Here is a 288,358-nt window from a genome sequence, read left to right as displayed (position 1 = left end):
AAGGTCTTGCAAGCAATCATAGCTTGAGCATGGAGATTTTTAGCTAATCGTAGTTGAATGTGTGTTTCGGCCGGTGGAATCAAACAAGCTTACCAGTATCCGATTCCCATAATCAAACATCTGATTCTGTGGGATTGGACACTCGGACCAAAGACCTTGTCCGATTTTGAAAATTGGACTACTAAAATTGGACCCTGTCACATGATCAATTGGACCACCTTGTCATGTTTGATTTCGAGAATCAAATAGGAGAAAATCGGGCTCACTGCCTAGCTGATTGGCCATCCGATCCCCAAAATCAGACACACCCAAATTGGATCAGCCACCCCATCCGATCGGACACATCCTATCCAATTTTGACAATTGGACCACTAGTAAATCGGACCTTGCACAATCAAACACACATAGACTGACAAAATTGGGGAATTTGACACATCTCAGATGATATGGAGCATGATCCGCACCAAGAGAATTCACCAAACACCTTACACAGTTCTAGACCTAGAAATCGTAGCCAAACAGTCGGGAATAATGTTGATGTAGTGAGTGGAAATTCGACATGCTTAGAGCTATAGGTTGATCAACGGACACTAAATTGACCCTGAATGAACTGAACGACATAGTAGAGACCCTAGCAAGCCAGAAGAGAGGCTAGGAACCAACCCTAGAGCTCCATCAAGCCCACAAACACAAGCGGGAGTGTGGAAGCTGAATGGTCATCTTGCCTTCACACTTGTACTATTTTCTAGCACTTGAAGTACACTTAAGAAAAGCTAAAAGCCTAATTGTGCACAGTGCATGGAAAAGAGTACACACACACACAGTGACTGTTGAAAATTGCTTGTAATTAACAAAGAACTCACTCAGACGTAATAACCTAAAGGAACCCACCAGTAGGAGAAGACCCAGAGACATAATTGGGTGACTGAAACCCCAAGCGTAAGACGACCCAGTTGAAAACACAATAGAGAAGCCATACACAACAAAATGACAAACTCCATCAGAGAAGTGGATCTACTCAACCTAATCAATCCCATTGACAACTTGGTGGAGCATGAGACCTCAGAGATAGTAGAAACTAGCTTAGATGGTGGATACAACGAGCTTGATCTGGCAAGTTTTTGAAGAAGATCTATCAAATGGTTAATGAATATGATGCTCAAGCTCGACTGGCAGGTGGAGACTATCATAGCATATCTCGAAGAGGAAAGAAAGCTAGCACACAAGGCTTTGTAGGGCATAGTGGCTTATAACCAAGATCATCATACTAGGAGCTTAAGCCAGAACATGGAAATTTGAGACATCCAGTGAGTGCTAGTCCTAGCAAGTAGAAACTAGACGAGCAAGATGTATAGAGAGAGAGATATATATATATATATATATATCACTAGAAAAATACCTCGAGCTTTTAATGAAGTGATTTCTAAATAACATGGAAGTAGAATAGAGTGCCACAGCACTAGCAACATCGCTACTTGCAAAACTAGGAGTTAACCAGGGCTCCAAAAGCCAATCAAAAATCCCCATTGTCGCAAAATAGCTTGATAAATACTAGCTGAATGATGACCCGTACAACTTTGTGGAGCAGTTTGAGTAGGTTTGCCAGGCCAACGACCTCATCGATCCCACTCAATGCTCACAAGTATTTAATCTATGCTTAGGCAATAAGGGAAGGACTTGATACACGAGTCTAGATACTGCTGAGCAAGCCAACTTCAACGGTCTTAAAAATCTGTTCATTAAGAGATTCTCTGAGCTAGGCTACTTCGATAACCTACTAGTGTGGCTGATGAATGTCAAGCAGAGAGATAAGGAAGATATTTAGGATTATGTGATCCACGTGAGAAGTCTCTTCAAGAGAATCCCAAACGGGTGAGTGACCAACCAAGATTGCAGTGTCCACAATATTCTAATGGAATACAAAGCAAAGAACTCTACAAGGCGTTGGTAGGCAACTCAAGCCTACAACGAGACGCGTTGGCTAGGGTCTTTGAAGAGGCCATTAGAGTGGAAAAACCACTCAAGGAGAGGAACTCCAAGAGCTTGAATTGAGAGAAGACTACCTCTAGGAATTTTGAGAGAGCTTTGATGACGAGTGAAATATCATGCCCAAGTACTCAGGATAAGGGCAAAGGCACTGATTCAATCCAGGAGCTAGCAGAGATGAAGATGGAGCTAGCTAAATTATAAGAGATGATGAGATGACCAACATACCCTCACGTCCAATGTGTGTATTGTGGTTGAAACCACTTGCCAGCTGAGTGTCAAGACCCTCGGTCCTGATCTTGTGCCAATTGTGGTAGGTTAGGCCATGATGCCATGCATTTCATACTGTCGAGGAGACTCCCGTACAACCCACAACCATACAATCAACTTACCTAGTGAATAGGCTGCAAAACTTCTTCGAAAGAGGAGTCCCATTGGCTCTCCTGGCACCCAATGATGCCAAGCCAGTCATTCCTAGGATGGAGATAAATCCTACGAGCATACCTAGACCCTATGTGACCCATCCACCAAGTGAACCTCCATTGCACTATGTGGAGGAGCCGAACGATGCACCCTTACATCTTGTATGAGGAAGAGGGAAATGCAATCCTTATGGTCTATCAACAAGTACCTATGATGGCATTAGGTAGAGAAAGAGGTAGAGGCCTAGGAGGGCAGACCCAAGAGCTGGACTTGTGGTCACCTAGGACATATGTCTTCACACTGCCCTGAAAGGGAGAAAGCAAATCAAGACAAGGCTGATCAGAGATGTGCTAAATGCAGAATCACACATCTCTTTGTTGATTGCCCTAGACAAAAGACATTGTCTAACTTGGCAAATGATCCATCAGCCCCATTGGGGTTGATGGAAATTTGATGGGGAGGCTACATCCTGTTAAGATATCGAGCTCCACTCGTGATATGCCACGGTGACCGTTGTGCACTTATGTCACCGACTTGTTAGCTGCAGATGTGGTTGGTATACCGCCCATGAATAATAGCTAGACGGCATCTATCCTTATCTACTCTAGTTCGTGGCTCAATTAGTATGCCACCTTAGTTAGTTGAGTTTGGTTTGAGACCCATATATAGGGTTCTTCTATTTCTCTGTACTAGAGTTCTTTTGGCTTACACAACTAAGAAGAGGAAAATTGTTTTCAACCTCCATCTTTGTGTGTATTCCCCCATTGTGTAAGTGAGAAATCTACAAGTGAGACTCCTTCCTTCTCTCCCACAATCTTGACATGGTATCAGACCTTGGTTCGTGGTAAGGAGATCAAGAAAGCAAACCAAGTTTGCGGTGTTCTGGTAAGGGGACCAGTATTGCTTTCATTTTTCGAGTTTGGGAGCAAGTCTCTGCAAGTAGCACAACCAGAAAGTGCAAGAGTGCATCGTCTCAGATTAAGACGCCTTTCGCGGTGTAGCAAGAGGGCAATATATGGTGCGGGTAAGGGCTTTAGCCCTTGGTTGCCTTGTTTTTTTTATTCGAGGCCATTTCGGGGCTTTGGAGGCAGAACTTTTCTGCACACACTCAAAAAAAGACCTTTTTTTTTGCTGTGTGATCACTGTTCTAAAGGTCGGTGAAAAGTTACCATAGAAATTGCATCGTATACTTGTGCACAGAAACATTGGGAGTTACAAAATCATCCTTGTTGCCTGTTGATGCAAAAACGTCACTAGGAAGTGATTGTATGGTCAAACAACACTTTCGTCAGTTTTGCATATTTTCCCTTGTGAGGCTGAAGCTGTGTTTTTTGCAGTGGCACAATTTTTTGCAGTGTTCTGCAATGGCGTCTGATTCTCTTTCACAGATTGTCACTGAAAATCTTAACAAGAACAACTTCCAAGCATGGAAGTTTAGAATGACAAATTTCCTTATGGGAAAAGGATATTGGGAATTCTTTGCAAGAAATGAAGAAGAACCAGTTCTTCCTGATGTTCCCAATCAACAACAAATGCATGCATTTAAAGGATGGCATGAGAGAGCCAGAAAAGTTATGTACTGGTTGTATATCAATATTTCAGACTCTATGATTGTGCATATTCAGGATGCAAGAACGCCAAAGGAGGCATGGGATACTTTGTCAAAAATTTATAGCACAAATACGCAAGCCAGGAAAATATAGCTCAAGCAAGAGTTGCACAATGTGCAAAGAGAAAGTATGAGCATCAATGACTACCACATGAAGGTGAAGAAGATTGCAGATGCACTTGCTTCCATTGGGTCGCCAGTGGAAGATGATGATTTAGTTTCTGTAACCTTGAATGGTCTAGGAAAGGATTATGCACAGTTTCGAATATCCATTTTCATCCGTGAAAGATTTCCTGATTTTGAGGAGTTGATTGCTCTTCTAATTTCTGAGGAGCAGAGAAATGGTGGTGTATCTTCTTTAGGAGGAACTTCAAAAGAAGTTGTCTTCTACTCAAATGCTGGAAGAGATAGAGGCAGAGGTAGAGGAGGCCGATCTGGAGCCCGTGGTAGAAATCAGAATATGCAGCAAACTCAAGAAAGCCAGTCCTATGGAGGAGGACGTGGTAACTCTAGAGGCAGGGGGAGCCAAAGAGGTCGTGGTGGATGGCAAAGAGGCCAAAATGCAAACAGCAATGTTGAATGCTACTATTGTAGTAAAATGGGTCATATGGCTAAAGACTGCTATAGAAAGCAGAATGACATCATGAATGAAAAACTGCAACAAGGGAATTATGCATCTTCTAGTAGACAGGGTGATACAGAAATGAGCATTTGTTTATGATACAGCACATGACCAATTCTGTGACAAGTGTAGAAGAAAGCAACGATGTGTGGTATGTTGACTCAGGTGCATCAAACCATATGACAGGTCATGCAGAATGGATGCAGGATGCAAGGAAAATGGAAAAACCAAGATTTGTGGAGATTGGTGATGATATTGCACATTCTATTGTGCAGATTTGAAAATTTCCTTTGTATATGCAGGATGGGAAAAAGAAATACCTATCGGATGTATTTCATGTCTCGAATATCACCAAGAACCTAGTTTCTATTGATCAAATGGTTGAACAGGGCTTGCAGGTCAGATTTAATACTCATGGATGCTTTGTTGAGGATATGAAAAATAAAGGTCGCTTGATAGCAAAAGGAAAGAAGAAGGGTAGAATATTTACGTTGGATGCAGACATGCCTGAATTGAGTGCAGCAGTGTTTGCACATGGGACCAGTGTAGTTGCAGATATTGATATCTGGCATAAACGCATTGGTCATGTTAATACACAACGACTTAAATCAATGCAGGCCCAAAATATTATTGCAGGATTGCCTAAATTCAAGGTTGCAGAAATGCATAAGGTATGTGAAGCTTGTCAATTTGGAAAACAGGCAAGGAAACCATTTCCTAGACATGTTCAAGAGAGTAAGAAGCCATTGGAATTAATCCACTTTGATGTGTGGACTACTAAAGCTGCATCTATTGGAGGCTGTCATTATTTTGTCACTTTTATTGATGACTATAGCATAAAAGTTTGGGTGTATTTTATGAAAAAAAAAAGCGAAGTGTTTGGGCATTTCAAAACTCTTAAAGCTATGGTTGAAAAAGAAACAGGCCTACAAATAAAATGCCTAAGGTCAGATGGAGGGGGAGAGTACCTCTCGAATGAGTTTGCAAGGTTCCTGTAGGAGCATGGCATAAAGCAGCAATATTCATGCAGTCATATCCCACAACAAAATGGAATTGCAGAAAGGAAAAATAGGCATATTGGAGAGGTATCTCGTCCCATGCTCAACAAAAAAGACTTGTCAGATTTTTAATGGGCTAAAGCACTTGTTACAACAGTCTACATAATGAACAGAACTTCCACTGCAGCAATACATGGGATGACTCTAGAGGAGAGGTATACAAGTAGAAAACCAGATATTTCTCATTTGTAAATTTTTGGTTGCATTGCCTATGTTCATGTGCCAGATGAGTTAAGATCCAAGTTGAATCCAAAAGCTGAGAAGTGCATCTTTATTGGTTACTCTGTGCAAACAACAGAAAGGGTATGATGCTATAACCCTTCTACTTGTAAGTTTACAGTGAGCAAAGATGTTGTTTTTTATGAGATGAGTAGCTAGTATAAACCAGTAAATGTGATTGATGATGTAGATGCACAAAATGGTAATGATGTACAGAATTCACAGCAACAGTCACAAAATATTAGTGGACCTGGAGTGTCCTCTAGCAGTGGTTCACATTCTTTGCTATGGACAGGCAGATTGAGATCAGGAGAATCTCCTCAAAACAATGCAGATAGTGGTATGCACGGTTCACGAAAAGGAAAAGAGAAGGTAGATCAGCCCATGTTTGATGTGAATGCAGGTCACTCTTATGTGGATGGTAAATCCTGTGGCTCTAAACAGAGCATTGATAATGAGTTGGGTATTCCTTCTATTGTTACACCTGGAGTAAGGAAAACCAGGGATGTTTTGAGAGCACCTAGGAGTGAACCTACTTTGGGCAGGTCTACCAGAGCTAGGTATCCTGTGGATAGGCTGAAATATGATGGATTTACAGCCATTCACTATGCCTATATGGTCAAAGTGATACAAGAACTAGAACCCCCTTCTTTTGAGCAAGCCACGGGAAAAGAAAAATGGGAGAAAGCCACGGATGAAGAAATGGATGCCTTGGAAGCAAATGCTACATGGAAATTGGTGCCTTTGCCTAAAGATAAGAATGCAATTGGTTGTAAGTGGGTTTATAAGGTGAAGCACAATGCAGATAGTTCTGTGAACAAATACAAGGCAAGATTAGTAGTCAAGGGGTATGCCCAAACATATGGCATTGATTATGAATAAACATTCAATCCGGTTGCAAGGATGGCAACCGTAAGAGCAGTCATTGCTATGGCTACATCAAAGGGGTGGTCTTTACATCAGATGGATGTAAAGAATGCATTTTTGCATGGTGATTTGCAAGAAGAGTTTTATATGGAGCAGCCAGCAGATTATGTGTATGCTATTCATCCTGAGTTTGTTTGTAGGTTGAAGTTGCAGGTTGAAGAAAGCCTTGTATGGCTTGAAGCAAGCATCTAGAGCATGGCCTGACAAGATAGGATAGTATCTTGTCACTATTGGTTTTCAGATTTCCAAGGCAGATTTCTCACTTTATGTGAGAAAAATAAAGAAATGTATTATGCTACTTATCATTTATGTTGATGGTTTGATTATGACAGGTGATAGTGATGAAGATATCCTTCATGTGAAAATGCTATTGAAGCAGAAGTTTGAGATGAAGGATTTGGGAGAGCTGCGTTATTTCTTGGGCATTGAGGTGATTAGATCACCAAGTGGGATACGGCTCTTGCAGAGGCAGTATGGATTGGACATGCTATCCAAATATGGGATGACAGGCAATAAGCCTGTTTCAGTGCCTTTGGAGCATAATGTGAAGCTAAGCGCAGATGCAGGTGAGCTTCTAGAAGACCCTACTATGTACAAACGCATAGTAGGAAGTTTGATTTATATGACTATTACCAGGCCAAATTTGAGCTATGCTGTTGGATTGGTAAGTCAGTTTTGCAGGCTCCAAGGAAACCGCATTTGGATGCAGCTAGACGCATACTCAGGTATGTGAAGTCCACATTGCAGTATGGACTATTTTATGAGACTGGGGTTCATATACAGTTGCATGGATACACTGATGCTGATTGGGCTGGTAATATTTCTGATAGAAGATCTACCAGTGGATATGTGTTCTCTTTTGGGAGTGCTACAGTCACTTGGAGCAGCAAGAAATAGCCTACAGTTGCCTTGTCGAGCATAGAGGTTGAGTATAGGGGTGCAGCAATGGCTGCATGTGAGGTAGTTTGGTTGCATAAGCTACTTTATGATATGCATCAACCTACAAATGGGTCAGTTGTCATTTATTGTGACAACATGATTAGTATACACTTGGCAAATAACCCAGTCTATCATGCTAGAACAAAGCACATTGAGGTGCATTATCATTATGTGGGGAAGAGGGTTTTACTAGGTCTTATTGATCAGTTTATGTCAGCATAGAGGATCAGGTAGCTAACTTATTCACGAAGGCATTTAGGTGCAGAGAAGCTGCGCAAGTTTAGAGACATGCTTGGTGTGCAGGAATTGGGATTGAGCTCAAGGGGGAGTGTTGAGATATCGAGCTCCACTCGTGATATGCCAGGGTGACCATTATGCATTTATGTCACCGACTTGTTAGCTGTAGATGTGGTTTGTACACCGCCCATGAATAATAGCTAGATGACAGCTATCCTTATCTACTTTAGTTCATGGCTCAGTTAGTATGCCACCTTAGTTAGTTGAGTTTGGTTTGAGACCCATATATAGGGTTCTTCTATTTCTCTGTACTAGAGTTCTTTTGTCTTACACAACTAAGAAGAGAAAAACTGTTTTCAGCCTCCACCTTTGTGTGTATTCCCCCATTGTGTAAGTGAGAAAGCTACAAGTGAGACTCCTTCCTTCTCTCCCACAATCTTGACACGTCCATCCCATTGCATGTCATGACCCACGCACAGAAAAATCACGCCAACATATCATTACTAGGGCCTAGCAACTTAGACGTAGCCTCAATCGGGAAGAAGAGATATAGGAGAAGAAAGAAGAAACGTGACACAAAGGTCATGCTAAAAACAAAGAGTGCTACAAAAATGCTTGCAGGAAAGAAAGTGACAGACACAGAAGAAGAAACATCACCAACCCCAACAATGACTGAAAAGGGAAGTGTGAAGGTTAGGGGAGTGTACACTAGCTAACGGGATGAAAGTGAAGCCGTTGGGCATATTAAAGAATTGGCTAGTCAAGATCACAAGATTCCAATTCTCAGTTGATTTTATAGTCATGAAGGGAGTGGACTATGACATCCTGCTAGACTGACCTTGGATGCCTAATGAAAGAGTCATAGAAGACTAGGGAAATAGTCTGATCTTCCTAGGCAATCGAACGAAAGCAGTAAGAGTAGAGATGGACACCTTGACCATACCAGATGCCATCTCCACTATGCTGAAGGGTGACAACCAGAATAAGAGATCTTACGGGCCACTGACTAAGTATATCCCTTGTTTGAAGGACAAGCATGACTAGATGCATGTCCTTTCTACAATCGACCTACTATTCTCGGACAATGAAGAATGCAAGCAAGCTACTAAGGCAGTTGGCAAGACCCGAGAAGAGCCCTTAGTGGCAATTTGCATGATGGCTAGGAGCGCACAGAGAGGACCCAATCTGGTCTTATTCCAAGTGTTGAACAACAAGCGAGCGCTCCATGAGATCTTAGAGCACCTGATCGACAAGTTAGCTGATAACCCACTAGCAAACCTTAAACCACTCAAAGATCTCTTGAACGAACCTAAGTGCGGCAATGGACCAAAGTGCATGACTTAAGCTTGATGTACAATTGGGCCCTAGTCAAAACTGACAAGAGGGACGAGACATGTCAAGACCTAGGAGATAATGAGGAGTCGGATGAAGATAGCTCTAACAATGAATATGAGTATTGATGTTCCTTCAGTGATGAGAGTGAAGGGAAAATTGACACGATAGAATATGACACTGAGGGATGGGTGATAGAGAAAATATGAGCATACTCCAAACCATGCAAGGAAAATGCCTTTAGAATTGAAAGAGGAGTCATGCACATGGATTGTGATCGCACCTGGTTGGAGCACATAGGTACAATAGACTTTGAGTGAGTAGGCCTAGCCCATCCAAATGGCGCGCCATTACTTAGGACGGATTCACCATCGAAGCTATGACCACCTAGCAGAGAGACTCCCTCTTCTAATGAAGATGGAGAGTTCAATTCCAAATTAGAAGTAAGCTCAGATAGTGATCCCAATTTACCTCCACCTCCTAAGACTAGATGCACCAAAGGGGACTTACTCGTCCACCACAAACACCAAAGGTTAAAGGAGGAAAGAAGGGAATAGCCAAAGGATGTGCAGGCAAAGGAGCAAAGAACACCGCAAGACCTACCAAGGAGATTCACTAAGTTCAAGAAAGGTGAGAGGGTAGTGATCTTGCTAGGAGCCAAACGCTAGGGGGAAGCAAGTGAGCCAATAGAAGGACCCGCCAAGGTTAAGGAGGTCAATTTTCCCAATGAAGGGGAGACACCTTGACATGTTTTTACGGCCAATGACTTGGCTAAGGAAGAGAAATAAATTCTTATTTCTCTCTTGCAAGAGTATGTAGACGTGTTTGCTTAGTCCCTCGATGAGCTAAAAGGGATAGATCTGAGTGTAGTGACTCATAACATACCTATGACACCCAATGCAACACCAGTCAAACAGCAACCATATCCAATGAATCCCAAGCACCCTCATGCAATAAAAGAAGAGATTGGTAAACTATTGAGAGCAATATTCATTTACGAGATTGAGCACACGGACTGGGTCTCATCCATAATGATTGTGCTAAAGAAGTACGAGAAGATCAGAGTGTACGTCAACTACAAAAAGGTAAACGCTACTACAAGGAGAGATAATTATCCATTGTTGTATATCGAGCACATGCTTGAGAGAGTGGCTAGTGAAGAGGCCTACAGTCTCCTGGGCGGCTTCTCGAGGTACAACCAGGTGCAAGTGCACCCTGACAATAGGCACAAGATTGCCTTTGCCACTAAGTGGGGAGTCTTTGCCTACATAGTCATGCCCTTTGGATTGACTAACCAACTACCTTCCAGAGGCTCATGTGTGCTATATTCAAGAATATGCTTAGCAAGGAGTTAGAGGTTTTCATCAACGGTCTATGTGTTCACTCCACTTGGAAGGAGCACGTAGACAAACTCCAAGTTGTCTTTGAGTGGTGTCGATTATATCATCTCTCATTGAATCGCCTAAAGTATCAGTTTTGGATAAAGCATGGATGCATCTTAGGGCATGTGGTGTGAAAGAATGGCATTGCCACTAACTTCTCGAAAGTTAGGATTATCATCAATCTTCCACCACCAACTAATTACAAAGGAGTTCAATGCTTCCTAGGCCATATAAGGTATTATCGGTGGTTTGTGTTGAACTATGCATTGATTGCCAGACTGCTATACAAGTTTTTGATTATATTCGAATGGGTAGAGGAATGCCAACACGCGTAGTATGAGGAGTTGAAAAAGGCTCTAACCACCACTGCGCCAATTCTATGAGACCCATGCTGGACAATCACTTTTCATGTTCACATCGACGCTTCTAGGTTTACGACGTAGGAGCGGTGTTGTGCCAACCCCCCTAATGAATACATCTTAGACTATCTTGTGAGCTTTGCTAGCATGACAACTGAATTTTGGGACCCGTTTTTGAAGCATTGGAGCCCATTTTCGGAGCGAAAAAGTGGTCGAGAGGTATCAAAGACCAAATTTTCATGCAAAATTGAATGATTGAGGATTTTTTGAGCTATAGTTTTCCTAGATGGAGTTCGATGCCAGGAACCCAATGCAAGTCTCAGTTCGTCAGAGTCCATTTGACCCCCCATTGAATCCCCACAAGGTTTTATATTATGAAGTAGCTATGTGATTCAAGAGCTGAAAAGTGCACAACAGGGCCCAAGTTTATGAATTTTGATGTCACGAAGTTAGTTGTCAAGTCGGATTGCAATTCCAAGTCCGTTTGCCCCTCCAAATGGGCCAAAACCACTTGGTTTACAGTGTGAACATGGAGGTTTTGAGCTAGATAATTTATAAATGAAATGAAACTCAAATGAAACTTTGAAAAAATACGTAAATTTCATGTCAAGTAGGTGGGGGGTGGTTTTTTATTTGTGCCCCAAAATTTGGGGATTTTTGTGCTTTTTCATGCCTCAAAAATCATGAGAGATAATGATGGATCTCTATGTCTACTCTCTCTCCTTGCTATTCATTCATATGCATCAATTCAAGAGAGAAGGGGGAGGGGTGTGATGAAGAATCTGGAGAAAATGATGATGTTGGAGCAATGGAGGACATAGATTAGGCTGAGAGAGTGCAATAGTGGCAAAGAAGAAGCGACAGTGGCCTCCCATCTATGAGATACGAGCCTCAAAATCATGGTTTCTATGCGTAAGTGGGCGATTCTTTTGTTTTATGAAAAATGATTGAAGAAAGTGCTTGATTTTTTTTGTTTTTTATTTCCCATGTTGCACTCTCTCTGAAATATGAAAGAAAACCAAAAAATATGACGATATAATAATTTCTCGCAAAACCCACAAGTTGCGATTTTGTAAAGAAATAAGGAATTTAGGATTTTCGTTGAGTGTTTTGGGGTCATATGAGATAGAAATGGATATGGAAAGGATGCTGAGTGTCCTTGATCAATGAGTGCTGAGTGTCCTTGATCAATGAGAACCCATAATTTTGAAATATCTCATTTTTTATGAGGAAATAAATGGAAAAAATAGAGAAAATAAGAGAAATCTTATTTTTTTCACCTTAAAAATTAGGAAAAAATACATTTTATGTTCATGAGCATATAAGAAGGCTAGAGCATGAGGATTGAGCCTCAATCAAGTCTTGTTTCTATGTTGTAGTGATCAATCCTAGGCCCATCACAACGATGCATCCCCGAGTGGTGCAAATTGCTAGATATATCATTATGGCCTTTGGTCTCATTCACTTGGGAATTAACCATAGTATATCCACCTAGGACTCTTTGTTTTTCATTGAGCACATCAGCCAAAATTTTAGAGATTTTGGGACTCCAAACCCATCTCTTTCTAATCTTTGCATGGCTTGATTGGCTACCATCACTCCTTCTATTTGTATGATCTTTCATAATGACCAATCAATCTTGGCTTGCTTGCTGCCTATCACTTCCCTTAAAGGAGATCCTTCTACTAGATTCAACTCTAGGTGGATCTTTACCATTGTAAATCCTAGGTTCCCTTTCACCCTGGTTCTCAATGGTTGAGACAGCCTCCACATGGTAGCATATATCAAATATGTTTTGGGGCATCATCTCATTGTCATGATTTTGTAAACTTAAACTAGTGATGGGTTGCTTAACCACTCCGCTTCCCCTATTAGGTCTACACTCATTTCCATCTAGCTCATGGCTTTGGAACATGGGATTGGCTACACTAGGATCTTCTTCCATAGAATCATGTGTGTGAATAGCCATCAAAAGGAGAGAGGAGGGAGGAGAGAGAAGTACTAGTTTTCAAGCTTCTTCATCGGGCAGCCATTGTTCGATTTGAGACTGGTGATGAGGAGTGAGAAATTAGAGAAAATGATTGCATTGATCTATTTGATAGCCTTCTTTCACGCTCCAACCCCCCTCTCAAGAAAATCATCGCCAAGGAGGGGGAGGTTGCTCTACGACGTCGTTTTGAGCCCCCCCCCCCCCCCATGACGAATTTTTGTTAAAAGAGGGCCAATTGGCCCCCTCTAAAGGCCATGCCTATAACTTTTGTCTCTTTTGTCCATTTCAACCTTGGCAATGACTAGCCTCCCGTATCTCTTCCATCGAGTGCCCACCGCTTTTGAATCCGTAAAATCTTGCCTGACTAACATGACATCCTAGACAATCAGGAAGCTCTCTCTCTTTAATCTTGCTGTCAAAAAACTTACTAAAAATCGACAACCACCGCAGCCGAAGTTTTACATTTCCATCTTCCTTGCTCTCGAATCTTCATGTTCCGCTTCTATCGGCTTTAAATCCCCACCTAAATTTCACATTAATCTGCTCTATTTCAGCACTTCATGGGTCTTTAAATATTGCTCTCACCTATTAAGTCAAACAATGCATAATTGACTATAATGATCGATTGATGCTATAACTACGCAAGTTGTAGATAGGTGTAACAAACTAAATATAATAAGTGATAAGTCAATGGCCATGTGAGGATCATAACGACCATCGATGTCCTAAGTGTAGATACATAGACCCATCTAGCCAAGTGGTCTATCATCAATGTCCACATGTGTAGAGCTTGCTATCTCAACACTCTTCCTCAAGCTTAACTATATCTTTGCCACCCCAAGTAAGCTTCAAAATTTTCAAAGCTTCTCTGTACCTAATGCCTTTGTGAAAATGTTAGCTATTTCATCATATGTGTTTGTAATGAACGGGGATCATGATCACATGGCATGGGAACATACTAGTCACACTGACGGTATTTAAGGTGTAAGAGGGTATTTTGAGGCATCACAAAAATTATCAAGAAACTCTCTTTTCACCTTCTCAAGCTTCCATGGCTTCTTCTTCTTCTTCCTCCTCTTCTTCTTCCTTTCTCCCTCTTTCTCTCTCTTCTTCTTGCCTTTCTCTCTCCTCTCCCTCTTCTTCTGCAATCCTTCTCTCTCTCCTTCCCCTTGTTGGTAAATCAAACTCAAGAAGACTAAATGTAAAGGGGGATAGCGTCAGTTCACATGGTGAACATAGGACTAGATGTGTGCTTAAGAGTGTGAGTGACCTAATCTATGATGTAAGGCAGTATGCTCATGTGTGTGTAGGTTAGAATCTAGGAGAGAATCATGGAGAAATTAGAGGAGAGAATCATGGAGTCATCGATGATGTTTCTCTCTTATCTATATATATTATGACTCTTTCTTCGAATAATTTAATTCACTTTTTCATGCCTTCCATTTCTTCCGTTGTCTCATTTTTCAAGATGGTATCAGAGCCACTCTTTCTGTCATCACGCCCTTCCGGCCTGATGTACACACCCTCTACCCATCGTCTCAACTTGCGGTAGTAGAAGGCCGAGGTCTAATGATTTATTGGATCTGATTGGATATTCGGCCTCTTACGATGATACGAAGTTTGGCATTAACCTCTGCATAGCCATGCCATTGATAGGGCTTCTGTGTCTCTTCTATACTTCTTCCTCTCCTTCTTCCTACTGCGGCTCTTCTTGGTCAGCCATGAAGGTCCACTAGAAGGATCTTTTGATCGATGTGGTTGATCATCATCATGATAATCATCGTCATCATCAGGAATGGCATGTAATTGAGCTTCTGTTACAACATGAATCAAGCGCTCTTGTAGGTAGAATGCACACATGCCCACCAAAGCGTCCTGGGGATGGCACCTACATCGGGGGATGACCTGATCAGAAGAGAGAGCATTCATCTCTCTCTCTCTCTCTCTCTCTCTCTCTCTCTCTCTCTCTCTCTCTCTCTCTCTCTCTCTCTCTCTCTCTCTCTCTCTCTCTCTCTCTCTCTCTCTCTCTCTCTCTCTCTCTCTCTCTGTGGTTTGATCTCACCAGACCCTGCTGCCTAAGCCCAAAGAGATCAACCACCACAAGCTTTACACGATCTGTGACAGGCTCCTAGCATGCACTCAACTTCCTCAAAGCTACCGCCTCAACTTCAACTAAACTCCCTCACTGCTATGCTTCAGTAGTACTGATCATGAGTGCCTCCTCTTCTTTGAGTTTGCATGAGAGAAGGTTGCTGTAGATTACAAGTGTAACCCAACCCACAACTGCTTCAGCAACCCAACCCACAAGTGCTTTAGTAAATGAAACCCCTTGAAGACCACAACTGTAGGTTCCAGAGTTGCACATATGACCGACTCCCTCCACACTCTCTACTAGTGTGGTTTAGCAAAAGACCCTCTCTTTAGTCATCATTGTATTTGAAAATTATTTAATTACTATTTTTTTTGTCAAGATGCCTTTGAAAGATAATGACTTAAGCTTCAAGTTCTCTGGAACTTCATTTCATACATGGCAAACTAGGATCAAGTTGGTCCTCATGAAGAAAAGTTTATGGAATATTGCAAATGGAAAGGAGAAGAAGCCTCGAGATCCTGCTCAAGCCACTACATGGGAAGTTCGCGACGACAAAGCACAAGCCATAATAAAGCTAGAGTTGGATGATACCTACATCCATCATGTGGATGAATGCAACAATGCCAAGGACACCTGGGATGTTTTAAATACTCTCTTTGGATCCAAGTCAAAGAGTTCCAATATTGGACTTCTAGTTGAATTTTTCCATCTTGAAATGAAGCCTCAAACCTCACTTGCTTCTCATTTGAATTACATGAAAAGTCTCCTTACTCAACTTGCCGGTATTGATTTACGCATTGATGAAGATATCTCAATTGGTGTATTACTTAAATCCCTTTCCAGTCCTGAATATGACAATGTTGTAACAACCCTCACCAATATGCCAAATCCACGGCTAGTGGAAATAGAAGCTTCTTTGCTTGAGGAGGAGAAGAAAAATAAATTCAAGCAAGAATCTCCACCTACTACTACAAGATCATCTACAAGAGAGGAAGTACTTTACCACATGGGATTTTCTGGCAAAGGGAAATACAAGTACAGTGACGCCATCATTTGTGATTTTTGCCACAAGCCGCCGGCCACAAAGAGAGGGACTGTTTTTCAAGGAAGAAAGCACAAAGAGCCTATCTCATGAGCATCACCGACAAAGAAGAGCATGATGAAGAAGAAGACCAAGAGCATCAAGAGGAAGAATACAAGAATCTCAGCATGGAAGTGAAGAAGAAGGGGGCCTCTAAAACTCCTTCAACTTTGTTTGATGACCGTTTATTTTGAATAAAGATGTAACCCTAGCACATTAACCTCATCTTGATATTGTATACCAATTCCAAAGGTAAACTCATTATAAGTCATGGCTAAACCTCTGACCCAAGTCTCCTACACCTTCCACACCACTAAGAAACCACGTCCCTGCGTTGGTCATGGATGACCAAGTCATGTCATGCCTAAACTATTGTACATCTTGAGTTTGAGACGGGGTGTTGGTAAATCAAACTCAAGAAGACTAAATGTAAAGGGGGATAGCAGCAGTTCACATGGTGAACATAGGACTAGATGTGTGCTTAAGAGTGTGAGTGACCTAATCTATGATGTAAGGCAGTATGCCCATGTGTGTGTAGGTTAGAATCTAGGAGAGAATCATGGAGAAATTAGAGGAGAGAATCATGGAGTCATCGATGATGTTTCTCTCTTATCTATATATATTATGACTCTCTCTTCGAATAATTTAATTCACTTTTTCATGCCTTCCATTTCTTCCATTGTCTCATTTTTCAAGACCCCTTAGTTAGGACAGTTAGGTCTCTTTCATTACAAGTGGTATCAGAGCTTTGTCCTTGATCCTTCTCTTTCCCATAGATTTAGGGCTCTCACAGTTTCCCACAGTTAGAAAACTCCAGCTACATCTCTTTCACGGGTACACAGGAGTACTCAGGCAGGCTGTCAGCCCTCTTGAAGACTATGGCAGCCTTTCTTGGAACTTTCCCAAGAACCATGGACACATCCGGAGGCATGCAGACAAATTTGACAAGTCATCACTAATTTTCATGCAAGTTTTTTTAGGGTTTTGGGCAAAACGGAGGGTAGCACAGTTAGAGAAGGCCAAAAGCTTAGTTACTTTTTAAGAAGACATTCTCTCTCCTCCTTCCTCCAAGCCGCCATGGAACCTCTAACCCAAGAACCTCAGGAATCTTGCTTCCCCCTCTTCCTCAGCAAGAATGGCTGGTCCCAGTGCTTTTCTTTTAGCTGGAGCAACATCTAGAGTAGCATCAAGCTTGGCCTACCCTGTCTGGAGCCTCGAGGAGCAGCCCCAAAATTTGCAGCACAAAAAATCGACTGCTTCCTGGCCTGCTGGATAGCCCCCCCAGCCCTCCTCTCCTCCCTGATCTCACTCCTGGCTCTTGGCAAGCCTCTTGGGCAGCATTGAAGGCTTCCTCCTTAGTTCTTGGACTCCCCTTTTCACTTCAAGAAACCCTGATCTGGTGCAGTCCATGGGAGCCATGGAACCTTGGCATCAAGCTCAGAAATCTTGAAGATTTTGTTCTTTTCTTGGTCCCCGAGAGTCCCTCTTCAAGCCTAGCTCAAGATTTCAGCCATCAAGAAGCACGAGAAGAAGATTAGAGGCAAGATTTGAAGTGGAGCATGCGGGATCAAAGTGGAGCTCTCATGAAGGATTGAAGTGGCATTAGTGGCTGCCTTCTTCTCCAAAAGACTCAAGGTAACCGATTCTTGGCTCTCATTCTCTCCGTTTAAGCCTCTTGTTGAATCCTATCCACTTGTTTGAGAGAATGTATGAGTCCAAGTAGATAATAGGAGTCCCAAACATTGAATGCATGTTGAATATTAATCCCAGTCATTTTCCTTTGATCCTATGGCACTGGAATGGATTTTACTCATGCTCAAGCTTCATTGAGGTTATATTTTTGCTTACCCATAACCCGTTTGGCTTCTTGTGAATTGGCTAAGCCAAGAATTGATTAAAAAATCCATTGTATAAGGGTGAGTAGGCAGTGAGACACTGCCTGTAAGCTCTCTATCATTATTCCCCATTCCAATTCCATGCACTTCATGAAAATCCCAAAATTTTGATTCTTGAAATGCATCTCATACTGGATGTTTAATTAATAAATGTCTGCCATGTATATTTTGGGTGAGGAAAAGCCCAATGCCAAGCAAGGTGGCAAGACAAAAGAGGGGTGACCCCCCTTTGCCATCAAAGACCCTAAAGGGGTGCACAACCCAGGCCGGGGGAAACTTTGCCCACCTCCCGGTGATCCAGAGCCCAAAGATTTATTGCAGGTATAAGTACATTTGATGGAATAGACCAAGCCCTGACCATTTGAGTCTACAGCCCTCTACATATATTGGTAATGTCATGTACCACTTGGAAATGTATGGTGAATGCAATGCAAGAAGGGCAGGGTATGCAGTTATGGAAATGGTCTCAGGAATGAGCTACAGATGCAAAGGATGCATGGATTTATGTGGCATTGAGAGCCACCATTGAGGCCCTGGATGTCTGGGATAAGACCCTCACCATTGGGATAAGGTATGCTCCTTGAGGGAGTCTTTGCAAGGTATTGTAGACAGTCAGTCCTATACAGTCAGCCCAAAAAAGTTAATTACAGCAAAGCCTTCTTGTGTGACAAAGTGCAAGCTCTGTAGCTTTATTTGAAGAGGGCATCCTCCCCTTCGATCCGAACTAAAAATCTCTCCATTCTGCCTTACAATTTGGGAGATACACTCAGTTTTGTGCTTAGAGGTACTGTGGGACAGGTAGCAGTCCTACACAGTCAGCCCACAAAAGTTGATTAGAGCAAAGCCTTCTTGTGTGATTGAGCATAGACTCTATAGCTTGATTTGATGAGGGCATCCTCCCCTTCGATTTGAACTAAAAACCTCCCCATTCTGCCCTATGGTTTGGGCGATACACTCAGTTTTGTGCCCAGAGGTACTATGGGACAGCAGGCAGCAGTCCTACACAGTCAGCCCACAAAAAGTGATTACAGAAAAGCCCTGATAATTTACTATCATTTTACATAGTCTCGTAGAGGGGATCGGGGGCTTTCATTTGAATAAAAAAATTTGGCGATCGGAGCTCCCTAGCTCAAGATATCATCATTTCTGTAACAAGGGGTTTGGTGGACTGCAGTTGGGATGGCAGGCCACAAGGGTAAAGCAAAGGCCCAGGAGGAATTTCAGCATGAAATAAGGGACTCCCGTGCCTCAATGAATGACCCTAGCTCAGCCCAAGAGGATCGTGAAGACATGTTTGAAGAGGGTGCCCCCGAGATAGACCACTTATCTCTGCTCAACCAAACCTTATGCCAACATAAGACCCATCATGCTGAACGACATCGAGAGATGGAGCAACGCCATAGGGAGATGGAAACCCGCCAAGATCACTGTCATTCCGAGATGATGGCCAAGATGTACTTACTCATAGAGTGCATGGGCATCCTCATCCCTGCCATTGCTCCCCTTGGATCGACCCAAGGAGTATGTCCCTCCCCATGAGGCTGACCGCCCTCCCCCCTTGGAGATCGGGCGTAGCCCACAAGGTCTCGATGGTACCCATGGCATTCCCCATAGCACTTATGAGACGGGTGAGCCCTACACTCAATATGATGAGCCCCTCCTTCCCTCCCCCATTACGAATCCTTTAAGCCCATCCTTGGCACCCCAACTCCCCCATAACGGAAGCTACTTGCACACTCAAGGGAATGGCTCCAATGCAAATCTTGGGCAGCATGGAATGAACGGAGTGCATGGGCAGCATGTACATGGCAATGGGTAGCATACATATAGCAATGGACAGCATGCATATGCAATGGGCAGTATGCATATGGTAATGGGCAGCATGTACATTTTGGATAGCAAGTTCCTAATGGGCAATTTGGTCCTCATGTAATGCAAGGGCAGCATGGCCCCCATGGAAATTTTGGACAGCCGAGGATTGGACAGCAAGGCATGTATGGGCATCATGTAGCACATGGCATTCACGGGCAGCAAGGCCCAAATGAGCTGTGTGACAAGATTGTGTTTACTAAATTCAATGGGTAGTCCTCATCCCCAGCTGAACTAGAGGAATGGACCTCTAAATTGGAAGCCTATTTTCTCATCTACTCCCATACCAATGAGGCAAATATTATTTTTTCCTCCCTTCATTTAGAAGGTTTTACCCACACATGGTGGAGATTCGTTCAAAGAGAAAATCAACAGTTTCGTGATTGGGAAGAGTTCAAGATGCATATGATCCAAGTTTTTGTCTCCCCGATGGAAAAAGAACACTTGGCTAGGCAATGGTATCAGTTTGTTCAGCAAAATCTCATCGTGAGGGAGTACACCAACCAATTTATGAACCTATCCATGTATGTTGAGGCAGTTTCAGTGATGAGGCCAAATTGCATAAATACATTTATAGGCTAGATGCGCATCTCTCAGCTGATGTAATGGCTCAAAATCCATCCACCCTATTTGCAGCCATAGAATTGGCTAAACGCTATGGTCGAAAATACCGTCGCAATGAGGGTATGCAGCCCATTGCAGGATAGCAAAGATACCCTATCAGGCAATCCCCATATGCTAATAATTATCGCAGCAACCATATATGGAATAGCAGTCCCAAAATCCCTACTTACCCCACTTTTAATACTGAAAGGAAATATGGTAGTTTTGGGACAGCACCACCCTCCAAAAGTAACCCAAAGTATGCTGAAAATAAGACAAGGAATGGCTTCAGCCCTAACGATCAAAAATTCATTCCTTTTGAAGTTGTCAAGGATAGAAAAGCCAAAGGTTTATGCTTTAAATGCGGGGATAAGTACACGATTGATCATGCATGCAAATGCCCCTTTAAGAACATCATCGTCAAGTTTAATAGCATGTATGTGCTAGAAGATAGTTACAAGTTAGAAGAGGACTTGCATGACAATCCCATGATGACACTTGCTAAAAATGCTGAATATGAAGAGGATCTTGATACCGATCAGTTTTATGACTCACCGGACGCTTTTGACCCCGGTGGCTGCCCCATTGATGACATGCTTGGGAATGACCCTTGGCACCCCTCATTCACCACTATATCAGCTCGCTCAATCTCCATGGATGCATGGACCAGCTCTAGGAGCCCGAACACCCTACGAGTGCATGGTAACATTAATGGCAAGAGTGTATACATCCTCATAGATAGTGGCAGCATGCATAGTTTTGTGAATAAATTGACTCTTGGCCGTTCGACATGTGTTCCCACTGAATTATAGCAACCTCTTTGGGTTCAAGTGGCCAATGGAAATGAGGAAGTGAGCTCCCATGTATGCACACAAGTGTCTCTTATTCTGGCTGAAAATTACACAGCAAAGGTGGACTTAATTACCCTTGATATGGGCCCCGTGGATGTTGTTTTGGGATGTGATTGGCTTCAGCAGTTGGAAAAATCTCTATGGACTTCTCTCAGCTATATATGGAATTTGTAATGCATGGGCAACTTGTACACTTGGAGGAAATCAAAGAAAATGTAGATTTTCAGCTTATAACAGCAAGACAACTCAAAAAAGAATTCAAGAAACACTCCCAAATCTTTATCTTGCATTTGCATAAGGATAATGATGACCAACACACCTTGGGGAAGCAAAATGTAGCACTAAAAGTGCTTTTGGCTGAATATGAGGACCTATTTCAGCCCCCCACTACCCTTTCCCCTCAAAGATCGGTGGATCACCTGATTGACTTGGAGCCCCATTCCAAGCCCATCAATAAACCCCCATATCAACTCTCTAAATGTGAGAGAGAGGAAGTAGCAAAGAAAGTCAAGGAGCTCACTAAGATGGGATTTATAGAGCCTAGCTCTTCCCCTTATGTCTCCCCAGTTCTATTGGTTAAGAAAAAGGACGGATCTTTCCGGTTATGCATTGACTACCGAGATCTCAATAAGATCACCGTCAAAAATAGATATCCCATCCCTCGAATTGATGACTTGCTTGATGAACTCAAGGCAGTACACTACTTCACCAAGATTGCTTTGCGATCCGATTACCACCAAATCAGAATGAGGGTGGGTGATGAAGTCAAAACAGCCTTTCGGACTGACCATGGCTTGTACCATTTCCTTGTCATGCCATTTGGGCTCACTAATGCACCCGCCACATTTCAAAGCTTAATGAATAAAATATTGTAGCCATGGCTTTTCCAGTTTGTGTTGGTATTCTTTGATGATATACTCATTTACAGCAAGTCACTGCATGAGCATCTGAAACATGTCAGGCAAATTTTTTATGTACTAAGAGAGCGTCCGCTATTTGCCAAAGAAAGCAAGTGTGTCTTCATGCAAATAGAGGTTGAGTACTTGGGACACATTGTTAGTGAAAAAGGCATCCAAGCTTATCCTAAGAAAGTGCAATGCGTCCGGGAGTGGCCCACCCCCACTACTACTACCTCCTTGCGTGGTTTTCTTGGCCTCTCCTCTTTTTATCGGAGATTTATTTGCCATTATGCCACAATTGCAGCCCCATTAATAGACAGGCTGAAAAAAGAGGCTTTCCTATGGGATGAATTGGCTAACTACAGTTTTCACCAACTGAAAGACTTGCTCACTTCAGCTCCCATCCTTATATGCCCCGACTTTTCAAAGGATTTTACCATCCAGTGTGATGCTAGTGGACAGGATATTGGTGCAGTCTTGCTGCAAGAACATGGGGTAATAGCATTTGAGAGCCGAAAATTGGATAATAAAGAGAGAGAGTTGCATGTCTATGATCAGGAGATGATGTTGGCAGTCATTCATGCTATCAAAAAGTGCCATGACTACTTATATGGCAGCAAATTTAAGGTGAAAAGTGACCACTGTGTGCTCAAATACTTCTTGACTCAGCCCAACCTCACTCCCAAACAACGTAGATGGGTGGCTACCCTACAAAACTATGACTTTGAGATTACCCACACCCGTGGCAAGGACAATGTAGTGGATGATGCACTCTCTCACATGTGGGCATGCAAGGTTTCATCCATCACTAAACTCCACCATGATTGGATTGAAGAGCTCCAAGAGGCATACTTGCTTGATGCTAAATTCAGCCCTCTTTTCCAGAAATTACAGCAAGGTGTCATAGATGACAATTCCCAATATCGGCTCCATAATGGCCTCATTTGGATCCATGGCTATATTGTGATTTCCCATGCCTCTTCTTTCACCCAAAGGATCCTTGAAGAGATGCATTCTTCACCAATTGATGGCCACTTAAGGGTCTTCAAAACATATGATCGAGTTTCAAAAATCTTCCATTGGAAAGGCCTATGGCAGGATGTTAAAGACTTTGTGTCTAGATGTGTGCCTTGTCAACAAAATAAAGATAGCACTCTTAAACCGGGTGGATTGTTGCAGCCCTTACCTATCCCCGAAGAAAAATGGACCCACATTACCATGGATTTCATCAGTGGTCTACCTACAACCAAGAAGGGTTGGGATAGTATATATGTGGCAGTTGACCGACTCACTAAACCATCCCATTTCATCCCTACAAAATCCCAATTTACAGCATCTCAAGTTGCCACTCGGTTTATGGAGTATGTTTTTAAGTTGCATGGCTTACCCCATATCATAGTACATGACCGGGACACCAAATTTATGAGTCAATTTTGGCATACAATTTTCAGCTCCGTCTATAGCCTATCATCCCCAAATGGATGGGCAGACTGAGAGAGTCAATAAGTGGCTTGAAACTTATTTGCGACATTTTTGTCATGATGTGCAGAATTCTTGGGACGTATGGCTGCACTTGGCTGAATTTTCTTACAACAACTCCACTCATTCGAGCATTGGAGTCTCTCCCTTCGAAGCATTGTATGGTTATCGGGTGCCCCTTCCTACCATGATCTTCAATGAAATGCTCAATCCCCTTGGAAAAGAAGAGTTGGACTGCATGCAAGCTTTACTTCAACAATGCAAGGTAAACCTCAAAAGGGCTCAAGAGCGCATGAAGCTCCATGCTGATGCAAAAAGAAGACCCCTTGACTTTCAAGAGGGTGAATTGGTACTCCTCAAGGTCCCCAAGTCTCATTATGCCACACTAAAGGACGGTTCTTGCAACAAGTTGGCACACCGTTACTATGGGCCCTACAAAATCATTAAGAAGGTCAGGGACTTGGCTTATCGTCTCCAACTCCCTCCCACTACTAAGATCCATGATGTCTTTCATGTGAGCCAATTGAAACCTTTCATTGGCACTCCCAAAGATCATGTAGAGGAGCTATCACCCATAGATAAGGAGGGCCTTATCCAGTACATTCCTGAAGCGGTCATTGGGCAACATGAACAGCAACTTTGCACCCGTTCCATACATGAATACCTGATCAAATGGCAAGGCCTACCAATAGAGGAAGCCTCTTGGTGCCTAGCATCTATTTTGGATGAATTTTCACACCTCAAGGAGGCCGTATTGGCTGGAACTTAACCATGACACTTGTTTTGGGCTGTAATCTGCATCTGGACAACCACCTGTTTTGTACCAGTTTTGGTCCTAGTCCATTTTCAGCCCCATCCTCCATACATGGGCTGAAAGTACACCTCAAGGGCTCCGTGCCAACACCTTACTTGCCCCGATCAAAGTTCCCTAGTGGAAGGTATGATTGTTTTTCTCCAGCCATACCATCTGGGACAACACACTAGTAATTCCTGGACAGCCCTCTATTTTGTAATAGTTTTGGTCCTAACCTGATTGTACCCCCTCCCCACCCACATGGGCTGAAAGTACATCTCATGGGCTCCGTAACGACACCTCAATTGTCCCATTCGGAGTTTCTCACACAAAGTTATGGCTGATTTCCTATAGCACACCCTTACAGTCCATGACTACATCCCTTGCTTTTTAGGACAAAAACTTTATGAGGCGGGATGGTTTGTAATGATAGGGATCATGGGAACATACCAGTCACACTGACGGTATGTAAGGTGTGAGAGGGTATTTTGAGGCATCACAAAAATTATCAAGAAACACTCTTTTCACCTTCTCAAGCTTCCATGGCTTCTTATTCTTCTTCCTCTTCTTCTTCCTTTCTCCCTCTTTCTCTCTCTTCTTCTTTCCTTTCTCTCTCCTCTCCCTCTTCTTCTGTAGTCCTTCTCTCTCTCTTTCCCCTTAGTTAGGACAGTTAGGTCTCTTTCATGACAGTGTTGACATATACCAAGTCAATCTCTTCTGCAAGTACTTTCTCTCACACAAAATGGTAATGCATCTCAATATGTTTTGTCCTAGCATGGAACACTAGGTTCCTAGCTAGTAGCTATATGATGCTTGTGTCGTCTATTACGGTCAAAAATGCTTTTAAAAAGGCACTTGTAAGAAAATGATTAAGTTTCTAATTAGTTGAGATTTTGGAAGAATGAAATCACCAAATTTAGTTTCTCATATGTAATTAATGAGATAATATTTGGTTCATTGAAGGGGTCATCCATTGATTGCCCTCATCTTTTAATTTATGATAGGGTTATCTTTTTGGTTATTTTTTCTTGAAACTTGGGAGATTTTGTATTTTCAAGATATGTTCACCAAAATTTCATTTGTCTACTCCTATGTTTTCTTTTCACACACTACTCTTTCACCATTCTCTTTCACAATTCTCTTATTTTCCCTCACTTTCTTATCACTATGAGATTTATTTGTAGTTGATTTGCTAAAATGTTTAGAAATACCTCTTCAAGTAATACAAATGCAAGCACATGCAAGTACAAACTTACCATTCAACTAGATCTATTTTATACATCTTAGAGAAGTATACAACATTGAGTCTACTAACATATAAGATAGAGGCCAATAGATTGCGAATACATGGAAAGACACATATAGATTTGTGGGTGGATGGAAATATTTATCCCAAGTACCCTTCTATAGGTAAACCTCCTAATTTTTTTAATATTCATGACTACGTAAGATATGTTCGAGAATGTTATAACAGGATACTTGGCTATTGTACAAGGTTATGCTCTACATCATGCAACTACATGGCTCAAATGCACGAAATGAGAAAAGCATTATTAATCGCACAAACAAGCATTTCGAGCTAATAAATAAGATTGACATTCTAGAAAATGATAATAATCCATTACAAGACACGCTAGCACGTTTGCAAGAAACTCCAATAGGATTCAGAGAGAGGAAGAGACCATTGAAAAATATAACTAGATTGTGTGTGAGAGTAAAGAAAATAAGACTAAATCTTACAAAGAAATATGTCTCTAACATATCAACAATTAATATTCGAGAGAGTGAGGAGAGAATCAGTCCTTTAAAAGAGACCATGAATAAGAAATATATTTTGAAGATTCTTAAGTCACCTTAGAATATAGTTTTGAGAGGCCCAACTCTCAAAGAATTGGTAAAGAACTCAAATGACACATTAAAACCAAATGAAATTATAGAGACATGTGATAGTGTGGATATTAGTTGAAAATATTATTGTGTTATCTCTAGATTATGGTTTTAAAATCTTAAATGTAATAGAATAAGTACATTTGAGTTGCCTCATGCCCTTGCAGTATTAGTTGCAAGGACTGTTATATGAATCGAAAGTTTCGACATGTTTTCGGGGAATACATTCATATTGAAGGGTATATGCCATACAAAAAGCCAAAAAAGAAAATCTATTTTTTAATACAATATGTTTATCAATATACCCGTTGATCTAAGAAGAGTGCATAGTCCAATGGTTCACATATATAGACTCATAGTAGAGGAATATCACAATGTTTTGAAGTTTTTCTTGAAGTTAAATGAATCACAAATTCAAAAAGGACAAAAGATTGAAAGAGTTAGCATTTGCATCATGAACAATGTATTGGACTACAACAATGGTGGGGGTCAAGCATTAGTACATAAGTTCTAGTCGGAGAGATGGAGATTTGGTGGGTTGGTGCAGCTCATGCACCAATTGTGAATCATCAAACATTGAAATGGTTATTTACTTATACAAGTATTCCAAAAATTATTAAGTCTCAAAGTGAAGGAGAAATTTTGGTGGTTGATGGGGTTTGTAATTTTAATATGAAACAGTATATGAGCAATGACTTAAAAACTATCAAATGTATGCTTAGAATATATCATGGGGCAAATGCAAAATATCCTTATATTTATTGCATGGAAAGTGTTGGCTCTAAAGATTGGAGAAACTTGCACCATGCAAGAAGAGCCCCAACTAGAGACTCTATAGATTAAGTAAATTTAAAAATATAGAAGACATACAAGATCCCATTCTTTTAGTTCCTCTTAGAAATATTCATATGTTTACTTTTCCTTATGTTTATCAAATAAGTGTATTGACAAATGTGTGGCATTACTCTTGAAAATGGGTTTTCATGGAGATCAAATTCACTTGAGAAAAGATCCAATGCTTTTTAAAGGGAAAAAAAGAGATATATTGGTGGCTGATGTCTCAATGGGAGGTTCAAAAGCTAGATGATTTTTAAGAAACCATACAGGAAAATAGGTGAGCATTACTTGGAAGTATTAGAGAGAGTTGTGTGGGATAATAACAAACATTACAAGTACACTACAACTTGCAACAAACATTGCAAGCACACCTCGACTTGTATTTCTAAAGATGGAGGTTTGGAGACACCTCAATGTCTTTCTAAAGCTCCTCAAGCAACAAAATACCACATACATATATCCATAAGAGTTCAAATATTCAATTACAAATCTTGTTCAAGCAATAAAGGAGGCATGGGAAGAAAAGGATATCATGTTTTCTTTGGTAAGCGAAAATATTTGATCCAAGTTTTCTTTGACAAATTTTCCAATGGTGTAAAATGATTATTACTCTCTTGTATTTTTAACATATCCTTCATATCCATGGGCCTTACTTTATGGATGAGCAAGGCTCCCTAGCAACTTATAGTGGGCAAGGCATAGAAAAATCTCATTGTCAAGCATATACAAGTTTTTTTTGAAGCACAAGGCATGGAGGAGGAGTTACAAAAATCAATGCTCTTGAGGAGCTATTTAGTTGGTTTTTTCAATGAAAAATTCAAAGAATGAATACTAAAGATGACAATGAAACTTGAGAATTCATAGTATTTTTCAAGATAGATAAGTACAAAGCTAGCTCTCAAGAGCTTTTACATCTTCCTCCTCCTTAGGGATCTTTCCTCTATAATGTAGAAGTTGTTTTCTCTATAAAGAACTGAATTAGAAGCATATAAAAGGGCAAAGGAGACATGTATAGGTAATCAATTTTTTACACAATAATATATATTTATCCTTCATTTCTCTCTAGCTTCTCCTGTCTTTTCATAGCTTCTAGCCATTTCTCTTCTTATTTCTAGTCTTTCTCTCTCCATTTTTAGTATTTTTCTCTCCTCGTCACTCTCTTTCTCTCACTTCTACAATCTTCTCTCTCCTCTTTCGCTCTCTCTAGTTCACCTCTTGACATTCTCTTATGGTTGACTATGGATTTTATATCAATTTGATTTACTGGCAAAGTATAAGATGAAAGGGCCAAAAAGTATCCTACTCTAGAAGTAGAGAAACTAGGACTATAACAAAAACTCCTAATTGATGATGCCTTCTCTAAAAATATCACATTGTGTGCATTATACTATAACCCAAAGAAACCAAGTAGCCTTGTAAGTGCCTTAATACATACTATAGGCCATGTTACTTCTATGATATTTCGAATTTCTCAACTTCTCGTAATTAAGATTTGAGAGTTTAGACTATTAAAAAGAAGAGTCTCAAATAAAATAATCTATATCCTGTAACCCGACACCTTTCAGGACTGATAAAAATGTAAACATCCTTACACGAAAACCGTCATACACACGGTGGTCATGGCTCATAAGTCTAGAATTGACTTAACACATTTAAAAGTTTAGTCAAAACTTGACTAGGGGGACTAAGAAAGAAAGAAATAAAATTAAAAAAAAGCTTTAAGCTTTAATAAGAAAGCTTAAGAAGGAGAAGAGTTCAAACTGGTCCCCCCCCTCTTCCCTCTCTTTTCCTGAAAACGGCACCATTTCTCTCTTCCTTCCCACATTGGGAAAACTAGAAACAAGGAAAAAAAGCATGAATTCTCCTCCTTAAACTCAGCCTGAGACTCCAATAATCTCCCCCTTTTCTCAGTTCAACAAAAGACCCATATTGGAGCATGATCACTCGGAGCTAGGCAAATCAGTCATGGCATCTCTGGTAGCCTCTCTGGACCTCAAAGATCAAATCACCAGCATCAAATTGCATCTTGAAGCTTCCAAATAGCTGGATTAGCAATATGCCCTTCATAATGAACTCCTCTTCTTGGCCACAACCCATAAAATCCCCCCCCCCCTTTAATTTAACTATAAATATGGGGCATGAGGAGCCATCAAGGATCAACCCAAACTAAGGAAAGAGACTCTTCTTAAACAAAGAGAGAAGAGCAAGAGGGGGAGAGGTAAGAGGAGCATGAGAAAGGAAATTCTTGTTGCGAAGACAAGGAGGATACTCTACCGACTCTCGGAATCGAATCCCATCTCTTCTACCTTCACTCCACTATAGAATCGAGACTCTATTTGATTTTCTCTCAATTTCTAATAACTACCATCTCCTTCAATACAATCGTGATGACCCAAAGCTCTATTTTCAAAATCATCTCTGCAATCTTGTGATTAAAGACCATGGCCCCAAAGAAGAAAATCATGAAGGTTGCATAAGTGAAAGCTACTAATAATGCTATGGGTGCGAGCACTACAAACGGAAAGGTGAGTACTGGGATTACAAACAAAGCTGCGAATACCATCAACCAAGCACTCATCATCCCCAAGTACCATATATGATTATTAATTTAAATACTAAAGGCAACAAATAGATCATTATCTTACGAGCTTGTAATGAAAAGCTGCATTCATAAGAATATGAATTTTTTTTAAATCCTTAGCATAAAAAAATCCTAGAGAAATTCTTAAACCACAAATTCCAAGAAATAATTTGGGTTTGTATGAGATGCACCAAGAATAGGGTGCAAGGAAGATATTGCACTTCCCGAAAGAGTTAGAATTTTGATTTGTGTTGAACTAATGGAACCTCTAATTGATAAACACCGATGCGAACTCTCTGAAAAAAAAGTCTTGAGATAAAATTGTTAAAAATACATTTCATAATAAAAATAACAAAGAATTTTGAATTATCACTAGATAAGGATCCACGGAACTCCGTTAAGAAAAAGAAAACAATCATCACAAGACCAAGGGGAGAATAATTTGAGAATATTATTGGAAGATATTGCCACGTACGCTAAGTTTAGCCCTGATATTGTTATTCTAAAAAAGGGGTTTATCTTGGAGATAAATTTGTTAAGAGTTTGTGTATAATACATTTGAAGTAAGATGTTTGTGATTGTAAATTAGGTATTGATCTTTCTTAAATTATCAGTCTAAAAGATGGATAGTCTGGTATGGATCACCAATATTGAGGCTGTATTCCAATAGGCACAGAATACCCATTGAGGTAATATTCTTCGATAGCACTAGACCTCCCCAAGGTCAGCGCAAATAAAACCTACTCCAAGGGGTTATTTTTGTTTTTGTGTTAGTGAGTATAGACCAATCACACTGTGAAAGGTCCTATGATAGGGAACTCTAGTTGATAGGAGGAGGTAAGGATACTAGGGGGCTCTAGTCACAAACTCCTTAGACTCTTACAAACTACCAATTACCCTTCGAACACATATAGTATTCTGGAAGTTCCAATACTAGTCTAAGAATTGAACTTGGTGAGAATAATACCTTCAAGTTAACATTACGTCCAGCTAAGATAGAAAACATTATAAAAAGATATTTTTATTAAAGGAACTATTGAGAAGGAATTGCTTTTACATTGTTTTGTGTCGTGAAATTAAGGCGTGTAATGAATTTGTGTCAAGAGATAATCAAAGACGTTTTTACAGTCGAACCTAAAGTGGTAGGTAATTAGGTAATTAAAAATACTTATCGACGGAAGCGGGAGGATGGATCCCCGATGGATCTAGACTTACGGTTGGGTGGACTTGGTAAGCCTAGATTTTTTCTCAAAGGGAAAAATTTTCGTTCATAAATAGGTAAACGAATGACCACTAGACATTAGGAAACCCAATTTCCATCATTTTAGGGGGCTCGAATGGGATTTTTCCCTATGGGAAGAAGGGTTGACGTACCACACTCCCCTTCGTCTCCTATTCTCTTTGAACCAAGTGCAATGCAAGTCTGCTTCAATTCTAATAACCCTATAAGAAGTGGGAACTTGAATTACTGACACTTAAAGATCATTAGAAGGTGAGTTGACCAATAATAGAAACGTAAAACTTGGGTTGATCCTCATGGGAACAGCTTGAACTTCCACTGCAAGGTAGGCTCAAGTGAGCCTAAATAGCAAACTCCGAGGTATTCTATGGAATCCCGAAGGACGTTGTCTAGAATATCTCTTGATGGGCTACTAAAAACGTGAGGCAAAGCAGGCGGCTCGAGTGGGCATGTCACAACTTCATATGAGAAGATGTTATGGAATACTAAGAAAACATGAGAATCAATCCTTGCCAAGTAATACTCAAGTGCAATATCTTTCAAGAACTACCACTAGCTCTCGATCATTTTCCCCATCCCAAGAAGTTATTGAAATCTTCAATCTCCAACTGTAGAAAAGGTGAACATCAAATGAAAGCTGAAATCAAACATATTAATGTATCTTACAAAATTGGAGATAATAGTACCAAATATCTAATCATGCTTTGGCTTAGTTGGACTCCATATATTATTTTTATGATGATGTCTCATAAGTATCTTGCAATTGTTTAAAATACTCTGAGTACTCCCTTCCAAAATTGGAAATTTCAAGTCAGCTTGAAGATGGTTGAACTCCTCATCAGTAATCTCTAAATCTTTCTCAGCATCCTTTTTCTTGTTGAAACAAAGAGAAAGGATATCCCCTACATCAATAAACTTGTCATCTACAATTTCACTATCCAATCTAAGTAAATCTTCTTTCAATTCATTTTCAACAGCAACTATGCCATTTGCAGTATCATAAGTCTTTGTAGTGATTGCTAAAAAATAATCCTCCCTAAGATTAAAGAGCCTTTGGATGTCTAACAGTAGTATCTATTCCTTGTCCTTAATGGGAAAATTTGAAAGAGAAGGAACAATATAGAAAGAATGGAAGTCAAACACAATATCAACATTTACATGGCTTTCTTCAATAATGGTCTCAGCTTTAAATTGGACAATATCTAGATTGTCAGCAACATATACTTCTTGCTAAGGGGCCAAACATTTAATAGGATATTTAATACAATTATATACAATGAATATAGTTTCTTTTGCAATAAGCTTGCATTTCCTAGAATGAGAAGAACAAAACATATTTGGTGATATAACTTATTGAGAGAATGAGCTCCACACTTCCTTGTGAATAATGACTTCTCTAAAAGCAAGGTCCTGTAGGTATATGAACATATGTCTTCGTATCCTTTTCAACCATAGGCAATGTTAGACTTTCTAACTCAACAAACTTCTCCAAAAAAAAAAGATTTCACCACATGGTCCATAGCCAGGTCAATAGCCCAATCAAGGTTGAAAATATCATTTGCAATTGCATAGTAAGATAACTCCATGCCATTCTAAAGAAGAAAGTCTATAAGTCTTTCTGACGGAGAAACCTCTATGATTTGAAAACATCCAAGAAGCCTCAATGGTGTCATACCTTTTCTTGGAGATTTCTTAGGCATTCCCACACTTGCCTACTGAGTAACGAGAAGAAGCAGAGGGAATTTCAGAAGCAAAGGTAGCACAAACTAAATCCCTTGACCTTGAAGACAACCTTCTTCTTTTCCTCTTTGGTGTGCCCACATTTGGGGAATATCTTTTGTATCAGACATCGCAAGGTCCACAATATGATGCAAGGAGAAGAACCCGACCACATGGAAAATGCATCATTACTTTGTATTGTGCAATGTCAATATACTTTTAAAAAAAACTCGTGTGCCTAATGAACCGCAGTCATTACTTCATATCATCCATCAAATAACAAGCGAAAGAAAAAAACACATAAAATAGTAAAGAAGACTCAAAAATAGCTCAAAAAGCCTAGGACAATTAAGGTGCAAGATTTGTTAAAAAAGCAAACAAAAGCCTTGCCACTTGTATTTATGCAAAACCGGGGGGACCTTGCCATGTGGATGGCCATGGCAAAACCCTAGCCAATTATACAATGCCATGTGTCACGAGTCATAGCAAGTATATAATATGGGTCCTTGCTTATAAGGGTCATTTTAGTCATCCAGCAATGGCATGCTCATCAGTGAGTCATCCACAGAGCGATGCAAAGTCTCCTCTTTCAAAATTTCCAAACCTTCCCTCTTATGTCGTATTGGCCAACCCTAGTAGTGAGTTTGCAAAATGGCACTAAGAGGAGTCATATGCTATGAAACTTGCCTTTCATGCCACATTGGCCAATGTGAACTTGGTGATTATCCATAATATGGCACAAGGATGATCCCTTCAAAGCTTCCCATTCACTGTCTCTCATGTTGTATTGATATCTCTGTCAAGATTGTGGGAGAGAAGGAAGGAGTCTCACTTGTAGCTTTCTCACTTGCACAATGGGGGAATACACACAAAGATGGAGATAAAAACAATTTTCCTCTTCTTAGTTGTGTAAGCCAAAAAGAACACTAGTACAGAGAAATAGAAGAACCCTATATATGGGTCTCAAACCAAACTCAACTAACTAAGGTGGCATACTAACTGAGCCACAAATTAGAGAAGATAAGGATAACTATCATCTAGCTATTATTCATGGGCGGTGTACCAACCGCATCTGCAGCTAACAAGTCGGTGACATAAATGCACAACGGTCACCCTGGCATATCACGAGTGGAGCTCGATATCTCAACACTCCCCCTCGAGCTCAATCCCAATTCATGCACACTAAGTAGGTCTCTGAACTTCGCAGATTCTCTGCGCCCAATGCCTTCGTGAATATGTCAGCTACCTGATCCTCTGTGCTGACATAAACTAGATCAATAAGACCTAGTAAAACCCTCTCCCGCACATAGTGATAATGCACCTCAATGTGCTTTGTTCTAGCATGATAGACTGGGTTATTTGCCAAGTGTATACTGCTCATGTTGTCACAATAAATGATAACTGGCCCATCTGTAGGTTGATGCATATCATAAAGTAGCTTATGCAACCAAGCTACCTCACATGCAGCCATTGCTGCACCCCTATACTCAACCTCTGTGCTCAATAAGGCAACTGTAGGCTGTTTCTTGCTGCTCCAAGTGACTGCAGCACTCCCAAAAGAGAACACATATCCACTGGTAGATCTTCTATCAGAAATACTACCAGCCCAATCAGCATCAGTGTATCCATGCAGCTATATCTAAACCCCAGTCTCATAAAATAGTCCATACTGCAATGTGGACTTCATATACCTGAGTATGCGTCTAGCCGCATCCAAATGCAACTTCCTTGGAGCATGCATAAACTGACTTACCAATCCAATAGCATAGCTCAAATCTGGCCTGGTAATAGTCATATAAATCAAACTTCCTACTATGAGTCTGTACATAGTAGGGTCTTCTAGAAGCTCACATGCATCTGCGCTCAGCTTCACATTCTGCTCCAAAGGAACTGAAATAGGCTTACAGCCTGTCATCCCATATTTGGACAGCATGTCCAATCCATACTGCCTCTGCAAGAGCCGTATCCCACTTGTTGATCTAATCACCTCAATGCCCAAAAAATAACGCAGCTCTCCCAAATCCTTCATCTCAAACTTCTGCTTCAATAGCATTTTCACATGAAGAATATCTTCATCACTATCACCTATCATAATCAAATCATCAACATAAATGACAAGTAGCATAATAACACCATATTGGGGAATATGGGAATTTCCCATAAGTTTGGAACACATGGTAGAATCTTTGGATTTGTCATAACTTGAACACTATTACTCCAAATTGAGCGCTCTATAGCTCAATAGATTCCATTTTTCAAGTGCTTTCTAATGATAGGTCACATCATATGGTTTTGAGAAACTTATGGGCATGTTATCCGAGTGCCACCTTTTTAGTATTCAAAAAATGAGAATTGGGAGATTCCCAAACTCACTAATATTATGTTTAATACCTTTCTCTGTTTTTCTCACATAAAGTGAGAAATCTGCCTTGGAAATCTGAAAGCCAATAGTGACAAGATACTGTCCTATCTTGTCAGACCATGCTCTAGGTGCTTGCTTCAAGCCATACAAGGCTTTCTTCAACCTGCAAACAAACTCAGGATGAACAGCATGCACATAACCTGGTGGCTGCTCCATATAGACCTCTTCTTGCAAATCACCATGCAAGAAGGCATTCTTTACATCCATCTGATGTAAAGACCATCCCTTTGATGCAGCCATAGCAATGACTGCTCTTACAGTTGCCATCCTTGCAACTGGACTGAATGTTTCTTCATAGTCAATGCCATATGTTTGTGCATACCCCTTGACTACTAATCTTGCCTTGTATCTGTTCACAGAACCATCTGCATCGTGCTTCACCTTATAAACCCACTTACAGCCAATTGCATTCTTACCTTTAGGCAAAGGTACTAACTCCCATGTAGCATTTGCTTCCAAGGCATCCATTTCTTCATCCATGGCTTTCTCCCATTTTTTTTTTCCCATGGCTTGCTCAAAAGATGTGGGTTCTGGTTCCTGTATCACTTTGACCATATATGCATAGTGAATGGCTGTAAATCCATCATATTTCAGCCTATCCACAGGATACCTAGCTCTGGTAGACCTGCGCAAAGTAGGTTCACTCCCAGGTGCTCTCAAAACATCCCTGGTCTTCCTTACTCCAGGTGTAACAATAGAAGGAATACCCAACTCATCATCAATGCTCTGTTCTGAGCCACTGGATTCACCATCCACATAAGAGTGACCTGCATTCACATCAAACATGGGCTGATCAACCTTCTCTTTTCCTTTTCGTGATACCTGCATACCACTATCTGCATTGCTTTGAGAAGATTCTCTTGATCTCAATCTGCCTGTCCACGGCGAAGAATGTGAACCACTGCTAGAGGATGCTCCAGGTCCACTAATATTTTGTGACTGTTGCTGTGAATTCTGTGCAACATTACCATTTTGTGCATCTACATCATCAATCACATTTACTGGTTTATACCAGCTACTCATCTCATCAAAACAACATCTCTGCTCACTGTAAACTTACAAGTAGAAGGGTTATAGCATCTATACAATTTCTACTATAGAGAGTAACCAATAAAGATGCACTTCTCAGCTTTTGAATCCAACTTGGATCTCAACTCATCTGGCATATAAACATAGGCAATGAAACCAAAAATTTTCAAATGAAAAATATCTAGTTTCCTACCAATATACCTCTCCTCTGGAGTCATCCCATGTATTGCTACAATGGGAGTCATGTTCATTATGTAGACTCTGTAGCAACTGCTTCAGCCTAGTAAAAATCTGGCAAGTCTTTTTCGTTGAGCATGGCACGAGATACCTCTCCAATATGCATGTTTTTCCTTTGTGCAATTCCATTTTGTTGTGGGGTATGACTGCATGAATATTGATGCTTTATGCCATGCTCCTGTAGGAACCTTGCAAATTCATTTGAGAGGTACTCTCCCCCTCCATCTGATCTTAGGCATTTTATTTGCATGCCTGTTTCTTTTTCAACCATAGCTTTAAGAGTTTTGAAATGCCCAAATAATTCACTTGTCTTTTTCATAAAATACACCCAAATTTTTCTACTATAGTCATCAATAAAAGTGATAAAATAATGACAGCCTCCAATAGATGCAGCTTTAGTAGTCCACATATCAGAGTGGATTAATTCCAATGGCTTTTTACTCTCTTGAACATGTCTAGGAAATGGTTTCCTTGCCTGTTTTTCAAATTGACAGGCTTCACATACCTTATGCATTTCTGCAACCTTGAATTTAGGCAATCCTGCAACAATATTTAGGGCCTGCATTGATTTAAGTTCTTGTACATTAACATGACCAATGTGTTTATGCCAGATATCAATATCTGCAACTACACCAGTCCCATGTGCAAACATTGCTGCACTCAATTCAGATATATCTGCATCTAACATAAACATTATCCCCTTCTTCTTTCCTTTTGCTATCAAGTGACCTTTATTTTTCATATCCTCAACAAAGCATCCATGAGGATTAAATCTGACCTGCAAGCCCTGCTCAACCATTTGACCAACAGAAACCACATTCTTGGTGATATTCGGGACGTGAAATACATCGGACAGGTATTTCTTTTTCCCATCCTACATAGACAAAGGAATTTTTCCAATCTGCACAATAGGATGTGCAGTATCATCACCAGTCTCCACAAATCCTAGTTTTTCCATTTTCCTTGCATCCTGCATCCATTCTGCATGACCTATCATGTGGTTTGATGACCCTGAGTCAACATACCATACATCGTTGCTTTCTTATGCACTTGTCACAGAATTATTCATGTGCTGCACCATAAACAAATGCTCATTTTTGTCATCACCCTGTCGACTAGAAGATGCATAATTCCCTTGTTCCAGTTTTCCATTCATGATGTCATTCTACTTTTTAAAGCAGTGTTTAGTCATATGACCCATTTTACCACAGTAGTAGCATTCAGCATTACTGTTTGCATTTTGGCCTCTTTGCCATCCACCACAACCTCTTTGGCTCCCTCTGCCTCTAGAGTTACCACGTCCTCCTCCATAGGACTGGTTTTCTTAAGTTTGCTGCATATTCTGATTTCTACCATGGCCTCCAGATCGGCCTCCTCTACCTCTGCCTCTACCTCTTCCAGCATTTGAGTAGAAGACAATTTCTTTTGAAGTTCCTCCTGAAGAATATGCACATGTTGAGATATCGAGCTCCACTCGTGATATGCCAGGGTGACCATTGTGCATTTATGTCACCGACTTGTTAGTTGCAGATGCAGTTGGTACATCGCCCATGAATAATAGCTACATGACAGCTATCCTTATCTACTCTAGTTCGTGGCTCAATTAGTATGCCACCTTAGTTAGTTGAGTTTGGTTTGAGACCCATATATAGGGTTCTTCTATTTCTTTGTATTTGAGTTCTTTGGCTTACACAACTAAGAAGAGAAAATTTATTTTCAGCCTCCACCTCTGTGTGTATTCCCCCATTGTGCAATCAAGAAAGCTACAAGTGAGACTCCTTCCTTCTCTCCCACAATCTTGACATGGTATCAGAGCCTTGTTCATGGTAAGGAGCTCAAGAAAGCAAGCCAAGCTCACGGTGTTCTGGTAAGAGGAGCACTGTTGCTTTCATTTTCTATTTTGGGAGCAGATCTCTGCAGGTAGCACAGTTGAAAATTGCAAGAGGGTAGTATATGCTGCGGGAAAGGGCTTTAGCCCTGGGTGACCCTGTTTTTTGATTTGAGGCCATTTCAGGGCCTGTTTTGGAGGCGGAAGTTTTCTGCACGTACTCAAGAAAAGGCCCAGTTTTATGCTGTGCAGCCACTGTTCTACAGGTCGGTGAAAAGTTACTGTAGAAATTGCATCGTATGCCTGTGCGTAGAGACATTGGGAGTTACAGAATCATCCTCGTTGCATGTTGATGTAAAATCGTCACTAGAAAGTGACTATGTGGTCAAGTACCACTTTCGTCAGTTTTGCAGATTTGCCCTTGTGAGGCTGAAGCTATGTTTTTTTGCAGTGACAGAATTTTTTGCAGTGTTCTGTAATGGCGTCTGATTCTCTTTCACATATTGTTACTGAAAAGCTTGACAAGAACAACTTCCAAGCATGGAAGTTTAGAATGACGAATTTTCTTATGGGAAAAGGATATTGAAAATTTGTTGCATGAAATGAACAAGAACCAGTTTTTCCTGATGTTCCCAATCAACAGCAAATGCAGGCATTTAAGGCACGACATGAGAGAGCCAAAAAAGTTATGTACTGGCTGTCTATCAGCATTTCAGACTCTATGATTGTGCATATTCAAGATGCAAGTACACCAAAGGAGGCATGGGATACTTTGTCAAAAATGTATAGCACAAATACGCAAGCCAGGAAAATGCAGCTCAAGCAAGAGTTGGATAATGTGCAAAGAGAAAATATGAGCATCAATGACTACCACATGAAGGTGAAGAAGATTGCAGATGCACTTGCTTCCATTGGATCGCCATTGGAAGATGATGATTTAGTTTATGTGACCTTGAATGGTTTAGGAAAGGATTATGCACAGTTTCGAACATCCATTCTGTCCGTGAAAGATTTCCTGATTTTGAGGAGTTGATTGCTCTTCTAATTTCTGAGGAGCAGAGAAATGGTGGTGCATCTTCTTCAGGAGGAACTTCAAAAGAAGCTGTCTTCTACTCAAATGCTGGAAGAGGTAGAGGTAGAGGTAGAGGAGGCCGATGTGGAGGCCGTGATAGAAATCAGAATATGCAGTAAACTCAAGAAAATCGGTCTTATGGAGGAGGACGTGGTAACTCTAGAGGCAGGGGGAGCCAAAGAGGTCGTGGTGGATGGCAAAGAGGCCAAAATGCAAACAGTAATGTTGAATGCTGCTACTGTGGTAAAATGGGTCATATGGCTAAAGACTACTATAAAAAGTAGAATGACATCATGAATGGAAAACTGGAACAAGGAAATTATGCATCTTCTAGTCGACAGGGTGATGATAGAAATGAGCATTTGTTTATGGTGTAGCACATGAATAATTCTGTGACAAGTGCAGAAGAAAGCAACGATGTATAGTATGTTGACTCAGGTGCATCAAACCACATGACAGGTCATGTAGAATGGATGCAGGATGCAAGGAAAATGGAAAAACCAGGATTTATGGAGACTGGTGATGATACTGCACTACCTTCCTCCCCACCTCGTCAGGCGTTCCCTTGGTAGAGCCCTGCTATTGGACGTACACGATGCTGGGACTCCCCATGGTGAACTACTTGGTCGAATATACCCTTGTTTTAGTAGTTGTTTGAGTTGCTCTTTTAGTTCGATGGCTTCAAGAATAGACATTCTGTAAGGTCTCTTTGCCCCACTAGAGTACCTCATGGAACAAGTTCGACTTCTCTTTTCGGAGGTAACTCAGGTAGCTCTTCAAGAAATATGTCAGCGTACTCTTTTAACCAGGATGGTTCTTCTTCTGTCTGGCCATCTTGATTTACCTTGTTAAGTCTGATAAGGTAAATTGATAATCCCTTCTTCAAGCCTTTCACAATTCAAGAAGCTTTTGGTAATTGAACTTTAGGTTTCCATGTTTCATCTTGTGTAGTTGCTATTTCATTGTTCAAATCCTGAAATGTGACTTGACCTTTTCCACAATGGATGTGAGCATCATTGGGAATCAACCAATCCATTCCTAGTAAACATTCATAAGTTCCTAAGTTCATTACTCTAAACCTCATAGTTGAAAGATTTTCTCCTAAGTTAAACTCCACCTTGGCAATTTGCTGTGTAGAAAGTACTTCCTTTCCATTTGCTAATTCCACAAGCAGTTTTGATGCATTTACTATATCTATTCCTAACTTCTTAGCACACTTGGGTGAAATAAATGAGTGTGTACTTCCACAGTCAATCAACACTTTAAATGATTTACCTTGGTGACTAGCTGGCGTCTGCATTACTGAATATTGATGATTTGGACCCTTCCTGTGGAATGCAACATGAAGATTTGCTCTTTCAATATCTCCTTCCATAGTAGGGTCTTCCTCTCTATTAGTATCTTTTAGGGTAATATTTAACATTCTTCCTCTTGCCATAGCTACTTGACCATGCCTTGGGTAGCTCTGCCTTGACCTGAGAATTGGCCTTGGCGATGGTTTTCACCAAGTTTTGGACAATCTCTCTTGAAATGTCCTAGCTCATTATAGTGAAAGCACCTAAGACCATCCTTGTTTCCCTGGGTAGGAATAAAATTTCCAAAAACATTGGATTTTACTTTTTTCTTCTAATCTTGGTGAAATTGGCCTTGGGTTCTTTTTGCTTGACCTTTGAATTCCCCTTTGTTCCAATTATTGTAGCTCCAAAACTCATTATTTTTAGGCTTTGATTGTATTTCTCGCACAATAGGAGCAGCTCGAATCAAAGCATCTTGGAGGTCTATTGGGCGCATTGATTCCAAATGAGTGTTCAGCGGAGAATTTAGCCCATTGTAGAACTGGGACACTTGATGAGCAGTATCCATGGAGGATGCATATTTAAGAATTGAAACAAACTTGGAGTAATATGCCTCCAAGGTCAGTCCCATTTGCTTCAAATTAAAGAACTCGTTCATCTTCTGGGTGCCATAAGCGAGAGCTAACTATCCTCTTATAGCTTCTTTCAGCAAATCCCAAGTAATGATATTATCAGGGACACCTTGATCTCGGCAGCACTCCTTCCACAAGAGTCGAGCTTCACTAATTAATTTTAGCTTAGGTATCATGGCTTAGTTGGCTGGGATAGTTCCAACAACAGTAAAATAATATTCCATGGATTTAATCCAAACTTCTGCATCGGCTTCCACATTCTCGTTTTTTCCATCAAAATTCAGAGGTTTGACTTGCTTCAAAAGATTCCTTTTCTCTTGGGCTTCACTGGGAATTATTGTGGGTGTGAAATTCTGGGAAATTTTCATCAATTCCCAAGTTAAATTTTATGAAAATTATATAGCATTAATATTAGAGTTCGATACTAAAATTATTTCTCACTTAAGTTATTGAAACAATTTCAATTAAAACTCTTTTACCATTGCTAAAGTTAAAGTGCAATGTCAGAGGTTTCAAGGGAAAATAAGGTTCCATTATTTCTCTAATTGATAAAGAATCAATCAATCTTTATTACAACAGATGTAGATGGTAATCAATGGGAAGAAATACATTATTCAGATAGCTCACAAGCTCATCTTAATTTTTTCTAGAAAAGGATTCCCTACTACAATCCAAGCATGACACTCCGATACATCCTTTATGAAGTAACTTGGATTCGGAGAGTAGATATCTAAGAATCTATATTTTTGAGGGAGTTCAGGAAATTCGTCCTTTTTGTAGTTGTAGCGGCTAGAGTGACCTACGAATTTTACACTGTCAGTTGAAAAGATCTTCATAACTTTCTCATAGATATACTAATTTAGTTTGATCTTCTTGCCTCTAATATACAGGGTTGAGTTTACACTGGCTTCATAAAATAGATAGATCTTGACAACTTTAAGATCTTCCATCCATTTTACCCTTTTCAGATTATTATGAAGATAAGCTAGACGACTTGCATTGATATAGCAGTATCCTTTGCTAATCATGCACCATCTTTCACGATATAGAGGTGAGGGGTTGTATAACTAATCTAGTACTCGCATCATCTGAATTCTCCAAGCAAAACTGGATGAATGCATAGCTGACATAAACATTACTCGAAAGATCAAGAATCATTTCCAAGATTCATTATTTTGCCATAATTAAAAAACATACATTAAAAAAGAGAAGAAAACATGCCCTAGGCTGTATTTACCATCCCAAAAAAATCTTCTTAAGCTTACGTCATATTCTATTTTAATGAGCACTCTGATACCAACTGTGAGATGTCCGCTAGGTTCATTCCAAGGTGCACCTTTTTGTAGTCCATCAGTAGGTTTTCCAAATGACACCGTTTGACACTCCCTTGGAACATCACGGGGTTTGTCACTTAGACCCCATTGAGTCTACATCGTAATGGAAGTGTTTTGACCAAACCCACTAATGTACTGGTCACGTGAGAGTTACTACTAGCATTCCAATTGAATTTAGTTTGAACCCTTCATTCAGTCTCAAGTGTAGGGCTACTTGTTGAGCAATGCTCCATAATGCTCTTGCTATTTGTAGAGATTCTTAATTTGTTGATGAGAAATCCTATCCTTGCAAGATGAGATATGAGGAGTTCAAGAGTGATTTCCATCCTTTTTAGATGAAAATTTTTAACATCTTTTTATTTCTATAGAAATCCTTCATATCGAGATGGAGTTGGTTCATGCCTAGGCTTGGATTCTAATCATGATGACGATTCTCATGTTGCCACCCCTACTCTGGTTTCCACCCAACCACATTGTATGTTCTTGATTGTGATGCAATCTCCCATGAGAAGGTACTTCTTAAACTGAATCATTTAATCATTTCTAGCATTGCCCACAATTTAGATACCAAAGGTGATTCTTTGATGCCTACTCTTCAAGTGGACATGGATGTGGATATGAAAGTCCTAGGCACGCTCAAGCCCATGGACATTGGAAAATTTCCAATGATGGCTCTTGAGTTTCCCATGGCATAGGTGGCTAAGCCTCACGGGGGATTCACTAGTAGTAATAAGGAGACGACACTTGCATGCAAGAAATATATGAAAATACCCCTTATCTACCCCCTATTTATGGGACCTTACCTTATAAAATGTACCTTCCTTCCCTTGAATAAACCCCCTCCTTTACACTCACATGGTACCATACGGTAAACCCTGCAGTGAAGCCCATGGATGTCCCTCTCATGGCATCAATTGTTTCTTCATGGCTTTGGCATGCTTTCTGCCCCATTGGAATTTTTGTATCTTCCATAATAACTGATATAATTCATCAACTACATATGCAAAATGTGATACCCATATGAGGTAATGCCCCTAAAACACTTCTGACCTTTGAAATGTTGGAATACATATCCTATATCGTACCAATTCCATCTATCTTCACTTCTGGTGAAGGCTTCCTACGAGCCATAGGATCCACACATATGATCCATAATCAATACCTCTTTAATACCAAACACAAACTTTTGGTTTGAAAGAGTCAAATGTAGTTTCTCTAAGCAAACTAAAATCTTTTCACAGTTGGCTATATGATTAGCAACAAACTCTGCAATAACCATGCTCATTCAACTCTTTAATCTTCTCATCCTCTACACACCCCTTTTTTGGTACATTTTCTAAGAGAATAGTATAGTTAATTGTGGTATATAATTCTTTAAGACCTTGTCATCACATTCATTATATATGCCACAGAGTTTGTTAACCTCAAAGAAGAGTATACATCCATATCAATCATAAGGGTGCGTTCATGGTAATGATATATTTGCTCTCCATTGCCAACTAGAATTGGTCATACCATGGGTATAAATCCCCCAAAGAGTAAATCGTCCTACCAACAAATGCCTTAGCAAACTCATTGACCATAGGACCTACACCAACATTTCTAGTTATCACTTTGTTAATCGGCTACATGTCTTGGATAAATCTCAATTTTGCACATTCTTATTGGGTATAGTAAACCATTTGTTTGAGTACGGTGCTAATAATAACTCCAAAACCTTCATCCATATCTTCTCATTTAGCAACACCATTAGTTTAGGCAAATAAGCTCATGGCATAGTAATCAGCCTCAAATTCCATGGAACATCCAACATAATAAATATCACCATTAGAGCTACTACATCCAAATCCACACAACCTATTTCAGCTTGCTAAAATGTAAAATCCTTCTCATGTCTAAATTACATTTGCTCAAAACATTCACTTTCTATAGGCAAAAGAAATGTATTACATCTAATTTTTCAACTCTTTCAAAGTTTCAACCATATTTTCAAAATTTTATCAATGCTAAAACTGTAGCCATAGTGTCTACAAAAACCAATCCATTATATAGGCAAGCATGAAATGCCCTCACTTGCTAATAAATCATAAATTTTCAACTCTTTTTTAGATTTACATATGTGCACTTTTTCAATCTTGCACATGGAATCCATCTTTCTAAAACACCCAAAAATGTTTGTTGTAAACTCAGTAAAACCAACAAAAAAAATATCTTTTCCCACACTAGGAGGTGAAAGCTTTCTCAAAACAATAATATTCTAGCCTTGCACATTATACCAGTGCGCCCAGTGAAAATATGGTTTCCTAAATTCCTTTGCATTTGGAGGCAACAAATAATCCCTTAACATGTCTCTATTTCTTGGGTGATTGATATTGACAATCAGAAATTAATCAACTCTTTTTCCATCTTTACTTCTAGCTTTATGATCTGTCATCCAACATCTTCGTCTCCATATAAATAGTTGTAATATATGGTTATCCTAGAATGGTTGGAGAAGAAGAATTGGCATGTACAAAGAAAGGTTGGTTCTCTTGTACATCACCAATGGTTAGCTGAACATTTGGACATGCTGTATAAAGACCTCTCCAAGAGTCATTTGTTGCCTGCATTTGCCAACCATGATCAAGATCAACTGGTCATGCATCACTTTCATATAAACTCATGATAATTACATTAATCTCTTATCTATAGCCAAGTAATTCCATGCTGTAATATCCCTCCCTGCTCACGTAGAACCACCCCCTAATAATTAATCAAAATTTCTTTAAATGCCCCCACTTGTTGACGCTGTAAGCTGGTGGGGGGATGGGGAGTTGTAGGAAACAGTTGATGTTGATGGTGGATGACGTGGGAAGACCACATTAACAAGGAAGAGTGAGTGATGGTGATGATGACAAAGCTGGAGTGGAAGAGAAAGTAAATGATGAAGATGGTGAGGGGGGAGGCCATGTGGCCTACTACCTCCCCTTTGGCCAACACGCCCAGTTTGCGACACACCCCAGAAGCATAGAACAGCCCCACTGTCATGCAGAATGGGTCGTGGTCACCGCCACCACCGTATCACCTTCTTCTCGCATTTCCCCCCTAATAATACCCCACCTCTCCCCTATAAAACCCCCTTGGAAGGCAGTGATGCCATCTCTTCCCCCCTCCCCCCCCCCCCCCCCCCGCAAATTATCTCCCTTTCCCCCCATAATAACATTCTTTCCCACCCACCGACCCACCCCAATGGGGAGAAAAGGAGCGCTTAATGCTGCAAAGAGAGAGAGAGAGAGAGAGAGAGAGAGAGAGAGAGAGATGCGAGAAATGCGGGATTTAGAGCATGGCAAAACCGGAAGCTACGGAGGATGAAATGAGAAGTGTGGACTCATGATGGAGAAGACAAAAACACTGTTTGTTACACAAGTGAATTAGGTTTCAAGATTGAGACTTGGACTCATAAACACAATCTTGTGTATGTGGACAATGACATTGATACTTCACTGAAAAGAAAAGAGTACTATCATTGCATTAAGAAAGGAAGCAAGTACAATGCTTTATAGGAAAGTAGGAAATTGCAGTAGGCACCATTGTGCATATGGGATAAGTTAGCCTGCATATCCTTGACCCTGAGGCTCCATACAAAGAGGCTGTTTAGTGAGTGTGATTGCTGATTCTCAACACCCCTCCTCAATCACAACTAGAAAAGGCACAAAGTGTGTAGAGGCTGTAATGAGAACCACTTGCAAAGTGTGGCCATACCACAGACATGGCAAAACACCAGAGGCTGTCGCAGAAAAAGCTAAGTGTGGGTACCATAAACATGGTGGACATCCAGAGGCTGTAACAGGGGCCTCACAAAGTGTACAGGGATTGTAATGCCAAGTTACATAAGGAGTTTACAAAGCTTATGGCAGGAAGCATTAGGGCAAGAAAGTACAAGGCTTTTAAAACAGTCTATCAGAATTATGAGAGTACAAGGACTGATGAGTCTTGTCCTTCCGATCCTGGTGGTCTTCATCTTCATCTTCTTCTTCCTTTGCTCCATTTTCTTCTTCTTCTTTGACTGCGACTAGATAGGCCTTTTGGGATCTCTTTCTTGCGTGGCAGAACTTCTCGGTGTGTCCGGTCCTTTTGCAAAAGTCACAGAAGAGCTGATCCTTCTTGCCTTTGTACCTGTTGCCAACATATAATGCATGCTCATCTCTAGAGGTACTTGGTTCTTCCTTAGTTTTTAGCTTCTTTTCCTCTTCTAATAGTGATGCCTGGATATCAACAAGTTCAGGATTTGGCATGTTGATTAAAGTTGTTTATACATTATTATATTCAGGAGGCAAGCTCTTAAGTAGAACACCGATGCAAACATCTTCATCCATTTTAATGTTGATTCCTGCAAGTTGGGTTAGGAGTCCTTCCATGTAATTGAGATGTGTGGCAAGTGATGTACTGGACTTCATTTCAAGTCTGAAGAACTCAATCAGGAGACCATACTTTGATGATTTAGATTGTGCACCGAACAGGGTGTCAAGTCTTTTCCATGTATCCTGTGAGGTCTCACAGTTATCCACATGATGGATATAACTGTCGTCTAGCTCCAGTTTGATAATGGCCTGGGCTCTATCATCATTCTTTTGCCAAGTAGTTGCAAGGTCTGTGTCCCGCGGTTTCTTCTCTTTGCCATTTGTGATGGCCCAAAAACCCTTTTTCATCAAGATGAGCTTGATGCGAGTTTTCCAGGTGTGAAACCCGACTCCTTTGAATCGAGCATTTTGAGAATCTTTTCCCATGTTGAGGTTGCAAGAGCAGCAGCAAATCAATACCAGAATTCTGAGATTTTATCAGCAGAAGAGCAGAATGCAGTGTGTCAAGAGACACAGTTAATGACAGTGTGAAAATACACTATGTCAATGTTGATGTTTGAGCTTGGGATCGTTCGGTCGTTCTTCAAATCTTCTCAGGTTCTTCCCCTCCTTGATTTGATGCTGATACCTTCAAATCTGAGTGACAGTACTTTAATGAACTTCAGAGAGTATTGCTCAGTGATTAAAATCACTCTTGATAACTTCAGTGAGAGAAACAGTGAAAAATGTCAGAATTTTGAAGCTTTGGCTATGGCTTTTGCATTAGGGTTTCTGGGGGCAGCCTGGTTTTTTGCTGATTGTAGGAGCTACAGTGGATCATTTTCAAAAAATTTTATATGCCTAGGAAGCTGACTTCATGGGCTATCAAAACCCCATGATAATCGTCAACATCGTGGACTGTATGCAACACGCAGGCAGCTCGAATGAATTCGGCGCAGTTCAAGACAGATTTCCGCAATTTTCGCAATGCTGGGGTCAGGGCGCAGTAATGTAGTCGATTTTCATGCCAAGATGAAGCGCCTTGAGCAGAGGAACAACTCCCTAGAAGAAATCATGGGCTGAAATGGCCTGGTTGAGGAGTTATTGAAGCTCCAAGTAAGGTAGGTCCTGTCTGGCTATGGCAGACACAGAGTAGAGATTGAGGATTTTCACAATGCTGAGCTCCAGATGGTCCAATGTCCTAGATTGATGTGATACAAGGAAGCTTGGTGAGTTGGGGAATACTTTTCCAGAAGGAAGCTCCAAGAGATTTGACCTATGGAGTGAGATATAAGCAGCTCAATCTGACAGGGTGCTGCTGGCTATGGCTGCCATGGAAGCTTCAGTGAGAGTAGAGTTGGGAGATGCAGTAATGAGCTGACATTGAGCTAGACTAAGGTTGAGAGGAATCAAGAGAGGCTAGAGAAGCAATGCCATGCCCAACTGGGCTCTGATACCATGTGAGAAATGCGGGATCTAGAGCATGGCAAAACTGGAAGCTATGGAGGATGAAATGAGAAGTGTGGACTCATGATGGAGAAGACAAAAACACTGTTTGTTACACAAGTGAATTAGGTTCCAAGATTGAGACTTGGACTCATAAACACAATCTTGTGTATGTGGACAATGACATTGACACTTCACTAAAAAGAAAAGAGTACTATCATTGCATTAAGAAAGGAAGCAAGTACAATGTTTTATAGGAAAGTAGGAAACTGTAGTAGGTGCCATTGTGCATATGGGATAAGTTAGCCTGCATATCCTTGACCCTGAGGCTCCATACAAAGAGGCTGTTTAGTGAGTGTGATTGCTGATTCTCAACAAGAGAGAGAGAGAGAGAGAGTATGTGTGTGTGTGTGTGTGTGTGTGTGTGTGTGTGTGTGTGTGTGTGTGTGTGTGTGTGTGTGTGTGTGTGTGTGTGTGTGTGTGTGTGTGTGAGTGAGTGAGAGAGTGAGAGAGTGAGAGAAGAGAGAAAGGGAGAGGTGAGAAGGGAGGGAGACAAAGAAGAAGAAGAAGAAGAAGAAGAAGAAGAAGAAGAAGAGAGGGAGAGAGAGAGAGAGAGGAAGAAGAAGAAGAAGAAGAAGAAGAGGGAGAGAGAGAGGGAGAGAGAGGGAGTGACACAGAGAAAGAGAGAGACCCCCCCCAAGAAGACTCTCCTTCTTTTTCCCTTCGAGAGGGTGATCACATACAGTGTAGTTTTTCCCCCCCGTTCCGCATGATTATCCGCACCTTGATTTCCCCCCCAATTGGACATGCTATTTGAGAAAGAGGTAGTTGAAGTCTTGTGGGATCGTGTTTAAACTGAAGAAGACCGAGAAATTTCCCCCAAGCAAAGAACGTCAAATGCAAGTGAAAATTCCATAATCCGCAACGAAACCTTGGGCAAAGACATCACCGCTAATCCATCTGCGGTACTGGTCATAAGTAACGTATTTTCAGATTGATGAATGCTTGCTTGATTCATGCATAAGATGCATTAGACCCACACAAGAATGGTTTGTTGAAATGAATAAATTCATTGTAAACATTCGAAAGGTGGAGTTTGCGAAATACCTGCATCAAGAAAAGCAAAGTGCAACTAGCTACTATGCGACAAATTTGTACATAACATAAATAGCATATAAAGAATCCAAGGTATTGTCAACTCTCCTTTCCTTGAAAATAATAGATAAGTATTTTACCATAGCAAAAGTACGTTGGGCTTGCATGCTTGACAGATCACATGGTAAGTAATCTGTCCTAGAAAAGAATCATTTCGACACTCTAGTGCTGCATAGTTAACAAAAATAATGATCATAAGGATTAGAACTAAGAACTCCTTAAGAACCGTGTCCAATAGCAACTATGTTTATCAATCCTATTCGTGGTTGGGTTATATGCAACAACAACTTTAGGGCAAGTGAAGAGCTCAAGGATTAGGAAACCCTAAGTCAAAGGAAAAACTGATGTTTTTGTACTTGTTGGAAAGAATGTTGGGTTATCGATCAATGTAAGTGATTAATAGAACTTATGTCTTGTACAACGTTTGAATATGCCCTACCCAAAGGAAGGAAGTGTTAAGTAAATATTGCATAAGATCGCTTAGATCCCAAGGGGGAGAGCGAATACGTGATGGAAAGGTTATCGCAACTATCCTTGCAATGTTTGGAAAAGAGTACCATTGTTATGTTGGTTGATCAAACAACGTCCTAAATGCTTTTACATTCAATTGATTGCTGCATTGTGGTTTAGATGATTATTCTAAGTGCTTGTGATTTTTGGAAAATTCGTGGTAGCAAGGGTCTGTGATGACAAGTTGCCATGGGAATAAAGGAATGTTCTCTTGGAAGATGATATTAGGCTGATTGTATTGATTGTGCTTATTTCTTAATTGGATTATTTAAGAAATGATATTTTGCACAAGTGGATCATCTCCAAGGTCATGCCACATTTCAACCCAAGAGGGCATTGCTCGATTCACGGGCCGAAAATTGAGTGGTGAAAAGGCCAACCACAGAAATTATGTCTCACTCCTAGATTGCTTGGGGTCAATGGAGCTCTAGACACCCTTTACCGAGTCCAAGACGGAGTTGTAGATTGTTGTGAGCCCAATGTCTAGGGTGTTGGAAGATCCTATTCTAGATAATGGATGGAAATTATGGTGCCATGTGATTTGGACCAATTACTTCTGCAGGGCAGAAGGGGTACTTCTGTTGGATAGAAGGGGTATACACTTCTCCTGTATGAGCAGGAGACAAAGATTAACTTCAGACAAGTTAAGGAGCTTGTTTGTTAAAAGACTGCTTACTCTGAATTTGTGTCTATGCTTATAAATTACGCAAACGAACCCTATTCCCTAAAGGCTTAATTAAGGAAGCTAGTTTTAAATGTCGTACATAAATGTGATAGGACCTAATTAGAAAACTAAAGCTATCAAGGGAAGCGGGTGGGTAGAACCCCTTCGGGTCTGTCCTACCACAGGGTGGGCTAAGAGAATTAGGAGGCTTCTCACAAGGTTTTCTGTCATTTGATTTTTAGATATTGTTAAGTTAGAACCTGATTCATGACTTTTTAGGGGATCGGAATGGGAGTATGCCCTACAGGCAGAGATGTTGAGCGACTTATCCCTCTCATTTTCCATTCTCTTTGAACCAAGTGCGGTATGGATCTCCTTTGGATTGGGTATCTCTGCATAAAGTAGGATGTCCAAAACGTGACACTAGAATGCTATAAGAAAACCTTGACCCCTAGGAAACAAGTTTCAAGTTAATCCTAGTAGGTTCCGGTCATGAACATTCCGTTGCGAGACGGACTCAAGAAACCCTAGGCAAGAAACCCTATGACATTCCATGGGAGTGTCAGGCGGCATCACCTAGACACGTCTCTCGATGACTGTTAAAAACGTGCCTTGACAACTGATAGGCAAGCATGTTAGAGTTGGTATTAGAGCAAAACTTTGTAATGTGATTGATTAATGTATGGATCTTAGATACATCCTAAATAGAATAATCAAAGTATGGCTTGATTGTTAGGCACCTTCTGCACCTATGAATGCTGACATGCAAGAGAATAAATTCATTCTCAAGCAGATTAAGCCACCCGGGTTTGGTGGAGAACGGATAGATGTGGCAGCAAAAGCGGGGATATCGATTGAGTCGATGGACGATTATTTCTCTGCTTCAAAAATTGCTGCTATCAATCAAACAATGATAGCCAAACCTAAGTTAGTTGGCCAAGCTCAGTTATAGTGGAAGCAATGGTGCAAGTATCAAAGTATTTCTTAAGCCATTGTTACTTGGGCTCAGCTCAAATATGTTGTGCGGGGACAATACTTTCCACCAACCTACCAACCTTTGAAGATAAATGAATTCTTCAAGCTCAAGTAGCTGGAATTAACCTTGGAAGCCTACTACTCAAAGTTTGTAACTCTACTAAAATATGCGCTACCTATGGATATTGCACATCAAGTATCCAAGTTTTTCCATTGTCTGAACACTCCTCTAATTCACCATCTTGAAGTAATGCGTCCAACCGAACCTATAAGATGCATTACTTTGAGCGAAACCAATCGTCCAAGAGCTTAATTCGGGCAATTGTGACAAAGAGGATTCCCAAGATCAGGGCAAGAAATGCAACATGTGTGGAGAGATAGGGCACATCCATAGGAGATGTCCCTACCATCAATGCTTCCATTTTAGTGAGCTAGGACACGTCCAAGTAGACTGCCCTGACTTTATCCAAAAGACATTGAACCCCCAAACAAGAAAAGATGCACAAGTGCAGTCTATGGATATATAGAGGAATCAAATGAAGATGGAGATTTAGAACACACTACACCTTTTCAAGATCATTAGCAAATTTTATCAACATGTTATTCAACTTTTATTAGAGTAAATCCTACTCTTGTATCTACAATTAATTGCAATAATATGAGTTGCACTACTTAACTCATTAAGAGTAGCCCAATAGATGCATAGTGTGTCCTAACCCACAGGCCTTAAACCCCATTAATGATCGTCTTCCCCAGTTCTTCCGAGATGAGGACATCTCGAGTTCTCTAAGGGGGAGATGTTGTAATATCCCTCCCAGCTTGCATAGGATCCCCCCTTAATAATTAATTTTTTAAAAAAATCTAACACCCCCTATCGACACCACAAGCTAGCGGAGGGAGGGGGAGTTGCAAAATAGTTGACGTGGAGAGTGGATGACATGGAAAGAGGAAATTAATGAGGAAGAGGGAGTGATGGTGATGATGACAAAGCTGGAGTGGAAGAGGAAGTTGATGATGACTATGGCGAGGAGAGAGGCCATGTGGGCTACTACCCCCCCCCCCTCCCCCCCCTTTTGGCCTACACACCCAATTCGTGGTACACTCGAGAAGTGTAGAATAGCCCAACTGCCATGCACAATGGGTGGTGGTCACCACCACCACACCACCTTCTCCTTGCATTTCCCTCCCTAATAATACCCCATCTCCCCCCTATGAACCCCCCCTAGAAAGCACGGATGCCACCTCTCCCCCCCACCACATGGGGAGAAAACAAGGGCTCGATGCTGCACACACACACACACACACACACACACACACACACACATAGAGAGAGAGAGAGGGAGGGAGAGAGAGAGGGAGAGAGAGGGAGTGACAGAGAGAAAGAGAGAGACCCCCCCAAAGAAGGTTCTCCTTCTTCTTCCCTCCAAGGGTGATCACACGCACTATACTTTTTTCCCCCTCGTTCCGCTTGGTTGTCCGTAGCCTAACTTCCCCCCCAATTGGCCGTGCTATTTGAGAAAGAGGTAGCTAAATTCTCCTCGAGTTTCCCCCTAATAATACCCCACCTCCCCCTTATAAATCCCCCCCCCCCCCCCCCGAAAAGCAGCGATGACATCTCTTCCCCCTCCCCAATAGGAAACCCCCCCTCCCATGGGGAGAAAAGGAGGGCTCGATGCTGCATATATATATATATATATATAGAGAGAGAGAGAGAGAGGAGGGAGGGAGAGAGAGAGAGAAAGAGAAGAGAGAGAAAGGGAGAGGTGAGAAGGGAGGGAGACAAAGAAGAATAAGAAGAAGCTAAAGAAGAAGAAGAGGAAGAGAGGGAGAGAGAGAGGAGAAGAAGGGAGAAGAAGAAGAAGAGAGAACAGAGAGGGAGAGAGAGGGAGTGACAAAGAGAAAGAGAGAGAACCCCCCCAAGAAGGTTATCTTTCATTTTCCCTCTAAGGGTAATCACACAAAGTGTACTTTTTCGCCCCTCGTTCCGCTTGGTTATCCGCTACCTAAATTTCCCTCCCAAATTGGCCCCGCTATTCGAGAAAGAGGCAGCTAAAGTCTTGTGGAATCACGCTTAAAGCAAAGAAGACCGGGAAATGGCCCCCAAGCAAAGAACGTCAAATACAGGTGAAAATCCCATAATGCGCGATGAAACCTCAGGGGAGGATATCACCGCCAATCCATCTGTGGTACTAGTCATAAGTAACGTATTTCCAGATTGATGAATACTTGCTTGCTTCACGCATAGGATGCATTAGACCTGCATGAGAATGGTTTATTAAAAATGATAAATTCATCACAAACATTTGAAAGGTGGAGTTTGCAAAGTGCGTGCATCAAGAGAAGCAAAGTGCAACTAGTTGCTATGCAACAAATTTGTACATAGCATAAATAGCATGTAAAGACTCCAAGGTATTGTCAACTCTCATTTCCTAAAAAATAATAGATAAGTATTTTACCATAGCAAAAGTACGTTGGGCTTGCACGCTTGACAGATCACAGGGTAAGTAATTTGTCCTAGAAAAGAATCATTTCCAAACTCTAGTGCATAGTTAACACAAACAATGATCACAAGGATTAGAACTAAGATGCCCTAAGAATCATCCAATAACGACTATGTTATCAATCCTATTCGGGGTTGGGTTAGATGAAATAACAACCTTAGGGCAAGCGAAGAGCTCAAGATTTAGGAAACCCTAAGTTAAAGGAAAGACTAATGTTTTTGTACTTGTTGGAAAGAAGGTTGGGTTATCGATCAATGTATGTGATTAATAGAACTTACGTCTTGTACAAAGTTTGAAACCTTAGTGTATACCCTACCCAAAGGAAGGAAGTTTTAAGTAAATATTGCATAAGATCGCTTAGATCCCAAGGGGGAGAGCGAATACATGATGAAAAGGTTATTGCAAAGATTGTTGCATTGTGGTTTAGATGATTATTCCAAGTGCTTGTGATTTTTGAAAAATTCGTGGTGGCAGGGGTCTGTGATGACAAGTTGCCATGGGAATAAAGGAATGTTCTCTTGGAAGATGATATTAGACTCATTGCCTTGATTGTGCTTGTTTCTTAATTGGATTAATTAAGGAAGGATATTTTGCGTGGGTGGATCATCTCCAAGGTCACGTTGCATTTCAACCCGAGAGGGGACTACTCGATTCACGAGCTGAAGGTGTGTTAAGATACTGAGAATGCATGCTATGGAGGATCATTGATGAGCAAATAGACTGATAATGATTGATGGAATGAGTGTGGGGATGAGTGCCTTTTATAGGTTTACGGTAGGTGGTATTGGTAGGTAGAAATATATGGAAAGGGACCATGGTATTCAACAACCATGGTTTTAATAAGCCTTGCATACATGACCTAGTCTAAGGCTTTATTTGTTGTATGTTTCTTTGCCTTATTTGTCCCATACAAAGAGGCTATGATGGATATGATTGCACATTTCTCAACAAAGTCGAGTGGTGAAAAGACCAACCACGAAAATTGTGTCTCACTCTTAGATTGCTTGGGGTCAGTGGAGCTCTAGACCCCCCTTGCCAAGTGAGTTGTAGATTGGTGTGAGCCTAACATCTAGGGCGTTAGAAGATCCCATTCTAGATAATGGGTGGAAATTTTGGTGCTATGTGATTTGGACCGGTTACTTTTGCAAGGCAAAAGGGGTACTTATGTTGGAAAGAAGGGGAGATATAATTCTCCTATATGGGTAGGAGACAAAGATTAACTTGAGATAAGTAAGGAACTTGTTTGTCAAAAGATTTCTTGCTCTATATTTGTGTCTATGTCATAAATTATGCGAACAAAGCCTGTTCCCTAAAGGCTTAATTAAAAAATATGGTTTTAAATATTGCACATAAATGTGATTGGAACTAATTAGAAAACTAAAGCTATCAAGGGAAGCGAGTGGACAGGTCTCTCCTACTGCAAGGTGGTCCTTTAGATATTGTTAATTTAGATCCCAATTTATTACTTTTTTTATCATTCAACCTTTAGATATTGTTAATTTAGAATCCAATTCATGATGTTTTAGGGGACCGGAATGGGACTATGCCCTACGGGCATAGAGGTTGAGTGGTGCATCCCTCTCGTTTCCCATTCTCTTTGAACCAAGTGTGGCATGGATCTTCTTCAGATTGGGTATCTCTGTGTAAAGTAGGATGTCCAAGACTCGATGCTAGAATGCTATCAGGAGACCTTGACCCCTAGGAAGCCCAAGTTTTAGATTGATCCTAGTGCGTTTGGCTGTGAACATTTTGTTGTGAGGTAGACTCTGGAAACCCTAGGCAACAAACCCCATGACATTCCATGGGAGTGCCGAGCGACATCACCTAGACTCATCTCTTGATAGACAGCTAAAAACGTGCCTGGAAAACCAATAGGTGGGAACGTTATAGTTGGTATCAGAGCAAAAATTCGTAATGTGATTGATTAATGTATGGATCTTAGATACATCCTAAATATAATAACCAAAGTATGGCTTGATTGTTAGGCACCTTCTACACCTATGAATGCTGACAGGCTAGAGAAGAAATTCCTTCTCTAGTAGATTAAGCCACCCAAGTTTGGTTGGCAGTAGAGGTAGAGATATGGATTGAGTCGATGGATGATTATTTCTCTGCTTCAGAAATTGCTGCTACCAATCAAGCAATGATAGCCAAGCTTAAGTTAGTTGGCTAGACTCGATTATGGTGGAAGCAATGGTGCAAGGATCAAAGTATTTCTAAAGCCACTGTTACTTAGGCTCAACTCAAAGATGTTGTACTAGGATGATACCTTCTACCAACCTACCAAACTTTGAAGATGAATGAATTCTTCAAGCTCGTACAGCTAGAATTAATCTTGGAAGCCTACTACTCAAAGTTTGTAACCCTAATAAAATACGCGCCACCTATGGATATTACACAACAGATATCCAAGATTTGCCATGGCATGAACACTCCTCTAAACCACCGTCTTGAAGCAATGCATCCAATGGGCATACAAGATACATTACTTCAAGTGAAACTAATCATCCAAGAACTTAATTTGGGTAATTGTAACAAAGAGGATTCTCGACATCAGGGTAAGAGATGCCACACGTGTGGAGAGATAAGACACATTTGTAGGAGATGTCCATACCATCAATGCTTCAATTACAATAAGATAGGGTGCGTCTAAGTTGACTGCACTAACTTAAGTTCTGAAGACATCGAACCCCCAAGGAAACAAGCTACACAAGTGCAGTCTATGGATATATAGAGGAATCAGATTAAGACAAAGACTTAGAACCCACTACACCTTTTCAAGATCATTAGCAAACTTTATCGACATGTAATATAACTCGTATTAGAATAAATCCTAATCTTGTACTTATGGTTAATTGCAATAATATGAGTTGCACTACTTGAGTCATTAAGAGTAGTGCACTCGATCCTAACCCACATGCCTTAAACCCCATTAATGCTTGTCTTCCCTAGTTCTTCCGAGATGAGGACATCTCGAGTTCTCTAAGAGGGAGAGGATGTTATATCCCTCCCAGCTTACGTAGGAACCACCCCCCTCAATAATTAATTGATTTTTTTTAATACCCCCTGTCAACGCCGCAAGCTGTTGGAGGGAGGGGCGGTTGTAGGAAATAGTCAACGTGGGTGATGGATGATATGGAAAGATAACATTAACAAGGAAGAGGGAGTGATGGTGATGATGATGAAGCTAGAGTGAAAGAGGAAATTGATGATGACGATGGTGAGGGGGGAGGCTAGGTGCCCTACTATCCCCCCTGGCTAGCATGCCCAATTCATAGCACACCCGAGAAGTGTAGAAAAACCCCACCGCCATGCAGAATGGGTGGTGGTCACCGCCACCATCACACCACCTTCTCCCATGTTTCCCAACATAATAATACCCCACCTCCCCCTATAAAACCCCTTGGAAAGAAACAATGCCATCTCTCCCCCCCACTAGGAACCCCCCCCCCCCCCCATCGTGAGAAAAGGAGGGCTCAATGTTGCACACACACACACACACACACACACACACACACACACACACACACACACACACAGGGAGGGAGGGAGGGAGCAAGCGAGAGAGAAGAGAGAGAAAGGAATAGGTGATAAGGGAGGGAGATAAAGAAGAAGAAGAAGAAGAAGAAGAAGAAGAAGAAGAAGAAGAAGAAGAGGAGGAGGAGGAAGGCAGAGAAGGAGATAGAGGGAGTGATAGAGAGAAAGAGAGAGACCCCCCCAAGAAGGTTCTTCTTCCTTTTCCCTTAGAGGGTGATCACATGCGGTGTACTTTTTTACCCCCTCGTTTCCCTTGGTTATCCATAGCCTAATTTTGCCCCCAATTGGCTCCACTATTCGAGAAAGAGGCAGCTGAAGTCATGTGGGATCACAATTGAAGCAAATAAGACTGGGAAATGGCCCCCAAGCAAAGAACGTCAAATGCAGGCAAAAATCCCATAATCCACGATGAAACCTTGGGCGAGGACATCACCACCAATCCATTTGTGGTACCTGTCGTAAGTAACGTATTTCCAAATTGATGAATGCTTGCTTGATTCACGCATAAGATGCATTAGACCCACACAAGCGTGGTTCATTGAAAATGATAAATTCATCGCAAACATTCAAAAGGTGGAGTTTGCAAAGTGCTTGCATCAAGAGAAGCAAAGTGCAACTAGCTGCTATGCGACAAATTTATACATAGCATAAATTGCATATGAGGACTCCAATGTATTATCAACTCTTTGTATCCAAACTCTTTGTCACTTACTTGTAGGACTTCCCCTTCTCTTAAGTCTAATCCACTGAGTCAAGTCTCTATAATGTCTCCCCAGGCCATGCTCCTTATAGAATAAATAAGATATCATGTGAATCAAAAAAAGAAGGGGTTTTCTATTAAGTAAAATTTATAGATTTATATTTACAAAATGAATTGTTTAATTACAATCTTTAAAAAATCCATAAGTTTAGTAAGGTAATGTATTTGCCTTCATGGCAATGCATTTGCAAGGTTGATATCCTCACCTGTGCATGACCATTTTGTATCATATCTATATGTATTCCAACGTTTACACATAAGAACATTTCAAGAAACCCTCTATTCTTATAATTTCCTCTCATATCCTATATGTATTGTTTACAACTCCTAGCTCTACAATAACCTTTTTCCATTGCAACTTAGATCTCACTTGAATAACCCTACTTTTTCTAAGTACCTTTCCTTGATACATGGATCATGCAAATATTAAATACCTAATTTTGGGCATTAGAATTGATGGCATTATTGGCCATATTTTTCATTGTGTTGAGGGTCGCTGAAGACGAACCTACCAGGTTGGAAGGTCCTCCCTCTTTAGGTATGCTAAACTTTCTAGAAAGGGGCATGGTGGATGGAGAAAAAAAGGGGATAAGATGAGATAAAAAAGATTATTGGCTTCATGAAAATATTATGAGTTTTAGTCTTCACCTTCTCTCTCACTTTCAAAACTCTTGTATTTTTTCACTCCTCTTTGTCAAACATCGTCGTGTTATTTCTTACCTCTCTTTCTTTTTTCTTCTTTCACACACACACACACACTCTCTCTCTCTCTCTCTCTCTCTCTCTCTCTCTCTCTCTCTCTCTCTCTCTCTCTCTCTCTCTCTCTCTCTCTCTCTCTCTCTCTCTCTCTCTCTCTCTCTCTCTCTCTCTCTCTCTCTCTCTCTCTCTCTCTCTTTGCATATCACTCTCACTAGTGGTGGCTCATCTCAACATGACTTTGCTCTTTACTTCCCATTGCTCTCTTCTTCTCACATCGGGCTATATTTATTGGAGAGGGAGGGGGCGAGGGAAGAAGGGGAGGCAGATGCTACTAATGTCATTAGTATACTTGAGGTGTCATAAGATAGCACAAGAAGAAGGATATATTTTTTATAATCATACGAGAATATCCACTATCAAGTGGTGGCATAAAGAGGGATTTATCTTTTTGGGAGAAGCCTATGCATCATTCTCATGTAAAGTTTGAGCTGGATTTAAACACTTCCCTAATAACGAAGAGTTCCAATTAGAATTAAACTCTTCTTTTCTTTACTAATTCATTAACATTTCTTTTCTCCCCCTTTTTTTAAAAATTTCAAGCATGCCATAAATTATTGCATGTTTTCTTGATGAGATTAAGGAGATGTTTGCGCATTGACTCATCTACATACACGTGATAGGAGTTTTTTTTTTGGCTTGCAAATATTAGCCTTTTTACATGTGTTCTCATGTGCACAAATAAATGCATATCCATATTTGCCTAAGGATGAGTTTCCATGGAGAAATTTTATTTTTACATAAGAAGTGATTATACATGTGTTCACATGCATGTAAGTGAATGTATGCTTGTGCATCCTCAAGGAAGTGTTCATGTGGGAATTTTTTACTCACCAGTCGAGTATATTACATTCTCTTTCCTATAGAGAGATTGATACTTCCTCATCTCAAGTAAACTAGGGTTTTCAATATTGAAACACAATTTTTTCATACTTAGTTACAACCTATCGTTTGTTTTTGCCCTAATACCATGTTTGATGTACCTGCCCCTAGTCAAAGCTAGGGGAGAGGATGTTTGGTAGTCACATTGTTTGAACCCCTTAGGATTGATAAACTTTGCTACTCAGATAACTTCCGTGTCTACCTCACAATGGAACATTCAGCCATGACTCACTAGGATCCACCTTAAGGATTGATGACCTAAGAGTCTACTAGCTTTCTAGTGCCTAACCATGAAGACTACATTGTAATCAATCATAATTAAGAGTAGACCAATTGCCATGCTTGGTTCAAAGAGAGTGAGACCAGGGGGAGTTGGGCTCCACCCCTCTACCTATAATACATCAACTTTGGTCCCCTAAAGTGGCGCATAATCAGGTTCTAAGACATAGACCCTAGACAATTAGCATTCAAATATATTCCTATTTTCAATCTTTTGGAAAGCGCCGAACTAATCAAGTCCATCTATCCATCGAATAATGTCAGCGTGACGATCGTCCACCCATTTTTCACACACACACTCAATGTGCTTCTACCACATTATTAAATATATAAAATAAATTTTCTTAGTTATTTATTTAAATTCAATAAATGCCTTTTATCACACATATAAAAATAGTGAAAATTTTCTTTTCAAATAGTGAATACATTAATCTTTTTAAGAATCCACTCTCTTCTTTAAAGCAATAACTAGCCCATAATTTTTAGGCTCTCAATACTCACCACATCACACTCATTTTTCCACCATGTACCCTCTCTTTGTCTCAGGTCCCTCCAAAGCACCTACCCCATGCACTATCATTGCTATCATTAGCAACCACTGAGACCGTACAGACCACTTATCAAGCCAAGTGTTTCAAGTGAGTGGCAATGGCTACCTCTCACATAGCCGTGCATGCTCTCGCACAAGGATGTAGTGAGCTAATGGTTGAATTGGATCATTTTAGTCCTCTTCCTTGAATCCTTTGATGGCTCCACTATTCAAGGTGCTAGCTCAAGAAAGCTTCATCTTCATGCTCCAATCTCCATAGCTCCAACCTCCATATCTAAAATATGCTACTTTTGCCTAAAAATCTAATATTATTTACCATCCATACTATACACATTAATACTAGTGATTAATATGGCTCATAACTCTTGTTCACGTTGTAACTTCCATGAAGGATGGCTACCGTCCTTGTCAATCCAGGAAAAATGTTAGATTACGTCTCTCAAAATTTTATATTTTTAATTAAATAAAACTTGTTAGTTATTAATGTTAGTTAGTTTTTACTTTAGTTAGTGTTTAGTTAGTAAACTTACTAACTTATTAATTGACTAACTAACTTTCAAATTAACCAACTAATTTTTAATTGCGTGGAAGTATTACACTTTTTGGCTAGCATTCTTCAACCTAACAATGAAGCTTTTTAAGTAGCATGGTTCAAAAAATCTTTTAATGAAAAGATATTTTAGGTTATTAAAGTTATTCTCAATGTTCTCTAGGCTAGTAAACCAAGTTCATCCCTTGTCCCCTAGGCAGAGTCCAAAATCTTGAGCACACTAAGCGGAGTCCATGAGGCTCTTTGCATCGCAGATCTACTCAAAGTGCTCAATGAAGCTCTAAGGATTGTTATGTGTCTAATACTTTTCAAGTTGTTTTGCAACTATAGATATCTTGTTTTAGCTTCAAGTTTTTGGGGTAATTCCTAGTAGCAACAAAGTTGCTAGGATTGCTCCACTTTGCTCTGCGGAAATGTTATCTAATAGTCGCTTCATGAGGAGCTTAGTCAATGTAAGATCAGCCTCTAAAGCTCTATCCCTACTAGCATTTCCTCTAGCTATGTTCCTAGTTGCGATGGTTAAAACTCATTGGACCTTGTTAAGCTCTATTTCTTGGCATAGCCATTGGGCACATTGCTCTTGGTTGTAGCTAGCTAAGCATTGTGGGGGAACTCTTGCTAGCCTCCTCCCTCGTTAAGATTGCTATGATTTCATCTGCGGATCTCCTATGGTGTGCTATTTTTGTTTAACAATCATATCATGATATGAGTTACCGTATGTTAATTGGAAACCTCCTAGGTCAAGATCTTGGCTACTTGTGTCCTCTCCTCCTCAAGATCGGCTATGATTTCATTTGTGGATCTCCCATGGTGTGCTATTTTTTTTTAATGGTCATATCATGATATGAGTTACTGTATGTTAATTGGAAAATTGCCTAGGTTTAGATCTTGGATGCCTATGTCCGTGGAAGTATTACACTTTTTGGCTAGCATTCTTCAACCTAACAATGAAGCTTTTTAAGTAGCATGGTTCAAAAAATCTTTTAATGAAAAGATATTTTAGGTTATTAAAGTTATTCTCAATGTTGTCTAGGCTAGTAAACCAAGTTCATCCCTTGTCCCCTAGGCAGAGTCCAAAATCTTGAGCACACTAAGCGGAGTCCATGAGGCTCTTTGCATCGCAGATATACTCATAGTGCTCAATGAAGCTCTAAGGATTGTTATGTGTCTAATACTTTTCAAGTTGTTTTGCAACTATAGATATCTTGTTTTAGCTTCAAGTTTTTGGGGTAATTCCTAGTAGCAACAAAGTTGCTAGGATTGCTCCACTTTGCTCTGCGGAAATGTTATCTAATAGTCGCTTCATGAGGAGCTTAGTCAATGTAAGATCAGCCTCTAAAGCTCTATCCCTACTAGCATTTCCTCTAGCTATGTTCCTAGTTGCGATGGTTAAAACTCATTGGACCTTGTTAAGCTCTATTTCTTGGCATAGCCATTGGGCACATTGCTCTTGGTTGTAGCTAGCTAAGCATTGTGGGGGAACTCTTCCTAGCCTCCTCCCTCGTTAAGATTGCTATGATTTCATCTGCGGATCTCCTATGGTGTGCTATTTTTGTTTAACAATCATATCATGATATGAGTTACCGTATGTTAATTGGAAACCTCCTAGGTCAAGATCTTGGCTACTTGTGTCCTCTCCTCCTCAAGATCGGCTATGATTTCATTTGTGGATCTCCCATGGTGTGCTATTTTTTTTTAATGGTCATATCATGATATGAGTTACTGTATGTTAATTGGAAAATTGCCTAGGTTTAGATCTTGGATGCCTATGTCCGTGCTAGCACCTGCCACATTGGCAGTCTCTTGAACCACTAAGGTATCAATGAGGGTGATTAGGCTGACTAAGAACACACCTCTAATTGTGGTTTGTTCCTTACTTCACTAGGTTATCAAGCAATTTAACGCTATTCACTTCTTAGTGTTGGATTTCTTCGTTTGTCCATGTGGTCCAAAGGATATTCAAGTTCTACTGGTAGGTTCAGATCTGAGCTAAATTCTCCTTTAGTGTATTCCTTGTTAAAGAAATCACTTCACAGGTTTATGCTTACTCACACAATTGGATGGTGCGATGCAAGGTGAGCTGTGCACAATCAGGCTTTCAACTTTTCTCATGCACCTCAGTGCTACAATGCAATGTGCAACCTTCAATGGAATCATTTACACACATAACATGCAATTAAATAGTTCTCTACTAGGAAGTAAGTTACAAGTGATTGGCTGATTTGGTCAATTCTTGGGCCTATCAAAGAAAATTCTGATGTTGGTCAGCTCTATAGTCACACTCGCAAGTTTGGGATCCAACTACGATCACTCGGTCTTTAGATCACAGCCTTTGGTATGGTTGGAGGGTCTGGATGGTCCCTAAGAATGGGTTCTAGTTTAGGTAGTCTTCTAATTTGGACATCGGAGGTGTAGGTCTTTGATCGTTCGAGTCCTAGATTCTGCCGTTTAAGTAGTGAGTTTGACTTGTCCGAATGGTTACGTCTAACTCCGATAGGGGTGCCCATTTGAGTCCAAGAAGATGTGTCAGAGAGGACAATTTAGCCATCCAAGACTGTTGGAGAGTGGGATACCTGAGCAGACTTATTGCTATCTAAATGGACCAACTTGGCCATCCAAGTAGTGCGAGTGTTGACTCTGAGTATGTCTGAGTGGAAAAATTTGACTCGACCGTTTGAGGGCCTGTTCAAATTTGGCTCTTTGAGTCCTAGGGATGCCATTCGAGGAGTGAAAAGACATGCCAAATGACAAAAAATTGATAACAATGAACTACTTAATCACACATGCATCTAGCTATGATCCTATCCTTATTCATCAATCAGAGCAAGGAAGGTTTTGGTCATACCTAGAACCACTGAGAGTGATGACACAATGAATTTCTATTATCGTTGCTCTCTTGGCATGCTACTCTCTCTCTCAATCTCTCAAAGCTCAAATGAGCTCTTCTCCCCCCTTTTTTCTCCTTTTAATGCTCTCTTTCTCTTTCCTTATTCTTTGTTTTCCTTCTAAGATACTCAAAATCTCTTTTCTTTTCGACACTCAAAGGCTGCCTTTATTGCGATTAAAGATCTATTCAAAGTATGACACACCCTACAGTTCATAATATCTGTCATGATCCCAGAGATATGAGAGTTCGAGGTTCGGTATCCATTGCATAGTGTGTTTGCTACAGGAGCACTATATATTCATTATTCATTCACTTTATTATTCATTGTGTTCACTGTGTTTGAGTTACCTTAATCCTAACCCTAACTATGTTCTAAGTTTATCAGTATGTGCTTTGTCATATGATTGATTTTGTGCTTTTTGCATTTAGAGCATTTCTTCATAGCTACTTCTCGACTTAACAAGCTTTACATGTATCGCACGATAGCTTCAGGTGTGGAAGGCCATCAACCATTTAATTATACAACTCATAAAGAGAGTCATAATCAAAGATGTCTTAAACGAAAATGCAAAAGATGCTTAGTGCTCATAGGGTCTCATGTAGTGGCTAAAGCCAACTCAAAGCCCTCGATGGTTAGCTCACAAAGAAACTATCATGTGGTATAGGACGCTAGGCTAATGCCTCATCGCAAACATTCACTTAACCAGTGCAACAGTTGAGTACCTTGACTGTGGTCACTTTGAATAAGATTGCTTGACTTAATAGATAAAGTTGTTGAACGGGTAACAAGTTTACTCCAAGTTGGAAAATATAATATATATCGTCCAGCATAGCATGATCTGAATCCTAATTAGTGGCAAAATCAATGCAACCATAAGCTTGGATCTTGACCAAGGAGTTGTTACCAACTTGAACTCACTTGACTACAAGGGCTTAGGAAATAAAAATGTCCTCGATGGGGGTCATATAATGGATAGCTCCATTGTTCACAATCCAAGGAGTGGATGGAGTGCTTGGCTATGACGAGTAGGCCTCTACAGTCACCTTGTTAGGAGGCAACTTTGCTAATATGGACGAGACTCACATCCTCAAATATCTCTATAGAGATGATGAGAGCCTCTACAGACTAGTCAGACAAGCTCTCTAGTATTAAGAATGTTGTTGATTGGTGGCAATGTGGGTTTGGACTTGCCACTGTCCCTATTGAGGGTTGCCACCACTTTGGCTCCCTTGTTAGGGGTTGCCTGATCGAGGGATGGGGATTTGGGTCTTAGCTTTTGGTGCTGCGCCTCTTTCCTTTGATTGACACTCATCATCAAAGTAACCAACCTTCTAACAATAATGATAATACTAACTTTTCTTCTGTACATTCTGCCACTGAAGTTTTAGAGATGATTGGAAGTTTCCTTAGGTCTCACTAGATGGATTTGGATTTGGATTTTGATTTTGATTTTGATTTTGTTTTTGTTTACCCTTCTGTTGTTGCTCCTTTTGAGAAGAAGTAATGAGAAGCCCCTTTATAGAGGTCAAACTATAAAATTGATCGAACAGCTGAGCGTAACACAATAGTTGACACTCAAATTCATAGAACGTGGCATAGTGGGTTGTGAGATCACTTGTTGCACAAAATGAAAGTAGTTTTGCGACAGCTTGTTTAGAAACAATGTGACTTGTGATCGTTTGAGAACTTAGGAGTCCTTGCAATAGATAAGCTAGTGAGCTATCAATACTCAACCAACTTGACTTTCAACTTATCGTGGTAAGCGATTTTAAAGTTTTTGAGCTCATGATCCAAATTGATGCAAGAATCCTATCCTGCAAGCTACACCGATCAGTTAACTCTACCCAATGCTTGGATGCTAAGTCAAAATGCTAAAGCTGTGAATGAAATTCACGTAATAAACCTTGCATTAGCTCAATAATAGTGAAGGCATTCCTAGCCTTCCATGAGCGGACAACCTCGTATGGAACAAGTGCGGGCTTAAGTTGAGGTTCCAACCCTTGCATAAGATTCCATTGGTTCAGTGAGTCAAATACATGTCTCATCATGTATAACTAAGTAGTAAAATTTGACCTATTAAAGCATCTTCTCATGAAAGACATGTTTGCCTGATTGAGGAGGAAGAACCATGAGGTGTCAGGTAAGTGGAATAAGATAGATAAGAAAGAGATGTCGGAGGGAAAAAAGTAGGAGGGGAAGGTGGGTAGATAAAAACAAGTTGAAAATATCCAATGGGTGCTGACTAATGCGCAGGCACTAAAACATAAATGTTTCCATAAACTGTCGATGGAGATGGAGGTATTAGGACATGTAAGCATTTTCCTACAATTGATTGGAACACAAGAAGACGACCAAACGGCCCACTAGGGAATGCCATGGAGGTAAATTATGGTACCGACTCATTGACACTTAGTGATGGCTGGGTAACATTCCCAAGCCGTGAAAAACTTGAAAGTGAGGGGATGAAAGGAATAACCTCCATCATGGAGACACCACCTAGTTGAGGAAAAGACGAGGTTCTAAAGGGTGCACCTAAGGGTCAAGAGCCCCTTGGTGTGATGTGTAAAGACATAAAAGGTGCACTTAATGGAGGCTGAAAGAAAAGTGCATTGGAACTAGTTGGTGGGATGGGTGCAAGATTAAATAGATTTTTCATTTGTGTAGTTGTAGAAAATGTCATTTTCTTCATTGAATACAAATGTTAAAAAAGATGATTCACCAAAATCAAATTGACCATGAGATATGAAAGCTAAAGAAAAAGATGGAGCACTCACCATAGATTCTTACAACGTGTTCTTACCTTCTCTTGAGTGCAATTGACAAAATCTATCCTCTTTAAGGCTTATGAACCATTACTTAGTTTAAAGAGCTCCTTCATCATAAGCATCACCAATATCTTTCAGAAAAGAGGAAGTAAACTCAAAAGATTGAGAAGTAATATGCATATCTAACATAGGGGTGAACGAAGGTGGACAAGTGTATGGAAAAGATGAAAGAGGTAAAGATGAAGATGATGATGGTATAGAGAAAAATGGTTTGTACTCCATGCTTGTTTTTACATTAGGATGGCCAGTTTATTATGGAGCTTCCATCCTTTATGCAAAATCATTAAACTAGTACATCGAATCTAAAGGGAAAAACTCAAAATTACCTTCCATATATTATTGAACTCGATACATTAGGATGAAATCATATTCGGCTCGTGAAATCTCATGTAGTTTGTGAACTCCATGGTAGTCTGAGGACTCTTTGGCCATGTCGAAAGAAGGAGTAAGCTGTGAAGCCCACTTTGTCTCATGTCTTGATGTGCTAAACTTGAGAGCATCATGATGATGTGGTGAAGATGTGCTCAAAGTCATCTTGGCCTCATGTTGTTTCTTCTTCTTACGAAGGGATTTTAAATCAAAGGCTGAGGTTTTGTGGAAGAGAGCCTTGCTCTAATACCATGTGAAGAAATATACTAACGCAAAACCATAAACGAAAGCGTATGATAAAGCATAAACTCAATAGAACACAATTAGGGTTAGAGTGACTCAAAGACAATGAACATAGCGAAAATATGAATGAAGGATTGAATACTAAATATACAATGATCATGCAATAAACAAACCATACAAGGAATGAAAACTGTACCTTAAACTCTCGCGTTTTGAGGATTAGGACAAAGGTGATGAGTGGGGGAGTGTCGTACTCCTTACGAATCCTAGCAAGGTAGAGCCTTTGAGTGCTGGACACCAGCAAATAGGATAATGGATCTAGTGGCAGATAAGCAATGAGAAGAGAGAAACTACAAATGTGGCCTCCAAGAATAGGGTGATAGGCAGGAGAGCACCAAGGAGTGATAAATGGAAGGAACAATGTCAAACACAGCTTACTAATTCAAAATGCAACCTTTTGGGGAGATTGCCTATAGATCAAGATAACATTGGAGTAGCAAACACATAGTATGATGCCACCAAGCTGTGATGGGACAAAAAATGGACTGGCACTAGCTATGGTACTAGCTAGACCCTCATGCATTTTATCCCATGTGTATTGATTTATTTTACCCGAAAATACCAAAAACTCTATTTTTCTCATAAAAATAATATTTTACGTGTTTCTAAAAATTATTTTCAGCATTTTGACTTTATGTTTCCTAATTTTTTCATCATGCAAGCATAGAACAAACTGTGAACAACATTTCTATCAATTTGGCTCAATCAAATGTAAAAAACAAGCAAATTTTCTTTGTAAAATAGAATTACCAGTTATTTCTTCTTTTTGGATTTTAAAATCTGATGTGGGACTGCAGATTAACTCTCATTCAAGGCTCAGCCCACCTCCAAACAGCAAACTCTAGCCCTCCACCAATACCATGCCGGACAAGCGGTCTTCAATCCTCTTCATGGGCATGAACTGCCTCTTAAGGGGAGAGAGAGGGAGGAGAGAGAAAGACTGTTTTTTAATCTCAGCAACCGGGCAGCCATTTCTAAAGCCAAGAGTGGCGATTTGGTCACACCCCCTAATACCCCCCAAGTCCCTTTACACTTGGCCATTTGGTCTTTGGTCTCCCGAGCACCTCCTCTTTTGTGTCTGACCTCCGATTTGGCCACTGAAAAATTCTAGGCATTTGTCTCGAAGTCCTGCACTATCAAGCATCTCTAGAAGTTCTGTCTGATAGTCCGAGAAATTATGAAAATTCACCGATCACTGTCCAGTGGATCTTTAAAATACTTTTGGGCATTGCCACTTAAAATCGTACTGATTGCAGCTATCGCCTTCGACGAAGTCTATTTTTTCCCTAAAATTTGGAAATTTTGGCTATTTTTAAGTACTTCTCGATGTGATACCTAGAGAATATGCCTTTGAAATTCTTTGGGAGAGGAGCTCCATTGGCTCTTCTAGCATCAAACGATGCAAAATTAGCCATTCCTAGTATGAAGATCAATCCCACATGCATACCGAGGCTAGCTAGACCTTTCGTAACCCATCCATTGAGCGATGCTCTAGTTCGCTACATAGAGGAGCTGAATGATGAGGAGCCTTATGTAAACCCTTACATCTCATATGATAAAGAGGGTAATCCAGTTCTCATGGACTATTGACCAGTGCTGGTGATGGAGTTAGGAAGATGCTTAGAAGGGTAAACTCAAGAGCCAATTTCATGTTGGACTTGTGGTCATCCAACATGATATATCTCTTTGCGTTACCCTTAGAGGAAGCAAGCCAATCGAGACAAGATTGACCTCAGATGTATAATCATCTATCATTGGCGACCACGGGATAGGGTGACTTAGCACGTAGAATCCCATGAACAGATCTGCACATATACAATCATAAAGAGCATCAAGATGATACAAAAGAGATATACATTAATACACATCATAGCTCTCACCCTACCCCCTGACAAAACCAAGGTATGAAATTCACGAGTAGGCCTAGTAGAATCTGATAAAAAACCTAAAGCTAGTCACTAACCAACTGTTCCAACACAACCAAGTGAAAAAGAATAATCAAAGAGGTCATCCTAAGTGGTGTCCTAAACTACCTATCTAACTAAGGACAACTCAACTAGGAGCTCCTACTAGGCGAGAAATCTAGCCTCATCAACAAATATTATCTTTTAGCACATGGTCATTTAGCCTCTTATTTTCCATATTCGGGTATGTAAAAAGGAGGGAGCTAAGTGTAGTGACCCAAGGAGAATAAGGCATCGGCCTCAGGTTCTATTTCGGTACCCAAGAGCCTACTAAATCCTCGCAAGGCATTACTTAATCATTTTCTAACGCTCACTTTTATTTTCGCTCTAACCTTATTTTATTTTTAGTTTTTCAGCTAGATGCCACCCCTAGGAAGACGAGGCATCGACCGTGGGTCTAACTTGTCCCCAAGAACTTACCAAGCCTTCACAAGGCGATAAACAATGGCTCAAAACAGGTCTTTTAGTGCCTGACAATGCCTTTATAGGAGGCAATGACTACTCAGACCTCCCATAGACATATATAACCTAAATCTGGGACTGCATGCCTTGATCGTCAGTCCCTAATAAACAAAAGAAAGTAACCCTCACAAACATATATATCATTAATTACTTAAAGGCAAAGACTTGGAAAGGGGACGAAACCACCTGGAATGGCCACAAGAAGCTTCTCCGTAGTAAAATCTCCCTCCAACGACTTCATCAACCTGTATGATTCAATCACTACAACAATAAACAATTAACCGTACCTACACCAAACAAACATAGGGCCCTCTTGGCCTAAAGAAATAGCACATTTATACTGCAAACTAACTGGCCCTCTTAGCCTAAAGAAATCAAACAAACCAGCTCATATAGATCCCTCTTTGGAAGAAGGTAGATATACCAAAATACGCTCTATTCCAAGGGAAAAAATAGAGCTCTTAACCATAAACTAAATACATCAAGTTGTGACCCATACATCCTGCATATACAGCAAAAGGCGTACGCATAACATGTCGTCTGACCAATCTATGGGTCCAAGATAATAGTGGTAGATGGGTCAATCTTGAACAATGAGTCCCAGTCATTATCTTCAGCCAGAGCTTCCTTTGGCTCCCCAAAGTCCACAAGGCACTCTACGATACACTTCAACCTGGGTGGCTTGCTCTTAACCTCATAGTCAAACTCCTGTAAAGTGATTAACCACTTTGCCAAACAATCGGGCGGTTGTAACTTATTCATCAGCAGTCGTAGCCGTTCCGCCTTCGTATATAGAACAACCTTCTCATAAAGGATGTAGTGCCTAAATTTTTTAGTTGCAAAGACCATCGCAAGGTACAACTTTTTCATATAAGTATAATTAATTTCAGATACACCCAGCTTTCGACTAGCAAAAGCAATCGGGTGATACCACTTCTCTTTCCATATCTATGCTAAACAGCAACTAATGCTATGCATGGTAGCTCTTGAAAAGATATAAAAAATTTCGCCCCTCTTTGGCGCTTTTAGCACAGGTGCTCTTGTGAGTTCCTGCTTTACATCCTCGAAAGCCACCTTATAAGGGTCACTCCACATAAATAAACAATTGAAGGATAAAAGATTTATCAATGGCAACGTTCTTTCTGCCAAAGTGTTTATGAACTGTCGATAATATTCAACTGATGACAAAAAGCCATGGACTTCTTTGGGGGTACATGGTGGACTCATAGCGATTATAGCTTTAATCTTTTCAGGATCCGTCGCAATCCCTACCGAGCTAACTACATGGCCCAATAGGAGTCCATAAGGTATGCCAAAAACGCACTTCCTCGGATTGAGAGCTATGCAAAATTGTCTGCATCGCTTAAAACATTTTTGTAAAATAATCAACTACCTATCTCTCACGGTAGCTGCTCCTAAATCGTCAATAAATACCTTCAGCTCTTCAGAGAAAATATCACCAAAGGTCTTATCATCATTTCGTTGCCAAGAACCACAAGCATTGCATAGACCAAATGCCATCACATGATACGCAAAGCTCAAGAAGACTATTATGAATGTTGTTTTGAGCTTATTTTCTTCTGCGATCGCCATCTGATTATAGCCTGCAAAATAGTCCATGAATGAATATATCTCCCTACCTACCAATTGATCCAGAATCTGGTCAATAAAAAGCAGTGGGTAGTAATCCTTAATTGTTTGGTTGTTCAACTCTCGAAAGTCCACACATAGCCGGATTTGATTATTTTTCTTCTTCCTGATCACAATTGGTGAACACCATTCAGTGTGTTGCACAGGGAAGATCAAACCTGCTTTTTGTAATTTCTGTAACTCCTCAAATAGCCCATCTCGCAACTCAAACGACATACGCTTGACTTTTTGTCGCATAGGATGGCTTCTTTCCTTCAACGGAATTGTATGGACAACGAGGCTGAAGGAATGCCCCTAAGTTCATCGTAACTCCAAGTGAAAATATCGCGGAACTCTTGGATCAGAGTGACATAATCCTCTTGTTCCTCCGCACTAAGCATGGACCCTAGCTTTATTGGACGTTCATCGTTTGGCGTACCAAGGTCTAGCTCGATAACATCTGCATCTCTTATTCTATCTTGAGATTCTAATGGCTCATTCAATGTTACTTGATAGACATCTTCTGTGGTCGATCCCTCTTTGGATTCGTCAGTCGACGATGTCTCACTTGCAGACACATCTTCCATTGTCTCTAACTTTGTAGAAGACAGAGGAGCTCGCTCACTTTGAGGTGATTCATGATATGCATCAACTACCACACGTCTAGCATCTTTGCCAAATATCAATCTACCAGCGGGTATATCTACTTGACAATCTGCTTGTAAAATCCAAGGTTGACCAAGAAATACTTGGTAACTCCGACGTCCTGCAAATTGGATTACTCTAAAGTCCAACAGGCATTCTACATTGGCAACTGTCACGTGGACTTTAGTAATGCAGCCCTCCGGCTGTCTCAGACTATTGTCAGCCATTCGAAGGATTGTGGAGGCATCTTTGTGAATCACAAGACCCAACCTCTCCATCAATTTAGAACTCATAATATTAACCGAGGATCCTATGTCAGTGATAACATTATTCGCTAGAATCCCATCAACATAGGCTGCAACCCTTAGACAGTGCTTTTCGGCATGTTTAAACCAGTCATCCCCTACATGCGCTATTCCCAAGGGTTCTATGATATAACCCATACGCAAGATCTTTTTAAATTCTTTGCATACTCCTAGTGACAGCTTGATTAGCTGCAAGAGATTCATGTTAGGTTTAACATCGCAAAGGGAGCTAGCTAAATCAAATTTGTGATAATTCGCTAAAGCTTGCTTCTTGCGCCAAACCATCTGCTCTTTAGGACGCTGCACTGGCTTTATTGCCTCTTTTTTAACTCTCATCTTTCTCGATACCTTTTTATTTCTCTTGGCGTCAGCCTTACTCTCTACGCGCTTCAAAGATTCCCCTTCCTCGTCAGGATTTAGAACTTGCGTTCCTTTATAATCCTACCTAGGGTTTCCGTTGATAGGTTTTACATGATCTTTGTCGCCTTCTCTATGTTTTTAGCCTCTTGTTATGGCACGTAGGGTAGAAGCTTCAGTGCCATTAACCTACACAGCCTCGATGAGGCTAACCCCACTGCCGCTTGGTAGTTCCTTGACAGTAGCCTTACCGCTTTGGAGTATTTGTTTCGACCCATCATCTTGCTGAAAATTGTTTCCTTGTACACGATGATTAATAGGCCCTGGTTGCTGACTATCTTGCTGGAGGGAACTGATCTTGCTCCAACACGTGGCTGCTAAATGATCGGACTTCCCACAAATGTTGCACTTGACATTTGGGTAATTACGTGGATAATATTGCCTACCATACCATTTGCAGCTGAATTTAGAGGGTGCACCCTCTTCGGGATATCGACTCCCTATCAGACTCTGTTGTTTCTTTAAGAAATTAACGACAACGACAATTTGCCGATATTGTTCAAAGATCATATCCGTGTAGTGCTTCATCATGATCTTGACTTCGCTAAGGACATTTGACGAACTCAACTCATAGCCTTGATCATCTACCTGCTAGTCCGTGGGCCGCACAATTTGATTAGGCATTGGTTGCATTGGTTGCTGACCCATAGGAATGACGTTAGGGTTTAGTGCTTGGCTTTTCACATTTGGAGGCATCTAACTAGCCATAGGCATAGTCATACTAGGCGCGGAGTTGGCGATAAAGGCACATTCGGCACCACGTTCTCTCTCCCATTAGGGTTGGCCATCCCTATCCCTTGGCTTCCACTGCCATTGATCAATTGCGAATTATTTCCCGATGCTAGACCCATAGTGGGATTGATTTGAGAAGCATAGGCCATTTGCAATCGGGATTCTATTTCTTGCGCTTGTTTAATGGCAATGTCTATATCCGCCAAGATGACACCACTTAGCTGCACTTGGATGTTAAAATCTGTTGAGATATTTGCAATCACACCCACTGTGGCCTCTTTGTATGAGACAGTTAGGGCTTAGGACATGCAGGTAGACTAATCCCATAGCCACACAAATGGAAACTACTACCTATCCAGCAACTATAAATCATTGTACTTGACTACAACTTTTTCATATGGAATGAATACAATATCATGATGCTTTGTACTTTCACTTAGTGTCTTTGTCATTCTTAGTCCATTACACAAGAATTTCTTTACGAGTCCAAGCTTCCATCTTGGAACCTAATTCACTTGTGTAACAGTTGGTCTCTCCTTGTCTATGTCAACATGATTCTTGTCTTCATCTTCCATCCTCCATAGCTCTTGCCATGCTCTAGATCCGTGCTTTTTACATGGTATCAGAGCTCAGCTGAGCATGGCCCAACTCTCCTTTCACTCCTCTCAGCTCCTTTCTATCTCTACTCAGCTCAGTTTGAGTACTGGACCCTATCTCCAACTTCATTTGCATTCCTATCTTCAATGAAGCTTCCATGGTAGCCAGAGCCAGTAGCATCCTCTCAGCTTGAAGCTTTCATATCTCTCTCCACAGGCCAAATCTCTCTGAACTTCCTTTTGGAGAAGTGTTTCTCTACTTCAAGAGCTTCTCCTTAGCACCTCAATTATTGAGATTGGAAAACTATAGCTTTAGCATTGTCTCTTTTCAGAGTCGCTGCCATAACTGTGTTTGTGGATAGCACCTACCTACCTCTATTGGAGCAGCCATATCTCATTAACCAAGCCATATCACTTCAAGCTTTCTCCTCGAGAGTTGTTCTTTAGGTCAAGGCGCAACTTCTTGGCACAAAAATCAAGGAGATTGATGCACACCATGCCTGACATTTGCATTTTTCCAAATCTGGGCGCAGTTTTGACAGTGACCACTTTGAAGGCTTAGATCTCTCAACTCAGGCAAAACGAGTACAAACCCTCTTAGGGGGAGTTAGCCCCTTTAGTGAGGGTCCATCTTAAAGAGTTTGAGCACATTCGACTTGTGGAGCTCTTGGAGTTCATTTACCAATCGCTGGTCCCTATTTTGACAGGACAACCATAACCATTTACCTTCAAGTTCATTTTTTCTTCATTTTCTCTCTCCTGCCACTTAAACCAAGCCAAGGCCACTCTAATATGAAGTTTTCAACAAGTATTTAACCATCAAATCAGTAAGGAGGGGAAGCTATGAAGAGTTTTTTGAAGATCATCAAGTCAAACTCAAGCAACAAACATCAAATTTCAAACTAGTATCTTTTCATACTTCACTGCCATTGCTCGTGTCTTTTGACACATATAAAGATCAATTCATTGCTGGTTATTCTTAGTCATTTGAAGCTGATTTCCATCATGGAAATGACCAAAATCAAGTCTTTTATGAAGATGCTTCTCATGAAGAGTAGCATTACTCTTGCTCAATTCAACTACATGAAAGACTTGTTTATTCCGCTTGCAGGGATGGATGGATTTACTTGTTTTGAAGAGCAATCGATGAATTTATTTGAAGATTTTGAAGACATTTCTACTGCCTCAAAGATGATGATACCTTTGCTTGAGGGGGATATGGACATGAAGAGTAATACAAGCAAAGTCCACCATAAAAAAGAAGATAAAAAAAACCATGAAGAAGAGAAAAAAGATAAGAAGACTTGGAATGAATTGAAGATCTATGTAAAAAGAAATGTTGAAAACCGCAAGGACCTCACGGTCCTTAACCCAATTTTTTTCTAACTTTTTTTAGCATTCTACTGCCTAGCCCAAAATGCTCTTGTCATAAGCTTGTAAACTCCTCTTGTAGCCTTGTACTACAGCCTCTCTATACTTTGTGAGGCCCTTGTTACGACCTCTGGATATCCACCATGTTTGTGGTACCCACACTTAGCCTTTTCTGCAACAGCCTCTAGCGTTTTGCTATGTTTATGGTATGCCTACACTTTGCAGAGGTTGCTCTTACTAAAGCCTCTACACACTTTGTACTTTTTGGTTGTGATTGAGGAAGGGTGTTGAGATATTTACAATCACATCCACTGTGGCCTCTTTGTATGAGATAGTTTTGGGCTTAGGACATGCAAGTAGACTAATCCCATAGTCACACAAATGGAAACTACTACCTATCTATAGCAACTATAAAGCATTGTACTTGACTACCACTTTTTCATATGGAATGAATACAATATCATGATGCTATGTACTTTCACTTAGTGTCTTTGTCATTGTCAATCCATTACACAAAATTGTCTTTATGAGTCCAAGCTTCCACCTTGGAACCTAATTCACTTGTGTAACAGTTGGTCTCTCCTTGTCTATGTCAACATGATTCTTGTCTTCATCTTCCATCCTCCATAGCTCCTGCCATGCTCTAGATCCGTGCTTTTTACAAAATCAAGACCATGCAAGAAGTATTGTGACTAGGCAGTAGGTGGGATAGGGATAGAGGCATCCAATTTACGAAAAACCTCTTTGATCTTCTTAGCATATGCTTGTATATCTTCATGCGGTTCTTGGCATGTCAAATTCAACATGCGCATCCAATATTGGCCACCTCTCTTGAGGGCGAAATCCCTTCAAAAGGCTTCATAAAATAAATCCACGATAGTTATGGTTCCGACCTCAAGGCCGTGATACCATATAGCTTCCCTTCCCTTCAGGGTCATGTTGAAGAACATCATTAGATACCCTTCCTCTTGGATGCTGTAGTTAAATATCAGCTTTTGGAACTCCCTTACATGCAGCTTCGCATCCTCTTCTACTAACCCATTAAAAATGGGTGAGGGAAACCTAAGGCTAGCAAATCCACCGTTCTTGCAAGGATTGCGATAGGTTGCGCCACAACAATGATCGGATTTGCTAATGGAATTGGGACAGGCAAAGTTGTCACACCACTCGAAGTGAAAAGATTAATCGGGAGGGGGGAAGTACTAGAACTTCCACCTCCTGAGGGACTTTGATTCAGGCTAAGGTTACTAAGACCCCGCTCTTGAATAGATTCAGGACTACTCCTTTTAGGAGAGTAACGTCTATTGATTTCGGCCCTCCGTCTAGCCCTCTCGACTCTCTCATGTTTTTGGAGTTCAGCTTGACGGATCTCTTCAAAGGACATCAACTAACAAGTAGGTCCCAAAAGACCCTAGATTTGGAAACCACCACTTTGAGGCAGCTCCCGACAAATGCACCACTGATGGGACAAAAAATGGGCCGGCACTGGCTATGGCACTAGCCGGACCCTCATGCATACAATAGATATCTCCTCCACCACACGGCCTTGCAGTCCAGGAGCGTCTGTAATAACTAAATGCACGCTAGATACTTCTAATATTGCATTTGTAGCTGGATAAGAGTCCAACGACACCTTTCCCAAAACCCCTCAAAGGGGGTATCCCACACATATTGACAATAAGTGCCATGTATCATAGACACAAGAGGCACCCCATCAGTTGATTGCTATGGTCCCACTGGAGCTCTCCTACATCTTAGAGTTTGGCCCCTAGATGCGCTGCTTTTACATATAAATATATTCGCACAAAACTCCTCTTTTCAGAGATATCCAAGCGATACCATGTTTTCCACCAATAATTTTCTCCATGAAACGAATGGCTATCCTGGGGCAAGGAGAATATCACCCTCTCAAAGGTGGGCCAGCTATAATTCAAACAATTGCTATGCATTTCCAAGAGTTGATACCACATATATGATTAATGCAATAGTGGATGTCTTATTGTGCACAAATAGTTATGTTTCGAAATCAGCCTATGTGCTAGTACGCAAACAATCTTTCCATGAATTCCAACTAATACACGTATGCTTCGTTGCAAAAATCTAGCATCAAGGCGTGAACCTTGTGCTACTAGATCCCTTATTTCCAAATAGGTCATTTTCTAAATGCTATGCATAGAAAAAAAACAAATCAAAATTTGTATTATTTAAGCTCTCAAACTGTTGCACAAAATCCTACTCTCCCTCATCGTTTAAGTTTTGCTTCGTTGCCCATTTTCCTCTATTTTTCCAATTAAAAATTGATATATTTTCAGAGTTGTGGCTCTTGATTCTTAGAATAGCAAAAATATAGATTTTATTAGCATTTTATCCCATGTGTTTTGGTTTATTCCACCCGAAAATACCAAAAATTCCATTTTTCTCATAAAAACCATGTTTTACAGGTTTCTAAAAATTATTTCCAGCATTTTGACTTCATGTTTCCTGCTTTTTTCATCATGCAAGCATAGAACAAACAATGAATAGCATTTCTATCAATTTTCACTCCATAAGAATAACATTGGCTCAATCAAATGTCAAAAACAAGCAATTTTTCTTTGTAAAATACAATTACCAGTTTTTTCCTTCTTTGCGGGTTTTAAAATCTAATGTGAGACTGCAGAGATCAGCCCTAATTCAAGGCTCAACCCACCTTCGAACAGCAAACTCTAGCCCTCTACCAATCCGAAAGTGATCCGGTACCATGCCGGACAAGAGGTCTTCAATCGGTTTTCAATGCCTCCGCCGCCCCGGTTGCGTGAAAATTTGGGGGGGGGGGGGGGGTGGCCCCAAAGGTCACATCCCCTAATATTCCCCCAAGTCCCTTTACACTTGGTCATTTGGTCTTTGGCCTCTTGGACACTCCCTCTTCCGCGTCTGGCCTTCGATTTGGCCACTGAAAAATTCTGGGCATTCGTCTCGAAGTCCCGCATTGCCAGGCATCTCCAGAAGTCCCGTCTGATAGTTAGAGAAATTATGAAAATTCACCGACCGCCATCCAGTGGGTCTTTAAAGCACTTTTGGGCATTGCCGCTAAAAATCGTATTGATTGTAGCTGCTGCCTTCGACGAAGTCTATTTTTCCTCTAAAATTCAGAAATTTTGGCTATTTTTAAACACTTCTCGATGTCAAAAAGCATCTATCAAGCTGAAATGCAAGGTGTTGGAAGGTGGGCAACAGCCCCTGGGAGTGAACACCGCGAAGATGAGATTGGAAATAGATGTCTAATGCATACAGATAGTAATGGACAACTTCGACTAAGATGTCCTCCATGAAGGAGGTGTGGACAGCAAAGCTAAAGGGCCTGGAACCTGCAAAACCGAGATTGGGCTGAATGGAGAGCAGCCCACCTATTTATAGAAAGTTTTGGGAGCTCAGATTGTGCATCGTTTTAAAACTCTCTTGAACTGCTCACCATTTTAGGTTTTTTATTAATTAAGTATTTTTGGTATTGTTTAAGAGGCTAATTCAACAAGTAATCCTTATTTTAGCTCAACACCACTACCGCCTTGAATGGTGCACTTTACTTCTTTTTGATTGTGGACGATTTCTCTCAATACATGTGAGCGTACTTTCTCAAGTATAAGTTAGACACTTTCATGTATTTTTCTTCTTGGGTATTGTTGGTTCATAACCAGATTGGACGACGTGTTTGTTGCATCAAGAGTGATAGCAGAGGCAAGTTTACCTCGCACGAGCCCTCTGAGTTTCTATAGGAGCATGGCATCTTCTGCTAGCTTACCTCTACCAACTCCTCACAGACTGGAGTTGTAGAGCATAGGAACCAGACAATCATGAACATGGTCTACTCTATGCTACTAGTAGTAGAGACGATAAACACAATGAAGAAGAAACTTAATGATTGTGAAAAGAATACAATGCTCATGAAGCAAACACACTATGCAGTGAAGGAATATTGACCCCGAACTTCTGTGTCTCAAGGACAGGGGCATCGACTATGAGGTGGAGAGTGTGTTGTACTCCTATGGATCCCAAATTGCATCAAGGCAGCCTTAGTTAGTGTTTGGCAGCAGCAAACACATCAGTAGGCACTGGATCAGACAAACAGAAGGGAGAGAAAATCTTCAACTATAGTAGCTGGTGATGATGTGGCATGTTGGCAACAGTCTGAATGGAAAAATGCAAGGTCCATGATGATGTGGCAGTCAGGTCGGCGCAGCCAAGGTCAAAACACAGCAGTGGATGCAGTCATGGAGTGTAGGACAGCAGCCAGCAAGTCCAAACGCAATAGATGCTACCACGTGGCAGTTGGCAATAGCAGGGAAAGGGTGCAGCAACAGTCGCCCTGACTGGACAGCAGTAGATGATGGCTAAAACAATCCGGATCTGTGTAGGAAGGCTGAGAAAGAGGCACTAGTGGATGGATAGTAATATGGATGGATAGTAATATTGGACAGCTTTGGTTGAGATATCCTTAGTGAATAGGGTGTTGACAATGAAGCTTCAGCATGTGCAATCTGCAAAAATGAGATGGACTGAATGGGAGGGCAGCTTGTCTATTTACAAAAAGTTTGGGGCCCCCCAAATTAGGGTTTGCATGTGGGACATTGAAACTCTCTAGGACCGCCTTTCTTTCTAATAAAAGTTTTGAGATCCCAGCACAAAGAGAGAAGCGATACAAAGATCGTTGTGTATGATACATGGGTCAAAGATCACAAAGCCAGCCTTTTCTGATCAGACCAAACACATTAACTGACCCTTGAGTATCTTCAGCCAAATTAAGGGAAATGATTCCTTGCTTCTGAATTCTAAAGAAGCAAATAAGCATTTGTCCTAAAAAATGCCTCAAAACAAAAATGCTGGCATCGAACATTATATGATCTTGTTTTTCCTATCAAATGATCAAAATACTCTTTCAAGAGATAGGTTGAAAGGCTTTTCCTCACCATGAGGAACAAGCTGCAAGCACAAACCAATTCTAGAATTGTCCATGACCCAGAGGTGCAGTGACCTAGAGATGCACTGCATGTGAAAGCAGATGACTAGAAACAGTCCAACAAGATGATCTGAGCCCCATGCAATGCTGATGCAGGCCAAAATGCAAATGAACAGCAAACAACAATGTGCTGGTAACCCTTTGGTAAGGACATGTTCTACTGCCATTGACATAACTAAAGTAGGTGCAAAGTAGAGTAGGCAGGAACACATCTACTGATGAGGCAAACTTGTTCAGGATGCACAGATGATGCAATACAGGCCACAACTCGATCTGCATTCAAATTAATATTCCAAATTAACAAGGCACAACATGAACCAGATAAAGCATGTAAATAAGGCTCAACACGACTAGATATGGGGTACACTGTCCTAGAAAATTGTTCTTTTATTCAACGAAAAAATGATTCTATTGATAAATCCCTCAAAACAAGTTATCCTGAGGCAAAGTACAAGATAGCCCTGCAAAGGACTTCCAAGATATAATAGGAATTGTGAATCCTAAGTTAAGCATCTTTCCTTCTCATGGTCACTTGAGTCTGACTATAACCTCTCCCATCTCCCCTGGAGACAGTGGACAATCTCTATCCAAATCCTGGAGAGAGACTGTGCACATGTAACTCTAAAGTATGTCTACATCTGGCAGTCCAAATGAACCAGGCAATGAGCTTGCTATTAGCTCCCTACTCAAGGGCTGACTTCACTGAACATTCTAATACCTAGAAGCCAGGCCTCTGCCTATTATCAAAGCGAAGTCTTGGAAAATTCCTTTATCACTATCTCCTTTCATAATAATAATGGAGAGATGTCATTGCACACAATCTACTGTGAGCTGAAGCATGTTTGGTGGTGTAAGAACGTAACATAAGGTTGCATTTTCACATTCTCTAGCGAAAGTTACAGCTACAAGGGCAGGTTAAGGCCTACAAGACTACTTTTAGAGTGGCTTGGAGATAGTTCTCTTTTCATAAATTTCTTATGATACACGTCACATATTTTAATTGGATTTAATATTGTTACTTGAGACAGCCAATGAAATTCGTTAAATGTTGAAAGTAGCTGTGCATTTGATGGATAGTGCAGCACAATCTCTTGTAAGGAAAAGTAAAAACCTGCATCCAAATACTTTGTCTGCATATATGCAAATTGAATTACCTGCATGATATTATGAATCATTTTGGTGGTGTAGTTATATACAATTGCATACTTGATGAGATAGCATTCTTAAAACGGTTGATTTTATTGAATAAAACAAGGATTGATTTATATTTCTTCAAATGCTGCCATGCCAATTCTTTGGATTTGGATGGGTTCCTCATAGTTGCTCCTAATATCACCAAAAGTTTCAGCATTTAGTGTGTCGTCCTTGCTGAAGGAAGGGCTGCCTTCTTGGTGCTGTATATCATAGGTCAATCTCGATTTGCCTGAATGGCTACTACTCAGCAGGGCCTTCCTCTGCAGTAAATTGGATACAAAACCTACGTTAATAGAGGAATAGAGTTCCTACTGGTGTTCATCATAAGCCTACATCTTGCAAGAAAGTGATCCCATAAGGCTAAAGGGCTGGATATAAAGCTTTGATTGGCACCATAAACTAAAGTATCTAAAAGAAACCTATATTTTAAAGCAAAGAAGCAATCTGTCACCTGAGTTTCTACTGTTTCTGAGTGAAAAGGAAGACGAGAAATATGTCTAAGAACATTTTGGATTGTGATCATGTCTGGCCTCCGATCAGGATCTAGCTCCAAGCATGCCAAAATAAGGGCACTCATCAGTTCAAGACCCTTTGGAGGATATGCACCCTCCAAGTTTGGATCAACTACTAACTTCTGCTTTGTTTTATCCTTAAGTAGGGGTTTCGCCTGCCAGTTCAAAACATGGACACGCTTTTTCAAATACACTGAAGAACCCATGGACTATGCCTAGCAACTAACACAGGATTTCAAATATTGTAAACTGAGAGCTTACCCAAGGAATCAGAAACTCTGTTTTTCTTTCATTGCTTAAAACCAAAGCATGCTGACCACTAATCAATTCCGTCAAAACAACACCAAAACTGTAAACATCACTTTTGACAGTAAGTTTTCCAGTGATACTATAATCTGGTGCAAGGTATCCAAAGGTTCCCATGACTCGTGTTGTGACATGACTGCTATCTGATGTGGGATAAAGTTTGGACAAGCCAAAGTCTGCAACCTACAGCATGAAGTCACAAATTGAGCAAGTCATCACCTGATGATGTCAGTATCATAGCGTGAAAAATTTGATGTAGATTATTTTCCTTGTTTCCCGTTCTGAGGTAGGTTGGCCTTTTCCTTTTAAAGAATTGCAATTGTGCATCTTCCTTAAACAGAGCACGTGGCTCACAATGTTCTGATTACCTTTGCATTGAAATTAGCATCAAGAAGAATATTGCTAGCCTTGACGTCCCGGTGCACAACAGGTGGGTCTAGTTCATGGAGACACTGCAAATGGTTGTTTAAAAGTGAAGTAAACATTAGGGGGTAAAAATCCTTAGCTGTTATTGTGCTAATCCATCACTTACTCTGAGACCTGCTGCCGAATCTAGTGCAACTTGAATCCTTGTATTCCAGTCCAGTATGGCAATGGGATGTTCATTAGATCCACCTTGTGTAACAGATTAGTTAGTCTATGTGTTTCAGGGATTTGCTTTATCTACTCCTAATGAAATCAGAAAATCTGAAAGAATCATTTGCATGCTTTTTGCCATGCAATATCTTGTTATGTAGGATTAATGAAGCTAAAAATGCAAGCTATAATCTAATGGTAAAGCTCACATGTTTTTACCTTTCAGATAATCAAGTAGGCTGCCACGAGGCATCAAATTGTACACAAGCATACGCTCATCTTGTTGTGAACAGTAGCCGAGTAAATGTAGTAAGTATGGATTGTGAAGCCTATGTGCAATCATTTGAACTTCATTCTGAAACTCTTCTTCTCCTTGCTTTGAGAGACCTGAAATTTTTTTGATTGCTACATTTGTACCATCTGAAAGAGTGCCCTTATACACTGACCCAAAACCGCCAGTTCCGATCAAATTCTCGGAGCAAAAATTACCGGCTGCTAAACTGAGTTCCTCCACTGTGAATATCTTCAAAAATGGTGCATGCTGTTCAGTTTTGGCTCGCACATTCAGTGACAAACTGGGAGATGAGTGACCTGTAGAAAGTATGCCCACTTGATTGGCATGCGACTACCTCAGCAAAATTTGATGCTCAAAAGGCCTTAAGGCCAAGGAAAGCAAGTAAGAAAGAAATAAAATTACCACCACTGGTTCAAAAGACCACAAGCCCATGAAACCAATAGTGTGTTAACAATGATCCAATAAGTGCTTTGTATTGAAACTCAAAGCTAAATTCAAAAGGAAGTGAAAAATGTGCTGTAAACATACCTTGCATCTATAGAATAGTACCCAGGGTACATTAAACAAATTGGGTTATTTCACGGGAAGGGAGGTATCAATCAGTCAAAAAGGGTATTTCCACACACTTTCCACCACATCATGGGCCAATGTGGTGTCGTATACAAATCAGGTCATGTGATTCATGGATAAAAAGGTACCAATCAGTCCTGATCTGAATGAAGGGCTAAAACTACTGAATAAAGCACATGCACCCACACCCACACCCCCCCACACACATTTTTCCCCACGACAAGCATAATTCTTTATAGGCACCTAAAGTAATCATCATAGGTAGATAGACAGTACTAAATCCCAACCCCTGAAAAGAAAAGAAAAACCATGGGTCAAAATTCCTTGCCTATTTACTCAAGGGAGATGTCTAATATAAGGCTAATAAAATAATAACCAATCTGGTGGCCTATAATGTCAGACCACATGAGGTATGGTCTCTTATTAAAAACTGGCTCACACCCATCACGTCCCAAGCTTCCCTCCCCCCGTCACGTCTGACCGCGCCCGCCAGATCTTTCGCACTAACGTAGCTGCGCCCCGCCCCCCCCCTCCAAAAAAAAAAAAAAAAGGCTTCAGCCACCTACTTCGCTTACTCCACCCTCCCTGCCATTCCATCCCCCCCTGCCGTCCCCCCACCCGCCCTGCTGTCCCCAGCCCCCCGCCGGCAGGCCACTCTCTGTCCAGCGCCCCCTCCCTGCACACACCCCCCCACCCCCCCCCCCCCCCCGCCCCCCCCCCCCCCCCCCCCTCGAAAAAAAAAAAACTGCCAAAAACAGCAGCCCTCCCCCCCTCACCATTGTTCCCCCCACCCTCCAAGTTGGTCCCTCTCCTGCAGCAACTTTCCCCCTCAGGTAGAACCGTGATGTGATTAGCAGTTTCCTCAGAAAGGTCGGGCAATGGAAACCTCTGATCAGCCGCCAATGCACTTAGCAAGTGCCCCCCAGTCAAACACCTTGCATGTCGTCCTCTCTGAGGAGCAGCTCTTAGCTGTCCGAGCTATGGAGCTGGAGCTAAAGGAAACATCGATTTATGGTCAGGTAGTAGGACATTCCCTAGCCAAGGCCTAGCTTCGGGACTGGCTTCACTCCACGCTGCACATCGGCACAATGCAGATCGTGGAGGCGGTCCTAATGGGCCAAGGGATCTTCATGGTCAGGCTCAGTTCGGCAGACGCAGCTCGCGAGTTACTTGCCAGTTTACCATATGTGTCCACGAAGGGGGTCATATACATGGTACCTTGGTACAGTGGCTTTAATGTGGAGGCATTTGCACTCCACAACAGGCTTCTTCGGCACCCGGTCACCCTTCTTTTCCCCAGCCTGGCGATAGAGTATTGCCAGTTGGTGGAAGACTTTGGACGGCTCGTCGGCACTGTTCTTTCCGCGTCTTTCACAGATGCAGTGACAACAGCAAGAGTCCCAAAGGTACGGGTGGCAGTGAAAGAGGTCAAGAATATCCCACAGTTCCTAGAGATTGAGGCGGGCGGGCACGTCTTTAGGCAGTAGGTCATTGTGACGCGGCAGTCAGAGCAATGCCTGCACTACCACAACTTTGGGTATTAGGCAGTAATGTGTATGCGCTTCGCAGCCAAGGCGGCTCCGCTGACAGGCCCACAGGTGGATGCTGACGGCTTCACATGGGTCTAGAGACGATAGAGAGGGAGACGACAGGGGGGGTGCAGCCAGCTCCTCAGACCCAGTCTCGACAGTAGGGAGCAAGTGGGTGAGCACCGCCCCCTCTCGGCAGAGCACTCCACGGTCCCCCCCGGGGGCCCTATTTGCCCCACTCGGCAGGACCAAACCCCCCCCACGTCCACCACCTATGCCACAGACTACCTCACTTCAGATCCCATGGCCCTCACATGCACAACCCAACCCCCCCCCCCCTCCCCCCCCACTGACCCAGACCCACAGCCCCCCCCTCTCCAGGGCCACCAGCCCCCCACACTTGCCATGCACCTCCGTCCACCCCACCATCCCTCAATCCTACTCCCCCCCACCAACCCCCCTACCGAGCACCCCCCCTGATCCGCACCCAGTACAGGTGGTCCCCCCCAGACCCACTCCGCCTCCTCCCACAAGAGGTGATGAGCCACACATGCCTACATCCTCCTCGCACCAGCAGTCTTCCCTCTCCCATACAGCCACCATCTCATCCGCCCTTGCCGCCCATCATACTTTCCCGAGATGGGCACAGCTGTTGCCACAGGATTTCTTCCGCAGTGGCCCATGGTCCTATCTGAGAGTTGCGGAGTGCAGAGAGTTCCCACTGCCTCTAGAGATGGGGATCTTTGTGGTCCGTAAGTTAAGGAGGGGCAAGGTCCATCTACTAGCACCACCGGATGGACCAAACTACGCCTTTTTTCTGTAGACTTCTCACTTAGGGGAGTGGACGGCTACACAGATAGAGGAAGAGTTGAAGAGTCAGGTAGGGGACCACATCTCCCAGTGGATGGGAGAAGGACTAGTACTGTTTGCACAGCAGTGGCCTGGTTGCATGATGGATATTAACTGGTGGGCTGGTGCCGAGGTCCCACACTTGAGCATTATCTTTCGAGCTCCTCCATAGTGGAGAGCTCTGAGGGATGTGATCGAGTGGCCCCTGGCATAGGCGCCTCGTTTCTACCAGCGTATAGAGTCACGACTCTCAGCATGGCTAATAGATGCATTGATAGTACTACTTGAAGCATCTATCACCCCTATGGTCCGGCTGAGGGCCACCATGGGGGACTGGAGCTCGCCGTCCAGACTAGCATTAAAGCGTACTTGCATGCCTCATAGCTTCTCCTCCTCATCAACAGCCTTCACACTGAACAGATGCCTATTTGGTAAGTCACAAGTTTCCCCATGAGCTTGCACCTTGCATCCTGGAATGTGAATAGTCTTCACAACAGTGGGGCAGGTGGTTCTAGGAAGTTGATTGTTCGGCAGGAGTTACAGCCTGCCCTTGCCAGACGGATCGACGTCTTACTTCTACAGGAGCACAAGCTCACCCCTACCCAAGCCCAACGGGTTGGGAAGGTACTTCCGGGCAGGTCGCACACCTACTGGGAGCATGCCATAGGTGTCCACGGTAGGAGTGAAGACGTATACACCTCTATTGGCCCAAGTCTCACCGCTTGGGTATGAGACCACGAGATGATAGTGGCAAGGAGGGTTCTATGGATTAGATTGGATATTGGGGACTTGTGCTTTGGAGTCCTTAATGTCTATGCCCCTACGGAGGTTAGCGCACGTAGTAGGTTCTGGGTGGAGATCATGGATGGACTCCCAAAGGTGGACTCTTGGATCGTTGAAGGAGACTTCAACAACCTAGAGGCCTTGGAGGACTAGCAGGGCAGAGGTAGAAACTACCAGGGCATGGCTAGGGAGGAGTAGGAGGCATGGGAGGTGTTTTTGCTAGCAGTAGAAGCACGCGATGCCTGGAGAGACCTTGCCTTCCACAGGAGGGAGAGTTCGTTGGACTTCTCATGGGGATATAGGCAGCTAGGTGGAGCCCTGCTAGAGCGGTTGGATAGGTTTCATGTGGGAGAGTGGGGAGGCTCTCGTGGTGGACAGATTGAGCAGTTGGTAGGCAACACGTTGTCCCCGATCATTGCCCGGTTCTCTTGACACTTGATCCCCCAGCATCCGCCCTGGACACACGATCTTGTCGAATGCTTGACTCGATCTATAGGAGGGAGGAGGTGACGAGGTAGATAGAGTAGATTTGGACCAGAGAGTGGGAAAGGAGGGACCGGATAGAAGAGGAGGTTGCAGATGTCCTAGCCGAGTCGAGCAGAATCTACCAAGAGGCAAGCATATAGGCCAGGCAATAGAGCTGGGAGGAGGAGAGAGCACTCCGGCGGGACCTTGCAGCCACGCATAGATTATTACATGAGGCACCAAGGGATCCCACCCTCCATACATAGGAGATGCGCGCGCGAGCAGCCGCTGTTGGCATAGAGGACAGGCGCTCGGAGTTCTCTTTCCGAACCTCAGTAGCCTTCTGGTGCGGAAGGGAGACACGATGTGCAAGGAGTTCTTCCACGTGCATCAGCCCCACACTCCAGGAGAGTAGATACACAACCTTAGGGATCAATATGGGAGGACTCATTCTAGCCCAGATGAGGTGATAGAGATTGCCACATACTATTACACACACCTCTTCTAGCAGGGGACAGCTTCAGCTAGAGGACAGAGATGTAGATAGCAGGTTTGGGATCACATCTTGTCTCTCATCTCGCGCCCTCCTAGCCCCCTTCACAGAGAAGGAACTAGAGGAGGCCTTCCATACACAGGATGGGCAGAAATGCCCGGGGGAGGATAGCCTATCTAAGGCCTTCTTCACTACCTACTAAGTAGTAGTGAAGGACCTCCTACTGATGGCCTTTCAAGAGATGTTCACTTCAGGACAGATGCTAGGGAGTCTTTCGATAAGCCTTATCAATCTTCTTCCTAAAGGGGGAGACTGGTTGGAGCTTTCCCAGTGGAGACCGATCGTCTTATTGTCAGTGGCCTATAAGGCACTAGCAAAGATGATCGGTGACTACGCTCCGTGCTTCCAAACATCATCCATGACACAGAGATAGGCTTTGTCCAGGATAGGAGTATCCTAGATAATGTATTTATCTTCTTTGAGGCGACAAAGTGGGCTCAACACAGTGGGCAGAGACTGGCCGTACTACTCTTGGACTTCGAGAAAGCTTATGACAAGGTGGACTGGGATTTCCTAGAGGGCACCATGGTGAGGTTGGGATTCCCCCACCTTTGGATTCGCGGGGTCTCCGTCCTTTACAGATCGGCCACCAGTAGGGTTCTCATAGGCGGAAGGCGAGGGGAGGAGTTTCGGCTGTAGAGATCGGTTCAACAAGGCTGATCCCTGGCCCCATACCTGTTTCTACTCTTTGCAGAGGCGATGTCTCACTTCCTCAGGTCAGGTGAGCGGATTACGCGGCCTCCGGCTTCCAGTGAGAGAGGAGACTGAGTTGTTGGACTTAGAGTATGCAGATGACACAGCACTCTACATAGAGGACGATGAGTTGATGCTGGAGAGAGTGAGGCTTGCTCTTGATGTGTTCTGTTCTGCAGCGGGAGCGAAAATCAACTGGCGAAAGTCGGTTGGTTTCCTCACAGACCCGGACTCTAGCACGGAGTGGGGTGTCCATTTGGGATTTAGATGGGTGAGCAGAGGGCAGACCGTTCGGTACCTAGGGTTCCAGGTGGGACTCGACATCACCCCTGTCCACTAGTTTTTGCTTGTCCTGGATTTGATCTGGAGGAAATTGACCTACTGGAGCACGGCTCGCCTCTCACTAGCTAGCCTAGCCCTGGTGGTTAACCAGGTACTCCTAGCAATGGCTTGGTACATCACCTCGTGTTGGTGCTTCTCCTCATCATGCATGGTGCAACTCCATCGCCTAGTGAGGAACTTCCTTTGGTTAGGGTCAGATGGTTCCAAGGACTCCAAGGCCAAGGTGGCATGGGCGACCATCATACGGCATTGGTCAGAGGGAGGGATTGGGATCATAGACCCAGAGTATCAGAGTAAGGCCCTTTTGGGCAAGCTAGTAGTCCGCGGCCTCACACTAGGAGGGTAAACCTGGAAGGTCCTATTACAAGAGGGTCTTCAAGATTATAGACCGAGGCTTGGCAATGAGTGGAGGCTGTCCCTGAGATGGATCTTCACGTCAGCCTAAATCACCCCCCCCAGATCACCTTTCCTACGCAGCTTACTCCGCGTGTGGCAGGGCCTCCGTAAGGCCCTATTCCAGAGCCCCCTAGGCTGCCAAGAGGAGATAGACCGTCAACCGATGATTTGGAACCCCCAAGTCAAAGATCGGGAAGGGGCACAGATCGGGAGTGCCCCCACATCCAGTGGGCTGGTTGGCCCAACTCGTTCCATTAGGACATGGCGGGAGGTGTACAGGATGGCGGACGAGGAGGTGCTGCAGCGTGTATTAGGTTGCTAGAGAGGAGTGTAGTTGAGGAGAAGGGAGATAGACGCACAAATACCTCTAGAATGGCTTGATCCCTTGATACGAGAGCCGATTGAGCTCGGGGAGGTATGGGCAGCTAGGTTTTCACTAGCTGGCATCCCCCTACAGGTGGTAGGTAGAGTGGGCGGCGCCCTATAGGGGACTTTCTTCGATGTGCAGGAGGGGGGACGTTTGGCCCTTGACAGAGGGCAGCAGGATGAGGGGATGGCCGCCCTTTTGTGGAGGAGGATTCGAGGGGTGGGCCTTCAGGGGAAGACATGGCGACTAGACCCCTATGTTTTCTGGAAGGAGCTCATGGAGTGGCGACTTTGGATCTGGGAGGGAAGACCACTTGATGAGCTGGAGTGGGATCCAAAAGAGTGGCTATGGCCGGCTACTGCGGTCGCCAAGAAGCCATCCAGGTTCCTAGAGTACATTGCCAGGATTAGCGGACATGTACTGATACAAGAGGATATGGATTGGGCGCCGTCATGCAATAGGGACTGGGCCGAGCACAGCATCACGGAGCCTTTCTGACGGACCTTCTAGCACCGCCTATGGGATAGCTGAAGGCCGAGGAGGGTGTCGTATTTCTTATGGCTGGTGGCACATGGAGGCTTGGCGGTGGGAAGTTGGCTTGCCCACATGCAAGAGTGAGGTTGTAAGCGCTGCACACAGCAGCCTCTAGAAACCCCAAAGCACTACCTTTGGTCTTGTGAGGAGGTGCAGCTCGTGTGGAGAGGAGCATGCTGCATCCTTTGCCGTATAGCACCCAGCCTTGGATGTATCTCATGGGGAGCTTTCTATTGGCAGGCAGTTAGCTAAGGCCGTCACCTTCTGTATGAGGCCAGGATGCATAACACGATATTCATTATCGAGGCAAGATCGTGCACAGTGATGGGTTTGGAGGCTCTATCCATACGCTAGGTACTGGAGCCCACAGTAGACCGCTCGGAGGTATGGGAGATCATAGGGAGTCTTACTGGATGGCATATCTGGAAGGTGCGGTGTCAGGAGGCTTTCAGCGGAGAGAGACTTTTAGCACAGGTGACATTAGCGAGCTCTGGACCTCCATCATCCACTCCCTCCGCGGCCAATGGGATCAAGTGTAGGGCGAGTGCAGGGCTCCTTAGGAGCTCCGCTATCATTTCATGCCCACTTGGGGTGTCCAGGACCTATTTTTCGTGATGTAGGCAGGCAGCCCCAGTTGGCGATATAATAACACCCCCCCCCAATGGCTTCTTGCCCTAATCCCCCCCAGACCGCCTTCAGAGGCTTGTACATTGATGTATTTATGATTTTCCATCTAGTTTGTTGAGCATGAGCACTCTGTTGTAATCAGTTTTTTTGAGTAATATAATCAGCCACATTTTATTTGGAAAAGAAAAGAAAAGACCATATGAGGTATTCGTAAGTCATAAAAGTACAATACAAGAATTGTAAGTAAATATGAAGGCATCACACCTCTTTACTGACATTGTCTGAACCCCCCCGGTAATCTCTCTCCTACCTTTGAGAACGTAGATAATGTTTGTGTTCAGCATCCTGACACTTGAGCTAGATTAGACAGGATGTGTGTTTGCCATAGTGACTCTTTCCTTTTAGCAATGCTCAATATGTGGGTGGAGATATGACATGTTCTTTCAGATCATTACCCCTTGGAGTTATCTATGATCCATCAGCCAATGGATGTTTTCAAGGTCCTGCTGGGTCGTTCTCCTTTGTGATTCAATAAGTCTTTTTTGCTACATGATCAGTTTTTGGAGTATATGCTGTAGTTGATTGCTAAATCTGGCACATGGGTCCTCTCTAAGAGTATGTATGCATGGTTGGTTTTTTGGGAGAATGCACGTATGCTGTCCCAAATGCATGGAATTTAGCATGCATAGAGCTGAATTGCAGCAATTGCAACCTTTGTTGGAGCATTCTTCAACCTTGCAACAAGATCAAGATAGTTTTGGTGACTTGATCACTTATATTTAAGGTGGTTGAAATGTAGCGTTCAAGCTCTTTAGGATGATCCTTATATATTGATCACTCTTCACTCTAGGGGGATTTGTTGGTTTTGACTCATGCCTACGCTCATAGAGGAGTGTCGATGATCCTCGGCAAGACACTGGGGCACTTTTTAGTCTCCTTACAAGAGGTTGTTTCCCCCAGTTTTATTCTCTTTTATTTTATGTGCCTATGTTACACAATTTGGGCACCTCTCGTGTTTTACACCTTTTAGGTGTGAACACATTAGCAAACCTAAGGTTTAAGGGTTGTATTTTGTACTTACACATTACACTCCTTTGATTATTGCATTGGGAATCATGTCTTCGCTCTCACACTCTCTTCACTATTAACTATACTCTCAGCTAAGCTTTGATCTCTATGCATCCTCTCACCTCTCACATGATTTTCATGGTTGGTGAGTGGGCCTAATGTGAGACTTATATACCTTCGGTTTGGATGGCCTGAAGGCCAGATGTAAATATTCCAACATTAATGTACACTTATGAGAGAGAGAGAGAGAGAGGGGAGGAAACGCGATGGCGAGAGAGCACGCGACGGTGGATTCTGCCCTGCCGCCGGCCGTCTGACCTGCGTGTCCTGCGTGTGGTCGTCACCCGTTGGCCCTGTTGCCGTCAGATCTGGGCCGTCGCCTGTCCGCCCGTCCGCCCTGCATCGCCTGTTCACCCTAATCCTGCCGTCTCCTGTTAACCCCCCTAACCCTGCTGTCACCTGTCCGTGCGAGCTGCGCCCTGCCTGAGTTCTCCCCTCAGGCGTCTGCCGGGTCCGTTTTGCCCCATCACCACAGTGTTACGCGCTGGTCGTCCTGTGACTACCCCGTCGATCCATACTGCTCGCTGGCTGCGACCTTCCTTCTGGGGTCGCCCTGGTTCGAGAGAGAGACAGAGCGAAAGTGCGACCCTGCGCCTGCGCGTGTGCTGCTTGTGTGACGAAGGCCTGCGTGCGTAACACTGCACCCCTGTGGGACTGTGACCTGTGAGCCACCCGTTTGCATCTCAGCTGCCTGCCGCCTGTTCTTGTAGCGATTGGCAGAGAGAGAGAGAGAGAGTTCTTGGCAGCGAGAGAGAGAGAGAGAGAGAGAGAGAGAGAGAGAGAGAGAGAGAGAGAGAGAGAGAGAGAGAGATGGCTGGTTTGGATCTGGATTTCATAGACCAAACGGTGGCAGCACTTGGCCCGGATTCTGATGCTGAGGAACCGGAGGATATGGTTCCGTGCACTGAAGAATTGCCCCCGGGTCCTGACATCCAGCGTGCGGGTAAACGTACCAAGCATACCATGGAAGAGATAGGTGTTACTCAGGATCGTTCCTATGCGCAGGTTGCTTCGGATTCTGTGGACTCTCAGGAGGTGGACTGGGAGCATCTGTTGGAATTTGCCAACACTCTGCTTGGTGAATATGTTCGACATAATCAGGAAGCCTTCTTTGACTCTGCTCCAGACGATGTTCTGGAAGCTACCGTCGACCCAAAAACTGTCCTACGCTCCTTTTCGGTATTTTATGATCGCGCGGTGATACTCTTCTTCACTGGTTGCATCCTGCTGCTTTTCCGTATTTGCCAATGGCTGCAGAGTCTACTACAAGGGGAATGTGTTGAAGAGATTTTTGTTGGATCCCGAGGTTTTTTTGAGGTCCTCTTGAAAAGAGAGACGCACCGTGTTGCTCTCCTGTCTAAACTGCCTTTGTTTTTTGATCGTCGGTTGGTTCATGTGGTTCCATGGCGCCCGATGGCAGATTTCCAGCACCTCCTGCAACGTGAATGCCCTGTGTGGGTAGAAGTGGAAAATTGTCCGGCTGTTTATTGGCCGCTCTTGAAGGATGCTATGGCCGCTGTGGGCACGGTTCTGGTCCCTCCCAGTCTCAGGGCTGTGAATCGCAACCGCTTGTGCATGTTATGGGATACTGCAAGGAAACGGCCTGCCTGGTTACGCCTCAATTGCTCTGGCATGCATCTGTTACACTTTCGTTTGAAATGGGGCAATTTTGCAGGCCATTGCTTTTCCTGTGGACAGTTGGGGCACTTTATGGCTGAATGCCCAGAGCAACAACACGTTTCAGATGCGGGTCATGTTGCTCCGCCCATGGAAGATATGGTGTGTGATGCTCCGTCGCTGGATACTATCCACCCGCCCCAAGTTCTGGCCAAAGGTAAACAACAGGTTTCGGGTCTGGATTCCCGTGCCAGTGATTGGGTTGAAGTACGTGCCAAAAAAGGCAACAGGATTGGTGCTGGGATGGAGAGTACTGTGCCTACTACCTCACAAGATTCCATGCGAACATATATGCGCAGGAAGGAAATGATGTCTTCCGAGCGCTCTGCTCCTGCTATGGTTTCCTCAGCTCCCCGTCATCAGCCCGCCAGGAAAATGTATTCGGATCGTCTAAAGGGTCCACCTGCACAGCTGGCTTTTGATACCAGAGGCAACGTCATTACTCCGTGGGACCGTGGTTACCCACGTTCCAACCCCAAGCAAGCAGATATGCCGTCTACTTCCAAATCTGGTCCTCAGAACTCTTTTGCGGTGTTGGCGGATTTCTTGGATGAGGGAGTCCTGGACATTCTCGCCGACAAAGTCAAATCGAGGCAAGCTGTGCCTCGTACCTGATTGTGTTTTGTATACACATGAAAATAGCCACGTGGAATGTGTGAGGAATTTGTTCTCGCCACAAGCAACATGCAATGTGGACTACATTGTATGAGAATCAGTGGAATGTCCTGTGCGCTGTTGAGCACAAGAGTCACGGTGACGCCGGTAAAGTTGTGGATTGCCATGGCTTTCGTTTGTTCTATGCAGGAACACCGGCCATGCATTATTCGGGTGTGCTCATGATTGTACATGCCAAATATCAGCCTGTTCTTATTAAAAATGATGTTCATGGCTGCTTTTTGGTGGTTGAAATCTTATTCGAAGGGGAAATCCTATGGTTACTTGGCCTTTATGCTCCGAATGATTCGTTATCTCACCGGGAGCTTTGGCAGACTTTGCAGACTTCCTTGTCACTTGGCAGACGGGGCTTCTTCATGGGGGATTTCAATATGTGTGTTGATTCTTCCCAGTCTACATCGGAGCACTCGGTCATGGATGCGCCAGAAAGTCGTATGTGGCAAGAGTTGGCTCTTGCTGTTCTTAAGCAAGATCTTTGGTCCTAGCTACACCCGTCTTCTCCAGGCTTTACTTTCCATTCGGCCCAGTATGCCACAACATGGTCACGGTTGGACCGTATATATATCATGCAGAATGATGATTTTCTGCCTGAGATGCTCGAAATAAAAGTGTTGCAGCAATATGTCTTGTCGGACCATTTCCCTCTGCAGTTCGAGTTGCTTGCACAACCCATTGCCCCTTTCAAGCAATTTCTGGAGAGACTCCCTTTGCGTTTCAACTCGTCCTACTTAAAGCATACAAATTTTCAGGGCTATATGCAGCAATTGCTTGATAGATTCTTCTTGGACTTTTCCTCTTAGGGCACTGCGTCATTTGAAAGATTGCTCTCTAATGTGCAGCGGGTTGCTCGGCAATATGGGATCTATCATGCCTCTCTTTGTCGGCGCCGTCGACAGGTAGCGGAGGACCTGCTGGTTTTGGTTCGCTCCCTGCTGGTGGACACTCCGGATGATGCATTTCTGCTCTTGCACTGGCCATGCAGGTGGCCGATCTTATTAAAGAATTCCAGTTAAAATCGTATCAGCAGGCCAAATTGCAACATCTGACAGAGACTTTGCAAGATAGTGCATGTTAGACCCATAAGTTCTTTCGAGCTCTCCATGCCTCTCCTGCTCGAGAGAATATGACCAGACTCGAGGATGCACAAGGCCACCTTATCCTGGATCCACAGACTATTGTGCATATGTGCAGGAATTATTTCCATGACCTTCTCGGTTCCGCTTCTCCACCTTCAGCCCAAATTACTCATGCCCGTTCGGTTTTTTATGACCTGGTCTGCAATCAGCTTCCGCAGGACATGCAAGCTACTCTGGAGTCAGATATTGGTGAAGCAGAGGTTATGGATGTCTTGTTACACTTGCCCAAAGATAAAAGTCCGGGTTGGGATGGTCTCACCAATGAGTTCTTTGAAGCTTTCGCTACCCAACTGGCGAAACCATTGCAGGCTTTGTTTCAACAGGTGTGGGAAACGGGGATCATGCCTCCCTCAAGGAAACAAGGACTTATTAAACTGCTTCCAAAAGTTCCTTCGCCATCTAAGTTGACACAGTGGCGCCCAATTTCTTTGATGGGTTCAATGTACAAAATCTTCTCCAAAGTAATGGCGAATCGGCTCCATAAGCATCTCCCTGCCCTTGTGCACCCTCTCCAGTATGGTTTCATTAAGGGCCGAAATATTCTACACAATGTTTTGAATGCCCAATTAGCCATTGATTATGCCCGGCATTCTAATCAGGAGGTGGTACTGATTCAATTGGACCTGGAAAAGGCTTTTGACTATCTGGACTGGTCTTTCGTTGCTGACCTTATGTCTACTATGGGCTTTGGTGCTCGGATGTCTCGTCTGATCTACACCATTAGTGCTGCGGCGTCTTCGCGAGTCATGCTGAACGGAGGAATTACTGAGCCATTTGTCCTTGCCCGTTCTGTCCGACAGGGGTGCCCTTTGAGCCCTTTATTCTTTGCCCTTGCGACACATCCAGTTCTTTCCATGTTATCACATATGGCCGCCTCTTCCTAGTTGGCCGGACTGTCGCTTCCTACAGGACAACACTTCATTGGCCAATCCCTGGCGGATGATACTTTTATGATTTTGCGTGCAAACAAGGATAACCTTCGAAAAGCATTGGATATTTGGGGTCTCTTTGGTCAGGCGTCAGGCCTTCGTATCAATGCGCTCAAATCAGCCATTCTAAGCTGCACGGAGTCGGATTTGCAGTCCTTGGACTAGCAAGGTCTAGTTGTTCCTCGAGGTTCCATTGTCAGGCATCTTGGATACCCTTTGGGTGTTGATGTTCCCCCAAAGCAGCTTCTGCAGTGGATTTCTCAGAAAATGGTGGCCAAGTTTATGTATTGGAAGTCTCAGGCCTGGCCCTTTCATGTTCGCCTCAAAGTAGCCTAGATAATTATGTTGCCAATGCTCACATATTTCTTGCCATTGTTGCCCTGGACTCCTACGACTCTGAATGCTCTCACTCAGTCTATTCGCTTCATGCTATGGAAGAAGGACTCATTGTATGCAGGTATTTCCTCGATCTCGTGGTCGCATGCGTGCACCCCCAAACGCATGGGTGGCGGAGCTATTTTAGATGCCCAAACTCACATGCAGGCACTTTGTTGGTCCCTTTTCCGCGCCATGTGCTCCGATGATCATCATCCGTGGGTCGCTATCGCCCGTTATTTCCTCGAGGGCCATGGGCTTTGGCATGGCAATACCCAACTCCGGAGTCCTTGGTGGCACGTTCTTAATGCTGATTTGCGGTTTTCCAGTTCTTCTTCTTCGCTGCTTACTCATTTGGTGTGTTCCTGGAAACACGTCCTTCAAAAGGCTCAGTGGCACCCAACGGAGGATCACTTGGCTAATAACTCTTTTCAATTGGAATTACTGGCAGTCTCGCGTTTACTTTCGTGGGAAGGTAAACATGAGCTTAGACCACAATTCAACCAGATGGCACGTTTGGGCTTGTCTTCAGTTGCGGATGCCACCCTTGCCAGTCACAATGTGCTTATATCGTTTCGTACTACTAGGAGGCTTTTTAGGATCCCTCGTGGATATAGGCCTTTATGGGAGCAGCTTTTGACGGTGCTCCAGAGCAGACAACCCTTTCCTACTCTTGCTTCGGATCAGCCCTGGCAGGATTGGGACCTACAAGGCCGGCTGCATTTGAGCAAAGCTTCTGCTAACCAAGTGTATCATCTCCTGATTAAAGATAATCAATGGCTAGTTACTAAAGCGAATGCTTTATGGGGATTGCGTAAATCCCGGTCATGGTGGAGGGCAACTGTGATGGAGGGCTGGGCCAACAAGACACCCTTTAAATACAAAGTCTTTCTTTGGAGAGTGATGATTGGGGGTCTTCCGCTTGCTTCGGCTCTTTCCAAGCGACGAATCTCCAATGGCACCTGTTTCTTTTGCACCACTACTATGGAATCCGCCCGCCACCGATTTATTTCTTGCCCCGTCGCTAAGAAAGTCTGGTTATTTTTGTCGGCCGTTTGGCGAGGGGTGGTTGGTATCACACTACGCCCCTTTGATTGGGTTTTGGGCCAGCCCAAATACCCTACTCCCGCACAGCCACATATGAAGCTCATGTATCACTTTCTTCGATACTGGGGCTGTTGGCATAACTGGACTATTCGGAATGCTTTTCTGTTTGACTCCGCCCATAATGTTCAGCGGCATATTGTGAGGCTTAAGAGCCTCTTGTATTGGCAGTTAGCTCTTCTCCATCGTTCTGATTTGCTCTCTACGGAGGACTTCCGTCCTTGGCATATGGCAATTTCCTCCGCATCCTTGCCATGACATTGTAACTTGTAGTACTTAGCACCTCTTCACATGATGGCTTGGATTGTCGTCATGTATCTTGTAATCAAGTAATCTTGTATTTTTTTTCGTAATTAATACAATTACCTTTTACGAAAAAAAAAAGAGAGAGAGAGAAAAGACCAAGGTATTGTGCATGGTAACACCAACATACAAGCATCATGGTGGCATGTTCTTAATTGTGATGCTCAATTTTCCACATCCTCCTCCATTTTGGTGAATCATTTGGTTTTCTCTTGGAGGCTTGTCGGCATCTTGTAGAGGATCGTTTGGAGGCAAATTCCTTTCTGTTGGAATTGTTGCTTCTTTTCCGTGACATTTTGTATCTTTCATGTCATTTGACTTTTGTATTACGCCTTCTATGATTTGATATCATATAAATTACCCATTAAGAAAAAAAAAAAAGATGAAATAAAATGAAATGATATATTAATGTCTACAAAAGGCCAAATGAGACCATGAGTTACAATCATTTGTATGATAGTACAACTATTTGAAAAGAATAGTAAATGAAAATATAGTAAATAGTGCAAGAAAGTTAAAAGCTATTAGGAGAAATCTAGCTAACAAATAAAGAGCTCTAGTTGATACAATCTCATGGAGGTATAGGGGCTTGGCTCTAGCCCCAGCCAATAAGCTGTTGTATTTTCCTAGGGAACTACCTGCTCACAGTTGTGTCAAGGTCTAGGACATTTGGATCAGCTAAGCTGGACGGGTCAATCAATGAATAGTCCATGTGTATGTGTAGATGACTCAGGCTTTGACTATGCTGAAACCTCCAGAGTCTCCCTCACAAAGAAATTTGTAAGCTCTTTTTGGGTAGGGCCTCAATGTCTTGGAGCTGTTCTACTCCTAAGGAGCATGTCCTTAACCCATCGTATCTCTAGGATGAAGAGACCAAGGCAGCATTGGTTAGTGAAATCCATAACTCTAGATAGTGGTCCAAATCCGTCTCTAAATAGATAGTGAAAACAGCCCAAGATCTTGTACTATGCTAGGCATCAACAAATACAATGCTCTATCCATAGCTCTAGCTGGCATATTTGGCATATGAGCTCCTCTCGTGGTATGGATTTGTATCTACTAGTCTCAGTCTCTAACTAGTGTGAAACATGACCAATAGTACATCTAATGCCATGTGACAATTGGGTGTCCATGTATCTTGGGTGGACAATAAATCCATCATCTGTAGTATGGAGAGTATGCTCTTTGTAGAAAGCCATCTTCGTCCCTAGTTTTTGTACTAGTGCCAACCATGTCCTCTTGGTGTCTAGCTAGGTGAGATACATCCTAATAACCCTTCCAATCTCTAAGTGGCTCAAGGTAAGAGATGGTGCACCAAAGGAATACTAGAAGGGGGGTAGCTTGTCCATACAAAAGCCATGTAACTCAAACCAAGCTAACATCTATACATACTAACATGAAGTGTCACCCTCCTTGGCAAGCTGCTGAGAGGACTCAAGAGCTAGCCATGCATATCTATGTGTGGGTATATCCCATAGGTTTTGTATGTTTGTGAGTGATCGGGTGAGAGCCTCTACTATAATTGGTGTGGCTACTAGCTTAGCTTTGATGATCTCATGTGATACACAAGCCTTACATTTGATCATTCTAGAAATCATGGCTACAAGTGGCCTCTCCATTGACCTCCAGAGGGGGTGTTCACACCCGAACATGATAAGTGCCCATAACTGTGTGACATAAGCACATACGAAAGAAGACTAAGTCGGGGGGAAAAAACCTCTCGTACCAAGAGTAAAAAGTGCCCTAGTGTCCTACTAATCACCGACACTCCTGTGAGTGTAGGCATGAGTGAAAACCCAACAAACCCCCCTAAAGTGAAGAGTGATCAAAAGCACAAGGATCATCCACCACCAAAGGAGATCAAATTTAAAGCATTGTGAAATGCTTCAAATTTGTCACGAGGACGAGCTTTGGTGAAGATGTTTGCCACATTACTAGTGGTAGGACAATAGATCTTGATCTTCCACATATCTACCCTAGTGAGGAGATCGGTTTTCACCCTCGGAGCTAAACAAGTGGAGGTTGTGGACTCGTATGTCTAGCTAGGGGTCACTTTCACTACATCTGCTGGGAGATTCACCATGGGACAGGTAGCTAGAGACCAACTCACATGAGGATACGCAGCACTGTCCATGATGGAGAGACAGTGCAACCAGGCATACTTCCAGAAGCCTCGCACATAGAGCTGGCTATTTGACACATTGATCACACCAGCCATGATGTATGGTGCACCTATTTGGACCCCCAGGTTGGCTACATACCTATGGACACAGATCGATAGACCACAAATCATCATACTCTCATGGATGATCCAGACCAAACCATAATGCCGCATGAGATTATTAGAGCTGAGTTTGCTACACCCCCCATGATGATGGAGGCTTGTTTTCAGACCATCAACTCTATACATAGAGTATGTGGCATGCACCCATATAGACTACCTACGACAGCCTTCGAGGCCTCTAGGCAGCTAGCTAAGCCCGGACAAGGGACTTCATAGTATGCACAAGTTGAGTAGTGGCTTACAAGATATGGGATTGACATGGACCATCTCCCCCCTTCATACACCTCTCCCCCATAGAGAGGAACTTGGTCATGCAGCATGACCTTCACCAGTTGTACATACAACATATATGGAATTCACCTAGGCAGCCCCTTCGCCCAAAGTTGTCGTACTACAAAGACCACTTTATGAAGACTATAGCACGTGGCTTCATTGAGGGACCATGCCACAAGAGAGGCGAGTAGCCATTGACCAAATTGGGGTATCCCCTCACGAGTTTGAGATTGAGACCAGAGAGGCAGCCCACATTCCCCAAGCTGAGCAAATTTGTAGGCTACACTAGGAGGAGGTGGAGAGGGAGGAGTACTACATTTGCAGATGCAGAGCCTATAGCGTAGCCCGAGATAGGTACCCCTTGCTATTTGGAGGAGACACCTCCCTCATACTAGTCATGGAGTCCCCACATGAGCACCACTTGGGCTAGTTCCTAGTCAAGTTTTAGAGGCTTTGCGCATCAGTACTACAAGCTAGCACTGCATAGAGAGGGAGACATCAGTCAGCTCACCGATTTCTTCCAGAAAGTGATCACACACACAACATCCACACAGAGAGGAGTGAATCCAAACTGCCAAGGAGTTGAGAGCAGTACATCACGCGTAGATACAAGGGTATTACACATAGATGCTACATCAAAGAGATGAGGGAGATCCACCAACAACATGAGCAACTGTTGATAAAGTTGACGGTCCAATCCAGATGCTACCCTCTTACTATTTTATTTGGGATGTATAACATACTCTATCCCCCGATCTTGACTGGGTGAAACTAGATATAGGAATATTATTCAACCAAATAGCGAGACATGTACTACCTCATCCGCCCCTTGTATCCTTATAGGAGCACTATTTTGTTTTGTACATCACTTTGTGTGTGTGTGTGTGTCTTGTGAAGAGTAATTGTATTAATTACAATAAAAGAGTACAAATGTCATAGAGAATACTACTAAGGAAACTGCGATATGTCAAGGAACTAAATCCTCCCATAGGAGAATGCTTGCATGATAAACAAGATCGAGCTGCCAATGAAGAAAACCCTTCAGTCTGGCCACATAATGTTGAACACCAAAATTAAAATAAAAAACAAAAGCATTTTAGGCGACCCAGTTGTGTAACATCCCCAAAATCTGAGAAAGTGAAACATAATCTTCATGTGAGCTTGGAGGCTTTCCAAAGATCATTGTCCAACCACACCCATTACATTCCCCAATGGGAGGAGTATGCAGCTAGTCTCTACACAGTAGTAGGTCAGCCTCCTCTCCCCAATCCACTAGAGCCTTGCCGAAAGACCACCACCTTCTTCACGTAGAGTAGGGTCCGTGATGCTATTGATAGATTCAGCAAAGGCAAGGCACAAGATCACGATTGATTGGTAGTGGAGCACTTGATTCATGCTAGGGATTTGATGGGAGGATTCCTAGCTTACATGTTTAACAGATCATGTACAAAGGCATCCTAGAGAGTTGGAACACAAACACTATTGTACCTATCCTCAAGTCATGGAATCCCACTCTATACAGTAACTATCGGACTATTATGGTTGGACATACATTGGCTAAGTTATATGCCTCCATTCTTGAGCAAGAGTTGAGCAGGTGGGTGGATATGTGGGGTCTCAAAGCACAAGGATATACTAGCTTTAGGGGAGGCTTCTCTACATTGGATCACATCCTCACACTAACAGTGATCATTAGGAGGGCAGAGATCATGGCCAATAGATCTACTACTGCTTTGTGGATTTCCACAAAGCCTTTGACAAAGTGTTGAGGGACAGGGTTATACATAGACTACATATTATGGGAGTGCCTGAGGAGCTAAGCTAGAGGATTCTAGCACTATATGAGAGGATTCTTGGCAAGGTATGGACATCGAGGGTCTCTTAGCACCTATTCACTCCACCGTTGAGGTGAAGCAAGGATGCCCCCTCTCTCCAACGCTATTTGGCCTACACATTGATGGGATTGCTGATTACATATCTCAAGGAGACGATAGAGTAGCCCCACTATTTGGCCCTTGGATACCTCTCCTATTATATGCAGACGATATTGTATTGATATCTGAATCTTCACAAGGACATTTTGATGTACTACACTCTTCTGCGTTAGATAGTGGGCTCTCAGTGAATCTTGGTAAAATCAAGGTGATGGTGTTTAATATTACACCATAGTGGGTCAAGAGATCAGCCCCTAAACTCACATATGGGTAGGAGGAGTTGGAGTATGTGGATTCCTATACATATTTGGAAGCGTTATTAATAGGTTGGACTAACCCTGAGGATACGCAGCACTAGGTGGCTTGGAGAGGATGTGCTCACATGTGCAGTTTCAGGATCTCCGCAGCAAGATATGGCTCTTTCATACATTGGTCATGTCCAAAACACTCTATGGAGTAAAGGCATGGAGGCCGAGTCTTGATCATCATAGTCGATCGTATCACACAAATGCCTAAGGTTTAAGGGTTTTACTTTGTACTTTCAGTTCACACTCTTTCAATCTATTGCATTGGGTGTTGTGCTTCACTCTCCACACTGTCTACTGCACTCTTAGTTGTCCATCTCACACTTACACATGCATTTTCGTCCATGCACGTCTCATCTAATATTCACTATTAGTACAAATGCCTCTTTGCAAGTCATGCTGAGTAGTGGGGTCACTGAGATATTCGCTCTTGTATGCTTAGTCATATAGGGCTATCCTTTGAGCCCCTTGTTCTTTACCTTGGAGACCTGTTTGGTCCTCTCGATGCTATCTCATTTGGTGGACACAAGACAACTGACTTTTCTTTCTCTTCCTTTAGTTGGTCAATCATTAGTAGATGACAATTCAATGATTCTCAAAGCCGAATAGGATAACCTCAAGGCATTGGATGTCTAGAATCTTTTTGGATAGGCTTATGGTCTTTACATTAATGTTGCCAAATCTTTCCTCACTAGTTGTACTGAATTGGATTTATAGCCCTTGGAATGGCAAAGTATGGTGAGGCATTTGGGCTATCCCCTAGGTTTTGATGTTCAATGTAAGCAACAGTTGCAATGGATTTCCCAAACATTGGATGCCAAGTTTCTTTATTGCAAATCGCATGCCTGGCCTTTCTATCTATGCCTTAAAGTAGCACATTCCATCATGCTATACAAGCTCACATATTTTTTGCTACTTTTGCCTTCGACTACCTCTACCTTGAAGGATCTTACTAGATACATTTGCTTTATGGTATGGAAAAGGGACTCTTTGCACGCTGGTATCTCTTGGATCTCTTGGAGCTATGTTTGCACTCCTAAAAGTATGGATGATGGGGCTATTCTAGATGCATACACTCACATGGTTGCTCTTCGTCGGTCTCTCTTTCATGCTATGTATAGTGATCGGAACCCTTGGGTCTTTGTTGCTTATTTCTTTTTGGAACACCGGGGTGATGTTGATGCCACTTTCTCATCATCTTCTTCTTTCCTAGTGACTTAGCTAGTATGCTCATGGAAGTTGGTTCTTCATAAGGTGTAGTGGCATCCTATGGAGGATGGCTTGGTTACTAATTCTTTTAAGACTGAATTGTTGGCTATGTCAAAGCACTCTCATGGGATTAGAAACAAGAGGACTATCCTAAATTTAATGGTATGGCACCCTTGGGCTTATCTTCTATCCTTGATGGCACTCTAGTGAGTCACAATGGGCTGATTGTTTTTGCACTGCTAGGATGCTTTTTCGGATCCCTTGAGGATATCGATATTTGTGGGACCATCTTTTGATGGTGTTGCAACCTAGGGAGCCCTTCGGTGCACTTGGTTTTGATTTTCCATGGCAGGATTGGGATCTTGCGGGACAACTCCATCTTGGAAAGGCTTTGGCTAGCCAAGTGTATCACCTTATGATTAATGACCACCATTGGTGGCTACTAAGGCCAATACTATTCAGGGCTTGCATAAATCTCAGGTTTGAGTGTCATGGAGGGTTGGCTCAACACGACTCACTGTAAATGTAAAGTCTTCCTTTGGCGCCTGCTGATTGGTGGGCTTCCCCTTGCCTCAGCTCTTTCAAAATGCTCAATCTCAAATGGCACTTGCTTTTTTTGTCTCACTAGTGTGGAATCCTCTTGCCACCGAGTTCTTTCATGCCCTTTGACGTGGAAAATATGGACCCTTTTGTGTGATATTTGGAGGGCTGTGGTTGGCACATTGCTGTGCCCTTTTGATTAGGTCTTTGCCAGGCCCAAATACCTCGCTCCTACACACATCTTTTCACCGATTTTGGGGCTTGGCACAATCAGGGAGCAAGAGAGAGAAAGGAGGGGGGTCAATGCATCGAATGGTTGAAAGGCAGGGTTTATTCTCTTCAAGAACAGGAATATGCAAAATACAAACTGTTGGCCAGAGCAGAAGCTTTATACGATAATAATTGCCAATCCCATCAATTCTTTGCTCGCCTGCACTAGAAATATGCTAGGAAAAATATTGTGCGCTTAATGGATGAACAGGGTATTATGGTGACGGATCCGGCTACCATCATTCATATGTGTGTCCACTTTTATAAGTCCTTGTTGGGACCGCAAGAGAATTCTTCTGATGCTGTCCTCTTTGCTCCGCTATATTTGTGATTTGGTAAACAACTAGGTTAAACCAAAATGGATGGACTTAATGGAGATGGATATTTCAGAAGATGAAGTGGAAGAAGTGCTATCCCATCTACCCCGAAGTAAAAGCCCTGGATGGTACGGGCTTCCTAATGAGCTATTTTCAGCTAATGTGCAGCAGCTTAAAGACCCATTGACTCGCCTCTGCCAGCAAGTGTGGAACTCTAGTACCATGCCATTTGATTGGAAGATTGCTGTCATTCGGTTGTTGCCCAAGGTTCCCTCCCCTACCTCTTTGAAACAATGGAGACCTATTTCCATTATGGGTTCGTTATATAAAATCTTCTCCAAAATCATTGCGAACAGATTGCAGAAAGTTTTTCTGCACCTAGTTCATCCACGTCAATATGGTTTCATTAAAGGTCGGAATATCATGCATAACATCTTGAATGTTCAACTGGGAATTGACTATGCTAAAGCTTCAGGACAGCAAGTGGTAATGCTTCAACTCGATATTGAGAAGGCATTTGATCATGTTAGCTGGCCTTTTTTGCGGCAATTATTGTCTACAATGGGACTTGGCCCTCGCATGGTTTCTCTTGTTGATACTATTGGTCAGGGAGCTATAGCTCGTATTGCTCTTAATGGAGGGATTATAGAAGAAATTGCCTTATCTCGATCTCTTAGGCAAGGCTGCCCTCTCAGCCCTTTGTTGTTTGCTTTGGTCACTCACCCGATGCTCTCATTGTTGGACAAGTTGGCTGATCAAGGCAAAATAGTTAGCTTGACTCTTCCCAGTGGTACTCAACTTGGGGGTCAATCTTTGGCAGATGATTCTTTTATGTTCCTTAAGGCTGATTGCCCTAATGTTAATCGGGCAATGGTGGCATGGAATCTTTTTGCTTTGGCATCTGGTCTTCATATTAATACGCAAAAATCTACACTTCTCTCCTGTACAGAGACTGATCTGCAAGCCTTGGGCTGGCATGGAGTTGTGATTCCAAAGGGAAATATAACCAGACACTTGGGATATCCTATTGGGATGGAGGTAGCACTCCGAGCCTTACTGGATTGGATGGCCTCTCGGATTCATGACAGGTTCATGTACTGGAAATCTCAAGGCTAGCCTTTACATGTCAAATTGAAAGTTGCTCAAAGTATTATGATCAGTATGATATCATTCTTTTTGCCACTCCTTCTGTGGACTAAGAAGTCCCTTTGGGAACTTGTTCAACCTATCAGGTTTATGTTGTGGAAAAAGAAGAGGAATCGGTTGAATCAGGTTTGGATTTCATGGCAGCATGTGACTACGCCTAAACGAATGGGGGGGGGGCAGCCTTGTTGGATGTTAATTTGCATATGAAATCCTTGAGGTTGGCCCTTTTGCAGGCATTATGTGTACAGAGTCATCCTTGGTCGGACATTTGCAAAATTTTTCATTGAAAAGACTGGTATCTCTCATGGTAATACAGTTATTTGTGCCTCTTGGTGGCACGTGCTCAACTCCTCGAGACCAATTAAGACCACCCAGTCTTTTCTCCTTTCTCATTTGATTACATCCTGGCAAGAGATCTTACGTTTTTCAGTTTGGCACCCTCCTGAGATTCGCAAGGAGGTGAATTCACTGCAAGGAGTGGTCTTAGCTTCCTCCAAGTTGTTGGATTGGCCGGACAAAGATCTGCATAGACTCAAGTTTAATCGAATGGCTCGTTTGGGGTTGCAAACAGTTTTTGATAGTGTTATTCCTGGGTAGTCCCGTCTTCACTCTTTTTGGCGTATTCGTCAACACTTTTGGGTACCCCGTGGATATTGTGATATCTGGTCATCCATACAGGTCACACTTCAAAGGTTCTCTCCTTTACCAATGCTATAGCCATTGTATCCATGGCGTGATTGGAAGTTTGTGATTCCAAATGATTTTGAGAAGAGGTCTGCTAACCAGATATATACCATCAGATGGTGGAGGCCAAGAGATGGGTCACTACAAAAGTGAATAAATTATGGCATATTAGGGACGGCAAAAAGAAGTGGCAGGAAAGATTCCTTCAGCTTTGGATATCTAAGGTTCCCTATTAGGGAAAAGTCTTCTTGTGGAGACTGCTGATTGGTGGTCTTCCAACTGGAGAGCTGCTGCATGCCCGAAAGATCTCTGTTGGGTCATTGTGTATTTTGTACTGCATGTGATGAAATATTGCTTCATCTTTTTGCCTCTTGTCCAGTAGTGCAACAAATTTGGTGTTTTATTTCTAGCGTCTGGCTCTCGGTGACTCAGCTCCAGATAACAGCCCGGTCATGGATTATGGGAAAGCTGCCCTCCGTGCCTTCTTTGCATTCTGATTATTCCTGCCTATTCCAATTCCTTAGATGGACTGCCTTATGGCATATTCAGCGAACTCAGAATGCCTTTCTTTTGTATTTGATCTCGGGCATCCATGGTCATGTGGCCCGTATTCGAGGTTTAGTGCTATGGCAGATTTCTTCTATGATATCAGCTGACGTGGTTCTTCTTGACACTGCTGCCCATTGGCTGGCCATTGTTCACTCTACACCAGCAGTGTGATTTTCTCTTTGTGTCATAGTCCTAATAGTCTTTCGTCATTTTCTTTGAGGACTTGATGGTCTGATGTAACAGAATGTAAACACAGAGAGAGAGAGAGAGAGAGAGAGAGAGAGAGAGAGAGAGAGAGAGAGAGAGAGAGAGAGAGAGTTTCTTGGATGACCTGATGGTCTGATGTAACAGAAAGTAAGAGATACAGAGAGATTGCTGACCTGATGGTCTGACGTAAATATTTACTACTTAATTCAATTATCTTCACGAAGAAAAAAAGAGAGGAGGGGGGTCAATGGGTTAATAAATTAAGTGGGTTACCACTAGGGTAGCCATTTGATTATGGAAAAAAAAAGAGAGGGGGGTTGGCCTCTCACAGGGAAGTGAAATGAAGGATTTTCTGTGGTGGACTTTCCAATAGTGGTATTTTGTGGTGACACAATATAGCACATGGGTAATGTCTTTTCTACATCCATTTCTATAGAGAGAAAAGGATTGAGAGAGATCAGTTTGCCATGTTGTTTTTAACACAGTATATCTTTATTGCATACTTTTCTGGACTTTTTCAATCTGTGATGTTAAGGAAAGTAAATGTTTACATTACTGCTTTGATTTGAAGAGCGTGGAAAATACCTTTAATAGTGTAAAATGGTACAAGGTTGTGGGAGCTCTGATAAACATGATGAAGACCTTGATTACCCCAATGCCTCCTCGAAAGTAGAGAAATTATACCAATAATGATAAATACCAGACCAGCTCCTCCAACAATACAAGTTGCAATTATGGACATAGTGGGTTTGTGCCTCATTGATATACTAGAAGTCTGTGTAAGATTTAGGCAATATGAATCTGCATGAGAACAAAGAGGGTTCCTTTCAAGAAAGCTATAAGCAATAGATTGCCTTACGCAAAGTTGTAATATGAATGCAGAATATGCCCAATAAGGATGCCTTATCTAACCTTGTGGAGGAGGGATAATGAAATGTAAAACTATATAATCAAACCAACCAAACTCTCCATAAAACCAAACTGCTGAAAAATGAGGTGCATAGAGCTTTTCCTTTATGCGTTCCAGAGTAGGGTTGCTTAAGATCATGCCAGTTATGGGCACAATGTAAAATGAAATATCTGTTCCAGTGCCATTCTGGCTAGAAGACTTTATGATAACTTGACGAGTGTCCAAATATAAGTCACACGCCAAATTTACTGCAAGTCTGCACAATCTCTTATTAGCCTTGTAGAAACCACTTTAGAGCACTCATGCATTAAAAGGTTCTAGACTTTTCTGTTACCAATTAAAACAACTTGAAGAAGCCTATCCAGGAGAACGTTGGAAAAAGAGTAAAGTTTACCAAAAGATCCAACAAACGAACCACAAGATCATTGAGCAAGCAAGATGGATGTATACTTGGGATAGACATTTGTTAGTGTTGATAGGGATGCAAGATCCAAATTATAAAAGGCAGTCTTCTTAACAAGCATGCAAGGTAGGCAAGGAGCTTTGGAAGAGATACTAAGGCTGCACAAATATCAATCAGAAAGGTTCTAACAATCCTTAATAACTATATGAAGTTACATAGTGAAAATTTTATAAAATCCCCTCATCAAGATTTGCTGTTCATTCAGCTTGCAAGCTATCTTATCCACACACAGCAACAATGCCATTGTGGCTCTTGCTTGCTCTTTAGCAATATTTGGAGGGGAGGTACCACCCTTTTGGGAATTTGGTTGTCTCACAAATCCAAAAGCGTGAAAGACTAAACACAGGGAATAGACATCCTCCACAATGGTTGTTCTCAAATGAGTCTAATAAAAGAGTGAACAAAAAATCCCATCGAGCAGTCTATAGTGCCTAACCATATGAGAAATCCCTCAATGGAAAAAGGTATTAAAATCCTGAACATCTAAGAGGCATCTTGCATACTCCCCTTCTTTAGGGGAAAAGAAAATAGAAATATCTTTAGAAGCTTAAACACAGCTGAGATAAACACATAATGCAAGCCCTTAAAGAAAACTAAAAATAATCATAAGGGGATAAAACTCCCAAAAAGTGAGCTCACAAAAGACCATATTTACAAACATAATTCTGAGTAAATACTCCAGTTTGGGTAAAGGGGAAATTGCAGTTTACAGTTTTGCCCTTTAGTAAGCTTGAGAAATAAAAGGGCCACCTACTACCCATCTAACACAGAAAATGAAAGATACCAGATGTTCCAGCTGTAACATCTTGTCAAAAACCCAGGAATGGATGACTGTACAGTGTTGTGCCAGCGAAGTCCATACTTGGGCCCAATGGGAAAGTTGGTTGGTGGCAGTAGCAGTATTAAGGGTGGCGCCGGCAGTCCACTTGTCAGCATTGTCACAAGGTTACATTGTGGCTCACATTTTCATGATCATATCATATTCATTACATTGCCACATCACCATGTTGGTGATCATCCATCACATTTGTCTTTGCTAAAAGAGTTTTGTGTCCCACTTCCAAGAAGTGAGCTCACAAAAGACCATATTTATAAACATAATTCTAAGTAAATACTCTAGTTTGGGTAAATGGGAAATTGCAGTTTACAGTTTTACCCTTTAGTAAGCTTCAGAAACAAAAGGGCCACCTACTACCAGTCTAACACAGAAAATGAAAGATATCCAGATGCTCCAACCATAACATCTTGTCCAAACCCAGGAATGGATGACTGTACAGTGTTGTGCCAGGGAAGTCCATACTTGGGCCCAATGGGAAAGTAGGTTGGTGGAAGTAGCAGGATTAAGGGTGGCGCTGGCAGTCTGCTTGTCAGCATTGTTACAAGGTTAGTGGTGGAAATTTTTATGGCTCACATTTTCATGATCACATCATATTCATTACATTACCACATCACCATGTTGATGATCATCCATCACTTCTTTGCTAAAAGAGTTTTGTGTCCCACTTCCAAGAAGTGAGCTTTAATTCTGAGTAAATACACCAGTCTGGGTAAAGGGGAAATCACAGTTTACAGTTTTGCCCAGCTGTAATATCTTGTCAAAAACCCAGGAATGGATGACTGTACAGTGTTGTGCCAGGGAAGTCCATACTTGGGCCCAATTGGAAAGTAGGTTGGTGCCAGTAGCAGGATTAAGGGTGGCACCAGATGGGCCCAATGGGAAAGTAGGTTGATGGCAGTAGCAGGATTAAGTGTGGTTACGGCACCACCCTTAATCCTGCTACTGCCACCAACCTACTTTTCTATTGGGCCCAAGTATGGACTTCCCTGGCCAAAGTATGGACTTCCCTGCTCCTCTTCAGATCAGAACATTTACTCTATCTTCTGCAGCTGCCCATGGGTTTCCTTGAGCGAGCAATCAGATTTGGAGGCTCACTTCATTGTATCAGCATTGTACATGATTCATCAGTTTCATTTGATTCACTTCGTCTATTTCTAAGTTCTGTGTCACAATATTTCTTGTACACACTTTGTGTGTTTCTAAGTTCTGTGTCACAATGTTTCTTGTACACACTTTGTGTTCCTCCCTGCAAACCCTACCATGTCTTTACATGGTATCAGCCTTCAGGATAGAGATGATCCAAGAGCAATTAGATCCTCATCCTTAATGAAGGTAAAAAAGGTTGCATGAAGCAGGCACACTCTTAGGTTTCTGGAATGTTGTTCAACTTGCTTCATCATCAGGAGATACCATTACCTTCATCTCCCTCCTACCCTATCATTATGAATTTAAGACACTTGTGCTATGGATTCTCCATAGATGCCACTAGGTGCACCTACATAGCAAGAACGGTCATCCCCAAAGGTTGTCCTGATCAAACTTTGTTCCCTCCAACTAGAGTATATCTCTATCCCTAGACATTCCTTGTGCCACCTCACCATCCGAGGTGACGGGATCATTCTTCATCGGCTATTAGAGTTCTTTGTTCAAGGCAATAAAATGTATACAATGTGCAATAAGCCCTTGTGAGTAAAATGAGACTCTTAAGACCTCACCAAGCAATGAACCCTTGTGGCGACCACTACAACAAGCTATTGACATTTCCACCTGGTATTTTTGGGTTGAATGGCTTCCATGATGCTCGGCTCTATAGTCCACTTCATTGAGTAACAAAGGTTATTGGATACGTCCATCAAGAGATAGAGGCTATTGGACTCTTGCAGCTTTGTAGTCCACTCCATCAAGACACAGAGGGTGTTCACCACCACCTTTGGCTCCATAGTCCACTCAATTGACAAAAAGAGGCTGTTGTTCAATATCGTGACTCCACAAGAGCTTCCCATTTCATCTCCTCCCTCATATGACTCCATGGACACTGACTGCAATAGGGCGTTAAGGAGATCATTGTTTGTACCCTCTTCTTTCTGAGTGGATTTGTAATCTCTCTCCCTCTCATCCCTCTCCTAGTTAGATTCAAGAGGACAACTCCTGGGAGTTGTCAGACCATGGCTCCATCACAGCCTTGGATACCTTCTTTGGCACTACCACTGTCATTCCTTCATCTATCGAGGGCCATGATTCATGAGTTTTCAGATTCCCTATCTCCTTTATAGGGGGGATTTAGAGGGGACTTTAAGGCAAATCTTATTTCTCTAGTTTCAGACGGGGTTACTGACTATTCTTACCATTTATTGGAGGACTATAGCTCACTTTCTCTATAGTGTGGCCATCCGCATGCCTTAGATAGGGCCGTGGTCTTCATCCTTGATCCTAGCCTCACAAATATTGTTTGGGAGTGTAGCATCCTAAACAATAGTTTTACCTGATAGGAATCCAAGCTCTTCTACGATCCAGAAGGTAGGACCTTTTGTTCAAAGATGGGAGAGAGAGACAAGGAATACTCCATATCCATGAGCCTTGAGGCTCTCATTATGTTTTTCTTCATTATTCAAGAACTAACTGAGAAGTACACAATATAGTGTAAAAGTAAACTAGACTAGGTATAGACCTAACTGACTAACTCTAGTCAGGTCACTGATTAACACATACCCGACTTATTCAATGTAATCACATGGAGACAGATGTACACACACACTAGCTGTCACAGATGTCGGTCACTCATAAAGACGGACTGAAGTGAGCTTGACTTCTAACACTCCCCCTCAAGCTCAAAACAAAACTCAAATCATCTGCATCACTCCAAGTAGCTGTCTAAAGTGAATGAACTTATCTTTACCAAGATATTTGGTAAAGATGTCTGCTACCTGGTCTTCAGTCTTCACATGCTCCAAGTCAATCTGATCTGCTAAAACCGTTTCCCTGATGAAATGGTAGTGAACCTCAATGTGTTTCGATCTTGCATGATAAACAAGATTACTTACTAACATGACACTGCTTAAATTGTCACAGTACAGCCTTACTTTGCTGTCCAAGTGTACTCCCAAGTCATTCAGCAACTTCTATAACCACATAGCTTCACAGGCCACTAAGGCCGCACCACGATACTCTGCTTCCGTACTGGACAGTGCAACTGTAGGCTGTTTCTTACTCTGCCAACTAATCATGCTACTACCCAATCCAAATGCATAGCCGTTGGTTGACCTCCTGTCATAAGTGCAACCAGCCCAGTCAGCATCAGTATATCCCATCAAGTCAAGGGGTTTCCCATATGCATAAAACAACCCATGATCTGTGGTACTCTTTACATATCTCAGAATTCTCCTGACTATATCCAAGTGTGGTTTGCGAGGCTTCTGCATGAACTGACTAATCAGCCCCACAACATAACTTAAGTCAGGTCTAGTGATTGTGAGATAGATCAAGCTGCCTACCATCTGTCTGCACATGGTAACATTCTCAATCTTTGTCCCAATATCAATCTGCAGCTTGACATTCTACTCTAAAGGCGTATCCATAGGCTTGCAATCAGCCATACCATATTTCTGTAACATGTCCTGAGCATACTGCTTCTGTAGCACCCATATGCCTTGAGGTGTAGAGACAACCTCAATCCCCAAAAAATATTTCAGCTCTCCTAGGTCCTTGACCTTAAACTCAGCCTATAAACATGTCTTTACTTCAGCAATCCCGCTTTCATCATCTCCTGTAATGATCAAGTCATCAACATAGACAACTAGGAATACATAGCCACGATCTGTCTTTTTCACAAACAAACTATGATTAGCATCACCCAATCGGAAACCATGTTGCTGCAAATAACTGTTGATGCGAGCATTCCATGCTCTGGGTGCCTGTTTCAGCCCATATAATGCCTTTTTCAGCCGGCATACATGTGCTGGAAATTCTGGATGCACATAGCCTTCAGGCTATTCCATGTAAACTTCTTCCTGTAACTCTCCATTTAGAAAGGCATTCTTTACGTCCATCTACCATAGTTTCCAGCCTCTAGCTGCTGCCAAAGCAATCACAGTTCTAACTGTAGCCATCTTTGCTATAGGGGTGAAAGTCTCCTCGTAATCAAGACCATATTGCTGCGCATACCCTTTTGCAACCAGCCTAGCCTTGTATCTTTCCAATGATCCATCTGATTTACATTTTACCTTATACACCCACTTGTAGCCAATAGGTGTTTTTCCCTCAGGCAACTGTACCAAATCCCATGTGCCATTTTCAGCCAAAGCTGAATATTCCTCATTCATAGCAACACGCCAATCCTCATCTGCAACTGCCTCATCAAACTTACTTGGTTCTCTAAAACCTGTTACTTTCGTCATATAAGCATAATGACAGGCTGAATATCCAATGTTAGTATACCTATCAACAGGTAGTCTGACCCTCTCTGATCTCCTGAGCTGTGGCTCACTGTGAGCTTGCCTCTCATGAGGCGGCACATAACGACTCTGCCTAGTACTTGGCGTCATAACAGATGGAATCCCCAATTCACTGTCTAAGCTGTCACTGCTAGATGAGTCATAACCTGCAGTGAGTGGACCTGCTACATCTTCAAAAACCTTTTCTTTTCCCTTATCTGTTCTCCCCCTCATTGACATATCCGTGTCAGTGGATGCAGTAGTGTGACTACGCAATCGTCCTGTCCAAGGACTCACTGTAGATGATACATCGCCTGTTTGACCACTCATGGAAGTACTCTCCGTAGGAGTATTTTCAGCATGACTCATACTAAGTGAGCCATCAGTAGGCACTGCAACAGGATTCCCATACCAGGATGCTAACTCATCAAATACCACATCTCTGCTTATGAGTGTCTCATGCGTAGAAGGTACATAACACTTATAAGCTTTCCGTTCCTGTGCATATCCCACAAACACACTCTTCACTATCTTAGGGTCGAGTTTCTTCCTCTTCTCATCCGGTATATGCACATATACAATGATGCCAAATACCTTCAAGTGCGAAATATCAGGTTTATGACTATACAGCCTCTCATATGGAGTGACATCATGAATTCCTGCTGTAGGGATTCGATTCAGCACATAGACAACAGTCATCACTGCTTCAGCCCAATAACCATTTGGCAGACATTTCTCATTCAGCATAGCTCTAGCTGATTCCATTAAGACCCTGTTTTTCCTCTCTGCAACACCGTTTTGCTGTGGTGTATAGCTACATGTGAGCTGTCTTCTGATCCCATATTTAGCAAGATACCTATGAAAGTAATTAGAGACATATTCACCTCCTCCATCTGATCTCAAACTGGATATGTAGCAGCCCACCTCATTTTCTGCATGCTTCTTGAAGTCTTTGAATGCATCAAACACATCATTTTTATGCTTCAAAATATAAAGCCAAATGTACCTGCTGAAATCATCAATAAATGATACATAATACCGTGCACCTCCAAAAGAAGCATTATGTGAAGGACCCTAGACATCAGAGTGCACCAACTGTAAAGGCCTAGTGCTGTTTTTTATATGTCTCATGAAAGGAAACCGTGCCTGCTTCCCAAACTGACATGAAGAGCATACATGACCAAAGTCATTATACTTGAATTTGGATAATCCAAGTACTACTTCCTTCTACTGCATAGATTTCAGCTTTAGTACATTGGCATATCCAATCCGCTTGTGCCAAATCTCTACATCCCGAATGGCACTCTCATCATGAGCAAACATGGCTGCCTTAAGTCCCGGAATGGTCGCATCCAATGTAAACATCCTTCCATCCCTTCTGCCCTTGGCAATTAACTTGCAGCCATTTCCATACTCCTCAATGAAACATCCATCTTTGTTAAATCTCACTTGCAGATTCTGTTCTGCCATTTGACCCACAGACAAAAGATTCTTTGTTATGGTCGGTACATGTAATACATCATGCAGGCCTTTCTTCTTGCCATCAGGCATCATAAGAGGAACAATCCCTTTATGCTTTATGTCATGTTGGGTATCATCCTCAGTACATACATGACCATGTGTACCTGCAACCATCTCATCAAACCACTCTCCATGCGGTGTCATGTGGTTTGATGCTCTAGAGTCAATGTACCATCTATCATCTCTATTATGTCTCGATGGATTTTTGGATACATGCTACACGGCAAAGAGTCTATCAACTTGCTCATCATGAGCACCACTGAAAGATGCATAGTGTCCATGCTGTCTGCCCTTTTCCTTCATATCTCCCTGCTTCTTGTAGCAGTCTTTTACAATGTGTCCATACCTGCCGTAATAATGGCAATCCTTGTCCCTGTTGGAATGATCAGATGACTGCCATGAACCAGATCCACCACCTCTACCGCGGGGTGATCTCCCCCTGCCTCTAAACCCGCCAGATCCATGCTGGCCTTGTGTATTTACACCATGCCAATTACCCTGCTGCTGCTGCTGTCCATAAGCATTACGAGTGTCACCACGACCTCGAAATGAACCACGACCTCTAAATCCTCTGCCATGCTGGCTAGAGTATAACACAGTGTCTCTACTCTGAGATGCACTGAAACCTGTATTCAAACCAAGTTTGACCTCCTCATGCAGCAACAAAGCAACTAGCTCTTCCTAGGTAGGTGGCTCTTCTCTAACAGAAATAGATGTGTCAAAAGCTTTGTACTCTTTCCCTAATCCATTCAAGGCAACAACAATCATATCATCTTCTGATACACTTGAGCCAATGGTAGCAAGTTGATCAGCTATGGTCTTAATCTCCGTGGTATACACCTGGATGTTCCTGCCATTCCTAGACATATTGTTGAACTGCTGTTTCAACTGGATCTTTCATGCATGTGTCATGGTTCCATAATTTTTCATTAGTATGTCCCAAGCATCCTTCGGAGTCTCACATCCAGTGATTTGAATTACCATAGCATCAGATATATATAGAGAAAACCAATGCAGCACCTTGTATGCTCTCTCATTCCATAGCCTATGAGCTCTTTTCTGTTCATTAGTTGGATTCGTTGCAGGCAACTCAGGAGCAGCCTCATCTCTTGTACATAGATCCCAATAACCCCTGCCAACTAGAAAGTTCTTCATTCTGAATTTCCATAATGCAAAGTTCTTGTTGTCTAACTTCTCTCCAACTATCTGAGTGATATTATCAGTCCCATGTGCATTAGCCATGATGCAATAGACTGTCTGTCAGATGTTTAACTACCTGCAAACCAATAAGTATGACTGACCAAGTTCAGTCCACAACAGTTTATGATAGTTTTCTGCAACTAATTGCAGTAAAAAACCAGGGTATTTCAGCCCACTTATAACCCAAAACAGTCCCAAAACAAATGGTCTAACCTGTAGGTAAAACAGTCAATACATATGCTATGTATTTGCTTTAGTTTAAACTCCTGCAACCTCATTGCCAGGGACTAAAGATGCAGTCTGAAAACTGTAGACTGTGTATAACCAGCAACAAATTCAAGTCCAAAAACAACATGCATACATATCATACATGTCCCAGAATTTCCCAGATAGCTGCTAGTACATATGTCACTCCAAATATGTCTTTATAAGCACAAAGCAGTGCATAAACAGCAAGTACAAGTGTCAACTAATTTGGTTGCAGGTTGCAGTCAACCAAAAATCAACATAACAAGCTTTAAGCAGCTCCAAAATGTCTTCAAATCATGTCATACATGTCCAAAATTTCCCAGATAGCTGCTAGTACATATGTCACTCCAAATATGTCTTTATAAGCACAGAGCAGTGCATAAACAGCAAGTACAAGTGTCAACTAATTTGGTTGCAGGTTGCAGTCAACCAAAAATCAACATAACAAGCTTTAAGCAGCTCCAAAATGTCTTCAAATCATGTCATACATTTGCTCTAGTGTGACAGAGTCAATACATGACTATGCGGGTAACTCTAGGCTTCCTGCCTTCAATGAGCCAAGTCATACATTGCATTTACAGTCTATATTCAGTCAAGAAGATGAAATTGCATTTGCTTTAGCTCCAAAACTTTAGCATTCAGTAATATCCAAAGCTCTCTTTGATCCTCTAAGAACTCAGCATACATATGTCACCTCATGTAGATGACGGGTGCCCAAGGTAGTATGTAATGCTTCAGTGGAAGGTGATGCTTGTTGTCCACTATTTAATGACAGTTTTCAGCCATTAAAACATGCCAGATCTGAATTCTTTTTTGTGCCAAACTTCAGTCCATAAGCATGAGAAATGATACATAAGCCTTCCTGGACATATCAATGCTTTAAGAGAAGCCAAAATACATTTCATGTAGCTTCAGTGTATCAAACAAGACCTCATACATACTGTCCTGTCACAGATTCCAGCATGTCTGCTTCAGATTCAGATCTGTGTATCACTCAAGCACCTCATAACAGAGTTCACAGTCACGTATTAGGCTTCAAAATCATCAACAACTCTTGCAAAGTGTGTATCTAAGCTGCCTATCAACTGTAGTATGCACTATACCTTGCATCCCAACCATGGAGGGCCTTTATGGCAGCAAGCACAACCACGCAAACCTGTCCAGAACTTGCTTCCCATTGACAATGGCAGCCTGCCTGTTTTGAAAAGACCTAAGGCTTCAGCTTCTGCAGGTCATCTTTACTGCTTCCTGCTCCAAGAAGTCCACCAAGTCCTGCTCTGATACCATGTTCAAAGATGGGAGAGAGAGACAGGGAATACTCCATATCCATGAGCCTTCAGGCTGTCATTATGTTTTTCTTCACTATTCAAGAACTAACTGAGAAGTACACAATACAATGTAAAAGTAAACTAGACTAGGTGTAGACCTAACTGACTAACTCTAGTCAGGTCATTGATTAACACATACCCGACTTATTCAATGTAATCACATGGAGACAGCTGTACACACACACTAGCTGTCACAGATGTCGGTCACTCATAAAGACGAACTGAAGTGAGCTTGACTTCTAACACCTTTCTCATAGACACTGTGGATTCAGGGGCATAATGACATATGAGAGCTCATAGCCAAAATTGTTGCTTGGTATATATGGACTGCCAGATGCAGCCATGTTATTTATGCGACATATCCATTGCAAAGATTTTCTCTAGAATTTGGACAGAGATTGTCCATACTCTTTGCCAGAGAAGGGAAAGGATACAAGGAAGTTTGGAGACCATGAGGAGAAGAGATGATTTTTCCAAGAATTGAGATTCTGTCACTTTCATTCATGGTCAGCCACATATATTCTCACATTATAGACTTCCTAATAGGTCATTCTCTCAAGCCTTGTAATAAGCTCTCTCTTTGTTTTATGATTTTTTTTTGGAAGTCCTTTATAGCGTTGCTTTGTATTTATACTTTGCCTTGGGATACTTTGTCCTGAGTGGATTTATTAATAAAATCTTTATCTCCTCAGAATACAGAAACTAATTTTCTTTCCTTCTTAAATGTCAAGTTACATTCCATATTTTCTTGCTATCTTTTGAAGAAGCATTTTGGGCATAACTTTTTCCAACGATTGACAAAAGAACATATCACAATTTTCTTTGCCCAAAGAAGAGAAAATTCTATTAATAACACCTCGAAGCAACTCCTCTAAGATAAAATACAAAGTACAAGGAACCCTATAATGACTAGAGACCAATGCTCATGCTCATGGTGGACCATGCACACACATTGGGTATTTCAGCACATCTGAGCTACAAGGCGTGGGAATAGTTCTAAGGTCAGATTTGCTGCATCTATTATATGGGCATGGAGATCAGTATGTAGGACTTTATTAGATTGACCAAGTTACTGCTAAACAGAAGTTGAGGCAGCCACTTCTCTTCAACCAGCTGCTTAGGATAAAGAGAGGGTACACCATTGGAGAGAAGACCCTCCTTCGTTGGGGACATTCTCTTCATAGGTAGCTTCTACAATGAGAAAGTGGTTTGCCTTGCTTGAGCTGCTAGCTCATATAGAGAGAGATTTTGAGGCCCAAGGGGTAGCTAGAGCCATAATGGAGAGCATCAGGGAACTGGTACCCTTGGAATGGAGCGTTGACATAGAGACTTTGCAAACCTGGATTGGGCACTTTACCAAAGGAGAGATCCTTTTTGCCGGCTTGAATTCAGCTCTTCACCGGAGGAGAGATCCTTCTTGCAGTTGTAGCCACAAGTGGAGAGACTATGCTTACTTTTTCAATAGAGATGGATGGAAGACTTAGATGAGAGGATCTGGATCAATCATAGGTCATCGAATGCTCTCTGAAAAGACTTGTTACTTTGGCCTAGACCCTCAAACTTGTATGATAGATGAATGGAGACATTACATATATGAGAGGCTGTTGTGGAGACTTTAGCGGGACCGTAGGAAGTGGGTATGGAGAGATCCATTTGCAAACATGCCTTGGGACGTGCCCTTCTCTCGGTATGCCACTAGGCTAGGGAGAAGGATACAAATGAGCAGGATCAGACTGGTCCCAGCTACAACTCAGCATTTGGCTGCCTAGGGTATATCACAGCCTTTCCTTGTATACCAGTAGAGGAGATGGTAGGGCAGATTTAGACTAAGATATATTTGAATCTTTCTTTGGTTATTAGCACACAAGAGTTTAGGAGTTTGTACATGGCTTGGCTATGGTAGAGACCTCGTCTCTTGTGGTAGATGTGGGGAGCCTGAGGAGATATAGAAGGGATTACCCAAGGCTTAGGAGGTTTGGAGAAGAGCCCTTAGGATAGTGTTTCTAGGCATTGCAAACTCCATGATTGCTACATGGGAGACAGTTGGCCCAGCTTGTGGATATGAGGATGTATAAGGATGTCATGCCTATCTTGTTTCAGATCAGCTTGTGGGTAGGAATATCACGCTGGATTTCTCAGACAGTGTGGACTTAAGGCATTGTCAAAGATGCGAGCTGGTAGCTAGTATTATTGCTTGGTAAATATGGACAGCCCACGGGACAGCCAGATGTAGCCATGGGCTATTAATTTTTTGGACATATCTACTATAGAGAATCTCTCCCAGATCTAAACAGAGATTGTGCATACTCTCTCTGGGAGATGGAGAAAATACTAGGCTGTTCAGAGACTATGAGGAGGGATGCTTTTCTTAGGCAATGGGATTCTGGCACTTTCTTCCTTTTCCACTTGCAAATGGTCTGGCATTATAGACCTCCCAACTAGTTGTTCTTTTAGGCTTTGCAATAGACTTTCCCTTGTTAAATATTTTTGGATATGGAAGTCCCTTACAGGGCTGCTGTGTGTTTTGCAGTTTGCCTTGAGATATTTGTTCCAAGGAGCCTTATTAAAAGAACTTTCTTTCTTTTCTGAAAAAAAATGTATATCACAACTTCAGTTTTTAGTAGACTAACAGTATATGAATCGAAGTACCACTGTTGCATCATTTAGAAGAAAAATAATCATGTATAGATTCCATTGTTAGTTGCAGAAAACTGCATGTAAGAGTTTCTGGAGAAAATTCACCTCACTTGCATTTCTTTTGTACATCGTGGAAACAGGATCCTTGGAAAAAACAAATCAATTATGAGAGGTGCAACACATTCACATGCCTCTGAGGACCGTTGTACAGTATTGAAAGGGCGTGAGATCATGCCAGGAAAGCAGTTGCAAATCTGCTGAATGTGACTGTTGTTATACAAATGAGAATTGCATGCATTTGTGGTGTTGTTTTCCATTTCCAAACACAAGGGGTTATCATATGCCCTGTATAAGTATCACAATGAGAGCAGCTTGTTAGACAGATACAGAGTGAGTACAGTAGTGCAGACTATTCAAAATAAAGAATAAGTATGATTAGTGCATGCAAGCAACTTACAGAAAGTCCAAATCTTTTTTTGCTAGAGATGGTGGAATTGGGCCAATTACGTTATTATCCTCGACGTCTCTGTTTCGTATGAGCCATCAGTCACTGACAGTCTTAGAAGTCAAACACCAAGGTTTAAGATCGAAAACTTCTTTTTTTTGGTTCTACAGAGTTCATTCTTTCAGGATTTGCTTCAGAGCTTGGAGATTGTCAAAACCAAGCATCACATTTTTGACCAAATGTTTCATTTGGAAGATAGTTAACTCACAGCAGTACAAGGTTATTGTTAAGACCCAGATCAGGTAGAACTCCAGCTAATTTGTTACTGGCCAGGTTTCTACAAGAATGTCAAAATCAGGATCCTGCATGCCTTTGAGGTTATTCAAGAAATTGAAAACTTGCAAAATCTCTCTCACATGATTTCTATGTTGAAAAGGTCTGTGAATGTGGATGGTATACTACCAGATAATTGATTTTCTTGCAAATCTCTGAAACATGCAGGTGATATTGTAAGAGAACTTTTCAAACATCATTTCTATAAATGTCTCAGTTCTTTACAAAACTCACAGGCGTATTAGAGATTCAAGGTCCCCAAGTTCAGTCGGGATGTTTCCTTGCAATCTGTTACATCCCAAGTCCCTGTTACACCATGAGACAGCGTGTTCTTCACTCTTAATGGTTTCTCATACTCATTTTCCCCAATAGGATCATCAAAGACATTTTTTAGAGTCAATGAAAAATATCTGGAGAACCTCAAACTAGGCAGGTTGAACTTACAGCACACGTAAATAAATCAGATTGCTGAATGATGTTGGTATGGATCCATGTAAACAATTGTTGTGCATTCTCCTGAAAATGTGTCTATAGATGTTCAATAAAACAAGGTGTATACAATACAGAATAAATTAGAAGTCTTGTGTGGATGAATGCAATGCTTGATGTAAACACTATGCCTTAACATAGATAGCCACCAGATGGAATATACCATGGTATTTTTTAAAATGTAACAAAAATTTTGAAGCACGAATCATTGCAACATTTATTTACCATTTTATTAACCAGGTTGATTCATCTGTTATTTTATACGGAGTGGCGATAAGTGGTAAGAAAGAGGATTGCAGATATGAAGCTCCAAAATTCTAAGTTTTAAAGGAATCAAAGAAAAAAAGAATGGCTGCTATGAGTGAGATACTTATTCATTAAAATGACAACAGAGAATGATGAGGCAGAGGGCTTTCACTCTTTGATGCTGTAAGTATATTGATGATCAATACAAGAGGCCTGAGTACGAAGAATAAAAAACATATTTCTTGATGCAGCATATGGGTGCATAATTGCATGAATAAAAGCACAAGCACAACATATACAAACTTAAAGGCATGCTTTCCTCAACTTGCCATGTTACTTGCGAACTCAAGCTTTGATACATTGTTAGGTCTTTTGTATATCAAACTGCAAAACTTCCAAGATGACAGCAAATCAACACACACAGAAGAAATGGTATTTTCTTCACCTCCCAATTGTAGAGCATCTACAGCTCACCCCTGAGCCTCTACATGACAAGGCCCTAGCTTCCAAGTTTCAAGAGATGGCTCTCCAATACCATGGCCTATACTCCTACAGGGAGAAAGGTTTTTGGTGAGATTTTCAAGGCAGCTCAAGTGATGATCAAAAATGAGAAAGGACTGACTTCGTTAGGTATCCATGAATCCATATGTTGGGCCTCTTATCTACCGTGACCCAAGGAACTCACATGTTGGACCTCTTATCTACTCTGACCCAAGGAACTATCTCCCTATGGCCCCACATCTGGTACAGGCCATTGGAACATACCATAACCAAGCCGTTTGCCAACTACCAAGCTGGTATGTGCTACTGACCATAGGAAGAGTGAGGTCTTCCTAGGTCTGAAGTTGTTAGCCCAATCTCCTCCAAAACTTAGAAAAGAAGGGCAAAATAATGCCCCGTTTATGTCAATATTGGATGGGAGCTGATACTGCTCTGATTCTATTCCTCTGCATCCTCCTCAACAACCTAGTGAACTATTCAAAATAGGGAATGTGCAAGCTTTGTCCAGAAAGGGATAACTCCATAACTCACTCCATTGGGTCCCACTTCTATAATCTCTGAACTGGCCTTCTTCTATTATAGGATTTAGGACTTTTTTAGGGCCTAGCAGTGAGGCATTACTTTGATCCTCTAAAGTGAACAGTCTGTGAACTCTTAACTTATCTAGGACCTCTCTGGTAAGTTTCTCATTCTCCTCTAGTATGAAAGTAAAGGCTCCCTTTGTTGGTTGTGATCACCCCAAGTAAGATATCTCCTTTGGAAAAGAGACCAATCTAGATCTTAGAAGTGCCTAAAATTATCCTCCACTCAAGACCATTGGAAAGATATCTTCTTTGGAAAAGAGACCAATCTAGATCTAACAAGTGTCTATAATTCATAGTCACATGGGAATGGCCATTTTTGGGTTCCCCATCCCTATTCCCCATTCCCATTTCCCGTTTCATGCCTATTGTATATGACTATGTAGTCACATGGAATGGCAATTTGTGGCCATCCCCATTCCCATTTCCCATTCCATGTCACTATTCTATGATTATCCTCTACTCAAGACCATTTCTATCTCTATTATGTTCTGGGCTCCCCATAGAGCTGAAATCATTGTTTTGAGTGTTCTCTAGTAAATACAAAAAAAAGCCACTCTTGCACTTTAGAATATATGGAAAACCAAAGATGTGTCCTCTGTCCTAGGGTATGGTCAAAATCCAATCTTAACTTCATCTTCTCTTCACCTGAGGTTGGAGCTAATTGATGAGGATGGTATGATACAACAGTGTAGGCATGTCCAATAAACCAAAGGCCCACTAGTTCCATGGCTTCCATAGAGTGAATGATTGCTCCTTGGAGGAGTTGCCTTAGGTAGCAATAAGTGCTTTGAGAAGTTTTATTTATATCCATCACTCAGAATGGAGGCATCCCCCAATTTTCAGTAGCATGGAAATGGCCCTAGGGAGGCACAATTGTTCTTGATGCCACTCTAGTGAGTTGTAGTGGATTGATGTCTTTCTACACTGCCAGAAGGCTTTTTCCAGTCCCTCAAGGATATCGAGATTTATGGGACCAGCTTTTGATGGTATTGCAGCCTAGGGAACCCTTCCTTGCCCTTGATTTTGATCGTCCATGATAGGATTTGGGATCTTGTGAGACAACTCCACCTTGAAAAGGCTTTGGCTAACCTAGTGCATCACCTTATACTTAAGGACCACCATCAGCTTGCTAGTAAGGCCAATATTATTTGGGGCTTGCATGAATCTCAAGTTTGGTGGAAAATGATTGTCATGGTGGGTTGGCTCAACAAGATTTAGTATGAATGTAAAGTCTTCCTTTGGTGCTTGATGTTGTTGGGCTTCCCCTTGCCTTAGTGCTATCAAAATGCCGAATCTTGAATGGCAATTACTTTTTCTGTCTCATCCGCATAAAACAGTTTCTCTCAGCAAGCAAAAGAAACCTTTCTGCTCCAACTTTCAATTCCTGTAATGTTTCAGATGTAAACTGATGACCTATATCTTTAGGATCCCGTAAGCTTGGCTGCCTTGACACTTTTTCATACATTCCCTCACTCTCTGGTGGAAGTGGCAAAGCAATTGGTTTCACCTTTTTATCAACTGTCTTATACTTTGTCTCCACAAGTGCTTCAGCCCATTGTAATCCTTCCTACTAAGCAAACAATGCTATAACATCATACATATCCAAAGAACATACTGACAACACTCTGTTTTTAGCCTCATTTTCTGCATATATAGTTGCTAAAATTTCAGTCATAGTGTCAGTAATATTCAGCCCATAAAAGATGCCTAAAATGCCATCATTTTCAGCTAACAACCCCAATGCTCTCAGTTTCTTAGTAGCCCATTTCATAGATATGCGTTCAGCCCTATACATAGCTTCCATAGGCTTAAACCAACATGAACTATTTGCTCTAAACTGAGAATTACCAATAGTAAATACATGCTTCATTTCATCAAGAAGCGAGTACACCCATTGAACAGCACTACTGTAGCCCTGCATTTGGAACCAAAGGAGACTCTCGAAACGTATCTCGATTTCTAGGATGATTAACACAAACAATAAGAAATTGGACTGCTTTTCTCCCATTATTGCTTCTGACTCTTGCATAAGTAGAACCATCATCAAGCACCTTTGTTTCCATATGCACACTTGTAATATAGGGCTATTCTAAAATCATTGCATATGAGGAATTATCTTGCACAAAGAAGTGTTGCCCAATCATTACTTTTACATTAGGACATGCAGCATAGAGCTCCCCTGAAGAATTATTTGCATCCCTCATTTGCCAACCATAATCAATGTCTACAGGCCATGCACCATTTTCATACAATCCACGCTCAATGACATTTATCTCAGATCCATGGTCAAGTAAAGCAACACAAGGAGTTTCACGCTATCCTATTTTCACTACCGTTTCAGTGGTAGCTCTAGCCCAATGATTTCTTGTGTAGTGACTTTGAGGAATAAATCCTAGAGTCTCTTCTCCATATTGTTGCATTTGCCTTACTCCACCATGCATATTGCTACAAGACAATGCATTTTCAGCCACTTTCTTCTCTTTTCCACATGTTGTCCACTGATTAGTAGTATCCTACATAGATAATCCAGTACTTACTTCATGCTCATATTCAGCCCGAATACCCAACAAACCAATTTCCTCTTCAAATTGCAGCAATGCACTGGTGGTATCACCAAGAAAGTGATGCTTCCTTTTAATTATGTCAATGATCTCATCATGAAATTATCACTTGGCAATGCCAAGCACCTCTCCCAAGGTAAATTCCACCCGACTGTTTAAGATCCGTTCTTCAAGAACCTTCTTAAGATCTGTAGCTGTCTCAATGTCAGATTGCAACTTATATCTTGGCTACTTGCCCTTCTTTTTGCCCTCTTGTTTGTTATCCTGTTTTGGCTAAACATGGGAAGGCATTTGCATTTCAGCCAAGTGAAATAGGTTGTGTGGATCCAAATGTTGTCTCTCCTATGGTCATATTTACTGTGCCACATGTACCATGGAACTTTAGGCCTATTCCAGTGCCTAAAGCTTACTTGCCAAAGCTGATGGAGTTACTAAATGAAAAGATTCGCATGAATATTTTGGAGCCTTCTTCAGCCCCGTACTCAAATCGTTAGTTTACTATGCCCAAAAAGAATGGGGCTTTGAGATTTATTCAAGACATGCAACCGGTCAATAAAGTGACCATAAGAAATGTGGGTGTAGGTCCTATGGTTGATGAATTTGCAGAGGCTTTTACAGGCAGAGCGATCTATTCTTTGGGTGATCTTTACTCGGGTTATGATCAGTTTCAGCTCGCAATTGAAAGCAAGGATATCACAACCATGAAGACTCCTTTAGGGTTAGTATGGATGTGTACTCTCCCACAGGGTAAAAAAAAGTTAGTGGCACACATGACAAATGCTATGAATAGGGTACTCAGGGATTTTATACCACAATTGACTATGCCCTTTTTGGATGATGTTCCAATCAAAGGGTGTGCAGTGGATGAAAAGCATGAAGAGATGGATGCTCATGGATGCAGACAGTTTGTTGCAGACCATATTGTGGATTGTGAGAGGATTTTGACACGTCTAGAAGAGGTGCATTTAACTCTTTCTGGACAAAATTCTGTCTTTGGAGTTGAAGAGGTTTTGATTGTTGGGCATATGTGTGGGCCTTATGGGTGAAGGCCATCACCAACAAAAATAGATGGGATTGATAGAATGCGAGATGTATGCACGAATGTATGAGAGGTGCGTAGATTCTTGGGTGCATGTGTGTTCTATTTGATATGGATTCCTCACTTTGCACATGTAGCCGATGCTCTTTATCAGCTTCTAAGGAAAGGTCAAAAATTTCATTGGGAAAGGAAGTATCAGAAAGCAATGAAGAAATTGAAGCAACTCTTAAAATCTGCTCCTACATTGAGAAAGGCTAACTATTCACATGGAAAGGCTATCATTATTACTATTGATACAAGTCCAATCCGGATTGGATGGGCAATTGGGCAAGATGATAAGGAAGGACAAAGATATGCAATTCGCTTTGGTGCTAAAGTATTGACTGAATGACAGAGAAGATATCCATAGGTTAAAAGAGAATTATGGGGAATTGTGACAGCCCTTAAATGTGATAAGGAGTATTTTATGGGTGCTCATGTAGTCATTGAGACTAATTGTTTGTGGGTATTGGGTATGATTACTAGTTGTGCTACCCCGGACATTGCTATGCTCCGGTGGATTGCATACATCAAATCTTTGAACCCTGAATTTCAGCATATTGCAGGAAGAGATAACCCAGTGGCAGACATGTTATCTCAAGCACGTTATGAGAATGAAGATGGAATGATGGATGAGGAGGAAGAAGATGACTTTCTTATGGCTGAAAATGATGTTGCGAGAGTGAATTTAGCAATGCAAGGTATTGCTACAGCATTAACAGAAGCTTGGACAACAAAGAGAAGACACTTTAGATGTTTTGTATCTAATTGGTCAATATCTTAGTACATTAACAAAGAGAGATGAATGGTCAGATGAGGAGTTTAAGAAGATCACGAGGAAAGCCTATGGATTTTTATTAAAAAATGGATATTTATAGAAACATGCTAAAAAGAAATAGGGTATGCCATTGCGAGTTTTGGGTGATAGAGCTTCACAAGTAACTGTTATGCAAGAATTTCATGAAAACTTATGGGCTGGTCATAGAGGTGTTTGGGATACTTTTACAAAGATCAAAGAAAGATATTGGTGGTAGGGTATGTATAAGGATGTTGCTCACTTTGTGGAAACATGTACGACATGTCAAATGTATTCAACTGTGAGACATCGGGATGGATTGCAATCCACATATCCATTGTCTCTTCATTTTAAGTGGGTGGTGGATTTGGTCACAATGCCTAAGGTCTTTGGCAAATGAGGTATCTTGTGCTTGCTCGTGAAGACTTGACTAATCAAGTGGAAGGGAAAGCTTTATGTACTAAGACAACAAATGTTGTGTGTGCTTTTCTCTTAGAAGAGATCTTTTGTCGGTATGGCTGTGTGGAAAAAATTACAGCAGATAGAGGTGAGTTGGATGCAGATGAAGCTCATGATTTCTTTGCATGATTGGGGATAAAACTTGCTTTAACATCAGCCTATAACCCTGAAGGAAATGGCAAAAGTGAAAGAGGTCATCCACCTATTGTGAATGCATTGGCAAAAGCATGTGGAGAGAAGGTAAAAGAATTGCTCCCTTATGCTTTGTGGGCTGACAGAACAACTCATAGTGCTGTTATAGGATATATGCCTGCAAAATTGATGTATGGTCAAAAACCTATCATGCCGATAGAAGAGGTGACAGTCACATGGAGTGCGTTACCTTGGGAGGAGGAGTTGAATCGAGAGGAGTTATTGGCCTTACGCATTAGACAGTTGGAAAGAAAGTCAAAAGACATAGAGGCAGCAATTGCAAAGTTAAGGGCAGCAAGGATACAGAACAAGAAATGGTTTGACAAAAGACATAGACTGAGACCAAGAACCATACAAGATGGGGATTGGGTATTGGTTTATGATAGCAGTTTAGATAACCAGCATAGTGCCATGCGTAAAGTTTCCAAAAGATGGTTTGGACCCTATGTGGTAAGACAGGTGTTTGATAATGCTACTTATGCATTAAATGAGCTGGATGGGACAGCCATCAAACTTCCGGTAGTAGCAGGGAAAAGAATCGAATTATTCAAAAGGCGAGAATCTACTACCTATGAGTTGCGAGAATTAGAAGAATATAGTGGTCATGATACAGAGGCTAGCCAGGAAGATATAGAAGAGGATATGGTTACAAAGGATGAGGAGGACTTAGAATCCGGTGACAACTAGGATTTTGGCACATACCAGAGGATGTATAGGTTCAGAGGGAGTGGATGTCGTGATGTTATGAGGACTGAGTGTGAAAAAGTATGAAATGCATCATCATCCGACTTCTTTATTGATCTAGAGAGTCAATGTGATCTGAGTCATTAGTATTAGTGTGAGTTGCATGGATTATCCAAAAATACTAGATTTTTGGATAATTTGAGCCTATATTTGATATTGTTTATTGTAAAAATCCGAAAAAGTTAGAAAAGCTTCTAGATTAGGATGGCATGTAAAAAGAAAGTTGCTTTTTCAGCCAGTTAGGAGATTTTTCATAAAAAATGACAAATTGACGAAATCGCGCGCGTTACGATTGTTGTAAATAGGCTAAAAACTGCAGATTGAAGTGAAAGAAGAAGAAGTGATCTGGGAGATCCGTGAGCAGGTGTGTCCTGAGGTTTTACCCCCCTTTCGAGGCCAACAAAGCCATCAGATTTGGGTTCCGAGCAGTAAAGAAGGAGCTGGAATTTTGATGCACGTTTTGTCCTACGAAGGAGCTCCAGGAGAACTAATGCCTCAAGATTGCTTCTGAGTAGTGCGAAGATTCCAGGTTCTTTCAATACATATTGATTCAATTCATTGTGATTTGTTTTTGTAGTGTTTACCACTTGTGTATTCTCTTTCTTATTTTCCATCTCCTATCTCTACTTCCTTCTACCTCTGATCCCCGGTGGATTTGACCTTTCGACAAAAACCCCTCCGATAACGTGATCCAAGGGTAGCAGACACGAGCGGCAGTGCTGACTGCTCGTGCAGGTCAGCTCTGGAACGGGGACTGGTACACACTGGGTGCAGACCCATACCATACATTCTGTCCAGCGGACTGTGGGCTATGGGGAGTACATCGAAAATCCCCATGGTAGCAAAGCAGCTAGACAAATACCAAGTAATCGACGACCCATACAACTTTGTGGAGCAATTTGAGTAGGTCTGCAAGGCCAACGGTCTCAATGATCCTACTCAACACTCCCAAGCCTTTGGACTATGCTTAGGCAACAAAGGCCAGACCTGGTATACAAGTCTAGATGCTGCGGAGCGCGCCGATTTCAATGGCTTGATACTCTGATAACCTGTAAGTGCGGCTCATGAACATCAAGCAGAAAGAGAGAGGATATTCAAGATTATGTGACCCATGTGAGGAGCCTCTTCAAGAGAATTCCCATGGGCGAGAGACTAACTGAAAGGGCAGTATCCATGGTATTCATTAACAGAATATGAAGCAAAGAGCTCTACAAAGCCTTGGCCGGCAACTCAAGCATGTAGTGAGACGCACTGGCAAGGGTCTTTGAAGAAGCTATTAGAGTGATTGACCAGCTCAAAGAAAGAGGCTCTAGAGGCTCGAATCAAGAAGAGTCCAATGCCAAGAGTTTCGAGAGAGCCTCAATGCCGAGTGAGAGAGCAAACCCAAGCACTCTCAACAAAGGGAAGGGCATTGAGTCGGGACAAAAACTAGGAGAGATTAGAATGGACATAGCCAAACTACAGGAGATGATGAAACGACCAACGCGCCCACACGTCCAATGTGTGCATTGCAGCGGAACCACTTGCCAGCTAAGTATCAGGACCCTAGGCCACGACCTTGTGCTCATTGTGGTAGGTTCATCAGCCATAACACCATGCATTATCGATTACGTCAGAGGCTTCCATACCCACAACCTTATGGTCAACCCTACCTTGCGAACAGGCCACCGAATTTCTTTGGAAGGGGAGCCCCATTGGCTCTCCCGGCACCTAATGACGCTAAACCGAACATCCCTAGGATGCAAATAAATCCTTTATGAATCCCTAGACCGCCTGGACCCTACGTGACCCATCCACCTCGTGATACTTCTGTCCACTATGTGGATGAGCCATGCAACGACAAGCCTTATGTAAGCCCATACATATCATACAATGAGAAAGACAACCTATCCTCATAGACTATCGACCAATACTGGTGATGGCGTTAGGTAGAGGGAGAGGCAGAGGCCTAGCAGAGCAAGCCTAAGAGCTGATCGTGTGTTGGACTTGCGGTCACCCCTCCGGACATATTTCCTCGCGCTGCCCCAAGAGGGAGCAAGCAAATAGAGATAAGGTGGACCTAAGATGTGCTGAGTGTGGAATCACTCATCTCTTTGTTGATTATCCTAGGCGGAGGCCATCCTCTAGTTCGGCAAACGAGCCATCGGTTCCATTGGGGTTGTTCGGTGTCGAGACACTCGATGGGGAGGCCACGTCTATCCCATTGCATGTCATAACCCACGCACACATGAAGCAGGCGGGCATATCATCGCCAAGGCCTAGCAACTTGGACGCAACCTCAGTTGGAAGGAAGAGTCAGAGACGAAGGAAGAAAAGACCAGACACTAAGGTCACCCTCAAAACCAAAAGTACCACGACACTATCTGTTGGAAGGAAAGTCATTGACACAGAGGAAGAAAAGTCGACTCCTCAGTCAGCTGAAAAGGAAAGTGCTAAGGTTGGGGAGTACCCCAACCTGAAATGCCAACTCGAAGCCATTAAGAAGGTAAAAGAATGGGTGAAGGAGGCCCAGGAGCACCTAAAAGACGCTAAGCCCATACTAGAAGACGAGATCAATGATCTCTCAAGCATAAGCATGCCAATCTCTCTCCCACGACCAAGATCAAGGGAGGCAATGGCACCACAAGGTGGGTCCCCTAGACAAAGCCTAGATGTTACAGGCCAACAAGACAATCAAGGCCATTGGCCAAGAACCGCAGACCTAGGAGAGAGGCAAGTGACTAGCAACCTCCTCAATACACTGGTGACCACCTCGATAACTCTGAGCTTAGGCGACCTACTAAGGCAGCACCCAACGCTATGGCTAGAGCTAAAGCAGTGGGTTGAAGAACCAAATGAGCCAATTGCCACAGACTTCCTTGAGCACGATGCAGAAACCAAAATACCAAGTCTAACACTGCACTCCATGCCTAAATCTTTGGACATCAATGCCTTTTGAGAAGGCTCGGAAATGCATGCAGTCTTAGTACTAGGGGACATCACCAAAAAGGGGATCGTGGACACAACAGCAAGAGTGAGTGTGCTAGGCCAGACCGCTAGATTTAACGTCATGCTAGCAAATGGAATGAAGGTGAAACCGTTTGAAGTATTGAAAAATTGGCCAGTGAAGATTACAGGAATCCAATTCTCTGTTGACTTCATAGTCATAAAGGGAGTGGACTATGACATCCTGCTAGGCTGACCTTGGATGCGCAACGTGAGAGTCGTAGAAGACTGGGACAATGGTCTTATCTTCTTAGGTAATCGAACAAAAGCTGTAAGAGTAGAGATGGACACTTGGAAGACTACGCCAATTGACCTAGATGTCATCTCCACCATGTTGAAGGGCAACGGACCAGACTAGGGGATCCTATGGGGCCCTTACCAAGTATATCCCGCGCCCTAAGGACAAGCGAGACTGAATGCATGTTTTTGCTACTATTGACCTACCGTTCTCAGATACTGAGGAGTACAAACAAGCCATCAAGGCAACTGGCAAGCTCAAGGACATACCTTTAGTGCCAGTCTGCACAATGATTGGAAGCCTACGTGGAAGGCCCAACCCTGTTGCATTCCAAGTCCCAAACAATAGACGAAAGCTCCTGGAGATCCTAGGATACTTAACCAACAAGGTGGCTAGCAATCCAACAACGAATCCTAAGCCACTCAAGGATCTCTTGGATAAGCCTTACTGGCGATGGTCCAAGGTACACGATTTAAACTTGAAGTACAATTGGGCCGTAATCCTCAACCAACAAAAAGATAATTATCAGAACTAGGAGAATGCACAGCAACCGGACAAAGATAGCTATGACAATGAATATAAGGACTGTTGTTCCTTCAATGATGAGAGCAAAAGGGAAATCAATACCCTAGAGTACGACACTAGGGGGTGCATATAATCGAACAAATACGAGTAGATCCCAGACCATGCAAGCAGAGTGCACTTAGAGTAGAGAAAGGAGTTTGACACAATGACTGCGATCAAACTTGGTTGGAGCACACGGGTGCAATCGACTATGAGTAGGTAGGCCTAGCCCAACCAAGTGACGCACCACTACTGCAAAGGAACTCACCTTCTGAGCTACGACCACCACGAGAGAGCCCCTCTTCTAGCGAAGACGGAGAGTTCAATTCCAAATCGGAAGTCATCTCAAATAGTGACCCATAAATACCTCGGTCTCCCAAGACTAGACGCACTAAGGGGGACTTACCCATCCACCTACAACGCCGACGATTAAAGGAGGAACGACAGGCGCAGAACAAAGAAATACGGACAGACGAACAACGAAAACCACAAGACCTGCCAAAACGAATCACAAAGTTCAAAAAGGGAGATAGGGTCGTGATCTTGCTGGGAGCCAAATGACAGGGGCAAGCAAGCAGAGTGCACTTAGAGTAGAGAAAGGAGTTAGACACAAGGGCTGCGATCGAACTTGGTTGGAGCACACAGGTGCAATCGACTACGAGTAGGCAGGCCTAGCCCAACCAAGTGACGCACCAGTGCTGCAAACGGACTCACCTTCTGAGCTACGACCAACAAGAGAAAGCCCCTCTTCTAGCGAAGACAGAGAGTTCAATTCCAAATCGGAAGTCAACTTAGATAGTAACCCAGAAATACCTCGGTCTCCCAAGACTAGACGCACTAAGGGGGACTTACCTGTCCACCTACGACGCCAACAATTAAAGGAGGAATGGCAGTCACCGAACAAAAAAATGCGGACAGACCAACAACGAAAACCGCAAGGTCTGCCAAAACGATTCACAAAGTTAAAAAAGGGAGACAGAGTGGTGATCTTGTTGGAAGTCAAACGACAGGGGCAAGCAAACAAACCAATCGACGGACCTGCCAAGGTCAAGGAGGTCTATTTAGCCAGAGAGAGGGAGACCGCACAACCTATCTTTATAGCACATGACTTGGCTGAGCAAGAGGAAGGAAGTCTCATTACTCTCCTGCAAGAGTATATAGACATCTTTGCTTGGTCCCTAGAAGAACTCAAAGGAGTAGATCCGAGTATGGTGGCTCACAACATACCCATGACATCTGATGCAACGCCTATCAAGCAGCGACCGTATCCCATGAATCTAAAGCACACTCACGTTGTTAAGGAAGAAATTAACAAACTGATGAGAGCGGGATTCATCTACAAAATTGAACACACAGACTGGGTCTCGCCCATAGTCATCGTACTAAAGAAGAATGGGAAGATTAGAGTGTGTGTCAATTACAAGAAGGTAAACACAGCTACAAAGAGAGATAACTACCCACTGCCGTACACCAAGCACATGCTTGAGAGAGTAGTTGACAAAGAGACCTACGGTTTTCTGGACGGTTTCTCTAGATACAATCACGTGCAAGTGCATCCTAACGATAGGCATAAGACTGCATTCACCATTGAATGGGGATTCTTTGCCTACATAGTCATGCCTTTTAGATTGACTAATGCGCCAACCACTTTTCAACGACTGATGTATATAATATTCAAAGACATGTTGAGAAAGGAGTTAGAGGTCTTCATGGATAACTTGTGTGTTCACTCTACTTAGCGAGAACACTTAGACACGCTCCGAGCGGTCTTTTAATGATGTTGGCTATACCGCCTCTCATTAAACCCCTTGAAGTGCCAGTTCAGGGTGAAGCATGAATGTATCCTAGGACACATGGTGTCAAAGAATGGCATTGCCACAGATTCCTCGCAGATCAAGGTCATTGTCGATCTTCCACCCCCAACTGATTACAAGGGTGTTCAATGCTTTTTAAGACATACAGGGTATTATTGACGGTTTGTATTAAACTATTCATTGATTGCTAGACCTCTATACAAGCTGTTGAAAATATTTGAATGGACAGAGGAATGACAACGCGCGTATGAGGAACTAAAAAAGGCTCTAACCACAGCACCAATACTACGAGCCCCTGATTGGACATATTCTCCGTGATGGTGGCTAAGGGGAAACAACATTACATGGCTGACCATCTATCTCGCATCCACACGGGAGAAGTGGCTGGACAAGGCATGGTGGACGAACTGTCAGACGCGCATCTATTCTGCTTATCCAGTGAAAAAGATTTGTTTAGAGTTCATACGATGCCATATTGGATAGATGACATAGTTTAAGTGCTTGAACACGGACTACCGGAACGACCGATAGGAAAGGCTCGACTTAGGCGGCTTATCCTGAAAATCCAACCCTATCAGTTGATAGCTGGCCAACTTTACAAGCTGGGACAAGACGGGTTACTGCGCAGATGCGTGTGTGAGCATGAGATACATGACGTACTGACAGAGGCATAAGGAAAAATCAGAGGACATTTCAACGGAGACGCGACAGCTCGCAAAGTACTGCAATCCCTGTTGTGGTATCCTCTTCCGATATGATAGGATTCCTGAAGCATTGTGATGAGTGCCAATGAACTAAAGTCCCTATTTGTAAAAATCGCATGAAGCTAACCCCAATTATTGTACGACAATCTTTCGAGAAATGGGGGATTGACTTCATCAGACCCATTAGTCTCGGGCATAATATTCACAAGCTAAATACATCGTTGTGGCCACTGACTATCTAACCAAATGGGCGAAAGCACGAGCTACGAGAAAGAATGACGCTAGGACCACTGCTAAGTTCCTATGGGAGCAAGTGATCTCACGATTCGGCTGCCCCATCGAACTAGTTAGTGACCAGGGCACACATGTCATCAACGAAGTAATAGCTCACCTCTTGTCCTCCTTTCTAATCATCCATCGAAAATCCTCACCTTATTACCCATAGGCAAATAGTCAAGCTAAATCAACAAATAAAATCCTAGTAAATGTCCTGACCAAGGTCGTCTCTGCTTCATGCAGTGATTGGGATAATAAATTGATGGCGGTCTTGTGGGCCTACTGCACCGCTTACAAGACGGCTATAGGACAGATCCCTTTAGATTAACATATGGTACTAAGGCAATCCTTTCCTTGGAATTCTTCGTACCAAGCCTCAGGATCACCCGTCAAGAAAGATGGGGTGGGAAGGGGGCATGGACGGAATGTTTGATTGAACTCGAACGCTTAATGAAAACCCGGCTTCTAGCCACCCATACGCTCATATGCGAGAAGAAAATACACAAAATCCGGTTTGACAAGCATGTCAAGCACCGCAGCTTCAAACAGGGTGACTTAGTACTACTATACTCAGTCAAAGGATGTAAGCAAAAGCTGAAGTTTCGGGGGCTAGGACCTTTTAAGGTTCAAACCATTAGCCAAACTGATAGCATCGAACTAGAAACCCTAGAGGGTGAGGGCATAGGCTTCTTTAATGGTAGCCACATAAATAAGTATTTCCCTCCCACGCACCCATTGCATGAGCCCCTAATACTAGCACCCCCTGTCCACGTACGAGTAGCCACTATCACTGAGGTGGACAGTGAGGATGAGGAAGCACTACCACCAGCTTACCTATGCATGACGGTCACTGCTAAACACACATGCACCATCAACGCATTGATTAATAAGGAAGTTGATTTTAATATCTTGGCTTATGACCATTAGACCCAAATTGGCAAACCACAGTTGCAGCCCACTAATGCTAATCTCACCCCTTATGAAGGCCAACCCTACACGCTACTAGAAAGTGCAAGGTTGCAGTTTCTATCGAGTTTGAATACGTATGGATAATTCTATGTGTTGCCCAACACTAAGAATGCAGCCACGAAATCGCTATTAGGACGAACTTTCAAGAAGCAAGTTCGTTGCAATGTTGACTATCAGTCGCAACATATCCACCTAGCCATGGGCAACGTTCGCATTGTTACAGCCTTCAGCAAGGGCGGTACGACTCTTTCCAAGACTGTGAAGCCACTGGAAAAAGGAACCCACCATCAAGACTAAGGAGGGAGGTCCTGACTCGTCACAACCTACCAAGCCTCGATGCCAGCAACCCACTGGAACCAACATTGATGCCCATGAAACCCAGTTCAAATGGGTACCTAAACAAAGAGCACAACCTGGGAATAAAAACCATGGTCTTGCCAAGCTAATGATCCGCACTGGAAACCTAGGAAGCTAAGACGAAACTATAAACATCAATGTACGGTCAGGACACAATGGGTCCCTAAGGCCTTATTGCACACCCAAGGCTACTATACGGATAACACTTGGATTTGGCTACCTAAAGCCAAAACAACCAAAGGCCCTACTCAAATGTCACCCTCAAGCTTGACCACACGAAACATCATGCCAGAGACAGTCACAGCACGAGAGCATCAGGCCACTAAGTCCATAGAACCTCCAAAGTCTAGCTCAGCAGGGCCTAAACCAATCTATCGTCCAAAATCGCAACCTGCTACTAGCAAAATGCCCAACTCTAGCGCTGATGATACTCAAATCTCAAATGCATCTAGTAGCATGACAACTGCAACTCCCATCAAGCCCATCGAATGTGAGGCCAAGCTCCAACCTAAAGAGCCATCCAAACTGCGACTATTAGCTGCTAAACTCTCTAGTCCTATTAAGCCTCAACCACCCACCGGACAATCAATTCTAACCTTGGCCAGAAACTTAGCTGAAAATATGGGGGATGACTTGGTTGCTTGCCTCAGACACTTGGATGCTACTTTCATGACCTTGGCCAAAGCTACGATTAACTAGACTCAGGCCTCTTGGAAGAACCTATAGCAACAGAAGTACGAACACTCCATCGCTCTTGGAAGGAGTCGGAATTTGTATTCGTTAAGGCTTCTGAAATCAGCTTAGGAGTTAATTGCAATTGAGATATCCCAAGAGCAAGCAATCAAGCAGTGTCTCATTTCGTCGTATAGAAAGAATACAATCATGGCCACAAACCAAGAAATCGAGAAGTTGAAACACCTTACCGACTACGACTCCTTGTGAAAATGGTACGCTTTACGCCTGAAATGGGAGCTAGAGGGATGCCAAATAATGACCAACGCTGAACAATGACACGTAATCAAGGCATCTGAATATGACCCAACCTATGTCACTCCAACTTTCTATAGGGTGTTGACTTCCATTCGTAACCGACCCCTAGAAGAACACATTGAGGGATATCCTAATTTAGATCGCATCCTCACTGAGGAGGAGTTGCATGTCGCTAGTCGAGTGGACACTGGTGACTTCTTGCTTAACGTCCTCACTTACATTATGCACGTAGGCATCTGCCCTTTCGACATGGATAGCTATGCTAATTTCGAGTATAATCCGAATTTCTACGCCTGGCTCATGTGAAGGTAAAGCACTAAGATTATGTGTTGAATGCTCTTCATCCTCTAACCCTTTAATCCTAGGAAGGATTCTTCTCAATTCAAAGAAGGGAAGATAAGGTGAAACAGACCAAACACATAAGAAAAACTATAAAGGAGGTGAAACAAACCAAACACATAAGGAAAGCCATAAAGGAAAATCACACATGAGCGATCTCAGGGGTAAAACAAAGCAACTTGTGACTGAGGAATTGACAATAAAATTTGAAAGCAATAGACTTAGACTACTTGAAGGAAAAAGTCTAATTCTATACTAAAAATAAGTTAATCTACCAAGCATGAAGTCTTTTCTTTCATTGAGTAACTATTTGGAAAAGCACTAATGGCAAACCATGGCTTATGACAGGAGTTGAAGATGTTGCAGCAAGACTGAGCCCATTGCCTACCCCCTTCACGGAAGAGGAAAGAGCGAAGTACGGCCTATCCCTTGAAAATCGAGCGTACAACCAACTCAGGTTTAGGAGCATCCACAACATCAAAGGGGTGGTGACCAGCGAGAAAGCCGTCAGGAGGATTGTGGATCCGTGCAACTTCGCCACGTATATCGAAAAGTTCTGACCACACTAGGTGTGTGGAATTCCTAAGGGCGTATGACCCTAATAAGGAGAGTGGGACAGTATCCTTGGCAAGTAGGCAAGGAATCAAGCAGGTGCAGGTCCCACTCAACAAGGCCTTAGTGGAAAAGGCATTGGGGTTGGAACCAAAGGTGGAGAAGAGGCATAAAAGAGATGTCTATACCATGCTCGGGATGAAGAAGGAAAATGTCTTAACAAATGATGGCATAAGTATCTAGGACATTCCCAACGCGGAGGTTAGATTGCAAGCAAAGGTGATCCATGCCCTCTTCTCCAGCCTAAGATACAATTCGCTCATGCATAGGATAAGCGTGCCCATGCTGGAGAGCATGGCAGCTCATTTGTTGCATAAAGTGGACTCGAGCGGCTATGTCAGGAAAACAATAGACCAATCAACCAAGACACTCGACCTTGAAAGCAAACTGGCACGGGTGGAGAATCCCCAGCATCAAAGGGAATTGACAAGAAGAAGCCCTTGTCCAAGGCCTCATTCATAGGGTATGGAGGAGTCTTGACCGCCCTTATCTGAGAGGCAATAAAAGAGGTTCAAGAGGGAGAAGAGGGATCAGATGAAACGCCTGAGAGGTCACCTCCTCGTCACAACAAAGGACCATCAAGTGAGAGGACAGTTAGTGAAGAAGAGGGAGAGCGAGAAGCTCAATCCAACAAAAGGAAGGCGAAGACACCTAAAAAGAAGACAACAAAGAAGAAGCAGGAGGAAGAGAGGAAGAAAAAAAAGGAAGCGGACCTACGTAAAGCCAAGGCTGAGTCAAAAAGAGCCGAGGAAGAGAGGAGGAGAAAGCTGCTAAGCAAGAGGAGTTGAGAAGGAAAGAAGAGGAGGACTTGGCACAAGCTGTGCACATGTCCATAGAATAGCAGTGCAAGCAGCAGAAACTAGCAGCAATGAGCCCACCTAGGGAGGAAAGGCTAGGAACCAATGCCCAAGCGTCAGAAGACTTACCTCCACCCGTCCCTAAAGAGAAGGGCAAAGCCGCACTCCACCCAACCCCGTCTATCCCCTTGCCCAATACCCCGACCATCACAACAACACCAAGCACCCCAACCACAGTGGACGCCAACAACCTCATGGCATGGGTGGAGTTCTTGGTCGATAAGGCACATACCCCAATGCACACCTCTAGTGCGAGAACCCCAATGACAGGAGTGAAAAGATCGGGTGTTGTAGACGCCGAATCTCAACAAGGACCCAAGCGACCAAAGGTAGATGCTACCACCACGGAGCCACAGGCCACAGACCAAGACGAGCATGTTAGGAAGCTCTACGCTCAGTAGAAAGTGTTAGATATGATCAATGCCCCACCCTCATTAGGTGCTACCAATGATCCATGGTGCTTAAAACTGTAAGGCCCCCATTATGAGGAGAAACCAAATGTGAGCCCGGACATTGATTGAGTCCTGACTTGTATATCAGATGAGGTCTATGTGACTGGATGGCAAAAAGGTGACCGTTGTGGGTCTAATCTTTGGGTTAGACGGAGTGGTTAACTTGGTAGCAACTCGAGACGCATTGCATGGAGCCCGATGGTAAAGAGAATATTCCTTGGAATATTCCCTAGCCGACTAGTGGAGGCTTATATGGTAGGTCGGTCAGGCCAACCTCACAGCCTTCGCAGGCTATAAAAGATAAACCCCTTCACAGCCATCAATCACTCATCTTTCACCCAGTCAAAGTTGTTGTTCCAGCTAGCCTTATGCTCTTCACCTATCTTCTGTCTAGATCACCATCTAAGCTTCACACAGTGGAAGTGCACGGGTGGACAGAGCCATCTTTGTATCAATTGTTTGGAGTTAAAAGAATTTACTGATTCTCCTCTTATCTGTTGTGTACTCTCTATCTCTTTCTCAGATTCTGTTCGCTGCACCATGTAATATTTTACAGAAAGGGCAAACAAGGAGAAGAGAGCGGCAATGGTGAAGCTGAAAAAAAAAAAGAAAATGTCAAATGCCTTCCAATTAGAGAAGACCCGCCAACTAGCCTTGCAACAAAAAGAAATCCACTCGCTAAAAGAAAAACTAAGGGCCAAGGAAGATGACGAAGAGCACTGCCGAAAAATACTAGAGGAAGAGAACCAGGAGCTGGTCGCAATGCAAAGGGAATACAAGCTCCTTGTTCTACAACAGTCAGAGCTCGAAGCACAGGTGAAAAAACTCCAAGAGGGCATGGAAGAGCTCGCCGCGCTGGAAGCAGAGAGAGCACGAGTAGGAAGAATGGAAAAAAAAGAGAGAAGAAGTAGAACATGGAATGCAACGACAAAGGGAGGAACGAGCAACACTAGAGGAGAAGATCAAGCACCTAACAAAAGAAAAAGAGGACCTTGTATAAAAGTGGAAAAGGCAAGAGCCGGTGATAGTGGCCCTGTCACAAAGGCAAGCAAGGGCCAGGAAGAAATAAAAAAGAAGGCAAGGAAATGGGAAGACGAGCGACAAGCAAGTGAAGAATCTAGCGAGCCGCTTGGCCCTTGCAGAGGGAGGCTGAATATTAACAGAAGATAGGGCAGGCACCACTCAAGCTAGTCTCGAAATCCAATAACGTGCCTTGCTCAGCACGATCTTAGACGTCACACTCTCTGAGGAGGAGGAGGCAGTTGATGTGCTTAAAAGAAAACTAGAAATAGCCCACAAGGCGATCGAAAAAGGGTTGTGCTCCCAGGTCCAAGATGCAAGTCTCAACCCGATCGGTCAAGATCAGCAAGAGAATCGGTTTGGAGCACGCTTAACACCAGGGGAGATTGACGCCTTGGAACTTCAAGAACGACAACCCCAGGAGATAGGGATAGGGTCAAGCCATGAGGGAACGCAATAAGATGAGGAGTGGATCCCACCACCCCCCTCACCACAACCAGAGCCCCCTCAAGAACAAGATGCCACAGTGGAAAGAAAGGCAGAAGCGAAAAAGAAGAGGGCCAAAATGTTAGATCAAGCACACAAAAGAGCTTAAGCACAACCGCTTGTAGTTCCACAGCCATCCATCCCACTAGAAAGGGAATGCTTACCCATGAACTAGAATACAGACATGTCGGTGTGGGAGCAATGGAAGAATCACCGCCGCACCTTCAACTTCACCTTCCGATATCCAACAGGCTTGAGCAAAGTACTATCCACCGAAGTAGTAACGGAGGTAATAACCATGGGAAGAAGGCTTGGTGAAAGATAGCTTGCTAAAATAGAGAAAAATCCAACAGCTTGGGGGATAGAATCCCCAGATTAGTGGGAAAACAAGGTTGAGGTGGTACCCCACACGGTGAGAGGCTACGAATCCCAGCCTAAGTGGAGGAGAAGAGTTTGAAACGGCAACGTAGACACGTGGATGTCGTTTTGTGGCTCCCTACCCTTTGAATGGAACAACCCGACCTATCTACCATATCCTCGGAGGGTGGGAGTAGATTTTGGCCCTCACATCTATGGCCAATACGACTTTCCGAAGATCTACAACATCAACGCCACAAAACCAGAGGAGGCGCTTGTCTTCTCAGAACAAGATCTATGGGACTCCATGGCCCATTTCCTAATGGAATTCTCCTCTTGTCCAGACCTTGTCTTTGTAGCAACATGTAATTATATTAGATTACTTAGGACTCTCCTCAAGCAACCCCTTGCACCGGCAAAGTACCATCTTCCACCGCTCTTTTCTAACATTAATGCGGGAATAGATGGGTGCCCCATGACTCGGCTAATGCTGTGCGCTGCTTTACTCCCATCCTTTTGCATGGCCCTCCTTGAGGACATGAACGTCAGCCAATTCACCAAACGTAGCCATCCATTCTTGTCCACCACACCTCTCCACGTTAGAATACGCCAAAAAAGGGTATATCCTAAGTACACACTTCCTTAGCAAATCATTAAAGCCCCCAACCTCCCATCCCACACCCATGAACCTAGAAAATGAATCTGTTATCTTGTACTACTTCACTGAATTCAAGAAATTGTTTATTCAAAAAAAATAATGAAAGAAACAAGAAAAGAAAAGAAAAAGGAAAAGATATCACACGTAGCCACCACAAGTTGCACATCAATCACAGTCATTCCATCTAGGAGTTCTTAAGTTAGGTGCATCCGGTGGCCCCGGTTGACCAGCTCCGTTCCTAACCCCCTAGCCTCATTGTGATCCCCCACTTCATGCTTAGGGCACATCAAGGGCAGGACACACCTAGGGAGGTAACACTCGCCTATGGTCAAACCTATCACCCTAAGCTACACGCACCGCACCTCCTTCATGCACAAACTAAGTCCTCACGTCAGCGGCAACGCCCAGGCTTGCTCCCAGTCCCACTAGCATAAGCACAAAGCACCACACAACAATGGATCATATCCCCAGGTAGTGCATCTTCTTTTCTTTTCAGGTACAAACAAAGGCCCCAACAAATCTTTTAGTGGCTAATCCAACAACCTTGAGGAAATCTTTTTTCTTAGCTCGCCGTCGCGTAAGCTACTGCTGCTCCGCCCGCCATCATTCCTCCTCCCCGCCTACTACTCGTGGTCCCCCGTCTCTGCCCCGTCTACTCCCCCGCTCCCTCCCCAGTACAATATGTGCCCTCTACCTTCCCCCCCCCCCCCCCCCACCTCTGATCCGTCTACTCCCCCACCTTTGCCCCGTCTACCTCTCCCCCACCTTCTCCCCCCGCACTAATTGCCCGCCGCCTCCTCCCCCACCTCTACTCCGCCTCCTTCCCCGCCTCTACTCTATCTACTCCTCCCACCGAATCCCCTCCCTAGGGCGCTACTCCCTGGCATGTCCCTCCCCCCAGCATTGTCTTTGCATCTCCCACGTCCGTCTGCTTTCCCAACTTTTGCCAACTCTCCCCCCCCCACCCCCCGCCCCCCCTCTTGAAACCGCCCTCTTCTTCTGCCTATTGGCCTGATCCCCCTACCTTACTGTCAAAGACTGAAAGATGAAAAAAAAAACTAAGTGGTGCTTAACTAAACTACACACCATCAGGATGGACAAATAGACGCGAGGTGGACTATGGCGGTGTCCCACACTCCCCCCCCACCGTGTAAACAAGCATCCCCCCCCCCCCCCCCCCATCGGCCCTCTTCCCCTCCTGTTGCTGCCTTCCCCTGCGGCAACATCCCCCGCCACCTTCAACAGCACAGCAGAGTGAGTGGAAGGTCCTCAGCAATCCATAAATCCCTCCAACACTAGGGTTCATTCCCAACTCAAGAACCTTCCAGTTCCATAGATCCCTCCAACCCACCTCCCAACACAGCTTATATACAAACTTAAAAAGCCATCTGGCTATCCCAGCAACACCGTCCAACTCACCACCCAACAAGTGCCTTGGGACTGGCACTCAACTAGGAGGGGGGTAATGTTAACCCTCAGACGAACAAGGTGGAAAATCCAAAAAATCTAAAGCAGAAGACAAGGCCAAGGAAAAAGCGGAATGGAGAACGAAGGTGCGCCAAGAAAAATCAGGAAACACAAGAAGTGTGAAAAAGTCCTAAATCAAGGAGAGGCACACAAGAAAAAGTGCAAGTCAATACTTTTCTAGAAGAGCACAAAGCGCACCATGATTTATTTTAAGAGCGCCGGGCTCTGACCCGTGCAAATTGTAAATGTAGATGGGCGGTTGGAAGGAAGCCAGAAAGATAAGAGAACAATGATAAAAAAAGGGCCTAGGCTATGGCCGGTCATGTAAAAAGGGGATGACCATCCAAAGGGGATTTAGGACTTTGTATATGAAGTTCAAAAGATGAATGAGAGGTCATTCTTTCGTGTGTGGCAATAAGAGACTCACCTTCTTCTCTTCTCTTGCTTGCTTGTGTGTGCTTGAGGGAGGAAGTGTGAGAGTGTAAATCCTATCCTGGACAAAGCTTGTCTGTGTGTCATGGATGATGTTTGGAAGCAAGGGGCGTAGTCGCCTACCAATCATCTTTGCCAGTGCCTTATAGGCCACTGACAGTAAGGTGATCGGTCTCCACTAGGAAAGCTCCAACCGGTCTCCCCTTTTGGGAAGAACACTGATAAGGCTTGCCAATAGACTCCCCGGCATGTGTCCTAAAGTGAAAATCTCGTGAAAGGTTAACAGTAGGGGGTCCTTCACCACTTCCCAAAAGGTAGTGAAGAAAGCCTTAGAGAGGCCATCCTCTCCCACGCATTTTTGCCGATCCTGTGTATGGAAAGCCTCCTCTACTTCCTTCTTTGTGAAGGGTGCTGGAAGGGAGCGTCCCATCTCCTCTATGACAAGGGACGGGATGTTATCCCAGACCTAATGTCTACATCGCTGTCCTCTGGCTAAGGCTGTCTCCTGCTGGAAGAGGCGACTATAGTAGTCGGTGGCAATCTCCATCACCTCGTCTAGGCTAGAACGGGTCCCCCCATACTGATCTCGCAGGCTGCGTATCTGCACTCCTAAGGTGTGAGGCTGGTGCACCTAAAAAAACTCCCTACACATCATGTCCCCCTTCCGCGCCCAGAAAGCTGTTGAGGTGTGGAAAGAGAACTCAGAGCGCTTGCCCTCTAGGCCAGCAATGGCTGCTCACGCACTCTTCTCCTGTGCGTGGAGAGTGGGATCCCTTGGTGCCACTTGTAATAATCTCTGCGTGGCTGCAAGGTCCCGCCGAAGTGCCTCTTGGCAGATTCTACTCAACTCAGCTAGGGCCTCTGCAAACCTCCTCTGCGATCTGACCCCTCCTGCCCCACTCTTTGGTCCAAATCTGCTCTATCTGTCTCGTCACCTCCTCCCTCCTATAGATTGAGTCAGGGATCCGACAAGATCGTGTATCTAGGGCACATGTTGGGTAATCTAGTGTCAGGAGAACCAGGCAATGATCAACGTGGTGTCCCGCCAACTGCCCAATCTGGCATCCCCGAGAGCCTCCCCACTCTCCCACATAAAACCTGTCCAACCGCTCAAGCAGGACTCTACCTAGCCGCCTATATCCCCAAGAGAAGTCCAGCGACCTCTTCCTCCTGTGGAAGGCACGGTCTCTCTCGGCATCGCGTGCTGCTACTGCCAGTAGAAACACCTCCCATGCCTCCTGCTCCTCCCCGACCATGCCATGGTAGTTTCTCCTTTTGCCCTGCTGGTCCTCCAAAGCCTCCAAGTTGTTGAAGTCTCCTCCAACAATCCATCATTCCACCTCTGGTAGTCCTTCCGCGATAGCCACCCAGAACCTGCTGTGTGCCCTAACCTCCGTAGGGGCATAGATATTAAGGACTCCAAGGCACGAGTCCCAAATATCCAGTCTGATCCATAGCACCCTCCCTGCCTCTATCGTCCTGTGGTCTCGAACACAAGCCGTAAGACTCGGACCAATAGAGGTGCACACACCTCCACTCCTACCGTGGGCATCTATGGCGTCCACCTCTGGTAGTCCTTCCACGATAGCCACCCAGAACCTGCTGCGTGCCTAACCTCCGTAGGGGCATAGATATTAAGGACTCCAAGGCACGAGTCCCAAATATCCAGTCTGATCCATAGCACCCTCCTTGCTACTATCGTCCCGTTGCCTCGAACACAAGCAGTAAGACTCGGACCAATAGAGGTGCACACACCTCCACTCCTACCGTGGGCATCTATGGCGTGCTCCCAGTAAGTGTGCGAGCTACCTGGGAGTACCTTCCCTACCCACTGGGCCTAGGTGAGGGTGAGCTTGTGCTCCTGTAGAAGTAAGATGTCAATCCACCCGGCAAGGGCAGGCTACAGCTCCTGTTGAACAGTCAATTTCCTCGAACCACATGCCCCACTGTAGTGGAGGCTATTCACATTCCAGGATGCAAGGTGTAAGCTCATAGGAAAACCTGTGACTGCCCGAACAGGCATATGTTCAGCATGGAGGCTGCTGATGATGAGGAAGAGCTATGAGGCAGGGAGGTGCGCTTTGCCGCCGGTCTGGACGGTGAGCTCCATTCCCCCATGGTGGCCCTCGGCCGGACCATAGGGGTGATAGAAGTTCCACGTGGTACTATCAATGCATCTATCAGCCATGCGGATAGTCGAGACTCTGTGCACTAGTAGAAACGGGCCGCCTATGCCAAGGGCCACTCGATCACATCCCTCGGAGCCCTCCACTGTGGAGGGGCTCGAAAGATGACGCTCAGGTGAGGGACCTCGGCACCAGCCCACCAGTTAATGTCCATCATGCAACCAGGCCACTGCTGTGCAAACAATGCTAGTCCTTCTCCCATCCACTAGGAGGTGTGGTCCGCCACCTGACTCTTCAACTCTTCCTCTATCTGTGTCGTCATCCACTTCCCTGAGTGAGAGGACTGAAGAAAAAAAGCGTAGTTTGGTCCATCCAGTGGTGCTAGAAGATGAACCTTGCCCCTCCTTGACTTACGAACCACGAAGATCCCCAACTCTAGAGTTAGTGGAAAATCTCCATGCTTCGCAACTCTCAAGTAGGACCATGGGCCACTGCAGAAGAACTCCTATGGCAACAGGTGTGCCTGTCTCGGGAACATGTGACGGGCGGCAGGGGTGGATGAGCTGGTGGCTGTATGGGAGGAGGAGGGCTACTGGTGCGAAGAGGATGTAGGCGTATGTGCCTCATCACCTCCTCTGGGAGGAGGGGGGTGGGTCTTGGGGGGATCGCCTGAGCTAGGTGCGGATCAAAGGGGATGCTCGGTACAGGAGGTGGTGGGGAGGAGGATGATCGAGGGATGGTGGGATGGACAGAAGTACATGGCGGGTGGGGGAGGGGGCACTGGTGGTCCTAGAAGTCGGGGGCTACATGCCAGGGTCAATTGGGGGGGGGGACATGGGACGCGGAGGGCGATGGGTGTGGGGGCTGTGGGGACTCAGGAGAGGTAGTCTGTGGCGCGGGTGGTGGATGTGGGAGGCTGCGACCCTACCGGGTGGGGCAGGCGGGGGGGGGGGGGGGGCTGTGGAGTGCTCTGCCGAGGGGGCGATACAGGCCCTGCTACTCCATGCTGCCGAGGCTGGGTCTAAGATGCTGGCTACGCCCCCCCTTGCCGTCTCCCTCTCTGTCGTCTTTGGACCCGTGTAAAGCCATCACCATCCACCTGTGGGCTTGTCGGCAGAGCCACCTTGGCTCCGAAACGCGTGCAACCTGCTGCCTGATGCCCAAAGTCGTGACAGCGCAAGCACTGCCTTGGATGCCCCGTCACAATGACCTGCTGCCTAAAGGAGTGCGTGCCCGCCTCAATCTCTAGGAACAGAGGGATATTCTTGATCTCTTTCACTGCCACCCGTACCTTTGGGACTCCTGCTGCTGTCACTGCATCCGCGAAGGACGCAGGAAGGATAGTGCCAAAGAGCCGACCAAAGTCTTCCACCAACTGGCGATACTCTATCGGCAGGCCGGGGAAGAGAAGGGTGACCGAGTGCCAGAGAAACCTGTTGTGGAGTGCAAACGCCTCCATAGTAAAGCCGTTGTACCAAGGGACCATGTATATGATCCCCTTCGTGGACGCATATGGTGAACTTGTGAGTAACTCGCGAGCTGCGTCCGCCGAACTGAGCCGAACCATGAAGATCCCTTGGCCCATTAGGACCATCTCCACGATCTTCACTGTGCCAATGCGTAGTGTGGAGTGAAGCCAGTCCCGAAGCTGGGCCCTAGCTGGGGAATGTCCTACTACCTAACCATAAATCGTTGTTTCCTTTAGCTGCAGCTCCTTAGCTCGGACGGCTAAGAGCTGCTCCTCAGAGAGGACGACGCGCAAGGTGTTTGACTGGGGGGCACTCGCTGAGTGCGCCAGCATCTGACTAGAGGTTTCCATTGCGCGTCCCTTCTGCTAGAACTACCAATCATGTCGCGGTGCTACCTGAGGGGGGGAAGTTGCTGCAGATTGAGGGAGCAACTTGGAGGGTGGGGGATCAATGGCGAAGGGGGAGACCACTTCTGTTTTGACATACTGCGGACGGACTCGGGGTTGTGGACGGAGGCAGTGCGCCGAGGGGGAGGGGGGGCAACGGGCTATCAAGGCGGGGTGGACCCTCTCTTCCAGGGGCGGCCACGCATAGGGGGGGGGCAGCGAACTGATGGGGCGGGGAGGGGGAGGGGCCGCTGTCTTGCCTGGGCGGACAAGCAGGGGGGGAGGATGAATCCAAGCGAGCGATGCAGTAGGCGATAGGCGGGTTGGCAATGGCCAGGAACAGATGGGGTGGGCGCTACAGGGTAGGAGCACACAACGAGCAGGTTGGCAGCGGCTAGGAACAGGTGGGGCGGGCGCTTGATAACCGAGAAATATGTGCAAATAAAGGCACCAAAATGTGCTCAACATGAAAACATCCTTTGCAAATTGACACTTTTCTTTTGTACTCTCTTGTAAAAAAATTAAATATGAAGCAACGTAAAATGTGTAGTCCAAAAGGCTCACATTAAAAAACGTTCAAAGGAAAGGGAAGGTCAAACACCTTTTGTCTCATTCCACAAATAAAGGGTCTTTAGACCTTAGCCTAAATGTATGCAACCCAATTTTTATAATATCAAGAAAAGGAAAAGGAAGAGGTTTGTCAGGTGATTTGAGGAGGTGGGAGGTTGAGGTGGTTAAACCCTCTCTCTTCCTTTATCTTCTCCTCTCACGCTTCATTTCTCCCTCTCCCATTTTGGCACAACTCTCATCTTTCTTGTTCTTGCTTTCCTCTCTTGTGCTTCATGCTCATTTTTATGGAGAGTGAGGAAGAGGAAGAGGGTGAGGATGGAAGAATTTCCTAATTTCTTGTGTACCGTTCACTTGTGTGTTTTGGAGCAATGGTTCTTGGTGAGGAAGAAAGGTTTATTGCAGCTTTTTGTGGCCAGCAATGTATTTGCAACCTCTACTTAGCCGGTTCGTGGTTCTCTTTGTGCCGTGGCAGGGTGCTCTTTAGCGCTGCAGGGTAGGAGCAGGCGACAGGCGGGCTGGCGGCGTCTAGGCGGCGCAGGAGGGCGGGCAAGGGGGAGCAGGCGATGATGACAAGCAGGAACAGGCGAGCGGGTATGATCAGGTGAGGCAAACAGGAGGGGACAGGTGGCGGGCTGGCGGACAGGAGGGAGCAAGCGATGGCTGGCTGAAGGGAGGGGGGCAGGCGGGCTAGCGCGATGGATCAGGCGGGGGGGGGAGGAGAGGAGGGTAGGATAGCAAATGCTGCGCGACGGGCAATCGAGCTTGCTTTGTACACACTTTTACTGAGGAGATGCTACAAACTAGAAGAATATGGGAGTTTGAAATAGGCTCCTAAACAATGGTATAAAAAGTTTGATGCCTTCATGCTCTCTTGGGTTTAAAAGAAGTAATGCAAATCACTATTTATATATCAAGAAGGCTAATGATGGAACCCTTATTATACTTGTACATTATGTGGATGAAATGCTTATTGCAAGTAAGCATAAAAGCTAGGTTAATGCATTGAAAAAATAATTGAATTCAATCTTTTCCATGAAGAACTTCGGTGCAATTGAACACATTTTGGGCATGCGTGTGACGAGAGATAGAGAGCGGTAGATCTTGTTTCTCTCACAAGAAAAGTACATTAGCAAAGTACTTGATTATTTTTCTATGGTTGATGCTAAGCCACTTGGTGTTCCTCTACCACCATATCTTAAGCTTAGCAAAGCAGATCGCCCAAAAGATGATAAGGTAGTCAGCTCTATGCAAGGTGTTCTTTATGCTTCAGCTTGTGGTTCACTCATGTATACTATGGTGGCACTAGACTTGACATTGCTCATGCATTGGGAGTTGTGAACAGGTTTATGTCAAATCCTTGCGAAGCGCATTGGGAAGCAATGAATGCATCTTACGGTACCTTAAGGGCACACAAAGAAAATGCATTTGCTATGGAAAGGATACATAAGATCTACTAGCGGTGACTTGGGTACTCGCAAACATGGCAGGTGACTTGGATACTCGCAAGTCTACTAGCAGGTACATATTTGCCTTGACCAGTGGGGTAATTTCTTGGTGCTTTAGATTGCAAAAGATAGTAGCACTTTCTACCACAGAGGCTGAATATATTTTCCATGCACCAAGGTACTATTCTCTATATGGAAGATAAAATCTCCCAATTTGCTTGGTCTCCTCCTATCATAGTGTCTATGCATCTACCACAACTATCCTCCAATGCTTCGACCATATTAAAATCCCCATCTACAATCCAGTGGTCAACATGAGGTAGAGACTGCGTAAGCGTAGTCCAAAAAAGTCTTCTCTCTCTCTGGCTATTAGAAGCATATATGACCAGCAAGCCTATAAATGCCTCCTCCACTCTCAATTATACCCAGAGTGGTCTCCCTGCTATAAGGATACCCCAATCTTGTATTGCATGAAGCCAATGCTCACCAATATACAGGCATACACCTACTTGTATCTCTGAGGCTCCTACAATGGGTGCCCAATACGTGAAACTTTGTCCAAGCAACAACTTCCTACTACACTCAATAATCCTCTCTTCTGAGAGGTGATGCTCTTGTAGCATAACAAAATCAACTAATCCTACAATCAATGCTCTATGGAGATCCTCTCTCATGAGGCTCGGTCCTTGGTAGAAAAGTCTTCCACCAAAGCCTCAAATGTTCCATGAGAGCATCCTCATGGAAATCATCTAAGTCTCTCAAATTGGCGTGGCTCCATGGACCATGCCTCTCTCTTCTACCACCTAGTGCATACTCCATCGTGTCTCATCGCTATAATTTCTACAACCTCGTGAAGAGATGGGAACTTGATGGAGTCTAAACATTCATCTAAATCTATGCCAAACTCCTCACTCCCTCCCTCCCTCTGATGAGTAGCTAGGTCCATCTCTCTCTCCATGGGAATTTTTCTCTCTTGCTGAGTATCAGGGACCTGAGAAGAAACAAGCTGCTTGGTGGAGGCCTCAACTACGAGAACCATCTCAAGTGTTCCACGTGCATCCACCACTTTCTCACAAGGCTTGGGGTGTGAGCTAGCTGCTCCATCCCACATGGAAAAGTCACTGCCGCTCTGGCTGCTAGTGATACCCTAGGTGGCTAAACCTCTTTCACCTGTGGCCTAGGAGAGGGAACCTCAAGTATAGTCATTTCTACTGCTTCAAGTGGCACAATTAGATTCCTATGTACACTAGGCCTTGGATCCCTAAAAACTATCCATCATCTTTCAGCTTGCTACTCTCACTCCGTGTCTCTGCCTCTGTCTTCTTCTTTTTCTAGCAGCTTGTCTCCTCTGCCATTCCATCTCACTCATCTTGCAAGGTAAGGGCCCTCCCCTTACATCCTAAAGGGAGTCCAAGCGAGGCCTAGTACTCTGTCTTCTTTGCCCCATCATAGGGTAATCTATTGCAAGGTGGCCTACCATCCTGCAAGTGAAGCACTGTCCCAGGAGACTAGAACAATATATTGTCTAAATCATACACCCTCTGTGCACATTAATGGAATCTTGATGGATCGAGAACGGAATCCCAATTGTGAAGTAGGGATCATGACTCTGACTGATGGGTGTTGATGTCGTCCCTCCACCACCGCATCTATGAAGGTCCTATCCGTTGAATGACTCGCCCAAAAGCTCTACCAATTTGGGCTATATGAGGCAAAAAATACTCGTCAAGGACAAGGAGGTGTACCACGATAGCCATGCCATCTCCAAGCATCAAAAAATCCTTGCCCTCAATCCATCAATCAAAGAAGGCAACTACAGTTCTGACCTCTAATGGCCTGGTGGCAAGTGCCACTATAGAATGCAATGGTGTGCTAAAGCTCCCTCAATCCATCAATCAAAGAAGGCAACTACAGTTCGGACCTCTAATGGCGTGGTGGCAAATGCCACTATAGAATGCGATGGTGTGCTAAAGCTGACCCTGAAATACCATTTCCCCAATGGGGTTACCTTTGTAACTCTCGCTAGAGTGCTTGTGGGAGCTACCTATATCATGTCATTTAGTGCATGTATCGATGGTCAGTTGCCTACCAATCAGCATGCCAAAGATGATGCCTCCAAGGCCACCACTTTTCTTTTTTTTTTTGCAAATAAAGTATGGCTAATTATATTACTTCAGAAAAAACCTGAGTACAAGGAAGTGCTCATGCTCAACAGACTAGCTGCAGCTGATCAGAGTCACAGATATATCAAGTATACAAGCCTCTCAGGGTGGTCTAGGGGGGATGGGGGCAAGAAGCCATGGAGGGGGCGTGTATCACCATCTGGGGTTGCCTACCTACATCACAAAAAACATGTCTTGGCTGCCCCAAGTGCGCATAAAATGAGATCGGAGCTCCTACCGAGCTTGAGACTCACCCTGCACCTGGCCCCATCGACCGCGGAGGGAATGAATGATGGAGGTCCAGAGCTCTACTAAAGTCACCTATACTAAAAGTCTCTCCCCGCCAAAAACCTTCTAACACCACACCTTCCAAATATGCTATCCAATAAGACTCCTTATGATCTCCCATACCTATGCCATCCAATAAGACTCCCTATGATCTCCCATACCTCAGAGCGGTCTGCTGTGGGCTCCAGTACCTGGCCGATGGGTAGAGCCTCCAAACCAACCACTACACACGACCCTGCCTCTATAATGGATATCATGTCTTGCATCCCAGCCTCGTACAGAAGGTGGCAGCCCTAATTAATTGCCTACCAACAGAAAGCTCCCCATGAGATATACAAGGCTAGGTACTACACAGCAGAGGATGCGGCATGCTCCTCTCCACGCAAGCTGTGCCGCCTCACACGACCAAAGGCAGTGCTTTGGGGACTCCAGAGGCTGCTGTGTGCAGCATTTACAACCTCCCTCCTCCTGCATCTGGGCTAACCAACTCCCCGCTGCCAGGCCTCCATGTGCCACTAGCCATAGGAAATACGATACCCTCCTTGGCCTCCAACCATCCCATAGGCAGCGCCAGAAGGTCCGTCGAAAAGCCTCCGTGAGGATGTGCTCCACCCAATACTTGCTGTGCAACGGCGCCCAATCCATGTCCTCCTGCATTAGTACGTGTCTGCCAATATTCGCTATGTACTCAAAGAACGTCGCTGGCTTCTTGGCAACCGCAGTGGCTGGCCATAGCGCCTCTCTCGAATCCCACTCCAGCTCATAAAGTTGCCTGCCCTCCCAAATCTAGAGGCGCCACTCTCTGAGCTCGTCCCAGAAGACAAGGGTCTAGCCGCCATGTCTTCCCCTGAAGGCCAACCACCCAAATCCTCCTCCATGAAAGGACAACTATCCTCTCATCCTACTGCCCTTTGTCAAGGGCTAGACGCCCCCCCTCATGTATAGTGAAGAAAGTCCCATATGGGGCGCCTCCCACTCTACCTGCCACCTATAGGGGGATACCTACTAGTGAAAACTTGGCGGCCCATACCTCCCCAAGCTCTACTGGCTCTCATCTCGGGGGGGGCAAGCCACTCCATAGGTATAGCTACGTCTATCTCCCTTCTCCTCAACTCGACTCCTCTCTCGCAACCTAATGCCTACTACAACACCCCCTTGTCCATCATCCTGTACACCTCCTGCCATGTCCTGATGGTGCGAGCTGGGCCGGCCTCCCACCCAACCCATTGGATGTGGGGGGCGCTCGCCAATCTATATCCCCTTCCGATCTCTAACCTCCAGGTTCCAGATCAGTGGCTCGCGGTCTATCTCCTCTTGGCAGCCTAGGGGGCTTTGAATTAGGGCCTTATGGAGGCCCTGCCACACACGAAGCAAACTGCGTAGGAAGGGGGATCTGGGGAGGTGATTTGGGCTGTCCTGAAGATCCATCTCAAGGACAGCCTCCAATCACCGCCAAGACTCAACCCACTCTCCTCAAGACCCTCTTGCAATAGGACCTTCCAGGTCTGCCCTCCTTGTGTGAGGCCGCAAACGACTAGCTTGCCCAAGAGGGCCATACTCTAATACTCTAGATCTATGATCCCAAGCCCTACCTCTGACCGATGCTGGATGATGGTTGCCCACGCTACCTTGGCCCGGGAATCTGTGGAGCCGTCTCACCCAGCCTAGAGGAAGCTCCGCACTAGGCAACGAAGCTGTACTACATAGGACGAGGCGAAGCACTAACACGAGGGAATGTACCAAGCTATCACTAGGAGGACCTGGTTAAACACGAGGGCTCGGTCTGCTAGGGAAAGGCGAGAAGTACTCCAATAGGTCAACTTCGTCCGAATAGAGTAAAGGACTGGAAGAAACTGTTGGGTGGGAGTGAGGTAAAGTCCCACCTAGAACCCTAAGTAATGGACGGTTTGCCATCTTCACGCCCATCTATATCCCAAGTGAACACCCCACTCTGTGCTAGAGTCCGGGTCTGTAAGGAAACCAACCGACTTTCGCTAGTTGATTTTCGCTCCTCCTGCAGTACAGAACACCTTGAGAGCCAGTCTCACTCTCTCCAGCATCAACACATCATCCTCTACGTAGAGTGTTGTATCATCTGCATACTTTGAATCTAATAGCTCCGCCGTCTCCTCTCTCATTGAAAGTCGGAGGCCACGTAACCCACTCATACGTGACCTAAGGAAGTGAGACATCACCTCTACAAAGACTAGAAATAGGTATAGGGCCAGGGGGTAGTCCTGCCGAACCGATCTCTTCAGTCGAAACTACTCCCCTCACCTGCCACCCATGAGAACCCTGCTGGTCGCCGATCTGTAAAGTGCTAAGACCCCACGGATCCATGCCTGGGGGAAGCCCAACCTCACCATAGTGCCCTCTAAGAAGTCCCAATCCACACTGTCATAGACTTTCTCAAAATCTAGTAGTACAGCCAATCCCTGACCACTGTGTTGGGCCCACTTTGTCGCCTCAAAGAAATTGAAGACATTGTCAAGGATGCTCCTATCCTAGAAAAAGCCTGTCTGTGTGTCATGAATGATGTCTTGAAGCACAGGGCGCAATCCCCTACCAATCATCTTTCCTAGTGTCTTATAGGCCACTGACAACAAGGTGATCGGTCTCCACTAAGATAGCTCCAACCGGTCTCCCACTTTGGGGAGGAGACTGATAAGGCCTACCGAAAGACTCCTTGGCATCCGTCCAGAAGTGACAATCTCCTGGAAGGCAAGCAATAAGGGGGCCTTCACCACCTCCTAGTAGGTAGTAAAAAAGGCCTTAGAGAGGCCATCCTCTCTCGAGCATTTCTGCCCATCCTATGTATAGAAAGCCTCCTCTAGTTCCTTCTCTGTGAAGGGGGCTAGGAGGGAGCATCCCATCTCCTCTATGATGAGGGACGGGATGTGATTCCAAACCTACTGTCTACATCGTTGTCCTCTAGCTGAAGCTGTCTCCTGCTAAAAAAGGTGCCTGTTGTAGTCGGTGCCAATCTCCATCACCTTGTTTAGGCTAGAACGAATCCTCCCATACTGATCCCAAAGGCTGCGTATTTGCTCTCCTGAAGTGCAGGGCTGGTGCACCTAGAAAACTTCCCTACACATCATGTCTCCCTTCCGCGCCCAGAAGGCTGTTGAGGTACAAAATAAGAACTCCGAGCACCTATCCTATAGCCCGGCAATGGTTGCTCATGCGCGCACCTCCTGGGCGTGGAGGATGGGATCCCCTAGTGCCTCCTGTAGTAATCTCTGCATGGCTGCTAGGTCCCATCGGAGTGCTCTCTCCTCCTCCCAGCTCTACTGCCTAGCCTTCCTCTGCAACTTCCTCTACGACCCAGTCCCTCCTTTTTTTTGCAAGTAAAATGTGGCTGATTATAATACTCAAAAAAATGATTACAACGAAGTGCTCATGCTCAACAGACTAGCTGGAGCTGATTGACAAGTCACAAATACATCATGTATACAAGCCTCTCAAGGTGGTCTAGGGGGGATAGGGGCAAGGCAAGAAGCCATGGAGGGGGGGTGTATCGCCATCTAGGACTGCCTACTTGCATCACGAAAAACAGGTGCTGGCCACCCTAACTACGCATGAAATGACAATGGAGCTCCTGACGAGCCTTGGACTCACCCTGCACCTGATCCATCCGCCGTGGAGGGAGTGGATGATGGAGGTCTAGAGCTCTACTAAGATCACTTGTACTCAAAGTCTCTCTCCGCCAAAAGCCTCCTGACACCGCGCCTTCTAGATATGCCATCCAGTAAGACTCCCTATGATCTCCTATACCTCACAGCAGTCTGCTATGGGCTCCAGTACCTAGTGGATGGGTAGAGCCTCCAAACCGACCATTGCACACGACCCTGCCTCGATAATGAATATCGTCTGTTGCATCCCAGCCTCATACAGAAGGTGACGGCCCTAGCTAACTACCTGCCAACAAAAAGCTCCCCATGAGATACATCCAAGGCTGGGTGCTATACGGCAAATGATGCGGCATGCTCCTCTCCACACAAGCTACGCCTCCTCACATGACCAAGGGCAGTGCTTTGAGGTTTCCAGAGGTTGTTGTGTGCAGCGCTTACAACCTCCCTCCTGCATTTGGGCAACTTAACTTCCCATCGCCAAGCTTCCATATGCCACCAGCCATAAAAAATACGATACCCTCCTCGGTCTCCAGCTATCCCATAGGCGGCGCTAGAAAGTCCATCGAAAAGACTCCGTGATGATGTGCTCCGCCGAATGCCTGCTACATGACGGTGCCCAATCCATATCCTCCTGCATCAGTACGTGTCTGCCAATTCTAGCAGTGTACTCCAGGAACCTCAGTGGCTTCTTCACAACCGCAGTGGCCGGCCATAGCCACTATCCTGGATCCACTCCAGCTCATCAAGTGGTCTACTCTCCCAGATCCAAAGGTGCCACTTCCTGAGCTCCCTCTAGAAAACATAAGGGTCTAGTCACCATGTCTTCCCCTGAAGGCCTACCGCCAGAATCCTCCTCCACCAAAGGGCAGCTATCCCCTCATCCAGCTGTCCTCTGTCAAGGGCCAGACACCCCTCCTCCTGAACAGTGAAGAAAGTCCCCTGCAAGGCACCACCCACTTAACCTGCCACCTATAGGGGGATGCCTCTGGCAAAAACCTAGTGGCCCATATCTCCTTGGGCTCTATTGGCTCTCGTATCGGGGGAGCAAGCTACTCCAAAGGTATCGTTGCGTCTATCCCCCTTTTCCTCAACCCCACTCCTCTTTGGCAGCCTGATACACGCTCCAGCACCTTCTCGTTTGCCATCCTGTACACCTCCTGCCATGTCCTGATGCTACAAGCCGGGTCGGCCTCCCAACCAGACCACTGGATGTAGGGGCGCTCGCCAATATGTGCCCCTTCCCGATCTTTGACCTAGGGGTTCCAGATCACCGCCTACAATCTATCTCCTCCTGGCAGCCTGGGCGGTTTTGGATTAGGGCCTTACGGAGGCCCTGCCACACGCGGAGTAAGCTGAGTAGAAAAGGTGATCTGGAGGGAGGTGATCTGGGTTGACGTGAAGATCCATCTCAGAGATGGCCTCCACTCCCTGCTAAGTCTCGGTCTACAATCCTGAAGACCCTCCTGCAATAAGACTTTCTAGGTCTGCCCACCTGGTGTGAGGCTGCACACAACTAGCTTACCCAAGAGGGCCATACTCTGATACTATGCATCTATGATCCCAAGCCCTCCCTCTGACCGATGTCGTATGATGGTCGCCCACACCACCTTGGCCCTGGAATCCCTGGAGCCATCTGACACTAACCAAAGGAGATTCCCCGCTAGGCAACAAAGCTGCACTACGCAAGATGAGGAGAAGTACCAACACGAGGCGATGTACCAGGTTGTCGCTAGGAGGACCTGGTTGACCACTAGGGCTCGGTTGGCTAGTGAGAGGTGAGCCATGCTCCAGTAGGTCAACTTCCTCCAAATAGAATCAAGGACAAGAAGAAACTACTGGGCAGAAGTGATGTCGAGTTCCACCTGGAACCCTAGGTACCAAACGGGCTGCCCTCTGCTCACCCATCTAAATCCCAGGTGGACGCCCACTCCGTAATAGAGTCCGGGTTTGTGAGGAAACCAAAAGACTTGCGCCAGTCGATTTTCTATCCTGCTCCGAAATAGAACACCTCAAAAGACAGCCTCACTCTCTCCAGCATCAACTCATCGTCCTCTATGTTGAGTGCTGTGTCATCTGCATACTCTGCGTCTAACAACTCAGTGTCCTCTCTCACTGGAAGTCAAAGGTTGCATAATCCGTTCACACGTGACCTGAAGAAGTGAGACATCACCTCTACAAAGAGTAGGAACAGGTATGGGGCCAGGGGGCAGCCCTGTCGAACTGATCTCTCCAGCCGAAACCCCTCCCCTCGCTTTCCACCTATGAGGACCTTGCTGGTGGCCGATCTGTAAAGTGCGGAGACCTCGCAGATCCAAACCTGGGGGAAACCCAACCTCACCACGGTGCCCTCTAGGAAATCCCAGCCCACCCTGTCATAAGCTTTCTCAAATTCCAAGAGTAATACGGCCAATCTCTCCCCACTGTATTGAGCCCACTTTGTCGCCTCAAAGAAGGTAAATACATTGTCTAGGATGCTCCTATCCAGGACAAAGCCTGTCTGTGTGTCATGGATGATGTCTAGAAGCACAGTGCATAGTCGTCTACCAATCATCTTTGCCAGTGCTTTATAGGCCACTCACAATAAGGTGATCGGTCTCCACTGGGAAAGCTCCAACCAGCGGTCTCCACCTTTGGGGAGAAGACTAATAAGGCCTGCCGAAAAACTCCATGGCATCTATCCTGAAGTGAAAATCTCCTGGAAGGCCATCAGGAGGGGATCCTTTACCACTTTCCAGTAGGTAGTGAGAAGGCCTTTGAGAGGCCAGGGCATTTCTGCCCATCCTATGTATGGAAAGCCTCCTCTAGTTCCTTCTCTATGAAGGGGGCTAGGAGGGAGCATCCCATCTCCTCTGTGACGAGGGACGGGATGTGATCCTAGACCTTTTGTGTACAACGCTATTCTCTAGCTGAGTCCGTCTCCTATTGGAAAAGGCGCCTATAGTAGTCCGTGGCAATCTCCATCACCTTGTCTGGGCTAGAACGAGTCCTCCCATACTGATCCCGAAGCCTGCGTATCTGCTCTCCTGCAGTGCGAGGCTGGTGCACCTGGAAGAACTCTTCGCACATTGTGTCCCCCTTCCGCGCCCAGAAGGCTGCTGAGCTACGGAAAGAGAACTCCGAATGCCTATCCTCTAGGCTAGCAATGGCTCCTCGCATGCACACCTCCTGTGCGTGGAGGGTGGGATCCCTTAGTGCCTCCTGTAATAATCTCAGCATGGCTGCAAGGTCCCGCCGGAGTGCTCTCTCCTCCTCCCAGCTCTGTTGCCTGGCCTGTATGGTTGCCGCTTGGCAGATTCAGTTTGCCTTGGCTAGGACCTCTGAACCCTCCTTTGCGATGCGGTCCCTCCTGCCCCACTCCCTAGTCCAAATCTGCTCTATATGTCTCGTCATCTCCTCCCTCCTATAGATCGAGTAAGGGATCCGACAGGATCGTATGTCTAGGGCAAATGCTGGGGGATCAAGTGTCATGAGAACCGGGCAATGATCGGACAACGTGGTGCCCGCCAACTGCCCAATCTAGCCTCCACGAGAGCCTCCCCACTCTCCGACATAAAACCTATCCAATTGTTCCAGCAGGACTCCACCTAGCCGCCTGTATCCCTAAGAGAAGTCCAGCAACCTCTCCCTCCTGTGGAAGGCAAGGTCTCTCCACACATCGCGTGCTCCGACTACCAATAGAAACACCTCCCATGCCTCTTGCTCCTCCCCCGCCATGCCCTGGTAGTTTCTGCCTCTGCCCTGCTAGTCCTCCAAAGCCTCTAGGTTGTTGAAGTCTCCTCCAACGATCTAGGAGTCTACCTCTGGGAGTCCGTCCGCGATCTCCACCCAAAACCTATTGCGTGCCCTAACCTCCGTAGGGGCATAGACATTGAGGACTCCAAGGCACGAGTCCCTAATATCCAATCTGATCCATAGAACCCTCCCTGCCACTATTGTACTGTGGTCTCATACACAAGCAGTGCAACTCGGGTCAACAGAGGTTCATACGCCTCCACTCGTGCCGTGGGCACCTATGGCATGCTCCCAGTAAGTGTGCGAGCTGCCTAGGAGTACCTTCCCAACTCACTGGACCTGGGTGGGAGTGAGCTTGTGCTTGTGTAGAAATAAGATGTCGATCCGTCCAGCAAGGGCAAGCCACAACTCCTGCCAAACAATCAACTTCCTAGAACCGCATGCCCCACTATAGTGGAGACTATTCACATTCCAAGATGCATGGTGTAGGCTCATCGGGAAACCTGTGACTAACCGAATAGGCATCTGTTCGGTGTGAAGGCTACTAATGAGGAGGAAAAACTATGGGGCATACAAGTACACTTTGCCGCCGGTCTGGACGGCAAACTCCAATACCCCATGGTGGCTCTCGGTCGGACCATAGGGGTGATAGATGATCTAGGTGTGGTACTATCAATGCATCTATCAGCCATGCTCAGATTCGTAACTCTGTACACAGGTAGAAATGGGCCGCCTGTGCCAAGAGCCGCTCGATCACATCCCACGGAGCTCTCCACTGTGGAGGGGCTCAAAAGATAATGCTCAAGTGTGGGACCTCGACACCAGCTCACTAGCTAATATCCATCATGCAACCGGGCCACTGCTGTGCAAACAATGCTAGACCTTCCTCTCCTATCCACTAGGACGTGTGGTCCGCCACCTGACTCTTCAGCTCCTCCTCTATCTGTGTCGTTGTCCAATCCTTTGAGTGAGAGGACTGTAGGAAAAAAGCATAGTTTGGTCCATCCGGTGGTGCTAGTAGATGGACCTTGCCCCTCCTTGACTTACAAACCACGAAAATCCCCACCTCGAGAGGTAGTGGGAACTCTCCGCGCTCCGCAACTCTCAGGTAGGACCATGGGCCATTGCAAAAGAACTCTTGTAGCAACAGCTGTGCCTGTCTCGGGAAAATGTAACGCGCAACAGGCCTAGATGAGCTAGTGGCTATGTGGGAGGGGGAGCACTACTGGCACGAGGAGGATGTAGGCGTGTCTAGCTCATCACCTCCTATGGGGGGGATGGGGGGGATTGGTGGTCCTAGAAGGGGGGTACTGTGGACCAGGGTCAAGGGGGGCATGGGAGGTTAGGGGGGGGTGGGTGTGGGTGTGGGTGTGGGTGTGGGGACTGTGGGATCTCAAGTGAGGTAGTCTGTGGTGCAGGTGGTGGATGTGAGGGACTGTAGTCCTGATAAGTGGGGTGGGCATGGGGGGCTACAGAGTGCTCTGCTGAGGAGGCGTCACTCGCCCTCCTGCTCCTTGCTGCTGCCAAGGTTGGGTCTGAGGAGCTGGCTACGGCCCCCCCCTTCCGTCACCCTCTTTGTTGTCTCCAGACCCGTGTGAAGCCGTTAGCGTCCACTTATGGGCCTGTCAGCAGAGCTGCCTTGACTCCAAAACGCGTCCAATCTGCTGCCCGATGCCCAAAGTCGTGGCAGCGCAAGCACTGCCCTGGTTGCCCAATCACAATGACTTGTTGCCTAAAGGAGTGACCTCCTGCCTCAATCTCTAGGAACTTTGGTATACTCTTTGTGTCTTTCATGGCCACTCGTACTATTGGGACTCCTACAACAGCTGTCACTGCATCCTCGAAGGAGGCAAGAAGAACTATGCCAAAGAGCCGTCCAAAGTCCTCCACTAATTGGCGGTACTCTACCGCCAGTTCGGGAAAAAGTAGAGTGAATGGGTGTCTGAGAAAACTGTTGTGGAGTGCAAATGTCTCCACTGTGAAGCCGCTATACCAGGAACCATGTAGATGACCCCCTTCGTGGAGGTATAGGGCGCGCTCTCCACTAACTCATGAGCTGTGTCCCACAGAGGTGAGTCGAACCATGAAGATTCCTCAGCCCATGAGAACTCCCTCCATGATCTGTGTTGTGCCAATGCATAGCATGGAGTGAAGCTGGTCCTACAACTGGGCCCTCGATGGGGAGTGTCAAACAACCTAACCAAATATCGTTGTTTCTTTCAGCTCCAACTTTGTGGCCCGGATGACTAAGAGTTGTTCCTCAAAGAGGATGATGCGCAAGGTGTTTGACTAGGGGGCACTCGCAAAATGCGCGGGCATCTGACCAGGGGTTTCCATTGCACATCCCTGCTGGGACCTACCAATCATGCTGCTGTGCTACCAAGGGGAGAAGTTGCTGCAGGGGGGAGGGAGCAACTAGAGGTGGGGGGGAGTCGATGGCGAGGAGAGGGGGGCGGAAGGGAGAGGGAGGCGTGCACATGGGGTGGGGGAGGGGGAGGGGGCCCAGTGGGTGGCCAGGGGGGGAGGCGGAGCGCAGGCAGGCGGGGGAGGGGGGATGCAGGGTGGGCATAGTTGGAGGCAGGCGAGGGGGCGGGGGATCAAGACAAGTGGCTGCAACTGATTCCGACTTCTCAACCATATGGAATCAGCTTAACTCAGGTCAGTCAATTACACCTTACTCGATTCGAGATGGTTATTTATATCATCATCAAGCAATTTGTATAGCATTACCATTGCGACACAAGGTAATGGATGAAGCACATGCATCTCCATATACTGGACATAGGGGTATTCTACCTACTACTCAAGTATTGGAAAGATATTTATTTTGGCCCACTCTTAGAGCTAACATTTAAAGATATGTTCTGCAAGTGTAAGATATGCCAAAAAGTAAAGTATGGCAGGCATAAACCACCTAGTGTATTGAAGCCATTACCTATTCCCAATGAGCCTTGGGAAAGTATAGCCATGGACTTTATCATGGAGCTTCCTCACACACAAGTAGGCAACGATGCAATCTAGACTATCATTGATAGATTTAGTAAGCAAGCCCACTTTATACCTGTGAGAAAGACAATCAAAGCCGATCATATGGCTAAGCTATTCATTGCTCATATTTTCAAGCATCATGGCATGCCTAAGTCCATTATAAGTGATCGAGATCCTCGCATGACCAGCCTCTTTTGGCAAGCTCTCTTCGAGAACCTCGGAACTTGGTTAAAGTTTTCATCCTCTTATCATCCTCAAATGAATAGACAGAGTGAAAGTGCTAATTCTATTGTTCTGGACCTTTTGAAATCCTATGTCTCTGATAATCAAAGAGAATGGGAAAAGTATTTGCCTTTAGTAGAGTTTGCATACAATAACACAACGCACTCTAGTACTGGTAAGACAACCTTTGAGATCATCTATGGCAAGCCTCATTTACCACCCATTCTTCTTACGAAAGATAAGATTTTTGTAGCAGATGAGTTTGTTAGAGACATTCATACAGCTTTCACTCAAGTAAAAGTTGCTATCCAAAGGACACAAGATAAGCATAAACGTGAAGCTAATAAGCATTTAGATCTCAAGTTGGGACGCTATGTTCTTCTTAAGTTTGAGAAGGCTCGCTTGAAGAAGCAGAAAGGTTAAAAGGGTAGAGTGGTTAAGCTTGCTAATCGCTATTATGGCCCTTTAAGATCACAAACAAGATAAACGATGTGACTTTTTGTTTGGATCTACCAAGTCATTGGAACATTCATAATGCTTTCCATATAAGTTTGCTATGTCCCTATATTGGAGAACCTCCAATGGAACCAATTACGGAATATTTACCTGAAGGCTGACATAAAAGAAAAAGAAGAGTTCCTTATGCCTGAAAGAATTTTACACCATCAGGACAATACTCTAAGGTCAGGTAAGGTATTATGAAACTATCTGGTTAAGTTTAAGAATTATCCCCCATTGGACGCTCGGTTTATGACTGAGAGAGAACTATAAGACTTTCCAGATCTTCTTAAGGACTGTGTCCCCCCTCTACAGTTGAGGTCAACTATTTATAAGCCAAAGGGATGTCACTAAATTGATTGCTTATTACGCATTCTCTATTTAATAAATTTATGTCAATAAATTAATGACTCACTTTTCTTTAAGTGTTGATGACGATCTAGCATGGCCATGAGAACATTTAGAGACCAATATTCCTAGTGCATCACTTAATGGGGTGATCAGAGCACTATGACGAGAATATCTGGTACAAGCAGTACAAGTTATGAAGGGGGAAAGAAGTGTCTGCCAAGTGTAAGAGTGTACACAAGAACCAAAGAGTTACACATAAATAAAGATGAATTGAATTCTAAGAAGAGGAAGTGCATTAGCATTGGGTATATGTATTTATGTGTCCATTCGGGGATGCCCGGGAACGTTTACTTGTGTGTAATGACCATTGCATTCATTTGGGGTCATCCTCTCCCTTAAAAGTCAAGGTTTTAAGGTCTTTCTTAAGAAAGACGAGAGAGGTAATTCTCTCACTAAGAAAGACGAGAGATGTGATCCTCTGGAAGTGAGGAGAGAAGTGATTTTCTCTTTCTAAGGTCTAAAATGACACAAGCTTTTGTGTGGAATTCAATCTTAAGGTTGAGGCCCAAGGCAATCTAATGCTCTCTCCTTATCTATGGCTCAAGGTGGTTGCATGGACCACAAGTTAAGAGTACAGTTTAAAAAGCTATTTTTTTTAAATAGACATGGTGAATCCATTTTTAAAATATCTCGCCGGTTTGCAGAAGGCAGATCTTGTTGATGTTATTCGAGGTGAAATGGAGAGATTCCAGGCTGCCAAAGCTATCGATGTAAAAGGGAAAGGAAAAGCGGCTGTTCACTAGTTCTTTTCAATTGTAATTCATCATGAAAATTGCTGTGTGGAATGTGAAAGGCATTTCTTCGGGCAGAAAACAGTATCGGTTGTCGAAAGTGGTGCTAGCTGGAAAATGGGATGTTTTCTGTGTTGTGGAGCATAAACAACATGCTTTGGCTGGATCTTCATATGTATATAAGGATTATGTAGTTTCTTTAGTGGTCCTCCTCCGCACAGATCGAGAGTTATGTTGGCTGTCAAATCCTCTCTAGAACCATCGTTGGTCTCTCAAGACCCACGTGGCCGAGTTTTGATACTAAAAATTTTTTTAGGGTGAGGTTTTGTGGATGGTAGGCGTGTATGCTCCTTCTAATGTAAGGGAACATCGTCAGCTTTGGAAAGACCTGCATTGCCTTGCCATGGCTTGTCCAAGCTTTGTTATGGGGGACTTTAATGCATGTGTTTCTGTAGAGCAATCAACCTCTCCGCATTCGGTTATGGATGGTCCTGAGAGCGACACGCTTGGGACGCTCTTGCAACAGCTTCTTTGAAACCTCGGTGTGCAACAGCTTAAGGACCCATTAACATGCTTGTGTCAGCAAGTGTGGAACTCTGGTATGATGCCTATGGATTGAAAGAAAGCTGTCATCAGATTGTTGCCCAAGGTTCCCTATCCAACCTCTTTGGAACAATGGAGATCCATTTTTGTTATGGGATTGTTATATAAAATCTTCTCTAAAATTATTGCCAACAAATTGCAAAAAGTTTTTTCTCTCCTCATTCATCCACGACAATACAGTTTTATTAAAGGTCGGAATATTATGCACAACATTTTGAATGTTCAGCTCGGAATTGACTATGCCAAAGCATCTACCCAACAGGTTGTTATGCTTCAGTTGGATATTGAGAAGGCTTTTGATCATGCCAGCTGGTCTTTCTTGCGGCAATTAATGTCTACAATGGGTTTTGGGCCCCGTATGATTTCTCTAGTTGATACTATCAGTCAGGGTGCTATGGCCCATATTGCTCTTAATGGAGGGATTATTGAGGAAATTGCATTACCTCGGTCTCTTCGGCAAGGCTGTCCTCTTAGCCCTTTGCTGTTTGCTTTGGTTACTCGCCCCATGCTCTCATTACTGGATAAGTTCGCAGCTCAAGGTCAGATAGTTGGCTTAACTCTTCCTGGCGGTGACCAGCTTGTGGGTCAATCTTTGGCGGATGATTCTTTTATGTTCCTCAAGGCGGATGGTATCAATGTTAATCGGGCAATGGTGGCCTAGAATCTTTTTGCTTTGGCATCGGGTCTTCACATTAATACTCAGAAATCTATCCTTCTCTCATGTAGGGAGAATGATTTGTAGGCCTTGGGCTGGAATGGAATTACAATCACAAGGGGCAATATAACCAAACACTTGGGATACCCTATTGGTGTGGAGGTTTCTCCTCAAGCCTTGCTGGATTGGATGGCCTCCCAAATTCATGAGAGGTTTATGTACTAGAAATCCCAGAGTTGGCCACTACATATTAGACTAAAAGTGGCTCAATGTATAATGATCAATATAATCTCATTGTTTCTGCCACTTCTTCCTTGGACAAAAAAGTCCATTATGGTTCAGCCTATCATATTTATGCTTTGGAAAAAGAAAGGCAATCGTTTGGGACAGGTATGGATCTCCTGGCAACATGTGACCACTTTGAAAAGGATGGGCGGTGCAGCTTTGTTGGATGTCAATTTGCATATGGCCGCTTTGAGGCTTTCCTTGTTACAAAGTCTATGTACTCACTGTCATCCTTGGTTAGACATTGCTAAATTCTTCATAGAAAAAACGAGCATCTCTCATGGTAGCACGGTTATTCATGCTTCCGGGTGGCATGTTCTTAACTCTATGAGGCCTTTAAAGGTCTCCCATTCTTTTCTTCTTTCTCATTTGATAGCTTCCTGGCAAGAGATGCTTCGTTTCGCACTTTGGCGTCCCCCGGATATTCGTAAAGATGAAAATTCGCTACAAGGAGAAATACTAGCTTGCTCAAGGTTATTGGATTGGCCACAAAAAGATTTGCAGCATGACAAGTTCAATTGGATGGCTAGGTTGGGGTTAAAGACAGTCAGTGAGTGATGGTGTTATTCCTGGGCAGGCCCGTCTTTATTCCTTTAGGCGTATTCGTTAGTACTTTCGGGTGCCGCGTGGATACGGGGACATTTGGTCGTCTACACAGGACAATCTTCAAGGTTTTTTCCTTTGCCTGTATTACAGCCACTAGATCCTTGGCGTGACTGGATGTTTGTGCTTCCCAATGATTTTGGGAAAAGGTCAGCTAATTAGATATATCATCAGATGGTGGAAGCCAAGAAATGGGTCATGCGGAAAGTGAATAGATTATGGCATCATAAGGACAGTAATAAAAAGTGGCCGGGAAAGATTTATCCAGCTTTGGAAGTCTAAGGTCCCGTATCAGGGAAAAGTGTTCATGTGGCGGCTGCTCATTGGGGGGCTTCCAACGGGTGAACTGCTCCGCGCCCGAAAGATCTCCGCTGGGCGTTGTGTTTTCTGCACTACGTGTGATGAGACATTGCTTCACCTCTTTGACTCCTGCCCTGTTGCGCAAAAAATCTGGAATTTCAATTCCCGTGTCTGGTTTTCAATGACTCGGCACCGTCTATCAGTTCATTCATGGATTATGGGAGATATGTCCTCTATGCCCTCTTTAAGTTCAGATTGTTCATGCCTATTTCATTTCCTCATATGGATAGCCCTGTGGCATATATGACGTACTCGCAATGCCTTTATTTTTTATTCAACATCAGGCATCCATGGGCATGTGGCCCATGTGCAAGGAATAGTCTTATGGAAAATATCCTCTATGATGTCAGCAGACCTGGTTCTTCCGGATATTGCTGCTCCCTGAATGGCAATTCTTCGCTCCACTCCAATTACTCATGTGTATTCTGATAGTATTGTTCATGTAATAGGTTGTTCTGAGAGAAAGAAAGAAAGAAAGAAAGTTATATTAACGTCTACAACAGGCCAAGTTGGCCTATGAGACCAAAATGTTGCATAGAAATGTCTGGGAGATTTCAAATGTTGCATACAAATGTCTGAGAAAGAGAGAGAGAGAGAGAGAGAGTGTGTGTGTGTGTGTTTCTCGGATGACCTGATGGTCTGATGTAACAGAAAGTAAGAGATACACAGTGAGATTGCTGACCTGATGGTCTGATGTAAATATTTACTACTTAATTCAATTATCTTCATGAAAAAAAAAAGAGAGAGGATTGGGAGAGAGGATCATGATGTTGCACTAGAGATGCCATCACATGTGCACCTAGCCCTAGCATTGCCTATTTTACCTACACCCCACCTTCCCTGCTGCTGCATATACCTAAGCACCACTAGCTTGTTGTGAATTGTGCCTGCTTCAGCATCATGTAGGGGTAGGGCTACCAGTCCTGTTGGGAGCCAAATAGTGGGGAGTTACTCCAGCTACAACCTTGCAGGAGTCTGTGTGCTCAAGGAATCATCTTGGTGCAACAAGGCCTACGTCTGCACTTCAAATAGGAGACAAGGAACTGTGTAGACCGACCAACAAGCAGAGCTAAGAAACTAGCAAGCAAACGACCTGACAAGCAGCAGTCAGTTGTTCTGTGCGCAGCAATGCCCTATTTTTGCAGGGAGAGAGAGAGAGAGAGAGAGAGAGAGAGAGAGAGAGAGAACACCTGGTGAGCAGCCTTGTTCATGTGTTTCCTGCACACAGTTCTATATATATTGACAATGTGAACAGTCTTCTCAAAACTGATGAGGGATTTGGAAAAGCTGTGCTATTTTCTTGCCATAGAAATAATCAAGACTCTGAAGGATATATGATTGTCACATAGATAGTATGTGTTGAATATGTTGCAGGAGTATGGTATGACTAATTGAAGGTCTATTTCTATACCTTTGGATGTTAATGCTAAGCTTAGTGCCCGCCGACTAGCCATCGCGCCTCCCCCATCCCTCTTGCCTGCCTCCTCGCCATCGCGCTGCCCCCCCCCCCCCCCCCCCCCCGCCGCTTGTCATCAACGCTGCGCCTCTCCTCCTTGCCACCACATTGCGCTTCCCCCTCCTCACCATTGCCATCACACTGCCCCTCGCCCTGTGACTCCCGCCATCATGTTGTGCCTGCGCGCCCCCCCACCCCCGCCTCATATTACCCCCCACCCCGGCCTGGTACCTCACCCCCACTCTAGCACCTCCCCCTCGCCATGATCACCTTCCACGCCCTGGTACCGGCCACACGCTTGTCCCCCCCCCCCCCCCCCCCCCGGCCTAATACCTCTCCCGCATTCTCTCCCGTCTCCTCCACCCTATGGCCACCTGCCCACACGCCTCCCATGCCATCATCCATGGCGCCCGGTGCCTCTATCAGTAGTAGAAAATAGAATCCCTTCCGCCCCCCCCCCCCCCCCCCGCACCAGTACAGCAGTGTGTTTGGTAGGTTCTTAGTAGGGAAGCCCAATAGAAACCTCTGGTCAAAAGCCGGTGCATTCTGTGAGTGCCCCCCCAGTCAAACACCTTGCACATTGTCCTCTTTGAGGAACAGCTCTTGGTCGTCCGCGCCACAGAGCTGGAGCTTAAACAAACAGTGATTTTCGGTCAGGTAGTAGGTCACTCTCCAACCAGGGCCCAACTTCAGGATTGGCTCCACTCCATGCTCCACATTGGCACAGCGCAGATCGTGGAGGCAGTCCTTATGGGCCATGGGATCTTCATGGTTCATCTCACCTCTACAGAGGCAACTCGGGAGTTAGTGGAGAGCTCGCCCTATGCCTCCACGAACCTAGTCATTCACATGCTTCCCTAATACAGCGGCTGCCATGATGTTGGGCATCAAGCAACAGACTATACGTGCTTCAAAGCCAAGGCGGCTCCGTTGACAGGCCCACAGGTGGATGCTGATGGCTTCACACGGGTCCAAAGATGACAGAGAGGGAGACGGCAGGAGGGGCGGCAACCAACTCCGCAGACACAGCCTTGACAGTAGGGAGCAGGAGCGTGAGCAACGCCCCCTCAGCAGAGCACTCCGCAGCCCCTTCCTGCCCGCCCCACCCGGCACGACTGCAACCCCCCACATCCACCACCCACGCCACAGACTACCTCATCTGAGAGCCCACACCCCCCACCTCCCATGCCCCCCCAGCTGACTCGAGCCCATGCATCCCCCCTTCCAGGGCCAACAACTTTCGACCATCCCACCATCCCTCGATCTTCTTCCCCCCCACCACTTCCCCTGTCAAGAACCCCCCTCCCATCCGCCCCCGATTCTGGTGATCCCCCCCAGAACCCACCCCCCTCCTCCCACAGGAGGTGATAAGCCGAACACGCCTACATTCTCCTCGCACCAGCAGTTCTCCCCCTCCCACACAGCCACCTTCTCATCTGCCCCTGCCGCCCATCACACTTTCTCAAGACAGGCACAGTTGTTGCCACAGGAGTTCTTCCACAGTGGCCCATGGTCCTACCTAAGAGTTGCGGAGCACGCAGAGTTCCCACTACCTCTAGAGGTGGGGATCTTTGTGGTTTGCAAATCAAGGAGGGGCAAGATCCATCTACTAGCACCACCGGATGGACCAAACTACGCCTTCTTTTTTTCAGTCCTCCCACTCAAGGGTTTGGATGACGACACAGATAGAGTTGAAGAGTCAGGTGGAGGACCACATCTCCCAGTGGATGGGAGATGAAGGACTAGCATTCTTCGCACAGCAGTGGCTTGGGGCATTAACTGATGGGCTAGTGCTGAGGTCCCGCACTTGAGCATCATCTTTCGAGCCTCTCGACAGTGGAAAGCTTCGCGGGATGTGATCGAGTGGCCCCTGGCACAAGCGGCCCATTTCTACCAGTGTACAGAGTCACGACTCTCAACATGGCTAATAGATGCATTGATAGTACCACCTAGAGCATCTAGCACCCCTATGGTCCGGCCGAGGGCCACCATGGGGGATTGGAGTTCACCATCCAGACCTGCGGAAAAACGCACTTGCATGCCTCATAGTTTCTCCTCCTCATCAAAACCTTCCACACCGAATAGATGCCTATTCGGTCAGTCATAGGTTTCCCCATGAGCTTACACCTTGCATCATGGAATGTGAACAGTCTCCACTACAATGGGGCACGTGGTTCTAGAAAGTTGATTGTTCAGCAAGAGCTGCAGTCTGCCCTTGCCGGATGGATCGACGTCCTACTTCTACAGAAGCACAAGCTCACGCCCACCCAAGCCCAACGGGTAGAAAAGGTACTCCTGGGCAGGTCCTGCACTTACTGGGAGCACGCCATAGGTGCCCACGACACGAATGGTGTATGCACCTCTATCGGCCTGAGTCTCACCGCCTATGTACGAGATCACGCGACGATAGTGGCAGGGAAGATTTTATGGATAAGACTGGACATTGGGGACTCGTGCCTGGGAGTCCTCAATGTCTATGCCCCTACGGAGGTTAGGGCAAGCAGCAAGTTCTAGGTGGAGATCGTGGAGGCACTCCCAAAGGTGGGACTCCTGGATCATTGGAGGAGACTTCAACAACCTGGAGGCGTTGGAGGACCAACAAGGCAAAGTAGAAACAACCAGGGCATGGCCAGGGAGGAGCAGGAGGCATGGGAGGTATTTCTACTGGCAGTAGGTGCACGCGATGCCTGGAGAGACCCTACCTTCCACAAGAGGGAGAGGTCACTGGACTTCTCTTAGGGATACAGGCGGCTAGGTGGAGTCCTGTTGGAGCGGTTAGACAGATTTTATGTGAGACAATGGGGAGGCTCTTGTGGAGGCCAAATAAGGCAGTTGGTAGGCACCATGTTGTCTGATCATTGCCTGGTTCTCTTGACACTAGACCCCCCAACATCTACCCTAGACACACGATCCTGTTGGATCCGTGACTTGATCTATAGAAGGGAGGAGGTGATGAGACAGATAGAGCAACTTTGAACTAGGAAATGGGACAAGAGGGACCGGATCATAGAGGAGGTTGCAGAGGTCCTATCCGAATCGAGCAGAATCTGCCAAGAGGCAGCCATACAAGCCAGGTAGCAAAGCTGGGAAGAGGAGAGAGCACTCCGGCGGGACCTTGATGCCACGCAGAGATTACTACAGGAGGCACCAGGGGATCCCACCCTCCATGCACAGGAGGTGCAAGCGCAAGCAGCCATTGCGAGCCTAGAGGATAGGCGTTGAGAGTTCTTTTTCTGCACCTCAACAGCTTTCTAGGTGCGGAAGGGGGATACGATGTGCGAGGAGTTTTTCCAGGTGCACCAGCCTCGCACCTCAGGAGAGCAGATACGCAGCCTTCGAGATCAGTATGGCAGGACTCCTACCAGACAAGGTGATGGAGATTGCCACTAACTACTACAATCCCCTTTTCAAGCAAGAGACAACCTCAGCTAGAGGACAGCCATGTACACAACAAGTCTAGGATCACATCCCGTCTCTCGTCACAGAGGAGATGGGATGCGCTCTCCTAGCCCCCTTCAGAGAGAAGGAACTAGAAGAGGCTTTCCATACACAAGACGGGCAGAAATGCCCAGGAGAGGATGGTCTCTCTAAGGCCTTCTTTACTACCTACTGGGAAGTGGTGAAGGACCCCCTACTGATGGCCTTCCAAGAGATTTTCACTTCAGGACAGATGCCAGGGAGCCTTTCGGCAAGCCTTATCAGTCTTCTCCCCAAAGGGGGAGATCGATTGGAGCTTTCCCAGTGGAGACTGATCACCTTATTGTCAGTGGCCTATAAGGCACTAGCAAAGATGATTGGTAGGTGACTACGCTCCGTGCTGCCAGACATCATCCATGACACACAGACAGGCTTTGTCCTGGATAGGAGGATCCTAGACAATGTATTTACCTTCTTTGAGGCGACAGAGTGGGCTCAGCACAGTGGGCAGAGACTAGCCGTACTTCTCTTGGATTTCGAGAAAGCTTATGACAGGGTGGACTCGGATTTCCTAGAGGGTACCATGGCGAGGTTGCGTTTCCCACAGGCTTGGATTCGCGGGGTCTCCGCACTTTACAAATCGGCCACCAACAGGGTTCTCATAGGTGGTAGGTGTGGGGAGGAGTTTCGGCTGGAGAGATTGGTCCAACAGGGCTGCCCCCTAGCCCCATACCTGTTCCTATTCTTTGCAGAGGCGATGTCTCACTTCCTCAGGTCCCATGTGAGCGGTTTACGCAGCCTCTAGCTTCTAGTGAGAGAGGAGACTAAGTTGCTAGACTCAACGTATGCAGACGATACAGCACTCTACATAGAGGACGATGAGTTGATGTTGGAGAGAGTGAGGCTAGCTCTTGAGGTGTTATGTTTAGTAGCGGGAGCGAAAATCAACTGGCAAAAGTCCGTTGGTTTTCTCATAGACCCGGACTCTAGCACAGAGTGGGGCGTCCACCTTGGATTTAGATGGGTGATGAGAGGCCAGACCACGTCCGATACCTAGGATTCCAAGTGGGACTCGACATCACTCCCACCCAACAGTTTCTTCTAGTCCTCGATTCTATTCGGAGAAAGCTGACCTACTGGAGCACGATTCATCTCTCACTAGCTGGCCGAGCCCTGGTGGTTAACCAAGTCCTCCTAGCGACGGACTGGTATATCGCCTCATATTGGTGCTTCTCCTCATCTTGCATAGTGCAGCTTCGCCGCCTAGTGCGGAACTTCCTTTGGTCCAGGTCTAACAGCTCTAGGGATTCCCAGGCCAAGGTGGCGTGGGCGACCATCATACGGCATCGGTCAGAGAAAGGGCTCGGGATCATAGACCCAAAGTTTCAGAGTATGGCCCTCATGGGCAAGCTAGTTGTACGCGGCCTCACGCCGGGAGGGCAGACCTGGAAGGTCCTACTGCAGGAGGGTCTTCACGATTATAGACCAAGGCTTGGCGGTGAGTGGAGGCCGACCCTGAGATGGATCTTCATGTCAGCCCAGATCACCCCCCTAGATCACCTTTCCTACGCAGCTTACTCCTTGTGTGGCACGGCCTCTGTAAGGCCCTAATCCAAAGCCCCCCAGGCTGCCAGGAGGAGATAGACCGTTAGCCGGTGATCTGGAAGGCACCGAGGTTCCTGGAGTACCAAGAAGCCAAGAAGCCAAGAAGCCAAGAAGCCAAGAAGCTACCGAGGTTCCTGGACCACTGCAGTCGCCAAGAAGCCACCGAGGATCCTGGAGTACACTTCCAGGATTGGCAAACACGTACTGATGCAGGAGGACATGGATTGGGCACCATCACATAGCAAGCACTGGGCGGAGCACAACATCACAGAGCCGTTCCAACGAACCTTCTGGCGCCGCCTATGGGATAGCTGGAGGCCGAGGAGGGTATCGTACTTCTTATGGCTAGTGGCACATGGAGGCTTGGTGATGGGAAGTTGGCTTGCCCAGATGCAGGAGGGAGGTTATAAGCGCTGCACACAACAGCCTCTAGAAAACCCAAAGCACTGCCTTTGGTCATGTGAGGAGACACAACTCGTGTGGAGAGGAGAATGCCGCATCCCTCGCTGTATAGCACCCAGCCTTGGATATATCTCATGGAGAGCTTTCTGTTGGCAGGCAATCAGCCAGGGCCGTCACCTTTTGTATGAGGCCAAGATGCAGGACACGATATTCATCATCGAGGCAAGGTCATGCACAGTGGTCGGCTTGGAGGCTCTACCCATCCATCAGGTACTGGAGCCCACAGCAGACCACTCCGAGGTATGGGAGATCATACGGAGTCTTACTGGATGGCATATCTGGAAGGCACGGTGTTAGGAGACTTTCGGCGGAGAGAGACTTTCAGCATAGGCAACCTTAGCAAAGCTCTGGACCTCCATCATCCACTCCCTCCACGGCCGGTGGGATTAGGTGCAGGGCGAGTCTAGGGCTCGTCAGGAACTCCGTAGTCATTTCATACATACCTAGGGTGGCCAGGGCCTGTTTTTCGTGATGCAGGCAGGCAGCCCCAGATGGTGATACACCCCTCCTCCATGGCTTCTTGCCCCCATCCCCCCCAAACTGCCTTGAGAGGCTTGTATTCATGATGTATTTGTGACTTTGCATCAACTCCAGCTAGTCTGTTGAGCATGAGCACTCCGTTGTAATCTTTTTTTTTTTAGTAATATAATCAGCTACATTTTTTCGGGAAAAAAAAAATGCTAAGCTTAGTGCACATGAGGGTGACTTGATTGATAATGTTACTATGTATCGGAAGATTGTGGATAGCCTTATCTATTTGACAAGCACTAGGCCACACCTAAACTACATAGTTGGTTTAGAGAGTCAATTATGTGGCGTCTATAGAAGCCGCATTTGGATACGGTGCAATGCACATTGCGCTATGTCAAGTTCACATTCCATTGAGGCCTTATTCTATAGTGTAGGTGTACCATTGGATTTACATGGTTACACCTTCATTCCTTGTGTGTAGGCCTATTGCTTTCTTACGCTTTTGGGGTTGTTGGCATATATGGACCATGACGAACACATTCATCTTTGATGCTTCATCGGGAGTGGAGAATCATATAGTCCACTTGAAGGGACTTCTTCATTGGCAGCTCCACTTGATTGAGTTAACAAATATTCTCCCTAGATAGGACTTGCTTGCTTGGCATGTTGTAGTTTCTTCTGCCCCCCTCTAGTCACTATGCTTCCTTTGTACTTTGATTGTGATGTCTTAGATTTTATGCACAATGGTCTAGAGCCATCTTGTATCTTGTAAACATGTAATCTTGTACTTTTTCCATAATTGATACAATTACCTTTTACAGGGCAGCAGAGAGAGAGAGAGAGAGAGAGAGAGAGAGAGAGAGAGAGCATCGGCCATGCCCAAGTTGAATACCGCCTACATTGATCACATTGTGGAGGTTTTGGGGCCCGACTCAGATACAGAGGAGGTAAAAAAAATGGTCACTTGCACTGAAAATGATGACACCTTGTCTAGAGGTGCAGCACGGCGTTGAGGTACAGCCACGAGTCAAACGTAGCAAGCATGCCCCTGACACTGTGATGGTAGATTTTGAAGCTCTCTCTATAGTCTAAACATCAAGCATGGTCTTATGTGTAGGTTTCTTCGGTCATTGATGATTCCCAAGACTTGGACTAGGAATATCTATTGGAGTCTGCTAATGCATTGTTGGGTGAATATATTCAACACAATTAGGAATCCTTTTCAAATCAAGACAAAGAGGATTTTTGGATGCCATTGTGGATACTAAGACTATGAAAGAGGGGTCATCCTCTTCTTCACTGGTAGGATTTCGGTGCTTTCTTGGATCCGTCAATGGCTGCACTACATATCGCAGGGGGATTGTGTGGAAGAAATTCTCGATTGGTCCAAGCATCTATCCTATGTGTGTGACCACTAGATAATTATTGCACGGAGCATTCCTTGGGTGGGGATTCATGCATTGGGATCTTCAATGTCTCTATACCCACATACGCTCATGGATGCATGGACTTTCAGTTGTTGGACTTCCAATGCATTGTAGATGAGCAAGAGGCTTGGGAGGCCTTCATCTTTGTAGGAGCATCCTGGTGCCTGGAGGGACCTGACATTCCATAGGAGAGATGGCTTTCTGGATTTCTCATGGGAGGTAGAAGCAACTGGGTGACATCCTCCTAGAGCAGTTGGATAGGTTCTACGTAGGTGACTGGAGCTATGCATAGGGAGGCCAAGTGAGACACTTGGTAGGGACTGCTTTATCAGTTCATGCTCTGGTTCTCCTCTCCCTTGATACCCCACTTCAGCCCTTAATCCAAAATTGTATCGTATCTCGTACTCCACAAACCAGCATGAGGAGGTGTAGAGATAGATCATGCAGCTTTGGGCCAAGGAGTGAGCATAGGATGGAGGGATTGCAGAGGAGGTAGGGAGAGTCCAGTAGGATTTGTTAGGAAACAGTCCTCCATGCTCGGCAATAATGCTGGGAGGAGAAGCGGGCCCTATGGTGAGATTTAGCAACCATTCAAAGGCTGCTACAAGAGTCTCCTAGCAACCATATTCTCCATGCCCATGAGTTGCGGGCATGGACAACTCCCACTAGCCTAGAGGACAAAGGAATAGATCTATATGTGGGGAGAATGAGGAGACACAGAGGCATCGCATATGGGATTCCCCAAGTGCTCAAGAGGTTTAGTGGAGAGCCCTTAGGACGGTGTTTCATGGCACTATAGACTCTATGATTGCTATATGGGGAACGGTTGCACAAATCATAGACAAAGACCCGGCTTCTTGTGGATATGAGGATGCACAGGATGTCATGCCTCTCTTGTTTTAGGTCAGCTTGTGAGCAGGTCTATCATGTTAGATTTCTCACATGGATAGTGAGGACTCAGGGACATTGCCACAGATGGGAGCTGATAGCTAGCATTATTGCTTGGTACATATGGACTGCTAGATATAGCTAGGCTATTGATTCTTTGGACACAGCTACTGCAGAGACTCTCTCCAGGATCTGGACAGAAATTGTGCATACCCCCTGTGGAAGATGGAAGTGACAAGAGCAGTTCAGAAACTATGAGGAAGAGGAGGAGAGATGCTTTTCTCAGGACATGAGATTCTGTTATTTTCTTCCTTTTTCAGACCCACATGGTTTGGTATTATAGACCTCCTGACTAGTTATTTTTCCAGGCTTTGTAATAGACTTCCCCTTGTTTCATAATTTTTTATACAAGGCTGCTTTGCATTCTGCATTTTGCCTAGGTATATTTATTCCGAGGACTCTTTTCAATAGAATTTTTTCTTTTCTCTGAAAAAATAAGCCTCATTTCAAATGCTCTAGTAGTCCTCTCCTGCTCAAGACTAGTCTATCTCCTCCTCACAACACCCTCCTGTCTGAAGGAGCTGATCTGTTGGAGACACTTGTCCAGATCTCTAGCTTCTCCTTAATGTGAAAATGGTCTAGTCCCCCAGCAATCTATGCAATGAACTTTCTAAGAACATGATCATTGTAAAGATTGTTGAGATCCTAACATGGGAAGGGACCTATGATTTTGTGGAGGAGAACTAAACGAAGAGCAGAATGATTTGGGAGAGTATTGCTGATAATAATACACCAACTAAACCACCTTTATCAGAAGCCTAGTCACTGACGTAGAATCTGTCAATCCTGAAGTAAATCCTAGCTCTTGCTGCCCTATCAGCCTATAAAACTAGAGAAATTAAGTGGGTCTAGCCAACTCCATTGTAAACAAAGGATCTTGTCTCATCATCTGGAAAATTAACTCCAAAAAAACTGCTTGCTTTCCTCCTCTAATGATAGAAGTGCACCTGCCCCTTCTGTCTTCAAAGGCCTCCACCATATTAAAAGTCTCCATCCCTTATCCAATGATTGACCTAGGGTAAAAACTGGCTGAGGGTGATACAGAACTGCCTCCTGTCTCACTGACTATTTGGGGTATAGATTGCTTGGAGTTCGTTTCTAACTTACACAAATACATCCTCCTACTCGAATCTTTGTATTTTTCATTGTTGTTGCCCAATGCATTAAACTTTGTCCTGGCAATAACTTCCCACAGCAATGGTAAATCCTCTATACATAAGTTGGTGCTCCTATACCATGAGAAAATCTATCAATCCTCCCACAAGTGCTCCTCATGAGGCTTGGGCTATATCTGAATACTCATCAAACAAAATCTCTCAAAGCCCATGAGAGGATCTTCATGGGGAGTGTTTGAATCACTGAGACCAGCATGGCTGAACTTTGGTGTCCCACAATGTAGAATCCGCTTAGTCTCCTCTCTGCACTCTCTACAGCCTTATGCAAGGAAGAGGAATCCTCTGAGCCAAGAGGGCATAAGAGTACAATATCTTGCTCATCGATGTACAATTGTGCATCATCTCTCTCTTGTGAGGCAATAGTACCCATAGTTGCTGTTAACTGGCAAGGACCTTTGAGGTTAGAATTTAGGATTTTGAATCCCATAGAGTATGCATTGAAGCTATAGATGTGGTTTGTCAATCATGTAGTCCTTGTAGGGAGCATATACCATAGGCATTGGTGACTAGGGAATTGTTCCTAGTGCCACTTGGGTGGTAGATGTCTAACCACTCTCACCACCCGTCTCTACTAGATCAGTCCTCCTTGTCTCAATCTCTGCTCACCCTACATCTACTACTCTATGTCTCCGCCAATGTCTCCTCTGCTTTGCATTTTTCTTTCCTAGGAAAGAAATTTCTAATTATAAAACCTCAAGAAAAATCTTCCCCGAGGTAAAATACAGAGTACTAAAATAAGCCAAGCCATGCAAAGGAGTACATTTACATAGGAAATAAAAGGGCCAAGTAAATAGCCAGCCCAGCGGGCTAAAATGCCATACCACACAGTACCCAAAGTGGAAGAAAGTGCAAGAGTCCCAAGTTCAAATAAAAGTATCTCTCCTCCTCATGTGCTCAAAGTCACCCTATGGTCTCTATGATCTCCTACAGAGCATGTAAATAATCTCTCTAGATCCTAGAGAGAGATTCTGTGGTAGAAATGTCCCGCATAAGGTCATGAATCAAGCAAAAATTGTAGCAGCTGGCTCCTGTTTGTGGCAATTTCACTAACTCCAATCTATTTGCAAGAAGTCTATTATTGGAATCATGCTCAAAAGCTCTCCAAACAATAAGAAAGGAGTGATTCCAGTAAATGTCCTTGTATTCACATGATGGGCCTCCGTATGCAACCTTAGCTACTGCACCCCAACTCACCATGATAGTCTGCCATGGAAGACCTTCCTGATGCTTGTCATGCACACCTCGTGGGGCATGATGCAGTCCCATAGGCAGTCCAAGTCCCTGTGGGTCTGTACATGCTACAAGAAACCTACAGTAGCCAAGTCATGTGCCAACTACAGAGCTCCTATGTGCTATTAGCCATAGGAAGAAGGAAATCGTCTTGGGTTTGTAGCTATCATCCGATATCCTCCGAAATATGAGCAAAAAAGGTGCCTGTACTTCATCTGCACCAATGCTAATATGAAGAGAAAAACTCATTGGATCTGTAGCTATCATCTAATCTCCTCCAAACGTCAGTCAAAAAAAGTGCATCCACCTTGTCTGTACCAATGCTAAGTAGTAGCTAGCTCTGCTCTGATCGGATCATCTGAATCTCCTCACCAACTTGGTGGTGTAGCCAAAGATGGCAACATCGCAAGGTCTATCAAGGAATGGATCCCTTGAACCTCCACTATAGTCTTTGTAAAGACCTCCTCTAGTAAGCCCACTATCTCCATCCCTTTGCTTGGCTTCTGTAGCAAATGGCTCATATTCTTCTCCCTTTAGTTTTGATTGATTGATAATGTTTCGAGCCAAGAATTCTGATATATTCTTAAGATGAATTGCGCATGTTTTTTCCAGAAAAAGGAAATTCCATGACTAAGCACCTCAGCTATCATGGTAAAATACAATAAAATCTTTGTGTGGGACAACAATAAAGTACAAATGACAAGAGATGGTCTAATACAAGCATTGTGTGAACAGCCAATCTAGACTTCTATCATGCTAGAAGTAATAAAGTATAGATGACTACAGAGATTTTAACACAAGGACTGTGTGAGAAGTCAATCTAGAGGTCTATAATGCTAGACCATAAGTAACTCAAAATGGAAGAATGTGCCAAAGTTCCATGTATTTAAAAAAGCATCTAAATGTGCATGTTCTTAGAACTAACAAAACCAACTTACAAGTCTGTAAGGTTTGTTAAGAGTCCAAAGGTTTCAGGAATTGGTCCTGTGAGTAGGTTGTTATCAAGATTCCTGCCAGTTATGCCAATTAGTACATATAAACTCGAGTAGAAAAAGTAGCTTGAATTGAATTATTTTAGTTTAGGTTAGACAAGGACTCACAACTTTTGAAGATTTGAACAAGAACCAAGATCCTCAGTAAGTGTGCCATACAAACGGTTGTCATTTAGGAACCTGACACTAAAGAAGTTTATGAAATAGATAATTTGATAGCAAAATTTGATTATTCATTTTTGTATATATACATTACACACACACACACACAAGTTAGGAGCCCATCCCATAGAATTAAAAATACCGCCTTGCATCTATAATGGTATTCATTTGGTTATCAACCTATTTTGAGCATTCTAACATGCATAGCCTGCTTTTAAAAATATTGTTTATCGAAAAAGGAAAAATTAGGGTCTTGTTCACGCAACCCCCTCACAACTGAATTATACTTCACACAAGGGTCAACATACTTTGTATTGTACAATGGCAACACCATCTACATTTTCCAATCCTAGAACCCAATGTGCCAAAGTTAAGCTTAATTGAAAGGTAAATGTTCTTGTCTCATTACAAAATAATGTAAGACAATGTACAATTAGAACCACCATATGATATAGAATATCCAAAATGATATGCCCCCCATTGTTGTGAGAGAGTGGACATGGATGACATGTAGCTATGGTCATGAATAGTTGCAATACCCTGAACATGGATGAGATGTAGCTATAAGCATTATACATGACCATATGGTGGGCAGAACAGCCTATACAAGAGGTTGGCCAATGAATGTACATTGGATTTTCGTTTTGGTCAATGGATCCAAGGGAGTCTTAAGGACCCCCGACATTTAATGGATGTACACTCGATTAATGGTTCATGCCAAGAACAAGAAGTGTGTAGGGGAGTCTAAAGTGACTGGATAGTCAATCCTAATCTACCGAAATAGAGTGGAATCCACAAAATAAAACTTGGGTCTATATGAGACTCCAGTTTGATGGAGTAACTCATTCTATGCTCACGTATTTTGTCACACTAGTGTCAAAGTATGTTCGAACCTGAGAGAGACAGCATACTGTAACATTAAGAACTCAGACATAGGAGCATCCACATGTGATTCAGCCCGTGACTAGTAGTTTGAGTGTTTCTCAGTTTTCAGATATGTATGAGAGCCTTTCCATCATTGGATTCTGTGAGTGCTGCCTTCAACCAACCACACTAGTTCGCACCGTTGTTTTTCTAACTTGCATCCCCAACATCGACCATTTTGGGACCAATGGAAAATGGGTTGATTAACATTCACTGATTACGCTGCGAAATAAGTAAAGGATTGACCTTAGACTTGAGAACTTGAGGGCCTTTACTCTAGAACCTTCCATAAGCTCTATCAAACTCGTATCAGACTAGGAAGGAAGAATGACCTAGGGAGGGTAGTTGGTACCGTGGTGAATATCGACCTCTCAAATGGTCTCCATGCTCCTTTGGGATGGAGGCAATACTCTTTAAAGCTCTCTTGGAGAAGAATCTTACAAGTTTGTGGACATGGTGTGAGACCTAGAATGACCTTGCCTAGAGTGGCCAAGCTTTGGTACTTTGTATCAATAATCCCAAGCAATCTTCTAAGCAATGTTTGATGATGGTCTTCCTATAAGGAATGAATCTTTGAGCAATAGTGCTCTGCCTGCGTGCACCCAGCCCTAAGCATCACGTCCTGAGAGAGAGAGAGAGAGAGAGAGAGAGAGAGTAGGACTTTTTTACGGAAAAAAAAAAGAGAGTAGGACTTACGTTCATATTTGGCATACTCGGAATGCCTTCATTTTTGATTCAATATCTGGAATTCATGGTCACGTGGCCCAAATTTGGGGTTTAGTGTTGTGGCAAATCTCCTCTATGGTGTCAGTGGATCTCGATTTGGATCTTCCTGACATTGCTTCTCCCTAGCTAGATATTGTTCGCTCCACACAAGCTCTTCTTTCAATGTGACGTTTCTGTGTTAGAATCTATGTAGACTTTCCTTCATGTCTATTATTTTCAATGCTGACCTGATGGTCTGATGTAAATATTTACTACTTAATTCAATTATCTTCACGAAAAAAACAAAGAGTAGGACCTACATTACACCCATCTTCTCCCTGGCGAGATTGGATGTTTGTGCTTCCTAATGATTTCGAGAAAAGGTCAGCTAATCAAATATATCATAAGATGGCGGAGGCCAAGAGATGGGTCACTGGAAAGGCTAATAAATTATGGCATATTTGGGATAGCAAAAAGAAGTGGCAGGAAAGATTTATCCAACTCTGGAAGTCTAAGCTTCCTTATCAAGGTAAAGTGTTCATGTGGAGATTGCTTATTGGGGATCTTCCAGCTAGGGATGTGTTGTGTGCTTGCGAGATCTCTGCTAGTCGTTGTGTATTTTGCACTACATGTAATGAGACATTGCTTCTTCTCTTTGTCTCTTGCCCTGTTGCTCGACAGATTTGGAGTTTTGTTTCCCGTGTGTGGTCCTCGGCAACTCGGCACCAGATATCAACTCTTTCGTGGATTATGGGAAAGAAGACATGTATGTCTACTTTGCATTCAGATTATTCTTGCCTCTTCCATTTCCTTAGATGGACAGCCCTATGGCATATTTGGCGTACTTGGAATGCCTTTATTTTTTATTCAGCATCAGGCATCCATGGTCATGTGGCCCATGTTCCTGGTTTAGTGTTATGTATTCCTGGTTTAGTGTTATGGTAGATCTCCTCTATGGTGTCAGCTGATCTGGTTCTTCCTGACATTGCTGCTCCTTGGCTAGATATTGTTCACTCCACACGAGTTGTCCTTTCTGTGTTAGAATCTTGGTAGACTTTCATTTGTGCCTGTTTTTTTTTTGCTGACCTTATGATCTGATGTTAATATTTACTACTTAATTCAATTATTTTCATGAAAAAAAAGAGAGAGAGAGCAAGAAGGGAAAGTGCTATGGCTGGTGGGTCTCTATACTCCTAATGTTGCTCCGGGTCGTCACGAGTTATGGCACCAATTGAGAGCATACCTCTCCCTTGGAAGGCCTGAATTTATCAAGGGTGATTTCAATGTGTTGACCCATCACATTCAACTTCCAGACATGGACTCATGGATGGGCTGAAATGCCAAGATTGGAACGCCTTTCCATCAGCAGTTTTGAAACAGGATACATGGTCTTGGTTATCTTCCCTAGACCATAGCTACACCTTTCATTTGGCGCAACACCTAGAAAGTTGGAGACGCCTAGTTTGGCTCTACATTATGCATGATGATTCCTTTTTGCCAGAAGCTTTGGAAATCAAGGTTTTGTAGGGATATGTTCTTTCTTATCACTTCCCCAAAAAGCCACAAAGCTTCATCTCCTCCCAAAGAATGAAAAATGCAGTTCTAGATAGATCATATCAATGCGCCAAACAAGGACTAGCTACAACTATAATAAACTGTCAGCTTCTTGGCTGCCCATGCTTCCCTAAAGTGAAGATTGTTGATATTCCAAGATGTTAAGTGGACACTGATAGCCACATCTAGGTTCAGCCGATCTTGCTTGGTGTAGTGAAGATAAGAAAGAGGGTGGACTATTTGCCATGCATGAATGCCTAGAAGGCTACATCAACTACCACAAAATAGCACGAGGGCTTAATAAGGGGGTGATCTTCATGCCCTGTGCTGCAGATTGTGCCTCCATCAGCCAAGGCATCAGTCATGTTTCTGTGGCTGTTTAGAAGTGAGTGGCCTGAGGTAGCGGCTACTCAATCAAATCCATGGGGACATGCCCTATTGTGTGGCACACCATAGATTGCTAAGATGAGAGTACTTTGCTCCAATCTTCCAATTCATGTTCATCATGCATGTGGGCCATTGTTTTAAGTGGCACTATTCCACCCACACCCAACCACAACAACGCATGCTCTGTCACTGGATTGCATGTCCTCCACTAAATGCTATCCATTCAATGTGCATCACACCTTCCAACATTTATAAAGAAAAGAAAAGGAATTAATAAAGCACCAAGCTTCTGAGAATTCAGGATTATAACACTAACTTGCAAATAAGTCAGATTCAACTTAGCATCTTAGACATAGGACTAAATAACTTACATGTAGATAAGATTTGAAAACTGGCACAAACCACTAGGTATGGGCCCTGTGAGTCTGTTGTTATCCATGTGTCTAGAAAACAAAATGGCAGAGCACACTTAGTAAAAGTAGTAGCTTAATGTCCTACATGCAGCTGCTACAACTGCAGCCATGTTGTAGCTTCAAAAGAGATTACAAAGCACCTGAACTAACACAATATAAAATCTTCTCATTCCTATTTATCTATTTGGACCAGTTCACCACTATAAACATGCTTTGGCTTGACACCTCAAGCAGGATCAACTTGATTTCTATGAGCCCTTTAAATCCTGCAGAATGACCTTTTGCTATAAACAGTGCCACTATAAAAATTAGAAGAGGCCACTACACAGCTCCTCTGTCAAATAAGAGCCAACCATTTCATTACAAATTTCAAGGTGGAATTCTGGATAGCACAGGCCATGATGGTAGTTTAATAACAATAGCCAGAGATGTGCTTTAGTGCATCAATGTCTGCAAGTGAGCAATTTTGAAACTTATATGCACTCACCAAGCATGCTCGAGCTTTCATCCAAAATTTTGCACAAAGTGTATGATACTGAATTATTCTTAAAGTTTCAACAGGAAAATGTGCACAAATTTCATTTTTACATACTGAGTCAAGATGATACTTGCTTAATCTACCAATGGGCCATTGTCAACAAGCAAAGCAGTAAGTACACTCACAACTGACTGATACTTGTCATATTACTAAATGTTTCAGGTATGTGCCCACTAAGCAGGTTGCTTTCACAGGCACTGCATCCAAAGATAGCAAAGAGTGAGAGCAACATTAACACACCAATTCAACAGTAGTTCCTTTTTGCAGCTTTGATATGAGGAAACTATCAAAAATTTGAGGCATGCCTTTGGAGATGTTAACTTACAAAATTTTCAAGCTTGAAAGATCTCCCAACTCCTTAGGTATTGAACCTTCCAAAGAGTTGTTTGTGAGCCTTAAGAAAACAAGACTTCGTAGTTGTCCAAGTTCTTTTGGTATTTTTCCAGAGAGCTGGTTAGATTGCAAATCCCTACAATTACCCACTTGCAATCAAAAGAAGAATGTCCTGCACATTACTCAAACAACAATCCTTAAGTGATTATGCAAATAAAAATGCTGATCAGGCTTACAGAGCCACCAAGTGAGTTAGATTTGCAAGCCAGACTGGTATCAATCCCTCAAAATTGTTATTTCCCAAGTCTCTGCAATGCATATTAACTCAAACAAGTTCAATTCAAACTAGATTTCTCTCCCTTCCTCTCATTCACCCTCCCTTCTTCCTTCTTCTCTTTCCTTTCTTGCACATATCTCAGTCCCTTCCACAATAAAAGCTGGCAAATTGGCAAATGAAAAGCCTTTTAAATGAGTCTCAAACAAAACCAATCACTAGCGAAGATATTCCAATGCTCAACAAAACCAGAGAAAAGGAAGAAATCTTTGTGAATAAGTGAAAGGATCATTAAGGCAGCTGTTATGAGGATAATGTTTGTATAAAGCACTCTTTTTGACTCCACACTTGAACCTGTAATCTGGTATGCATGAAATCCACCCATTTCGTTCAACAATCTTCCTCATGACCAAAGTCAACAAGACAATAGTAACAGACAGAATTACAAATGGAAATGCCAATTATCACAAGGATACAAAGGCCGAAAACAGTAGTCATGCAACCCATTCCTGTCTCTGCTGAGATGTATGCTTTGTGATCCCTCTAACACCATGACACTACTACCAGTACAGCTACCTCCTGCTTGTGAGCCCCACCCCTAAACTCTCACTAAAACAGTTGATTGCATTAAAAGCTGTATTTCCTATGTTTTCCTACTTACCTTCTTAGGCCAGAACCCAATTAAGGCCCTGAAAACAATCGAGCTCGTTGAGATGAAAAAACTCTCAATTGTGTGTGCAGTTTGCTTCCTGCATGACCAGTTTCATTCATTCACCTTTAGCCAGGTTTAACGATATTTATTTATTTACAGAATTGGTTATTTTACTTCAGAGTAGGAAGATGCCACTCATAGAAATCTGTATTATATGGAAATTCCACTAGTTTGTCCTTTCTTGGCAGGCTACAGTTTCTTCTTGCCTGCTCTAGTCACTCTACTTCCTTTGTACTTTAATCATGATGTCTCAGAGAGGATCTATTGAGTTGGTTGTATTGCTCTATGCTCGATAGCCTTGAGCCATCCTGCATCCTGTAATCTTGTAATCTTGTACATTTTTAGTGATTAAGAGAATTACCTATTATGAGGGGAGAGAAAGAGAGACAGCAAGAGAAAGATGAAGGAAAGAAAGATATATTAACGTCTACAAAAGGCCAATGTAGCCTATGAGACAAAAGCAAAATACATCTCTGCCCAATGTCATCTCATCACGAAAGTGAAAGAAAAGTAAGTGGCCTATGAAACAATGCTAAAAGTAACTTTACGATGGAATTATGCTATAGTAGAACCAGGGTTGTCTCCGTACGTAGTACGGACTGATCCATACGGTACGTATCCGTACGATTTAGTATGAAAAAATAGGCACTTTTTGGCCACTCTCCTTCAAGCCTACAACTTTCTTTTTTTCTTTCTCCTTTCTTTTTTTTTTCCTTCTTTCTTTTTTTTTTCCTTCTTTCTTTCTTATTTCTCTCCCCCAAGCCTCTCTCTCTTTTTTTTTTTCGTAATGGATGTTATATTTATAAAGTACTAAACGACAAAAGAGTTACAAAAGTCATGGCAAAGACGCAAAGGAAATTGCCATATGCCAGGGAAGTAAGTCCTCCCGAGGGACTCCCGAGGGAGTAAGTCAGAGTGCCGAATGAGATCTATCTGCCAATGCAAGAGACCTTTAAGCCTAGCAATATGTCCCTGAACATTAGAGGCTGAATCAAAAAGAAAAGCATTCCGACTGGTCCAATTGTGCCAACAGCCTCAGTATCTAAGAAAGTGAAACAAGATCTTCATATGCAACTGTGCCGGTGTGGGGTAGTTGGGCAGCACAAAAACCCAATCAAAAGGGCTTAGCGAGAAGCCAACCACTGCTCGCAAAACCGCTGACAAGAGTGACCAGATTTTCTTAGCAAGAGAGCAAGAAATAAATCGATGACGGGCCGATTCCACACTGGTGGTGCAAAAGAAACAATTACCGTTGGAGATTCAACGCTTGGAAAGGGCTAAAGCAAGAGGAAGACCACCAATCATCACCCTCCAAAGAAAGACCTTGCATTTGAAAGGTGTCTTGTTCAACCAACCCTCCATCACAGTTACCTTCCACCATGATTGAGATTCACGCAATCCCCATACAGTATTAGCTTTAGTAACTAGCCATTGATGATCTTTAATCAGAAGATGATACACCTGGTTAGCTGAGGCCTTTTCCAAATTCAGCCGGCCTGCAAGGTCCCAGTCCTGCCACGGACGATCCGAAGCAAGGGCAGGAAAGGGTTCTCTGCTCTGGAGAACCATCAAAAGCTGTCCCCATAAATCACGGTATCCACAAGGGATCCTGAAAAGCCTCCTGGTTGTACGAAATGATATCAACACGTTGCGATTGGCAAGGGTGCATCTGCAACTGAAGTCAAGCCCAAACGTGCCATGCGGTTAAATTTTGGTCTGAGCTCATGTTTGCCTTCCCAAGAAAGTTATCGCGAGGCTGCCAACAATTCCAGTTGAAAAGAGTTAGTAGCTAAGCGGTCCTTCGTTGGATGCCACTGAGCCTTCTGGAGAACCGATTTCCAGGAACATACCAAATGAGCAAGCAAGGATGATGGACTAGAAAACCGAGAGTTTGCATTAAGAACATGCCACCAGGAGCTCCGAATTTGGGTATTACCATGCACAAGCCCGTGATCCTCAAGAAAATAATGGGCTATAAAGACCCACGGGTGATGATCCAAGCACATGGCACGAAAAAGAGACCAACGGAGTGCCAGCATATGAGTTTCGGCATCCAAAATAGCCCCACCACCCATGCGTTTGGGGGTACATGCATGCGACCAAGAAATCCATGAAATACCTGCATGTAAGGAGTCCTTCCATAACATGAAACGAATGTACTGAGTAAGAGCATTCAATGTAGTAGTAGTCCAAGGCAGCAATGGCAAGAAATATGTGAGCATTGGCAACATAATTTTCTGAGCTCACGTTTGCCTTCCCAAGAAAGTTATCGCGAGGCTGGCAACAATTCCAGTTGAAAAGAGTTAGTAGCTAAGCGGTCCTCCGTTGGATGCCATTGAGCCTTCTGGAGAACCAATTTCCAGGAACATACCAAATGAGCAAGCAGGGATGATGGACTAGAAAACCGAGAGTTTGCATTAAGAACACGCCACCAAGAGCTCCGAATTTGTGTATTACCATGCACAAGCCCATGATCCTCAAGAAAATAACGGGCTATAAAGACCCACGGGTGATAATCCAAGCACATGGCACGAAAAAGAGACCAACGGAGTGCTAGCATATGAGTTTCGGCATCCAAAATGGCCCCACCACCCATGCGTTTGGGGGTACATGCATGCGACCAAGAAATCCATGAAATACCTGCATGTAAGGAGTCCTTCCATAACATGAAATGAATGTACTAAGTAAGAGCATTCAATGTAGTAGTAGTCCAAGGCAGCAATGGCAAGAAATATGTGAGCATTGGCAACATAATTTTCTGAGCCACTTTGAGGCGAACATGGAAGGGCCAAGCCTGTGACTTCCAATACACAAACTTAGCTGTCAGTTTCTGTGAAATCCACTCTGGTAGTTGCTTTGGCCAAACATCAACACCCAAAGGGTACCCAAGTTGCCTGACAATGGAACCACGGGGAACAACCATTCCCTGCCAGTCCAATGACTGCAAATCTGACTCCATGCAACTGAGAATGGCTGATTTCAAAGAATTGATATGAAGACCAGAAGCATGACCAAAGAGAGTCCAAACATCTAATGCTTTGCGAAGATTATCCTTATCCGCACGCAAAATCATAAAGCTGTCATCAGCCAAGGATTGACTAATGAATTGCTGTCCAAAAGAAAGAGACAATCCAGTCAACTGAGTACAAGCTGCCATATGAGTTAACATCGAAAGAACCGGATGAGTCGCAAGGGCAAAAAAGAGAGGACTCAAAGGGCAACCTTGTCTCACAGAGCGTGCAAGGACAAATGGCTCGGTAACACCACCATTCAGCATAACTCGCGAAGAAGACGCAATACTAATGGTGTAGATCAAACGAGACATCCGAGTACCAAAGCCCATAGTAGACACAAGTTCTACAATGAAAGACCAGTCTAAATAATCAAAAGCCTTTTCCAGGTCCAATTGAATCAATACCACCTCCTAATTAGAGTGCCTTGCATAGTCAATAGCCATTTGCACATTTAAGACATTATGCAGAATGTTTCGGCCCTTAATGAAACCATATTGAAGAGAATGCACAATGGCAGGAAGATGCTTATGGAGCCAATTCGCCATCACTTTGGAAAAGATTTTATACATAGAACCCATCAAAGAAATTGGTTGCCAATGTTTCAACATAGACGGCGAAGAAACTTTTGGAAGCAGTTTGATAAGTCCTTTCCATGAGGAAGGCATGAACCCCATTTCCCAAACCTGCTGAAACATAGCCGTCAATGGTTCACCAGTCGGGTAGCAAAAACCTCAAAGAATTCATTGGTGAGACCATCCCAACCGGGACTTTTATCTTTGGGCAAGTGTAACAAAACATCCATAACCTCCGCCTCACCAATATTTGTCTCCAAAGTAGTTTGCATGTCATGTGAAACCTGATTGTGGACCAAATCATAGAAAACTGAGCAGGCATGAGTAATTTGATCAGAAGGTGAAGGAGTAGAACCAAGAAGGTCTAGAAAATAATTCCTACACATATTCACAATAGTCTGAGGATCAATGACCATTTGACCTTCTGCATTCTCGAGTCTAGTCATATTGTGTCGAGCAGGAGATGCATGGAGAGCTTGAAAGAACTTATGAGTCTGACAAGCACTATCTTGCAAATTCTCAATCAAATTTTGCAAATTGGCCTGCTGATAAGATTTCAACTGAAACTCTTTAATAAGATCGGCCAAACGCATAGCCAATGGCAGCAGAAATACATCATCTGGAGTCTCCACCAGTAGAGAACGAACCAAAGCCAGTAATTCCTCCGCTACTTGTCGACGCCGACGACAAAGAGAGGCATGATGGATCCCATACTGTCGAACAACCCGCTGCACATTAGAGAGCAATCGTTCAAAAGAAGCATTGCCTCAGAGGAGAAGTCCAATAAAAATCTATCAATCAATTGCTACATATAACCTTGAAAGATTGAATGCTTCAAATAAGACGAGTTGAAACGCAAAGGAAGTCTATCCAAAAATTGCTTAAAAGGTGCAATGGGTTGAACAAGTATCTCAAGCTGTAGAGAAAAATGATCCAACAAGGCATATTGCTGCAACACTTTCATTTCTAGCATCTCAGGAAGAAAAGTATCATCCTACATTATGTACATGCGGTCCAACCGCGACCATGTAGTTGTATACTGCGTAGAATGAAAAGTAAACCCTATAGAAAAAGGGTGTAGCCATGACCACAGATCTTGCTTAAGTGCGGCAAGAGCAAACGCTTTCCACACACGGCTTTCCGGAGTATCCATCACTGAATGCTCTGATGTGGACTGTGAAGGATCAACACACATATTAAAATCCCCCATCAAAAAACCCCATCTGCCAAGTGACAAGGAGGTCTGCAAAGTATTCCAAAGATCCCGGTGGGATAAAGGGTCATTTGGAGCATATAGCCCAAGTAACCATAAGATCTCTCCTTCAAATAAAACTTCAATCACCACAAAACGACCATGTACATCATTTTTTATAAGAACAGGCTGATATTTCTCATGTACAATCATAAGCACACCAGAATAATGCATGGCATGTGTCCCTGCATAAAACAAGTGAAACCCATGGCAATCCATAACTTTTCATGCTTCGCCATGACTCTTGTGCTCAACGGCACACAAGACATCCCACTGATTCTCATACAATAAACTCCACATGGCATACTGCTTATTGCGAGAACAAATGCCTCGCACATTCCACGTGGTTATCTTCATGTATATTCAAAAAGAAGATCAGGAACGAGGCAAAGCTTGCCTCAATTTATCCTTTTCTACGAGAATGTCAAGGACTCTCATCCAGAAAATCAGCTAACACGGCAAAAGAGTTCCGACGGGTAGATTTAGAGGTAGATGGTGTATCCACTGACTTGGGGATGGAACGGGGATAACACCAATCCCATGGGGTAATCACATTACCTCTAGCATCAAAAGCCAACTTAGCAGGTGGGCCCTTCGGGCCATCCGTATATACTTTCCTAGTTGGCTGATTGTGAGGAGCAGAAGAAACCATAGCATGAGAAGGGTGCTCTGAAGACAACATGTCTTTCCTGCACGTATAAGTACGCAAGGAATCTTGTGAAGCATTAGGCACAGTATCCGTCATGCCAGCATCAAACCTTTTACCTTTTTTGGCACATACATCTACCCAATCATTGTCACGGGAATCCAAGCCTGAAACATGTTTGCCTTTATCCAAAACTTTAGGTGGCTAGGTCACATCCTGTGATGGAGCGTCAAGCACCATATCTTCCTGGGAGGCAAAACATGCTCAGCATCTGAAGACGGTTGCTTCGCTGGACATTCGGCCATAAAATGCCCCAATCTTCCACACGAAAAACAATGCCCTGCAAAGTTACCCCATTTCAAATGAAAGTGCAAAGGATGCATGCCAAAGCAGTTAAGACGTAACCAAGCAGGCCTTTTCCGAGCAGTATCCCATAACATACACAAACGGTTACAATTTGTGGCCCTTAGGTTCGGGGAGACCAAAACAATGCCCACAACGGCCATGGCATCGTGTAACAGTGGCCAATAGACACCCGGATAGTTTTCCACTTCAACCCACACCGGGCATTCGTGTTGAAACAAGCGCTGAAAATCTGCCATCGGGCGCCATGGCACAACATGGACCAGACGGCGATCAAAGAACAATGGCAATTTAGTCAGCAGATCGGCACGATGCTTCTCGGATTTCAACAGCACCTCATAAAAGCCTTGGGGCCCAACAAAAATCCCTTCAACACACTCCCCTTGTAGTAGACTTTGCAACTACTAGCGCATATAGGAAAGCACTAGGATCCTACCAGTGAAGAAGAGTATAACAGCACGTTCATAAAACACTGAGAATGAGCGCAAAACATTTTTAGGATCCATAGTGGCTTCCAAAACATCTTCAATTTCAGAGTCTGAAAAGGCTGCATGATTATGTTGAACATAATCACCAAGCAGAGTGTTGGAAAACTCCAACAAATGCTCCCAGTCAATATCCTGAGAATCCACAGAATCAGAAGTAACCTGAGCATAAGAATGTTCTCGATGATCCTAATGATCCATTGTATCTTCCGAAGTATGCTTGGTGCCTTTGCCTTCAGGCTGGAAGTCAGGACCAAGTGGCATCTCCTCTGTGCAAGGAACCATATCCTCTGGTTCCTCTGTTTTAGAATCCGGACCAAGGGCTGCCACTGTTTGGTCAATAAAATCCATGTCCAGACCAGCCATATTGTATCACCACTTTAACAGCTCTCTTTCTCTCTCTCTCTCTCTCTCTCTCTCTCTCTCTCTCATATTGCTGATACCATTACTGCTTTATGCCGATGATATTGTACTTATATCTGACTCACCTAAGGGACTAAATAGACACTTGGATGCATTATCAGCTTTTTGCAAAGATAGAGATCTTAAGGTGAACCTTGGGAAAACTAAAGTTATGGTATTTAACACTTCAGCTGCTTGGGTGACAAGAGCTGAGCACCAGTTTACTTTTGACGGAGAGCCAATGGAGATGGTTAGGCAGTATGTTTATTTGGGGGTCACATTGAAGAGACCACAGTTCTCTTGGAGAGAGACATCAGAGGCTCGTTTGGCAAAAGCATATGCAGCCTTAGGTGCATTGGAGAGGCAATGTGCTCACATACAATTTCATGAGCCGTGCACCAAACTGTGGCTTTTTGACACCTTGGTTACACCCACACTCCTATATGGGGCAACTATTTGGGGTCCGAGTCTCTTTCACATGAGGAGACAGCCTTTGGGAGACCAGGATAGACCAGAGAAGGAATACTATGACGGATGGGAGCATATGGAAAGACCACTGGTCATGATGATCTCACGCATGATACGAGCGAAGAGCTCGACCCCACATGAGATTATCAGAGCTGAGTTGGGAGCATCACCCATGGTGGCTGAGGCCTTGGTCCAGGCAGTGACTTTCATACATAGACTATGGGAGCTCCCCCAAGATAGATACCCACGGCTAGCCTTGGCCTCTTCTAGACAACTAGCAGCAGACGGTGACAGACACTGTTGGTATGCTCAGATGAGTACATGGATGAGTCTACATGGGCTACAGATTGACAGACTACCCCCCTTTGACTATAGCCTGGATTGCCCTACACTTGACCTAAGCCGACCAGAGCTAAACCATGTGATCAGAGCAGACATACTGAAGTTAGATACGGAGAAGACCTGGATCCGACCCCCCTCCCCCCATGGCACAAGGATGGCACACTACCAGACCCACTTCCTTCAGGTATCTGAGGATGGTTTCATCACCCGACCCAATTACATGGACACACAGCTGCCTCATGGACTACGCACAGTTATTGGTCAGATCCGCACCTCATCCCACCACCTAAGGATTGAGACAGGCAAATGGGAGGGTATACAGACAGAAAAATGCATATGCCCACTATGCGACAGAGAGCCAGAGACAGAGGAGCGCTACATCTGCCGATGCACTGTATATTATGACATACGAGGTAGATACCACTGTCTGTTTCGAGAGGGTTTTGGACCCCTGAGATGGATCATGCAGTTTGAGGATCAGAGATGCTTGGGATTTTTCCTCTTGGAGCTCCAGAGGCGCAAAGCAACAATTCTACGGAGTAGGAGGCCCCCACAGCTTGGCTCTCATAGACAGAGAGCAGTCACTGACTTTTTCACTGATGCACGACAGAGTATGGCAGATACCACTACTACTGCCACACAGCCTACAGGAGTACATCATCATTGGACCTCATCTTCTGTAGGTGTCCCTTTGGATAGAGCAGTGGCACTTAGCCGGTCTAGGTGCCCATGTCCACCCGGACGAAGGCCTAGACATCCACACCACAGACAAATTAAAGCCATCATTGAACGCCACAGGAGACAGATGCCAAGACGCCTCAGCCATGCAGAGATACACCTCCCTAGAGAACAAACATATCATTGATGGAGAGTTTTCCTTTCTCTACTCTCACTTTCAGATCACTGACATGTTTCCCTTTTATAGGACACTATCTCATTTCTTTTTCAGTCTTATAGGCATGTTTTTCATCTTTTTCTCGTTCCAGATGAGAAACACACCATCATTGTATGTACTGCTTTGGTCTCATAGGCCACATTGGCCTTTTAGAGACGTTAATATACTCTCTCTCTCTCTCTCTCTCTCTCTCTCTCTCTCTCTGTGTGTGTGTGTGTGTGTGTGTGTGTGTGTGTGTACAGAGGTGGGTCTGCTTTCTTTGTCTGTGCATCGGGGCAGATAGCACGTGCAACAGCAGAATGTACTGTCTACAGTCTCTGTTCGTCAGTAATCTGCTGCCTCCTGGGCACAGATCTGTCCTTGTAAAATGTCTATCTGTCTGTCCCTGTTACTGTCGTTGCCCGGCCTGTGCAGGGACGTATTCTGCAAGCACACCCTTTGATCCTGGCAATTCTTCGATACTCTGGTCAGAGCTTCCACGCTGCAGCACAGCACGATTACAGGTAGGCAGTATGCAGGTCACGAAGAAATCGGCGGGCCAGGTCGGCAGTGTGCAGGTCACGATGGCAGGTGCCAGGGGCCAGCGCAGGTGACAGCATCCACGACTCCCTCTCTCTCTCTCGCTCTGTCTCTCTGTCGCATTCTTTGCCTGAGTCCTGCGCACAAGGGCCGCGCAGAGTTGCGCAGGCCTGTGGACGTAATGCTGCGCGAGAAGGCAGGGGCGCAAGGCTGGGATCAAGTCGCCGTGCAGGAAGGGTCACGCAGGGTTGCCATCGCCACACTCTCTCTCTCTTTTTTTTTTCGTAAAAGATAATTGTATTAATTACGAAAAAAATACAAGATTACTTGATTACAAGATACATGATGACACTAAGCCATCATGTGAAGAGGTTCTCTCTCTCTCTCTCTCTCTCTCTCTCTCTCTCTCTCTCTCTCTCTCTCTCTCTCTCTCTGTGATTACAAGAGACACGAGGGCCCTAGGCCAACGTGTGGGAAATCCCCGTAGTAATGCACTAAAAAGGTTACACCAATCATGGCAACGACCCAGAGGCAATTGCCATATGCCAAGGATGCAAATCCTCCTGAGGGAGCAAGTCGGAGTGTCGGATGAGATCTAGCTGCCAATGCAAGAGCCCTGTAAACCTGGCAATATGTCTCGGTACATTAGAGGCCGAATCAGAGAGAAAAGCATTGCGCATGGTCCAAATGTGCCAGCATCCCCAGTATCTGAAAAAGTGAAATAAGATCTTCATATGCAACTGTGGCGGTGTGGGATACTTCGGGCGCACAAAAACCCAGTCGAAAGGAGTTAGGGAGGACCCCACCACAGCGCGCCAAATTTGCGACAAGAGTGACTAGATATTCTTGGCGAGCGGGCAAGAAAGAAAACGATGTCGGGCCGATTCCGCCGTAGTGGTACAGAAGAAACAATTGCCATTCGAGATTCGACGCTTGGCAAGGGCCGAGGCAAGAGGAAGACCACCAATCATTACCCGCCAAAGAAAGACCTTGCATTTGAAAGGTGCCTTATTCTGCCAGCCCTCCATTAGCGTTGTCTGCCACCATGACCGCGATTTCCGCAGTCCCCAAACAGTATTAGCTTTCTCACCCAGCCATTGGTGATCTTGAATGAGAAGATGATACACCTGATTAGTAGAGGCCTTTTCCAGACTCAACCAGCCTGCAAGGTCCCAGTCCTGCCAAGGGCGATCCACAGCCAGGGCAGGAAAGGGTTGCCTACCCTGAAGCTCCGACGAAAGCTTTCCCCATAAATCATAGTAGCCGCGCGGGATCTTGAAAAGTCTCCTAGCAGTCCGAAACGATACAAGGACATTGCGAGTGGCAAGGGTAGCATCCGCAACCAACGTCACACCTAAACGGGCCATGCGGTTAAATCTCGGTCTGAGCTGATGTTTATCTTCCCATAAAAGTAATCTCGATACTGCTAACAATTCCAGCTGAAAGGAGTTAGTCTGCAAGCGGTCCCCTACTGGGTGCCAAACGGGCCTTTTGGAGCACCACTTTCCAAGAGCCGACCAAGTGCAGTAACAAAGAGGAAGAGGGACTGGAAAATTGAGAGTCAGCATTAAGGACATGCCACTAGGAGGCCCGAAGCTGTGTGTTACCATGGCGAAGCCGGCTGTCCTCAAGAAAATAACGGGCTATGATGGTCCACGGGTGATGATCCACACACATGGCACGAAAAAGGGACCAACGGAGAGCTAGCATATGAGTTTCTGCATCCAAAATAGCTCCACCACCCATGCGCTTAGGGGTACATGTATGTGACCATGAAATCCACGAAATGCCTGCCTACAGTGAATCCTTCTTCCATAGCATGAAACGAATGGGATGAGTGAGAGCCTTCAAAGTAGTAGGCGTCCATGGCAACAATGGCAGGAAATACGTTAGCATTGGTAGCATAATTGTCTGAGCCACTTTGAGGCGGACATGGAATGGCCACGCTTGCGACTTCCAATACATAAACTTCGCCGCCAGTTTTTGTGAAATCCACTCCAGCAGGTCCTTTGGCCGTACATCCACCCCCAATGGGTATCCAAGATGCCTGACAATGGAGCCACGGGAAACCACCTGGCCTTGCCAGCCTAGTGACTGTAAATCAGGCTCCGTGCAACTGAGAATGGCTGACTTAAAGGCATTGATGCGAAGACCAGAGGCCTGACCAAAGAGCGTCCAAACATCTAAGGCCTTTCGAATGTTGTCCCTGTCCGCCTGCAAAATCATAAAGGTGTAATCAGAGCCAAAGATTGGCTAATGAAGTGCTGGCCCAAAGGAAGAGACAACCCTGCCAGCTAAGCAGAAGCCGCCATGGAGGATAACATTGAAAGGACCGGGTGAGTCGCCAGGTCAAAGAAGAGAGGACTCAAAGGACAACCCTGTCTAACCGAGCGTGCAAGGACAAATGGCTCTGTAACCCCACCATTGAGCATAACTCTGGAGGAAGCCGCAGCACTAATGGTGTAGATCAATCGGGACATCTGGGTACCAAAGCCCATAGCAGACATGAGATCTGTAATGAAAGACCAGTCCACATAATCAAATGCCTTTTCCAAGTCCAATAGAATCAATACCACTTCCTGACCGGAGTGCCGTGCATAGTCAATAGCCATTTGCACATTTAAGATATTATGCAGAATGTTGCGGCCCTTAATGAAACCATATTGGAGAGGATGCATAATAGCTGGAAGGTGCTTGTGAAGCCGATTCGCCAGCACTTTGGAGTAGATTTTATACATCGAGCCCATCAAAGAGATTGGTCTCCAGTGTTGCAGCTTTGACGGCGAAGGGACCTTTGGAATCAGTTTGATAAGGCCCTCTTTCCATGAGGAGGGCATGACCCCTGTTTCCCAAACCTGCTGAAACATGACCACCAATGGCTTCACCAACTGCGTGGCCGAGTTTTGAAAGAATTCATTAGTGAGACCATCCCAGCTAGGACTTTTATCCTTAGGCAGGTGCAACAAAACATCCATAACCTCCTCCTCGCAAATATCTGCCTCCAAAGTGGCTTGCATATCAAATGGAACCTGCTAGCGGACCAGATGATAGAAGACCGAGCGGGCATGCGTAACCTGGCTAGAAGGCGAGGGAGAAGAACCAAGAGGTTCCATAAAATAATTTCTGCACATATTGACAATGGTCTGCGGATCAGTGACCATGCGACCTTTCGAATCCTGGAGTCTGGTCATATTTTTGCGAGCCGAAGACGCATGCAAGGCGCAAAAGAACTTATGAGACTGGCAGGCACTATCTTGCAATGTGTCAGTCAAGTTATGTAGCTTGGCCTGCTGATAAGATTTCAACTGAAACACTTAAATAAGATGGGCCAAACGCCTCTCCAGTGACAGCAGAAAATCATCATCTGGGGAATCCAGGAGCAAGGAACGGACCAAAGCCAGTAAGTCCTCTGCTGCATGTCGACGTCGGTGACAAAGCGAGGCATGATGGATCCCATACTGCCGAGCAACCCGCTGCACATTAGAGAGCAGCCGTGCAAATGAAGGCAAGCCCTCAGAGGCGAAGTCCAATAAGAAACTCTCAATCAATTGCTGCATATAGCCCTGAAAAATTGAATGCTTCAAATAAGAGGAGTTGAAACGTAAAGGGAGCCTATCCAGCAACTGCATAAAAGGTGCAATAGATTGTGCCCGCATCTCAAGCTGGAGGGGGAAATGGTCCGACAACGCATATTGCTGCAAGACCTTCATTTCCAGCATCTCGGGAAGAAAATCATCCCCCTACATGATATACATTCTGTCCAGCCGCCGCGACCAAGTAGTTGCATATTGTGCGGAATGAAAAGTAAACCCTGAAAAAGAAGGGTGAAGCCACGACCAAAGATCTTGCTTAAGCACGTGCAAAGCAAAGGAATTCCACACCCGGCTTTCCGGCGTATCCATTACCGAATGCCCTGAAGTGGACTGAGAAGAGTCAACACACATATTGAAATCTCCCATCAAAAACCCCCTTCGGCCAAGTGACATGGAGCCCTGCAAAGTGGACCAAAGATCCCGTCGGGATGCGGGATCATTCGGAGCATAGAGGCCCAACAACCATAAAATCTCGCCTTCAAATAAGACTTCGATTACCAGAAAGCGGCCCTGCACATCATTTTTAACAAGGACAGGCTGATATTTCTCATGGACAATCATCAGCACGCCCGAATAGTGCGTAGCATGGGTCCCTGCATAAAACAGACGGAATCCATGACAATCCACAACTTTTCCTGCTTCACCGTGACTTTTGTGCTCAACTGCACACAATACATCCCACTGGTTCTCATGCAAGACAGTCCACATGGCATGTTGCTTATGGCGAGAGCAAATGCCTCGCACATTCCACGTGGCTATCTTCATATATCTTCAAAAAAGGAAGTCAGGAACAAGGCGCCTGTTGCCTCGATTTCACCTTTTCCGCGAGAGAATCCAGGACACCCTCATCCAGAAAATCAGCCAATACTGCAAACGAATTCAGGCGACCAGCTTTAGAGATAGAAGGGAAATCCACTGCCTTGGGAGTGGGGCGGGGATAACGCCGATCCCAGGGTGTGATCACATTACCTTTTGTATCAAACGCCAGCTTAGCAGTTGGGCCTTTGGGGCCGTTGGTATAGACTTTCCTTGGAGACTGATTACGGGGGGCAGACGGGGCCGTAGTACGCGCAGCCTGCTGTGAAGTGACCATTTCTTTCCTGCGCATATACGTGCGCACGGAATCCTGGGAAGCATTAGGCCCAGGATCCGCCAGGCCTGCATCCAACTTTTTACCTTTTTTGTGACGTGCCTCAATCCAGTCAGTGCTACGGGAATCCAAACCCAGGACCTGTTGTTTGCCTTTATCCATGACATGAGGTGGCTGAAGGGCCTCCTGGGGTGGGGCATCAAGCACCATGTCATCCTTGGGCAGCACAACCTGCGCATCCTCCAAAGACAGTTGCCTTTCAGGGCATTCGGCCATGAAATGCCCCAATTTACCACATGAAAAGCAGTGTCCCACAAAGTTGCCCCATTTCAAGCGAAAATGCAAAGGATGCATGCCTGAACAATTGAGGCGAAGCCACGCGGGCCTGTTCCTGGCCGTGTCCCATAACATGCATAAACGGTTTCGGTTCATCGCCCTGAGGCTTGGGGGAACCAGCACTGTTCCCACAACCGCCATCGCATCCTTCAACATTGGCCAATAGACCGCCGGACAATTTTCCACTTCCACCCACACCGGGCATTCTCGTTGAAGCAGACGCTGGAAGTCGCCCATGGGGTGCCATGGTACAACATGGACCAAGCGGCGATCAAAGAATAGTGGTAACTTGGACAGGAGCTCAGCTCAATGCGTTTCCGATTTCAATAGCACCTCATAAAAGCCGCGAGGTCCAAGGAAGATCTCCTCAACACACTCCCCTTGCAATAAATGGTACATCCACTGGCGAATATGCGAAAGCACTGGGATCCTGCCAGTGAAGAAAAGTATAACTGCACAGTCATAAAACACTGAGAAGGACCGCAAGACTGATTTGGGGTCCACCGTGGCTTCCAGCACATCATCCGTTTCCGCATCAGAAAAAGATTCATTATTATGCTGGACATAATCGCCAAGCAGAGTATTGGCAAAGTCCAGCAAATGCTCCCAGTCAATTTCCTGCGAATCCACAGGATCAGAGGCAACTTGCGCATAGGAACGTTCCTGAGGACCTATTGGCTCATCAGAAGTATGCTTGGAGCGTTTGCCAGCACGCGGCAGTTCAGAACCCGGAGGCAGCTCCTCTGTGCATGGCACCATATCCTCCGGCTCCTCTGCATCGAAATCAGGGCCAAGGGCTGCCACTGTCCGGTCGAGAAAATCCATATCCAGGCCAGCCATACTGCTGTCTTCTCGCTCTCTCTCTCTCTCTCTCTCTCTCTCTCTCTCTCTCTCTCTCTCTCTCTCTCTCTCTCTCTCTCTCTCTCTCTCTCTCTCTCTCTCTCTCTCTCTCTCTCTCTCTCTCTCTTTTTGGGCTGTATATAGATGAAATTTCAGAATATGTGGATAGGATAGGTGGGGCCGGAGCCAGCCTAGCTGGAGTGCTGATACCATTACTGCTTTATGCCGATGATATTGTACTTATATCTGACTCACCTAAGGGACTAAATAGACACTTCGATGCATTATCAGCTTTCTGCAGAGATAGAGATCTTAAGGTGAACCTTGGGAAAACTAAAGTTATGGTATTTAACACTTCAGTTGCTTGGGTGACAAGAGCCGAGCACCACTTTACTTTTGATGGTGAGCCAGTGGAGATGGTTAGGCAGTATGTTTATTTGGGGGTCACATTGAAGGGACCATAGTTCTCTTGGAGAGAGACATCAGAGGCTCGTTTGGCAAAAGCATATGCAGCCTTAGGGGCATTGGAGAGGCAATGTGCTCACATACAATTTCATGAGCCGCGCACCAAACTGTGGCTTTTTGACACCTTGGTTACACCCACACTCCTATATGGGGCAGCTATTTGGGGTCCAAGTCTGTTTCACACGAGGAGACAGCCTTTGAGAGACCAGGATGGACCAGAGAAGGAATACTATGATGGATGGGAACATATGGAAAGACCACTGGTCATGATGATCTCACGCATGATACGAGCGAAGAGCTCGACCCCACATGAGATTATCAGAGCTGAGTTGGGGGCATCACCCATGGTGGCTGAGGCCTTGGTTCAGGCAGTGACTTTCATACATAGACTATGGGAGCTCCCCCAAGATAGATACCCACGGCTAGCCCTGGCCTCTTCTAGACAACTAGCAGCAGACGGTGACAGACACTGTTGGTATGCTCAGATGAGTACATGGATGCGTCTACATGGTCTGCAGATTGACAGACTGCCCCCCTTTGACTATAGCCTGGATTGCCCTACACTTGACCTAAGCCGATCAGAGCTAAACCATGTGATCAGAGCAGACATACTGAAGTTAGATACGGAGAAGACCTGGATCCGACCCCCCTCGCCCCATGGCACGAGGATGGCACACTACTAGACCCACTTCCTCCAGGTATCTGAGGATGGTTTCATCACCCGACCCAATTACATGGACACACAGCTGCCTCATGGACTACGCACAGCTATTGGTCAAATCCGCACCTCATCCCACCACCTGAGGATTGAGACAGGCAGATGGGAGGGTATACAGACAGAAGAACGCATATGCCCACTATGCGACAAAGAGCCAGAGACAGAGGAACACTACATCTGCCGATGCACTGTATATTACGACATACGAGGTAGATACCACTGTCTGTTTCGAGAGGGTTTTGGACCCCTGAGACGGATCATGCACTATGAGGATCAGAGATGCTTGGGATTTTTCCTCTTGGAGCTCGAGAGGCGCAGAGCAACAATTCTACGGAGTAGGAGGCCCCCACAGCTCGGCTCACATAGACAGAGAGCAGTCACTGACTTTTTCATGGATACACGACAGAGTATGGCAGATACCACTACTACTGCCACACAGCCTACAGGAGTACATCATCTTTGGACCTCATCTTCTGTAGGTGTCCCTTTGGATAGAGCAGTGGCACTTAGCCGGTCTAGGCGCCCACGTCCACCCGGACGAAGGCCTAGACATCCACACCACAGACAAATTAAAGCCATCATTGAGCGCCACAGGAGACAGATGCAAAGACGCCTTAGCTATGCAGAGATACACCTCTCTAGAGAACAGACATATCATTGATGGAGAGTTTTCATTTCTCTACTCTCACTTTCAGATCACTGACATGTTTCCCTTTTATGGGACACTATTTCATTTTCTTTTCAGTCTTATAGGCATGTTTTTCATCTTTTTTCTCGTTCTAGATGAGAAACACACCATCATTGTATGTATTGCTTTGGTCTCATAGGCCACATTGGCCTTTTAGAGACGTTAATATACTCTCTCTCTCTCTCTCTCTCTCTCTCTCTCTCTCTCTCTCTCTCTCTCTCTGTGCAAGTCCCGCAAACCTGCAAAATCAGGGAACCACCCGGCTGCAACAACAGGACTGTAACGGGGTGCCTGTGGAAAACAGGACAGACACGCGCAGATGAACCGGGGCGCACGATAACGGGTCAGACACAAGTGAGGCTTCAACACGGCTGCATCAGTCCTGCACGTTGACGCAGAGCAATCAACCACGGACGGAGTGCTCTGCACCGGTCAAACGTGGACGGGGCAGGCGTCACGGGGTCAGGCAGAAGGGAGACGTCGAGGGGCAGATTCGAAGGGCGCTGCTCGCTGGCGCAGAACCAGCAACCAGCGGCGGAACTGGCAAGCAGATGGCGGGCGTTCACGGGGCCTGTCGATAGAGGGCGCAGGTTAGGGTGACAGTAGGGGGCGCCAGTCACAGGCCAAACGGGGCGATGGGGCGCAGGTTAGGGCGACGGCAGGGGGCACGAGTCACAGGCCACGCGGGCAACGGCAGCAGGTCGCACGGGACGGGGCGACGTCAGGGGCCGTGGTCGACAGGTCAAACAGGCGGCAGCAGGGCACGACGCACAGGCGACGACACAGCTGCACGCACGCTCGCCATCGCACCTCTCTCTCTCTCTCTCTCTCTCTTTGGAGAGTCACACACACACACTCTCTCTCTCTCTCTCTCTCTCTCTCTCTCTCTCTCTCTCTCTCTCTCTCTCTCTCTCTCTCTCTCTCTCTCTCTCTCTCTCTCTCTCTCTCTCGCCCATCACCTCCCCGGACACTTGGCACGTATATGCAACCTCACTATACTAAGTACCCAAGCAGCCCCGGCTACCCCGGCCCCCAAGGAGCAGACCCGGATCATCCACATTCTTCAGCACGGGGCCGGTTCAGGACGCCATTGATAGACTCCAAAATGGCCGTGCCCAAGACCACGAAGGCTTAGTAGCAAAGCATTTGACCCATGCTAGAGACATACTAGCACCTCTCCTAGCACACATGTTCAACAAAGCCCTATGCGAAGGCTTCCCTGCCAGCTGGTCAGCCAATACCATAATACCTATCCTGAAGGCCGGAGACCCCATGGTTCCCACGAACTACCGAACAGTCATGGTTGGCCATGTACTAGCCAAGCTCTATGGATCCATACTGGACCACGAGCTGAGCAAGTGGGTAGAGCAACACCAACATCGAGCAGCAGGACAAGTAGGGTTTAGGAGGGGGTTCTGCACCCTTGACCATATCCTCACACTGAGAGCCATCATAGAGGAGGGCAGAGCACATGGAAGACAGGTGTACTGCTACTTCGTGGACTTCCGCAAGGCCTTTGGCACAGTCCCACGAGCGAGGCTCATGCAGAGACTACAGGAACCGGAGGTACCAACCGAAATGCGATGGGGAATATTGGCACTATACGAATCGGTAACGAGCCGAGTTCGGGCACTAGGAGGGCTGTCAAAGGAGATAACCAGCACCATCGGAGTCAAGCAGGGATGCCCACTCTCACCCACCCTATTTGGCCTCTACATTGATGAGATCTCAGAGTACATAGATAGAGTGGGCGAGGAGGGATCGAGCCTGGGAGGGACACTGATACCTATCTTACTATATGCGGATGACATAGTCCTCATCTCCAACACACCCGAAGGGCTACAGCGCCAACTGGACGCACTACAGGCCTTCTGTCAAGACAAAGACCTAACTGTGAACCTGGGGAAACCAAGGTCATGGTGTTCAACACGTCAACCCAATGGCTCCGATGGTCGATACCCCCCTTCACATATGGCAGAGAGACCGTGGACGTGGTCCAAAGATACATCTATCTGGGGATTACATTCTCTGGACCAAGATTTACCCTGAGAAAAGCCACAGAAGATAGACTAACCCGAGGCTATGCAGCCCTCGGGTCAATGGAGAACCAATGTGCCCGCATACAGTTCCAAGAACCCCGAACAAAGCTCTGGCTTTTTGACACCTTGGTCACACCAGCCCTCCTATACGGGGCTCCCATATGGGGGTCCAGTCTCTACCACACGCGGAGGGCCCCACAGGATCAGCCACTGCCTAAGGAGGAGGCCACCTATGAGGGATGGGAGCAGATGGAGAGACCCTTAATACTTATGATCTCACGGATGATCCGAAGCAAGCCCTCCTTACCACACGCGCAGAGCTGGGGGCACCGCCCCTCGTGGCTAAGGCCCTCTTCCAGACTGTGACCTTCTTGTGCCAAATATGGGACTTGCCCCGGCACCGGTACCCCAGACTCGCCCTGAAGTCATCCAAACAGCTAGCAACACAAGGGGACACTGAGTGCTAGTATGCCCGAACAGAGACCTGGCTACGGCTCCATGGCCTGCACATGGACCACCTCGCCCCACTACAATACAGCCTAGACTGCCCACACCTGGAGCTCAGCCACCGAGAGGAGGTGAATCGCATCACCAGAATGGATATCATCCAAACAAACACAGCCAGGACATGGGTGACCCCCATGTTGGAACTAGGAACCAAGAAGCCTTTCTACCGAGAACACTTCCTGCACATCTCCCCGGATGGCTTCATCACCCGCCCAAGCTACATGGACACACACCTGTCTCACGGGGTCAGAAGTGCCATCGGACAGATCCGCACGTCCTCACACCAACTACGGGTCGAAACGGGCAGATACGGGGCCAACCCCCTCCCCCCAGAGGACCGAATCTGTCAGCTCTTCCATCTCGAGCCAAAGACAGAGGAACACTATATCTGTAGATGCCCAGTGTACTACAAAATCCGGGGACGCTTCCACTGCCTATTCAGCGAAGGATTCGGATCACTCTCCAAGGTGATGGAATTCAAAGACCAGAGATGCCTAGGGCTCTTTCTACTGGAAATACGACACCACAGAGACCACCTCCTATGAACCACGGAGAAAAGACAAGGAGCCACCAATCAACGCACACTCAACAACTTCTACCAAATACCAGCTACCCTCCCCACCACCGAGCCCCCACCAGCCCAACCGGCCTCCCGATCCCCGGGGACCACCTTAGAAATAGCCACAGCGAGAGGTAAAGCCCAGCACCAGCGCCCCGCCGGCCCCCATCCCCGCAGAAGACACATGTCGAAGATACAAGGGATACTACGCCGCCATCGGAGGGCCCTACCCCGCCGCTTTAGTCTCTCCATGCTAGACCGACCCATGCGGGACATCCTAGGATAAACACCCCAAGAGCAGTTCCACACCGCACTGGGAGTATCTCTAGATTTTATCTAGTCCAGATATCATTTTGTACCTACTCAATTTAGTTCAACATAGCATAAATGGTAGCTTCACTGGGACTTTTGAAATCTCCCAGACATTTGTATGCAACATTTTGGTCTCATAGGACAACTTGGCCTATTGTAGACGTTAATATAACTTTCTTTCTTTCTTTCTCTCTGTGTGTGTTCTCCTCTCTCTCTCTCTTTGTGTGTGTGTGTGTGTGTGTATCTAAGCCCTGCACGTAGGGGGCCGAGCAGAGTTGCGCAGGCCTATGGACTTGATGCTGGCTACGCGAGAAGGCAAGGGCAAGGGGTTGAGTTCAATTTGCTATGCAAGAAGGATCACAAAAGGTCACCATCGCTTCCTCTCTCTCTTTTTTTTTTTCATAAAAGGTAATTGTATTAATTACGAAAAAGTTTACATGATTACAAGATACACGATGGCTCTACCCTATCGTGTGTACACACTACCTCTTTACAAGAACCAGACGGCCAAAGAGTTACAAAATCATGGCAAAGACGCGGAGGAAATTGCCATATGCCAGGGGCGTAAGTCCTCCCGAGAGAGGATGTCAGAGTGCCGGAGAAGATCTATCTGCCAATACAAGAAACCTTTAAGCCTAGCAATATGCCGCTGAACATTATAAGCGGAATCAAAAAGGAAAGCATTCCGAATGGTCCAATTGTGCCAACAGCCCCAATATCGAAGAAAGTGAAACAAGATCTTCATATGTGGCTGTGTCAGTGTGGGATATTTGGGCTGCGCGAAAACCCAATCAAACGGGCGAAGCGAGAAACCAACCACCGCTCGCCAGACGGCTGACAAGAATGACCAGATTTTCTGAGCAAGGGGGCAAGAAATAAAACGATGACGGGCGGATTCCACAGTGGTGGTGCAAAAGAAACAGTTGCCGTTGGAGATTCGGCGCTTGGAAAGAGCTGAAGCAAGTGGAAGACCACCAATCATCACCCTCCAAAGAAAGACCTTATATTTGAATGGTGTCTTATTTAACTAGCCCTCCATCACAGTTACCCTCCACCATGACCGGGATTTATGCAATCCCCATAGAACATTAGCTTTAGTAACCAGCCATTGATGATCTTTAATCAGAAGATGATACACCTGGTTAGCTGAAGCCTTTTCTAAATTCAGCCTGCCTGCAAAGTCCCAGTCCTGCCCCAAGGACAATCCGTAGCAAGGGCAGGAAAGGGTTGTCTGCTCTGAAGCACCATCAAAAGTTGTTCCCATAAATACCTGTATCCACGGGGGATCCTGAAAAGCCTCCTGGCTGTACGAAACGACATGAACACATTGCGATTGGCAAGGGTGGCATCCACGACCGAAGTTAAGCCCAAACGTGCCATGCGGTTGAATTGTGGTCGAAGCTCATGTTTACCGTCCCACAAAATTAACCGCAAGACTGCCAACAGTTCCAATTGAAAAGAATTAGTGGCTAAGCGATCCTCCGCTGGATGCAACTGAGACTTCCGGAGGACCAGTCTCCAGGAACACCCCAAATGGGCAAGCAAAGATGAGGAAGAACTGGAGAACCGAGAATCGGCATTAAGAACATGCCACCAAGAACTGCGGATGTGGGTATTACCATGCAGAAGCCCGCGATCCTCAAGAAAATAATGGGCTATGACGACCCAAGGATGACAATCCGAGCACATGGCGCGAAAAAGAGACCATCGGAGTGCCAGCATATGAGTTTGGGCATCCAAAATAGCCCCTCCACCCATGTGTTTTGGGGTGCACGCATGCGACCAAGAAATCCAGAAAATACCTGCATGCAAGGAATCCTTCTTACATAACATGAAACGAGTAGACTTGGTAAGATCATTCAGTGTAGTAGTAGTCCAGGGTAGCAATGGCAAAAAATATGTAAGCATTGGCAACATAATTGTCTGGGCTACTTTGAGGCGAACATGGAAGGGCCAGGCTTGAGACTTCCAATACAGAAACTTAGCCGCCAGTTTCTGTGAAATCCACTGTAGTAGCTGCTTTGGGGGAACATCAACCCCCAAAGGGTACCCAAGATGCTTGACAATGGAGCCACGGGGGACAACCATTCCCTGCCAGTCCAGTGACTGCAAATCCGACTCTGTGCAGCTGAGAATGGCCGATTTCAAGGCGTTGATGCGAAGACCAGAAGCCTGACCAAAGAGAGCCCAAACATCTAATGCTTTGTGAAGTTATCTTTGTCCGCACACAGAATCATAAAACTGTCATCAGCCAAGGATTGACCAATGAAGTGATGTCCAGAGGGAAGCAACAATCCAGCCAACTAAGTAGAAGCTGCCATAGGAGATAACATCGAAAGAACCGGATGAGTCGCAAGGGCAAAGAAGAGAGGACTCAAAGGACACCCCTGTCTGACAGAGCGGGCAAGGACAATTGGCTTGGTAATGCCTCCATTCAACATGACCCGCGAAGATGCTACAACACTAATAGTGTAGATCAGACGAGACATCCGAGCACCAAAGCCCATAGTAGACATAAGTTCTGCAATGAAAGACCAATCCAGATAATCAAAAGCCTTTTCCAGGTCCAATTGAACCAGTACGACCTCCTGATTGGAATGCCTTGCATAATCAATCGCCAGTTGCGCATTTAATACATCGTGCAAAATGTTTCTGCCCTTAATGAAACCATATTGGAGAGGATGCACAATGGCAGGAAGATGCTTATGGAGGCGATTCGCCATAACTTTGGAAAAGATTTTATACATAGAACCCATCAAAGAAATTGGGCGCCACTGTTTCAACATGGATGTCGAAGGAACTTTTGGAAGCAGTTTAATAAGACCTTCTTTCCAAGAGGAAGGCATGATCCCCGTTTCCCATACCCGCTGAAACAAAGCCGTCAAAGGTTTCGCGAGCTGGGTGGCAAAAAACTCAAAGAACTCATTGGTGAGACCATCCCAGCCAGGACTTTTATCCTTGGGCAAGTGTAACAGAACATCCATAACCTCCGACTCACAAATATCTGCCTCCAGAGTAGATTGCATGTCCTGAGGAACCTGATTGCGGACCAGATCATAAAAAACTGAACGAGCATGAGTAATTTGGCCTGAAGGAGGAGAAGTAGAACCAAGAAGGTCGAGGAAATAATTTCTACACATATTCACAATCGTCTGCGGATCAAGAACCATTTGACCTTTTGCATCCTGGAGCCTAGTCATATTCTCTCGAGCAGGAGAGGCATGGAGAGCTCGAAAGAACTTATGGGTCTGATAAGCACTGTCTTGTAGAGTCTCCGTCAGATGTTGCAATTTGACCTGCTGATAGGATTTCAACTAAAACTCTTTAATAAGATCAGCCAGATGCGGTGCTAGTGATAGCAGAAATGCGTCATCGGGAGTGTCCACCAGCAAAGAACGAACCAAAGCCAGCAGTTCCTCCGCTGCCTATCGGCGTCGGCACCGCCGACAAAGAGAGGCATGATGGATCCCATACTGCCGAGCAACCCCCTGCACATTAGAGAGCAATTGTTGAAACGAAGCAGTGCCCTGAGATGAGAAATCCAATAAGAATCAATCAATCAATTGCTGCATATAGCCCTGGAAGATTGCATGCTTCAAATAAGATGAGTTGAAACGCAAAGGGAGTCTATCCAGAAATTGCTTGAAAGGTGCAATGGGTTGTGCAAGGAGCTCAAGCTGCAGAGGGAAATGATCCAACAATGCATATCATTGCAACACTTTCATTTCGAGCATCTCAGGAAGGAAACCATCATCTTGCATGATGTATATGCGGTCTAACCGCGACCATGTTGTGGCATACTAGGCAGAATGGAAGGTAAACCCTGTAGAAGAAGGATGCAGCCAAGACCAGAGATCTTGCTTAAGAACGGCAAAGCCAACTCCTGCCACATATGTCTTTCCGGCGCATCCATTACCGAATGTTCTGATGTGGACTGTGAAGAATCAACACACATATTAAAATCCCCCATCAAAAAACCCCAATTGCCAAGGGACAAGGAAATCTACAAGGTATGCCAAAGCTCCCGGCGAGATAAAGGATCATTTGGAGCATAGAGGCCAAGTAACCATAAGATCTCTCCTTCGAATAAAATTTCAATCACCACAAAGCGGCCATGTACATCATTCTTGATAAGAACCGGCTGATATTTTTCATATACAATCATAAGCACACCAAAAAACTGCCTGGCATGTGTCCCTACATAGAACAAACCAAATCCATGGCAATCCACAACTTTACCTACTTCACCATGACTCTTGTGCTCAACAGCACACAAGACATCCCATTGATTCTCATGCAATATTGTCCACATGGCATGTTGCTTGTGGCGAGAACAAATTCCTCGCACATTCCACGTGGCTATCTTCATGTGGATTCAAAAGAAGATCAGGTACGAGGCGCAGCTTGCCTCGATGTGACCTTTTCTACGAGAATGTCTAGGACACCCTCATCCAAGAAATCAGCTAACACGGCAAAAGAGTTCTGACGACTAGATTTGGAAGTGGATGGCATATCCGCTGACTGGGGGATGGAGCGGGGATAACGACGATCCCATGGGGTAATGACGTTACCTCGAGTATCAAAAGCCAGCTTAGCAGGTGGACCCTTTGGACCATCCGAAGACTCTCTCCTAGCTGGCTGTTGACGGGGAGCAGAGGAAACCATAGTAGGAGCAGAGTGCTCTGAAGACATCATTTCTTTCCTGCGCATATACATACACATGGAATCTGGTGAGGCAGCAGGCACAGTATCCACCATGCCAGCAACAAGCCTGTTGCCTTTTTTTGCGCGTACATCTACCCAGTCGTTGCCACCAAAATCCAAACCCGAGACCTGTTGTTTACCTTTATTCAAAACTTTAGGTGGCTGGGTGGAACCCTGCGATGGTGCATCACACACCATATCTTCCATGGGCTGCGCAACATGCTCGGCATCTGAAGTGTGGTGCTTCTCTGGGCATTCAGCCATAAAATGCCCCAATTTTCCACACGAAAAGCAATGTCCTGCAAAGTTTCCCCATTTCAAACGAAAATGTAAGGATTCATGCCAAAGCAGTTAATGCGTAACCAAGCAGGCCTTTTTCGAGCAGTGTCCCATAACATACACAGGCGGTTGCGATTCATGGCCCTTAGGCTTGGGGGGACCAGAACAGTGCCCACAGTGGCCATGGCATCTTTTAACAGTGGCCAATAAACAACCGGGCACTTTTCCACTTCAACCCACACACGGCATTCACATTGCAGTAGACGCTGAAAATCTGCCATTGGGCGCCATGGCACCACATGGACCAGACGGCGATCAACGAACAATGGCAGTTTAGACAGGAGAGCAGCACAGTGTGTCTCTGATTTCAACAGCACCTCAAAAAAACCCCGAGGGCCAACAAAAATCTCTTCAACACATTCCCCTTGTAGCAGACTGTGCAGCCACTGGCGAATACGGGAAAGTAGCGGGATCCTACCAGTGAAAAAAAGTATCATAGCACGTTCATAGAACACTGAAAAGGAGCGCAAGACATGTTTCAGATCCACAATGGCTTCCAGAACATCTTCCGTTGCAGAGTCCGAAAAGACTTCTTGATTATGTTGAACATAATCGCCCAGCAAAGTGTTGGAAAACTCCAACAAGTGCTCCCAATCAACCTCCTGGGAGTCCACAGAATCACAAGCAACCTGAGCATAGGAACGATCCTGGTGATCCATTCTCCCTGCCGAAGTATGCTTGGTGCGTTTGCCCGCTGGCTGGAGGTTAGGAGCAGGGGACATCTCCTCCGTGCACGGAACCATGTCCTCTGGTTCCTCGGTGTTAGAATCCGGACCAAGAGCTGCCACCGTTTGGTCTATGAAAGCCAAATCCAAGCTAGCCATATTGTATCAGTACGTATGTCGGTTAGAGGCCGAGTGAAAAAGTCGCGGGGGGCAGAGACACGCAAGCCGCTCTCTCTCTCTCTCCCTCTCTCTCTATCTTCCTCTTCTGTACATAGTCGCTGTCCAAGGGCGTATTCTGTGCGCGCAGCCGATGAAAGCGGAGCTTTACCTGTCAGCCTCAGTCGTGGCCTGTCCCAAGAACCCTGGTGGCAAGGCACAACCCTAACAGTGCAGGTGCAGGAGGGCGGAATAACGGCCTGGCAGTCGACGGCAGAGCGGGATGGTCTGGGGCACAAGGCAGGGGTCCGTCATCAGCCGAAACCCTAACGGGCTGGGTGAAGGGGCGAGAAACAGGCGCAAAGGTCGCAGTATAGGCGGGTGGGGGACGCATGCTACGGGCCGTTCGAGAGCAGGGCGGGGGACTCAACAGCCATGGATAGGGCGTCAAGGGCAGGCGACAGGACTGCAGGCTGCGAGCAGAAGGCGTCTGCAGGCGATGAAGGTCAGGCGACGTCGATGGGACAGCAGGTAACGACTCTCTCTCTCTCTCTCTCTCTCTCTCTCTCTCTCTCTCTCTCTCTCTCTCTCTCTCTCTCACCTACTCTCTCTCTCTCTCTCTCTCTCTCTCTCTCTCTCTCTCTCTCTCTCTCTCTGTGCATGTCGATGACTACAGGAAGAAAGGAATCACTCTGACAAATGTATATCCACTCCAATCTGGCCCAAGTGTTAGGATGCTGAAAAGAACGATAGGTATATCCTGATTGTGATGGATACATCCAGGACCACATGTCTTGCTTCAAAGACACCGCTGCAAGGGCATCCCAAGCCTATCCCTCAGGACCATCTATAACTGAGTGCAGAGAAGTCGCCTAATCCCCAAAAACATATGCATTAAAGTCACCCATGACAAAATCTTGACAAGCCATAGCAAGGCAATGCAGGTCATCCCAAAGTTGACGACATTCCCTTACAGTAGAAGGAGCATACACACCCACCAACCACAACACCTCTCCCTCATTAAGGATTTCCAGAATAACAAATCGACCTCAAGGGTCCTGAGAGACCACTGATGGTTACATGAAGGATTTGATAGCCAACATAACTCCAAATTTATGTGGAGGTCGACCACTGAAAAAAACTACATAATCCTTATAAGCATAAGAAGACCCAATCAAAGCGTGTTGTTTATGCTCCACAGCACAAAATACATCCCAATTTCCAGCAAACACAACTTTCCACAACCGATACTGCTTGCTTCTTGAAGAGATACCTTTCACATTCCACAAAGCAATTCTCATAATAAATCGAAAATGAGAAAAACTACTGAACCACCGCTGTCCCCTTTCCTTTTACGTCCATAGCTTTAGCTACCTAGAATCTCTCCATCTCACTACGGATTACATCTACCAGGTCTGCTCTGTGTAAACGAGCAATCAAAGTATGGAAAGAAAACTGTTGTTGCTGTGAACGAAAAACATCCTTAGGAGGTACAAGCCTCCTCCGCGCATCAAAGCACAAAGCAAAATCAGAAGTCCTTTTATCATCTCCTGCCGTTGCACGTGAAGATTGAGGATTCATGTAAAACCCCTTACCTCTGCGTTGAAAGGTCTGAGTGATTGGGTGCGGCGGTGGGTGGGCAGAAGCCGAGAACGAGAAGCATCTCTAGCATTACGTCTAACCACTGAGACCCAAGAATCTTCCCGAGAAGACACATTCTACTCCACTGCAAGCGAAACACGCTCAATACCAACTTGAGAAACCTCCTTTCCTTCATCACAACCATGACGGGGAAGCATCTCAAGATTAGCTTGTGGCTGTTGAAGTATATGCTGAGGATGATGGTCTTGCATATCCATGTCTGGATGTATAGTTCGCTACAAAACCTCTGGATTCTTGTCACATTCTGAAATGAAATAGCCCAATTGACCACATCTTAAATAATGTCCGGCAAAAATACCCCATTTCAACACATAAACCAAAGTTTGCAATCTTGGAACCTCAAAATTTTAGTCCAGGCAAGGTTTCCTAGTGTCCCAAAGCATGCATGCTCTATTCCTATTGCGGGAAGCCAGCCGAGGCTCCACCAACATCTCGCCAAGGGTTCTCAAAACCAATAGGAGGAGTCTCCAAAGATGCGTAGGAAAATCAACCACCTCCACCCAAATTGGATATGCCTGCCTCAACGTCTCCTGAAACTCGCCCATAGGCCTCCAAGGGACCATGTGAACAAGCTGCCCATCCAAGAACAAACGAATGCATTGCATAATGAAAGGCCTCACTTCCCAGGAACGAAAAAGAACCTCAAAAAACCCCTTCAGACCATCATAAATCTCTTCAACAAGAGGGGCCTGCACATGCCCTAAAGCATCATCTTGACAGTGTTCAATACTTACAAGCATGGACTGCAGCCAAGCATGAATCTCGGTGATCAAGGGGGTCCATGTAAAGTAAAAGATGGCTTCTCTCTCATGGAAAGTAGCAATCTGCTGTAGGACCAGTTCCGTTCCCATGACAGTAACTACATGATCCCCTTCCGGTAAAGAGTTAGCTTTGCCCTCATTGATATGGACATAATCGGACATAAGATGATTGGCAATGGCCAGCATGAACTAAAGAGACCCATCAAGTTGTGAACCAAAAGCATGAACCTCTGGGTGAGGCAAATTTGGGGAGCATAATACCGGTTCTTCAACCAACATCTTCTAACGTTTACCTATCTCTTCCCCATCGGCCAAAAGCCCGAAATCCTCAACCAACAAATCACTATCCGAGTCTGACAAAACTTGATCATTCCCATTCCCTATTTGCTAGTCAAGAAAATTCATATCGATAACATTTGTCACCTATAGATTATCCATCACTAAGCTACATGCTAAGAAGAAACTTCTTTCTACCCCTTGTTACAGGTCTGTCAGGACGCACTCTGTCAGGAGGAGCTATCAGACTCAACCCCGGTGCTGAAGTTTTGCCTGAGAGCCAAAAGCAGAACAAGACGTCACAAACAGGCCCTCCGCAGGTCAGATGGCGAACCACGATCCGCAAGTCAAACGACCTTCAAGCCTACGAACAATCGCCGGGGCACAAGCTAGCTTCCTGTGCAGAAGGCACAGCTACCCAGCACCTGAAACCAGCCTTCCTTCTTGGAATGGGTGGTGATAACCTCATTTAAGAGTTAATTACAGCAATAAAAAAATACACATAAAATGAAATACACACTTTACCATAACATTTTTGGACAGTAGACACCCTATTGGCCACAAAACTGGCGCCCCTTGCGGTATTTCTTTAGCTTTCATTCAATTGGAAGGAGTACAACTCGAGATTCTTCAATTTCCTCCTACTAACCAATTGCTCTTGCTGTCATAAATGACCAGCAAGCCTTTTGGGTCATTTGCCCCTTGATTCAACCAAGACTTCTTCTCAAATTTGACCCTTGCCTAGCCAAATCCTGCCCCAAATCAATTTGGGATGGACTGGCTCCTGAAATCCCTTGATAATCTTCAATTATCAGCTGTTGATTTCAGACCCTTGAGCCTTCAATCTCTGGCACGGATCCCAAGGTGGTTGCTAAACCCTAATTTCTGCTGTAAATTAGGATTTACTGCAGAAATTACAAATCAGCCCACCAAAAATGGCTGAGATCTCCTCCCAATGGCTGAGAATTGCTGAGAATGGCTGAACATAGGCTGAAGGAGATAAGAGAATGCTGTAAAGAGAGAAAATTCTGAGATTTGTCGCGAAGAACTGATCAAAATCAGCTGCAGCCCTACTATACCAGCCCCAAACGGATGCACCAACAACAATAGGAGCATCAAAGACTCTGATCTTCAGGAGAAAGTGCATCAGCAGCAATTGCCAACTTCCCAAGATCAAGAATATGCAATCTCCAAAGTGCATCAGCAGCAATTGCCAACTTCCCAAGATCAAGAATATGCAATCTCCATCACCAAAATGGTCTCCAATGGCTGGGAAATGGCCCCAAAAGCTGGCAGCCACAGTCCAACACCTCTTTCCCAACAGCTCCAAAATGAAAAGACGAGATTTCCCTCTCCCTTCAGCCCTATTTAGCCTTTCCCCCACTTGCATGGGAAATTTTTGCCAAGTGGTAGCTTTCTTAGTCCATTTTCAACAATTTCCAGTCATTTAATTAATTTTCAGAATTAATTAATTCTAAAAATTAATTCAGCCCTTAATCCATGCCCAGAAAATTGACCTTACCCATCCAAAAATTAATTGGCTAGGCCATTTGCAACCCAAAGTGATCCCATGCATTAATTGACCCTTGGACAAGCATTAATCCATTAATTAATGCGTAGTCCCTAGTGTCACCACTGACACTTAATGGCCAATTAATGGTCCTAGGAGAAAACTGACACCAAAATTCACCTTGAATCTAACAAGTGTAACTTGTTACAACTTTTGCCTTTGACACCCATCTTTTTCACAGGGTCCTTCGGCCTTCAATTGTGAAAAAGTAGCTTGCACCCCACATGTGCAACACGTGCAAATTTTAATTGCACATTTGATTAATCCTTTAATCAAATGTCAATTAAACATAAGCAAAGCATCAAATTTTCACGTCCTTGTGACACACCACCCCCTTGAAATCCTTGCAATCGTCCTCGATTGCACTGTAATGTGTCAAAGTAAACAATATTGCACTGGAATTTTCACAAGGCATCATAGTCAGCACAACATTGGCCACTGCTGACCATCTCATATGCCCACCATTTGCTGAAAATTTCCAGCCAGCATAAACATAGCATAAAGCTCAACAATCGTTTAAAACTGTTGCTAGAAACTCATCGGATGCATCCCAAACTCTTGTTTCTCAACAGTGCTGACTACACAACCATAGTAAAGCATAAACCGAGCCAAAACCATGGCTGAATTGTCAATGGCATTCAATACACATGCTGCTGTCCATAGAACCAGCTGAATAACACTGAAACTAATGATCATACACTGAAAACCAGCACTCGCTAATCAGTCTCTCATGATCATAACTTGATGCACATGTACAGTTTCAGAGCTGCAGTGAAAACCATACGCATCTGCATACATACCACAATGACTAGTTGTGGAAGCTTTCGCTCAACCGCCAAGACCCTCGGACCGCTTATTGTTTCAAGCGTTCCAAGCCGAGCACTAATGGCTACCTCTCACATAGCCAATACGCCATCCATATCTACGGGTGTAGTGAGCTTACCTCCATGCCGATCGAGTTATCTCCTCTCCTGCGCACTCCGGTAGCTCCACAATCCAAGTGCAAGCTTCAAGCAAGCTCCATCCTCAAGCTCCACGCTCCAAGCTCCATAGCCGCGAGCAAGACAAGAGAAGAGAAGAGAATAAGAAAAAGAGAGGAGGAGATGGAAAGCTTCTCCTCGGTCCCTCACCCTCACACACTCACTCCCTCACACTCTCACACTCCCTCTCTTAAGCACAAGCTCAAGCAAGCAAGAACAAGAAGAATAAGAATAAGAAGAAGAAGAGAGCCATTTTTGGCCACACACAAGAATGAGCTTCTCATTCACTTTTCAACTTTATATACAAAACCCTAAATCCCTTTTGGGCGGTCATCCCCTTATCCCCTTTTTTACATGGCCGGCCATGGCCTAGGCCCTTTTTCCCATTGTCATTCTATCTTTCTAGCTTCCTTTCCATCACTCATCTACATTTACAAATTGCACGGGTAAGAGCCCGGCACTCCTTAAATTAAATCACGATATGCTTGCACTCTTTTACAAAAGTATTGACTTGTGCTTTTCCTTGTGCGCATTTTTTCCTTATTTAGGACTTTTCTGCGCTTCTTGTGTTTCTAGATTTTTCTTGGCGTGCCTTTGTCTTCCATTTCACTTTGCCTTGGTCTTTGTCTTCTGCTTTAGCTTTTCCAAATTTTCCACCTTGTTCGTCTGACGGTTAACATTACCCCCCTCCTACACGAGTACCAGTCCCATGGCACTCACCATCGTAGGTAGCAAGCTTTTGCATGCAGTAAAGACGTGGATGGAAGGAACATCGGTGGTTGCTGTGGAGGAGTGTTGGTGGTGGTGTGGAGGAAGGTCGTTGGGGGCACGTTGGTGGCCTAGGTGGCTGGTGGTAGGATTGTTGGAGTTGGTGGTAGGGCTATTCTTTGTTGGGGATTGCACTGAAGGCCGGCACAAGTGTTGGTTTGTTGGGAATTCTGCACATGACGATTCTTGGCGGGCTTGCAAGATGATAAAGGATAAGAATTCAGAGTTGGGTGTCGATGAAGAGCGAATAACACTTTCGTTGAAGTCTTCAATACCTGCAATTGAAAACCTGTCATAGGTGGTTTCTCCCTAGGGGTAGTGCTAGTCTTCTCTATCGTGCACAAGACATAGTTCAATTAGTTTGGGAGACAGGTCAAACTCTAAGCAAGCTGAGAGTATTGTCCTACACTTAAGGACCCAAACTGTGTATATATTTCGGTGCAGATATTATGTGAGTACTCGTGCATACTTAGATATTACGTAGTTAGAAGACCGCGGGCTGGTTTCTCGTAACAATGTGTGGATGAAGCAAAGTTGTCCATGTTGAGAAGAAGTACACATGAAGGTGTATGAGACATCCTTTGCATTGTGACTGCATGATGTAGCATAATTGAACACAGGGACACCACACTTTCGGTAGCTGGAAGCTACTGGACTTGCTTGATGAGGACGGTGTACTTTTCATGGCCATTCGTGCAGTACTTACCACAATTGATTGCAATGGGATTAAGGCAGAGTGCAAGAGGGAATCGTGCGAATGGGTCAAGGTGACAGGTCTAACCATAGGCGAGACAAGCTCCTTAAATATGTTATGCCCTTGATGTGCCCTGAACAATTGTGGGTGATGCTAAAGAGCTAGGGAACTAGGGCTGGAGCCAGCCGACCAAGGTCATTGGACGTACCTAATTTGAGGACCCCTAGGTGTTGTGCTGTGATCGTGAGTGCTTCATATGTTTTCATTCTTTTCTTTTCTTTTTTCCTTTTCCATTTTCTTTTTCGTTTCTTTTTCTTGTGTTTTTTTCTTTCTTTCTTTATTTCTCTTATCTTTTCTCCCCCTTTTTTTTTTTGGACTTGTCTGAGTACAACCATTGCAATATGTTGAGGCTATCAGCCTTTCAATGGGTTGGGAAATGTCAAGCTTCAAAGGCTCATAAAATGGATATTACAGTGATGGTTGTGTCCTAGCCTCATTGTTAGAGAAGCAGTTGTTGAGATGGGGAGATACACTTGAGATCTTGCAACCCTCTTTGGAATGTGCGATATTGGTACAACTGGGGTGACAGCCGCCGTGAGTGCCCGGCGTAGAGTGTAACCCAAAAAGAGAAAGTGGTTAAGATCATGCTTTGGGCCATGCGGTGTGGGCACTTGCAAGGGTGATTTTCACTTTCGGCAACGTGGGCTTTGTTGCGGCTCTTTGTGAGGTTGGTGGTCTTGCGGTGACTTGGGCATTGAACACGTTCACACAAAGACCTACGTCGTCCTGCATCCACTTATCACTTCATGAGAGTATATACAAGTCGCATGTCTCAAGTACAATGAATAGATGCAATCATGTCAAGATATTACTTTATCAAAATCCTATGATACTAATTGCGATGCATATTCCGGTGCGTGTTAAAGACGTGACATATATTAGCAATAGGTAAGGAAAGTGTATAAAGGTGGAGAGCCTACACCTTTAACCATTTAAAGACAAAAAGTTATGGCAGCATGGCCTTTGTTAAGCTACTTATATATCATAGGGGCTACTCTATTTGCACGAGACGGGGCGAGTCCGGGTGGTCGGGCGACTGAGGCTGTGCCAGTGAGGGGCTCCTTTGAGGCTGGGCGGGGAAGATGTCAGCTGTGACCCGGATGATGTAGTCCCTGGCCGCAACTATTTCCAAAATGCTTTTAAACAATGCGTCAAATTCCTGCTTATCTCAAGCTGCTCTCTCCTCTTTCGAGCACCTGGTACCCGAGAGTTTAGTGGGAGCCTATACGGCTGGTGTTGCCACACCCCATGTGCTCCCTTGAGCCCTCGTCCTCTTAGCTTGGGGGGGTTTTCGGCCTGCGTCCTGTTAGATATGATCAATGCCCCACCCTCATTAGGTGCTACCAATGATCCATGGTGCTCAAAGTTGTAAGGCCCCCATTATGAGGAGAAGCCAAATGTGAGCCCGGACATTGGTTGAGTCCTGACTTGTATATCAGATGAGGTCTATGTGACCAGATGGCAAAAAGATGACTGTTGTGGGTCTAATCTTTGGGTTAGACGGAGTGGTTAAGCTGGTAGCAACTCGAGGCACATTGCATTGAGTTGCGTAGTAAGGGAGTTAAAAGGGGCCCCTATTGTGGGGTCCGGGGGCCGCGGAAGCGGCCCCTGGCTGGGGGGTCCCAGGGGGGCCAGCGGCCCCCCTGGCAGGGGTCCGGCGGCAGCGCCCCCGGCCCGATGGTAGAGGGAATATTCCCTGGCCGACTAGTGGAGGCTCATATGGTAGGTCGGTCAGCAGGCCGACCTAACGACCTTCGCGGGCTATAAAAGCTAAACCCCTTCGCAGCCATCATTCACTCATCTTTCACCCAGTGAGAGTTGTTGTTCCAGCTAGCCTTAAACTCTTCACCTATCTTCTGTCTAGATCGCCATCTAAGCTTCACACAGTGGAAGCGCACGGGTAGACAGAGCCATCTTTGTATCAGTTGTTTGGAGTTAAAGAATTTACTGATTCTCGTCTTATCTGTTGTGTACTCTCTATCTCTTTCTCAGATTCTGTTTGCTGCGCCGTGTAATATTTTACATGGTATCAGAGCCCAGGGGGCTCTAGAGATCGGAGAGCGTGCAAGAGGCAAAGGCTTCAACAGCAAAGAGAAACGATGTCGACTCCGGAAAGCAGTTCTGGCGCATCAGGAAGCGGTGCAGGAGGTGGTGCTGCTGTACCGGCTATTCAAACACTGAGGATTCGTCCACCAACCTTCAGCGAAGGCAAGTTAGATGGTACAAACTACACCTTGTGGAAGTTCAAAATTACAACTATCCTTGATTCTTATGAGCTTCTGGAGACTGTGCTGGGGACTGACGCAGAACCACAGCCTACCCCCGACCCATCAAATCCTAGTGTGATGATTCCTCCGAATGCAGATCTTCTACGAGCTTGGAAACGAAGGAATGCAGATGCATTGTGTGCCTTAGTTACAAGCTGTTCTGACAGTGATTTGACTCTGATTCAGCATACAACCAAAGCGTCAGAGGCTTGGAATGTACTAAGGAGTCAGTATAAAACACGAAACCAAACAAGGATTCAAAACTTGGAGAATCAACTAGCAGCGGAGAAGTTTGCTGAAGGAGAGACGGTTGAAGCATTCATCACTCGGATTAAGAATCTGTGCGACCAGATGGCTGGCGCTGGGATACAAAAGACTAGCGAAGAGCTAGCTCGGAGGTGTCTTCGGATTTGTCCACAAAAGTTTGATGGACTAGTAACTGCCCTTAATACTCAGGTGAGACCTCAAGCTTTGACTTTTGAGGAGTTTTGTGCATTATTAATGGAGGAGGAGTTGAGGCTGAAAGCCCGAGAAGGAAGCAATAATGGAGATGCTACATTCTCTGCCAATGCAAAAGGCAAAGGTGTTTCCTCCACCAAAAATGATGGTAACAAAAAGAAGAAGGGCGGCAAGAAGAAGTTTCAAGGAGAGTGCTTCTACTGTAAGAAGAAAGGACATGCAATTGCAGATTGTCGTGTCAAGAAGGCAGATGAAAAGAATGGTACCCTTAAAAGTAAAGGGAAAGAGACAGCCAATACGGCTGAAGCAGAGTTGGAATTATTCATGGCGACCATTGAGGAAGTGTGCTCCTCGGCACAAGAAGAATCTACCACTGACTCTTGGGTGTTGGATAGTGGGGCCTCCCGTCACATGACCAACAAGAAAGGTCTATACAGTTCTATGCAGCCTCTACAAGAATCCATCACTGTGACGGTTGGAAATGATGCTAAATGCCCTGCTTCGGGCACAGGTACTATTTCTTTTGTTACTGCAAATAGTGAAGTCAAAAAGCTTTCAAATGTGTTGTATGTTCCCGAAATCAGGAGAAATCTCTTATCAGTTGCTGCCATAACTGATCTTGGTCATGAAGTGAGGTTCAAGAAGACAGGTGCAGAAATTATTGATAGTGCTGGCACAATTGTTGGCAAAGGAGAAAGAAGGAACAACTTGTATGAGCTAAGTGCTCTTACAGCCACCGCTGGAGTGGGCACAAGTAAGCTTTGGCATGAAAGGTTTGGACACATCGGATTTGCAGTATTGAAGGAGATGTAAAAGCAAGGTATGGTTGCTCATCTACCTACAATAACTGAATTGAAGAAACCATGTGAAGCTTGTATGATGGGCAAGCAACAAAGAAAGGCATTTCCACAAGAAAGCAAAAATAGAGCACAGGCTTCTCTAGAGTTGGTGCATGCTGACTTGTGTGGTAAGATGCCTACACAGGCCTTGGGGGGATCTTCTTATTTTATGTTGATTGTCGACGACTATAGTAGGAAGATGTGGGTGTAACTTCCTTCGTGATAAGGCTCAAGATTTTGGTAAGTTTAAAGAATGGCTAATACTTGTTGAGAATGAAACAGGGAAAAGTGTGAAGAAATTTAGAACAGATGGTGGTGGTGAGTTCAACTCAAAGGAGTTTGAAGGCTTTTGCAAGAGCAAAGGGATCAAGCGTCAATTGACGACGCCTCACACACCTCAGCAGAACGGTGATGTGGAACGCAGGAATCGCACCATTGTGGAGATGGCAAGATGCATGCTAAAGGGCAAGGGATTGCCTAACCATTTTTGGGCTGAAGCTGTTAATACTGCAATCTACTTTCTAAATCAGAGCTATACAAAGGCTCTCAAGGGAAAAACACCTCATGAGGCTTACACTGGTAAGAAACCATCTGTTTCACATTTCAGAATTTTTGGATGTGAATGTTATGCACATGTTCCAGATGAGAAGAGAAACAAGTTACAACCAAAAAGCAGAAAATGTATCTTCTTGGGTTATAGTGATGAGCAGAAGGCTTACAAGTTATATGACCAAGAGGCAAAGAAGATCATCGCGAGTCGTGATGTGGTGTTCAAGGAGGAGCCCCATACAGTGGAGGAGGAGAAGGCAAGTTCTTCCACTTTATCATCAAGCGAAGAAGTAGTCCATTATGAACCTGTCTCGAGAGCTATCCCTATCCTTAAGGAGGAGGAAGCATCATCTTCAGATGATGAGGAAAAAGTTCACCAACCTGACATCACCCCACCGGAAAAGCCATTGCCGCGCTGGGTGAAGCAGCTCTATGACCACAATAATCCTATGCCTGCATCTGTTGAGGAGAAGGCAGACGGACCAAGGAGGTCTCAGAGAATAGAGGAGCAAAGGAGGGCTTCTGCTCACATAGTCAATATGGCCTTGATGGTTGAGATTATGAGAGAAGTAAAGGAGCCAACTGACTTAGAAAAAGTACTTGCAGATCCATCATGGAAGGATGCTATGCAGGCGGAGTATGACAGCATAATGAAGAATGACACTTGGGAGCTAGTGGATCGACCAGCAAAGCGGAAGGTTATTGGCACCAAGTGGATCTGGAAGGTAAAGTACAAGGCTGATGGTACCTTAGAAAAGTACAAAGCTAGACTGGTTGCCCAAGGATTTTCACAAGTTGAAGGGTTTGATTTTCAAGAGTCATTTGCCCCAACTGCCAGAATGACCACTATTCGCACAGTACTTGCAGTGGCTGCCCACAAGAAGTGGCCAGTATACCAAATGGATGTTAAGTCAGCGTTCTTAAATGGTGACCTCAAGGAGGAGGTGTACGTGGCTCAGCCACCAGGGTTTGAGGCCCCCCATTCTGAGAACAAAGTGTGTAAACTGAAGAAGGCATTGTATGGGCTGAAACAAGCCCCCAGAGCATGGTACCAGCGGATAGATAGGTTCTTTTTAAACCTAAACTTCAAAAGATGTGCCTCAGATGCTAACTTGTATGTTTACATGGATGGTAAAAAGTCTGTAGTGATTGTCCTATATGTGGACGATCTTCTTATTACAGGTGACTATGAAGATATGATCAACCAAACTCGAAAGGCTTTGAGTTCTGAGTTTGAAATGACAGACTTGGGCTTACTGCACTATTGCTTGGGGATTGAAGTCTGGCAAGAGCCAGGAAAGATCTTCATCTCTCAGAAGAAGTATGCATGGGAGATCTTGAAGGCATTTGGCATGACCGAGTGCAAGGAGATAGCTACACCTATGGAGGTGAATGCAAAGTTATCCGTCGAGGATACATCAGCATTAGCAGACATTGGGAGGTATAGGAGGTTGGTCGGTAGTTTGATCTACTTGTGTAACACCAGACCAGATATCAGTTTTGCTGTTGGTGTTTTGAGCAGGTTCTCAAACAAACCTCATGAGAGTCATTGGAAGGCTGGGATGCGGGTGCTCAGATACTTGAAGAAAACTCTTGACTATGGTATCACATACAGTTTCGGAACTTCCCTTGTGAGGAACTGTGACTCAGATTGGGCAGGAGACATTGATTCCAGGAAGTCAGTTTCTGGTTATTGTTTCTCTTTGGGTTCAGGAATTTTCTCTTGGATTAGTAAGAAGCAACCAACAGTGGCATTGTCTTCTACCGAAGCAGAGTACAAGGCAACTTGTTTTGCTACATGTGAGGCCGTATGGTTGAGAGGGATTCTATGGCATATGGGAGCGCAGGATGAAGAACCAACTGTGCTGAGATGTGACAATCAGAGTTGCATCGCCATTGCCAAAAATCCAGTGTTTCATGCACGCACCAAACATATAGAGATCCAGTATCACTATGTGCGTGATTTGATGGAGGATGGAATAGTGGAATCGGTCTACTGTCCAATAGAGGAGAATGGAGCAAATATCTTCACCAAAGCACTTATGAAGGATCTGCTTCAAGTTCATCTTCAGAGACTCGGCATTGGGCCGAGGAGATAGTTCACCTATGGGTGGACATTGAGGGGGGGTGTTAGATATGATCAATGCCCCACCCTCATTAGGTGCTACCAATGATCCATGGTGCTCAAAGTTGTAAGGCCCCCATTATGAGGAGAAGCCAAATGTGAGCCCGGACATTGGTTGAGTCCTGACTTGTATATCAGATGAGGTCTATGTGACCGGATGGCAAAAAGGTGACTGTTGTGGGTCTAATCTTTGGGTTAGACGGAGTGGTTAAGCTGGTAGCAACTCGAGGCACATTGCATTGAGTTGCGTGGTAAGGAAGTTAAAAGGGGCCCCTATTGTGGGGTCCGGGGGCCGCGGAAGCGGCCCCTGGCTGGGGGATCCCAGGGGGGCCAGCGGCCCCCCTGGCGGGGGTCCGGCGGCAGCGCCCCCGGCCCGATGGTAAAGGGAATATTCCCTGGCCGACTAGTGGAGGCTCATATGGTAGGTCGGTCAGTAGGCCGACCTAACGACCTTCGCGGGCTATAAAAGCTAAACCCCTTCGCAGCCATCATTCACTCATCTTTCACCCAGTGAGAGTTGTTGTTCCAGCTAGCCTTAAACTCTTCACCTATCTTCTGTCTAGATCGCCATCTAAGCTTCACACAGTGGAAGCGCACGGGTGGACAGAGCCATCTTTGTATCAGTTGTTTGGAGTTAAAGAATTTACTGATTCTCCTCTTATCTGTTGTGTACTCTCTATCTCTTTCTCAGATTCTGTTCGTTGCGCCGTGTAATATTTTACACGTCCTAGGCGATGTTGTTTGGGACCTCTTTTCGGCACATGCCTCTTTAGAGTAGGCACGTAGCGTTCTAGTAGGGGCAGTAGTACCTTATGCTCTTTCCGAAGGCGGAGAGCTTCATTGTATGCCAGCTACACTATGTGGTCCATGACTGCTACCGTAGGGAGACCTGCAAAATGCGAACCAAGGATTAGGCCCTGAGGCAGGATAAAACTATTCGCATGGAAGGGATTATACATTGGGTTATCAAGCATATATGACGAGAAGGGGAGAGGTGAGGCATGCAGTGTTTATTGTAAAGGGATGGCGCCCGTGATGATGCTCGTTTTGCCTCCAACCATTAGCAAATCTTGGCTTATGCTAAGTTGTGTGGATTGGTTGTCATGGAGCGGGGCAGGGCTCAATCCATTTTCAACAATTTCCAACCATTTAATTAATTTTCAGAATTAATTAATTCTGAAAATTAATTCAACCCTTAATCTATGCCCAGAAAATTGACCTTGCCCATCCAAAAATTAATTGGCTAGGCCATTTGCAACCCAAAGTGATCCCATGCATTAATTGACCCTTGGACAAGCATTAATCCATTAATTAATGCATAGTCCCTAGTGTCACCACTGACATTTAATGGCCAATTAATGGTCCTAGGAGAAAACTGACACCAAAATTCACCTTGAATCTAACAAGTGTAACTTGTTACAACTTTTGCCTTTGACACCCATCTTTTTCACAGGGTCCTTCGGCCTTCAACTGTGAAAAAGTAGCTTGCACCCCACATGTGCAACACGTGCAAATTTTAATTGCACATTTGATTAATCCTTTAATCAAATGTCAATTAAACATAAGCAAAGCATCAAATTTTCACGTCCTCGTGACACACCACCCCCTTGAAATCCTTGCAATCGTCCTCGATTGCACTGTAATGTGTCAAAGTAAACAATATTGCACTGGAATTTTCACAAGGCATCATAGTCAGCACAACATTGGCCACTGTTGACTATCTCATATGCCCACCATTTGCTGAAAATTTCCAGCCAGCATAAACATAGCATAAAGCTCAACAATCGTTCAAAACTGTTGCTAGAAACTCATCGGATGCATCCAAAACTCTTGTTTCTCAACAGTGCTGACTACACAACCATAGTAAAGCATAAACCGAGCCAAAACCATGGCTGAATTGTCAATGGCATTCAATACACATGCTACTGTCCATAGAACCAGCTGAATACCACTGAAACTAATGATCATACACTGAAAACCAGCACTCGCTAATCAGTCTCTCGTGATCATAACCTGATGCAAATGTACAATTTCAGAGCTGCAGTGAAAACCATACCCATCTGCATACATACCACAATGACTAGTACACTGAATAGTGACCTCATGGCAGACATATTGTCAGCATAGTACCTTGGATGCATGCTGAATACATCCGAGATCCACTATACACGAGAGCAGTCCATTCCTGAAGGAGTGGAAGTGCTACCTCCCCCTTGAGTACCATGTGGTACTTTGGACCCTTGCACTGCTGAACCTAAAAGAACCCGATCCAAAGTCGGCTCTAACTGAAAGGCATCAAGGTAAAGCTACAACAACTGAGGATGGTCTGCCAAGTCATCCTCTTCCATCCATTTAGCATCCATTGGTGAACAATTGTGAAACTTCACCCAATAGCTTATGGAAGCTTGACCTTTGTCCTTTTCTCTTTATGTGCCAAAATCTACTCGGATACCAATATCAAGGACAGTGGAATCAGGGATACTACCACAGATGGGAGTTGATTACTCAGGCACAGTGGAATCAGGGACACTACCACAGATGGGAGTTGATTGCCAATATCATAGCCTGATCTATTTGGACTGTGAGATGCAGCCACGTTATTGACCTTCTGGCTGTATCGACCAGAGACTCTATTAAGGATCTGGACAAAGATCATTCACATTCTCTGCAGGAGATGGGAGAGGATGCAGGGTAGCTCTAAGAGGATGAGGAAGAGAAGAGAGTTTCTGCAGACATCGGATTCAGGCACTTTCTTACATACTGCCCCTCATATGGTTTGGCATTACAGCCCACCAGATTGGGTTCACACAACCATTGTATTTGTGATGTACTTAGTTACTCTTCACAAAGTTCCTTGTACTTCATATGTTACCTCAGGTTATTCACAGAGGTGTTGTTAATAGAAATTTCTTTTCTTGAGAAAACAAACTGGGATTTTGAAAGCAAAGTATGACTGTGTTTAGCAATACTCAAAATGGTCGGACGAGGTTGTATATACAGCTTGCTGTGCTTTAGGATTAGTGAATGTATGGAAAATTAGCAGCACTTGAATCATTTGTCATGGATAGGACTGATTGTGGAAGCAAAGTGTAACTGCCTGAGGCAGCAAAAGTGTTTGGATAAGGTTGTGTTTCTTCATATTTCAGTAAGAAACAGGTATACTACTTTATTTTGTTCATCTGGCTAGCCATTTGGGCATCCCAATGAGAATGCAAGGTTTACTGCATCCTGTAGTTTCTCTATGCATCCGATTTCAGCAAGGTCAAAGCCTGTCAAAACAAGTATATCTTGCAGAAAATCAAGGTTCTGTTCTTGACAACAAATGCAAATAAAGCCATCCAAATGCCAGAATCCCAAACAATTTGACCTACAGCAGTCAAAACTTTGATGCATGACAACTATTTGACCTTGTGATTCAAATGAGCTTGTTGAAATCTAGGAATTCTGAATGCTCTTCCCTTTCTGCCTCTGTTGGAGATGTGCTTACGATTGACATCTAAATCACACTCTCAAAAAGCATGTCTGAAATCCCTTTGTAAAAAGATCTTAGAATTTATTTGAATGAGCACATTCCTAATGTAATGGACATAATAGAAGTCGTTGCTGAAACCTGATAAATAACTTTCGTGGTCTGTACTTTATGACATTCCAGAAGTAAATGTGGTTTTCCAGTAAAATAAAATCTAACATCAATCCTCTATAACATATCATTGATTTTCTCATAACCTTACTTACAAGGTTTTAAGATCTTTGAGATCTTGCAATGCATCGGGTATTTCACCACCAAGCTGCAAATTAGAAAGGGAACTGCAATACAGGGAAAGTGATTCACCACAAAGTTTCAAGTTTTCTTAGTACAAATGGGTTTAATAGATACATAACATTTCATCCTTTCCTTAGCTACACAAATACCACAAAGAACATTGGAAAACCTTTTGGGTACAAAGGTCTCATACACAATTACAGCCAAAGACAGGAGCAGGGATTGTCCAGAGAAAAGGCATATCTGTACATTTGGAGGATAGTTTTATTATCTGTTGCATCAGAGCATGATATGTAGTTCCAATTTTCACTGCAAGGATCACCATCCCAATTGGCAAGCATTCCTTGTGGATCAACCACTGACTCTTTGAAGCCCATAATTGCAGTTCCTACATCAGCATATTTGTAAATTTCTCAATTAGGTTAGGTAATGTCTACATGTGTAAATCGTCATCTAAAGAATGTAAATAGATTATCAACACAAACAAGGCTTTTCCTGTTTAATGAAGGAAATGCTTATGCCAAAAACCAGAGTTGTTTGAAAACAACAGTCCTAGGGTCTATAAATGTTGAAAACATCTGTTTGCCAAAGACCAATGAGACCGAAATGTTGAATGCATATAACTCATTGCCTGTCTCACTATCAATAAACGAAAACAAAAAGGAAAAGAAAGTAGTGTAATAGATATGCATAAGAGCTCTTGGCTCGATTCCTATCCTAAAATTATGGAGGGATCTCAGCATATGTATGATAGTGTTTTCTAAGACAAGGTCGAAAAGGTAGTGTCTTAATCATGAGTTAGATGTTTGTCACTCGTGCAAACCTAGCTTCTCATGATACTGTCAGAGGATGCCCTGTAGAAGAGCATTGGGGTGATACCATGTCAAGAAACACTAAGGTTGCTTTCTTTAGGTTTTTTTTTGGGGGGATGGGGGTTGGTTTTTTTCTTTTTGGGTGTTCAGGGGGGGTGGGAGCCTTTGTAGCTATACCATGGCATTGCTACCAAAAACACCTATATAGGGAGTAGTAGTAACTCTGAGCCCTGCTGGTTTCCACTCTACATGTGATTCCCTATACCCAGTGGTGAACCCTCATATGTGTAGCATCACGAGGGTGTAGTCCTGGGATGTGCCTATGTTGTACTGTTTCTTTCATTGAATAATACAAGACCATACCTTGCTCTCACATATGATGTTACCTTTTTGTGTCGTGTTGAGTGAGTGAACGAGTGCAGGTACATCACACTTGGTATTAAAGCAACTCTTGCTCAAAGTGAAGAAGAGCTTACGAAAGCAAGAGAGATCTAGTGCCCCAAAGAAATTGTGTCGAGACGACCCACGTCGTGACACCCCCGTCGCATCAACCCCTGTCGCATCAGTCCCCCGCCGCAACAACCCCCGGTACAGTGACCCTGACAACAGCCAATATCTGAAGACGTGACACAGCTTCCCTACGGCACAACCACCATATGGAGGCAAAACGTGGCTTCCCGGCGTCGACAACATCAAAAGCCGAGGCGCGGCTTCCCACGACCACATGGAGAACAACAGAGAGAATACACCCATCCCAACAATGGAAGAGAGGAAGAAGAGCTAAGGGCAAGAAGGGAGAGTAGCTCAAGGGGAGAAAGTAGCCAGACAAGAGAGGCAGTTGGAGGGCAAGTTAGGCCTATTGGACTCAATCTGGAGAAACATGCAAATGGAGGAAGAATAAGAAAGGAGAAGAAAACTAGAAGTGGAGCAGGGTCACAAAGAGTGGGTGATATAGCAACAAGAAGAGGAGAAAAGATAGATTACAAGAGGAGATGGATAGGTTAAGGAGAGAGAAAACTTCTAGGAGAGCTCAAGATACAAGGAAAGACAAGAAGAAGGTAGTTGAAGCAGGCAGCAAGAAGAAGGACAAGAAGAAAGACAAAAGACACAACCATAGAGAAGAGGAGGAGAGTGATAGTTCAGAAGATGACTATGGCAAGTTCAAAATGCCCTAATCCACCAAGTACAAAGGAGAGAGAGACGTGTTGGTTTTGAAGAAATGGATCGCAAAAGTAGACAGATACTTGGAAGTATGCCAAGATCACTAAAGACAAGAAAGGAAAAGTGGTAGCCATCTACTTAGAGGAAGATGCTACTAGTTACTAGTTGATACCTACTAAAACAGAGCAAGGACACGCTATTTTATCATGGGAAGAACTTTAAGAGGAATTCAAAGACTATTTCATCCCAAAGATGGAAAAATTTAAAGTTAGAGAATGAATGGAGAAACCTCAAGCAAACACAAGGAAAGATGAAGGAGTATGTCAGCAAATATAGACAGCTCATGCTGTAGCTACCCAACATGGACACTGACACTAAGCTACATGGATTCCTATTTGGCCTGCAAAAGAATGGGCCAAAAGAGATATGGAGAGACAGCAACTAACCAATTTAGTTGAGGCCATGCGGATGGCTAAAAGATTAGTTGACCTAGAAGGGAGAAGGACAACCCAAGGGAGCCAAACTAGATTCAACAACAACCTCACCACCAACTCTTGGACCCCGAGACCCAATACCCCTAAAGGCCCATTCTCGAAGGTGCGGGATCGGGAATCTCACGCATAACCCTAGCCCCGTCACAATCCACCTTAGTATCAAGAGAAGCAGTTGGCCGATGGGGGAACAACTGCTCCAAACCAACTCCAAGTGCATCATAGGGGTCTGCAGGATCAAATACATCATGGTGGAGACCCCAAGGCTCAACCACAAGGATTAGATGTTTCAAGTATAGAGAACCCCACTATCAAAATCGATGCCCCATGGACGACACAATCTCATCAACTGGGTCTAGAGTAGCAGCCACTAGTGCATATGGAGAAGAGGAGCCACAACCCCCGCGCATCTAGGAAATTCCCAATGGAAGCGATGAGAGCCTAGACCATCAAGGGTGGGGACAGTTAGTACCCGTCCCCAATGCATGCTGGCCCGCGTAGCTACAATCCGACACTTATACCTCAAGGGTAGAGGCATAAACATCACCATATTTGTTGCGATAGTACTCCTCAAAGTCCTCCTCTGTCATGTTAGTTAAAACTGGAATAGGAGTAGAAGAAGGTGAAGGTGAAAGTGGAGTGTCATCCTCCTCACCGAGTCCATAATGTTGTCTCAGGGCCTCCAATGATGGAGAAGACTGATAAGACATCATAGGAACTGGAGAAGAAGGTGTTTGGGACATTGTGATTCGGTTACAAGTCGTATTGTGAGCCTCGCACAAAGACTAGCTCTCCACAATATCCGTAGGATACTCTTTACAAGAGCATCGGCTCTGACACCGTGTAAAGAAAACTTCTAGGGTTTGCAATGAGGACACACAGAGTGTACGACCACAACAGAAACACAAAGAGACTGACACAAACACATAGGGGAAAACTCAAACCCTAAACGCAAAACTCAAAAACTCAAACCCTAAACGCAAAACTCAAAACTCAAACACAAACAAAAGAAGGGAGAGAGAGAACACAACTCTGAAGTGAATGAATGTAAGAGTGTACAGTGTGCTTAAGGGCAGAGCAATGTCGGAGTGTGACATCCACCGGAGACAAATCCCAAGTCAGTGACCACCAGTCAGAGTGTAGGAGTGCTGAATAGTGAATGGCAACAGGCTGGTCACCGAAACACAACAGCCTGGAGGCTGGAAACTGGTAAACATAGCATTGTACCGCTGATCGAAGCTAGAAACTGTGCACTGTCTGCTGTAAACAACAAGCTGAAACAGTGTCTGATGTGGTTGGCGATGACTGGATAATCAGATCGCAGCAGATGATGATGTCGCCAGCAGCTGATGTTAGCATGGATGAAGGCGCCAGCAGCAGGAGCAAACACGGATGGAATGGCAGCAGTCTCGAGGGCTGGATAGCCACATGGGAGCAGGCTAATGGCTGAAATCTGCACATGGAGTGAGAAATCTGCACAGACCGAATGAGGCTGAATGGGGGCAGATGTGGAAGGGCACCGCAAAAATTTGGGTTTCCACTAAACTCTCTCGAACCGCTCCTCATTTAAGGGTTTTTACTTTAAAAGAGCATTTTTTAGTGTGTTTTGGGACTGTTTAAGAGGCTAATCAGCAAGTAATGCATATTTTAGCTCAACAGACTCCAACTATATGTAGACTATAAGGCCCTTAATAAGATCACTATCAAGAATAAGTATCACATGCCCTTCATTGAAGACCTCTTACACAGGCTACATGGAGCCAAATACTTCAGCTGTATAGACCTTAGTTTAGGGTACCATCAGATTCACATAGCAAAAGAAGATATTTCCAAAACTATCTTTCATACCCGATATGGAAGCTTTGAATGGCTAGTCCTAGGTTTTGGATTGAGTAATAGGCTGAGCATCTTTTGTGGCCTAATGGATAGAGTCTTTTGGCCCGAAATAGATGTCTTCATCATTAACTGCATAGACGATCTCCTAGTGTATAGTAAAACTCTAGAGGAATGCAAAAGACACGCCTAGTTTTTGAGAAGCTGAGACAACACAAACTGTATGCCAAGCCTAAAAAATGCGAGTTTGCAAGTGAAGGAATTAGAGTTTCTAGGGTTTATTGTAGGCAAGGCCGGCATTAAAGTAGACCTCAAGAAAGTAGAAGCAATAAAGAATCGGCCTGTGTTAAAGACCGTGAGGGAAGTTCAAGAATTCCTAGGCTTCACGGTGCTTTGTAGAATATTCATCAAGGATTATAGCCTAGTCACCGCACCACTATCCCACCTCACAAAAGAAGATAACAATTTCACATGCGGAAGCAAGCAGCAAGCCGCTTTTGAGCTGATGAAGAAATGTATGAGTCGAACCCCTATCCTAAAAGTACCCAACTTCACAAAACCCTTCAAGATCTCCACAGCACAAATTCCCAAAAGAGAGAGAGAGAGCATTTTAAAAAAACGTAATAGGCACGAGGGGCAGATCTGAGTGTGAAGTTTTCAGGAGGGCTGAGGGCAGATTGCTGCAAGTATATCAGCTATGGAGAGTAGTTCTTCGTCTCTGACTCATGTACGGAGATAGAGCTTGCTCCCTCTGGTCAATTCTCTCTCTATTCTCAGAGGAAATGCTCTGCATGATGGGCTGATTCCATCAAATGTACTGTTTTGTGTTTTCTTTATATTTTTGCTAAGGCAAGAGCCTCACTATCCAGGTTCAAGAGTAGCTGATTACTTCTCCAATGCAAGAACTAAAGAAAGTAATGACCATGCCACACGGGAACATGGTTTTTAGCTCTGACTTAGTGTTGTTTGTGGGATTTTTTTAATGCTGGAGTGATGCCAGGATCAAAAGGATTTGTAGTCCATCTGGTATGGAACAGATCTGGAATGAAATAAGGCTAAGAACAGGTCAAGAAACAGGTGAAAAACAATAAATACAGAGTTCTGCAGATTGCAATTCTACACTTGAATTATTGAATTATGCTCACAGAAAGTGTTTTCCTACTCAAAAAGGGATGTTTTTCTGGAAATGTTGTACTGTCCTTATACAGCTGAAATTTACTCAGAAAGGGATGTTGTTCTGGATATGCTGTATTCTCTTTATGCAGCTCAAATTTACTCAAAAAATATGAAAGCCAACTATTCACAAGTATTAATTGAAGGGACTACCGCTTTATGTGAGTCATAGACTGGTCAGTGGTTTCATTATGTGAAAAGACCAGGGTATTAATTGAAGAGACTACCACTTTATGTGAGTCATAGATCGGTCATAGACCGGTTTCATGGTTCCATCCCCGGGATTTGAATTCTTTTCTGTAAGAATTTAAGCTTAGACAGTTTGGGTGAAAAGGCCATACATAGGTTTTACAGAGATTACAGGTGAGAAAGAGTATGAGATTTTTCTTGGATACAGTATTTGTTGGATACAGAACTAGAGAGATGGAAGACATGGACAAAGGCAAAGGAAAACTCCCTCATGAAGAAGAGAGTTCTTCTTCTGCTCATAGACACCCAAGAGAGAGTATTGGTGCACAGGTGTCAGCACCTTCTAGAACCGAGACTGAACCACAGGATAAGGAGCAAGAACAAAAGGACTTGTTTATGGCACAACTCCTCAGTATGGTTGGCTCTTTCGAATAACTTGTAAAGAATCCTTGAATGCAAAAAATTTTAAAGTCACATAATGAGGATCCTCAAGCTAAGTCATCACATCATACCATGTAGCGCTCAAAAAGGCAAATCTTTAATGTGCATCAGCATGTGGAAAAGACACCAAACATGGAGACAGGTCCAGAGCAACAAGAAGTACGAGCACAGGACCATGGAGTGAATGGTCAAGGCAGTAATGCACAAGTGGCACAGCAAACTATTCCGCCTTAGTTTGCTACCTATCTTGGTTACTTTGCTGGTGGGTCAGTTTTTCTTTAATCCTAGAGCTCGTACAAACTTTCTCTCACCAACATTGGCAGCTAAGCTGCGTATACGTCTCGAGGAAACAGGATCAATTGGTGAACAAGCTGATTTTGCATGCCCAAGACATACTGAACCTGTCACCCCCATTCTTCGCAAACTCCATATGCACATCTAGAGCTATGTGGACACAGAGGAGTTCCATATTATGCCTTTAGAGGGCTGTCATATTCTGTTGGGTATTCAATGGTGCCACAAGAAGCATGCTATCTTGGATACTTACAATAGAACGATTACTCTTGTACATAGGAGCAAGACTCATGTGTTAGATGTGAAGCTTAAAGGAGAGCCTATCCCAGTTGTTTCTGCTTCTGCAATTACTGCTATAATGAAAAAACATATTTCTACGTACTTGGTTTTTGCAAAGCAAGTTAATGAAGTTGATAGTAATGTGTCTGTACTAGATGAAAGTAGAAGGGCTTTCTTGGATAAATTCAGTGACTGTTTCTTAGATTCGTTACCAAGAGAGTTACCCCCTGAGAGGCCTGAAGATCATACCATAGATCTTATTCCAGGGACTAGTCCGCCCAATAGGCCACCGTACAGGGTCAGTGCAATGCAACAAAAAGAGATTATGACACAGGTTAATGAGCTTTTAGAGAAGGGACTAATTCAGCCCAGTAGTTCTCCGTTTTGTTCACCTGTTTTACTAGTTCAGAAAAAGGACGGCTCTTGGAGAATGTGTATTGACTACAAAGCCTTGAAGAAGAACACGATCAAGAATAGATTTCCGATTCCGAGGATAGATGACATTCTTGATCGATTACAAGGAGCAGGAATGTTTAGCAGGATAGATTTGAAAAGTGGGTATCATCAAATCAAAATTAGGCCAGAGAATATCCATAAGACTGCTTTTAGAACGACATTTGGTCTCTATGAATTTTTAGTCATGCCGTTTGGATTGACCAATGCTCCTGCCATGTTTAACAGGATGATGGATAGAATTTTCTGCCCTTATCGAAGTTTCGTTGGCACATTCTTTGATGATATGATTATCTTTTCAAAGAATGAAGAGAAGCATAGAAAACACTTAGTTATAGTCTTTAATGAGCTTAAGCATAACAAATTGCTCATTAATGGTAAGAAGAGTGAATTATTTTTGCAAGAGATTCACTTCCTTGGGCACATAGTTTCTAAAGATGGTGTGAAGATGGATCCTACAAAGATAGAAGCAATTGTCTCTTGGCTAGACTTGAAAACCGTTCATGATGTCCACAGTTTCCTTAGCCTATGCTCTTACTACAAAATTTGTAAGACACTTTGCAGAGACTGCTTCTCCTTTACATGCGCTTGAAAAGAAGAATGTCAAATGGCAATGGACTGACAAAGAGAAATCAACATTTAGATGTTTGAAGGAGAAAATGGCCACAGATCCAATACTTATTTTGCCAAATCTATCTAAGCTATTCATAGTGCAGTGTGATGCATGTGGAAACAGCATTGGTGCTATATTAATGCAGAATGGCCGAGTTGTGGCATACGAGAGTAGAGTACTCTCTATCGTTTTGAAAGGACTTGCCAAATTCATGAGAAAGAGTTATTGGCTATGATCCATGCAGTTTCTAGTTGGAAGCACTAATTGCTTAGTTCTGATTTTGTAGTGCAAACAGATCATCAAGCACTTAGATACTTTCTCACACAGGCTAAATTGTCAGAGAAACACATGCATTGCGCAAATTTCTTATCCATGTTTCATTTTCAAATAGTGCATATGGAAGGCAAGAAGAATGTAGTTGTAGATGTTTTATCTTGCAAACCACAGGTGTCAGCTGTTTCAATTTCTTATCGCCATGAATTGGATGATATGAAAGAGCAGTATGCTGATGACGAAGATTTCTCTGAAATCTATGAACAGTTCATCGATGGCCAACATCATGATCATTATGTGTTCAAAGAAGGCTTTATCATGATGCATGGAAGACTATGCATTACAAAACAACTAAGGCCAAAAGTTTTATTAGAAAGTCATGCTCCACCGCATGCAAGACATCGTGGTATAGATACTACAATCAAAGCGATAGAGACTTTCTTCTATGGGCCAGCCTTGAGATCTAATGTTGATGCATATATCAAATCTTGCCTTGTATGCCAAAATGTCAAATTTGATGGACAGAAGGCACCAAGGTTATTGCAACCACTGCCTATTCTAGAAAGACCATAGGAAAGTATTGCAATGGATTTCATTTTTTATCTTCCAAGAACTTCTTCAGAGAATGATGGAATCTGGACTATCATTTGCAGATTCAGCGAATAGGCACATTTCATTCCTGTAAGGAAAAATGTTAAGTCAAAACACATGGTAAAGATATTTATGCATAATATCTTCAAGTACCATGGAATGCCACGGTCAATTGTTAGTGATAGAGACACAAGAATGACTAGCTTGTTTTGGAAAGCATTGTTTGAATGCATGGACACTACGTTGAAATTTTCATCTTCTTTCCATCCACAAACTGATGGACAGTCTAAAGAAGCAAATTCGACTATTTTAGATCTACTGAAGTGTTATGTTTCAGATCATAAGACTTCTTGGGAACACTGCTTGCCATTGGTTGAGTATGCATACAATAATACAGTGCACTCATATACTGACAAAGCACCTTTTGAGATTGTGGAAGGTGGAAAGAAACGGCCTCCCATTTTGCAGACAAAAGATAACATTTTTGAAGCAGATCATTATGTAAAAGATTGGGAAGAAGCATACTAAAAGGTCAAGTATGCCTTAGAAAAGTCACAAGCTAAAGAGAAAAGAGCTACTGATAGTCATCGTTGGGAACTCTTGTTCAAAAAGGATGATTGGGTCTTATTGCATTTTGAAAAGGCACGTTTGAGAAAACAGAAGGGCAAGGAACGTTTGTTTCCAAAGCTGAGTATCTGTTACTATGGCCCTTTTCAAGTCTCAAAGAAGATCAATGACGTGGTATATAGGCTGAAATTGCCAAAGAATTGGAAAATTCATAATGCATTCCATGTGAGCTTATTGAGGCCTTTTATTGGTGAAGTGCCAAAAGATATGGTTCAAGAGGAACAGCGTGAAGTAGAGGAATTAGAAGAGATTCTAGTCTCTGAGCGGATCCTGGCACATACAGATAGGAAAGTGAAAGCCAGAGTGATAAGAAGATTTTTGGTGAAGTTCAAGAACTATTCACCAATGGATGCCAAATGGATGGAAGAGGCTGAATTGGCAGATTCGCCTCAGTTATTGCAACTTTACCGAGAAGCTTTCTTGCTGGAACCTATAGTGACTTAGAATGCTTTTTGAAGCAATGTATATTCTCTATTGTACAGTTGAATATTGCATTTTATCAAATAATGCACAATGTATGGTTTACACTTAGCATTAACATGTGTATCATTGAATGAAATCTCAGTGCTTTGAAGTTGTATTTGTTACACTTCAGTTGAATAATTATACATGTTGTGACACTAATAGTTCAAGGATATGTGCTATCGCCCTATGTTGCATCCGGAAACATGTATATTAGAAAGGCTCTTAGTAACCATAGTTGGATACAGAATGTGATCCTCCACCTATGTGAGACTTAGCACAAATGGTAGTGGAAAAACTCATACCATCGCCCCGTGTCATCTGTTAGCAAGTGATACATGCAATGGCACTAATAACATGGAGAATCTTGTTATCGTCTTATGTTATCCGTTAGCATGTGTGGCATGCAATTGAGGTCACTTGCTTCTTTCAAGAGGGGGGTATGTCACCAGGTGGTGATACTTTTTGTAGTTGCTTTCCTTATTTACTTATATAAATATTTTATTTTTCTTTTCTTTAGTTGTTGTTGCTTTTTACCCCCAGAGTTCTCTTGGATTAAGTCGGGATCTTTGCATGGCCAAAAGAGGCAGCCATTGGGACAAATTAGACTAATGGTTTGTCTGAGCCTTGGACCGCATTGAATGGGCACTGAAGAATAGAATGTCATTGGTTGGACTGTGTGCTTAGCCACTAGAGATGGTGCAGGACAATGAGCTTGGCCAAGACGGAAGATGCACATGTGAGAATACTCACGGAATAAAAATCACCGTAACTGGGCCACATTACACTTTTCGATGTGGTTGCAATGATAAAAGTTGCTCAGAACAACTTGAGAAATGCAAGGGTCACCATCCCTAAAATTTAGGGAGTTACTATTTTCAGACCCAGAATCTGTTTGCATCATTATCTTCATTTTTGCACGAGGATTAATTCTCTGGTTTGTGCCGAGGTCAAATTTTACACCAATCATGGAGAATTTTAGACCGGAATGTTTAAACGGGAAAATTGTTGCATATATGCCATGTGTCACAATTTGGGTACAAATTCCCAAAAGAGAGAGAGAGCATTAAAAACAAACGTAATAGGCAAGAGGGGCAGATCTGAGCGTGAAGTTTTCAGGGGCTAAGGGCAGATTGTTGCAAGTACATCAGCTATGGAGAGTACTTCTTCGTCTCTGACTCATGTATGGAGATAGAGCTTACTCCCTCTGATTAACACTCTCTCTATTCTCAAAGGAAATGCTCTACATGATGGGCCGATTCCATCGAATGTACAGTTCTGTGTTTTCTTTGCATTTCTGTTGAGGCAAGAGCCTCATTGTCCAGGTTCAGGAGCAACTGATTGCTTCTCCAATGCAAAAACTAAAGAAAGTGATGACCATGCCACACGGAAACAGGGTTTTTAGCTCTAACTTAGTGATGTTTGTGGGACTTTTTTACTACTAGAGTGATGCCAGGGTCAAAGGATTTGTAGTCCATCTGGTATAGAATAGATCTGGAATAAGGCTGAGAACAGGTCAAGAAACAGGTGAAAAACAATAAATACAGAGTTCTGCACATTGCAATTCTACACTTGAATCATTCAGCTATGCTCATAGAAAGTGTTTTCCTACTCAGAAAGGGATGTTGTTCTGGATATGCTATACTGTCCTTATGCAGCTGAAATTTACTCAGAAAGGGATGTTGTTCTGGATATGCTGTATTGTCTTTATGCAGCTGAAATTTACTTAGAAAAGATGAAATCCAACTGTTCACAAGTATCAATTGAAGGGGCTACCACTTTCTGTGAGTCATAGACCGGTTTCATTATGTGGAAAGACCAGGTATTAATTGAAGGGACTACCGCTTTATGTAAGTCATAGACCGGCTTCACTTACCCTTAGCCATAGTTTCATATCGAGATAGTAGATTCATGAGTGACGTGTGGAAGGAACTCTTTAAGACTCTCGAAACACAATTAAGATTCTCATTCTCCTTCCACCCCGAGACAGATGGGCAAATAGAGAGAGTCAAAGAAGGCATTGAAGACTATCTCAAGAGTTATCCCCAGGTAGACCAAAAAGATTGGACCTTGTACCTTGATGTGCTCAAGTTTTACAACAACAACTCAATCCACTCCGCCACACGCTGTACACCCTTTATGTTAGCTACGAGAAAAGAAGTTACCACAACCCTTGCCTTAGCCTCAAGAGCTGCCAAATTTAAAGATCGAGATGTAGAAGAATTCTTGAAGAAATGGAGAGACCGCAACGCAACAACTAAGCAAAGTCTAGAAGAGAGTAAAATCACCATGATAGAACAAGCCAACAAGAAGCGTAAGGAAATCCTCTTTACCAAGGAAGACATGGTCCTCATCAACTCCAAGCATATGTCTCTTCCAAAGAATATGAGCCCCAAATTCAATCACCGCTACAATGGACCTTACCGCATCACTCAAGTGCTGAACAAAGTAACATACAAGCTCGACCTGCCAGAAAGCATGTGTCCATAATGCATTTCATGCCCGCCTTCTACGCAAGTTCTATCCCGACAACCAATGGGGGCGGCATGTTCCACTTCACTCCAATGGCCCCTTTGAAGTTAAAGCATTCCTTCCATGCTGGGAAGACAAAGGGTACCCTGAGTACCTCACCAAGTGAAAAGGGTGCCCTCTCAAAGAAGCCACTTGGATTTCGGAAGCGGAGGCTCGCGAACGTGGCAATGACGCCTTCGCCTCCTAGCTCAAGGAGAATCCCAACAATTCTTCCAATTCCCCTTGAGTCATCACGGGACTTATCATAGGCCTAGTAATGCCTCCACTCCTCAAATGTAATTGATTCGAGGGTGGATTCGCATGGTAACCAAAATAAACCAAAGCACCAAAGCAGTCTAGATGGGCAGACACTAACCAGCTTGATAGGAAAAGCTATGTTAAGACCCCCAAGTCCTAGTGCGGCAAACACTGACCAGTCTGATAGTAAAGGCTGTATCAAGACCTCGCTAATATGTCAAAGTCCTAGACCGGCAAACACTGGCCAGCTATGTTAAGACCCAGGATTAATCAAATAATCTCTACCCTTAGATTGTTGAGGATAGCAATCTAGTAAGTGGGGGTAAGTGTAAGGACTTTGTAGCTATACCATGGCGTTGCTACCAGAAACACCTATATAGAGAGTAGTAGTGACTCTAAGCCCTGCTTGGTTTCCACTCTATGTGCAATTCCCTATATCCAGTGGTGGACCCTCGTATGTGCAGCGTCACGAGGGTGTAGTCCTATGATGTGCCTATGTTGTACAGTTTCTTTCATTGAATAATACAAGAGTTTACCTTGCTCTCACATATCATGTTATCTTTCTATGCCGTGTTGAGTAAGTAAACAAGCGCAAATGCATCACGAGGGAGGGAGGGACGGATCATACTAGCATTTCCTAACGCTAAAATGACCAATGAGACAAAAATTCTAAATACATATAATTCATTGCATATCTCATAATGGATAAACAAAATAAACAAGAAAAAAAAAGTGGTGTAATAGATATGCATAAGAGATCTTGGCTCAATTCCTATCCTAAAATTATGAAGAGATCTCAGCACATATATGATAGTGTCTTCTAAGACAAGCTCGAAAATGTGGTGTCTTAGACATCATGAGTTAGATGTTAGTCACTCATGCAAACCTAGCTTCTCATAACAATGGCACAAAATGCTCTTTAGAAGAGCATTGGGTGTGATACCATCTAAAGATACACTAGAGTTTTTGTGTGTGTGTGTTTTTTTTGCTGGGGAAGGGGGGGGAGAAAGTTATACTAACATTTTCTAAGGCCAAAATGACCAATGAGACCGAAATATTGAATACACATAATTCATTGCATGCCTCATCATGGATTTAAAAAAATAAACAAGAAAAAGAAAGCAGTGTAATAGATATGCATAAGATATTTTGCCTCAATTCCTATCCTAAAATTATGGAGGGATCTCAACACATGTATGATAGTGTCTCCTAAGATGAGCCCGAGTGAGTGTGATACCATCTAAAGATACACTAGGGTTTTTGTGTGTGTGCGCGTTTTGATTGCCAGGGGAGGAGGGGGGAGAAAGTTATACTAACATTTCCTAAGGCCAAAATGACCAATGAGACCGAAATGTTGAATATATATAATTCATTGCATGCCTCATGATGGATTTAAAAAAATAAACAAGGAAAAGAAAGTAATGTAATAGATATGCATAAGATCTTTTGCCTCAATTCCTATCCTAAAATTATGGAGGGATCTCAACACATGTATGATAGTGTCTCCTAAGATGAGCCCGAAAAGGTAGTGTCTTAGACATCATGAGTTAGATGTTAGTCACTCGTGCAAACCTGGCTTCTCATGATTTTAGCAAAGGATGCTCTTTAGAAGAGCATTGGCTGTGATAACATGTGAAGATACACTAGGGTTGTGAAGGAAACAAAAAGTGTACAAACACAAGACAATGAAACCACACATGCAAAGGAAGAAGAGAATAAAGAATGCATGCTGAAATAAATGATGAATGAATGAGGAAGAACTATGATTGTAGGCTCAAGGAGCGAGGCTGTCCAACAATCACTAGAATATTGGAGATATTTCATCCTCTAAGAACGGATCCTGAGTGTAGCAAACCACCAATGTCAAAGCAGAAGTATGTTGTGGGGCTGAGGGAGAGGTATAGACAGCAAAAAGCAGCAGTACACTGATGAAAAGGGCTGTTTGGGCAGTCCTCACAGTAGCAGCTGCTCCAAGATGAGCAGGGCAATAGTATAAACTCAGACCAGCCGTCCTTCCATGAAGGGGTGGTAATAACCAAATTATAACTTAATTACAGCAAGGAATAATTAATTAAATGCTGAAACACAAACATTTACCAATCAATCTTGGACATTGGGCACCCTGTTGGCCCCAAAATTGGCACCCCTTAAGGTATTTCTTTATCTTTAATTGCAATTGAATTCGAATACAATGGGATTCTTTCCATCCCCTTCGCAATCCAAAATCCCCTTGCTATCAATAATGGCCAGCAAGTCTTCAAATTGATTTGCCCCTTGATTTGCTTGCGCAATTGGCCTTCACCAAATCCTTGGAAAGTGAAATTTTCCCCGAATTCGAATGTTGGCTGGTCTCTCACTTGCATCTTAATCAGAATTAATTCTCAGCCCTGAAAATACAAGTATTGAGGCTTCAATCTCTTGGCAAGCTTCCCGAGATTTCTCTCAAACCCTAATTTCTGTTGTAAATTAGGGCTTACGACAGAGAAAAATATAATTTATCAGCCTCCAAGGATTAGAATGCTCAAATATTCAGAGAAAGCCTAGGAAATAGCTAGAGAAAGAATACTGAATAGAGAGAAAATTCAGAATTCCATCGTGAAAAAATGGAAGAAATCATTGTTGCCCTATCTAGACAGCCATGAAAGTTGTCTCCATTGATGGAACCACCGAATATGGTGTTTGTTTGGCTGAAACAGCCCTTAAAATGCTGTCATCTACTACTATAGTCTCTCCACGGCATGCCACCAGCTCCCAAAGGGTCTTTTGCTGGCTGGAAATGGCCTGTCAACTGTGGCAGTAGCTATGGCAACCTTCTCTCTGTCTCTCTCAGCTTGCATAAGGCTAGAATAACCCTCTCTCTCTCTCTTCCCCAACCTCAAAAACATCTTTCCCACTTGCATGAGCAAGTTTTGCCAAGTGGCAGCCTTCTAAGTTCGAATCCCATTTTGCACGATTTTTTGGATTATTAAAATTCTGAATATCAATTTAATAATTATTTTAGTGCCCCAAAAATTAGTCTAACCAACCAACAATTGAATTGGCTAGGCCAGTTCATCTCCCAAGTGGTCCTAAGTCTTCTTTAGCCCCCAGATTGGCATTAAATACCATTAAATGCCAAATCCCTAGTGTCACCAAACTGACACATATGGATAATAAAATGTATTGGGCCAATTTCTCGCACAAGATACCACCTAGTATCTATGCAACATTACTTAAGATAACTTTTGCCTTTGACATCCATTGATTCCTCAGGTCCTTGCCTCGTAAATATAAAATAATCTTAGTTGCACTTCACGTGCAACACATACTTAAACATTTGATCAAAAACTAATCCAAACATTAAGTAGGGCAAGTGAAATTTCATGTACTCATGACATAAACTGCAAAATGTAGATGCGAGGAGGGTCTTGGGTTGGCAACAAGCTAGAACAGTCCAAACAGGAGCTGAAGAAGAAAATACAAGTTCGTTGACAATAGAATGCAGTGTATAGGGATGGCCGGCAGCCTCCAAGGGATGGGAGACATCCATGAAAGCTAGGAAAAGCTTCTAGCAGCTTGACAGCAACCTGGATGGTAGGTGCAGGCCTCCACCAATAGGGTGTGTAGGTGTGGGATTAATGGACCAAAGTGTGACTGCACACTTAATCCCCTTGTAGAGAACAGTATGAGCTAGTTGTCCTATTGAATATTCTTGAGTCTCGTTTTAATTGATTAAATGCTTTTGGGACTATTTTTTTAACGCATGTCACAAGCCCAATTACACAGAATCTATCAATCCTAGAGGAGATCTTGGCTCTTGATGTACCATCTCTCTTGAAGAACTGAATCTAACCCATGGATCTACAGAAATTGGTTGTAAAAGAAGAATCCTGACCTCTATTCCGGAAGACAACCAAGGAACCTCTCATTCAATCAATGTGTCATACGATGTCAAAGGGACCCAAATGGCTCTTTCTTGAACCAAGATGCCAAACCTTGCACCACTCAAGTCCAGTGGTCTCCGACACAAATATTTACTCATGCTTGAATATCTATCTCCCACTACTACTGCCCTATCCATGTAGCTTTGCCTTGGCAAAAGCTTCTTGTAGCAATAGGATGTCCTCTCTACTAAGAGGCGATGCTCTTATACCATGAGAAAATCCATTGATCCTCCCACTAGCTCTATTCAAGTCCTGTCTCATGAGGCTTCAGTCTTGTCTTAAAAGCCACCCACTAAAGCATCATACATTCCACGAGAGAATCCTTGTGGGGAGCATCCAATTCTTTTAGACCAGTGTGGCTAAGCAGCCCATGCCCATCTTTGTTGCTTTTTAGAAACTACACTATCTAAGCTCCTCTCTAATAACTCTACTACCTTATGCAAGGGAGGAAAACCCTAAAAGTGCAACGAATCAGTTAAATCTACCTTCACTTGCTTCTAGAATGCATCATCTACCTCATGCAAGGCCAGCACCCATTTGATGAGTACCCACATGCACTGCAGCAGCTATATAATGTGCCCCACCAGTCAAACACACCAACAAGAGACCTCTAGGGCTGTTGACAGGCCACCATTCCTTGTATCGACAATAGGTGCATCAGATCCTAGCAGCTAGGAAGCAACAACAATTGCCTTCAATGAGAGGATTGTTGTGATAAAGGATGATGTGAACACAGGTAGTAGATCAGGAGGGTGATGGCAATCTAGCAAGGAAAGTTATAGAATGTGGGGTAGAAACTAGCCTGCCCATGATCCCTTCATAGAACTTTTTGAGCCAGTTTTTCTAACCAAAAATAGAGTTTTTGACAAAAAATCCTAATTTTGAATTGTCCCTTTCTTTTTTTAATTGTCAATGCATCACAACTGAGCTGTCCACGTGCCAAGGCATTGTTGCTTTTCACATCACCCTCAGCTCTCCCCCGTGTCTCTTTTGTGCTGCTAGAGGTACCCTCCTACACTGATGGCTTGCACTACACCCCCCGCCACCAGCCATGTTGTCCTCTAATGCTGCACTCCCCACCTTTGCTTCCTGGCAGCCCTCCCTGCGCTGCACTCCCCTAACTGGTCTCTGGCACACCCTTGTCTCTTCTCCTTGCTAGTCCCGCCTGCTCATAGGTGCATCCCTTGGCCTGTCATGCCTACATCTCCTGTCCCATCATCCCCTCCCCATCCGCTTGTTGCCACCAGCCCACACCACCTCCCATATCTTTTTCTGTGAATAAGTGCATATTAATGTATGGAGATATTTACATCAAGCCTTCAAGCCAACCAAACAAAAGGTGACACATCACATGAAGCAGGCCTTCTAGCCAGCCAAGAAATCCTAGCAATTCACATGTCAAGCCAAAAACTACAAAAACCTAGTACACAAACATCATGCTGGCGACACAATAGTAGAGCCAACAATATCCAGCCAAGAAGCAACCACATCAGGGAGGACCATGTCCACTGAAACCATGGAAGAGATCTGCCATAACAGTAATCCTCGAATACGAGCCACATGACCAGAGATGCCCGAGGCTGAATCAAAAATGAAGGCATTGCGAGTGCACCAAATGTGCCAAAGAGCTGTCCATCTAAGAAAATGGAAGAGGCAGAGATGATCTAATTGCAAAGTGGAGGAAGAAGAGATCTTGGCCAAGACCCAAGACTGGATGGGCATCTACTACTAGTGAGTCATCGAGGTCCACACATGGGAAACGAATCTCCAAATCTATCTAGCTAGAGTGCAAGAGATGAAGAGATGAAGCGGAGTCTCATCACATATAGTACAAAAGATACATCTGCCACAGGAGATCTTGCGGGCACATAGCACATCCACTGTGAGAAGTCCTCCAATAAGCAGTCTCCACGTAAAAACTTTCCCTTGATAAGGAATCTTGGACGTCCACAATTGAATGAATCTATCCCACCACTTCACTCTGCTATCCCGAGCATGCCAAAATTAAATTTCCTTTCTCAGTAGCCCATCTCTTATCCTCTACCATCGTATGGTGGATCTAATTAGCCGACCTTTCCTAAAAATCATCATGTTCCACAAACATCCAGTCCTGCCATAGGGAAGTAGGCTGAAAAGCAAGCAATGGATTACATTGCTGAAGTTGCTCCTACAAGGTCAACCAAATGGCCACCTCCCTCTCTTTTTTTTTTCATGAATGAGTGTATATTAATATTGGAATATTTGCATCCGACCTTCAGACCAACCAAAACAGAAAGGATACAAGTCTCATATTTTTACGTTGGGCCATCAGATCAGCATAGAAAAGAACACATGGATACAACTAAAAGTCTATCACAACTCTAACTCTAGAATGTCACTCAGAAAGCTGGAGTAGAGCGAACAATATCCAGCCAGGGAGCAGCAATGTCAGGAAGAACCACATCAATTGAGACCATAGAGGAGATCTTTCATAATAGTAAACCATGAACACAGGCCACATGACCATGGATGCCCTATACTGAATCAAAAATGAAGGCATTCCGAGTAGGACAAATATGCCACAAGGCTATCCATCTAAGGAAATGGAAAAGGCAAGAATAATCTGAATGCAAAGAAGACGAGGAAATCATGTTTCCCATAATCCATGAGCGAATTGATATCTGGTGCTGAGTTGCCGCAGACCAAACACAGGAAACAAAACTCCAAATTTGTCTACCAACAAGACAAGAGACAAAAAGATGAAGCATTGTTTCATCGAATGTAGTACAGAACACACATTGACCGACAGAGATCTTGTGGGCTCGTAGCACATTGGCGCCCTGCTGATTCTCTTAAGGAGGAGAATTCGTTGCTAGGAGAAGTGTTGGCTACTTCCAGGTTGGATTGGCCTCATAAATATTTGCACAAAGATAAGTTTAATTGGATGGCTCTTTTGGGGTTGTAGGCAGTTCTCGATGGGGTCATTCCGGGATAGGCTAGTCTTTATTCTTTTAGGCGTATCCGTCAACACTTTCAGGTACCTCTTGGTTATCATGACATTTGGTCGTCTATACAGAACAGGCTTTTGAGGTTCTCCCCTTTGCCAGTATTATAACACTCTTCACCATGGCGTGATTGGAAGTTTGTGATTCTTAATGATTTTGAGAAAAGGTCAGCTAACCAGATTTATCATCAAGTGGTGGAGGTCAAAAGATGGGTCACGGAAAAGGCTAACAAAGTACGGCATACTCAGGATAGTAAAAAGAAGTGGCAAGAAAGATTCGTTCAGCTTTGGAAGTCTAAGGTTCCGTATCAGGGTAAAGTGTTCATGTGGAAGCTACTAATTGGGGGTCTTCCAACTGGTGATGTGCAAGACATAACATCGCCTGCCAAGAGGCAATCAAATGAGAAAGGAGAAAAGACTGAGAGACCTTTACAGGTCTTGTAGAATTAAGCACATGCCACCAAGAAGCATGAATAACTGTATTGCCATGAGAGATTCCAGTTTTTTCTATGAAAAATTTTGCAATGTCTACCAAGGAAGACTCTCTATACATAATGCCTAGAAAAGTGCTAGCCTCAAGGTTGCCCTATGCAAGTTAGCATCTAACAAAGATGCTCCCCCCATCCTTTTAGGAGTAGTAATCTGCTGCCATGAAATCCACACCTGGCCTAAGCAATTTCCTTTCCTTTTCCAAAACATGAATCGGATAGGTTGAACCAATTCCAGAAGAGACTTCTTGGTCCAAGGAAGAAGAGGCAAGAAATACGAGATAATGCTGATCATGATGCATTGAGCAACCGTAAGTCGCACGTGAAGAGGCCAGCCTTGAGACTTCCACTACATGAACCGATCATGAATACGGGATGACATGTAATCCAGCAATGTACGGGGAGCTACATCCACACCAATACGATAGCCCAAATGTCTAGTTATGTTTCCCTTAGAGATCACAATTCCATGCCAGCCCAAGGCTTGCAAATCATTCTCCGTGCAAGAAAGCAATGTAGATTTCTGAATGTTAATATGAAGTCCTGATGCTAGAGCAAAAATTTTCCATGCAACCATTGCTCGATTGGCATTCGAGCGATCAGCCTTAAGAAACATGAAGGAATCATCCGCCAAAGATTGCCCCACAAGTTGGGCCCCACTAGGAAGAGTCAAACCAACTATCTCCCCTTGATCAACCAACTTGTCCAACAATGAAAGCATGGGGTGAGTGACTAAAGCAAATAGTAAAGGGCTGAGAGGGCATCCTTGTCAAAGAGGCCGGGACAAGTCAACAATTTCATCCATGATCCCACCATTAAGTGCGATGCGGGAAACAGCACCCTGACTAATAGTATCCACAAGAGAGATCATACGAGGCCCAAATCCAATGGTGGTCATTAGCTATCGCAAAAAAGGCCAGCTAACATGATCAAATGCCTTTTCAATATCAAGTTGAAGCATAACCACCTGCTAGGCTGAAGCTTTAGCATAGTCGATTCCCAATTGAACATTCAAAATATTGTGCATTACATTCCGGCCCTTAATGAAACCGTATTGGCGTGGATGAATCAACTAGAAAATACTTTCTGCAACCTGTTGGCAATGATTTTAGAAAAGATTTTATATAAAGAACCCATAACAGAGATGGGTCTCCATTGCTTCAAGGAGGATGGAGAGGGGACCTTGGGCAATAACTGAATGATAGCAAGCTTCCAATCTGAAGGCATCTCACCAGAATTCCACATTTGCTGACACAGACGTGATAATGGGTCCTTAAATTGCTCCACATGGGCCGAGAACAGTTCATTAGGAAGCCCATCCCAACCAAGACTTTCCCTTCAAGGCAAATGAGACAGCACCTCTTCCACTTCCTCCTCCGAAATATCAGCCTCCATCAAATCAACCCATTCTAGCTTAACCTGGTTAACAACTAGATTGCAAATATATCTACGAGCAGAAAGAACCACATCTGAAATAGTCTCCTGAGGGCCAACAGCGATTTGTAAAAGTCAACACACATCTAGATGATGGAAGTAAGTTCAGTCACCATAACACCTTGCTCATCCATCAAGCGCATAATATTTTCACGAGCATATTTCTGATGCAATCAAGCAAAAAATTTATGGGATTGACAATTATTGTAGTGTAAAGCTTCTACTCTGGCCAGCAATTTGTATTTAGCATATTCCGCTTCCTATAAAGATTGAACTCTGTGAGATGGGAGGATCGAGGTACAGCTGGGATTCAGTAGACAGTGTGAGAGTGAGAGACAAAGTTGAAGCACGACACCCAAGAGAATTAGACTGAATGAGTGTAACCAGAAAGTACAAAGTACAACCCTTAAACCTTAGGGTTGTAGGGGGTGTTCACACCCGACACACACTAAGTGCCCAAATGTGTGTAACATAACCACATAAGTACATACAACAATAAGACCATAGGTCTGGGGGAAAAAACCTCTCCTACCGAGAGTAAAAAGTGCCCCAGTGTCCTACTGATCACCGACGCTCCCATATGAGCGTAGGCGTAAGTGAGACGTGAGTCAAATACCCAACAAACCCCCCTGGAGTGAAGAGTGATCAAGAGTACAAGGATCATCCGCCACCAAAGGATATCAAATTTAAAGCATCGCGAAATGCTTCAAATTTGTCACGAGAGAGTTGCTTTGGTGAAGATGTCTGCCACATTACTGGTGGTAGGACAATAGACAAGGCTAATATTACCTGCATGTAGCCTCTCTCTGACAAAGTGATAATGAATCTCAATGTGTTTCGTGCGAGCATGAAACACTGGGTTCCGTGCCACTGCAATGGCACTCTGACTGTCAGTGAACAAAGGAGTAGGCTCGCTAACAGATACATCCAAATCAGCTAGCAAGCATCTAAGCCATACGCATTCAACTGTGGTAGTGAAAGCTGCCTTGTATTCAGCTTCACATGACGATGTGGCAACAGTGGATTGTTTCTTGCTAAGCCAAGAAATGCAAGAAGAGCCAAGAAAGAAACAATTGCCACTAGTGGAGTGACGTGTATCATAATCACCAGCCCAATCAGAATCACTGTAAGCATGTAACTGCAGTGGTCCCCTCTTGGCATAAAGCAACCCAAGAGAACGAGTACCTTGCAAGTAGCGAAAAACACGCTTGACAGCTTGCCAATGTGACATACGTGGCTGATGCATATATCTACTCAAAGCTGAAACTGCAAACTGTATGTTCGGCCTAGTATTGCATAGATAGATAAGACATCCAACTGCAGGAGCATATGTATGTATATCAAACAAATCATTGTCATCATGTAATGACAGTTTCAGTCCAGGTTCCATGGGAGTACAAACTGGCTTGCAATCCTGTAAGCCAAACTTCTCAAGAAGCTGCCCAATATACCTTGACTGTGATAGCCCAATACCTCGAGCATTATGTATGAACTGGATGCCCAAGTAGTAATGCAAAACTCCCAAGTCAGACATGTCAAAAGTTTGCTGCAAATTTTATTTAAATGCTGAAATCTGATCGGCATGTGTTCAAAAGTTTGCTGCAAATTTTATTTAAATTTTCTGAACCTCCAGCTGAATCACCAAAAGTAATGGGCAGCAGCCCTTCAAAAACATCACGGGCAGCCTGATATGTGTCCAAACCAGCCAAGGATAATTCTGATTTTTCATCAAAAACAACATCCCTACTGACAAAAACCTTCTTTGTAACGGGATCATAGAGTCTGTAGCCTTTGCTCTCATTGCTATATCCCATAAAAATGCACTTAACAGCCTTGTTGTCCAATTTTTTTCTAAGTACCTGTGGAATATGGGCATAGGCAAGATATCCAAAGGTACGAAAGTGACCAACAGAAGGTTTACGGCTGTTCCAAGCCTCAAAAGGTGTGATGGTCTTCAAGGCTTTGGTAGGGCATCTGCTCAAAATATGGCAAGCACACATGACTGCGTCCATCCAAAAACTATGAGGCAAGCTCTTTGCCTTCAGCATACATCTGGCCATCTCCATGAGTGACCGATTTTTCCTCTCTGCTATCCCATTCTGTTGTGGAGTATAAGCTGTAGTATACTGATGGACTATGCCCTTCTGCTGCAAAAAAGAATTCAACATAGAGGACATGTATTCCCCCCCTCGGTCAGAACGGAGAGTCTTAATCTTGCATCCAGATTGGTTTTCAACAAGTGCACTGAAAGCCAAAAATGCATCATACACTTTTGACTTCTTTTTCAAACAGTAGACCCAGCAAAAATGTATAAAGTCATCAATGAATGTCACAAAATAATAACAACCGCCCAATGACATGGTCTGCATAGGCCCACAAACATCTGAATGCACCAACTGCAATCTGGTTGTTGCTCTGAAAGCAACATCACGAGGAAATGAGAACCGATGCATTTTTCCCAAAATGCATCCCTCGCATAAGTGCTCAGGAGGTCTCTCTGAGGGAGGTAAGCCATCCAGCATCTGAGTACGCTGCAAAAGCATTAAGCTGCCAAAGTTTACATGCCCCAAACAAGCATGCCATAACTCCGCCTATATCATAGCAGGAGTAAGAGTAGATGTCAAGTATGCTGCCTGATCTACTGAAAGAGCATCCAACTCATATAAACCATGACACAAAGATCCTGTTAAGACCAAAGTCATGCATTCTTTTTCTCTAACCATGCAACGGTCATCATCAAAGGTGACCTGCAAACCACAACGTGCCAAAGAAGAAATAGAAAGCAAATTCTTCTTGATTCCAGGCACAAATAAAGCATCCTACAGGCGGAGAATAGAGCCATCAATGGCTGTGAGCTGAATCTCCCCAATACCACGAACAGGATATGATGCATTATTGGCACACTGTACCGATTTCCCAACGGGAGGTGCACTAACTGAGGCAAACAAATCTCTGCGAGATGTAATATGTCTAAAAGCACCACTGTCAAAGAACCAAGTGTCAGCATCCTCTGTAAAGCTAAGTGCTCTATTGGCCCAAGAGATGTCATAACTGCAAGTGTAAAAATAATAGTCCCTGTCCACAACAAAGAACGCGGACTCACTAGCAGTGGAAGGAGTAGTAGAAACAGACATTCCTGACTCCTTTTTCTCTTTGGCAATGCGCTTCCTGCACTCAGTGATATAGTGACCGGGCTTCTTACAATAATGACATTTTCCTTTTTTTCCTTGCGTCCCCCCTTGTGTCTAATTCTGCGATGTGCCCGAAGTGCCAGAACTCTGTGGAGCATTTTTCACCTTGCTGTTTTTGCATTTCTGTCTTGCCACAAAAGCCTGCTCAGAGACTATAGCATCCACACCACTATTTTTCCGTGTTTACTCCTCCTCTAGAAGCAAACTAACCAGCTGAATAAAAGTGAGTGGGTGCTCAGCAATCCTCATGGTGAGGTTCAATGCAGTATGAAAAGACAAGTACGAAGGAGGTAAGGAATTCAAGGTGGTGGATATCAATTGTGCATCCGAAAAATACTCATCTACATTCATGAGCTGCTCCCTCAAGTCCTGAATCTTATTTAAGTGATCTTGCATAGAATCATCTTCATGCATCTTCAGAGTTTCCAACGCTTTCTTCAAGAAAGAGATCCGAGTCTCATTCTTTCCTACAAACATATGCTCCAAAGTCAACCATGCATCTCGTGAAGAAGATGCCGAACGGATATGAGGTATGATGGACCGCTGAACTGCCAGAGCAATCAGCGACAAGGCCTGTGCATCACGTGTATCCCAAGCTTTTTGAGCTGCAGTTCTTGGAGGAAGTGGCTGAGGTGGAGCGGGCTGAGGTCCCCGTTGTCCACGTGCGCCATGGGGAGGAGGAGTAACGGGAGCTACAACTCCCGGTCGAGTTTCCTCTCCACTGACATAATCCCATAAATTCTTGGCCACTAATACATTCTTCATCATGAATGACCAAAGCAAATAGTTGTTTCCGTCCAATCTGTCTTCCTTGGATACATACGTAAAGACAACACCTCCCTGATTTGCCATGATGACAAATTTCCAAAGACAAAATGAGCAATATCAAAGCAGTTTGAACTGGAAACCTGCAAATTTCCAGAAATTGCAGCAAACATGTTTCTGCAATTAATGTGCAAGGGTGTACTCTGTCAGAAAACAATCTTTTAATGCACGCTTCCCAAGGTGCAAACAGTGCACTGCACACTGTTATCTCAAAATCCCCAAAATTTTTGCCAAATTTTCTGTCAAAACAGTCTTTCTGTGATTGTACCAGCAGTTCAAATGCAACTGTCGACAAAATACACAAAAGCCCCAAAATTTCTGATGATCCAGTCCAGAAATTTGCATGAAATTTATCCCCCACCTGTTCTGTGCTTACCGCGTATGAACCTCCTCTTCCAGAGCTGTGTTCTGGGCTGAAATTTAAAAAAAATTGTTTAAAAATGTACCTGACGTGGAGTAGGCCACGAGCAGAGGCAGGTCGCTGGTGAGACGTGCGAACGAAACACAGGTTGCTAACGTGGACTCGTTAGACGGCGGGAAGACAGTCGTGAGCTGCAGGCATTGACTCATGGAGGTGTCAAACGACGGGCAGGACAGTCGCTGTGTGGCAGGTCGTCGGGCGGGCGGGCTGGCTGACGTGGAGCAGGCCAACGTCTGACGGATAGGACGACAGGCGGTGCAAGACTGTCTAACAGAAGTCACGTGGGCGAACAGTCGAGCCAGCTGGCAACAGTGCCGACGAAACGGATCTCAGTCGACGTAGCTGGCGCCTGGGTTGACGAGGGCAGTGCTGACGAACAGCGCGCTGGTGGAGCTGCGCTGGCGGGCTGTAACGCTAGCAGACTGACGACGAGGTGGTGCCTGACTACTGACGAGACTGACGTTGCGCTGGAGACAGGTTGCGTGGAGCTGTGCGCTGGCGGCCTGGAGCAGAACTGGCGTGGCCTGCAAACTGCAGACTTGCACACTGCAGGCAGAAGCTGAGTTCAGAGCTGTGCTCTGATACCAAATGTGAGATGGGAGGATCAAGGTACAGCTGGGATTCAGTAGACAGTGTGAGAGTGAGAGACAAAGTTGAAGCACGACACCCAAGAGAATTAGACTGAATGAGTGTAACCAGAAAGTACAAAGTACAACCCTTAAACCTTAGGGTTGTAGGGGGTGTTCACACCCGACACACACTAAGTGCCCAAATGTGTATAACATAAGCACATAAGTACATACGACAATAAGACCATAAGTCTGGGGGAAAAAGCCTCTCCTACCGAGAGTAAAAAGTGCCCCAGTGTCCTACTGATCACCGACACTCCCATATGAGCGTAGGTGTAAGTGAGGCGTGAGTCAAATACCCAACAAACTCTGCCTTTCAACCATTCGATGCATGTAAGCAAGTCATCATTGGAGTCCCCCAACTGACACAAAGACAACGAGTGGGTCAACAATGCTTGTGCATGCTGCAATTCAACACGTAAAGACAAAGCATGCTAAATACCATACTGTCGGGATAACGATCGAGCATTATCCCTAAATACAGCCCAAGCTTACATCCCTTCAATGAGGACCCTAGAGCTGAAAGAAGTAATCAGTTGTTGAATATATTCCAAAAACTGATTTTGTAACAAAAATGACTAATTGAAACAAAGAGGCAAATGGGCAACGAGGGCCCTAAAAGCATGAATAGGTCTGTGATTCATCTCTAAGACCAAAGGATAGTGATCTGACAAAACACATTGTCTCTCCACCCACATATCAATAACTTCAAGAAGAAAAGTATCACTCTGGCAAATATAGATCCGATCCAGTCGAGCCCAAGTATTTGGATGCTGAAGAGAGTGATAAGTATATCTAGCCGGAGAAGGATGCAACCAAGACCACATGTCCTGTTTCAAGGATACAGCTGCCAGAGAATCCCACGCCTGTTGTTCAAGACCATCCATGACCAAGTGCTATGAAGTTGCCTGATCCATACATACACACGCGTTGAAGTTACCCATAATAAAGCCAGGATGAGCCATGTCCAGGCAGTGCAAATCATCCCAGAGTTGACGACATTCTCGAGCAGTAGAAGGAGCATACACCCCCACTAGACACAAAACCTCACCCTCATGTAGGATTTCCAAAATCATAAATCTACCACGAGGGTCCTAAGAAACCAAAGATGGTTGCAGGGATGATTTGACGGCCAACATAACTCCAGATTCAAGTGAAACATGTCCACTAAAAAAAACTGAATAATCCTTATATACATAGGTAGATCATGCCGAAGCATGTTGTTTATGCTCCACAACACAAAAAACATCCCAATTTCTAGTTAACATTGTTTTCCACAACCAATGTTGCTTATTGCCCGAAGAAACACCTTTCACATTCCATAAAGCAATTTTGATGATAACACAAAGAAAGAAAACTATTGAACCACCCCTTTCCCTTTTCCTTTCCCTTTCACATCAACTACTTTAGCTGTCTAAAATTTTTTCATTTCACTTTAGATCACATCTACCAGATCTGCTCTCTGCAAACTAGCAATCGAATCACAGGTAGGAAATAGTTGTTGCTAAGAACGATAAACATCACGAGGAGGCACAAGCCTCCGTTGCGGATCAAAGCACAAAGCAAAATCAAAAGCCCTTTTATCCTTCGCGGTGATTGCAGGAGAACGTGAGGGTTGAGGTTTCATGTAGAAACCCCTACCTTTACGTTGAAAAGTTTGAGTGATAGGCAACAGAAGTGGGTGGGCACGAGACAAACGAGGCTCCTGTCTGGCATTGTATCTAACCACTGTGACCCAAGAATTATTTTGCAAAGGCAAATTTCGACCAACTGAAAGCGATGCACACTCTATACCTGTTTGAGACACATTCTTCTTTCCATCATCATGTCCTTGTTGGACAAATGGCTCATGATCCGCTTCTAGTTGTTGTACCACTTGCCAGGGATGATGCTCATGCATATCCGTGTCACGAACCATCGAACTATGCAAAACATCCGGGCTTCTATCGCATTCAGAAATGAAATGGCCCAATTGGCCACATCTGAAACAGTGACCAGCAAATGTACACCATTTCAGCTCGTAAATCAACGCTTGCAATCCCGCAACCTCGGACCGGGAGTTGGGCGAGGTTTCCCTGTATCCCAAAGCATGCAGGCCCTATTCCTGTTGCGGAAGGCCAACCGAGGCTCCACCAATACTTCACCCAGAGTTCTCAATACCAAAGGCAGAAGTCTCCAAAGATGCGCAGGAAAATCAACCACCTCAACCCAAATAGGACATGCCTGCCAAAGTACTTCTTTAAATTCTGCCATAGGTCTCCAAGGGACCATATGTACTAATTGACCATCCATAAACCTGCTTTGCAAAAACCAAGTACGCAGAAATGTGATTTTTCATTACAGAAGTAATTGCAGAAGCAAAAACAATTAGAACAGACTCTCCTTTAAGCTTCATATCTAGCACATGAGTCTTGCCCCTATGTACAAGAGTAATCATTCTATTTGTAAAAAGAGGAGTCCCTTACGCGCATTATCAGCATTCATTTCACCTATCTTAGCTGCCATATGTCCACCAGGCTGAAAAAAACAGCGGCTGCATTTTGTACTCCAGGCATCAAATAAGGACTCTGCAGAGTCTGATAACCGGGCTGTAGACCAATATTAGCATAAAGTGGGTTCACTGCCTCAATAGGCATTCTTGATAACCTGTGGGTAATCCAGCCATTGCTTGAAAAATTGACCCACCACCAAAGTAACCAGGATAGGTAGCAAACTGAGGAGGAACAGTCTGTTGTGCCACTTGTGCATTACTGCCTTGACCATTCACTCCTTGGTCCTGTGCTCACGCTTCTTGCTGCACTGGACCTGTCTCCATGTTTGGTGTCTTTTCCACATGCTCACGCACATTAGAAGTTTGCCTTTTTTAGCGTTCCATGGTATGATGTGATGACTCAGCCTGAGAATCCTCATTATGTGACTTCAAAAATTTTTGCATCCGAGGATTCTTTACAAGCTGTTAGAAAGAGCCAACCATACTAAGAAGTTGTGCCATAAACAAGTCCTCCTGTTCTTGCTCCTCATCCTGTGGTTCAATGTTGGTTCTAGAAGGTGCTGACACCTATGCACCAATACTCTCTTCGGTGTCTACGAGCAAAAGAATAATTCTCTTCTTCATGAGGGATTTTTCCTTTGCCTTTATCCATGTTTGTCATCTCTCTAGTCCTGTAATCTCTGTAAAACCTGTGTATGGTCTTTTCACCCAAAACTATCCGAGCTTAAATTCTTACAGAAAAGAATTCAAATCTCGGGGATGAAACCATGAAAATGGTCTATGACTCATATAAAGCGATAGTTCCTTCAATTAACACCTGGTCTTTACATACACACACATAAGCAGAGACCTCACTCGCTCGCTCAACACCAGATTGGCCCCGAAGACTGGCGCCCCTCTTGGTATTTCTTTATCAATTAAAAGATGGAAAATTACAAAAATGATAATGTTCCAAAATGCATAACTTGTGAATAATTGGTTTTCATCTCTTCTAAGTAAATCCCAATTGCATAAGAACAGTACAGCATATCTAGATCAACATCCCTTTTAGAAAAGCATTTTTTGTGACCAAAACTCAATGATTCCTGTGCAGAATTGCAGTCTGCAGATCTCTAAATTCACTGTTCTTACTATCCACCATATCCAAAATTCACTATCTTTTTGTCTAGCACACTATTCTTACTGTCCAGCATGTGACCAAAACTCAATGATTCGTGTGCAAAATTACAATCTGCAGATCTTTAAATTCACTGTTCTTACTGTCCAGTATGTCCTACATTTTCTGTGACCAATACTCAATGATTCATGTGCAGAATATCAGAAAAAACACAGAATTGTACCTTCAATGGAATCAGCCCATCATGAGAAGCGTTTTCTCTGAGAATAGAGAGAGAATTGATCAGAGGGAGCAAGCTCTGCCTCCGTACTTGAGTCAGAGACATAGAAGTACTCTCCATGGATAATTTTCTTGCAACAATCTGCCCTCAACTCCTCAAAACTTCATTCTCCCTCTGCCCCTTATGGCTATTACATTTTTTTTAATGCTCTCTCTCTCTTTTGGGAATTTGTGCCACATGGCATACATGTAATAATTTTCATGTTTAAACCTTCTGGTCTAAAATTATCCATGATCAGTGCAAAATTTGACCTCGGCACAGACCAAAGAATTAATCCTCGTGGAAAAACAAAGATATTGACGCAAACAGATTCTGGGGTCCAAAAATAGTAACTCCCTAAATTTTAGGGATGGTGACCCCTGCATTCCTCAAGTTGTTTTGAGCAACTTTTATCATTGTGACCACATCAAAAAGTGTAATAAGGCTCAGTTACGGTGACTTTTATTTCGTGAGCATTCTCAAATGTGCATCTTCTGTCTTGGCCAGGCTCATTGTCCTACACCATCTCCAGTGGCTAAGCACACAGTCCCAAACCACTGGCATTCTATACTTCAGTGCCCATTCAATATGGAACTGATCCCAAGGCTCAGACAAACCATTAGTCTAATTTATCCCAATGGCTGTCTCTTCTGGCCATGCAAAGATCCCGGCTTATTCCAAGAGAACTCTGGGGGTAAGAAGCAACAGCAACAAAAGAAAAGAAAAATAAAATATTTACATAAGTAAATAAGAAAAGCAACTGTAAAAAGTATCACCACTTGGTGACAATGTCCAGCCAGGGAGTAGCAATATCAGGAAGAACCAGGTCAGCAAACACCATAGAGGGAATTTGCCACAACACTAAATCCCGGATTCGGGCCACATGGCCATGAATCCTAGATACTGAATCAAAAATGAAGGCATTCCAAGTACGCCAAATATGCCACAAGGCTATCCATCCGAGGAAATGAAAAAGGCAAGAATAATTTGATAGGGGTCATCTTCCCCAAAATCCATGAACGAGCTGAAATCTGGTGTCGAGTTAACGAGGACTAAACATAGAAAACAAAACAACGAATATGCCTTGCGACAGGGCAGGAGACAAAAAGATGAAGCACTGTCTCATCACATGTAGTACAGAATATGCATCGCCCAGCAGAGATCTTACGAGCACACAACACATTCCCAGTAGGAAGAGCCCCAATAAGTAGCCTCCACATAAACACTTTTTCCTAATATGGAACCTTAAATTTTCAAAGCTAAATGAATCTATCCTACCACTTCTTTTTGCTTTCCCAAATGCACCATAATTTATTTGCCTTATCCGTAACCCCTCTCTTGGCCTCTACCATCTGATGATATATCTGATTGGCCGACCTTATCTCAAAATCATCCGGAATCACAAACATCCAATCGTGCCAGGGAGACAAGAGCTGTAATGTAGGCAAAGGATAGTAGCTCGTAATTCTGTCCTATATGGCCGTCCAAATAACATGATACCCTCTAGGCATCCAAAACTGCTGGCGAATATGCCGAAATGAATAAAGACGGGCCTGTCTGTTGAGAAACCCCTCACCCGCAATTTGCGTTTTTGCGTTTCTACGTTTTGCATTTAGGGTTTGCAACCCCAAAAAGGAGCGCCATCCTAGACTGACTATGCCTATTTTTAGGCCACTCTCTCATTCATTCCTCACGGCTGATTCATTCAGTCTGTCACCACTTCTCTCCAATCTCTCCACTACCCTTACACCCCTTCAGGAGGACATTGCGGTTTGTGGTTCGTGGCTGTCTTCACCATCTTCCTTGTGCTACGGCACCCTTGTTCCCTTGTATCACATTTACTCCTTGATTCAGATCTTCATCATTCCATTCATCAGAGTTTCTTCTCTCTTCTCTTCTCTTCTCCATGTTTACCGAGTTCACTCCGTGCTCTTCCCCGCCAACCCTATTGTCTCGCTGGTACATCATCTTTTGACATGGTATCAGAGCTGGATCTGCTCACCTAGCAGCGAAGATACTCCACTCCAGTGAAGGCAAAGACCGGTGGCGGGTTTGGCATCCACTTCTCTTCTTCTTCCGCTGCATCAAAATCTCGTTTTGGTAGATTTCAGGTGTTTCAACTTGCTGCCCACACCCCGTTCGCGGAGGACATCTCAGCTGAAGCTATCCATTGCTGTCTCCATCAGTTGGCCCCTGATTTCCAGCCCTCTTCACACAGTTTGGAGCTGATTCCAGCCAGGCGACTGCTAATCCTGTGTAGACCTACTATCATACAATCTGCCACGTCATCACAGTCTTGCTGTCTACGTTTTTAGTCTTTCTCTCTCCTACTGTTGTTTTTCCCTGCGTTTTTAGTCTTTCTCTCTCATGCGGGCTGTCCTATCTGCGTTTTGTCTCTCTCACCTACTGCCTACGTTTTTAGTCTTTCTCTCTCTTGCAAGCTGTCCTGCCTGCGTTTTTAGTCTTTCTCTCACCTGCTGCCTACGTTTTTAGTCTTTTTTTCTCCTGCAGGCTTCTTGCCTGCGTTTTTAGTCTTTCTCTCTTCTCACTTGCGTTTTTCTACTGGTTGCAACCTCTTACTGCTGGTCACATCCTCCTCCCACTGGTAACTCACTTCCAACCATTCCATTACCCTTCCACCCCTTGAGGCGGACATTGCGGTTCGTGCTTCACACTGCCCTCACACCCCTTGAGGCGGACATTGTGGTTTGTGGTTCATGGTGGCTGACCTCTTCCTTCTTCAGTAAGACACATTGGTATCCATGGCTTCTTTACCAACAGATGACCAGACTACTGGGTGCTCCTACTGTGGCATCACCAGACACACCACGATGCTTGCCGACTTCAACCTTTGCTCTCCACCCCTTTGGAGCACATGCGTCTTCCACCAAGCACTCCTTGTGCCACCTCTCCTTTTTGGGCCACAGAGATCATTCTGCATCGAATATCAAAGTACTATGCTCAAGGCAATAAGACGTATCCAATGCGCACTAAGTCCTTTCTAGCACATGGAGGATCGATTGGCGCTACGACTCCCTGGAGATTGTCACAATGCCAATGCCAATCTTCTCCCACTTATTTACAGGTACAATGGCTTCCACAACCTACGGATTTGCAATCCGCTCCATCGAGAGACAATGATTGTTTGATACCGTCTCCTCGTCAATCTGCTCCTTCGAGAGACAGTGGCTACTCAACTCCTTCCTCTTCTTCAGCTACCCAATCTGCTCCACTAAGAGACAGTGATTGTTGCCCACCTCTTGCTCATTCTGAGCCCTACCCTTTTCCACCCTCAACTACTCAGGTTCGAGAGGCTACCTCTGGGAGCTCTTCGACACCCCAAATACCTTCTTCAGCACGACCGGCGGTACTTCCTTCGTCATTAGACATTTCAGAGTCCGTGATCCATGGGTTTTTGGATTCCCTCTCTACTTTAGAGGGGGATTCAAAGGGGGATGTTATTTCTTTGCCCTCAAAGGGGGCATCTACTTCTTCTTCGACTTCACCCATCCTCTACTTTCTTGGGGTGGCTGTCTTCGACCAATCATCTCTTCTACTGATATCCAGGATCTTTCGGCACCCCCTAAATCGAGACCTCAAAGGTTCAGCCGCAACTTGGTGACGAGGCCTTCGTATTCCTTCCAGCATGGATGCACGGAGCTAGTGACTTCTCTCACGAGGTTGTGTTTCGGGTTCTCCAGTTCACTCTATCTACTGGCCTTTACTACAGGTTCACTTTCCGATGGAAATCTTGGGTCTTAGGGATCCTCTACATCTTCTTCCTCCTCTTCTCTTCTTGCCTCGGTCACTTGGTTAGCATGGAGCCATCTCCCAAGATCGAGTACAGGCATATCCTTATGGTTCTCGGCACCACACAAAGTCCGACATTCCTCCTATGCATTGCATGTTTTCATCATCTTTGTACTAGAGCGCTTGGGTAAGTGAACAATTTTCCCACGAGGGACACTCTCCAAGTGACACTTGCTGCATGAGCATTCTTCAGCATGTGGCATTGCATCTCCACCTCACTCTTCTCTTGTTCCCCTTTTTGGGCCTGAGAGGGGGTGTTAAAAAACCCTTTACCCTTCATCCATAGTTTGCGTTTTTGCGTTTTTGCGTTTTGCATTTAGGGTTTGCAGCCCCAAAAAGGGGCACCATCCTAGACTGGCTATGCCTATTTATAGGCCACACTCTCATTCATTCCTCACAGTTGATTCATTCAGTCCGTCACCACTTCTCTCCAGCCTCTCCACTACCCTCACACCCCTTCAGGAGGACATTGCGGTTCGTGGTTCGTGGCTGTCTTCACTATCTTTCTTGTGCTACGCCACCCTTGTTCCCTTGTATCACATTCACTCCATGATTCAGATCTTCATCATTCCATTCATCAGAGTTTCTTCTCTCTTCTCTTCTCTTCTCCATGTTTGCCGAGTTCACTCCGTGTTCCTCCCGCCAACCCTATTGTCTCGTTGGTACGTCATATTTTGACACTGTCTAGGAATGACACCATCCTGGACTAACTACAACCCCAACCGAGCCATGAAGTTAAACTTGTCTCTCTGTAGATCTTTGTTAGGCCAATCCAACATCCTGGAAGAGGCCAGTACTTCGCCTAGGAGAGAATTCTCCTCCTTGAGAGACTCTTAACTGGTCCTTTGTGATACATGCATATATTCAAAGTTTAACTTGGACTCTCTCCTAACTAAATATGTGATACAATATGCACATGTCTTTTTCCCACACATTATCTTGTAATACCCTTGGAGATCTTGTGTGCTCTTATATTTGGCTGAGAGAGGGACCATGCCTTTTTACCCTTAGTGAATTATACATATCCTTTCATAGGCCCTCAGATCATTTGGATTCTTATCCACAATATGTCACACTAAGGGGATTTTGTCCAGATCTAACTCTAGGCATTGTATTTTCCGACCTTTCCATCTCATGGACAGCATGCCACAAGGCACATTAGATCAGACCATCTCGAGTCATTTCAGGCTGAGGAATATTTCCACAAAACAATTGGCCAATTTCTGATCCATCATATGTATAGGCTGCCGAAATGGTGCACTCTTCACTTCTTGCTTCGGTATTTATTGACCCTAGATCACAGCATGGGAGCCTTGTCCCATCTGCCTTCATTCCTACTTTGCTGTATATACACCCCTGCACCTCTGTTTCCATCAAGAGGTTGGAATCTTCTTGCACATCTCAGTCTCCACAGTCTTGATTGTAGTGTTTGAATCCTCCCAAGCACAAAACGAATGAAGCCAAGCCTTCATAGCATTCAGCAACACAGATTCACAACCTGTGAAAGATTCTGCTTCTCCATGTACACGTAAAAGAGCTTGCAAACAGCGCAGTGAGCATGCTACTCATGCTCTTTCAATGAGCATTATCAACTAAGCCACAATCATGACCATAAGGGGCCGTATATGTGCAATCACTGCAGTAGAGAACCAGCGCGAAATCCCCCACTTGCCAACGAAGGGTGGCGAGCATCGCAATCGTGATATGGTGGCATTATTCACTCGCCAAATGGGAAATACACCTGCAGAACTCACAAGTGTCGTCCAAAAGATACGCAGAACCAAGGAAAACAGCACAAAATGCTGCACCATGCAACCACCTCGACTTGTCTCCATATGTGTATCTACGACTGTGTATGTATATCTACGACTTTGTACACACACACACACATATATATATATGAATATATGAGTGTATGTATATATAGTGTCACAATCTTTCTTTGGACTCAAGTTCTTGAATACTAGGTCCCAGGATATCAATAAAAATGAGTGCAATTATTTAGCGAGCTTTTCTTTTCTTTTCATATTTGTAGTTTTCCTAATTTGTTTAATCTTTTATGTTGTACTTGTTTCCCAAAATTGAACAAAGCTCCAAAGTTAGCATTTAATGCTCTAAATGACAATCTCCCTTTTTAAAAACCATTCTCGAGGGGATGGAGATGGTCTAAGAATATACCATGTTTTATCTTATGTACAAGAGACCCATCCATCCTCTTGTTCACTTCTCTCTCTCTCTCTCTCTCTCTCTCTCTCTCTATATATATATATATATATATAAGATGCAAATCCTCTAATACCTTCATGGTACCATTGTGCAAGAACAATCTTTGGCCACTCGCCAGTCTTCACAACTAGTACAGATGAAAGAGGGGCTTGGCACATGTGCATGGCCTACCATTGAAAAGGGTTTGATTTCCCTGAGTAAGGGTTTAATACCCCTTGATGGCTATGAAGATATTCAAATTTGAGGACTAGGATACAAGTGCCATAGAGGGACATTTAATCTTTTCTTTCCGAAGTGAGTTATACCTTGTTTTTCAATAATTGAATTATATATATCATATGAACACTCAAATCAAAATTTTAGGGTATTTTACTACATTGAACACTTATTATAAATTAACGGTTCACAAAATAGTAAAAATGAGGGGCCAATAGAGTGAGAGACAAGGATGTATTGTTTAAAATGTATCACAAAATAAAAAATATACAAAAGTTTATATGGCTCAATTGTTAACTACCATCACACGCATGCACGCACACGTGCGCGCGCGCGCACACACACAAAAGAATTTGAGCCATAGCTTTAATGGCTAAAAAAGAGACATCTTTTGTGTAAAATTGCCACTAAATTAGGGTGGAGTGTATTTTACTTTTGAGGGGACGTCACCTTATTGACCCCTTTTATTCCACCTACTTGTTAGCGAAATAAGAACAAGCTTTGTAAGTAGCCAACTTTTCTCACTAGCTCAAGTGAAGTGAGGGTGTGTTTTGAACCCAAGATCAAGAGTTCCATTATTGCTAGCAAGGATAAAGGCAACTTAGGTGGTGGTGTAAAAAAGGGTCTTATTATCTATGTTGTAGTGCACTTGGCTAGCCCCACGAGAGGTAGTTGTCATAAAAGGAACATATGTGGTAGTCCCCCTAGCCACCAAAGGTTGTCATCTTAAAAGGGACCATATATCTAGTGGGTTGCCAAGGGTGTTGGGCATCTCTTATCAACAAGTCCCTAATGTAAGCCATTGCATGTCGCTAATGTAAGCCTTGGATATTCAATTAGTACAATATCATTTGTGAGTACATGGCAGTTTGTCTCCTCAAAGTTTGTATGAAAAGTACAATGCTTAATATTTGCATTTTTTTTTAATGGTGCAAAAAACTCATCCCCATTTTCTAGAATGCTAATTTCACTCAAATCTCATATAATATGTCACTTTTATACCTAAACTAAGAGTAAACTAAACTGCTTAAAATTGCACCTTTATTTTTAAGGATGTTAGAAGACTTGACCCATAGTCTAGAAATAATTTGATTAGACTTCAATGATTTCATTTTTATCAACATTAATGTAATATGTTGGCTTCTTTTACTTATTAGTTAGATAAAAGTCAAAAGAACATGAGTCTCATCTAAGCATGTATACATTGGGTGGTTTAGATGACCATTTGCATAGAATATAACATGGGGGTGGATGTGGATGGCTTGCTACATACATAGATTAGGATGCGAAAACTCATAGTCAAACTCACAAGTGACTTTGGTGAGCTAAGACTTTCTACATCATGCCACTAAAAAAACTCCTCTCAGACGGACAGTTAACCCTCATAAATTGGATATTATAGCTTGCAAGGTATTTGGGAAGTACTAAGAGTTTGCCTGCCTTGCCTTCCATCAAAGTAGAGAACGAATAAGATGCATTTCTTATGGCACACAAGTTTGCAATATGTAAAAAATCCCATGAACTCCATGCATCTGCTTTCATTGAACCTCTACAAATGGAACAAATAAATCTTGAGGGTTGTTACCACTTAGTGGAATAGTCACTATCAAAGACTCTTACTTTTAGAAAAAGATTATGAATGCATGGGTGTCCCCTTAGAGCATTGCTTTCAATTCTTATTATAGTACATCCTCTTTTGGACATAGAGCATCTAACAAAATGTAATTCAATTCAATTTTCATTTGAATTATTAGTTTTTAAGAAATTTTAAATGATGAACTTATCACTCACATTAAAACATGTATTTGTACTCACTAATTTAGAGTTGAATGCATTCCCCTTGGACTTTTATTATGCTTCTCTCTTTAAACTCGTGTAGTTTCTCACTTTTATATTTCTATTCTTCTATTGACTTGGTATAGACAATTATGCCATCAAAGTTTGTTTTGCACAATTATTAAGTCTTGCCCAAATGTCATTCCATCCTCAATAATTATGCTATTGATTATGGTAGAAGCTTAGGTTAAGTTGAAAGGTATGACAAAAAACTTATGCAAGTAAAGTGAAAGCCATGTTTTGAATATTTTATTATGCTTTTTAAGTTCAATGATGGCTACCTTCCATATCACTATGCCCCCCTCTAATCTATCCAATGTTAGCAAAACATTTCTAAAGATTACTAAGAAATTCAAGTCACGCCAACAAATGTTGTAGTATTATATATATTGGGCAAGTACAGTTTTTGCAAATTATAGTCTTAATGGTACATAAGCACTTCCACCAATTATATTTTTTATATAAATAATAGTCTTTGAGTATTTACCTTTTAGAGATATTTAAACATTAAGGATGATAATCATCCCAAAGATTTGAAAAGAAAAACCTAGTGAGACAAGTGATTGAAAATAGCGAGACAATGAATGGACTAGAGAGAAGGGGAGAGATGGACAAACAAACATGTAGTGACATATAGAGAGCCAAGGTTGATCATATTGTTAAGCACGTAGCTCACTTTTCTTTCACCAAACTTTCAAGGATAAGAAGGCACATCTCTCATAAGTGCTTAAACAACCCCCACTTCTTCATCCTCTAAATTCTGAGACAATGCATAAGGTCTTATGTTTTGTTCCCATGCTCATCACCTTGTGTAGGAAAGAGAATGCAATAATACATAGCAAATTTTGAACTAACTCTATAGATATATAGGTTGGTATACTAACCAATCAATCATAAATTTGATGGAGAGAGAGAGAGAGAGAGAGAGAGAGAGAGAGAGAGAGAGAGAGAGAGAGAGAGAGAGAGAGAGAGAGAGAGAGAGAGAGAGAGAGAGAGAGAGAGAGAGAGAGTGTGTGTGTGTGTGTGTGTGTGTGTGTGTGTGAGCGTGTGCACATGCACTGTAATAACATCATTGTTTGAAGTTTCTCTTTGGCATGTGAATAAGATTACCAATAGCAATTATGATAGACCTATGAGTTAATGCTTGAAGGTCTTATGTGAACAAAAGAGTGAAATAGTTACACTATCATTCTAGTTGTAGATTAAAGTTATCATATGGATGCTATTGTAATAAAAAATAAAATTTTGTTATAATTTAATTAAGTAAAATGTCTTGACATCTCTCAAGCCATTTATAAAGAAATGAACATTTGGTAGCTTAACAAGGTAACATGAAAATACTTATATTTTAAGGGGTAAAATTATCATTTTCCTATATGCAAGACTTTGAACAACTCTAATGAATGTTATGTAATATTGTATTAAACAATTGCAGGTTAATTGAGCTAATAAACTTTGAAGGATTAACTTTGGCATATGAACCAACTCCTTTGGATATTTTAGATATACTCCAAAAATGTGTACATACTGCATTCTACTTTTCATTTTATGGGTTCTCAACTCAACATCTTAGAGTATGTTTTCCTTTTATGCAATATAGATTGTGACACTTTAAATGTTTGTGCCACTTAGGTATTTTTAGCTAACTAGCAAATTGATCGAGTAAAAGTGGAATGAACTACATTGTCCAAAGAGACTACTAAATTGGAAAGACAAGAGCCAAAGATAGGTGATGATCCTACCATATGAAAAGTGAGAGAGGGGAATGAAGACTTAAGAATGACATATGAACAAGAGATTTGATAGTTGAAATTAGTTTGAATTAAGTAAAATGTAAGCATATAAAGAAAGGAATGAAGATATGAAAAACACGAAAAAAAGGGAAAATAAAATCTCTACATGCAAGAGTATTAATTAGTTATGTAAGGCACACCTAAATGGTTCGAACTATGCAAGAGATAAGGTTCCAACCATCCTATTAAATATTGTGAAAATTTTAAGATAAATTCTAGAAGAATGGCAAAAGGAATACCCAAGAATAGAAAGTTTATATTTACCTCATAATTGAGTGAAGTATTGCCATGTGCTCATTTTAAGACTAACATCCATTATTAAATTGAACAAGTTTGGATAATTTAGGTTGTGCATTGCCCATCTCCACTCTTCTATCTATCTTTTCAAGAGAAAGCTTCTAAGAATCCTATGCCATATTGTATATAATAAATATAAATTTTAGAAAAAATTTAAAAGGAAAATTGGCATCCTAAAGAAACCAAATATTGCCACAAAAGTATATTAAGACTAATCTACATTACCTTTGAATGATTTTTATCTATGCCTCGTTGTTTTGGCAGGACCAAAACCACATCCATATCCTATACCTCCTCCAATAAGCTTACATCTAGTTGATCTAGTCATAAGTGAAACTAGTATATTCTTTTAGAGGAGTCACATGAAAATCAAAAGGCTTATGTTTAGTTTATCAAGATACACAAGACAAACTATTTGGGCTTGCGCCAAATAACCATATCTAGTTGTTGTGCTAAGAAGAACATCCGTTAATGATGAGGATGTGAAACTAAGAAAAGTAAGGTGAGCCCAATCGCCATTTCAAAGTTGTGATCATTTTCTATAAGATCTAATGGCTCTTTCAAAACATGTCCTTGTTTTAAGGAGGAGAGAGGGGGGGCAAAAAGGATCATTTGTGAGTTTTTTTTTTCCTAATGCAAGTCCTGAGTGCTCGTAATTAGTGTGCAACTATATAATCTCCCAAGCTATAGCGAAGGTGTGCATCTACGATTGAAATTATTTGTTGAGCATCTTAAGAAATACATTTTTAAGGCCATGTTTTTAAAACAAGGTAGAGTTCTGATCACCATCTTCCTCTAAGATAGATAATTCTCATGTTAGGAAAACCCTTACAATTAGTCTTGTACTGGAAAAGCCACTTTTGTGGCTATTTAGACCCTTTGTGAAAAACTATTTCACATATAATTGCTGAATTGAAGTTGATTGTTCTACAATAGATGTCCCCTAATACATAATAAATTACACATTTGCAATATTTCATTTGGATTGTGTATAAGTATTAATATCCCGTTAATATAAACAAGAAATTCCTTTTGTTTTCAAAGAACAAAAAGTTTGATGTTAATGAACACATAAAAGATTGAAAGTGGGGTAAAATGCAATCATAATTAGAGCCTTGTAAGGCAAGAAATTCTATAACTATGGGGACATAATAAGTGGGTGGCAGCATATTTGTTAGAAGGATAGAAGAAATCTCATAACTCCAAGAGTAGAAGTTGATGGACGCAGGATGTTCTTACTGTCTCGTGGAAGGGTGGCCGAGGATGACGTTCGGAGGCAGCGCATGAATGCGCCGATGATCATAAGCAGCAGGAGCAGCGCCAGGGGGGGGAGGGGGCGGTTGATAATCACCATTGACATGGCCATTGCAGTTCTACAAGAGCATCAGACCCGCAGCATTCTTATATTGATCAGAAGAAGAAGAAGAAGAAGAAGAAGAAGAAGAAGAAGGACGAGGAGAAGGAGAAGCAGATATCGACGATGAAGAAGAAGAAGAAGGAGAAGAAGAGCTGATGATGATGATGATGATGATGACGATGATGATGGGTTGGTTAATAGTAGAAAGAAGAGCTTTCATGGCGCAGAGTGATAACAGTCGCTGTGCATGCTATTGCACGTGGGTGGTAGACAGACACACAGACACAGAGAGAGAGAGAGAGAGTCTGTGTGTGTGTGTGTGACTGACTGTACAAAAAAGCAGAAAAGCAGGCATTTATGCAGAAACTTTCGAGAGAGAAAGGTCTAGACTGATCTCTTTCTCTCTCTATCCATGTATCTATGTATCCACACACACACATGTATAATATATATATCCACATATAATATATGTGGACATATGCCTTTAAGGCTATAGGACTGTTCTTACCACACTAAACTACTCTGTCTAAATATACTACTATGGATAGTTGTATTTACTTATCTACCTTTCAATCAATCTCCTAGGTCATTTGAACCTTTTTGCACTCTTTAACATGACTCTTTCTTACATGTACATTGTAGTATTGTACAACATAATTATTTGCTTGAGTCAACTCTCTCTCTCTCTCTCTCTCTCTCTCTCTCTATACCTAGTTACTTTGCTCTATATTGCACACACACGCATGTGCTTACAATAGCAAGCCCTTACAAGTGATGTCAACAAAGGCAAAAGGAAGTTTGCACTAAATGAAAAGTTTTTCTTTGTGAGGCAAGAACTTTTAGCCTTGCAAATAATTTCGGACATTTGAGAATTTCTACTTTGAAGCTTGTGGCACAATGTATGCTATTTTTCCCATCCCCTACAAGCTCGACCATTCATCTTAGGGACTTTATTGCTATCTACCATGAGAGGAAGAATCCTTGACAAAAAGCATCGACAAAAGTATCCAAATACTTCACTTTCACCCTTCAATCTATGTCCATAAGAAAGTCAAGACATGTACAAAGTACAACCTAAGGGAACATCTACCACTTTGACCCTCCCTTTCCACCTTTCTATCGAATCTATTGTTATTAATGTGAGAGTGAGCCTTTAATAAATGAGATTAAAGTGCAACAAAGGGTCCTCCAAAGGACAATTTCACATTCTCAAAAAAATAAAGGGTTTGAATAAGCATGTTTGTTTTAACATAGTGATGTTGTCATTCATTTCTAAGCCACGTCAAGAACCTTATCCCATGATTTATGCATTAGGTTTTTGTAGACCTAGAATAGGTTTTTGTAGACCTAGAGTCCATATGTTTGTCACATCTATTCAATTTTACTCATGTGATTTGATCTAGTAATAATGTATACCAAAGTCACAGGGAACATCTCCTGGGTTCATTTCTTTTAATGCACAAGAGCACTTGACCATTAGGGGCTAATTCTTATCCTTCTTTAACTCCTTCCATTCTTTGAGGGGAATAGTTGTAGTGGTACCAAGAATTGTATCAGTCCCCTATTGGCTCAATATTATTATAGGTACTTTAAGGAGAGGCTGAAGATGAGTGTAATTGATGAATATCTAATGACCACAATTTTTCTTGCTAAGTACATGTCATTAGAGGTGGGGGTATTTGTGTCAAGCCTATGTTTCTTGTAGTTCATCTTTGCTACCTATGGGCATTCTTAGTCTAGAACTAGGCCAATTTATCTTGGACATGTAGTTTTGATGCATACTTTCACAAGTGGAACCTCCACCAAAAACCCTACATGACCTTTTTATTTGAGGGTGATAGAGGAGGCAAAGGAAAGTTTGAATATGGGAGTCCCTTCCTTTGGCCTTAGAATTGCTTTAGATGACTAGATCTTACAAAGCTTGATTGCTTAAACTCAGATTATGATGTAATTTTCTCATGATTTTGTTTTGAGTGCAATACTAAAATGGCAAGGGAACTTAGCACTTGAGGGGGTGTTCAACTAAATGTAGTTAGTGATTTCATGGTTTGGTTTGCATTAATGACATAGAATTTAAATTTAGGAGAAGTTGAAGCCTCATCATACATGTTGTTTATTTTGATGTAATGATAATTATTGTAATTGATTAGATTTATGTACATTCACACAACTTTTTCATTTTCAATAAACATAAAGCCTAGTAGCGAAATCGTCATCTCCTAGTAGCTTGTTTTAAATTCAAAGTGATTCAAATTATGCCCTTGGAAGATGTTTATGCCCATGTCTCCATCTCTTAAATACTTTATTGTACTGTACTATCTCATTTATACTTCCACCAAGCTTGAAAATAGTTCATGTCAACATTTAATGGTCTCACTAGTAGAAAGTCAAGGAAATTGGATTCTTGTGAGACCCATCACTAAAAGAAGGAGGAGCATGAGGAGTTCTTTTTGGTGGCTCTCTTTTAGGCACTTCACCCATTATTCATCTACCCATCATTTTGCATGCCAACCCAAGGTTTGAGGTTGTTGAGCTATTTATATCCCTTGTCTTCTAATCATTCTCATTTAGTCATTCATTTATTCCTCTTCAATCAATTCATTGTACCCTTGTCAGGGATGCATACACACCACAACTTGGGCTTTGTGACTTCATACACGCCTTTCATTCAATTTCTACCCATGCTATTCTCATATACTTTCCATTTAATATACCTTAAGGGAGTGAACTCACTTGATCTCTCTCATTTGATCAGTGTGTGAGCTACATGTTGTGCTCTAGAAATAATATAACAATGTAACATAGCCATCAATTTTCGTGTAGGCATGAAGTTAAATCAAAGACAATTACTAAATATTAACTCTATTATAATTAACCAACATATATTGCAAATTGCCTCAACAAAAAATTGGTAGAGTTAAAAATGATGTATATATTTATATGCACACAATTATCCATGCATGCAAATTTGCATATATACATATGTACGCATGCACACGCACACACATGCACGCACGCACACACATGATGTGTGTGTGCATGCGTGCGTGCGTGCGCGTGTGTGTGCATGTGCATGTGCATGTGCGTGTGTTCGTGCGGGGTGTGTGTGTGTGTGTGTGTGTGTGTGTGTGTGTGTGTGTGTGTGTGTGTGTGTGTGTGTGTGTGTGTGTGTGTGTGTGTGTGTGTGTGTGTGTGTGTGTGTGTGTGATGAGAAATAACCAAGCCCTATTTTCTTCATTGTCTAAGGACAAAAATGTCTACAACATGCTTATTCTCTATATCCATAGATTGAGGTACTTGACCTTGGCACCTTGGAAGTAAGACTAATAAAACCTTGAGTAATCAAAGCATCGATAGGCACACTTGTTTATTTAAAACCAAATCTATATTTGCAATATCAAATCTAATTGGATGTGTTGGAACATGTATTGAGTGGATGTAATTGATTTGATTCAAACCCTTCAAACTTGTGACTAATGATTTCCACCCTAATTTTTGATCCCCCAAGAGTTTCTACAAAATTTTGGAATAAAAAAGAGAAGTGGAAACTAGAGCATCTCTCAATCATTTGTAATTTTGGATAGAAAATTGTTTTGTATAGAGAGTCAATGCAAATTGTAATAATGTGTTGAGTGAGGCATGAGTGGCAAATCTCAACAAGTTGAAAAAGATTTGTAAAAACCAAAGAGTATGAGAGAATACTAGTTTAGGCCAATGAGATGGGAAAAATAAAAAATATGAAAGGATAAGCTAACTCTTGTGGTGTGCAATTTTGTGGAGCTCTCTTCTTGCATCTTGCGTATGAGAGCCAGAGGGAGATTGAGAGAGGGAGAGTGTGAGGTATAGTGAGGGAGTAGTATGGGAGAAGCTATTTTCTTCTTCTCCTTCTTCTTCCACACGTAGCTCATGTGGAAATCAAGGCTATGGAGATAGAGCTTGCTGGAGACATATTGGTTCAATCGTGGAGCCATTGATAAACCTTTGTCAATAGACTACAACAAGAAGGTAAATTGTTGGATTTATTATGCTTATTTTGTTATGGGAGAGATAGCCATATCCTCCTCAATTGAAGCACTTGATACAATGAGCATTCCATTAAATTGACATTCATGGCTTGTAAAAGCAATGATATTTTGGTTGTTGTTAGGTATATGCATGTCAACATCGTGGTGTTATAGAATTGCTATTTATGGTTGCATCGGTTCCTTTATCTACTTCTTTAATGCTTCATAGAGTGTAGGGCTTTGCTTCAAAAATCATTCTAGTCGCAGGGAGATTGGTTATGCCTTAGTTGATGTTCATACCCTTCAAGACTCTATTCTAGTGGTTATGACTTAGTTGATGTTTAATTGTAGCATTGTTTGGCTCTTACTAAGATGCCTTAGATATTCAGTTTCCTTTTGACCCAATGTAAGTAGGAGAAGCTGGTGGACTTACGCTTGAGAATTCATACCCTTCAACACTTTATTCTAGTGGTTATACCTAAGTTGATATTCAATAGTATCATCACATTTGGCGCTTGATGAGGTGCCTTAGATATTCAATTTTCTTCTAACCCAATGTAAGTAGAAGAAGTGGCTAGACTGTTCAACATCTTGGAGGTGTGCTTATGCCTCCTTCACCAACTTCTCAGTTTTCATGATAGCCACTCATTAAGGTATGCATCAATCCCATTGTTTTCTCGATCTCTTCCACACCTTCTAAGCTTGTTGAGGACCTTCCAAACATTGTCATGAGCCTTGCCAAGTGAGCTTTGAGCTCAGGAGCAGCAACAATGCCCTCAAGAGCAACCAACGTGAATTGGACTAGTTTTGTTGCTCCTATTTTTGACATCATTCATCTCATCTAGCTCTTATTGTGTTTCTGTATCAGTGGCGGTCACTTGCTTGGCATCCTCCTCGATATTGAAGGCTTTGGAGCATTGCTTGGAGTGTTTGAGGTCAGCCCCACCATTAATCTATTGTTTAGGATAGACATACTATTCACTTTTGGGTAGCAAGTATTTGATCGGTTAATGCTCTATTGATGCTTATGGGGCCCGTTTCTTATGCCCAAATGATGCGTTGATGCTTGGAAAAGGCTTTGAGATTTGTTAAAGCTCAAATATGTCTGTCATTGAAGGGTTCTTTGTTGTAATACCCTATGGGCAGTAAGCATACATAGTGAATGCTTATATATTGAATGCCTATAGATGCCTTGGGGTTGCTATTATAGATGTATTGATGCTTGGCATTGATTATTATGCCCAAATATACTTATGTAGAGCTCTAAGCTTTGGATTTGATCTCTGTTGAATAGACCCTTGTAGTGGCTTTTTGCTTCAGTGGTTTTTCATTTATGAGCTTGATCACTTATGTCATGCATATGCTCCCTGATGTAGATTTGATGCCTCTTGGATTTCCAAATATTATGACATTCATGTATTGAGCCTTGCTTTGCTCTTGGACATTTTGAATCTAATTCCATGGGAGCACTTTGATATATTTCATTGTATATATTGGTTTATTTGAGATAGTGGGAGTCTCTTGCCTATGTATATATGCTTAGTTGATTTCCATCTACACTATCCTTGTTGTAGACATGGATGATTGTGGGCTGATTTAGCTTTGGTTTGTACCACCCCAATACTGCGAGAGTGCACAATAGAAAGAGGAAAATGAACATGGAGAGAAGAAGGAGACAAAGAGAATATAGGAGAGAGAAGGAACAATGTGATTACAATGGTTGAAGATACAAGGTTGCAACGGTAGCCCCAACATGTAGTGTTGAGATATCGAGCTCCACTCGTGATACGCCAGGGTGACCGTTGTGTATTTATGTCACCGACGTGTCGGTTGCAGATGCGGTTGGTACACCGCCCATGAATAATAGCTACATGATAGCTATCCTTATCTATTCTAGTTCGTGGCTCAGTTAGTATGCCACCTTAGTTAGTTGAGTTTGGTTTGAGACCCATATAGAGGGTTCTTCTATTTCTTTGTACTTGAGTTCTTTTGGCTTACACAACTAAGAAGAGGAAAACTGTTTTCAGCCTCCACCCTTGTGTGTCTTCCCCCATTGTGCAAGCAAGGAAGCTTCAAGCGAGACTCCTTCCTTCTCTCCCACAATCTTGACATGGTATCAGAGCCTTGTTCGTGGTAAGGAGCTCAAGAAAGCAAGCCAAGCTCGCGGTGGTCTGGTAAGAGGAGCAGTGTTGCTTTCATTTCCTGTTTTGGGAGCAGATCTCTGCAGGTAGCACAGCCGGAAATTGCAGGAGTCCATTGTCTCAGGTTGAGATGCCCTTCGCGGTGAAGCAAGAGGGCAGTATATGCTGCGGGAGATGGCTTTAGCCCTCGGCGACCTTGTTTTTTTGATTTGAGGCCATTTCGGGGCCTGTTTTGCAGACGGAAGTTTTCTGCACGCACTCAAGAAAAGGCTCAGTTTTATGCTGTGCGACCACTGTTCTACAGGTCGGTGAAAAGTTACTGTAGAAATTGCATCGTATGCTTGTGCGCAGAGACATTGGGAGTTTCAGAATCATCCTTGGTTCCTGTTTATGCAAAATCGTCACTAGGAAGTGACTGTGTGGTCAAATACCACTTTCGCCAGTTTTGCAGATTTGCCCTTGTGAGGGTGAAGCTGTGTTTTTTGCAGTGACAGAATTTCTTGCAGTATTCTGTAATGGCGTCTGATTCTCTTTCACAGATTGTCACTGAAAAGCTTGACAAGAACAACTTCCAGGCATGGAAGTTTAGAATGACGAATTTCCTTATGGGAAAAGGATATTGGGAATTTGTTGCAGGAAATGAAGAAGAACCAGTTCTTCCTGATGTTCCCAATCAACAACAAATGCAAGCATTTAAAACATGGCATGAGAGAGCCAGGAAAGTTATGTATTGGCTGTCTATCAGTATTTCAGACTCTATGATTGTGCATATTCAGGATGCAAGTAAGCCAAAGGAGGCATGGGATACTTTGTCAAAAATGTATAGCACAAATACGCAAGCCAGGAAAATGCAGCTCAAGCAAGAGTTGCATAATGTGCAAAGAGAAAGTATGAGCATCAACGACTACCACATGAAGGTGAAGAAGATTGCAGATGCACTTGCTTCCATTGGGTCGCCAGTGGAAGATGATGATTTAGTTTCCGTGACCTTGAATGGTCTAGGAAAGGATTATGCACAGTTTCGGACATCCATTTCAGTTCGTGAAAGATTTCCTGATTTTGAGGAGTTGATTGCTCTTCTAATTTCTGAGGAACAGAGAAATGGTGGTGCATCTTCTTCAGGAGGAACTTCAAAAGAAGCTGTCTTCTACTCAAATGCTGGAAGAGGTAGAGGCAGAGGTAGAGGAGGCCGATTTGGAGGCCGTGGCAGAAATCAGAATATGCAGCAAACTCAAGAAAACCAGTCCTATGGAGGAGGACGTGGTAACTCTAGAGGCAGGGGGAGCCAAAGAGGTCGTGGTGGATGGCAAAGAGGCCAAAATGCAAACAGTAATGTTGAATGCTACTACTGTGGTAAAATGGGTCATATGGCTAAAGACTGCTATAAAAAGCAGAATGACATCATGAATGGAAAACTGCAACAAGGGAATTATGCATCTTCTAGTAGACAGGGTGATGACAGAAATGAGCATTTGTTCATGGTGCAGCACATGAACAATTCTATGACAAGTGCAGAAGAAAGCAATGATGTATGGTATGTTGACTCAGGTGCATCAAACCACATGACAGGTCATGCAGAATGGATGGAGGATGTAAGGAAAATGGAAAAACCAGGATTTGTGGAGACTGGTGATGATACTGCACATCCTATTGTGCAGATTGGAAAAATTCCCTTGTCTATGCAGGGTGGGAAAAAGAAATACCTGTCCGATGTATTTCATGTCCCGAATATCACCAAGAATCTGGTTTCAGTTGGTCAAATGGTTGAACAGGGCTTGCAGGTCAGATTTAATCCTCATGGATGCTTTGTTGAGGATATGAAAAATAAAGGTCGCTTGATAGCAAAAGGAAAGAAGAAGGGCAGAATGTTTACATTGGATGCAGACATGTCTGAATTGAGTGCAGCAATGTTTGCACATGGGACCGGTGTAGTTGCAGATATTGATATCTGGCATAAACGCATTGGTCATGTTAATGTACAGCGACTTAAATCAATGCAGGCCCAAAATATTGTTGCAGGATTGCCCAAATTCAAGGTTGCAGAAATGCATAAGGTATGTGAAGCCTGTCAGTTTGGAAAACATGCAAGGAAACCATTTCCTAGACATGTTCAAGAGAGTGAGAAGCCATTGGAATTAATTCACTCTGATGTGTGGACAACTAAAGCTGCATCTCTTGGAGGCTGTCATTATTTTGTCAGTTTTATTGATGACTATAGCAGAAAAGTTTGGGTGTATTTTATGAAAAAGAAAAGTGAAGTTTTTGGGCATTTCAAAACTCTTAAAGCTATGGTTGAAAAAGAAACAGGCTTGCAGATAAAATGCCTAAGGTCAGATGGAGGGGGAGAGTACCTCTCAAATGAGTTTGCAAGGTTCCTGCAGGAGCATGGCATAAAGCAACAATATTCATGCAGTCATACCCCACAGCAAAATGGAATTGCAGAAAGAAAAAACAGGCATATTGGAGAGGTATCTCGTGCCATGCTTAATGAAAAAGACCTGCCAGATTTTTATTGGGCTGAAGCAGTTGCTACAGCAGTCTACATAATGAACAGGACTCCCACTGCAGCAATACATGGAATGACTCCAGAGGAGAGGTATACTGGTAGGAAACCAGATATTTCTCATTTGAAAATTTTTGGTTGCATTGCCTATGTACATGTGCCAGATGAGCTGAGATCCAAGTTGGATCCAAAAGCTGAGAAGTGCATCTTTATTGGTTACTCTCTGCAGCAAAAAGGGTATAGATGCTATAACCCCTCTACTCGTAAGTTTACAGTGAGCAGAGATGTTGTTTTTGATGAGATGAGTAGCTGGTATAAACCAGTAAATGTGATTGATGATGTAGATGCACAAAATGGTAATGCTGCACAGAATTCACAGCAGCAGTCACAAAATATTAGTGGACCTGGAGCATCCTCTAGTAGTGGTTCACATTCTTCGCCATGGACAGGCAGATTGAGATCAGGAGAATCTTCTGAAGGCAGCGCAAATAGTGGTATGCAGGTATCACGAAAAGGAAAAGAGAAGGTTGATCAGCCCATGTTTGATGTGAATGCAGGTCACTCTTATGTGGATGGTGAATCCAGTGGCTCAGAACAGAGCATTGATGATGAGTTGGGTATTCCTTCTATTGTTACACCTGGAGTAAGGAAGACCAGGGATGTTTTGAGAGCACCTGGGAGTGAACCCACTTTGCGCAGGTCTACCAGAGTTAGGTATCCTGTGGATAGGCTGAAATATGATGGATTTACAGCCATTCACTATGCATATATGGTCAAAGTGATACATGAACCAGAACCCACTTCTTTTGAGCAAGCCATGGGAAAAGAAAAATGGGAGAAAGCCATGGATGAAGAAATGGATGCTTTGGAAGCAAATACTACATGGGAATTGGTACCTTTGCCTAAAGGTAAAAATGCAATTGGCTGTAAGTGGGTTTATAAGGTGAAGCACAATGCAGATGGTTCTGTGAACAGATACAAGGCAAGATTAGTAGTCAAGGGGTATGCACAAACATATGGCATTGACTATGAAGAAACATTCAGTCCAGTTGCAAGGATGGCAACTGTAAGAGCAGTCATTGCTATGGCTACATCAAAGGGATGGTCTTTACATCAGATGGATGTAAAGAATGCCTTCTTGCATGGTGATTTGCAAGAAGAGGTCTATATGGAGCAGCCACCAGGTTATGTGCATGCTGTTCATCCTGAGTTTGTTTGCAGGTTGAAGAAAGCCTTGTATGGCTTGAAGCAAGCACCTAGAGCATGGTCTGACAAGATAGGACAGTATCTTGTCACTATTGGCTTTCAGATTTCCAAGGCAGATTTCTCACTTTATGTGAGAAAAACAGAGAAAGGTATTATGCTACTTGTCATTTATGTTGATGATTTGATTATGACAGGTGACAGTGATGAAGATATCCTTCATGTGAAAATGCTATTGAAGCAGAAGTTTGAGATGAAGGATTTGGGAGAGCTGCGTTATTTCTTGGGCATTGAGGTGATTAGATCACCAAGTGGGATACAGCTCTTGCAGAGGCAGTATGGATTGGACATGCTGTCCAAATATGGGATGACAGGCTGTAAGCCTATTTCAGTTCCTTTGGAGCAGAATGTGAAGCTGAGCACAGATGCAGGTGAGCTTCTAGAAGACCCTACTATGTACAGACGCATAGTAGGAAGTTTGATTTATATGACTATTACCAGGCCAGATTTGAGTTATGCTGTTGGATTGGTAAGTCAGTTTATGCAGGCTCCAAGGAAACCACATTTAGATGCGGCTAGACGCATACTCAGGTATGTGAAGTCCACATTGCAGTATGGACTATTTTATGAGACTGGGGTTCAGATACGGTTGCATGGATACACTGATGCTGATTGGGCTGGTAGTATCTATGATAGACGATCTACCAGTGGATATGTGTTCTCTTTTGGGAGTGCTGCAGTCACTTGGAGCAGCAAGAAACAGCCTACAGTTGCCTTGTCGAGCACAGAGGCTGAGTACAGGGGTGCAGCAATGGCTGCATGTGAGGTAGCTTGGTTGCATAAGCTACTTTATGATATGCATCAGTCTACAGATGGACCAGTTGTCATTTATTGTGACAACATGAGTAGTATACACTTGGCAAATAACCCAGTCTATCATGCTAGAACAAAGCACATTGAGGTGCATTATCACTATGTGCGAGAGAGGGTTTTACTAGGTCTTATTGATCTAGTTTATGTCAGCACAGAGGATCAGGTAGCTGACATATTTACGAAGGCATTGGGCACAGAGAAGCTGCGCAAGTTCAGAGACCTACTTGGTGTGCAGGAATTGGGATTGAGCTCGAGGGGGAGTGTTGAGATATCGAGCTCCACTCGTGATACGCCAGGGTGACCGTTGTGTATTTATGTCACCGACGTGTCGGTTGCAGATGCGGTTGGTACACCGCCCATGAATAATAGCTACATGATAGCTATCCTTATCTATTCTAGTTCGTGGCTCAGTTAGTATGCCACCTTAGTTAGTTGAGTTTGGTTTGAGACCCATATAGAGGGTTCTTCTATTTCTTTGTACTTGAGTTCTTTTGGCTTACACAACTAAGAAGAGGAAAACTGTTTTCAGCCTCCACCCTTGTGTGTCTTCCCCCATTGTGCAAGCAAGGAAGCTTCAAGCGAGACTCCTTCCTTCTCTCCCACAATCTTGACATGTAGCTCTACATGCGAGTGTGGGTGCCAAATGGTAGCAGAGAGATGAGAGAATGAGGAGGGTCCGTTGATCATCATGAAGGATCAATGGTGGATAACGGATGATGAAGGTGGAAGGGCAAACTGCCTATATATAGGTGAAAAGAAAAAAAAACCCTAAATGTGGTCAAACCCCTAAAAAATAGCCTAAAGTGTAGAAAAAGAAATACATTGATATGCCCTCCATATAAAGTGTCTAAAATGAAAACAGATAAGAAGGAAGAGAGATAAACCACCCAAGAGCACAGACACACAAACACAATGGAGACTTGAGAACATAGAGAGATAGGGCTGAAGTCTTCTTCTTCTTCTTTCTTCTTCTTTCATACAAAAGAACTAAGTCTACAACATGATAAAAGACTAATATGAAATTACCATAACATATATACAAATAGTCATTAAGTGTGAACCCGCTAAGAAAGAAGAGGTGGCACAACAAATGTGCCATAACCAAGGATGGACTAAGTGGATATAGTCTAGTTCTAGAATCACTGGTGTATCCTCATGTTGGTTATTTAACACACCAATGAATAATATTATGCCACATCACCAAGGCACGTAGTGAATGCCATCTCATGTAGAGCTCAACATCTAATCACTCTCCCCCTCGAGCGTAGCATGAGCTTGTGAACTCCAAGCATAGTCCTAAAGCATTGAAGCTTCTTAGCTCCCAAGGCCTTGGTGAAAATGTCAACAACTTGTTCCTCTATGGTGATTGACATAGATTAAGTCAGTATCACTTGCTAGAACTTGCTCTCAAATGAAATGGTAATGGAACTCTATGTGCTTGGTGTTGAGATATCGAGCTCCACTCGTGATACGCCAGGGTGACCGTTGTGTATTTATGTCACCGACTTATCAGTTGCAGACGCGGTTGGTACACCGCCCATGAATAATAGCTACATGACAGCTATCCTTATCTACTCTAGTTCGTGGCTCAGTTAGTATGCCACCTTAGTTAGTTGAGTTTGGTTTAAGACCCATATATAGGGTTCTTCTATTTCTTTGTATGAGAGTTCTTTTGGCTTACACAACTAAGAAGAGGAAAACTGTTTTCAGCCTCCACCTCTGTGTGTATTCCCCCATTGTGCAAGCAAGAAAGCTACAAGTGAGACTCCTTCCTTCTCTCCCACAATCTTGACATGGTATCAGAGCCTTGTTCGTGGTAAGGAGCTCAAGAAAGCAAGCCAAGCTCGCGGTGTTCTGGTAAGAGGAGCAGTGTTGCTTTCATTTTCTGTTTTGGGAGCAGATCTCTGCAGGTAGCATAGTCGGAAAGTGCAGGAGTGCATTGTCTCAGGTTGAGAAGCCCTTCGCGGTGAAGCAAGAGGGCAGTATATGCTGCGGGCAAGGGCGACCTTGTTTCTTTGATTTGAGGCCATTTCAGGGCCTGTTTTGGAGGCGGAAGGAAAAGGCCTAGTTTTATGCTGTGCAGCCACTGTTCTACAGGTCAGTGAAAAGTTACTGTAGAAATTGCATCGTATACTTGTGCGCAAAGACATTGGGAGTTACAGAATCATCCATGTTGCCTGTTGATGCAAAATCGTCACTAGGAAGTGACTGTGTGGTCAAATACCACTTTCGTCAGTTTTGCAGATTTGCCTTTGTGAGGCTGAAGCTGTGTTCTTTGCAGTGACAGAATTTTTTGCAGTGTTCGTCTAGTTCTCTCTCACAGATTGTCACTGAAAAGCTTGACAAGAACAACTTCCAAGCATGGAAGTTTAGAATGACGAATTTCCTTATGGGAAAAGGATATTGGGAATTTGTTGCAGGAAATGAAGAAGAACCAGTTCTTCCTGATGTTCCCAATCAACAGCAAATGCAGGCATTTAAAGCATGGCATGAGAGAGCCAGGAAAGTTATGTACTGACTGTCTATCAGCATTTCAGACTCTATGATTGTGCATATTCAAGATGCAAGTACGCCAAAGGAGGCATGGGATACTTTGTCAAAAATGTATAGCACAAATACGCAAGCCAGGAAAATGCAGCTCAAGCAAGAGTTGCATAATGTGCAAAGAGAAAGCATCAATGACTACCACATGAAGGTGAAGAAGATTGTAGATGCACTTGCTTCCATTGGGTTGCCAGTGGAAGATGATGATTTAGTTTTTGTGACCTTGAATGGTCTAGGAAAGGATTATGCACAGTTCCGAACATCCATTTCCGTCCGTGAAAGATTTCTTGATTTTGAGGAGTTGATTGCTCTTCTAATTTCTAAGGAGCAGAGAAATAGTGGTGCATCTTCTTCAAGAGGAACTTCAAAGGAAGTTGTCTTCTACTCAAATGCTGGAAGAGGTAGAGGCAGAGGTAGAGGAGGCCGATATGGAGGCCGTGGTAGAAATCAGAATATGCAGCAAACTCAAGAAAACCAGTCCTATGGAGGAGGACGTGGTAACTTTAGAGGCAAGGGGAGCCAAAGAGGTCGTGGTGGATGGCAAAGAGGCCAAAATGCAAACAGTAATGTTGAATGCTACTACTGTGGTAAAATGGGTCATATGGCTAAAGACTGCTATAAAAAGTAGAATGACATCATGAATGGAAAACTGCAACAAGGGAATTATGCATCTTCTAGTAGACAGGGTGATGACAGAAATGAGCACTTGTTTATGGTGCAGCACATGAACAATTCTGTGACAAGTGCAGAAGAAAGCAATGATGTATGGTATGTTGACTCAGGTGCATCAAACCACATGACAGGTCATGCAGAATGGATGGAGGATGCAAGAAAAATGGAAAAACCAGGATTTGTGGAGACTGGTGATGATACTGCACACTATTGTGCAGATTGGAAAATTTCCTTTGTCTATGCATGATGGGAAAAAGAAATACCTGTCCGATGTATTTCATGTCCCAAATATCACCAAGAATCTGGTTTTTGTTGGTCAAATGGTTGAGCAGGGCTTGTAGGTCAGATTTAATCCTCATGGATGCTTTATTGAGGATATGAAAAATAAAGGTCACTTGATAGCAAAAGGAAATAAGAAGGGCAGAATGTTTACATTGGATGCAGACATGTCTGAATTGAGTGTAGCAATGTTTGCACATGGGACCGATGTAGTTGCAGATATTGATATCTGGCATAAACGCATTGGTCATGTTAATGTACAGCGACTTAAATCAATGCAAGCCCAAAATATTAATGCAGGTTTGCCAAAATTCAAGGTTGCAGAAATGCATAAGGTATATGAAGCCTGTCAGTTTGGAAAACAGGCAAGGAAACCATTTCCTAGACATGTTCAAGAGAGTGAGAAGCCATTGGAATTAATCCACTCTGATGTGTGGACTACTAAAGCTGCATCTCTTGGAGATTGTCATTATTTTGTCACTTTTATTGATGACTATAGCAGAAAAGTTTGGGTGTATTTTATGAAAAAGAAAAGTGAAGTTTTTGGGCATTTCAAAACCCTTAAAGCTATGGTTGAAAAAGAAACATGCCTGCAAATAAAATGCCTAAGGTCAGATGGAGGGGGAGAGTACCTCTCAAATGAGTTTGCAAGGTTCCTGCAGGAGCATGGCATAAAGCAGCAATATTCATGCAGTCATACCCCACAACAAAATGGAATTGCAGAAAGGAAAAACAGGCATATTGGAGAGGTATCTCGTGCCATGCTCAATGAAAAAGACTTGCCAGATTTTTATTGGGCTGAAGCAGTTGCTACAACAGTCTACATAATGAATAGGACTTCCACTACAGCAATACATGGGATGACTCCAGAGGAGAGGTATACTGGTAGGAAACCATATATTTCTCATTTGAAATTTTTTGGTTGCATTGC

The 288,358-nt window shown here is 43.8% G+C and overlaps 1 protein-coding gene across 8 annotated transcripts; it reads right to left on the bottom strand.

Moving 5' to 3' along the window:
• Nucleotides 1–82,284: 82,284 nt before the first annotated feature.
• LOC148040930 (uncharacterized) lies at nt 82,285–273,578 on the bottom strand. 8 transcript variants are annotated; one of them, XM_087674636.1, is made up of 23 exons: nt 273,091–273,578; nt 231,701–231,839; nt 231,424–231,495; nt 187,960–188,031; nt 187,716–187,859; nt 187,516–187,587; nt 186,811–186,882; nt 182,816–182,893; nt 182,654–182,725; nt 123,576–123,659; nt 123,366–123,437; nt 123,215–123,286; nt 123,067–123,135; nt 122,811–122,879; nt 122,459–122,698; nt 109,690–109,943; nt 109,363–109,578; nt 83,949–84,320; nt 83,686–83,768; nt 83,522–83,605; nt 83,109–83,336; nt 82,787–83,002; nt 82,285–82,595 (listed from the first exon to the last, which is right to left on the bottom strand). In XM_087674636.1, exons 1-23 carry the CDS (start codon nt 273,215–273,217, stop codon nt 82,404–82,406), a joined length of 3,099 nt encoding a protein of 1,032 aa, XP_087530762.1. In that variant the 5' UTR covers nt 273,218–273,578; the 3' UTR covers nt 82,285–82,403. The 8 variants fall into 8 exon arrangements, 7 of the variants coding, with proteins under 7 accessions (XP_087530762.1, XP_087530796.1, XP_087530778.1 ...); XM_087674670.1 differs by having other exon boundaries at nt 123,366–123,419; XM_087674652.1 differs by having other exon boundaries at nt 123,576–123,647.
• Between the last annotated feature and the right edge of the window lie 14,780 nt (nt 273,579–288,358).

This window comes from Lygodium microphyllum, chromosome 1 (genome assembly GCF_053477565.2).
Source record: "Lygodium microphyllum isolate KBCC chromosome 1, Lygodium_microphyllum_v1.1.10, whole genome shotgun sequence".
Lineage (NCBI taxonomy): Eukaryota > Viridiplantae > Streptophyta > Polypodiopsida > Schizaeales > Lygodiaceae > Lygodium > Lygodium microphyllum.
The sequence above is the reverse complement of the archived record's forward strand: the minus strand, read 5'-3'. Positions and strand labels throughout refer to the sequence as shown.

Bases quoted from the DNA above. Each gene is read 5' to 3' on its own strand.
- LOC148040930 (XM_087674636.1), bottom strand. From the start codon at position 273,217: ATGGCCATGTCAATGGTGATTATCAACCGCCCCCTCCCCCCCCTGGCG. The intron at 187,588-187,715 runs GTAAGTTAACAT...CTTTGGATGCAG, and splicing joins CTTTCAAGCTTGAAAATTTT to TGCCTGTGAAAGCAACCTGC. The intron at 82,596-82,786 runs GTGACAGATTGC...AATTTACTGCAG, and splicing joins CAGAAACAGTAGAAACTCAG to AGGAAGGCCCTGCTGAGTAG.